This window comes from Falco rusticolus, chromosome 1 (genome assembly GCF_015220075.1).
Source record: "Falco rusticolus isolate bFalRus1 chromosome 1, bFalRus1.pri, whole genome shotgun sequence".
In the NCBI taxonomy this organism is placed as follows: domain Eukaryota; kingdom Metazoa; phylum Chordata; class Aves; order Falconiformes; family Falconidae; genus Falco; species Falco rusticolus.
In genome coordinates this window covers 71,993,439-72,211,580 of record NC_051187.1, presented here as the reverse complement: position 1 = coordinate 72,211,580, position 218,142 = coordinate 71,993,439, and the positions used below count along the sequence as shown (strand labels likewise).

Sequence of the window (218,142 nt, the reverse complement as noted above, 5' to 3'; positions counted from 1 at the left end):
CACGCTTATGATACTCAGATATACAGCTGCTGCCCACAGTACAGAGGGACAGGCCTCTCATTTCATGGTTCACTTAAAATTACAGCTAATCTGAAAAACGTTCATGGTCTGGAATGGTCTTTTCACATGGAAATGTACTGTATTCTAACGTACAGATTTTGTACTTGAATTGGTAATGAGTTTCACTTACAGCTTGTGGCTCAGATGTGCTGGTTTTAGTAGATCTCTAAGTGTGCTAGTCTGGGAAGCCTTCAGGACAAGGCACAACAGATGGACAGAAGCAACCCAGGTCTGCATTCATTCACAGCATGAGCTATGCTGGACTTTAACTGGCATGCAATGATGTGGGGATTGTTTTCCAGAATGGTCTTTGTCCTAAGATATCCCCTCTATTCCCACCCTGTCTTGAAGGGCAACAGCTTCCCTCCGTCGTGCAAGAAATACCTCTGCCCAAGAGACTCCATGGAGCGCCCAACTCAACAAGAGCCAATGATTCTTACTGTCGTGTCCTTATTCTTGTTGGAGTATCCTCTTACTCTGTGCTACTTTCTACAGGATGGTGGGCATTTAGAAAAAAGAAGTATTTGCTTAGATGACAGGCAAAGGAAGGTGTCAGTGTTGGAAGAACTACAGAATGGCAGCATCTAGACTCTCAGCTAGTCCGACTTCTGTGATCTAACAACAATTTTGTTACCTCTCTGGATCTAAGATCATAAGCATTAGTCCTGATGAAAGATAATTTCTAATTCTCCCTGCTCATTCAAAATATTCCCCCCAGACCTATGTCTAAAACTTTTGGAAAGATAACAGCATTTTCTATGAATACCAGATAAATGTAAAAAGTAGTTTTCAGTTGTGGAAGACTTTAAACTGTTTGGTTGGGGTTTTTTTCAATGTCTGTGCACTTTTGTCTCATTTCTTTTGTTTTCATATTCACAGAGTTGTTTTGCAGGTAGGTTTTTGCCAGTGTTGAAAATGAAAGCACACTGCTGTAGGTAGGCACAAGAGATTCAGCCACATAGCGATGCTGTTTTTTTCAATCTTGGCTCTTACTGAATCAGGGTCTGAATGAAGCAAGTTTGGGCAAGAAGACAGTATAAAAGTAACTGGAGTTAACCATTCCTTTCATTTAGCTTAAGAACAGTTCACCCAGCTTCTTCAAGGCCATAAATCCAACTCCTAAGCCAGCTGAAGCTGGTGGCAAAATGCCCAGTGTTGGTACATGGTACCTCATTAGATCCTGGGTCTTTTTTTACTCACCTAACCAAAATCTACAGAATTATAAGAGGCAGAGGGAGTTTCCAAACCAAAGCCATTATTGCCCAGAGCAATGAGGATACTTAGTGATAAGCCACAGTGTTGTGGCCAACTGGTAGAAAAAAGCAGGAGGGCTGGGCGGTCAGGCTACAGCATGGGAACCTTGAAGGTAAATGCCCTTCTTGCCACCAGCTTTCTCAGGCAAACTGCATGGGGCAAAGCCCCACTCCCACACACCGTGTCACTCAGGAGAACCTCAGCCTTTGGTTAGGCAGCACAATCCCCTACAAAACCAATGGGAGAAACAAGGGGCTTACGGCTGGGGAGCACAAAAACCAACAAGCTGAGTGGAGCATTGCTTAAACTAGCTGGTGGGAAATACTGAGCCTAGGCACAGGTTTAGTCCAAAAGGAGTTAAACAAGTTGTGCTGGCAAGAGGGAGATATTTATCCCTGCTTAATACTCTTACTGTGAACACTTTCCTTATGTTAGGTGCCCTTTTGAATGATAGAAAAAGAAGAGACATGACAGACAGCCCTGGGTTACCTCACTTCTCTGGCTAGGTGTTTGCTCCTGCTTCGCAGCCAAAACATACGCTGAAGCCTCCTACATTTAACTAAGTTTAACTACTAAGCTATTTGGCACTTCATGGTGAATGGTTCTCTCTCTTCCCTCCCTGCAGTGGTCCTCTACTTCATAAGCAATGAAATGGTCACTGGGATAGGGACTTGAATCTGACTTTTCCACACCAGTTTCTAACTCCTCATCATGAAGTCAACATCTCAGCATCTCTCCTTGGCTTAATGTATATCCAGTTTCTTTATGCAAACCGTAATTCAGAGAGCTGTACAACTCACGGTACACTGTAACAGTCTGCTGGTGGTCACCAGCTCCTAAAATACAGAAGCACCAGCTGACCTCCGAGTCAGAGCCTTTTCCCCGGGTGATAACTGGATGTGCACACCAAGAATTGTACGATTTTACTCAATTCTGTCTTGTGCAAAGCCTCATCTAAGTACCTTTACTAGCCTACCCCCTTGACCAGGGGAAGGCCAAGTTTAAGAGTCCCCTAGCCCTTAACTGAGACCAAGCAGCTCTGTGCTACCAGGAGATGGAAGCCCACTAGAAAAAAACAAATGCACGACTGGGACAACACTGGCAAAAAAATATGGTCTAAAGGAACCAGGGGGGAAAGCTGAGCAAGTTTTCTGAGGATTTCAGTAGTGCCTAAAGATTTAGTGCAGTGTTCAGAGTTTTCTGTTGAATTTAACGATTAGCTCCAGCTGACGGTTAAAACAGCGACCTGGTTGCTGAACTTACAAAATAACGTTTTTGAAGGCAATGAAACCTCAGTTTGCAGGCTGGTGCTGTGTTCCTTCCATAGATGGCACTGTAACTCATCAAATACTTTGCTTCCCTACCCATAATTTTTCTGACGCTATCAGCATTATGGCATCTCAAAAAAAGCACGTTGAAGGTAAAAAACCTCAAAACCATCAGTAACATCTAGATGCACCTCAAATCATAAGTGTCATTTCTGGTCTCACAAGCATTATAGCAAGCATTATACAGGATCTGATGAAATAGCACCCTAGTTCAGTATCCGGCCCCTGTGAATGGCCAACAGCATGGCCTTGGGGTAGAATGTAAGAGGAGACTAAACACATGGTGTGCCCTTACATGCTGTACCAGTTTACAAGGAGTTGGAGGGATGCCATACAGGCAGATGTGGTATCTTTACATTTAATACCCCTTGACAGGTTTTTCTTCGGTGAATTTCTTCAACTGCTTTTGCACGCACCCATATAAATTTGAAACATCCACAGCAAACCAGATGGTCTGGGTTGAAACATAACTTCTGACTTTTTTCCAGAGTGAACATAAATCCAAATGCATTGTAAGACATTTGAAGCAATTAATGTGTAAATGATTATCATTACGAGCAGGAGCTAACTAAAAACAACTGCTTATACATAACAAATCATACATGGTTTCCTCCATTATCTTTCTCTTTGCACATAACTTCTTCATGATAAGGACTCTACTGTCTCAACAATGCCGTGTATAAAAGGTACTGTCAGCATCCTTAGTGCTCCTTGTAGTTTAGCAAACATCATTTTCAGTAACACCAAGGCCAATACACCACTTCACCTAACTCTTTGTAACCAAAAAGCATTTCTAAAAATATCATCGAATAAAAACACCCTCCATAAAAAGACCGGTTAGTTCATCAAATTTACAGGAGTATCAACAAATTACCTTGATTCACAGAGTCAAATCCTTTGTGAGATCCACACAGCACAACAGCCTGGCTTCTCCTCAGGGCATAGAGTTCACATTACAGCAACGTGTGCTTTTGAAGTATTACAGCTAGAGAGCTACCACAGCACCAACAACCACTGTATCCCTGAAAGCAAAGTAAAAAGCAGATACACATGCCCTAGATCCTACACATCTGTCACACCAAGAAAAACACCATTCTGTTTTAAACTGTAACAAAAGGTATATTTCTATGTAACACAACTGCTTCCATCATGCCCCCCCCAATTTTATGTGATTTCTTCAATACCCTCAATATATATGTATACTACAAAGTTTTAAAAGCAATATCAATATTCTGTTTCCAATCTGGGGTTTAACTTCAAGTTGCATATATAATTTTAAGATAAATTATCATTGTATACCTTCCTTTCCAACAGTACTCCTGCTATTATCACCCAGAACTAGTAAATATCTATGAAAAAATTTAATCCCTTTATCTTTTGGAAATGTACAGCAGTATTCTTCAAAAGTAAATACACAGATAGTAGAATGTATACAATAACTGAGCCAGACTTATGATTACGATTATGAAGAAATAGGACACGGTTTATACCTGATAAGCACAGTGTATTTATTCTGTGGAGAGTGAAAGATTTATTATGTGTTTAAGCATTCATTTCCTTATTTTTGTGCATGTTTTCTGTAAAGGATGTGTTAACTGTGTTACGATCACTTGAGAACTTAAACGGGTTTGGAAAGTCAGTCCTAAGTTTCACAATCACTCAGCATGTTATAAACTAAGGATATCTGTTGATGTAAACATCTAGCTCTGTACTTCTGAACGGTGTTTCTGTAAGAAGAAATCAGCCACAGGACGGCTTTTGTATTATCACAAGGTTTCAAACGCAGAATGTCCCAATAAAGTAATTTCAACTCAGGCATCAAGGACCGGAAGTTTAAGAGGGAGATAAGAAGTGGATACTGGAAGTTAGGATATGCTCTCCCCTCTGCATAGCCTCCTCTCTGGGGTGGGCTGCAGGAACCTCACCTCCCTCTCCTCTCTGGGTTTCACAGTCTTAAGCATTGAAAAATACAAATGTATTCAGAAAGTCCGTGTGCTCTTGCCAAGTTCACAAGGGGATGCAGCAGAATTAGTAAAAAAACAACAAAGGTCCATATCCTACATACTGAAAAGCACACTCCCTCCCTCACAGCTCCATCTCACCTGCCAGGCTGAAGAGTTTCTTGACGTCTTATTCTTCCCCCTGCATTTCTCCTGGAGGCCTCAGCACTTCCAAGCCCTCAGAAAACAAGAGCCATACAATCTTTGCAATAAAGCACCCCTAAGAACTGGCAGATTTAATGGCGCATATGTACAGCTCTTACATGGCTTCACAGCACAGCACCTCCAGCATGTGCGTATGCACACCTGACTATTTCCAGCTGGGTGCTCCTATGCTGTGAGTGCTTTCTGCTGCTTTCAGTGCTCTGTACTCAACTCCTCCACAGTGTTCAGCAGCTGAAGGAATTAACTGTCATAGAAAGTGGAAGGGAAGACCGTAGCAACCTGGTGATGCTGGGACATACCCACAGAATGCTATAGCATGTGCCTTGAAGAACCATTGTTTCTCTAGATGTCATGCTCTCCACACATGAGCCTGTATTTTCCTTGCTGAAGTGCCCCCCTCATCTAGGTTTAGATCATGAATACTTGAGTACTGTATTGACATCAACTACCTCAAAATACAAAGCAGAGAGGTTCACATGGCAAGAACTCCCACAGCTGATACAGCCCAGTCATCCTGCACTGCTGGAAAATCTTCCACTCTGCAGAACCACTTGCATGACTTCCCTCACTCACTGGGACGAAGATCCCACAGGTCTTTGTTTGCCATCAAGGTTTCGGAGTCAATTCCTGATGGGCCCGTCATTTGTCAGTCTCACTGAGGCATGTAAGATGCTGACCAGTCTCACAAGGTGCTCCAGAGATTGATCATCCCTTCCTGCACAACGGTCTTTGCTACGTTCTCCCTGCAAAGTGCTCTATAAAGAGAAGGATTTGCAATGAAGCTTGATTGAAACATCTGGAAGTAGTGCACAGACACAAATCTAGCATATGCAGTGAGCACTGAAAACTGATTAAAATACTAATTTTCAGAGAAACATAATTCTGCAAACTTTCTAAAGCCAACTGGAGGCCCCTTGTCCCTTAGTAAAGCTTGATGCTGAACTCAATTTGCCAAATGATGAATTACTCTGGCTTTCCCTGTGCTGTCTGACCTGAACATAGGACTATGACTCCTAAAAGGTTTTCTTAATGCTAGCACTCCAGTCTCTTACAGACACACCATCATTTTGATCTTCTGCTGACCCACTAGCATGCGAAGTAAACATGGTGTCACCAGTGTCTTAGGACTGGAATTTTCTGAGGCACGAATGGGACTTTTGTGCTTGATCCCATCAATTTTGATGAGATTTGAGTACCTAACTCCTTTAGCATCTTATGAAAATCCCTAGCCAGTTTCCTGAGCATGGGTCATCAATACAGTGAGGACACATTCAATGAACGCTGTATTTCAAGAAGAAAAATCACTCAGTAAATATGGACCTTTTGAAAAGCAACGGTTAATGAAAAAACGTAGACATACTCCAAAATGCTGGCTTGGATCAGCTACATGTATGACAGTTCTGCAGCCTATGGATTGCTTGTACTTTCCTCTGGCTAGATCAGGAGCTCTTGCGATAGGCAGTTCCATCAGCAGCCAAAAAGTGCCAGAGAATAAGAGTCAACAGGTATTGGCAATAATTTCAGTTACATGGATTACCAAGTCCCAGAAAGTATTTTCCATTCTCTTGAGTGATCAGTTGAGGTTTTCTTGACCTTTGGGCTTCTTCTGGAAGCCCACAGTGAAGCACTTGGGCCTCTAAACTGGGAAAAACTCCAGGTGCTTTTGCTGGCCAGACAGAAAGACATAATTAAAAATGTAATAATAAAAGAAAGCTATGAAAATAACTTTAAAGGGACTTTCCCCCCAATTTTGCTATTTTAAGGGCCACACTCACGAACTCTTTTGGCTGTACACTCTATAGCAGTGATTTCTTGGCAATCTTAGTAGCTCCACTTTCGTATGGGTGGGCAGCGCTCAAAGAATAAATCATCTAGTAGTTCAGACAGTGATTCAACAAAGTGTAATATACTTCTCTTTCCTGAGAGTCTGTCGACATGGACAATGGTCCAACAGACAGACCTACGTCACCACATCCAGATCTAAAGCAGGCTGGAGGAGAGCCAACCCTGCTCCAAAATGTGCTCCACGGTACTTGGGCTTGAGCAAATGAGCCCAGCCTGTTAAGCCAGGATCAGTGGTACAGTCATGGCATTACTGGTTTGGAGATGGCTAACGTCTGACCACCTGGGAGTACAATGAACTTATATCTGGGTTTGAAAGAGCAGTGTGAAAAGCTTACGCGAAGCCTTCCAGACTTGAGAGGTGTGGAAGGCCCTGCTGGACCTACATTCATGCAGGACAGGGCCTTCTACCTCAGAGAAGGTCGCAGGGGTTTCAGTGAAGTGAAGTTTGATCCCCAAGAGGTGCAGAAGACAGCAGAGAAAGTAATTATCCAGGAGGACTGAAAGGTTATAGGAAGGTCCAACAAATATTCATAGTACTGGCTGTTTCTTCAATAGCAAAATGTCACACGTATTAAGAAGTATTCTGCATCTGTGGTCACGCAGATTTACATTTTCTGCCATCAGTAGCTCCAGTGAATGAGTTTTCAGCTGGTAAGCGTGTCTAACTGGTGAAATAGTATTACTAAAACATACCAACTTGTTGGTACTTGCAGTTTAGGGAATTGTAAGAAAGGCTGCTGTCTGGGAAGATGTCCACAGCTCCTCCTAACTCTCAGTAGTAATGTAGGCGAGGTTGCAAATACTACTCCATCCTTTGAAATGGTGGGTAGAACAAAACAAAGCAAGCATAATAGCCTTCATTTTGAGTTTGATGGCTGATTTTGACACACTGGCTCTTAGGTGACCATCCCTGTCTATAACAGATACCGTCTGTCCCAGAAACGGTACCTGTTGCACTAAGGCAGCTCCACAGGCTTTGATGAGTGTTTTGTTCTTCAAGGATTGTCAGGTCACAGGAGATCACTGCGCAAGAGAGCCTACCTTCAGGGAATAAACTCACCTGTACCTTACACTACACTGCTTTCTCTTGCTTCCAGTTGACCACAATCCTCTGCTAAATATTGTCCTTTAGAAATTCAACACATAGGAGAAGAAAAACACCCTAATATTCCTGTGTGACGAAACTGAATTATAATGTTACTAAATAAGATATATTGTTGTCCTACTGCACGAAGTCAGTCTTTTTCCTTTTTTTTTATTCTTGTTTTCTGCCCCTGCTTCTCTTTTCCCTTTCCATTTTCCAATTTTATCTGCCTATTTCCTTATCTTGAGTAAATGAATATTCCAATTCACTGTGAACCAGCTAATACCCCAAACAAATTTGGATAAAGTCCAGTGTTAATTCCCAATACAGGATTTCCCTTTTGATCTGCTCTACAGGGATAGTTACTAAGAAAAGAGGAGGGAAGATAGCATTCACCAGTTCTTTCTGGATGATGCAAGCCACTGCTAAAATTAAAGGCTGACTGTGATGTGGCTTTTCCCAGATTTCTCAAACTTTCACAAGCAGCTACATAGCAAATAGCTGCTCTAACATCAGTCAGAGGGTTTTTTGCTATTTCTTTTGCATGTTTGATAAAAACAACGTGGTTTGGTGAACTGTGTGGTTATGTATATCAGTACACAAAGTTTTTTATACACCAAGAAAATTAATATCAGAATCCAGGAATTTACTTTGGAAGTTAGAACTTGGTTTCCAAATCACCTTTTTTTCACACATAGTTTTTGATTTATGTCGCATTTGACACCAGTTTGGGAAAAGTTTCTAACTTCCTTCACCACATGCTGTCTCATACATGACAGCCCCCCTCCTCCCACAAATACCACAACTCTGCAGCAGTCGTTTGAAGCTATGGCTTGCTGCAAAGGCTTGCAGACTGTTGAATAACCTGCTCTGCCTACGTACCTTCTCATGTAGTGAGCCTAGATAGACTCAGCTGCACCTGCTGAACTTGCAGCTGGCATGGGCTCTCTGAGCATGCTAGCTGACTTAAAAGAGCCCCTTCGATGGCACTATGGAAGAGGTGTTGAACATCTCCCTGAAGATACTAAAACCGCTCTGCTGTGCTCCTCACTGAGAAAAATTTGAGTAACTCTGTGTTCTTGAAAATTTACTCAGGATGGTGAAATGGGGTAAGATGTACGCTAGGTGGGTGGCAGCAGGGGAATATGCTGCATTTAAACGAACAGAGTGCAGAATCAGATGGAAGATTATCGCAGATACCTACTGGAAGCGGAGATTCCTGCTCCAGATCAGACTGCGTTTGGAAGAACACCCCACTTCAATTTCCAGTCTTTAATGTAGTAGATTATAAGGAAGTAGCTGAAAAGCAGTCAGACTCAGAAGAAAACTGGAAGGGAAATATTGTTTTTCCCTTCTGTGCCGATTCCAGCTCAGCAGAGAAGCGAATACTGTTTGTTGGTTTTGCTTTAAAGAAACCGGGCATCCCATTGGCAGGTACACAAACCTGTGAGCATCAGTTCCTCACCAATGGGCTTTTGTTTTAACGGGCTAAAAAGATCCTTGATAACAGCTGGTGAAAGGCCCATTGTCCTGCCACATCCTTTTTCTGACTTGACCTGTCAAGAGAGCAGAACTATGTAGCCCTGGGAGCAGAGAGCAGGGTGGGAGAGCCGCAGTTTCCTTCAAAGTCCTCTTTCAGTTGCTGGTTTGTGCATATGGTCATTTTCCTTTTGTAATATGGTATGTATTTTATGGGACATCCTAGAAAGAACACACATGGACCTTGCTGCTCTTGTTAGCTACAAACACAGAATGAAAGGACGGTCCCTGGCCTGACAAGTTCACTGGTTTTGTGCTCAGGTTTATTCTTTCCTTTACCTTGGTACCTCTTCATTTTGGGTTGCTTCACTTCCTTTTCACCACTCCTACACTTCTTTTTTATATAATTGCTTTTCAGTCAACCCAATTTATGTCTTTTTAACCTTGTATAACTTGGTATCACTTACCTTACTTGTGATATTTTTCCTTTCACTGGCTTTTTTTCTGCTTCTTTTCCCCAGTGGTTTTCATGGTCTGTATTTGCTGTGTTGTCCCTCCACCACTATGTAGAAACAAGAGGAAGGGAGAAGAACCTGAGACCAAAGAGACAGAGAACCGAGTTTAAAGGCAGGAGACTATGGCAGGCTGGGACAAAGTAAAGCAGGCTGGTGAGGGGAAAAAAGGATGCTCATTTAAGTGGAGAGTGGATATAGGAATTTCCTATACCAGAGGAAAGGCAGGTCTTGATGAGAACAATATAAAGAAGGAAGGAAGTGGTTGTTTGGGCGAGTGGGAGAATTGACCACGGCTGCGGATGAAAGGAGTATCTGAGCCAGGCTCCGTGCAATCAGCAAAGCTATCAGCCTGGGATCTGGAGGCCACCAGGAGAGGCAGAACCTAGTGTCAAAGCCAGGAAGGAGGGCCAGGCAGGGAAAACCCCACACCTAAAAGCATTGCAGCACTCAAAACACAGAGATACTGATCAAGGATGTTACTCAGGGAACAGAGAGGACGGTGAAGACGCCCAAACTTATATGCTTTGTAAATTATGTTGAATATTTACAGGCTTTTATGCACATGAACTCTCATTTTGAGTCACCTGCACTTTGATTGATTCATTAGGCTTATAGATAGTTAAATAGCAATATGTGTAGTAGTATATCAGATCCTGGATAGTCAACAGCTTTGAAAATCTAAAAGTGTAATTCATTGCAAAGACAGGGGAATAAGAAAACGTCATATGGTGCTCAGCTGCCAGGTGACAATTGGATGTACTAGTTTTCAAAAATCAATACAAAATTCCAAAACAGAGGAAAACTACTTTACAAAAGGGCTTCAAACTCTTCCAGGACAGGGTGAGAAGGGATAAGACGCTTTTCTCTAGGGAAAGAGCAAATTCAGATAATCCATCCACTCCTGTAATTCCCAGAACAACACAGAACATCGATGCCAGGCCTGACAATATGTTGCTGAGAGACAAAGTGAATATGATAGAAGACAGCATGGCTGGGATAAACAAACAGGTGCTGTCAGCCAAAAGCTGAACACTGCAAATGCACCACAGCAGACACCCTGATTAAAATGTAAAGTCACAACATTTGTTTGAGTGATAGAAAAAATTCAACAGCTCTCATGATCACAGATTTATTGATTTTTCATGAGAACTAAAAATAAAGCTCTGGTGTTACTTTCTTTTAGTTTGTAAGTTTTTAAAAAATAAATTACAAAATTAAAAAAAAATGGGAATAGTCTTCCTTTGAGTCTTTTTTCAAAATTAGGGTTGTTCTTTCTCTTTCCTCTGAGTGGATATCTTTACCAGCCTGCTCTCAAAGACAGGCTGCATGTCATGGAAAGTTAAACTATCTTTGAATCTTGTTTTATCAAGGAAGAAAATGCTAAACTTCTGGTAAAGATCTTTTCCTCTGCCTTGATAGATGCTGCTGTAAGGGCTCTTCTCACCTGCTCACTCAGCTCACCTCTCAGTTGACCCTTTCACACATGACAAGCTGTGAAAGTGAACAACATGCCTTTGGCAGTCAGTAAAAAAACCTCCAAATACTCTCCAGCAGGATTAATACCTGTTGAGAGGTATTAATACCAAGGATGCTTTATGCCAGAGCTGTCCCACTCCCACACCATCACCAGGCAGCCATGTTGCTCTTTGCAACGGTGTGAGCCCCGTGTCGGCTCAAAGGCTGCGTCTCTGGGCAGCTCTGAAATAATCTGGCAGTTGTACAGAGCTGTGCTGAATGTGCCTACCCCTGTTTCATACTCTAGAGAATGAAGGAATTCCAAGCAGAATTTTTACAACTAATACCATATGGCCTCAAGTTCTCTGTGTGACATTCAGTGGTTTGTTAAAAGGATGAAAAGGACAAGCAAACCAATGAAATGTATAAAAGTCCTTGAGCAAACAACAGAGAAGATATTTAGCCAGAGCAGTACACTTATGGCTCAGCTCAGATTTCTCCAAAATTTGGCCCAGGACTGTGCAACATCCCCAACTATGACAATTATGGTCTGGGAGAAAAACAAGCTCTGCTCAGAGAACATCAGCCAGGACTGACAGATTGCGGAGGAGATAAGAAGGCAGAAAAACCCTGGTGCTAGCAGGGTAACTTCCCTTCTTAACCAGCCCAGGGGCCTTGCTGGTTTAAGGCGCATTTATAAAAGCTCACAAAGGAAAGATTAATAAGCCAGGTAAAATAGAGTAGAAATAGAGGATCCTTGGGTGTTCCACCCATTTGCTTTTTGTGCAACCTTTTTTTGGTTCAAGTGATTTTTTCCAAATGGAGGGTATCCCTGTTACCAAAGGCACATCATGTCAGATCTGCTTTGAAAAAAAAGGTTTACTGTCAGGCTAATACAACCAGAAAAAGGAGCAAGAGCACAAAGATGGCACCTAGGAGCAGGTTTTCCTCAGAACTTGGTCTGGAACACCAGACCTGTTCCTTCAGGGAGACACATTATAGCGGCAGAAGCTCTCCAGGACACAGCTTCCTCGATGCAAGCTGTTCATTGCTGCTGTGGGATAAGATCAGGCCTGCTGTGACACCAGCCAGGCCTTGTTAACCCCCTGCTCCTGCTATTCAAGAGGCTTAAAGATTTTAGATGTGATGTTGAAGACAAAAAGGAACAGGACAGTTCTTTCCAGTGGGGAAAACTAATTTGGGTAGAAGAACAAACAGGTTAATACAAGCTGAATCCTCACTCTCTTGAAACTTTATGTTCCTAAAAGCCTCTATTTTTCCTTTTGTGTATAACAGCAAGAGAGATCCCCAGTAACCAGAAAGACCCTCTTTCTCTGCTTCCACCTTCTCCTATAACCACCATACAACACATTTTCCCACAGTTACTTTACTTGTGCATAGGCACAGTCTGCTTTTGGGAAAGGTGACTGTGCCTGGACAAAGATACATGGCTTGACACTGATACCTGAATCTCCGTAGGTTTTCCCCTATCTAATACGTACAGATGCAAGTTTGTTGCAGGCAATAAGGACTGATGAGATGCCAGGCTGAGTTTCAATGGAAAGAAAACCAGAGAAGCTAAACTGAAGCAAAGAGCTACCAGAAACATTCTCCTATTTTGTCGCTGTTACAAATTCCACGATTATGTTTCTGGCAATGTTTCTGGTCAGGAGCAGCACCGTAATCTCAGGAAAACCTTGCTGCAGTTTCTAAGGTGCTTGTTTTCATATTTTGCCTCCTGTATCAGTTGCCAGGGGGCTGTAACGGAGAAATGAAAACCATTGAGAAACCTATGACTGGTATTCCAGGGGCTTAGAGCAAGCCTGCAACTCCCCAGGCAGATGGTGGTTTAAAGAAAAAAGGCAAGCTGGGCTGATGCTAGAAGTGGGTTTCCATGGGAACCGGAAGGTAGGGATGCTGCCTCTTACTTGACTGAATGGGAAGCAGGTTCAGGATTAGGATTAGAAAAGAAGTGGCCAGATTCCTGCTGCCATTCAGGGTGTCTTTTACACTCCTAAATAAACAACAGGGCTCTTTAAGGCTGCACTAGCTCTATATCCATGTCTCTGTGTGGATTTAATACATTTTAAAAGTTTTGTATGCTCGAATGTAAGTGTGTGAATAGGAATGTGTGTAAGAGTGCATGTAAGAGCACATTAGTTTAGTGATCCATGAAAACTGGCTGTGTAAGTGAGAAATGAATGTCCACCTTTCAAGACAAGGTATGTGGTGGTGGTCTTGAACAGATGCTCTGTGTCATAGGATGCTTACCCCAGACCATTTCAGCTCTTCTAGTTCTCTGGGAAGTGGTGTTGAGATCACCAGACAGCAGAATCATACATTGGATATTGCACAGCAATAAAAAAAGAAGTAGGATAATTATTTTAAATTGTTAGTCTTCCGCTGCCCCAGGAAAATAAATCTAATTGATGCCTGATATACATCGGATTTATTTAAATATTATAAGAATCAGAAAATAGTTTGTTAGCATAAGTATTTCAAAATACACTTATTATTTCTCTTCAGATGTTTGAGATTAGATTACCATTCATCTAGTGTTTGTCTAGTTGTAGTTCTCAGAAAAATCCCTGTAAAGCTTATCTCCTGGTTTTAGGCCCTTTGTTACTCCAACAAATTTGAAAAAATAAACAAAGACAAAACCAAAAGGTAAAGAACAATAGAGACAAAATCCTAGAATGGAAATAGAGTTGAATATATGCATTTTTTTGATATATTTATAGTTGAAGAGTTAGCATGTTTTCTTTGACTAATTTAGAACAATAAACAAGATTCGAAATCCCAGCTTTTGAATTGAGATGCAGTCAGGCTTAAAATAAGAGAATGTTGAAAAGTAGTTCCTACAGGTGGCTTCTTGTCACAATATGTTGACAACTACCACAAGCGGGAAATGTGGCCAGTTCTGACCCCTCCCAAAAAGAACCTCAGTAGTTACTGTTCACATACCCGCGTTTCCAGCACACAGACACCTTTCCATGCTTGCACAAGTATAAACAAGTGGCTTGGGCTCATCTTTTGAACACTTGTTAGTGGAGATTTTTAGGATTTGGCTTTAAAAATGCCCTGTGAATTTCCCCCCACCCCCCCACTCCCCAGTTTCTAGAAACTTCTATGCTTAACCTTAGGCTAAAGAGCATCTGTTTGAGCTAGGACTGCTCACATGTTGCAAGTTAGGCGCGCAAGTCTCTGCAGGATGGAGTTTGTTTTCTTCCTCCGCAAGAGGAAAAAGGGACGCGCATCCCCGCGCGGTACCTGTTAAGCACACCTTGATGCTTTGCTTCTGAGGGAAGAAACGCGCTGCCAGGCGCCGTGCTGGCACCCACACGTTTTTGCAAGGCCACTCTCACCCCTCAGCAGGACGAGCAGATGTGCTGAGCCGCCAGAGGCACCTGCCGGCGCTCCGCTCCCGCGGCAGCAGCCCCCGGCCCCTGGGTGGGTGGGTGAGGGTCTGGGCGAGGGGCCACAGCCTCGTCCCGCCGCGGGGGGCCGGAGGCTCTCAGGTGCTTCATGCAGCGGCAACATTAATTAATCAGGTGTTTAATACAACAGCAGCGACCGGTAGCTCGCCACGCGTAGGGGCGGCTCGGAGCCCTCCAGCAGCTGCGGGGTGGGGGGGATCGGCTGCCCGCCCCCCAAGCCGGGGGTGCCTTGCCATCGCGTCGCCCCCCGTTCCCCACCCCCCACCCCCCCGCACCCCAGTGGCGGCGCCGCCTGCGATGCGGTGCTCGCGGCGGGGGGGCGGCGGCGCGGGCATTTGCATGGGCTGAAGGCAAAGCGGCTTCGCCCGTCTGTTTTATTTTTAGCTGGCAGCTCAGGGCAGCGCAGCTCAGCTCCGCTCCGCCGGCGGGGCGGGCGGGGCGGCAGGCGAGGGAGGACCGAGCCGGCAGGGCGGGCGGACGGGCACCGGCAGAGAGGTTACCGCAGGCGAGCCGCAGCCAGCCGGGCTGCAGAGCGCCGCCGCCCCCGGCCCCCGCCCCGGCGGCTGCGAGGCAGGGAAGGCCGGCAGCGGCCTCCGCCGTCCCCCCGCCGCGGCCGCGGCTCACCTCGGGCTGGCGGCTCGGTGCCTGGCTGCTCCCCCGCCGCATCCGCGGCGCGCCGGGGCCCTGCAGATGGCCAGTCCCGGGCTGGAGCTGGGGGAGGTTCAGCCTCCTCCCGACGCCCCCCAGCCGGAGCTGGCCTTCACCGAGGCTCAGAAGTGGATCGAGGTAAGACCGCTTACTGCGGTAGCCGGCGGGGTGGCAGGGGTGCGGGCGCCTGGCGCTGGCCCCCATCGGGGACATGCCGCAGGACGACCCGGTGTCCTTGCCCCCCGCCTCCCGGGGATCGCAGGCATTTTATTCCACGCCGAGCTCCGTCCCGGCACCCCCCGCCCCTTCGCTTTGCTCGCTGCGGGTAAGCAGCCGGGGCCGCCCGAACTGGGGCTCGGCCCCCGCGCAGCCTGCGCGCCTTTTGGTGGGCCCTTGCCCCCCCCCCCGCGCATCTCTGCCAAACTTAATCTTTTAATCGCATTTCCCCTCCCCGCCCGCGGGGTCGGGATGAGCAGGGCGGCGGTAAACAGGACCCGCGCAGGTGCGCGGAGCCGCGGAGAGGGAGCGTCCCCCCGCGGGGCTCCCCACCGCAGCGCCGGGCGCGCCTCCCCCGCCCCGGCCCGCGGGTGGCGGCCGCGCAGGTAGCGCTCCGCAGTGCGCGGAGGGGCGGGCCGGGGGCGCCAGCACCGGCGGGGGCAGCGCGCCCGGCGGGGGACCCCCCGCAGCCCCCTCCGCCGCCTCCTCGCCCGGCCCAAGAGGGGCTCCGGGCTCGCTCCTCCGGCAGGGCCGGGGCGCAGCTCTGCCCGTGGTGCGCGCTGGCCCCGAAGCACGAAGACGGGCAGGTGGCGCGTGAAATTTAATAGTTAAATATTTTGGCACGTAACAATAGAGGCACTTTAAATAGCTCTTCGTCTGATTGCCGGTACGGAACACGCTTGAAGGTGGTGGTATAAACCCAGATGCCAGGGTAGCAGCTCCCTTCAGCTGCGAGCTTTGAATTTAATCTGTAGCTTTTAGTAAGCCTCAGTGGATTCTGTTTTCCGACAGTGGTTAGGCAAATTGTTGTTAAAATCGTTGTGACTTTAAGATTCCCTGAAGCCCTGGAATTTCAGGCTGTAATGGTTCACTCCAGCATCAGCCAGAAAGGTAGTGCTGTGTCAGACTTCAGGGAATTGGCACTGACACAGTAAGCTGGCTGGTGTGGGACCAGAGGAACAATGAGGAACGTGGAAAGAAGGGCTTTTGTGTCAAGGAAAGGTGAGTATGCAGCCTGGAAGAGGAAAAGTGAAGAGTGTTTAAACACTGGTTGTCTTGGGAAGATGGATACGGTGGTTTCTTTACAGCCCTCTTTTTAATAGAGGAGCAAGAGAGAAGAGGCACATGATTCCATCGTACGTATGGCACATAAAACGCCTTGTGACCGTGAGTTCTGCTGACTGCTAATGAAGCCAAGACCTCAACAGAAAAAATTAATCTCCATAGGTAGCAATCACTCCAGGCATGATAATAATTAAGGGTCTGTAAGTCTTCCTGTATAAGAGCAGGAACTTGTGGGTCAGGCAGAAGCTTCCTTCTTGGGCAGTTTATTCCACAGTTCACTGTGACAGGAGGTTTCATGCCTGTTCTCATGCGGCCCAGGGCCTGGTGAGCAGAGCAGAAGGGCTCCTAATTCCTTGTGTCCTCCATGCAGGCCCAGGGGGTCTGTGTGTACAGAGAAAGCTGTCTATAACTTCTTGTGCTTCCCTCACTTTTTTTAATCTGCTTGATGCATGAATGACAAAGCTGTAATGGGCTGTTACTATTGCCACCATCCTCTTGCCTGAGGGAGTGTGTCAGGAGCCTGGAGCATTGCCATGGCTGTGGTGCAAGGCAAGCATCTGCCTTTCCAGCAATGCCGAGTTGATGCTCCCAATAAGAGAAAGGAGGAAGAAGCTTCCAGTGAAGTAAAGGTGGCTTAATTTGCCTAACGCATTGTATTTCCTTGCTCTGGAGCATGAGGATTATTATCTCTTCCAAAAATCTGCTCACTGTTCAGAATCTGGGTGATTTGGATGACTGAATTAGGCAGAACTTGACACATTAGTCCAAAGTTATTGAAAAGCAATGTCAATCTGAAAAATACATAAAAATTAAAAAATGAGGAATATTACAGGTATCAATGTTCTGTGTGCCAAGCCCTATTGATCTGGGTGAAAACTAGAAAACGGGGGTCACACTGTGTCTGACTACTAAGCCCATCTGCTTCACCTGGCTCTGTAATTGTCTCTCACCAGTTTATTCTTTGGCTTTGAGATGTTAGCAAATGTCCAGTGTGCTCTGTCTTCCAGCTCGCTTCTGACCATTTAAAATGACACCTCTCAAACGAAAATAAAAAATTCCATTATGGTTGCAATCAGGGCTGGTGGACCTCCCTAATATGGAGAAGACAGGCTAGTGAGGATGTTAGCAGTGTGAGACAGCTTAAAACCTGTCTTAGGCTGTAAAATAGTGCCGTGGAAGGAAATTAAAGCAGAAATGGACAGATTGAAAACTCTGGGCTTGCTGTGCATTTTTATTCTTAATGATTAAGTTGTGTGACTTGCTATTTGGATTCTCATCTGGTTTAAATCCTCATGTGAATGCTGTCACTATTGTATAGCGCTGACAGGAATCCACCCTGTGGTCTGCAGTGCATTTCTCCCCTGGTGGGGCTGGAAATGGAGGCTGTCCTATTTGTACAGATGGGGAAGCTAAGACATGAAGTGGTGAATGTCTAGATCTGCAAGGATTGAGGTGCTTCCCTTCCTCTGCTCCAGAGGTCTTAGGGGTCTTGTCTTTAATCCTTGGGTCTGTGACCTTTCACCAGAGCAGGTCTTCTGAGTGCCAGAAGTCTTCCTTTTCAACTGACAGCATTTCTTTAATCTGGACCCCGAAGGACAGGGGAGTCTTAAATTGCACTGAAATTTGGGTGGATCCTCATAATCTCGTCTCTCCTTTTATCTGTAATCCTCCTCTTGTCTCTCCCGGGAGCTCTGAACCAGTAGTGTTAAGGTGTTCACCTGAGCAGGGAAAAGGGCCAGAGCTCTGATTCTTACTGCTGAGGCTGCTTATATATTTAACGATTTGTGTTTTCTAAGAGAGTATTTCAAGTGGTGATAGATTTGGTGTCATCTGTGTGTTACAGAAGGTGGGGTTTTTGAATTGGGTGAACTTTCCACTTTGATCGCCAGTCACTTTGGGTAGGAAACTGGAGTTCAGCCTTGCTTAATTTTGCATAAATACCAACCATGCATCCCTCTGTGTAACAGCAAACCAGTCCTGTTTCTTTTTAGTTTAGCTTGGCATGTGCTGCTTAAGTGAAGAATACCCTCTGAATGATAAAATGAACCATATTAGTAGTACTCAGAGGAATTAAAATAAAGGCACCAAATGAAAAAACCTGTGAGTGAGCTACGTCAATCTGCATTATTAAAGGTGTGGTATCTCATTTCAATTAATGCATCTCAGTTTCACTGAAAGAATATATCAGCCTTGTAAAGTCTGGTAGGTTACTACAGCAAAATAACAGATCTAATTTAATCTAATGGCCTGTAATCTTAAAATGTCAAGGTTTCCTGTATGTGTGTTTAAACTAGAATAACTGATGGTTGAAAGAACATCTGTATAAACAGAGTTATTCTTGCCGTAAAGATTCATAAGAGAGTAATACAGTAATAAAGTTGCATTTAATACCAGTGTAACTCCTATGGGTATTGTTATCTCCTCATCACACTGCCTAGCCTTGCCTCATTAATATGCTCTCCATTGTTGAGACTTGGTTCAATTAGGGATGGCTTTTCCATAGACTTATATTCCTTACACACTTTGCCAGCTGATAAGAATGCTTCCTTTACAGTGGTATGGTAATAATAAACAAGTTATATTTTTCAGTCCCCTATGGTCAGTGCTTGACTATGCTGTTCCCTCTAGATGTGTGTAGGCTAAACCCTGTCAACTTCTAAGAAGTCTGGTACTTTTCTCCTGTATATGTTCCCCTTGAGAATTCTCTTAAGGAGAAATTTGCCAGTCGGAGGGTTTTTTTGAGTGTTGATGAGTAATATTCTTTTTTTCCTTCTAGCGGAACACTTACCTGTGCTCAACTTCCATATTGAAGGTGTCAGTTTTAAGTTGGTATCAGTGGTGCTGCTTCTAGGAGAAGCCATGGTGTATTCCTTAGTGCTTCTGGATGTGTTGCATCCTACAGCAGAATAGGCATACCACAGCTGCACCACCATCTCTGTGAAAGAGCGTGAGAGGCATAAAACCAGGGAAATGAGTCAGGCAGGTAAACATCGGGACTGTCTTGTGCCAGGAGCCTGGAAACAAGGTTTCTTCAGGGTGTCTCTAATTCCTGTGGATGAAGTGCAAGAGCTGAGGCTTACGGCTCCTGCTGCAAAAATGTAATTTAAAAGGAGGTGAAGGTAGTTCATTGACAAAATCTTTTTCTACTTATTGAAGGGACTTGTTCAGAGTATCTGCTGTAGGGACCTGGAACTCGGGTAATATACAGGTTTGTTTATATGACCTTCAAAATGTGGTGTGGCATTTGAGGAACATCAGGGATGAAATTCTTTTGATGAAAAGTATTGGGTAAGCTAACTGATTCACTGAGTATACCAGTAACCTGCGTCCCACAGGAGTGTTTCTGTTTCCAAATATGTGTAGACCTCTACTCTTCCTTTGCTGTGAAGCTGATCTTAAGATCCTTGAATAGAGATTCTAGTTCCTTTGAACGTTGATACGGTTCCTAGAATGGTGGTGCCCCTGGCCAGACTGGGACCTTCGGCTGCAGTCTTGCCATTATTTGGATAGGAATGGATCAAATCCAACAAACACTTTCTCCAGCAAGCAGTTCCAGAAAAGCCAGTCCCACTGCCTTGTGAGAGTATTTGAATATAACCATTTAAGTATAGAACGATGCACCAAGCTTTAGGACTGTGGTTTTATTAATTAAGTATTGTAGGAAATTGCTGAATGAGCCTCCAAGCCGTGCCTACAATTTTTTCAGTGTTTAGCCTTTCTTTCATTTTTTTCCCTCTTTTTCTTCCACTGGAAGACTCTTACCTTTATACATTACGGATGTATTGGAGGGAATGAATTTATTAAAGTGAGCAAATATTTTCTCAGACCAGAATAAACCTACGCAAATGGATTAGACAAGTTGCCTGATTTGTAGACAACCTAAAGTTAGGCCAGATGTGTCTATAAGGCAACCGTGAAGAGTCTAAAGGTGTGTGGTCCTAGATCTACGTGAATGCAGAATAACTTTACTGTTGTTATAGTGTCTGGACTTGGAGAGGAATTCTTCACTGCTATCTGCATCTTGTCCTGGGCAGCATTCAGGGATTGCATAGAGGGCAGTTGGGATGCTCGTCATTCTGGCTAAGTTAGTCATTCAGTGGAATGAAAACTAAATTGATTTAAAGGGCGTAGAAGAATCTGCCCAAAGTATCTGACCCTGTCAGGCTACTACCTTCTAGAAATTTTTTCCTTTTCCAGTGGCCTGGCAGCTGACCTCCTGTCCTGTATACATGGACCCAGTTCCCTTATGAGATGCATTTAAGCCATGTTACAAGTAGCACTTGGCACAGGGGTGAGGATAATCAGAAGAATAATACTATTGATAAAAGGCTAATGTCAGGAAATGCAGGACCGAGCTGTTAAATGTCTGAAAACTGAATTAATTTCTCCTTTGAGTACTAAAATCTTAAAATAGGTAAAAGATCTGCCCGTAACACCAGAGTCTGGAATGCTGTTATGCAATAGGTGGTGAAGGTCAGTTAACGCAGCTATGTAACCTCATTGCACTTGTTCCACTAGTGTTAATGACGTGGTTTTTTTGGTTACCTTTTTATTTTTTTTAAAGGCAAATATTGGTCCTCTAGAAAGAAAGGTGGAATCTTTCCCAAGTATGGAGGATAAATAGCAGGTTGATACAGCAGAATTGTTTTCTAGCTTGTAAAATGTGTTTGCTGATCTGCAAAGTGTTGTTTCATGACAGATTATAAAAACTGCGTTATGTTTTGTTTGGAAAATCTACCAGTCTAGAAGCTTTTTGTCCATGGGTGAATACTTCCTTACACTGGTCCTCTGCAAACATCCCAACAAGAACAGTTTTGGAACGATGTTACTGAAGAAGCAGGATTTGTAGGGGTGAAAGTGCTGTTTAAAAGGGCAGCTGCACAGGGGGAAAGTATGAGTGTTTTGGCATGTGGGCCCTGAAGATGTAAGCTTTCTCTCCTCCTTCCAATATATCATTTGAAGAAGAAAGTGCTCTGTTTCCTTGCCCCATTCAGTCCCTTAGATAGCAAATGACTACAACAGCTACTGTGTGGGGCTTAGTTGCTGTCTGGGGTTAAACCATGACAGGCACTAATAACATAAGGTCAAAATTGATAGCTGAAACTTCTCCCAGCTGTGCTGATTGCTGCCTCAGGTGAAAGGGTGGCAGAACGCCTCCTCAAGACAGCCTTGTAAGAATGTGAAGAACTATAATGTGCCTCAGCTTAAAATGAACGAAACCTCTGCCTGTCACTGCCTTTTATAAGTGGCATAACTGTGCTCCCTGTCCCTGGGACAGGGTGGGGAGTGGCTGCTGGGGCAGCAGCTCTGCTGGGAAGGGCCTGGGAAGCCTGGTGGGACCCCAGGCTCGGAGGAGCCTGCAGTGTCCTCCTGGTTAGCCCTTCGTGGTTGTTCTGGAGCTGGCAGATTGGTGGAAGTGGTAGTTCACTTCTGCTGGGCGCTTGCTAGGCCACACCTGAAATACTGCACCCAGCTTTGGGGCCCAGAGTGCGGGAGGGATGTCGGCAAGCTGGGGGAGCTGAGCAGGGTCCCCAGGCTGGCTGGGGCTGGAGGACTTGCCCTGAGAGGGAAGGTGTTGGAGCTGGGCTGCTTCAGGAGAGGTGGCTTTGTGCAGGGACGTGGCAGCAGCCCCCTAGTACCTGCAGGCAGGTTCTTGAGAAAGCAGGCAGGCACTTCGCAGAGGTACATGACAGGAGGGTGAGATACTTGTCGTAAACTAAAATAGGGAGGGTTGTGACTTGGCAGAGGGAAAAGTTGCCTCACCAGGAGGCCAGTCCAGCATTGGTGCAGGTTGCTCAGAGAGGCTGGGAGCTCGCCATCCCTGGAATGTTTCACTCCTGGCTGGACAAAGTTGGAAGCGGCCTGGTCGAACCTGGGAGCTGCCCTTGCAGGGAGCTGGAGGTGGGACTCGAGGCCCTCCGAGGCCCCTGCCAACTCCATCACCCTGTGCATCTATCGCTTGTTGGCAAGGGGTGAGTGAACATCACTTGATTTTATTTTCAGTGCTACTTTGGGTGCTTGTATTATTGTAGTGCTTAGGAGCCTGTTTATGTGAACAAGGTCCTTCTTGATACAAAAGCAAAACTCCTATGACTTACGGCAGGCATTTTCAGGGTATGCTACTGAGTTTCCTTTGTAGAACCTCCTCGGGGCAGTGCAAAATGTGTTTGGCATCCAATATAACTATTTTTACTAAGCCTGTTTTATTTTAGAAAACTAAACACAACTGATTTCCTTGGCTTGGTGGGATTTTTTTGTTATTTAATTCATTGTGCACTGCTATAGTAGACCAATAAGGAACTGAAATTATTTTCCCTTCCTTTTCAGATCTTGAAAAGATGATGTGCAGGCTAAATTCTTGAGAATTTAGATGCTAAATCCTTAAGAAGTTTTTTGTTTGTGACATTAGTTGGTTGTAAGAGTCCTCTACCTTGATAGTCACTCTGCAAGTTCTAGTATAACTTGCTACTGTTAGCTGTGTGTGTGTATATATTTAATGATTATTGCTAGTCATTCTTATCTGAGCAGAATGGCTTGCTTAACAACAGAGTTAATAGCAGAACTTGCATCTGATGTTAAAGATGACTTAAAATAGTCTAGTGACCTCTTGGTGAGGAGAGGAGAGCATATGGTTCATTTGCCCTTTTGAAGAGGAGACATATTTTGCTGGTTTCTGCTGTTCTGAGGTCTTATGCCTAGTATCAAAAACAGCTTGATTTTCAAATCAACTTTGACAAGCTTAGATTTTGAAAAATAATACTGCTGTGGCTTTTTGGCTCTGGTGTTATTGTCAGTGATTCACAGAGCACTTCACAGGCTAGGGAGCAGCATGGTGGAGGCAGGGCAAGCAGTTCTTTAATTCTGCTTTGTGTGGCTGAATGAGTAAGGTAAGGGGGAAATGATCTTCATTAATCTCTCCTTTGCAGGGTTTTCTCCGTGATCCTGGGTTGATGCTGGAAATAAGACAGGGATTTTTGTACTATGTGATCCCACAGTGAGTTTCAGGAACAGCATGAAAGGAAAAATTCTCCATGATGTCTTTTCCCTATACCGTTCCAACCTCCAAAATCTCCCTATCTTCATCTGAAGAATGCCAGCCCTCTGGTTATTTACAAGCTGTAGAGAAAGTGGCTGCACATACTCTATGTAATGCAAAAAACCCAAAGTCCTCATCCTGAGACTGTAAATACATTTCCTATTGTTTCCTTTCCCGTAGGCAGTGGTAGACCTCAGTACAGTATTGCAATTGTGAGCGATCAATTCTCTGGCTGGATTACAGTGTCATTGAAAAGATCAATTAGGCTGTTACCTGCCTTGTATTTCTCAGTTCATACATTGCTGTGATTCAGGTTTTTCTTGCCAACAGTGGGGAGCTGAAATCTGTAAAACACAAGTTCCCAAAATTTTTTTTAGTTCTGATACATTCAGCAAAACTTCAGGTAAAGGGCTTTAATATACGTTATTAATAATGCGTGACACCACTGTGTCATGTCAAGTACCTGACACAGGATGGGACTCTTGGAAGGAGAGGTGAACTGAAGATGGAGAAAAGTGTATCTTCTAGTACTGGAACTTTCCCGTTCCAGAGCAGGAGAAAAAAAAACACCTGCAAGTGACCTTTCCACTAAAACCAGAAGTCCAAGAAGCTCAGGTGAATTTGTACTTCAGAAGCAGGCCACAGACTGGCACAAAGAGTTGTAACCTTTGTTCTGACTTAAGAAGCGTAGTCTTGCTTTTACATAAGCAGAGGCTGATGCCCATAAATAGCTGATTTCAAGTGGGAGCAGAATAGTTAAATGGCTACAGAGGACAGGGGGTTGAGGTTAAAAAATCTCTTTGTGGTTCTTTGCAAGTGCTGTTTTCCATGCAATGCACAGGTTACATTGTGCTGGTGTGTCACAGCAGAAGACACTGGCTCTGGTGGAATTCAGAGGTCTTGCTATGATGTCTTAAAACAAATGTAACCCCCAAATCCATACCTATCACTTTAGTCCTCAATTGCCTATAAATATTCTAGGAAATTATGGAACTCATAATGATTTAATTTCTTGAATATCAGTGGTGCATGTTTTATACCTGATACAGGTGTATTGGACAGTCCCTTCCTGTTCCCCCCAAATGGACTCTGAAAATCCTTCATCCAAATGTCTACTAATCTAGAAAATTCTTAAAGATTTTTCTTCAGTCTGCTGTCAGAGAAAGGAAGTTTCAATGTCTGAGGAAAAGCAGTAATATTCCCCACCTCCTATTTTTTTTTGCGTCATTCCTTGTTTTAAGTATTATTAACTGCTTGCCTTTGTTAACAGCTTGTCTTGTATCCCTCCCCCCTGTTTAAAAAAGGAGCCATGGTGTGTTAGCTAGAGTGCTATTTGGTGGTGGGCATTTTCCAGCTGGTTTGGGGAAGGGGAGGGTGGAACGAAGAGACAGAAGTGACCACCTCACCTCTGTCAGACTGGTGTGGGTAGGGGTTGCCCACTGTGCCAAGGCGTTTGGTGTTGAATCCCTTGGCTTTGTTTCTGTGACTGTTGTGATTCATTTCAGTGGGCTAACTCACATATATTGTTGCAACAAAAACAACTCTGGAAATTTTCTTTTAGTCCAGAAGCATAGCTGTAGGTATGCAATCTAAATGGGGGGTGGGGGGGGGAACAGCAACTACAGAAGTGTGTTTTCTGTTTGTAATTTTCTTGATTCTGATAAGTTGTTTTTTAAAGTTGTGGTTTGGAAAAAGAAAGTCCTGATTTGGGATCATGCATGTGTGGTGTCTGTCTTCTGCCAGTGTTTGGATCAATTAAAGGCAGACAAGAAAATAAACTGTTTTCACAGAAGAAATTATGCTGGCAAGAAAAAGGAGGTGTCAGAATCACCGAGTCATAAAGGTGACTCTCGCCTGAGTTGAAAGAAATTGTATCAAAGTTTAGCCTAACATCCTACCCCTCCCAAAACCAATTTTTATTTCGACAAGGGAGCCTTCAGTTTTGGAATAACATGAAAAAACATCATAAATCAACAAAGTTCAAGCGACTCAAATAATCCTTTATTAGAAACAGCTTGCCTCCTCTGAAGAGAAGCAAAAGCACCCTCTAAACATTTTAATTATGAACATGCAGTCTTCAGTCTTGCGGCGGCCTTATTTTCTCCTTTCCTGAGGTCACTGCTGCTCTGCCAGTGTTGCTCCTCTGCTAGGAGTGATGATTCGGTCAAGGTAGGTACCTGTGCCCACTGGAGGTATGGGCTGCAGGCAGTGTTATGCTGTTCCCTCAGGACGGCCCAGGCATGTGGCCACTTCTGAGGGTAGAGGTGGTGGCTGTTGCATGGTGGTTCTAGCACAGGCGGCCGTTGCGTTGCAGTTCCTGGCATCCAGAGCCTCTTAGATTGGCACAGCACAGCTGAGGGGTTAGATACTCCCTGTGAGGAGAATGAGCATAAAGGGAACAGGGCGTTAAAAATAAAGCTGGTGAAGCAGCAAAGTAATTTTACCTCCCTCGCTTATCTTTCAATGATTATTTCCTCAGGGGAAGCAGTCCTCAGTTAGATTTGCAGACGTTTACTTGGTATGGGTAGTCTTCAAAGACACACATCAGACTGGATTTATTCCAGTCTCATGTATGAAGGATGCACTGCAGTTGGTGGAAGAGGCTTCTTGGAGTATCCTAAACAAAAAGATCTGTGTTTTCATTTAAAAATGTATCTCAAATGCTTTGCTACTTCATTCCTTTCCCTCATTTTGCTTCTTGTTAGTAGCTTCAGGGGAGAAAGTAAGCAAAGCTGTTGTAGATAGCTGTGGGATAAATTAATGATAATTCACAGGGCTAGCTCTGAGGTGACATTCCAGTAAGATTTAATAGAAAACTTGTCTACCAGTGTTTGTGGGATTTTATCCATTAATTTCCATTTGTTGTAGTTTGCTAGTGTCTCTGATGTAGCACTGCTGAATAATAGCTTTAATTCTTTCCCTTTTTTTTTTTTTTTTTTTTTTGGATTTCAACCAGTACTTTTAAGTGAGTATTCTGGTTATAGGCAGATCTGATTATTTGTGGTTTTTCCACCCCTGTCAATATTTGTTAGTTTTTCAGTGCAGTGCTTAATTCTCCAGTGCCATACTGGCTTTTCTTTTTCATTTTAGAATTGTGTGGAGAAAACTTGCATTTCAGCTTCCCACATTAAGGGCCTTGAAATCAATAGATCAAAGCCAGAGCAGGCTTCTTGGAAGTGGTGCAATCTCAAACTGTGTTGAAAGCTTTTGTTTTCTGCCTCTTCCCTGTCTTTTGGTATCTCCCAAGAGAAGGAAGTAAGGGGGAATCTCTGTATAGGGAAAGGGGAGTATCCCGTTGCTGTATGCTTGGGGTACAGGGCTATGTGAGTAGGAGGAGTTGACTTCCAGAAGTAGCAATGGGTGGCAGCCTTTGTACAGGATGGGGAGCTCCAGTATGAAGCATCAAAGTGTCAGTTTCCCATGGCTTGAACTGGGCTCCAGTACACCCAGGAAATTGGCGCTGTTGGAAAACGTGCTGGTGTAGAAAGAGCTGTCAGTGTTAGTTATAGGCAGTGAATATTTTTCCAGTGCATGCAACCTCAGCCAAGCTGAAGTTTTCTTTTAGGATTGAGAAGGAAGAGATGGGCATCTTATATACAAAAAAAGTATGGAGAGAGCAAAACATAAATTCCTGTTTCTGTGTTTGGTGGGGAGGGAGAGTGCTTTAGACTTAGAACTGCAAGGGCATGCAGGGTGTGAGTAGTTGCTGGAGGAGATCTGATAGAGTCAACACAGCTGAGATGCCTGTGCATGTCAAAATCTCTTGTTGGTACTCTCTGTTGAGGAAAAGCTTTAATTTTTTCAACAAAAATCAGTTTAGAAAAATGTCTCTTCTACAATGTAGAAAGCTTCTGGCAAGGGGAAGAGGTTACTCCAAATGCGTACAGTCATGTTTCTTGTTGTCTGGAGGGGTATCATAGCAGATTTCCTTAGGACAACAGCATGAGACAAAAGGAGCTGCTGTCTGGTAGTTCCCTCACACCCAGTTGCATTTATGGATTGCTATGAAAGTATCTTTTAGACGAGTGAGGTCAAAGCTGTGTGTGTTGGCCTGCTCCTTGGAGCTCTGATTTTTCCCTGCCAGAAGTCTAATGAGGCTGTTGGAGGGAAAGAGCACCTTTGGGAATTTCTAGAGTGTGGTAATGATACAGCTCTTTCACTCCCAGTGCAGTGACAGATTATTTGGACTAATACAAGTAGGATAATTACAACTTTGTTCTTGCTAATAAAGCAGGATGCGTCTTTCTTGTTTATCAACAGCCCATGTGACTTCACATCTGACTTTTGACTGGAGGACTCTGGACTATTTACTTGCTGTTTGTGTGGGCAAGGTTGCGGGATTTTGTTGTCTGTAAATGACTGCTCAGTAATCTGTCTGTTGATGCAGAGCAGTATATAGGTGGCAAAAGCCACTGGCTTGATTGATCTGTCACACAGATGCTGCCAGCTGTCTGCATCCTATAGGTCCTAAGTGCTTTAAATATCTTTATGTAGGAGAATGGTTATCACAAGCTCCCTTTAATAATTTTGTGTAATTGGTCATCCATCCTCCTTGTATCTTTGTATTCTGGTGCCTATAGCTTCAAAGTGGTTTTTTTTCCCTGAACTTGTAAAGAAAAAAAAAGGTTTAGGAAGTTTAGTTGTGAGAAGGGAAGAGATGGGGAGGAACAAAGTCTGGATAAAGAGCTTCAAGAGAATGCATTCTGTAACAGATGCTTCAGAGAATATAAACTGGATCAGGCATATCTAATCCACTGTAAAATCTTCTTTTCCTCTGGAGAGTCCTGGTTGGAGTGAGGACTTCAGACCTGATCATGTTGCAGGGAAGATGCATCTCTTTCTACTGGAAATATATGATAGCAATCCTGACTAGAGTAAGCCGCTTAGCGGAGCTCAATAGAGCTTCTCTGGTACATCGCTTCTGTGAAGTTGTTTCTTCAACAGTTCTTCTGTGCAAGGATTTAGTATTCCTTTCCAGCTCAGTGGAAAGTGAGAAGCACCGAGTACAGACAGGTACTGATTTCCCAGATCTTCTCTCTGGAAGAGTCTTGGACTCAACTCTTAAATTAATTCCAGAGTTATGCTGCTCTGTTTCTGAAGAGAACAGTTTCTGCTTTCCTTTGCTGCTTCTGTCCTCCTCCTTCATAAGCCTAACTTTTAAGGTAGAAGATGGTGGTGGCAGATTTTAAACTGTGGTGTCAGCTCCTGCTCTTTGCTTTGAGGTTGTGCTGAACATACTGCTTTCCAGCTTTAGGCAGTTGTTCCTCCAGTCAACTTGAACAGCATTTCATCCTGATAGCTGTTTTGCTGACATTATTCCCAGTTAGTTATTCATTGGGATTAAGGGCTTTCTGCAGCCAGAACTCTTTGCAGGGAGTGTGCTGTCATTTGGCAGGCCCATCAAACCAGTAATTCTACAGTGCTTAAAATTTTTAATTTGCCCTGCATCCTTCATATTTGGAGTTCCAGCTTATTTGCCCTGTGGGCAAATAAGACTTATAATAAATATTAATAAGACTTATCATAAATACTCTTCTTTTTCTATCTTTTCCCCTTTCCTGCAATATTTTCAACCCAAAACCTTAACAGCCAGACTTTGCTCAGCTTTGTTCTTGAGGTGTCACGGATACCATGTGTGTGCTTAAGGCTCTGTATACAACTGTTCTTGAACACTTAATGAAGTCCATAAGCAACAAGAAGGTCAGTCTTAGCATGTGTTTGTGTTCTTCACTCCTGGGAGATGATTACTTTAGTTTCCACATTTGGTCACGTAGGTAGAATGGTCCTGGGAAGAGTTCTTGTAATGGTGGTGATGATGGCACTTGTGCTTGTGCCTTCTGCCAGTGCTGATGGCACAGGTAGCGTCCTTCCAATCTGATGTCCTGCTTTCTTGTGGAGGTGGCAACAGGCAGTTCTTGCCAGCACCGTTGGGCTGGGTGTAGCTAGACGAGAGTACTTTGTGGTTTTGGGACACTTGGTGCTTGAATGGCCCGTTCCTCTCAATTCTCTGTTGTTTGGTAGTCACCTGAAAGTAACTTGTGTCATGTTTGGGAGCTCCTGTTTTAAGCTAATGTGCAAGCATTCCTCCTGTAATTAAAATAATCAGTTCTATTTTGAATCTGCAGCTTAGTTTGTCCTGGCACTGGTCCCAGCTTGATGGAGAAACTTTGTTTCCTTGTGCAGGTTGTTTTGCTTGGGATAAGCAGGTAAAAGGAAGAACTGTGGGGTGTGTGCTCTTGTAACATCTGTTTCTCACTGGCCTTGGATCTCTTGCCTGATGAAGAGAATGTTAAGCATATGTATTGGTCTCTCATGGTCTGCGTCTGCCTTTAGCTCTAGTGACACCTATTCACATGTGTCTATAATGTTTGGTGCAGTTCTAGAAAGAATTGTGATAACCTCTTCATTTTTGTCATAACCAATACCTTTGCCTAGGCTCATCAATTTGTTCTGATTTATTCTGCTGCCAGAGTGCAGCGAATGAATTTGATATACTTCCGGTGAGCAGTTCTCGTGTGAGCTAAGTATGGGTGCAAAAGGAGAAAAACAAAGGTGGTTTTCATTATTAGAAAGAACAAAGCCATGAATAAAAGGGCAAAAGAACTGATGTCCCTTTCAACAGGAGATAAATTTCCAACACTCTGTTCAGCTGATGTGTGTTGTATTTTTAGACATAACTGACTTTGGTTTAAGACACTATTAATTTCAGATACCAGCCCATTTTATATTTGGAAAAGCAGGTGTGTGTTCATGAGTATGATCTGACACAACAGAATTCTGTCTCTGGAAGAACAGAATAATGTATCCTATTTAAATTATTTTTTAAAATGTTTTCAAATTTATTTTTAAACATATCACATGTCTGTAATCAAATGGTTAATCTTGAAATTGCAGACTATAAAACCTGACTTGCTTACTTAAATGTCATCAGCAGAAAGACATACTTGGTAAGTACTGAGAAATAGATACTTTTTTTTTTTAATGGGAGATTCAATTTATATGTCCAGTTTTCTCTCAAAGATGAAGATTTTTAAATCCCATGCCTTCTGTTTGTACTGTCTTGTACTTGCCTATCCCAAGGATAGATGTAGAACTACATTGCAGACCAAGCAGATGATCCAGCTAAGCTTGGTGGAAGTGGGAGTGGAATGTGGCTTTCTGGGCCTTTGTTTTTTGCCATTAAAATAAAAACTGCCAGCCCTGCCCTACAAACCCAAATCCTGTCAGTGCCCAAAAGCTCACCAGCTTGCTTCTATTTTCATTTTTATAAAGTAGCCTATACAGATTCCTATGTAGTACTTCTATTACCAGTATTGCTTGGAGTTTGACAGCCTTTGAAAGTGGTCCAGGCTGGAGTCAAATTTGTAGCTCAAGGTGACCTCTTTATTTAGTCCCTGATTGGGAGAATTCGTACATGTGTGTCTTAAAAGACCATATTTTGTGTATTTCTGTCATTGGTGATGGCATCTAATTTCCTTATTCAGTCTAGATGTCTACTAGTTTTGTTCTCTAGCACTCTGATTTTAGGGTACGTTTTGTAACTTTAGATGGAATGGCTCCTCCTGATTTCTGTGTGGTTGTTGTTACCGTAAGATTATATACTTAAATTTTTGCAGGAGACTTGTAATTTTGCCTTAAAATGTTAGCATGCTAAGAGTAACTTGGTCTTAGTCAGTTTGCTGTCTTTTGTTGTGGCTTTAAGTTAGGGTAGCAGAAGTAAATTCCATAAGCCAAATGGGAAAAGAAATTATTTGCATTTCAGTACATTGATGATTATTTTTAAAAATCTATTATGATTGCTTCTAATACCATAGAGATTGGTTGGTATAATATCGCAGAAAGCTGAGGAAGACTCAGTGTATTCCTTTAAGAATACCTGATTCACTACACCAATAGAGCTTTCATGTATACAGTACAAGAAAATCTAGCTTCACACCCTCATAAGCAGCAGAGCTCATAAGAAGACAAGTGAGTGCTAATACAAATGATGGTTCCCTGTATATATATGTAGGATATCTCTGGGCTAACGCTGGAGTTCTAGCATCCACTAAAGCTCGGCCAAGCTGTCTGACTTCAGGACAGCACAAGAAAGCTTCTTCCATTGGACTTAATGTTTTTCCCCTTATTATTTTTCATTTGAGTATATACTTTGACTGTTCACTCTTTTGGCACTTTATCTCCTGGCCTGTGCTTGCAGCATTTGTTAGACTGAATTGAATGTACAAAACTTGTTAAATTACCAAAAGGTGTGCTGTATTCTCTCTTTACTTATACAGTATCCAGCTTCCTAGAACCTAATCTCACTAAAGACTGCTAGACGCAAGTGAAGTAATTATTCAGAAAATTCTTATATGTGTTTCTGTCTTCTGTCTTGGAGAACGTGATGAAATTTGCAAGGTCAGGCCTGCTAACATAATACAATAGTGTTGTATTTGCAAGCTCAATTCTCCTTCATGGGCATGCATATTAAATACATGGTCACTGCTGTGTTTCTTCTGAGTATCTCTTTAGTGTGCAGAATGAATAGCGCAGCTCTTAATGAACAGCTATTCAGTGTTTCACTTTCTCCTTACTGTTCAACATGCAGTCCTGTGCCATGTTTATTATGTGCTATTCAAACCAAATCCCAAGGACAGAATTACTTTCTCAGACTTTTGTGGTGCTCATCACTAAAGTGTCTTTGCAAAAAAGTTCTTTGCAAACATGATTCTTATTTCATGCCATCAGAGTAAGTACCAGGACTGTGGTACGGAGAAAATAGATTCAAGGCTATATGCTAATTTGAGACTTTCAAGGCCTTGTATTCTTTGCCGTGTACTTAGCATTCTGTAGCATTATAGAGGCGCAGATATGGCGCGCTTCTATGCACTGGGATGCCAGGCACTCATAGCAAATGAGCAACGTGTGACTAGTAATCAGCTATCAAAAGCCTGATATAAATGACTTGACTAGTAACACAACTGAGTACAGTGGCACAAGCCAAGAGAGTATTCAAATCTTAGAGCAAGCCATATAGTTGGCTGAAATATAAGGTCATCTTTTCAACTCCCTGCAATTCTTTCCTACTTCTGCTGCCTACGTGCAAATTATACAGGCAAGGAAACATAATTGTCCTTGCCTGAACTGTTTCTCTCTAAGGCTTTCAATCTTAGTCTCTTGTGATGTGAGTGACCTAATGAATTTTTCTTGTTTTAATACCAGTTCTTTGTTCTTTATCATTCTCAGGCAGTTTCCTTTTCTCCTGTCTTCTCGCTGCCGTTGCTCTCATACCTCACTGGGCTGTCTGCTTTGAAGTTGGCACCAACCTAAGTGAGGGAGCAGCGTGGGTGCTGTTGAATCGCAAGGTTTGGCATTGTGTGCCACCTTTCACTTGTTCTAGCAGGCAAGAAACAGGGCTGAAATGCCCTTAGCCAGACAGCTTTTTTTATCTTACCAGGATACAGTCCTAGTGACATTTCCTTGCTAATAGATAATAAACTGCTGTAATTATTAGTACTCTTCTGACTAGCAGTGAAGACCTTCTGTGTTCACCTGCCTAGATAAAGCTGATTGGAAACCTTTTCCAGCTGGAATATAAGTTTTTTTCATGCTTATAATCGCTTCTTGGAAATAAGATCTCATGATGAATTAGGAGTCCATACATTAGGAGTTTTGAAATGACCTGTGGTAGGAGAGAGGGCTGGGCAGGCTAGTTGGTAACATCTGTCCTGTTGTGTGGAGTCATCTGTTCCTTGGTATTCAGGTTGTCTGAATTCTTTGGCTGAAATTCAGCATGTGAAGGTTAATAGATCAAAATTTGTCTGTTGTAAAGGCTGTGGAAGCTTACTCTGTCAGTTTGTCTTGGTAGTAGATCTGCTTGCTATCACTATGCTATTCTAAATATGCTTTATGTTAATAACATCTTCACTAACTCCTGTAATTAGAATGAAAAGTCAAACTGAAATTATTCATTTAATACCCATAACACTCATTATTATCATACAACGGTATTTGTTTGGAACTCTCTAAAAATCTAGAATGTCTTGTGGTAGTTTTGAAGTAGGGATCTATTTTTTAGATTAAAAAAAAATCTACAAATTTCACTTTCCTCTCTTGAACAAACTACAAGGTATAAAAACTGCCTAAGGCTGTTAGGTAAATTTAAGAATAGATGCCTGTCATTTTTTTGTAATGGTTAAAGAATTTCTCTGTAATAAAGGAAATTTCTCTGTGATGAAGGATCCATAATTTTACTTCATGATCTTTAAGGTCCCTTCTAACCCAAGTCATTCTATGAACCTTGGTAACTGGTAAATCAATTCAGTGTTTTGGAAATAGGACGACTTAGAGTCTAACCAGAATATCTGGTGACACCCATGGTACACCAGTGTTTTGAACTTAGTGTGCTAAATGTTCACAGGTAGTGGGCATTTGACAAAATAAAGGATCTGTACAGGAATGTTATGCAAGACGTAGCATATTCTAAACAAGTATAGTTTGCTTTTTTACTTTGCTGTCCCCGTAGGCCTTTGGGCCTGTATGAGTCCTGTCACAACCTAGAACATCCATTGCAGTTGTAGGGACAGCACTGTCTCAACATATAACCCTTCAGTTGTAAAATATACCAACGATTTTTGAGGCAAATTGTTGATAAGATCAGGTTCTGCTAGCTGGTGATTCTTTGTGATGCTGGGAGGCTTAAAGAGAAGGTGCGCACGGGCATATCAACCATGCATTTAAAGTGATGTTACGTTTCCCTGTAGCTAATTCTTGGAAGGCTCTGGGGACAGTAGAATATCACATCCAGGTAGAAGGGAAATTTCTGGTTCATCTCGGAGAACCATTTGTGCCTTGGAGATCCTTCGGTTTCGAAAAATTTCAAGTTATTTCCAAAGTACATGGTGACCCTTTAAATGTTACTACAGAAGCTTGGGTTTTGTGTCTGGTTTTGTGCTGCAACTGTAACGTGAACTGGCTTATCTCAAATAAAAGCTTCAGGGAATTGGAAAACTATATATTTAAGTTGAGTTAAGTTTTAGGATGCCATTGTAAGCCTTCTATTACTGCTTTCATAAGATAAGCGTTGCTCAGAAAGGAAACATTATCTGTCTGGCTTTGAAGCATGAGGTCTACAGCATATGAGTCTCTTTTGGTGTGTTGGCCTGAGATTGTCTCTCGGAACAATAGCTGCACTATGACAGTGGGTAGAAGTAGGAGAGAGGCTCCCAAATGGGGACACAGGTAAGCAGAATAAAAGTTTTGGCTGGAACCCTGGGAAAATGCTTGCAGCTAGTGTCTCTTGTGGAAGAGAGGAGAAATTTGAGATTTTAGCACAAGGTAGCTTTGTGCAGGTTTCTGTTGATGGCAAAGAGAATGTGGAAAGTTGCATGGCAGACACTTGATAACCAGGCACCAAGAAAAATACCTTTTTATGTTAAATCCTGTAGGTCCAGGTGGTTTCTGAAAAACTTAGAATACAGCCTTTTTCCCAAAGTAGCTGACCTTGACGTAAGGGGAGGAGCTGGCAGAATGAAGCTGCCCGAAAGGATTTTTGAAAGCTGGCATGTGCCTGTTGCACTTACTTGATCTAGACGTTACGTCTTGCAGGCTCTAGAAAAAGTCCCAAATACTGCAAGGAAGGTAGTTGTATCCTGCTGGCAAGAGTGTGGTCAGCATATCTGGGGCTTGTTTGTTTTTCTCATTCTTTCATATGTGTGAGCTCCATCAGTTTCCTGACTTCCTCTGAAAATCATTCGCTTCTGTAAATGGTGGAAGAAGGGGGCCAGCTAACTACTCTGGGCTTTCTTGGGTGCTCTTGCAGAAAGCCTTACAGAAGACCGGCACAATGTACCAGTCTTCATCTAGTTACCCTAAAATTTGAGAGTTGAGGTTATGGGCAGTAGGATATGTTGTTGTAGGCTCATCAATAGCTTTTTTCCTGTGAGTTGTCTGACTGGGGTTTCACAGCATTTGCCTGAAAGTGTTATGACTCTAAGTCCTTTGTGGTTTTGTTTAATGTGGTATTAAAACAACATCAAGTACACTGAGTAAAAGGCTGAGCTTTATTGATATCTCCTACTGTATGGCCATTCAGTTCACCCATTAGATATTACAGAGGACTCAATTTCTGATGACAAATATAGAATAGGGAGGAAATAAACGAGCAGGCAAATGAAGAAAAGACTTGCAAAGTAACTCTTGGTGACACATTTGAATAAATTTGATTCAGGACATAGTCGGATCTTGCTACCTCTTCGAGAGCTTGATGTTTTTTCTTCTAGTACCTAAGTAAATATAGTGAAGTAAATTCTAAAGCTAGAATTCTTCTTAATTGGTTTTGTCAAAAAGTAGATTATTGGCTCACATTAAATATCTGAGCTTTATGTAAACTGTTTGCTTGGCATATTAATTTTTGACTGGGGAAAGGTGGTAAAAGCTTCAACTAGCTTTTATTCCATCTAGCTATATATGCAATGTTGAATGTGTGTAGGTACAGGACACCTGACCTTTTCATCCCTCCCTCTTAGATTCAGGTAAGAGACCAAGGTTACAGGAGGAGGTGGAGGCAGCTCATGCCACCTGCTCTAGGCTGGCCCTCAGCTCTAGCCAAAAGACCACCCATCTCTCTGAGGGCTGACCTCAGAGCTGGACTTTGCTACGAGGTGGGGCTAAGCACAGCATTCTTTTCCATTGTGCTTGGCTAGTATGCTGGGAAATAGCTTGTTTGTGGATTTTCTTTTTTAATTGTGAGGATTTAACTCTCTGTAGCCCAGGTCTGCTCATCATTAATGAACCTGGGAACAGGCTGCCAGATTTCTAATCTAACTCTTGGCTTTCAAATGACCCTCAGGTGCTGTTGTTGCATGGCATGTTTAAAAGCCTTGGTGCCTCAGTAAGGTTAAGGGTCTGCTGTTCACAGCTCTTCCACCCAAGCTACTGAGCAGTATTTTCCCCTTACTTTTCTCTTGCTGTTATTTTCATTCTGTTGGTTTCTTGGCCTTGCAGCTGTGACCCCTGAGAGTGTTATTAGGCAGGTTCCCCTGGGAGGTAATTCTCCCTAGTGTGACAGTCACCCCTCTTTCCCTCCTTTTCTCTGTCTCTTGCTGTGTAGGTGTTTTATCTCATATTAGAGAAAAATGACCTAGTGCACAGCAAAGTGGATTAGTCATTTGATTACTTAACAACTATTATCCTATGGTACATATATACGCAGAATCTTAACAGCTGATCAGTGTGAAACACTTCTACCTAATTGACACTCTCCAGTCAGCTCTAATAGCATTGTATATGGGAACAACTGTACTCCTCCAACATTTGGGTGCAAAATCTGCCGCTGTCTGGGCAGCTGTGCAGGTAAATGGGCGCTGTCTCCAGCTGGACTTAGGAATGGGCCTTTTGAACTTGGAGGTCTGAAAAGAGAGATTATTGTTAGTCAGCTCTGCTGCCCGGAAAATGTTCTGTAATAAATGGTGATATGAGTGCCTTCACTGAAGCACCTTGCCTGTCAGTTTGGTGACAGGACTCATCCAGCTTGTATCACTGATGCAACTTGATAAGGAATACTCCAGAAGGGGAAGGCTGTATCAAGAGCACAGCTTGACTGACGCCTGTGGCCATCTTTACGCGTGCCATTCCTTTTCTAAAACACCAGTGAAACCAAATATCGCTGACATGTTCAACTGCTCTGGGAATTCCCTCCTTCTCCCTCCCCTTGTGTCTCACCCAAATGGTTTGCTGGCCTCAAAGACTACTCCTAACCTAGTGTCAGCCACTCTTCCTGGCCATGAGGCTTGCAGTGTTTCCCCTCTGTTTTTAAGTGCTTTCTCTACTCTGCCAGCAGAAGAGATGCCATGGAGATGGCTTGCTGTTTTAGGTACCTATCGAGCCCAGTCAAGACCCATTCCAGCGGTGGGCTGACCAACTCAAATGCTGAGCAGGCCCTGTGACAGCTTTTAGGCAGGGCTTTATTAGGGAAAAAGTGTCAACTGGAAATGTAATAGATCAAAATACACCAGGATGTGGATTTAATGTCTGATTTCAATGCAGCTAGTACATGGGTAGACTGTTACATCTGCCATAGCTCCATCCATCAAGGAGGAAATATGGTGGACATGAGCATTGTCCAAGCCTCTAACTTTCTCAGGGGCAGTGGGCTCAAAGAAAGGATGTATAAATTTGGTATTTTAAAAGTGTTGTTGTGTTCAAGTTATGTCAGAAAAATGGCATGTCATTGCTGTTCTAAGCTATGAGGGGAATGTTGTGCCGCAGTGGCTGGCTGGTTAAAAGCAGGGTGGCTGCTCTTAAACGTGCCATCAAGCAATGCTTCACCCCAGCCTCCCAGTGCCTCAGGTCAACTTCAGACCACAGCTGCAGTGCTCAGCTCTGGTGCAGGACTTCCCAGCTGCTCCCAGGGCCAGAAGTGGGCTCTCATGGTTTTTCTGTTTAGTTCAAAGATGAGAAAAAAAATTAGCTAGCTGAGGGAAAAACAAACAAAACCAGAACTGAAAGGACTTCAGGATGATATTGATATACACAGATTTTAAGGAAAACCTAGTTTGTAGGCTACAGCTTTGTCTTCACAAACATTTCTTTTAGAGAAGCTAAAGACAGCTCTGTTCTTTTCTTCTGTACATGAGTACAGGTGATACATGTTCAGGGAATAAAATCTTGCAATGAAGTGAGCTCCTGTAATGGGTTTGGCAGATGCTCGGCAGGGTCAGAGCATTTTGAAATTCTCAGGTTTGGTTGTGGGTGGGTTTTTTCCCCTCATTTTCTTAATTCTTCTCCCCACCCCCCTTCTAGAAACTGTGTGTATGTGTGGCTTTTTCTTTTCCTTTTTTCATTTTTCCTCCTTTAAGGGGCAGTTATGAAACCCTCAGTGTTTCTGGGTGTTCTTATTGCAGTTGATGTGTGCCTTATTTTCATCACCAAAAGGGAAAGAAAAGGATTAAGGCTCCCATAGCAGTCTGCGTAAACTTACTGCAGGGAAAAAAACAAACAGCTTTGCTTGTCTTTGAATTTATATGGGTAAAATAAAAGTATCTTAGATTTCTTTTGATTGCCTGTTGCTTGCTGGAATGTATATATGTTCATTAAACTATCTTGGCAGTCCTGGGGAGGGCAGCTGAGGTAGTCCTGCCTTGTGCGACTCCAGTGGTGTGTTCTTGTTGTGACATTGCTTACAGCTGCTGGGCTGAGCTGTCTCAATTAGTTGTGGAATTAATCTGGTAGCAAAGAGCATTGTCTGTCTCTTGCTAGGGAGGTCTTTGAAATAGTTCAGGGTTTTTTCTGTCCTCTATCCTTAAGCTTTTGCATCAAGTCCAAATGGCTTCTTCCTTTTGGACAAATTTAGGAACTGCTATCATGTTGCTTGTAGCTTGTGGCATGCAGTAGGACTGGAAACAAATGTCTGTACAATGATATATTTGATGCCATTTGATCTATGGAATGCCACACTCCACCCCCATCCCACAGTTTTTTTTCTCTTATTTCTAAACGCCCTCACTCCGATGGAGCTGCCTGGTGGTTTAAAATTCTGCCAGTTCTTAAGAACAACAAAATCATACACATGTTGTACCAAAAGACTGAGATAATGAAAATTTTCTATTTGCAGAGCATGAGACTGAAACCTTTATTTTAAAAAAAAAAAAAATGAACTCCTTCAAAAATTCAAAAAGCCTGGTTATAAATCGGGCTTTTGGAGCAAAGTGGCGTTCTTGGTGGGCATCTGTGTTGAGTCTGTGATGTGAAAAACCACTATAGAACTGTAGTTACTTAAACCTTTCTGCACTATACTGGCTTTCTGCTTGTAGGATATTGAAAGCTTTCCTTGCTATGTGGTTTCTCCCTCCGTGGCTGATGCTATGATCCTTCTGCTTTCTAACTCTTGTTACTTAAGCAAGGGGGGAATGAAAGCTCTTGTTCACAGATGTACTGTACCAAGATCTCATTTTAGCGAGGGGTGTCTCTGGGTGGTGTTTGGTTGGTTTTTTTGTTTGGTTTGTTTTCTCCTCTTGTTCCCGTTTTCCCTGGCTGTTCAGTATTAGCAATATTTTGGAAGAGTTTTTCTAACTTACAGTTGCAGGCAACACAGGTGTCGGCAGTCTCACACAAGAGCTGTCACTGATTAATGTAGGAATTAGTAGTAACCTGATTTCAAAAGTGTGGTTTTCCCACTAAGCTTTACATTTACATGACTAATCAATAAAGGGATATTCCTAGTGACAAAATCATACTATAGATTTTTTTCAAACCATAATGTTAGTGCATTTGCATTGTTAATGAAGTTTGGGTGGGCTTTGGGACAGCCTCGTTGTTGCTGAAGTTTCTCCTTTTTTAAAGCTGAAGGTTATTTGATTTATTAAACAGATGCTACCTGGCAACCTTGCTCTTGGCATTGACCTGCATTTGCAGCAGTGAGAAGGTGATCCAGCTCATGCATGGCACCTGTAGGCAGTGCTGTGTCCCTCTCATTGTCCGTTACCTCATGGTGACTTCTGTTCTGCATTACAGTGATCAAAGATGCAGCAGTAAACCAGCAGCAGGTAGAGGGTGGTTGCATTTGAAAAGTGAGTGTGTGTGCTAACTCCGGGGAAGGTTTGACTCGGAACAAAGACTGCTCACAGGTCTCCAAGGGAAGCAGACCTTGGGAACTGCATGGAAAGTAACGGTTCTTCTTCAGAGACATGTCCTCTGTGAAATGCGGAGAGAAGACATGGTTTGGGAATGGATGTTCTGCAGATAGTTCCTGAGAACCCTTCTGGATTATTTGGTTGGTTTTTTATTTTTTAATGCTCAGCTGCTCTTGATGTTGCAGTCTGGTCCTACCATGAATGGTCTCTTGCAGTGCACTGTGCAATCTCTCACTGGGGAAATGGCAGCCAAACAATAAACAGTGGATTTATGTTTGGTCTCTGACTGTAAATTAAAACAAATCTTTTAAGTTGGAGTAGTGCTGAGGTTTGACTTTCCATAAGTCATATCTTTTGCCAGTATTTCTGGCCAGATACAATACAATGGTTTAAAACCTCTGGAACAGAATTTGGAGGCCTAATGTACTTGGACACTTCAGTTGTTAGTGGCTGTTATGAAATGCCATCATCAGATTTATGCTGGTGTATTAGTTTTTGCTCAGCCCTACAGGTCAGAGCACACATGGGCAGGAAGGATCCCAGGTTTAGGGGACAGGAAATTACACGGGACAGGAAAAATGGCACTGCTGATAAAGGTGTGATTTCAGCCTTTATCTCGGTGATCAGGAGGTCATGGTTGTCAAGCATCAATATTGGGAAGGTAGCTTTTGGTTTGCATTGAATGATGTTGTGATAAAGGACCTGGACAAGAATATTCCATTTAGACTAGTCAAGCGAAATGGCTTCTGTGCGGAGTTGAATTGAGCACTTTGTGTGAGAACTTTTCAAGTGGAGGGTGAAAATTGCCCACTTCTTTATCCTTATTATAAAAACAACCTTATTTACACACTTCTAAAATATCTGTAGTACCGTAAGTACATACAAATACATAGATTTTTTTGTTCCTGTTCCCTGTTTGTAATATTGATTAGCATCTTCAAACAATAAACGGTAATAAAGGTCAAAGACATTATTTCTATTGTGCTAAAGACAATACTGTTATATGGAAAAAAACCTCCCTGTAACAGCAAGTAACATTTCTGTGTTAGATGATCTCTGTCTGAAGGTAAATTACTAACGGTGTGTAAAGAGGTCAGTATTAGGAATTATTATTCAGTTTCCAGCAGCTTTACAAAGTTTCTCCTTCTGTGCAGTATTTTAAATATTCTGTATGAAATTATATCTGTACGTGATATTGTGAAATGTTTGCCACTGTGTTTTCTTTTGTATTTTCCCAAATGACTAGAATAATCACCTGGTGCTCAGAATTTCACATACACTGATGATTTGTGGTAGTTTTAGTTATTGTCCTGAAAGACTTACGAGGCATGAAAAGATCTAGAAGAGGAGTGTTGTTCTGCCAGGAAAATTATTTTAATAATTAAAGCTGTTTCACAAGAGCAAATGACTGAGGAAATGTTTGTATGAAGATTGTTTTGTGCCTGTAGAATTCTAGTAGCTTTGAAAATGTCTGCCATTCCTTATTTTGTTTCATTTATAAATTCCCTCCCAAGTAGTTTATGGTGTTCATTAAAATCAGTCTTGGGTTTGACCTGGCATAGAAGCTCTTTATGAAGAACTGCAGATGTGGAATACACAGTTAATGTAAGAAACAACTAGCAAAGATGCGCATAGACATCCAGAAATACAGGGTACTGGTTTTGTAGAATAGTATTATTTGTCTTTTAAATCATCCCCCACCCCACCCAACTCCCAACAAAATTATGTTAAATACCACTTGTATACATCGTTTAAACACTCCTTCAGACCTGTGGGTGCTGCTTCAAAACCGGAACTGAGTCAGAAATGCAAAAGTCAGTTTAGTGTTTGTAGAGCTAGGTGAGCTCTCTGACCTTCTACTCACTATTAAATTGCATCGTGTAGAGGCTGACTGTTAAGGAGGAGTCCTCCCTTTTATATGACCTGTGAAGAAATGATACTGGCTGTATTTTTTAGTTAATATACCAAAACTCTTTTGTAAGATTGTAGATAGGATGCTTTCACCACCAAGGTTGGGATGGAAGTTAAAGATGGTCTCCAATTTGCAGGTTGCCTGTGACCAAAATAGTTATTTCTTTTGAAGTCTGATGTTAAAGACAATGTTTATAGGCAATGTTTTGATTTAACAGCTCCTTGAGTTAGCATGACTCTAATGTCTCTGGTGGAGCTTTGCGTAGAGCAGAGTCCTGCAAGGTGGATTGGAGCTGGGAACTACTGTCTTCATCAGGTCCTTGAGGTACCTACCACTTGAATTGGCCCATTACATGACAGAGAATTCAGGGAATGGAGAATGCAGAGAGTACTTTGGAGCTTTTTCTGGACCTTAACATTCAAAAGTGTATAGCTGGCTTCCTTCACTCCCCACACCTGTTTGCTTATTATAGTCACAGCCCTATGTAGAGAATCAAATCTCCTTGCTTATTGCATCTAGCTAATTAAACTGAACATAGTGTCACACTTGTCTTCACTGAAGGCTTGGATAATAGACCTGAGCTTCCTTTAAGTTGTTTCTCAAGGAGCTGGTATGATATCAGTTGGTAATTCCTACTAAAAACACCTGTCTTCTGTATACTTCATACCTAACTGGTTTCAGTCTCTAAACCAGACCTCTACCAACACATCAGTTGAAGCGTGACAGTCTTTGTATGTAGTAACTCATTTTTGCAGCTTGGGTCCTCCTTTTGGGAGGAAAAATTCTCTCTCAGATTCTTTCTGTCTCTTTCACACTTTGGTACAGGTTGTAAAGACATTTGATGTGTCTACTGTGTAGGATTTCCTCAGTGTAGCTATTGAAAACAGATGTCTGAATATGCACACGGACACTCTCCCATACTTGCATGCAGGCATGTGGAGCCAATGAATTTTGACTGAGCCACAGACGATGCAGTAAATCTATATGGCAGGTTTGGGAGTATTGCCACTTGTAGATACATGCGTATGGTATGTCCACTTTCCTTTCTGCTTTCTCCTTCTCCAGTATTGCTTGTATTGAAACAAAAGGCATATCAGGATGACCCTTGGGAATGCTAGTATGAACGTCATTTTTTTAGTTTTGTGACTTTTTAAAAAAAGATTAGAATTATGCTGGCTGTATTTATTTTTTTTATTATTATTTTTTCCCTCCAAAATTATGAAAGGTGCTGGCTGATATTCTTCCCATTAACACTGCCTTTCCATTGCATTTCATTGTGGTATAGAATGAGACCAATGTATCAGTTTTGGTGTATGTCACTTTCGTTTCTGATGCGGAGGACTTCAGGAGAGAAATGCTTGGAATTGATGTTCTGAAAAAGTGGAGTGATCAGAGTTCTGTACAGAAACAAAATCAGCCTTCCTAGAAGTAAAGCTTAAAAATTATATATTCTGTATCATTAATTCCTGTCAGGTTCATTCTTTATGCAATACTTTCACTACAGACAAAATAATTAGTGCCTGTGTTTGAATAGCAAATTATGCTCTCCAGTTGAGCAAGGAGAGGAAAACCAAGCTTCTTTGTTTACTTTCAAGGCATTTGATTTATAACTTGCTTAGACAGTTCTTCCTAAGCTCGAGTCCGTGTCAGTTGGAAAGAAGGCGGCTTCATTACAAACACACACCCACACCTCCAGAGGAACCTTCATCCTTTAGAAAGCAAGCTGTGTTTATATCCCAGGCCCCTTGCCATGTTTAAGTGCATGGTATCTGTGCTACTCCCACGCTGTGTGAGTTGTACTCTTCTTTGCCATTAGCACTGCCTCTGGGAGCAGAGGAAGAAAACTGCATCCAAGAAAATACTGATTGAAAATTGACTTGGAACTTAGTTGTGGGTGATGACCATGATGAATGGTTTTGCTATTTGGACATCTTTTAAATTAATTACTCATACCATATAGGGTCTCTTCTCTAACTCCTGCCCACTGCATTTATGTATGAAAAATCCAGCAATACTCATCCCATTAATAAAGTTGTGTCCTTTGAGGTTGCTGAAGTCCTCTAACAGGCAAAGAACAAGTGGGGAATTTAAAGTGGGTGTTTGAGCGTGAGAGACCACTTTAAGTTCTGCACCTCCACCTTATAAGCTGCAAAATGAACTGGGGTTGTTTAGTCTGGAGAAAAGAAGACTCAGGGGAGACCTTATTGCTCTCATTTCAGCTACCTGAAAGGAGGCTGTAGGCAGATGGGAATAGGTCTCTTCTCCCAGGTAACAAGCAATAGGACCAGAGGAAACAGCCTCACGTTACACCAGAGGAGGTTTAGATTGGATATTAGGAAGAATTTCTTCAAATGGTAATGAAGCATTGGAATAGGGTGCCCAGGGAGGTGGTAGAATCACCATCCCTGGAAATGTTCAAAAAACACATAGATGCGGTGCTTAGGGACATGGTGGGCTTGGCAGTCCTTGGTTAATGGTTGGGCTTGATGATCTTAAAGCTCTTTTCCAACCTAAATGATTCTATGATTCTAGAAATTGCTCTCTTACTGTGAAGATAGCCTTGATGTAATACTGGAGTTTTGGTGCTAACTGGAAGTTTTAAATGGTTTGTATGTAGCAGTGAATGATCTGTAGCTGTTGGAATATTAGTTAGAGAGTATTTTTAACGTAGTTTTCTGATCAATTGGAGTTTTTTCCTCCTGTACCCTGAATCTGATAGTCTATGTCCAGTTTTGAATAAACAGTTTTTCAGAGTTGATTTTTTTTAAATGGTTATTTCAAACTAAGACTTTGTGTTATTTATAGTTTGTTGGACTTGAGTCATATTGCATAAAACTGGCTGTCTTTTTAGCCTCTAATAAAACACAGTTGGTGATGTTTGGAGTAATGAACATGGTTGAGAAGCTTTAGCATTATAATAAGCCTATATAGAACACCCCACAGTGCAAATTTGGTCTTTAGCTGACTGAGCAAAACCCTGTTAAATGAATGATTTAGCCACAAAGCCAAAAATATCATAATGTGAACTTTACTCTCTAAAATTGTTTCACCTTTCCCGCTTCCTAGATCATGACTGTTGACATACATTCATGATGACTTCTGGAGAAGGTGTTTGTGGCAACAGGTTTAAATAAGTAGGTGAATAAGTGGTTTCAAGTCACCCGATACATCAGGAGGGTAATATGAACAAATTAATATGCTTTTTGTGAAATTAATGTGAGCAAATTAAGAAAGATTTAAATAACTCTATCCAGATTTGCTGTCATGGTTGATGGCAGGAAAAAAAATCTGGCTTGTTGAAAGGCTGACTAACAGCAAACTTTCTGTTGGGGAATATAGAAGACAGGTATACTGGAAAATGGTGCAGGAATCCCTTTGACTGTAGGTGAGAACTTTTTTAAGCTAAGTTTTTTAACTGAGAAAACTGGGTAGGTCTTATGAATTCTTTTAATGTCAGTGCGGTGTCTGCTTAGGGTCTAGTGCTAACTGGTAAAGTTTACAAAGGACAAAAACTTCAGTAGGAATTACTCTCGGGGCTGTTACAGCCAGTGTTTGCTGATTATAGCATGTGTAATACTGTAATCATGCTTTGAAAAATGCCTTTTCTAGTGATACAGTAAGGTAGCCCCCTGCTCCCCAAGAACCCTGCCCGCACACTGCGTGCTCTAGTTTTTCTTGTGTTGCTACTGACCTGCAATACTAAAACAAAGACACCCTAAGCTTAATAAGAACAGGGCTAGTCAGTAGTGAGAACAGTGCAAAAAGTCTTGCTAAACTGTTTCAACCTTAAATCTCATTAATAGCGTTGGCTGCAACATGACCAACAAATACCTGTCCATTGCTGAAGCTTCATTATTGATTGCTGTGCCTTCTGTGGTGGTTTTGTAGTTAGAGAAAGGAGAAAACCTGAATCCCATTGAATTTCAAGAAGACTTACATATGTATCTATGGCTTGGAGCCTGCACCTGTGGTTTTGGAGCCTGTTTGGACATTCAGATGTGGCCAAGTTTTCTCCAGAACAGCTGTTCTTATAAGATCTAGAACAAGAAGAGGAAATCTCCCAAGAACTGCTGATTGTTGTGAAACTCCTTGTCATTTTGGCAGAAAACTTGCTTTAAAAATTAAGGACAGATCCTAAAGTGCTTAAGCACGTAAGTAACTTTACACACTTGCGTAGCCCTACTGCACTCGGAGGACTTCCATCTCTATGCAGAAAACTGCTGCTGCACTTGAGTGCTTGCAGGTTCAGGCTTGAGTAGTATTCTGTTGATGAGCCTCATGTTCTTGAAACTTGAGTCCACAGATGGGAGACTTGCAGGCAGGAGTTTTGAAGTCATGGGAAAGGCAGAGGCTGAAATACAACATAAAACTTTTGATTTATAATAAATTAAAAGATTTTATTATAAATAAAAATAGTAATAATAAAATTTTATAAATATAAAAATTATTTATAATAAATAAAAGATTTTGAGTGTATTTATGCATATAGAAATGTGGGCATCAGTAGTGTTAATGTCTTAAAATTGGGCATGGAAAAATGAAAGCTGAGTAATGTTAGATGCCTTAAGTTATACAGAGCATCAAGAAAGGCAGGGAATTAGTTTTCTTAGGTGCCTGTAAGTCAATGGAATTGAGCCCCTTAAGTTGAGTTCCTGGTGGAAAAACCTTTAAACTTGGGTGACAAAGTTGGTTGGTAGGAATCGCCTTCCTTGCCAAGTGTCAAAACACAGCCAAGGTAGTCAATACTAAGAAGATGCAACTCCCAGGGATGGCAAAACCCAAGTTCATTATTTTAAATGGCCAGATGACAAAGTAACCAGTAATTGTCCATAAAAATGAGAAAAAGTGGGGAAGTGACTTATTATGCCAGATGACCATACTCAAATAAGTGTAAAAAGTAGAAGTTTTTTATGGGAGCTGAAATGCAATGGGAAGGGCAGTTAGGATGAGGTATCTATGGTGGTGCTGAGAAATTCTTTTGAAATTGAAAGAGCTAGCCTTTTTCTGTGTAATGTATGCATAACTGCATGCAGGGAGAGCTGTCCATACTTGTGTCAGGCTAAATACAGATCCCAAGGAAAAGCAAATCAAGTCAATGATATGCTGAAGGCATATAATACATACTCTTTGTTCAGGAGATAGGCTGCACATGAATCGAGTTGTAATTGCACTACTAGTTACTCTGGTGCTTAAGATCATGTAAAAGCTCATAAGGGGACGTTCTGTGATAATTTTTACTGGTGCTGAAATGCTAGGATAGACCAGCTTGGGGTAATTTTACTGTCTTTCTCTCTTTTAATGAAAGATCCTTCCTCTTCCCCACATAATGCATAGGCATATTTCCAAAACACTGTACTAATGAATGCACTAATTTAACAGCATGCAGTCTGTAGTGCTGGATTTGGGAACTTTCTATGCACAGATGGAGTTTTCTCCCCTACAATGAACAGATGAAGTGAGAGACAAGACAGGCTTCTTTGATTTCCCAAGAGTTTTCACTGGTAAGATGCTGAAGCTTTTCTTTTGTAGGGGTAGCCTGTGCTTTCCTGTCAAGCTTCCATGTTTCAGTTCAGAGAAGTCTGTGGTCAAGTCAAGTCTATGATGTGCTTTCAGAGTTCACTTTCTGAATATGTGTGTCTTCCTATTGTTGGCGTTAAAAGAAATCCAACACTTCTTAAAATGTGGAATACTTGCAGCTAAAGCCAACTTGGAGAATTGCTTTGAAATGAGACAGCTTAAGTGCTTAGAGCTGGGAGATGGAGTCAATACTTCAGTGCAACTCCTTGAAGTTATTGCAGGGTTGCTTTAGTCCAAGATATTTAACTTTCCAAGCCAGTGAAATTTACTGCAAGAGTTACAGGTTATTGCTTTGTTTGGCTGCCCTAGTCACATCTGAGTGAGTTAATTTTGTAGAGGTGTCAGCAGAGAATCTCATAGGATGAGGACACTGAATTGATGGATGGAGTAGGAATGCTTAACCGGTTTTAATAAGGTGGGGGCTAACCTAATTAGATGGTAGCCAAGGCAGGAAGAGCCTTTTTCAGGGACAGTGCTATGTTAAAACAAAGGGATAAACTTTTACATTAGTACACAGGAACTAGGAACTAGTGGGAATTGCTGTATATCATTGCTGCAGTTACTCTGCAGATGTGGTTCATTGGGATTTTGCAAGCTTCTTTCCAACATGAATCTGGCTGCTTTGGTTTTAAAAGAATTTTTTTCTTTTGCCTGTGAAAACATGTGGTATCAACTCATTTAAAAAAAAAAAAGGGGGGGGGGGAGAAAAACCCAACAAAACCCCCTTTACTGCATATTGCCTTTGGTAAATGGTTACCAACTGTATAAACAATGGAAAATTATATGAAAGTCTCAGTTTGCATATATCTTGGTGTCTTCAAGTCACTGAGCTTTGAGTTACCCACGTAACGGTCTCAGTTCATGCTATCAGGAAGTCTTGGTCAAACTGAAATTTCATTTTGTTACCTGAGTTAATTTTGTAAAGGTTACAACATAACTGATTCAAACGGATTTTCTCTGAAACTTGTTCAGTGCTTTTGCATTGTGATAGGGGCAAAATTTTGTCCACACTTGAAACCTGTGTTTTGACCTCAGATGTTGTTTTTGAAAGGCATGCTTGTTATTCGTAAATAAAGTCTTAAGGTTGACATAGCAGATGGCTGTGTGCCAATTTTGAATTTGGTAGGACATCACATTTTTGGGGCCCTGTGTGATCTTGAAGTTATTAGAACCATCTTGGGCTTTTTTAAATCTGTAATGCACACTTGGTGATTCTTGGTATATTTTACCTGCAATGAAGTGGAAGAAAAGCAGGAACCAGACATCTTCTCATCTGGTTCAGGCTGGGTTGCTGGGCCAGTGAGACTTATTGTAGTTGGATCTGCTGGTTGGAGCAAAAGAGCAGGTGTTCTCTGGACTTGTGGTGCCAACGAGTTTTGTTAGGTAGGGAGAGCTCATCAAGAAAAGTAAGTATCGCTAGCATGCAAAACCCTGTTCCTGGAAAAATTTTACAAAGAGGTTAGTTTTTTGGGATCCATCGGTTGCATGCATGTTGTTGGGAAAGATTTGTGCTTGGCCGTAGGGGGAGCAGAAAGGACACAGAGGCAAAGACCTCATTGATAGCACTCTTGGGTTTGGGATATTTTTTTTTTTTGAGTCACCTTACATTTTCACAGGCAGCAAAACCGAGGAACTGTGTTTTACAGTAAAAGTGGACATTTTAGTCTTGTCCTATTAAATCCAAATTAATATGTTCTATTTTGACTTTCCATTGATTTGACCTTAGGCTGTTTGAAGTTGGACAGATGTTGGCATAGTTTTTTTTCTGCCATTTTATAGAAGCCATTGTGTCTATGAGACAGTTATGTTGTTTGCATTGCTAGCTAGCCATGAAAATATTTTAACAACTTTTTTGTTAAATATCATACATAATTTAATAAACAGAGCTCAGATAGTTCTAAAGTGCTATATTCAGTGACTTAGAGTATTTGAGCTTCAGTGTTTTATTTTTGTCCCTTAAACTGGTGGCTTAGTGACTAGGAGATTATTAACCTTGTTTTCTTCTGAGACCAATTTAGATTTGTCATTTCTGAATGGTATTATACAAATTCCTTAACTATTAATTATTTTAATTTTTCTTGCAGTCTTAATGCACGCGCATGAAGCCTTCTCTTGTGCCATGTGTGCATTTTGGTAATGTAACAAACTCAGGACTTTTTCTTTTTGGTTGAAGTAAATGAAAATAAACAGGCAGCTGGCTATGTAATGACATCAGACAGCCCACATAAGCCAGGAAAATGTTACGGTCATAGCTAAATTGAAAAGATGGTCTCAGAAAGTTCTATTCTGATGGAAAACGCAATCTTTCCACCTAGAAAACTGCAGCACCGCTGTTTCTTTTTTCTATCTCAAGCCCTAACAGGCTTAAACTGTAGTGGAGAGAGTTTTCAATATCATGTAGCTTAAATAGAGCTTCTCTTTCTCTGTCTGGGTTGTGGACGCTTACTTTGGTCCAAAGGTACAACTGGTTTAATACAACAGAGTGAATGTAGATGATTTTGAGTGGATAAAACATAATTTGTGAGATGGAGTATCATTAAACCTGTTATTTATCTGTCAGTAATTAGTGATAACAGCTGTTGATTACCTCTTGCAAAAATCCTCCATGTGTTTGCACAAGCAGAAACTTTATTCTTGAGTTTATTTCTTTTTGGTAGCCTTTACACTAATTTTGATGCCTTTGCATCAATCCCTTCGTACCATATTTTCTGGAAGTTTTATGACTGCACATTTATAACTATTTATTATGACTATTTATGCTTGTAAATGGGTCTGGAAAGTTTCATAAACTGTTTGCTAATACTGCATGCTAGAGGTAGTTGTGTGAGACAAGGGATGAAGAACCTCCTTGTGCAGAGATGCTATTGAGGAAGAAATGTGTGTGAGGGGTGTTACATGTGTTTTGAATAGAATCATGTCCGCATAAGTATAGGTGGACCTCCATAGATGTACAGAGCTTTATCCCTTGTAACCTATGACCTTAATGATCAACTACTCCTGCATGTGCAGGATTGGAAGGGGAAGGGGAGTATCAATCGCAAACTTACTCTGTCCTTAGTGAAAGTATTATTTGTTTCACAAAACAGAGCAAGAACATGTACAACTTCTATCTATGTGCTGAGGGGTGTGTAAGGTGTCTGTATTAAAAATATTGCCAGCTCTGCACAATAATTATGTCAGTGCTGGGCTCTGTTGGAATCTAGCCGAATTATCTGGCATCTTACTGATGAGCTTTCCAGTATTTCCTTCTGTTCTTTCAGTGTTGTTTTTTCCCTGTTACATTTCTTTTCCTGAGCTGCACCCAAACTGTAGCATTTCTGTGGGCCTGATAGGACTCTTAACAATGTATGCGTCGTGGGGATAGAAAACAGGGACAATCATGTTATTCCCACAAGAATTTTACAAATGCACATCAGATGACTAAAGTTCCTTATATATTTATTTTTAAGCCTCTTTGGCAAGGATTTATAGGTCTTAGCACTAACAACTATTTTGCCAGGTGTCAGTACAGATTATGTATTCTTGACATTCTCAGAATTTTTCACAGCTGTCTGTGCAGTCTGCTTTGAACTTCCAGTTGGACCTTAGGTGTGGAGTGACTTTTAGTGGCAGGAAGGTAGCTTGGAAAATAGTGAAACGTTACTTTACTACTAAAGATCGTTCCTGTGTGTAGCTGCTCTAAAAGCCCTCTTGGAGGGGTGCATGTGTGTGTTGGGTCCACTTCTTCAAGCTGGAGGACTCAGTGTTTTCATACTGTCTTTCATACGGAGTATTGTATGCAGTTTCATTTCTCCTCTTTGACTCTTACAGCTCTCTTGCTTGGAGAGTAAGCTCTAAGTATGGCTAGGATTGCCAGCATTCAGTTGGGAAGGGTATTGATTGAAAAACAATATGGGCAAACATCTCTTCAGCTGAATGGTCTATACTGTAGACTAGCAGAAGAGCAAACATGAAGCTAATATGGAAAAGGCTGTAGTGTACATGTCTTCTGACAGTCTGCTCCTAGCTAGGAATAAGATGGCTTTGCAGGAAGCAGAAGCCTAGGAAACTGACATGTGTTGTCTACAAAGGCCAAAACTGAAGCAAATCTACAGCCAACTGTCTAAAATGCTGCAGCCTTCTGCAGGCTCTTTGAACCATGACTGTGTAACCCATGGCAGTATGAGTGTCCAAGCAGAGGAGACTGCCTCCTAGGTGATTTCAGAACTCTGCCACTTGAAAAGCCTGAGGAAAGGATTCCTGATAAAAATCTTCTCACAGAAAATGGCCTACATATTTTACCCTTCAGGAAAAAAAAAGAAAGTACTTGAACATTAGTCTAGACTTAGTGTGGTTTATTAATGATCTCCAGTTTTTCAGAGACCTTCTTTCTGTTGTCAAAATCCAAACATTCATTCAGTTTCTCATCAGACAATCATATTTTAATGCTCAAACAGAACACAAATATACCAGACTTCTTTCACTCTGGCTCCCCAAGAGCTATACACTGGCTCTGTTATTTGAGTATTGGACATCTGGACTCTGTTTCCCTTCGTGACAGTCAAATCCTTCTGAAAATTCCATGTATGCCGGAGATTGAGATCCTCAAAATGATAAACAAAGACTGTGTTGTCAAATTCCATGACTGCCTCTTTCATTTCTTCCTTTTCCATTTTCTTAGAATACTGAAAAGCTAGACTGACATCAGTGCATGTTCCTGATGCACTTAATCTAAGCTTTTCAGCCTCCAAAGAACTCAGATGGTTGCTAAAGGTACGTTGGATCTCTGTGGACATAACACCTGAAGTTGTGCCTGAGAAATACCCAGTGTGGGATCCTCTGTATTTCAAACAACTGGTTCTTCTCTGCATCATGAAAGAAGAGCAAAGCCAGAGTACTGTTTTTTGGCTGCAGTTTTTGACTGTTAGCTCACCAAATCTTATATAAAATAAATGTAATGATACAGTTTCCTGTATGATGAAACTGTGCATTGCCTGGAAGCTGCAGGCTGTACCCCAGGTAGTTATTCCCGAGTCTTTTGGCACAGGTGCTGGACAAGCTGACTAGCAGAGCAGTTCTGTCAAACCTACTACTTGTGAACAAGGAAGAATGCATTTGAGGTTGATTATAGCTTTGGCAGCAGCAACTGTGAAATTATTACATTAAAAATTGTCATTGAAGAGAAAGCTGATGATAGAACTACCACCTTGGTCTTCAAGAGAGCAGACTTGGGGTTGTTCAGGGAACTGGTAGGAGGGATCTTCTAGGAGGCTGATCAGAAGGAGAAGGATGCAGGGGAACTAACTTGTCTTCAGGGACAATCTCAACTCCATTCCTCAGTTTCTTCCGCTCTGATGCGCAGGAAGTTGGGCAGATGACAGTGAGGAGGGAATGCAAACAGGCTGTATGGAAGGTGAAAACAAGAATGAGCAGGCTGTCTAGGAGGAGTATAGAAACTTTACCTGGACGTGCAGGAAGTGATTTGGGGAGGCCAAAATTCAGCTGGAGCTGAGATGTATGGGGATGTGAATAGCAACAAAAGGGCCTTCCATGGTATGTTGGCAGTGAAAGGAAGACTAAGGAAAATTGGACCTTCTGCTGAATGGAGCAGAGGATGCAGTGATCAAGGACACAGGAAGCACTGAGGTGTTCACTGCTTTCTTTGCTTCAGGTAAGGTCTTCTCTCGGGTCTGGACTCACAGTTCCCTGTGCCTAGTGACAGTGTTTGAGGGAGTGAAATACTGTCCATGACAGGATCGAGTAATTGTTATGTAAAGCTGTATATGCACAAGCCTAGGGAATGTGATGGGGTGCATCCAAGGTCCTAAGAAAAATGGCTGATGTCACTGCAGTGCTGCTGTCTGTCACTGAAAGGTCATGGTGATTGGGAGAGTTCCACCATGGCTGGAACTGAGCAAACATCAGGCTTGTCTTCACAAAGGGCCAACAGGAGCCCTGGGGAGTCAGCCTTGCCTGAGTCCACAGGCGAATTATGGCAGAAATAGATTCTCCTGGAAGCTTTTGCAGGTATATGAAGAACAAGGAGGTGACTTGGAATAGTCAGCTTGAATTTTCTAAGGGCAAATTATGGCTGATGAACTTGATTGCCTTCTGTGGTGAGACAAGTGGTTCAGAGGCTGAGTGCAGCAGATGTCCTTTGCCTTGATTTTTGACATTGTCTCACAGTGTTCTTCAAGACAAATTGGAAGGCAGTCACTTGAGGTCTGCCAGGTAGGTGGAAACAGGCTGGACACAAGGACCAGTGATTAGTAACTGTTAAGTCCAGCTGGTGGCCATTTACTACTGGTGTTCTTCTGGAGATCCATAATGTGACCAAGGCTGGTCCTTCAATTCTTTGTATCTTTCTGTAGGCGTCTGCCTAATGAAATTCTGGCTGTGTAGATTACTGTTAGGAAGCTTGTAGACCTTAAGGCTGATTCATCATTATCCACCTAGCTACATACAAGTACACTTAACACTTTCTTCTGAGATCCCATGCTTGTTCTTTCATTACTACTGTTGGCAGTTACCTAGCTTCTTCTACATGAACCATGCTAGTGCTTTGGATTTTGCTTTCTATTCCACTACAACCTGCAGGTGTCCACAGCCTTTGCTTGGCAGTGTCCTTATGTCGCATGTTAGTTCTTATGCACAGTGACAGAACCTAGTGTGTTTTGCTGAGCTCAGTTTGGTTGTGTGGTGTGATCTAGGGTATTTGGGGGGGGGGGGGGGTGTTTGGGTTTTTTTGAGGGATGTGTGTTGGTTTGGGTTTTTGCAGGGGTTTGGTTTTGGTTTTTTGGGGAGCTTGGTGTTGTGTTTTTATTTTTTTGGGTGGTTTTTTGTTTGGTTTTGGTTTTTGGTTGATATGTGGGGGTTTTTTGGGGGGGGTGTTAATGCAGGGCTAGATGAGCATAATGGATCTAATAGATTGTGCCATGCTATACAGAAAGCTGAGAATTGAATCTTGACTCACTTAGGTCATTGCCTTTATGCTCTGAGCATTATTATCATTAGCTGGGCTTGTATAGCTTCACAGCTACTTTGCACAACTTTGTTCTGTTAGGGGCACTTGTTTCGTGAGGCAGAAGGGGACAGACCAGAAAACCATGGTTCGTCTGGCTTCTGTCCACAAGCAGCCTTTAGGAGGAGGAGGAACTGAGAGTGAGCTCAGTTGTCAAGTGTAGCTGAAGATGTCAAGTACCCGTAATTGTCAAGTATTTAATAGGACCCCAGAAAAAAGGAAATGGGAAGAGAACGCTTTCCTTTTAAGGAGGGTTATTGCTTCCTCATGGGGAAAAAAAAACACCTCTCTGTTTAGGGCTAATATTATTTTTGGATCATGTTTTAGTCAGGTCTGCAACACAGGTATGAGAAGTCTTACATGTGGAAAAGTGGGAAGTATTTCTGTGTTCAATATGTGTCTTAAAAGAGGCATAAATGAACCATCCAGAGCTCAGGCTGGATTCCATGCTTAGACCCCTTTGATGCCTAACGTTTAAAAGTATTATTGGTTTCATGACAGGTGAGCTGTGATGGCCAGTAATGGTTTTCATTACAAATCAAAAGAAATCTTTATGTTCGGTGCAAACCTCTGTTTATCCAGCTGCTGCATGTGTTAGATGACTTGTGCACAAGTGTGAACTAGTGAGAGATGGAAGATTTTCTTAGCAGTATTCAAACAGAGCAGGGCATTTGGTCTGTCAGCTGCAGTGTCTGAGAGATGAGGCAGAGTCCTCGCGTGAGCTGGACTGTGGAGCTTTGCAACAGAGACTATGGATCACCCAACTACACTGGCCTTTTTTGCCAGGAGCTATTGGTCTGTCTAACAATCTTTATGTAAAAATTCCTGGAGGCTAAGGATACTCCACCCTCTTCATCTCTCTCCTGTTGATAAGGACCAAAGCATTTCAAAGTAGAGGGAATGTGGTGCCTACTGTAATCTGATTCTATAATGCATAAAAGTGATTTCATATACTAAGTGATCTGCGAAGTGGTTTATTTGTTACAGAAAGGGACATAAAGTGCATTGAAGGTATGTACTTCCTCAGCTGTTCTTTCTACTGCTGCTTGCTGGAAGCACAACTTTGTTTTTTCCAACTAGTAAAGCTGTGTTGAGGTTCATAGTGGACATCATTTCTGATCCTTTTACCTAAAGCCTAAAATCAACTCCTTAGGGTTGCCTGGAGCAGGATTCTTCTGAACAACCTGTTCTATAAAACCAGATATCCAAGATCTGGCAATTTAGACTGTGTTTACATATACTCTTCCAAATAACACTTTTGTCCTTCATGAAGCAAAACAAATGTAGAATTGATGACATCTCTGGTAGCTCATATATACTTGTCTAAATATCTAAACTATCTGTTCTAGTTGAGGGCTGTCCACTTGGTATTTCAGAGCAAACCTTGGGAATGTGTGCTTACCTCTGAAGGTTTTTCTTAGAATTAGAAGCACTTCATACTGAAATAACTTAAGTGGTTATGTGTTTAGGAGCTGCTTTCAAAGGCAGTACAAAGAATTAATCATTTGCCTAATTTAGCTTGGAGTTTTTAGGGCTGACCAAATTTCTTGTAGTTATTAGGGCTTATTGAATACTTTAGATTTCTTTGTGTAAATTCTACCATGGTTCAAACAAGATCTAGCAATATTCACTTGTGGGCATTCTAATAAGATGTTACAGCTATTAAATTCCTCAGAGTTTTAATTTTTATTCAATATTTGTACATGAATTGCATTACAGTAATAAAAAGAGTAAATTTGAAGGTAGGCACTCAAAAGTGGGTGTTAGTATTTAGGCTGCCTGTCTAGTCTTACTTCTAAGGTGCAGCATAGGTTGTGACCTTTTCTTGCATGATCATAGGCTCCCTCTGTCCAGCAGTCTTTTTTTCTTTCTTTCCGTGTATAAGATGCACAGAGCTAGGGCAGCTGTTTAGTATTGATCATCTTTATTTGGTGTGTGGCTTCATTCCAGGCTTAGTGCACAATATCGAAACATGGTACCCAAACCAGCTTTATTAATTCATTGTTTTGAGTTTTCATCCTTGCCTTTTACTAATAGTTCAGTGCCCCTGGCCAGTTATGTAAGGTCACAGGTAGGAGAAGAAAAATAACTATTTGCTTGTTCTCTTGGTCCTATTCCTAGCTTAACTAACCTGTTAGGCCTTATTTCTTCTACAGCGGGGTTGACTGTGCTTCATGACCTGATTCTAGCAGAAGTGTGTCTTCATTCACTTATGGAGAACCTAATCCTAGCACAAGTGTGTTTCAGCCAACACCAACAGAAAACAGCATATTGCAATTCAGAGTTTGCATGCTTGTAGCAGAAAGATGAGGAAGATATTAAAAAAAGCTGCATTCAGCTGACATGATTTTGCACAGTGCTCTTCTTTGTACCTATGGGTCTGCAGTAGTTGTGAGAGGAAACTTGGTACATATGGATGTGGCCAAAATCTCGGCTGCTGTCAGGACTAGGATTGCTCTGGAAAAGAGACCTCAGAATGCAAGACTAGAGCAGATGACGTCACACAGAAAGCCTTGCTATTACAGGCAACTGGAGCATGTAATTCCATAAAACTGTAAGATGGCCAAGCTTCATCTTAAAAGTACTAAGGAAAGCAAAGTGATACACCTATGATATTCTGAATAACCCTTGGGTCTTTCCATGGCTGGAAAGTGTCTATAATTTTCAACATACATTGGTCACAACTGCATCAAGCTCTGCTTATTCCTGTGCCAGTGTTGTCTTTTGACTTAAAATAACTCTCCTGGTTTCAAATGCACCTTGTTCTTTAACATTATCATATAGCTCAACAGCCTGAACAACAGGAGGTTGAATGAGCTAAGAGTGGAAATAATTTCTCTGAGTGAGGTGGTAGTTTAAAAGCTAGCTCTGCCTTGGGAATCTTTTGATAGAGAATGAAGAAAAAAAAATTGAGTACAAAACGGAAGTCATGAGTACCTGTGCAGGTTATTACCATGCGATGTATTCCACGTAAGAAGAGGTGATGTCTCAGCCCCAGGCTCACTGGAGCATTATTAATACAGGTTGTAATGGGAAACCAGAAATAGGCCATCTCTGAAATATAATTGAAAATAGGCTGCTGTGAAAGACTTTACATAAAAAAGTTGATCACATACTATTCCAATTCAGAATATAATTTTATTTTCTTATTAAATTATATTTCAAGGGGGGTTGCTTTTCAGTTTATCTTGCTTGTGGATAACAGCATTGTTACCCCTTCCCTTCCTTACTCTTTGTACAGCAAGACTTTTCAACAGCTAGTGAACTGGCTTTTGAATTGCTGAGGGGTGAAGTTATCTTTCCCTTTGTTTACTCATAATCAACGTTAATTTTAAAAAACTGTATTTATTGCCTTCCAGCTGTGCTTTTGTCTACTAAGAGCATGATGGTCTTGTGTGTGGTAGGCAACAGGGACCATTCTTTCCTTTTGTTTCCCTGGTAGGCAGGCTGCTTTGTTAGGTGATGAGCCAATTTGCTCTTAGTGTGGATAAGAAAGACCTGTCTGAAGCTAGGTCCAGGGGGGCTGTGTGGAAGACTTGCTTCTTAAGGGGTTAATGATCTGGAATTTCACACATAATGCAAAATGATTATGCTGTATGCATTCTCTGCGAATTTTCTCACTGATCACAAAAGACTTTTGTTTGGTGTGCTAGAATAGTCTGTAGATGAAACATACCCTGTTCTTTTAATTGGATGGAAAATAACTCTGCTAATTGGAGAAAACTGAATAAAGCAGTTGGTGCTACTTGCCAAATGACAAATCTTTTACAAGAAGTATACCTTGTCCTTTGTATGCATCAACAGAGTTCTAGTACAAATGTGTAACACAAAATGAAGCTGACTTAACTCAGAATCAGTTCTATCATTTTAGAAACTTACAAGTTTTAGATGGCATCCTTACCCAAGACGTACTAGTATTTATTTTGCAAGCTAAGGCAGGTGGAGAAAATTGACCTTGCCTGAGAGAAAGATGTGACTGAGTGCTTCATGAGAATGGTAGTTTATTTAGCATTCCTCCAGTAGAACAGCCTCTAATGCAGAAGAAAAGAGCAACACATTCCTCTCCGCCCCTGGTCTGTGTGGCGAAGGGAAGAGTCGGATGCCCTTTTAATAATGACTAAATACTTGGTGTGGAGGAGTACAGATTTTTAAGATCAAGACCCTAGCTTTTCCCGTGTCGACAAGAGCAGCTTGCATTCACTAGTAACTTACTATTACAGATGATTAATTTCGTTAATAAAGGAGGCTTAGAAGGATGAAAACACTCCCCCCAGCATAGCTTTAGACCTTTTATACTGCTGGTGATGATTCCTAGGTAAACATCTCTGCATCCTGGTAAAATCCCCTAATCCTTTTAGTGTTCCTCTGTAGTATAAAAAGCAGGTTGATGGTGCCGCTGTACACTTTGCAATGCTGCCTTCTAAATAAAATGCTTTGGAGAAGACAAGGTGTGCCTAGCCAGGCTGAGACTATGCTGGATGATTTGAAATTCTGAAACCTTTTGTACTGTTGCTCAAGTAACAGAACAAAAGAACGCTGGTGACAAATCATGTAAAGTTGTTTGCAAAATGTACCATCTACTAACCTGATAATCTGATAAAAGGTTGCAAAGGTGCTTCTTTTTGGCTTGGCGTTGTAAATTACCCTATGCCTTCTGTGGTCTACAGCTGAATGCTTGGTGTGTCTCTGTAAGGAGCACTGTTTGTTTTATCAAACAGCCACGTTCATGAGTTTGAGAACTAGTGTTAAATGGGTGTGAGCGGAATAAATGCTGGTTTAACTTCAGGCGATATTTGTGGTATCGTAACAAAGTGAAATGATATTTGTAAGAAAAAGAATAAAAATTGGAACCCACATTTTTAAGATAGAGAGGATAGGATAGGGATGAACAAAATGAGACTTCGCAAATGTAGGCAATAAAACTGTAGATATTAGTCTTTACATGGTTGGGTTTTGTCTGATACAGAATAAACAGAATGCACTGGTGGACATTTTCTAAAGGGTAAGTAAAAGGGAAAATTGCATAGGCCTGTTTGTTTTTTTTTATAAACTACTTTGGATCAAGGTTGTAGTGAAAAACACAGCGCTCTGATGCATTTGAATGTTAAACAGATAGGCTTTCATTCTCATTTGTACTGCATGGAACAACTCCTGGTATATTACCATCCTTTCCTTGGGACAAACAAGTGAGTCATTCAAATATACGTGGTAACAGGCTTCACATCCCCCAAAATTAATTATAATTGCTTTGGTAAATTGCAAGTTAATAGTCTTGAATAGAGTGGTAGAGTAGCCACCAGAACTTTTTGTAGAGTTTGCTGGTCATTGGAGGAACTGAGGGAGAAATAAGAATTATATAAGAAAAGAAGAGTGACTTCACAGGTTTTTTTACCTTTTATTGTATGCCTTTTACAAATAAGTTGGCAAAGTCCATTCAGCTGTAAGGACTGTTCTCCTTTACTATGGAGTTTGCAGCTGCAAGGTTTTTATGACTCCACTTGGAAGCACAGACTAGCTGAATTCAACTCCTGAAGGCATATCAAAGGCTAGGCAGAAAGGGACAGCAGCTTATATATACCTCAGTTTTTAAAATCTACTTTCAGACCCTTTTCAATGAGACTTACTTTTTTAGAAGTAGCAAAGTTAAACAGCTCCAGTCCAGACTCTGAGGATGACACCCATGCACACTCCTGTCTGTGGTCCTGGATGGTTGGTGAGCTGGCCATGGGACCTTGGTGAGTCAGGGCTGGCTGGCTGGAGAAGCTGACCTTCTCTGAGTGCGCAGGTGCAGAGGCAGGTCCTTGGAGCCAGTGGGTAGAGCAGGGGCTGGTGTATAGCTCCAGCAGTCCCATGGTGACTCTTTCATGACAGAGTCAATAATAAACGCATATCTAATGTTATTTCAGAAAGAGGCTGTTTATTGACTTCCATGTCAATCGACACGCAGGGAATCGTGGTCTTCAATGATCTGTGCTTGTGTCCTCCCCATGATCTCCTTCAAAGACAGTGTAAAAAGCAATTTCAGGCTATTCTGCATCAGTATATTTGCTTATGTGGGTTTTTTAGATTGCTAAAACAAAGCATCAATATATGTCAGAATTGGTTCCCTGAGAGTACTGGAGCAGAATTATAAAACAATGTGTATAACTAAACCAAATAAGTTTAAAAACAAAGAAATCAGAGTGCTTTCCTTTGGATTTACTAAGAAAAGAATAACTGCTGGTGTGGAGGGGTTTTCTTGGTAATGTTTAATGTCAAAATATTTTTTTATTGAATTTGATTATAACAACTTCAAATATTTTGAGTTTGAAATATTTGATTCAGCTTTGAGACAGAGATGACTTGGCCTTTAAGGGCCTTTCTGAACATCAGGTTGTTTTTATTTCCAGCAGAACCTCTAAATGAAGCAAGTGGCCACCTGGGGATGGTGCAAGATAAAGCAATATTGCTGTCATAGTGGAGGAGGAAACGCTTATATTTATGTTCCTACTCCTTGGGAGGGCATTTACTTCAAAGGGCAATGTGCAGACTGCCATTACATCTCTTAGTTTCAGCCTACTGCATTTTGTGTGGCAGGTTAACCAGAATATTCTCGGTATTCAGGCATATTAGGATAAGTAAGATGCTGTAGTCAACTCTGACTTGGCCCAAGTATCTGCTGAACTGAATTCTGTATAGCTTCATGAGGGCTGAAAGGTGCTTTTGCAGAAGGTGAGAATTGATCTGAGAAGGGAGAGGAAGAAAAATGTGAGAACATGTAGCTGGTCGTTGTTGTCTCTTTGATCTGAGAAGCGGAGAAAAGCTCATCTCCACAGAGAGTCATTGAGATAGCAAATGCAAATTGGTACATCAAATGTATTTCATGCTGTTTATATGCCTTTTTCTTTTCTTTTTTTTTTTTTTTTTTTTTCTTCCCCCCCTGCATGACTAGCAGGAGCCTCAGGAATGAGAGTAGTTGGTTTTGAATTGTATAGGATTTTCTTGCAACAAAATGACCGTTGTATTCTATAAAGGGCAAGAAATTTTAGCTCTTAACTGTGGAGAAAGCTATTTGTTTCTGTAGTTGTAGGGAACTTATCTCCAAGTACTCTGCATTTTCAGAAGGAAGTTACTCATGATGAAGAGCACATTTGAGGAGGTTTAGCATCTGTTTTTACAGAACTGTTAGTCCAAGATCCTTGCATTCCGTTCTCTGTATGTCCTTAATCTGATGGTTGTGAACAAGTTTTGAGTTTTTCTTATTTATTGTAGAGTGCGCCTCCATAAGTGCTTGTACCTGCAAATCAAATGGCCTGATTTGTGTGGAGTAACTGTATTATGTGAGAGACTGGTCCAGAAAAATAATTAGAAGTTAAAAGCTGGGGCATGCATTGTTTTGTAGAACACTAAACTAATTAAATAGCTAACCTCAAAGATAACATTAAAAAAATACTTAAATGTCCCCATGCAAAGAGAGGTTGAAAATCCTGGCCATGTGGCTGGGTTTGTATAAGGCAATTGGTATGTTCAGATTTTTGTTTATGCCAAGTAGCTCATAGCTGAGCTGCAAACTGGGCCCAGATGCCTGTGTCTTAGGTGTCGTAACTCCAGGAGGACTTGTTTTGGCAGTAATGTTTGTCCTTCTGCTGACTTCCAGATTTCTTTAGGATTTGCTGATGACCCTCACAGTCAGCCTGGGAGTGGCAGTGAAGTTTTTCCCACCATCTGGTTGTGGCCTTGGGAAAGGGGAACATCAGTGGGAAGCTGGTGGTGGGAGGTGGCATGACAGGAGCCTCGGGAGGTCTTCAGCAGGGCTCAGGGAGGTGCTGGGCTGGTCCAGTGGCGGCTGAGGGAGCTGCTGGGATGCAGGTGCGGGCATCTGGTTTGTGTAAGAGGTTTTAGTGTAAGAGGGAATTCAGTTTTCTGACTTCTGGATCAGATAGCTGCTTTTTTCTCATGCCTTAGTCCTATGAGTGAGTAGGGTATCGGAAGGGGGATAATCTCTCCAAAGCACACGTATACTTGGTATTTGAGAAGTTGCACAGCTGGATGTTTCTAAACTCTTAGTTTAGAAGAGAGCTCATTTTTGCCCTCTGTCCCAGTAGCAAAAAGACTGAATTTTGAGCCCAGTGGGAGATGTGGACGTTTTCATTGCAGGAAGCACTGTTTTAATCTGTATTTCATAGATATGTGTGTTTAACAGGCCTGGCCTTTGGCTGGGTTTTTTTTCTGGGCTTTTTCTTGAAGAAGAGTTAGATATTCAAAACGTATTGGCTCCTTTCAAAAATAAATTCAGCTCTTAAACAGAGTTTTGACATGAAGCTTTCGCATCTGTTCATTGAATTAAATGAATATTAAAAAATTCCTAGCTAAACCACAGATAGTTACATGTGAAATACTAAAAAGAAAAGCAGCTGAAATGTTTCCAAACACATCTTTAAAATTTAAATCCTACTTTGCAGCTTCCTTCAAAAGCCTTCAGTACAGGTTATGCCTAATGTTCAAAACCAATTAAGTTCTTCATATTTCTTCTATTTGCTACCTGATTTTTTTAAGGATTTAATGAAGATAAAAATAGTATTGAACGTTTGTCGTACTATTATTTAACACAGCTTAGATGTGGCAACTACTGATCCCGATGAGACTGAAGTTTCTGATTTGAGTCAGCTGCCTGCTTTTGTGCATCAGGACCTGTTTAGTCACACAAACGTCGCAGACATGGATGCAAGCTGCAAACAGTTTGTCAGCAGTTGTAACCTCATGGTTTCACTAATCTGTATAGATACTTTGCAGACGAAAGTCTTGGAAGGGGCTAGGGAACTGTTGCCCTTTTGCTTTCCACTTCCTCCCCTTTCTCACACCCTTCAGCCTTTATGCTGGGAGGCTCTGCCAGTATTTCTCGGCTCCCTCCTACTCTCTGGGGTTGCAGTCAGCATAAGAGCTGGCAGGTTTAGTGCTGATGTTTGGGTTTTGGTCTTTTTTCTTTTTTATTTTTCCTTGAGCTAATTACAAACAGCCTCATTACTATCTTGTTCAGCATCTATATCAAATGTGTTTGTGGGGTTTTTTTATTCAGAAAGGTAGTTTCAGAGTCCCTTTCTAAGTGCCGCTCTCCCAGCGTTAAGGTGAGTGAGCAGAGATTCAGTTGTGCTGTATTCCTGAGAATTTGGAAATAGTCCTGACTTCTAAAGTATGGGAAAATTATTTTAGTGGTATTTGTTTATGCTAATACTGTAGTCAGCACACGCCTTGTTTTGTTTACTAAGTATCTTCTGAGGACTGCAGACTGTGTTTGTTTTGATTGTGAGACATGTAAGTGTTGGTCCCTGGGAGACTGCTCTGTGAATTTGCAAACTGATAAAACCTGTAAAATGTATTAGCTGGAGAGATCATCTCATCTGTTAAATTGTTGGTTGAATTTAGCTGTTGAATGAATGCAAATCAACAATATGAAGATGTTAAAGCCTTTTATGCAGATGAATATAAAAAGTCTAGATTGTAGATAGATTAAAAAGTGATTTTTATGCATAAGGCCATGAAGTTGTGCAAGATCTAGGAATGACTTGGAGAAAACCAGCTGTTTATAATAGAATTGATATCATCAGGAAAACCTTTGATTTTTTCCCATCTGGTCACTCCTGTTACTACAAGGGGAAGGAACAAAGTGGTTTGTTTATTTTAGGGCACTTGAAAGAAGCAGCAAATCTCAACCTTCTTGCCCTGCGTGGGAATTACTAGCTGCAGATGGTCGCACCTTCTTTAATTCTCTTACAGAAATGGTCTGCAAATAGCTGAAACGGTTAAGACACAGTTAGTTCCCTGTTGGGAACTGAATGCCTTAGTTTTCACTAATCTTAATAGAAATTGGGATGATTGTTACTACATTGGGATCAAATACCACATGCCTAACTGAAAATGAATGAGAAACAAAACTGGAAGGTCAAGGGATGTTGAAGTAGACATTAGTTTCCTCTTCTGAGTGGAAATATGTATTTTCTATTCTTAGCTTAGAAAACTGGATAAACTAGAGGAAATGTGCTACTGTGACTATAACAGCAAGAGTGAGATGATCAAAAATTGTAAGATGGGTAGTACTTGGGTGGCAGTAGCAAACCAGAGAGGTTTGAAGAGGGTCACAGCAATGTCAGTGAAGATAAAGGGATCATGAGTTAGTATTAGGAATAGACTGACATAAAACTAAAAGTGAACATGCCAAGTTTATCTCCTCCACACAGTATTGTGACAGCTCACCTAAATGCATCAGCTTGGATTTCTGTTGTTTCTGTTAGTTGCGTTTTTCCTTATTATCCACACGTGGTTTGTTTCATTAAAATAAATAATGAGTTATGAATGTCGTGTGATCATGTGGGTCACCGACTTCCCCTGGACAAGTCTTTAAAAAGACCTTGCCTTTCATCTTAGCAAGCACTTCTGCTCAGCTTGCTCAGCTTCGCAAGGGTTACCTTGCAGATTGTTATAGAAGACACAAATGGCAGATTTGGGCATCTAGATGTAGTGGCCTGCTTCTGCTTATGAGGTCTGCAGAAGACATCACCATCTGTTGGTGGTGTAGCAAGGGACAGCGTATTAGTATCAAACATGCAAATTAAATAACTACTTTTTAATTTTGGCTTTAGACAGGGTCATTCCATCTTCCCCTGCTATTCAAAGCCAAGAAGAATGCCACTAAAATGCAAAACTGTGTGGTAATTTAATCTGAGCTTGTATCTACAGAATCCTGCTTCAATTCCTCCAATAAGTGGCCAAAAGTGGTCCTATTGTACAGAGTTAAGCTGGAGAGAAGCGGGGAGAAAATGGCATGCCTGAATCATGGAGAGGATGTGGTTTTGTGGAGCAGCTCAAGAGGCAGTTCAGACCTAGGCGGAAGGGTACTAAACAGTATTCAAAACCCAGCTTCAATTGTCCAAGTGTTCATTTGCATTTGCTGTCTGGTTTAAATTGTAAACCCTGCTACGTAAAAACTTTGTTTTTAAGCAACGTATCTGGTTTTAACCCAGTAACCAAAGACCACAAAGTAACTTAACTTTTATTAGTCTTGGAGAAAATTCTAGTGCTTGCTGGCTTGTGGTTTGGATGCAAACCATACAAAAATAGTATTATTTTTTCTGATGTTGGATGTTTTTTCAATAGACATCCAATTTTGTTCCATTATATAATGATTCTTCAGGCAGGCAGTAAGAAGGTACAATTAACTCTTGAGACATGGTTTATTTAACTTGATAATTTTGTACTAATGCAAATGCCTTTGCATTATATGGTGTCAGCTCATCAAGATAAAAATGAAGTAACTAGAACGAGTGTTTGTGAGGCCTCCTCCTGTGATCCTAGAGTTTGGATGAACTTGGGGTTTTTAATTTTTGGAGACTGCAGCTGTGCTTTTCCATAGGAGTTAACCTGCATCAAAAGGACTTTCGTGTAGCTGCTAGCGGATGAAGTACTTTCAGTCTGCAACTTCATTTTTATCCTCATTTGTCTTCTCTTATTTTTACCCAAGTCAAACTTTGAGGAAGCAGAGAAAATTCATGTACAGACTTAATCTGAAAGTGATATGCACAAAATGTATGGGATGCAACACTATGCAATTAAGGCACCTAGCACTGCTTGCCCTTCACTTCCTTCTGCCCCCTTGCCTCCACCATCCACCAGGTGTTGAGGCAGCATCTCTTTTAACATCCCTTTATTAAATTCCTTTGTTCCCACAGAAGTGTTTGTCATACTAAACATTTGTATGTGCTAGTCATGTGTGACTTAATAAAAATAAAATTTTATTGCTGAGGGGTAAGAATCACTGGTGTTTTGAAAGGTAGAGTGTGATGAGTATCACTTCAAGCTAATTGGGAGAAAATTTCTAGCAATTTTTTAAAATCTGGAGTCAGAGTGCAGAGTATGCAAAACTACAGAAGTGCTGGACTTAAAATTATTTAGCCAATCTTTGCAGTTGTATGGTTAGAGAGTGTGCTTTTATTCCTGGTTTGGCTAAAACCAGGCAGCTCATACTCAGATACCTGCTGCCTCTCGTCATGTACAAAACCAGCAGCGGTAGGATTGATACTAGAAGAAAAATAAGCTTTAACACAGATTAACTGGCATAGCTAAATCAGGTGGTGGTTGCGAATGTATCAGCAGATCAGTCTTGCCAAAATAGTATTGGTTTTCCAGCAGCCTCTCCAACTCCCTATAAACTTCTTCATACTCTGCTGAGCAGCCTGCCCTTAGTCACAGAGTGAAATATTAGGAAGCATATTCAGCAACTGGACTGACTGTTAAGATGCAACTGTCCAAATTTCCGTGAGGTGTCAGCTGATGTTTTTGTAGCCAATAAACCTGTGTTGGTTGCTCTCTTGTGTTTTTCCTTTTGCCTTCTCATGGGAAGTCTTAAAAAATTGCCCTTAATTCCAGACAACAGATTGTTATCACACAGCTGCTCCTCGTAGCTTGCCATAGGTAACTGCTTCTTCCAGCCTAAGCTGGGCAATATTTAGCATGAGAGGTTTAGAATTTGCACCTATTAGAGTCAGCTGATTGCAAGAGACACTTCTAATTTTAGCCAGGGAGAAAGCAGCTTTGGGTTCTTCCTGAGCTTTCCCTTTTAAAAGATCAAAGAGGTTATCATCTTAAGTTTTAATATGGCTTTGATGCACTTGCAGTCAGTCAGGATTGAAAAACACTATGAGAACGTGAACCTGGCACAAAGCTCCTGCTGTTACGCAGACACCTTTTCACATTAAAAAACAAGAGGGGAGGAATACAGTTTCCTATCAGTGAATGCCTTCTCAAAAGATTGTTGTGTGGTGGTGTCTAAAAAATTTTGGTTGATACACAGAATATCTGTGTATTTAAATAGGTTGTAGTGGGGTTTTGTGGGGGATGGGGGGGTTGTTGTGTTTGGGTTTTTTGAGTTTTTCCCGCTGCATGTTGTCTATACTTCTGCTTGTAGCTTTGACAGGTATTCCTTTTCTGATAGTTCTGGTTAATTTTCCTATTTGTAAGACAGTAGTGCTCTTCCACGGTTGCAAGTATAATATTGATGAGCACCACGTAACATTGTCAATACTATGTGCTATTTAATAGGAAGGGAGAAAGTTGTTGATGATATTTGCCTTTAATTTCTCATCTACCATTTGAATAATGTGTAAAATTTGAAAACTTTGAAAAGTAATTTAAAGAAACTTTCCCTTTTTGTATAATTGTATATTTAACTAATGACTAGTTTCAAGATCTCTGGAATTTTTTTATTGATTTCAGATTTGAAGAAGGTTGCTTAATGTACATGAGTGTCAGGAAGTACATGGAAAACCAATGTGCTGATAGAGAACTTGAATCAATTATGCTTTTTCCTCTCACTTTGACAGCTGAAAGTTGTGAATTGAACAGCTAATTCTGAAAAGCGCTTTGCAATCTAATGCTGGTAACCTTGAAAAGAATATTTAAATATATTGAGTCCTGCCAGTGCTTCATGTTTAACGTAGCATTTCAGTTGTCCTGTTGGCATGAGTGAGGTACTCTGGATTGGTCATTGTGAGGGAAGCATGAAACTGTTTGTGGGACAGGTCTGATTCTGCTGGGGAAGCGGCCAGCTCAAAAGATTTCTTGGAATTGTAGAAATGTAGCAAATGTTTTGAAGCTTGCAGTTCTTATTGTTTAGATTGGAAATGATAAGCATGTTTTTAATAGGCTCCTTTTCCACTATTAAAGCATTACAGTGAAATAATTACATTCCTTTCAGTCCATTTTAGACCTTACATGGTTTCCACTAACACTAAAAATAAAAGCAACAGCAATTAAAATAGTTGTTGGGTTTTTGTCTCTCTTCAGGTATTTATTTACTTCAAGGCTAAATTGACAAATTTTGTTGAAGGCAGATTTCTTATATTCATCTGTCTGGATTTGAAGCAGATAGTTAATCTAATTGTCACCAGTATTATTCACACAGAAATAGACACAGAAGAGAATGAGTGTTAGTGCAGTTTATCGATTCGATAATGAGTGGTGGTTCATTCTGTGCCTTGGTCCTTGGTCAGGTCTGTCATGGCTTCAGAGCTGGTGCTTTTGGAGCTGTTGCTGCTGGTGTGCTGCATAATGGATGAGCCTGAGCTGATGGAGGCAGCAGGTGCTCTAGCAACAGAAAAGAGCAGTGTTTGTTATTGTTGTAAGCACCATCAATCCTCCTCCCTTTCTCCCTGTTCTCTGTCCTCCTAACAAAGGCTCCCTGTATCTGCAGCAGCAGGGGAGAAGATAGCGACAACTTACACTGTGAAACATTGCTGTTTTCTGTCTCAAGGGCAACCTTGTAAATAAGTTTTGATTTGATGTTCTGGATCTGTAAGTGGTGTGTTTATCATTGCAGGGGACAAAATACTGATTAATGAATTCCTTTTAGCAGAAGACTCTATTGGTACCTATGTGTAACTGCCCTATTCCAGCTAAATTGGGTGAATGAAAAATGGCTTTCAGTTCTAGTACTGATGATGCACTCCACGATCCCTAGTTCCTATGGGAGCAATCTGCTGAAAGATAGATCTAAACATTCTTTAGTTAGGAGAAAATGTGATTTTGGGAGATTGGGAGGAAGAGGGGAGAGAAGTAAATAGTGAAGAAGGTGGAAAAAAGAATAGGAGGTTCTTTTTCTTAGTTTTGTTTAAGCTGGTGGCTGTTCTTGGAAGTGCCTTTTCAAGAGCAGCCTGTGATTTGAAATCTTAGTGAAGTACTTTCTGTTTAAAGGCAGTCAAATCTAGCGACATATCACATCCCTTTGCTCCAAAAAGTCAGTTGATTTTTAGCTATTCTGAAATGTTTCTATTGTTTGGAGCATTAATGGCAGCCACTGTTTCCTTCTGTGGAGCTACTTCCTATCCTTCAGGCTTTGGGACACTGGAGGCATGGAGCAGAGTGGGGGAGAACAGAAAACCAGTTCATTCCAGTAAAGGCTGCAGTAGGCTTTCTATCTGCTTGTAAAGTTGTCATGATTTGGAGAGAAATAGCTGTTCTGTTTCATCATACCTTCCTATTTCTCTTCTATTTTTGTTTCTTCCCTTATGGCAGCTTTGTCTTTGTGGATGTGTCATGGTTTAACCCCAGCCAGCAGCCAAGCACCACGCAGCCACTGGCTCACTCCACCCTCCCACCCCGGCAGGATGGGCAGAAGAGAATTGGAAGGGAAAAAATGAGAAGATTCATTCGTTGAGATAAGAACAGGTTGCTAATTGAAATAAAAAAAAAAAAATAATTTCCTTTTCGTTACGATCTGTTAACGGAGAGAGGAATAAAAGCCAAGAAAGAAACTAAACCAGTTGCTCGCTGCTAACAGACCAATAGCCAACCAGTCCCTGAGCAGTGGCCCCCTGGCCAGCCTTCTCCCAGCTGAGCATGACATCATATGGCATGGAATATCCTTTTGGTCAGCTGTGCCCCCTCGCAGCCTTTTGTGCACCCCCAGCCTGCTCCCTGGTGGGGTGGGGTGAGAAACAGAAAAGGCCTTGACTCTGTGTAAGCACCACTCAGCAATAATGAAAACATCCCTGTGTTATCAACACTGTTCCCAGCACAAGTCCAAAACAGCCCCATACCAGCTACTGTGAAGAGAATTAACTCTCCCCCAGCCAAAACCAGCACATTCTCCATCCCTTATTCCATATAATTTACGCAATGCTCGGGTCCCACACTATCCAATACAACCTCGTTAACTGCCACTCCCCCTTCCCATTCTTTGATACAGTACACAGGTATCATTCCCTTAGTCTATGGACCACCCCTGTAAAATGTCCACAAACTGCCCATTGAGTTCACTGGGCTCTGTCTGTTGTGGTGGTCACTCAGGACAGGAGAGGTGGCGTGTCATGTGGAGTTACTGGGCACCAAAGCCAGCTCAGGTCTGGTTACTGCTGCACTTCTTATAACTATACTGCTTCTTACAAGGCCTGTCCTCCATTGATTCAGGTGGTTCCTGCTATAGTAACTCCTGTAACATGCAACTCAAATCATGGGTTACAACAATTTAATGGTATATGCATTGCAATCTCCACCTCTGGTCCCTTTGGGCCAAGTTATAGGGTTTAACATTCCAATGGACTCCTCCCCTTGCTTCTAGCTCTGCTAGCAACAAGAGGTTCCTGCCATAGTAATTTCCATAACATGCAACTCAAATAATGGATTATTTACCCCCAGGATTAAATTCCCTTGAGGTACTCATTGGACTCCCCCATCCATCTGCATTACCCACCAAATGCACCCAGGTCCTTGAGCAAAAACAATCCCACAAATAGGTTTACCCTTTCCTGAGGAAGGAGTGACCCAGGCTGGTTTTCCCAACAAATTCCTTATACATACTATGGGGATATTACCTCCTTCCACAGTGTGCAGGGGTTTTGGTTGGACAGGGCCGGGTCAGCTGCTAGATATAACATAGCCCCACACCAGCTTCTCCTGAAAAGAATTAACTCTACCCCAGCCAAAACCAGCACAGTCTGTTAATCCTCTCTAGTTCTCATGCAAGATGTGAGAAGAAATGGGCTTTTCCATTGCCTTGAGATGGGTAAAGTGAATCAGTGCTGTTGAGAACCAGTAACTGTTGTGGATTGCAGGGGTGTTACCATTTCTACTGGTATCTGGAGGTCTGGAGTACCTGGCGGCAGAGATGGTGTTTGCAGAGCAAGCTTTCTGTTTGCTTGTTCTGTTTCTTGCTCCTTGGTCAGGTTTGTCATGACTTCAGAACTTCTGGAGCTACTGCTGTGAGTGTGCAGCATAATGCTGTAGGTACCTTGTCTCCTGGAGGGACCCCTTGCACATACATCGTAGGTTACGTCCGCTCATTGCCTTTCATCATGGATGAACTTTGGACCCACGTTGTGGCCTGTTGTTTCCAGTCCTGTCTCTGGCTGTGTCTCCTCTTGCTCCTGAGTGGACTCCCTAGACAGGCCCCAGCCATACCTGATGCCCTGGATGGCCTTGTTACCAGTATCAGACTTCACCTGTCAGTTTGTGCCCTGTGCAAGTGTGTCCCATTGCTGAGGACACAGCCTGTGCTGGGGCTACCCCCATCTCCTGGCTCTCCTGCCCTTAGGGAGCAGATTGTCCTTGCTGCTCCCTGACAGCACTACAGATACTGCTCCACCCTTGTTTGGTGGCCAAATGGTGTTTAAAAACCAGTTTAGCTGAAAAGCATTCAGAGTGAATGCTTTTCCTTAACTGTCCCCTTAGAGGCAGGAAGAAAATAGATCCCCTTCCAAAGAGTTATTAATGAAAACTTGAAAAATGTATGACTGAATTAAGGTTAGCCACCTTTCTGCAGGAAAGTGGGTCATTTTTCTTCATTCTGTGATTTTTGAAATGCACTTTTTTTCCTGTTTGGGAGCTGGTAGCTCTGCAAAGCTGTGGCACGCGACTCTGTTCCAGCTGGAGGAAGTGCCAAATGATGGTCCAAAGTTAAAGGGAACATCCAAGGAGCTCAGATTGCTCTCAGAAGTGTTGGGTTTTTACCTGTTTCCTTTTTATTTGAATAGAACAAAGTTTTGCAGGGCTATATTGATAGATAGAATTATGCTTTTCAGTGGTGTCTGTATGAAGTGACTTACTCCCCACAGTCAGTCTCCTGCTTTGCTTGCTCTGGGCTTCCAGGCTTATTGCCTGGAGAGCCAAGTCTTAAAATGCCTTGCTGAGATATACTTTTATATATATATTTATTATATTTAAATTCTACAAACTGTAAATGGGACACTTTACATATGGACTTGTCTCGATATGACTTGATGACATTAAATTTAAAAGCTGCAAGGTAGACTGGTGCCTAGTGATGCTCATCATTGGCATTTCAGAGGCTCCACTGAGACCTAAAGACAGTGTCATCTTTAAATGGCTGGTTAAATTCAGTAATGGTTAGCTCAGGTGAACAGCTAATTCCTTCAAAAAGGGAAGCTGGTGTCTCCTAGCAGACATGTTTCATTACAAAAGCTCAGTAACAGTACTGAGCTTTGGTAGTCTCTCTGTTGACAAGCTGAAGTGCTTCTAGTGTTGGGCCTCTCTGACTTGGAGCTGCTTCTGTGTTTGTATTCCTCTCTTTGTCCAGCTTTAAATGTGTGCAGTTTTCAAGTTGTCTGCCAAGATGCACGTTCCTGGTAAAAAACAATGCGCTGGTGTCAAAAATTTGCTTGTCCAAGAAGTAGCGCAGTGGTCTTGTAAAACACAAATGCAGCAATAATGTAAAAGCGGTTAGAGCAGTGTAAAGTGGGGATTAACAAATCTAGATACTGCAGTGATCCCATCATCTCCTACAGAGCTGTTGATCTCTTCATTGCTTTGAGGGTGAGACAAGATGTGAGGCTCAATGAGGAAGGAGTCAGCTGCCGGTGTTCTGCTCTGCCTTTGCAGCTGTAATTAGTTGACAGAGGTTTAAACACTTTTGATTAAGGACTGTCTAAACTTTCTAAATCTGGAAGAGAGAAAATAGAGGGGTTTATTAGCAGATGCTTCAGTTTCAACATGTAGATGATGCAATGCAGCATACATTTTGGAGGAGCAGTTTTTCAAAACCGTGGAATACTGCAACTAGAAAAAGGAGTTAAAGGGTAAAACAATGTTTATTCTAATTCTTCGTTCTTTTAGAGATGGCCAGAAACCCAATGTCCTGTTTTACTCAGTAGTTGCTAGTGTAATCAACCTCAGGCAAAGGAAAAAATTTCTCCTGGCTTCTGCTAAAAAATCTTTGGCTTGGTGATAAAATCTGTTGGTCTGACAGCTCCTCCGAGTTCAGTACCCAGAACTTGAGTTAATGCCCTCCATCAGCACTGATTCCAGCTTCAAGAAGGATCACATTAGAGAAATAATAAGGGCTAAATCAATAGTTACTACTTTTGAGGGTAGTTCCCTGTATACGCTTTTTATTCTGCATACAACTAAAAAGGAAGAATAGAAGTCAGTGCAGGTGCTTGTCTGTCCGTGGCAAGCCCTGGGGAATCACACTAAAGAGGTTGGAAAATCCATAATAACTTTAATCAGCCTTTCATTTTTCAATGAGCAGGCTGCTTGTTTAGCCTGGTTGGGTAAGAAAATAAGACCTTGGGAAAAGGTGTTCATGATAGCTAGTAGTATTAGTCATCTGCTCCTCTTCCCTTCAAAAGTGCAGGAACTGCCATTAAGTACTGGTTAACCCTGAACTGGGATAGGTTGTGCAGTAGTAAAAAGGGTATCTGAACAGGATGCTTTCTCCAGATGGCATAGAGGAGTGAGACCAGGCTCTCCAGATGGCCAGGACTGGACTGAATGAGGGCCTCAGACAGAGGAGTTGCATTGTGCACTCTTGTCTTCCGGTGTGTTATACTTGTTGGCTCCACATCGTACATGCTAATCGTGATCTTTGCTCCTCTGACCATCTGCATGGGGTCTTGTTTTTACAGAAAAGAGTACAGAGCTAAAGAATATATCATTATGATAAGGTGTAGCTTCCATCAAATAAAAGTTATTTTCCTGAAATAATGCTTCGTTCCTTCTCTTTAGTCAAGAAGGAGGATGAACACTTGACTGATAAATCTATGGCAGGAGCCTGCAAACCCCCCACCCCCTTAAATTCACATTAAAATTAACAAAGAGATGATGGATCCCACAGTACAGGAAAGTTTTTCTTATAGAGACCTTATTTTTTCTTTCCTTTTTTTTCTTGTTTTAAAAATAAAAAGACCCCCAAACTGAACCACTGATTAAAACCAGATATCCTAGGGTGTTCTGTCATGTCTGTCATCTGGTATCTAATTTTGATAATACTGCTTGAAGTGCAGATAAGAATCTAGTTACCCATAGAACAATGATGCAGTACCAACTTACTGACTGTCAAATACAAATCTGATGTAAGAGATGACCTGCTGCTAGGTGAAGCTTTCAGGGCTTGTGCTGCAGCCAAGAGAAGTCTAATGACAGAAGTTGCTTTCAAGTTCTCTCTTGCTGCTCTTTGCTCCTTCTCCACAAAACGTTTTCTGCCCCACCCCACCCCAAAGGGAAGGCTGTAACGTTTGGCAATGCAACTGGGAATGTATACAAACAGCATTAGGGAGGGGAGATGAAAAAGGAGACTGATTTTACTCTATCATGAAATTTTAACACTCCTTAGCAGCTTGCCAGCCAAGTGGGATTATACTACCAGATGTCCTGGCAGAAATTTGCACAGCTCTGCAAGATCATAAATCCAAACAACGTATGGCAGCCCTGCATGTATGATACTACTGTTAGCAATGCAGAATTTCAGCCTGGAAAGCTCTGGTGATGGGCAGGATTAGTAAGGACAAAACCTTCCCAGATTTAGCTTTAAAGCCTTAGGTAGGTAATAGCTGCTGATGGCAGTGGTATGTTAACGGGGAAAGGAGGAATATAGTGATGTCTGTGCTTTATCAGCAGCAATAAGCCTCATTTGCTTGCAGTTGTCTTCTCTCATCATAACTTGGCTTTTCAGCAGGCAGAATTGTAGTGCAGCTGCTCAGAGGCTGATCTCTTCTCTCTGTTGGTATATACAAAAACATGGAGGAGGTGTTGTCAAAGACCTGCTAAACTCAAGGCCTGAATCTAGTGTTGCTCTGTAGCAGTTCAGAGTTGGCTTGTGGTCTTGGGTCTAAGTGCAGCTCTGTTGTCTTCATCTTGGTAAATCGTTGTTTTATAGGAAGAACAAGGATGGTCAAGAGAGCTGAAGTGGAAATTTCTGTCAGGTGGTGCATTTGTTTACTCTTCTTTCTGCATTTCTTCTGTCATGTTTCCGAAACGGAGTACTAACTGAACCTGTTCTTTTAGTTTACACATAAATCATAAACGCATGGGTCCATTCATAGGTTCGTGTCCTCATTAGACTATGCAAAGGACCTGAAAAAAACATCAGGTGCTGTGGTTTTTTAGTTGTTGCTCCCTTCGTGGAAAAGAAAAGGCACTGACTAGCATCCTGTAGTAAAGAAATCATTGCTTTAGTGAGGATTTAGAATTGGACTTACCCAAAGGGGTTGGGAGTATGTTTTTATTAGCGGGTATGATTCTTCCATGCTGTATTTTGACACCAAACTGTCAGCTAACCCAGTGTGAAAGAAGAGAATTCAAAGCAAATGGAAGAGAATATGCTATCCCCTATTTTATTCAGTTGTTGCTAGAAAAAATTCCTATGATGATGTACTTGTTGGCTATGAAGTGTGAAAAAATGTTTAGCCTGGTTGGGTAAGAAAATAAGACCTTGGGAAAAGGTGTTAATGATAGCTAGTAGTATTAGTCATCTGCTCCTCTTCCCTTCAAAGGTTGGCTATGAAGTGTAAAAAAGAGGGAGTCAACTCTCTGGCTCTTTAAAGAATAATATAAGGGTGAATAGCCAAAGGAAGAGAACGGAGGGGACTTCAGCACAGCTAGTTACCTTTGCAAATTGCAGTTAAGTGACCAGAAAGTGAAAGATCTAAAAATAAATAATGTTAAGTTCTTTCTTTGCAGATTAATCTTGCTACCCAAGTGTGAAATCTCCTCCTTCCTCCCATGCATTCTTTAAATTTTCAAATTCCATACCACAGAATTTCAGGTGGTTCATTGCTGGCCACTTTAGTCATTGTGAGCTCACGCTCCTTTTGTCCTTGAAAGCAGAAATACACACTAAAGATAGTTGTTTGCCCTTTTACTGATTTCAGTAGTAAATTGCCTCAATACGATAATGCCTCGGAAAGCTTTGTTGCCATCATTCAGCTTTCCTGGGAGACGGGTATGATTCATCCAGTTTTCAGATTTGTCTACTAAATGAACAAGCTTCCTAGTATTAGTAATAAAGCTGTTCAGGACTGGCTTATATTGCTGTGATTTTAGCAATTTAAATCCCTCTGCTGTGGAGGAAGAGAGATGATACATTGTGTCTACTTTGCAGACAGAGCAAAGCATTGCATGTACAATACATGGCAGAACCAGGAACCGGTGAAGGGTCCCCAAGTCCCGTTGCACTGCCTTGGCAGTGTGGTGCAATGCTGGTCTGCAAATTTAAAGCTGGCTTTAAATGTGTCAGTGTTGTTTAGTTCAGAAGTCTTGGTTGCCTTTGCTACATGAAAAAGAAGTTGAACTTGCATATTCATGTTATTAGCTCAAATATGTCAGAAATGGGGAATTAGGAATTAATTACTCTAGAGGTGCCCAGTCCTGATGCCCTGAAAACTGTCCTGCTGCTTTTGGTGGTTTGTGTTCCTAGCTGCTTATATGATCCAATGCTTTCTATTTACATTCCTGTGATTATGACAGTTTAAGCCTTACTTTTACACCTCCCTCAAGTAAAAGCAGTATGCTTTCTAGTTAACTAGCATGGTGGGCTTTTTTTCATTTAAGTAAAAAATTACATAGGGGAAAATAGTGGTTGCACAAAATGGAAATGCAGCATACACATGTACAAAGAAATGAACAGCCTACCAAACTTTTTGAAAATCTTTCTTTCCTTGCTGCCATGCTTCAAAAGCTCTCCAAAATGCGTAATGAGTAACAAAGACCTCTCCCTGCTGTGTTTATATTTTTTTTTCACCACTTTACATGCTATTTTCAGATGTGCACATAGAAAATTAAGCTAACCATTTGCAAAGTGTTATCCCTGATGACCTAGTGTTTATTCAACTACTTATATCTTGTTGGCTGAGATAAATTTCACCTGAGGCCAGCATCTGCTCCCTAATTTGTCACCTTTTCTTTTTCAAGCCCTTAAGCTGTTTTGACACCAGAGGCTTTGCAAGCTCCATCTCAGGAAGCACCAGCAGCAATACAAAATGCAAGGAAAACAATGTGAACTGAAGCTTAGTGAAAATAGAGTTGTGTAATATGGCACTGGTTAGTGGCTGGATGACAGCCATCCTTGATGACATAAATTTAGTGGCATGCATAACTGCACAGAACAAAGGAGTTAATCAGCAACAATACTGTATACAAGAAGTGTTACTGTGTGCAAATACATATTAAAGTTTTTGCCATAAGCTTGTGATAGAGAGGCAGTGTGCTGTGGTTTAGTCTCCTAATATTCCTTTTGGAAAAACTTTTATTATTCATTTTAGGTTCATTTTCTGGGTTGTTAAGTGGCAATGAAACAGAGAAACACGTCAGGCAGTCAAATGATTGCCCTGGTTGAAGATGCTTGCAGCTTTTTACAGAGAAGAAAACATCATCCAGATGATGAATAAAACCAACTCCTCCTCACATAAATGAAGCACAATAATAAATTATATTGTTTCACTTGTCTATTTTTATTTTACAGTATGATATGGAAAGGCAACTGTATTTCCTCAGCTTTATGGAACTTACTAAAGAAGCAGGAGGCTTTTTTAGTAATCATTAGCAGGATACAGCTTGTGTTTTGGCTTTAAGGTGCTTCGTTCTAACTTTGGTATGCCTGCACTGCAGAGTTGCAGAAGTGAATAGGGAGCTCTTCCATGTATTCTACTTCCTCCTGTACTGCCTACGCGTGCTGCTGGTCTGTACCAGTGACGTGGGGGTGACACTGGGTATTGAAAGCATGTAAGACGTGGTGGTGTAGAGAGGGCCTTGCAAAGAAAGGCCAGGCCTCAATGTTCCCTCAGTTAGCATCTTCATTGGGTTTTGGTGTTGCTTCTTTTTTTTTCCTTCCTGTGGGCAGTAGTCCAAGATTCAGACTACCTTGCATTTGTCCATGACTGTTTTTGTGCAAGTTGAGTTCTGAACACCAGTTCTCTGTAGTGTGAAACCTGATGGACTAAAACATCTGTTCCCCCATTTCCCAGTTTTCTGTACCTGGATGCAGATGTATAGTTTTTTGTTGTCCAGTAAAGTCCAGTAGAAGCACTGTAAATGCTGCCCTCTAGTTCTTGTATGTCAGTGTTTTCAGAGTTTCATCCAGCAGTCAAACTGGAAGATTTTTCCAGAGATGGAAGAGGATAAGCTAGGAGGAAGAGACCAGTGCTTAGGTTAATAATGTGAACACATCCCTGTAATGCATGCAACCATTTGGTGACACTATGGCTAATGCACGTGTTTTCCTTTTTAAGTGGGTTTGGGCAAACTTTAGTCTGCGCTTAACTATGTGAGACTGTCTGCAAATATGAGAGTGCTGATCCTTTTGCTTCAAGTCACTTTAAATCTTTGCTCCTCCTGCTCTCCCACGTGCTGAGCAAAGGTTATCTCAGCAATGTGTAAGAGGCTGGCCTGTGGGCCTGCAGTAGTTGTTCCTGAGGGTACGGCCCAAAGTGGCCTCTTCAGAGCAGGGGTGTATGTGTCTGTGTGCATATGCCAAGAAACTGAGCTCTTAATATCCTCTGGAAAAGGTGGACCCATCTTCTTGCTCCTCTCACTCCCCTTTTGGTTTTATCTTTGTCATTTATAATGTCATCTTCATGCTTATTTTTAGTTTCTAGCCTTTCTCTGTTGAACTCTTCTTAGATTTTAATTGGCTAAATCAGGAGACTTGTAGCTGATTAATGTTTCCCCTCTGCAGCTGGATCATCTAGAATATGCATAAACCTTTCCATGCCTCATTTACTTCCAGTTCCTTTTCAAACAGACATGCACTGTTCCTGCACCTTCCTGCCTTTCCTCATCTGCTGTCAGTTTCTGTTGTACCTCTCGCTGGATGAATTGTTGTTCCAGCTGTGCTTTGGCATTTCATGATTTTATTCGTGCAACCAGAAATTATGTGTAAAGCTTCCTTACATCAGCAGTAATGACAGCGATACTCAGGTGACAGCTGTTGCCAGGTAGATTCTTACCTGAATTGTGTTAACAGTTTCTACTGTTGAATTGGTGAATTGAAGGTGTTCAACAATCACATAAAAAGATTGACTTCCATACCTGGAACATTTGATGTTGAGGAGTGAAATAAGATAACTATCTTTTATTTTCTTTTTTTTTCCTCCCCTGCATAGATGAAAAAGCCACTACAAGTCAGGCTGTTACAAAGTAGCTCCTCTTACTCCTTTCTGTACTATACTTTACTCTATGGATGAAATAAAGCTCAGTTTTGATGTGCTTCGCCTGTTGTTCATCCCAAATGCTAATGATTTTATTGTTATGATCTCCCTCTCTCCCTGCAGATCAAGATTAGAGATGATTTACTATGGTGAGAGATAGTTTAAATGATTAGAGGTCATCTACTACTGGCAAATTGCACCTGCTTTCTTCTCAAGTATGAGAGCAACACAGTGCCTTGTTCTTCTTTATGCATATGCATAAAATCTGATTGTCAACTGATGTCTTTATGATACACTTTTCAGAGTATGGGGGTGTTAAAGTTTGCACACTGTCATACCAGTTTTCTGGGAGAAGTTCCTTCACACTGAAAAAAAAGGTTATAGTTAAGTGGAGGATTAGGTTTTAGGCTTTGCATTTGCACTTCAATTCAAAAAAAGTGTTCTGTAAGACTGTGCATAGCTATAACCGGCATTTGTGAAGCTGGTGCATTCGCTAATCCCGTGGGAAAGTGCCAAACTTGTCAGTTTTTATAAATTGCTGTCTTTATGACAGGAAACTGGGAGGGGAAGGCTCTTGTATCTGAATGGAACAGCAAGGAGAAAATGGGGACATAAGGACAGATGTGTCCCCGAGTCACTGTTCTCTATGGTGGAAGCAACGCCCAGAGCAAGGGGTCTTGCTGAAAGATTGGATTCAAGCCATGAGAACTCTATAAGCATCCGGTAAATGTTTTGGCTGGGTGAGGAGAAGACCTCCTGGAGGACAATTAAAAACTAGGCAGGCTTTTTTTGCATTGTTTTGTTTCTGTTCAGTGCTGTCTAAACATAGCAACTATTTTTATGTATTCGTTGATGGTAATAAAAAATACTCTTTTCTTTTAACCGAACACGTCATCAGTTAAGGATGATTTGAGGATGAATGGCAAGCTATTGTCAACATGGTAGTGAGTCATAAACAGGGGTTCAGTCATGCTTCTAGCGTCCGGCACCCTCAGGCAAAATTGGGATTCCTAGACAGTTCCTAGATAACCCATCCCTAAGCAGCACAGACTGGCTTAAGAGCTTGTGATGCAGAATGTACCTCCTGGTTCAAGCATCCCTGACAGGACTGTGAGTAGGTCTCTAAACCTTAGCTTCCACTGAGTTTGTATTCACGCTCACAGTTGACTTCATGATCTGAAATATCATTTAATATGACCAGTATTGTGGCATGTGTCTGAAGGGCTGTAACTCATGGGAGGGTTTCCAATTGCCTTTGCTTGTTCTAGAAAGGTGATAAAGGCCAAAAGTTCAACCCCAAAAGTACAATATTTTTAACATGGTGGAGAAAAAACAGTGAAAATATATAGTTTGTCTAAATACAGTTGTTTTAAAAATCAAAACACTGAATGATAAAATTTAAAAAAATACTCTGAATATTACATTATAGTTTTTGGTTTGTCATTTTTGTTCTTTACTTCTAGACGACAGCTGTGTTATAACCTGTAATGGCACTGGCCAGAGCAAATACTTTATTCTGTGCGCTAAATAGTTCAATGAAATGAGCTATGAGGGAGGAGGAGACTGGTTGATGAACATGACTTAGTCCTTTGGCAAGGCCTGTAAAGCTCAGATGTTTCCTATGCAGCAGATGCTTTAACTGAATGTTATGAATTGCTCTTGTAAAGCACATTTTCTAATAGATGTCACTCTTCCCCCCCCCCTACTCTTTTGCAGCAAGTGACAGGCAGAAGTTTTGGTGAGAAAGATTTCCGTTCTGGATTAGAAAATGGCATTCTTCTGTGTGAGTAAGTAACACAGTTTTGAGCATTGAATACAATCTTGACTAAAGCTGAAATGCACTTTAGCTAGTATGTCAAATTGTTGGTTTCCTTTTGCGAGTTTTGACATTGTGCACACTGGTGTTTCACTACAGCATCGTTTCAGTGCCAAAGCTATTGTTATGGTGAGGATTGAAATGTGGCTTAAAGAAAACAGGTTTTGCAAAGTGTTTCCCTCACTCCACCCCAGCTCCTTAGTTGAGCTATGTAAAGTAAAAATGATGTTTGCTTTTTGGTTTCCTTTTATTTAAAGATGTTAACCACAGATTGGCAAATGGTGTTCCACACCTGCCTACAGGCGTCTCTGCTACAGTGAGGTGTTTTGGACCAACTCCAGGTCTGAGCACTGTCAAGAGTTAGCCATCTGAATACCATCAATACTCGGCTGCTTTTATAGTTTCTGGAAAGGTTAGGCATCTTCTAAATTTTGCCTAAAGGTGCATTTGAATGATGTGTTTTGTAATTTTTGGAGAAGAGATGCAAGTTAGCTTTTGCATGTTTCTCTCTGTGGTTTTAATAGCTAGTTTTTAGGCAAGTCTTCCAAAAGCATATTGTGGGTTTAGATGCCAAAGCTGGTGACTTTTAAGAGCAATTTGGAAGTGTGCCCAGTTGCCCATAGTTCTTTGAAAATCCCATGCAGGTTGTCAGGAGTTTGGGAGAATCCACTGATCTGAATCATCTGTATAGACTGAATTCTTTCCCTGGGTGTGCAGGGTTGTTGCTGAAGTTGATAAAAGTTGTCTTTGCACACCAGAAGGACAAAGCTTGTGCAGAACTGAATGCATATTGAAATTTATACACGAGGTCTTCTGAGATGTTGAGCTTGACCATTGCAGCTGTTGGTTAAGTTTTATGCTGTGGAAGGTACTAGAAGTTGGAAGCTTTTTCAGCAGCAGAGTTGAGCTAATATCCTGTAACTCAGCTCTAGGTAGCTTACGACAGCTTTGAAACCTGCTTGTGTAAATACTGTTGTATATCACACTGGTGTCATTAATCAGGCAGCTTGAACTTTAGCTGTTAAAGGGGGAAAAATATAAAGGAAATGATATGATCTAGTTTGATTGTAGTTTCATGTCTTTGCTGAGGAGTGGCTTTGGGAGGAGGGAAGTAGTTGTTATTGTTGATCAGAAGTTGTGTAACTCGGAAGGAGTGTGTAGTTTACCTCTTTGTATTTAAGGGTTGCCCCTTGCACAAGATCTCTCTCCTCTGTGTGTTCAAGGGAAGTGCTGTGTGCTGAATTGCTTCAGAGTGCTCTTTAAATGTTATTTAAAACAATTAATTAAAAAAATGTTTAATTGTGTTGCATGAAAAGTAAGGGATGTGTATCTCAAGATTAGATTGTAATCTTATCTGCAAGTAAGCAGAGGTAGTCTTATTTAAATGCTGTAAATTGTTAAGATGGAAAGCTTAACTAACTGATGTTTTATTAATGAAACAAATAAGTATGTATTTCTTAGGAGGCTGTGAGCTCCAGTAATAAGCAGGTCAAGGAACAACACTTGGTTATGCTACTAAATTCTTCTGTGATGTTGGGAAAATTGCTTGTCCTGGTTTACCACCTGGGGATCAGTGCAAAAACTGAAGGGATCAGTCTCCTTAACCTTAAATCTGAGAGGCTTTGATGTTTGCATTGCATCCTGCTCCTGCCAGCTCCGGTTAGTAGGTAGAACTCTATTAGGGTACAGAGCATTAACCAGAGAGCCACCAATTTTGCCTTCAAGTTTGGCTTTCTGATGATGAACAAATTATGACGCCAACAATAAAAGTGTGCTCCTCACTGTTTCCTAGTCCACTGTAAAATAAAGAACCCAACAGAAATCTGGGATGTAACACTGAGAACTCTTAAGGTATCTTCAAGAAGTACAGGCTTTGGCAATGTAGCACCAGTAGTTAATTTTTTACCTGTTGCTCAGTGAAGAAATGCTAGTAAAGCTGCCACAGGCAATATTGTCTTTCTAGACTGGACTTCTCTGGTTCATTAGAGACCTACTTGGGTACTTCATGAACAAAATCTAACGCTATTCAAGCTTTCTCTTAACCTCCTTCCAGTGTGCTGTGCTTTCATTGCAGCTGACATCAACAAGTAGATGAAAACCTGATCTCAAAGTCTTTGATAAGCTTCAGAGGACAAGAAAGAAATTATACCTATCTTATGTTTCCAAAGATGGAAGAATTCATTGCTTTTGGTCTGGTTTATCCAATTTGTTGAAATTTTAGGGAAAAGCCTTACCTGTTGTATTTTGTGATAAGGACTGAAAGTGTGCTTGCGTTCTGAGGGATCGGAGCAGCAAGAGGACTGGAAACTGTTGTCAGGAGAGAGGACACAGCCAGTGTACTTTGAATGTCTCAAACATGTCTTAAGCTACCTTCTGACTTTGCAGGTGTTTTGCAGAAGCGAGGCAGGATAGCCACCACCCCAGAGTCCATTCCCTAAACAGTCAGACTAGCCATGTGCAAAATAGCACAGGGGGAGTCTGTCTATGTCTAGAGCAGGATTGTCGGAGCCTTATGCACAGTAATGCCAGGCCTCCCTCCAGTTGATCCTGATGTCTATTGCCTACATAGCCCACAAACTCAGACAGGCCTCTCTACACTGCTTATAAATGATTCATTCACATCTAGCAATTACCTGCATATTTTAATATATGAAAACTAATACAACTAGTCGTGTGATGCCAAAATCTTGGACTCTTGGGATGTACGTGTTACGGACCACCAGCCTAACTAGCGGAGCAGCCCTACATGTGTGTGTGAGCCACAGGCACCCACAAGCCATGTGTACCTGCCTCTCTGGTAGTGTTTACGCTGTGGCTGCTATCTTGATCTGGCCTCATTATGACACTTACATAGCTTGATGCACTCAGGAGCTTAGGAGCATATTTAAACAACGCAGAATGCCATAAAGCGGCAAGCTGACAGATGAGAGTAACACAAGCCCTTCCTTCTTTCTGGATATTTGAAAACTCACTTCTGCAGTTGCCCTGATAATGCCAGCTCTAACTGTTCACCCAGCTGTGCTGAGAAGCCAGTGACTATGACTTCATTTGAAATGAGTTCATGGCTTCTTAACATAGCTGTTTGACAACAATGCAGATGGTGATTTCAGCAAGGGACATCTTAGCTAGGCAGAGGCAATGCTTGCTCTGTTCTTGCTTTGTGTATTAAATTCTCATATGCAAAGACTGAGGAGTTCCCTGGCTACACTTCTGCATGGGTGGGCAAATATGCCCTCTGGGGGCATGGTGGAAAGCTATATGAGGCAGGAATACAACACCAGTAGCAGGAAATACCACTAGAGATCCCCAGTTTCCACTCCAGCACGTTTGGTGTTTTTTCTTGTTACATAGCTTTAACATTCACGTTTGACCCAGATATCGTAAGAAGCTAGAGGATTAGTCAGGAATGAATTAGATCTGGTTGTTGCAATGCGTAGGTGTTCCTATTCTACAGATTCAGCCATCTGAATGCAGGTTGATTGCAAAAGAAAAAGTAAATGCTGTCTCCATCCACCTCCCCCACTGATTTGGGTAGTTCTGTTGCTTTTCTGAAACAGCAGATAAGGAAGTTGAAGTTGATTTTATTTCTAACCATGCAACAACTGCTGTTAGTAAGTTGAAAAATTACTACATGAAGACAAAAATGCATGCATCTTCCTGCAACCCTGCCCAGTTGTTGCTGCTCTGGTATTTTTGCAAGTGTGTTTTTAAGGTGAGCAGTTCCTTTCTGGTCTCCTTGCTGTCCACCTCCCCTTGCCCAGCTCTTACTGTGGGATTCCTTCTTTCACATTGGGCATTCAGCAGTTAGAGACGTCTTTGTGGGGATGTGACACCTGGAAAATGCAAGTTAGTTAGTTGCTTTGATATGACTATCTAAGGGCGTTACATGTCCAATATATCTGTAAGCATTTCTGACATGCAATGGGGATCATATTTTCTCTCAAGTTTTCTCTGGAACCAACCAGTACTAGGAGTCCAGCCACCCTGAAAGTTTGTATTGTAATGAGATTCTAATGTCAGGAATAGGACCAAACCATAAAGAAGAGTAACAACAACCATTGGGACATAGAACCTGGGCAAAGGACCTTAAACAACAAACTCAAACCAAATCCAAATTTAGATATCCGCAGAAATTATTTGGCTTTGTGGTGGAGTTCAACAGCATCATTATTTTTGTGTAATAGTTTGGGTTCTGTATGTAGAACAGTTTGGCTCCATGTCTGTTTTACATATGTAAATGCAGGCATAATAAATCTTTGATTTTTCTCAACCATTGAAGTTCTAACAACTATACCTTGAGTCATGGCATAAACATACACAAGAGGAATAACCATATGTGGTGGAAGATAGATGTCACTCGTGTGTGAATTCTGGATACCAACTTATGAGCATTTTCCCAAACTCTTCTTTGTTTCTTAGAGACACTTACTTTGTGTATTAGCATATGGTGTTATGTAGCTTAGTAAGATGTACAGAAACTATACTTATTATATGAGACCAGGATTCTTTGATTGTAACTTTTTTGTTATTGTTTTGAAAGAGCAGATGTGAAGGTATTTTATTGCTTTTAAGTAATTTTGTTAAAATTGGGTATGTACAGTCAATTAAGGAAAAGTTTTATCCTTTTTACCATGTAGGACAATATCTAGGAAAGGCGGTTCCCTTCAGCTGTGCATATTAGGAATGTATGATCTCAAAAAGTACAAGAAAGTTTTCAGGTTTTACTTTTAAATAAAAAAAAAAAAAGTGAGAAGGTAGTCATGCACATAGATTACTGAAATCGTATTTAAAGAAGAAGTGAAGTGTGGCTATAAATCTCAGTGAGCTGAAAGTGATTGTGATCAAGAATTACTTAATGAAATTTGTCATTTACTCTGTTAGGAGAACAATTTTCTTCTGTAAATAAGAAATCTTCTTAGCTTGTGTCCTTCATGCCACTGGTGATGAAAGAGCTGCTTTTTCTGAGAGAGCTGAGTTTCTTTGCGCTTGCATTATGGTTCTAGTGCATCTGACCAAGCTTTGGGCAGACATGAATGCTGTTTTCAGCCAGAGCTGGCTATGTGCCAGATCAGTGCAAGCGTAATGCTATGGAATAGTAGAACTTTGTCTTCTGAGTGAGTGGTACCATTAGGTATAGAAAACGGCCTTCACTGTATATATGGTGTTTCAGTTTTGGCTGTTTAAAAGTCTAGTTCTTCTTGCAAGTTAATGCCACTTACATAAAATGGTCATGCCACTTATGGAGACCTGGTAGGGGAAAACAAATACTGCGTCATCTGTGTAGATTGTAGGATTTTGCAGATACATTACGCTACTTGTCTGTCAGTGGCATAGGCTTGGCATCTGTTCAGCACCTGGCTGTGTAGTGTACAGTGCAGAGACTTTTGTCTTGCCAGATACCTCACTGGAGAAGTTAGTGGGTGCCCAGCTCCTACACTTTATTAAGCTTTTGTTCAAATTTTCTGTTCCTGGAAACTAACAAGGTATTTGAGTTTCATAGGCATACTTGAAGTTTTGAATGTGACCCATGCCTTGAGGTAAGAAGGGATTGGTATTCTGCAGTTTTCAGGCTCTGTGTTGTAAAGCCAAAACATTATCAGCATCATGGATTTGGCATGTCTCCAATTTAGAGAGACTGGCCCTGAGGCTCATTAAGCATTAAGATTTAGGTTCATGTGAGGACACTTGAAATAGTTTTATATGAATCCAGAGTTTTTAATCTTGTAAGTTTTATTGCCATGTAATAATGAAGAGCTGTTTATTAGTACAGTTTAGGTGAGGGGTCAAAGGTAATGTAAACCATAATGCTCAGCTGTGTGCATGAAAAGAGGAGAATAGCCATTGAGGGGCATGCTTGAGTACAGCCAGAATGGCCTGTCTTTGTATTGTTGTTAAAAAAAATATGCATCTCAGCAGACTAAGTAGTTTTTTTCAGTGGAGCTTTGTAATTGACAGGGCAGGAGACTGTGGAACACTGACCCATTCAAATGGAGCGTTCCTCACATGCAAAGCAAGGTAATCCTGTGAGAGGTTTCAGCTTTCCAAGAGGGTATGTTTAAGAAATTATATTGGATATGTACTTCAGGCAATTATCCATGGCCGTTGCTACTCAGTGTAAAACTTAAGTGTGAATTGTAAATCTATAGGTGCATGGGACCCTCTTCATGTCAGTTGTTGTGGTGGTAGGTTTTGTATAAATAGCTTGTGAAGCTATTTATACAGAACCTTCCCTGTTGCCTTTCTTGAGCTGTTCTGCAAGGCCTCTATCTTGTTAATATTTTTAGTCTTTGGCATAGCTAGGCCCATGCTGTCCTGTGTTTGGCATACTTGTTTTCCCAATGCTACATATTTACTTGGTTCCTGATTAACCTTTTACTTATCAGACTGGACTGTGAGCCCTTTATAGGCCACAGTCAGTTCTTTCCTGCTTGTTAAAACAGCACCTTGTTCATCTGATCCTACATAAATAATATCGGGCATCATTAGCAATCACTCAAGAATGTTTTCCCAAAAATATTTTTGTGACCTCAAGAACATCTCTGTATTTTGAAACTTCTTTGCCACTTCCTTTGCAACAAAATATTTTGACTTTTCAATGTGATTTGTTCATCTTTAAGACTGTTAGTGGATTTTTTTCTCTCTTTTCCAACTATTTGGGGCCATTTTGGACCTGCTAGAGCCTGAGTTTGAAATATGTGGATACTGAAGCTGTCTGGCCTAATAATTATCAAGTGCTGAAAGGCTGCTTGTTAGGATGTAAATCTGTAAAACTTAAGAACAGAAATGTCTCCGTGAAGGTTTACTGTGGATAGAATTTCCTGAACTCTAAAATATGAAATTCCTTTTTATTTTAAAATCAGGTCCTTAGTCAGCTCTTCTTTTTAGGAATATGATCTGTTATTTGAGCAAAGAACTCTGTTGGATACCTGTCCCTCCAGACTGGATTGATCTGTGAACATATATCGCTTCAACCTTTCTTTTTTTCAGTTTCTGAAGCTTATTCTCTGAAAGTGCTTCTCTTCCTGTTTCTCTTAGAAACAACTTCTTGTTTCTTTTTGGAGGCTGGGTTTTGGCAGCCATCCTCTGAATATTTTCTTAACTGACGCTTTCTTGCAAGAATTTCATGGGCAGTTGTCTTGGTGCTTTTCATTAGATCTTTTATCAGCTGTTGCCTGAAACGCCTTCTCTTCCTGGCAGAAGTTTTCCAAATTCTTAACTGGTGATAAACAACCCCAGGAGGGTCTAGTAGGTTAGTGGCTAGTACTGATTTCAGCCTGTCTGTCCTGCTGTGGAGATACCTTATCTCCCGGAATGCCAAGCCTTGGGGACAGCACCAAATAGAGCAATTGATTCTTCCCATACCTATCAGAGCTGGTTTTTATCGGGGGAAGGAAATGACCTAGCTTCTCCCTGAGTGAGGATGGAGTAGCTTTCCACTTCCATCATGCCCTGTTTCCATAAGGTAAGGCAGCTCTAAGGTTTTTGCTTCTGTGTAGTGTCTTCATTTAAGAGCTAACTATAGAAGAGTCCAAGCCAGCACCTGGCACAGGGGAAAGGGAGGATGGGTGTGTGGATGTTGTACTGAAAAGGGCAGGAGGACTTTGAGAAGTGAAGAACAGAGAATTGTCATGACTCGGGTGGGCAGAAATTCCAGCTGAGAGCCTGAAGGGTCTGGAGAACAGGTCAGGTGTGTGCATAGACTCAAGTTTTGTGGTTGCCGCCTGAAGAGGCTTGGGTTTACCCTGTTTTGGGTTATTGTCTTTTGGGTGTTTGGTGGGATTGTTGGGGGTTGTTGCCTTCATCATATTTTGTTTGAATTCTTTCAAGAACTATTTTATCTGCCATGTCTTTGCTCCTTTTTAACTGTAAAAGTTCCTTGAGATTTCATTATCATTTTCCCTCTGGTCATGTCTCAGAAACACTGGTCATATCAGGTACCAGAAAGCCTCAACAGAAGGATTATTAGTCTTTATTTTTCTGTTCTTTCTTTTTTCCTCCCCATATCATTTAACTTCCTGCATAAAGAGCTGTTAATAGTCCAGAATGATTTCTGTGAGAAACAAGTTGGCTGAAAGTTAGTTTTAAAAAATCCTCCCTCAACTTGCTTTGCCAGTAATCTCCAAAATGTCTGCTGGTCACCAAACCCCAGTTACCAAAAAGGTCATGCTTGGGGAATGTACCTACATTCTCCTTTTGAAAACAGTACAGAAGGACATTGTTTTGTGTTTTGTTTCAACCACTATTCCCTCACTGCATAGTATCACACCTTAAATTATCAGTATCTTACTGGGAGGGGAAGGAAAAAGGAGAAAATAATGGAAGATTTAAAATCATCCTGTTTTGTTATCTCTCATGACTGCTTAGTTGGACTCGTCCCATTGACATCTGTTTTCCTAGATGCAGGAGTATGATAAATAGTAGCAATACCTTAAAAAAAAAACAACCAAAAACAAAAAACCCCACCAAAAATCCAAACAACCAACCCCAACAAAATCAACCTTCTATTCCAACAGATAGTTCCACTCTCTGACCATTTTACAGTCGCTCACCAACCTTGGCACAGCAGAACGTGATACACATTGATAGCAAGGTTTTGCTTTTTTCTTTAGAAGATGCACATCCATTTGAGGATTTTCTATGTTTGAAGAACACAGCTGTACAAAAACCTGAACTAAATTTATGCTTGGGAAAATCTGGGCTTGCAACTTGTGGTAGTCTGGGGCAAGACTGGAGACTGACATTTACATTAGGAGTGAGCTGTGTGTCTGCCCTTGATGCCATCGCAAGGATGAATGTATTTGAGCCCTGATGATTTTTAGTGCACAAGAAAAAGGACTGCTTCCTAGGAGGAAGGAGTTAGTATCAGACAGGGTCAGTAGGAGCTGGGAGGTACTCGGAGGCGAGTCGTGAATCAAGGTCTCAGTACAACTCAGGACCTGTAGGGCTTCAACCCTCTGTCTGAACCTGCCACTAGTGACCTTAGTGTCTTCCTTAGGCTGTTCAGTATTGCTAAACTGGCCAGACAGATCAGATGTCTGAGGCAGAGGATCTTCATGTGCCATCAGCTAGGTGTGTTTTTTCAGCAAGTGCCCTCAAGTGTCTTCCTGCTGAAAGAATGGCTGATGGAAGTAACTTGTCTAACATGATCTGGGGATAGGGCCTTAAATGTACATTGTAGCAAGGGTTATGTTCATTGCCTGCCCTCTGTGACTTGGTATGAAGGTGATAGGCTTAACTTCTGTAATGGAAATAAATGTTGTGAAAATAAAGCACTGTGTGTATGTTTCAGCTGATGTAGAAGCTGATGGGTTCTACATTGTTCCCATAACACTTGTCCTGCCGCTGTGTTTTCCATACCTTTCTCAGGGATTGCTACAATACAAATATACTTCTAAAGATTTAATTTAATGTCCTAGAAAGATCCATTCAGCAGGTTTTCCGATGCTTTTTTTAGTTTACCAAATTCATGATTCCAAAAGAATATGAAGTTGTCTTTTTTTGGGGGGTGGGAGGGGATGGGGTGGAGGGGAGGACTAATGTGATGCCATACAAAATTTTCAGAGATAACCGTGAGGTTGGACAACAAATGCTGGAAATGCTCACCTGTCCATAGATGCCTACAATGCAGGTGCCTAGGCTTGCTGTGCAGCTATGTGCAGAAAAATAGCTGTTTCTGGTTTTGGCCATGTTGAGGACTCCCTGATGTCTGACTTCTCTGCTGTCTGCAGTGCAGTAGGCAGGACAGTGCTGTGCCATGTACTAGTTGCCAGTGTTTCTGAATGGTAACTGGTGGGGGTTTTATACAAATTTTTTTTTGGAGTGGCACAGAAAAATAACAACAAATATTTATTAACAGGTCAACACACACTATTATGGTCAGCTTTAGGGCTGGGAGAATGACAAAGCCCAGAGCTATAGCTGCAGTGGGGCTGCAAATGGGGCCACCGTAATGGGGCTGGAGGAAGGTTTAGACTGCAGATGTTTTCTCCTCTGGGAAATTGGTCACTGGGGTCTTACCTGAGTGTCTTTGCCTCAGAAACAGACAAGGGTTAGGATTAGGGTTAGTGTTAGGATTAGTTTTGGAGGAGGGACAAAGGCTAGAGAGCTGCCGATCCTGTGGGTTTGCCAGAGGAACGTGTGTGCTGTGAGAGGCTCAGGGCAGCCAAGTCCTTTGGTTAGGGTCAGCAGGTCAAGAAAGCGTGGGACTGCATTTGTAGGGGGCTGCTGGTGGAAGGTGTGAGTTAGCGTTTTCTCCCCTGCAGACTCTTCTCCCTTTGCCAGGTCCCCAGTGCAAAATGGCCAGGGTTTTTATTTGCCCCAAATAACAACAGTAACCTACTGGAGCTGATAAAAACTTTGTATGTCACAGCAGATGCTCTATATGAGTCTCAGCCAGCACAGAAAGTGTGGTTTGAGAGTACTGACCTATGTAGGCAGAGGTGTATTCAGTGTCTTCTGTGTATTCAGCAGGGACAGATAGTAACTGTGTGAGTGAAGGCGACCATTGAGAGACTGCATAAACAGTACAGCTTTTCAGCCAGGTTGGTGGCAGAGCAAGCTTAAGCCACTCAATATTTTGGCATCTGGACTGTTGCTCTAGATGAGGCAATAATTCAGAAGCAGCCAGTCTGCTTTGGAAGAAATCTCCCTTTGGCACATTCTGCAGTGAGCAATTCCTGGGGGTTTTGGTGCCAGACTTTTAGAGATGTTTCCAACAGGAGGTAAACATTTTAATAATAGAGACCTTTCTTCCTCAGGCTTTTCCATCTTGTTCCATCCCGTTTCCTCCCTCTTCAGACTCCAAACGGTGATCTAAAATGTTGTTTATTCCCTGCTCCTTTCCTTCCTCGCATTTTATCCTTCTCCCATATTTCACAGGAAAGCCTCTACAAGCCATTTGGAAGATTTATATAGAATGGGCTTTGGCATTTGAGGTTTCCATTAAGACCTCTTTATTTTACTTTCTATTGCTGTTTATGGCTCTTGATCTGCACCTGCAATATTGGTTATGGTGCCTGATGTGTTCACATTTGAGTAGTAAAGAAAGTGAGATGTTTCAGCTAATCTGTCTTTTTTTTTTTCCTTCCTGAGACAGAATAGGCAGATTGATGATTGAAATCACAATGGAGCTACGGTATTTGGGAAGAGGCGCTCTGACAAAAAAAAAATTAAATCTTAAATTGCCTGTTGCAGAGCTAAATAGAAAGTAATAGTTTTATAATGTTGCTGCTGTGCAAGGCTAAAAGATTGGTTAGTGCCTTTTTGGGAAAAATGAAGTAATGTTTGATTTCCATCTGTGAAATAAAATTATGGTTATAGGAAGGGAGATGCGTGGTTTGTTTCTTGCTATTCTGTGCATCTAGAGGGAAAGAGTCGAGTACTTGTGTATAAAAGTATATTCTTTCATCATTTGCTTTTAGGACATAATGGTGTTAGATTCTACCTTAAGTAGGCAGCAGGAATAGTACAGCAATTTGTATGAGCTTGGGTTACAGAGTTTTTAACTGTAAGAAGATCAAGAAAATACCCCCAACTCCCAAAAATGTCACTCACATTGGGTTTGTTGCCACTCCTGATTATGGTGGTGGTGGAGATGTGGGGACTCTCAGGTGTGTAATAACACAAGTACAATTTAGGACACATCAGGCAGAAGCTTTATTAACCATGATCATAGAGAACATTCAGAACGGCATCTCCCCCTCTGTTCCTCTGTTCTCTTCAAATGATTGCAGAGACCCAGCCTATGTACTATTTCAGGGGGAAAAAGTGAGAAAAAACCAATAATTTCAATGTTAACGAAGCCAGGTGTCCGCCACTGGGAGGGATGGGCTCCTTAATGAGCTTGCTGTGACTGCCACAGTCCTAAGAAGGAATCAAACAGTAAATAACACGTGACACTATGGAGAGATGGCTCTTGGTGGAGCCTGTAGGAGTGGCACACCCCATGTTATCTTAGCTCAGAAGTAGGGAGTTAGAAACAATCACAGACTGTTAGCTTTTGGCTGGAAGGAATATTCTTTCAGTTAGGATAAATGTCTTAGCTAGACCTCTTAAATATTAATAATTAATAATTTTACCACCACAATAAGCTGCCGGAAGTGACAGTTCTTGAATGGAGACAGTGTCAGCACAAAGCGAGATTCCTCTTTTCCATAGTGGCTGCTCTCGTTTTTTTGAGAGTTTTAAATAATCATAGACATATTTGTCTTCAAAGATCTTGAATTTGAAGTGAGTGTCTTGACCTGATGATTTTTGTCTCAATGGATGGGATTGGTTGAATTTGCCTTTGAATAATAGGCATAAGTATTTTCTCTTGGGGGAAGGGTGGTAAAGAAACAGGGTTTTGTTGCAACAGGATTTTATAATTAAAATTCCCCACTTTTAGAGGCTTGGTCATTTTTTTGGAATATTCTAACAATAAGCAATGTCAGCACTTCTCATAGCATGTTCATGGGTGGTGGGGAACTTTGTCTGGGGGGGTTGCTAGTCTTTGGACACCGAACAGTGTTCAACTGTGGTATCCCTGGCCTAATGATGTTTTCATGACAAGGTGGGTTTTTTTGGACTCCCTTTTTATTTGTTTTCTCACATGTATGTTTTATGGGGACCTCAGTTCTCCACAACATATGCAAGGATGGAATTTAATTTGGAGTACGTATGCAAAAGAATAAACAGGCCACCTGTCAAGTGTATGTCCTTTCTTATTTTCCTGCAGTGCAGAAACTGCCGGACTGTTCTTCCCAAGCTATTGTGATACCCTGATACCTTCAGGGTTTCTGTTCTCAGGCCCTTCCAGGCATGACCTGGAGGCAATGGAGGCAGACTGATGTGACAAAATTCACCCAGAGCCTGTCGAGACTGATGTGATCTAGATCAATTTAGGATATAAAATAAATATTGTTGAAGTATGGTGATGTGGGTATTTTTCCTCCTGTCTTTCTTCATTTCAGTGGTGGAACTTTGGGTACACACATGTGTTTTCAGGAGGGGAGAAAGAGAGGACTCTACCTTTCCGGCCATACTGAAATCCTTGTGTGCTGGGGACAAGTGTTTAGTGATTTGGATTTTGTGACTTACCACTCATAACCACTCCTTTCTCCTAACAGGTTGCTGAATGCAATAAAGCCGGGCTTGGTAAAAAAGATCAATAGACTACCGACCCCCATTGCAGGTTTGGTGAGTACATCAAATGGAGAAAAATCTTTCACTACTGCTTTTTGCTCCTTGATTTTATGACTCTGTGATTCAGATAGCAATTATTTTTGTAATTTGAACTCTTCTAACCTACTAAACTCAGACAGTCCCTCTGAAATCTGAGCTGTCTGTATAGTCACCTTAAGACTTTCCAGCCTTTTTTTCAGAAGTGGGCAGTATTCAAGAGGCAGAGTATATTTTTGGAGGAAGAATATCTTCTTCGTTATACATCATCTTCCAGTTGTAGTGCTAGCTTTAGAAAGACTGGAACGTATGCGTTAAAGTCATCACCACAAAAATTATTTCATAAAGAAAGAAAACTGTACTTGTATATTTTGTCTCATATTCTCTTTCCCCAAAATACCACAGTCTGCAGATAACATTCATTGTGGGATTATCTAGGGAACTGTTTCATGTTGACTTTAAGGGCAGAGTAAAAGTATACCATAATCTGTTATAAGCAAGGAAGACCACAGAGGACGTGCTGACAGCCCATGGGCTCTCAGGAGCACCAGGTGCTCAGGAGGTCACCTCAAGGGGTGGCACAGTCCTATGCCTGCTGTTGGGGAGGAAGGTGGGAGTATGAATGGGTTGTTAGGTCTAACAGGATTAGCCACATAGGAATATGGCTGTATTGATTTTACCTTGAGATGCGGCTGGGCATAAAAGGCCCCTGAGCCTGTGGAAGGTGGCCATCCGATATACTTATATATGTGGTTCCTTTCTGTTCTGGTACTACTCACATTGCGGTTTAGTTATGCAAATTTCAGAACATATTAGTTGTTGATAGCTGAGGTTAATGTTACTTTATATAAACTGCATTTGAAAGTTCCAGTGTATTAGAAACCATCTTACATTCATTTTTCAGTTGGTTCTATAATGTTATTACGTAGCCTTTGAGGCTGGGTCCTTCAGTCTGTAGATTGACAGGCATATTTCTGCATAAGTACTGCATAGTTTTAGGATTTAATTTGTGATCCCCATCACCCTTTCTCTAAAGTTTCCTTGTATGCCTTTTGCTTCTAAAACCCATCTAGTTTTATTCCTACACAGTTCTATTTGAACAAAATATTTGAAATAAACAGCTGCAAAAGATACCGGTAGTGCAGTTTTCTTTTCCTTGGCTCCCTTTCAGGAAAGACTCAATTTTTGTTATGACTGTTTTAAGAGGATAATATTGAATTACATTGGTTTTTTTCTTATTCATATGTAAAATCCCAAAGGTAAGGTGATTGTAGTAGGAGCAACATAGAAAAAGTCATTATGTGTGTGCATTTTTCTCATTCCTTGAGATAAATCTCTCTTGCAAGATGTATATCTTCAAAGCATTACCAAAAGAGCCATTTTCAGGCTATTAATGATACAGCAGACCTTTTTTTTGTGTTGGAAAGTGACTTTTTTTACCTCTGTACCTGTGTCTTCTACTTACCTTTAGTAATAACTTCTCTAAATATTTTTCCTAATAAGTAATTAGGTTATTTAAAAAGTTCACTGGTGCTTCTAGCTTCTTGAACTTTACCAGTGGGTTTTCTTATCTACTGTTCCGTGAGTAAATTGCTCCAAACAAGGCAAGCCATCTAGATGTCCCCTTGGGTTTCAAAGGTGTCTAGTTCCATACCTGCTGAATTTTGTTGACATTTTTACTTACAGTGGTAAGTGGCTTTTTTAAGGATTCTATGTGGATTTAAATGATCAGATGTTCTAGTCTGTTATGTGTATTTATGATGTATTAAAGTACAGACATCAGGAGTATGTTTGAGCACAGGGTGTATCTTTTTCTCTTTTCTTACCTGTACCATGTCTGTGTGTCTGGAAAAAAATAAAACTGACAGTATAGTCCAGAAGCAGTTATACCTCATAGCTAGTTGACCACGTATGGGAGGCATTCCTTTATATTTTGCAATTTTTTCTTTATTATCTTAGCTTTGGTTCATGTGACATAGTATATAGTTACTTTCTTTTCAGTTATTTCACCTCAGTGAGTGTGATTTCCTCCAGTACACATAGAAATACTGTGAAAACTTCAGTACCTTTTCTGCCTTGTGTGAGATACATGCTTTTGAACTCCTAGATACTGCTTCTGCCTAAAAAGTGTAACTTAATCATTCTAACAGAATTAATTAATTAATTTCTTCCCAATAGTTGACAGAATAAGTATTTAGTTCACTAGTAGAGACAACAGGTAGGTTTTCTTTCTTACAGAGTTGGACCTAAAACTTACAATTAATTGTGAAGTACTCAAAGTGCCTTTTGTTTCATCTTTAACCTCCAGAGACACAAACAGGCATATATTATGTAGCTCTACAAAATGTCTACTGGAGTCTGATTCTCCAGATTATAGTCTATTTTTCTCCTTTGTTATTGTAAGGACAAATGAAGAAATATGCTTTACTGAAAGAGAGTAACAGTAAACTTGAAGCCTGTATCAGAGATATGCTGAGATGTTCATCTGGGACATCTGTTTATCAGGTGTAAAATTTTGCCTATCTTTCATGTTTGAGTGACTTCTCATACCACTGCTGTGAAGTATTATGTATAACTGGTCTACTGTTACCAGACTGAATTCTTGAAACTTCTCCTGGCATTTAAAGCTAGATGAATCTGCAGTTACTCTGAAATTCTTACCAGTGACTTCCTCACGTGGTTTAAGAGGGAATGGTTTATTTGCAGACCTTTTGTATACCAATGATGTAAGCAAAATTTATGGGTTATAGTGTTGTAGTGTTAAAGTAAGGACATGAGGATCTGCACACCACCATACTAAGCACAGGCCATATAAATACACAAAGATGATCTTTGTCTAGTTGCAGGTCTAAGTCAGGATGTGGATTGTATGCAGCATTGCCTATAGAATTACATATGTTCAGCTTGGCAGGCTTGTTTGTAATTTGCTTTGATCTCCAGAAGTGCTGACTGTTTCTGTTATCACAGCAGAAATGATACATTGCTTTAACGCAGTAAAACGTAGGACCAATGGTTTGGTATTCAGACTTAGATTTGATGAAATGCTTTCTTATTACTGTTCAGTATTCATTAATCCAGAAAGCTAATGCTCCCACCAAAAAGCAATTCACAAAAGGTCCAAAGAACAAATTAAACCTAGCTAGGAATAACAGGCTTTGCTGAAAGAGCCTTGTTACCAGAAGAAATTTCCTCATGTGAGAAATTGATACTGAATATCTTGGTTTTAAGATTGTCAGCTTTCCAGAGGCATCATTTCATGTATTTAATTGTGCAAGACTGGAAAACTGTTTTGGCTGAGGTATTAATTAAAAGACCATCTGAAGCTGCAGAAGTCTTGCAAAGATGGATTATTAGAGTACAGTGAATATAATTAATGTATAAGTGATTTTTACAAAACCAGCATTTTTTTCACAGAGTTGCTGTTGGTTTCTTTCATTTTGTATGACATTCACAGTGAGCAGAACTCATTTCTAAGGTTTCTACTAACTGCAGTTTTGTACAACTATGCTTTATTATGTATTTTATTCTACAGAAATAAAATTTTTCCAGCATCATTGTAGATAAGCTTTGCTCTATAATGTTAACCACTGTATGTTGACTATCTTTTTGCCTTAAACAATTTCTAGTTTTTACTTCCTCTCCATGAATAATGTCACCCGGTGAGAAAAGAAAAGGTTTCTGCCTTATCTTTTGTTTGACGGGGTTTAGGAGAGTTTATAGCATTACTTCAGTTCCTTGAACAATCCCCACAGGAGCTCAGACACTTACTTCAGAGGCTGTGTGAAAGAATCTCACATATAATAGTAGGAAGTAGTCAAGACAAAGTTGGAGGTCTGAACTTTAGCTTGGATCTTGGCTCATGTTTCAGCACTACTGAATAAAAATCTGTTTACTGTGGCATCCAGTTTTCAGTTTGTGTACGGTCCTCAAATTTGTGACATTTGAATGATTTAGCAATGGGAAAAAAAATAGCTCTGCAAAAGTCACCTGGTTGCATGGCTATTGCACCAAAATGGATAGAACTGTAACTTGCTGTTTAAAAAAGCTTGTTCCTTTGAAAATAAGTTGGAGTTTTTTCTGTGATTATTTTCCTAGGAGGTTTCTCTTGGCAACATGTTCTCTGGGAACTTGCTGTGAACCTTCTTAAGAATAGCTACCTGTCTGCTGGTGCTGGTAATTCGCTCTTATGCTGTGCTGTTGCATAAATTCCAGTATTTTTTTAATGTCATATGATGTCCCAAAGAAATTTCAGCATTGTATTAGCTTTCAGGAGTTTATGCTTCTAATTAAGTTCAGCAAATGAGATCTTTTTTTCTTCATGCAGTTGTGAACCGGAAAATAAAATTACAAGACCCAATATAGTGCAGTGTTTTTCACAGAACTGAAAATAATTAGAGAAGGTAAATACATGGAATTTAATGTGCATTATTTTTATCAGTCTTTCCACTCATACTTCAGTGTTACTTTTTCTTTCCCCTTAAAAATTCACCTTCTCATTCCTTTAATTTCTCATTTTCCTTTTAATTCTTTGTAGTACTTTCTGGAAAGAGCCTGTTCCTACTGCAATATATAGTTTCATAATACATGATAATTTCTGTTTCCTTATTTTGTACTACTTCTTGCTGCTTGCTGTGCAAGTTGTGATACATGTGCAGTAAACGGAAGCAAAATTTCCTGTCTAAAAACAGCAAGTTCTTGGCACTCCCGTCACAAAAGCATTTTTGTGGATGTTGATGGAAGGCAAGGTGTCAACATCATAGCAAAATGCTGTGCAAACTATTCTGCCGTGGTTTCTGTGGATCTTCTTTGCTAAATGGTAATTGGCTTCTCTATACCTCCTGTGCCTCCCTTCAGTTCTGATATCTGAATATTTGACTAAAACAATACTTAGGGTCTGGCCTGTGGTTCACAGCAGCACTGTGTGCTTTGGCTCATCACATACTGCAATACATACTGAATCCCTTCACTAAAACAACAGCATCCTTAAAGAAACAAAATTCCGTACAAAAAATGTGTGCTTCTGCTGTTTAGGTTTTTTATCCCTCAAGTTTTCTGGACTCTGTCTTTGAGTTCATTACTCTGCTTTCAAATTAATTTTTAATTTAGGGTTTCCTGCCTATTTGTTTTGGTGTCATCTGAGCTGGACATAGCTACCTTACAAGACTTCTGTTTAATGAATTTAGCTGTATGCTGTACTCACAAACACATCTTAAGTTTCATGGAGAATACAAAAATAAACCAACAGGTGTTTCTTAACCAGGCTGTTTGTAAACAGAGTCTGTGTGGAAGAATCTACAGTGATGCTGTAGTTAATTCATTGCAGAAGAGGAAAGCAGCCGTCAGTTTGAATTTGGCAGGAAGCCGAGAGGAAGCAGCATTGGTGGGGAAAAAATTAGATGCAAACGAGTACAAACTAAAACTTTACACTGAAATTCAGCTGGTTTTTTTTAGACTGGATTGAAGGTTTTATTTGCTTCCAATTAACCATGCAAATGCTGTCCAGAAAGCATTGCTCTCCTCCCATTTAGCGAAAAAACAGTGACTCAAATGCAAAACACAATGCTAGCATCTTGGTTAGTATTTTATTAGCTGAAATGGATGTGCTCGCTCTGATGTTGCGTTTGGCTTCAAAACTCTTGTACTTTTGAAACTGAAAACTAATCATTGATCTGACAGTAGCATAGGTACCGGAAACATATTTCACTGCTGCACTTGGGTTCAGCCTGTGTTGCCCAGGCTTCCAAGTTTGAACTTTGACCTGATGTATGGATGTAAGAGAAATATTAGAAATATTGGGAAATTAATAAAAGATGTGAACTGTCAACCAAAAGGGGGTGAAGGACCTCACATTGTTTATTTGCTTTTGAAGGTCTGAGCTGCATTTAGCTATAAAGCACACCCTCAGAGAACTGAGTTCAGCCAGCTCCTAGTAGTTTTCATGTTCATCACCCCACTCTGGCTCATGAGTGGTCCCTTCTGTCCTCAACTACCAGCTGGAGTGTTGCGTTTGTGATTGCTGGAGGTGAAACTTGAAGTGACACCTTGTTTGCTTCTGAATTGGCCGTTATTGATCCCTCCCAGGTTTCTGTGTGCTTCCTGTACCACTGGCCCCAGCCAGCACTCGGCCAGGGCTTCTGCAGACCAACCTCACTGCTGGCCTTAAAGTCCCTTCTTCTTCTGGATTCTTCCTTGGCTGCAGTGCTTACGGTGCACTCAATAAGCTAAGCTGCTTGTTGGCTGGGACCACTACTTGTCATGCTAAGGATACTGTCCCTTTCTGCCAGTGTCCAGGGATTTGTCCCTTGCTATAAGCTGAAGTCTCTTGTTTAGCGCCCAGAGCACCCCGAACAGTTTCCTTGTTGGGTCAGGATGGCACCAGCCAAGATGGGTAAAGGTTTGTAGGACACACCTGAAGGATGGCTGTGAACCCTAGCTGCTGTGAACAGATGCAAACTTTGTCACGTTGTTGAGACCTGTTGCCAAACTAGACTGGTTAGGATTCAAAGATGCAGCAGTTTCACAGGCAGCTTAAGCCATGCCCTGTGCCTGCCGAGCTCTGCCGACGAGAATATTGTGACTTGGTTTGGCCAAATGCTAATAATACGTGTAAGCTCTTTGTGGCAAGGATCATCTGCTAGTCTGTTTTTGTCTAACACCTCACCCCATGAGTCCTGTTCCATGGCCAGGACGCCTAGACAGTATGTTAATACAAATAATAAATAACACTTACAAAAATATCACAGGCATTCCTGTATCATTCACAGTCTGTTTTTAGACTGCTGTCCCATCTTCAGTCACCAACCATGGCTTTAATCAATAGGTTTATAATTAGCTTTATTCACATTGAATAATTTAAAATGTTAATTGCAGATTCAGAGGTAAGGGGAACCTTTTATGTGTTAAAGCCAAGAGAGTATGGTCACTGCAGAGGATCTCCTTTTTGAATTTTTGTTTGTTTTACACAGACACTGTTTTACTGCCCAGCCTTGAGAAGGGAAAGCCATGGTAGTACCATGCTTTAGAACAAAGTGCTTGATTGAAAGCAGAGAGTCTACCTGTTTGGGGGCTGTCAAGCCACCTCACAAAGATGTTATTTGTAAAACTATATACATAAAGGCTTAGTATAATGATTGTTTACTCTTTTTTTTGGACATAGAAAGTTTGATGAAGTGAAGGGTTCCAGAGATAACATTTGAAAATGGCAAGAAGAAAAACATTGCTGCTGCGGAAGCCCTAATGCTAAGCGGCTGAAATGTGAACTTGCCCTTATCATGGCATTAACCTTTACTGTAAATGACAGTCTTTCCTCACATTGGGGAGGGCAGCTGGCTTCCAGGAGGAGCTCATTTTGTACCATGGAAAATGCAGGTTGCCCACTGGATTAATTTTTAGATTTGCTTTCAGCTCCTAAAGCATCCTTCTGCAAGTTCAGCCATGACTCGCATTACATTTGTTTATGACTCTGGTTGAGCAAGTATTGCAGAAATGGCAAGCTTTTGAAGAATAATCTCTAAGTATCTGTAAGTATCAGAAAAAACGATAGTTTAACAAACAAAATGCCATTCACTATTTAGCTTAGGGCTGCACTAAATGAAGTGAAGAATCCAGTGCCTTCCTTGAGCTGTTGTCTTAGAAACAAAAGGCTACAGAGCAGAATGACTTAAACTCTTCAGGACAAACCCCGCTGTTGAAGCTTATGACTTCTGCTAATAGTTGGGCAAATATCATGTGCTCTGGAGACGTGTACTGTCCTCAGGTGTTTTCAGAGGAAAAGTTGGATGCCCTGAATCTGTGAATGTGTCGCCCATGCCCTGTGGTGAATGTGGCAGCGCTGGAGTTGTATCCAAGCACCTGCAATCTTTGGGTAACTTCTGTTGCAAAATCAATTAGTTTGCCAATGAAGATATCAAAAGCAGCACTGAGCTGGTGTGCTACACATGTTTAGGCCAGCACACATAAAATAAGTAGAGCTATGAATATCCATGCCTTAAGACTAAACAAATTATCAGCATTTGTCCTTAACAAGAAAAACTAGACCTCAGGCTATGGTTGGTTTCAGCTGCTCAGAATTTGACTTTCCTACACCTTCTACTGTGACAGCGCTAGCACTCGTATAGTTATTAGCTGGAGTGGGCAACTGATCTGGCTGAAAAATACCCTTCTTCATCTTACAGAATGTTAGCTGCATGAGCAGGAGTGTGGGCAGGAGGGAAGGAAGGGGCTCACAAAGTCAGGGTAGGAGATGTCATTTGATCAGTTTAAAGTAGTTCTGAAACTGCAGCTAGGGAGTTTAGACTTAGATGGCATCCTTAAGTTATTGGCCAAAATCAAAGGACATGAGAACCTGGGAAAGTCTCATCCCAAATCCCCAGTTTAAAGGTTGTCTGTGTTTAAAACTATACTTAGTAGTACTCTCACTCCCTAATTCTGGAAAGGCTCTCACAGGTTGGAGTCTGTAGGTCTGCACTATAAATACCATCTCTGATCCTCAACTGTCTTTTTCAGTGACATGTAGCCTCTGCTGCAGGGAACAGCTAGATGCCAGTATTTATTTGAAGAGAGTGAGAGCTAAATTCAGTGTAAGTGGGGCTGACCAAAGTAAAAATATTTGCTGTGTTTGCTGCTACCCTACATTCTCACAGCATCCAAGACACGGGTGCTGCTGCCCATAAAATCCACATGGTACGATCTGGAGAATGTTGATAACCAGATGGCCGTAACACTGGAGATGTGAGAGGGGAAGATGCCTTCCCAGTAGCTCTTAACCTGACCAGTCCCCAGGAGGCAAGCGGGTATAAAAGGTTCCACAGTGCGGTCAGACCAACAGATCTGCCACCTCAAAATGGGCCAGGGAGGCTCAGGCTTCCTTTTACCTTCTGCTTTTGTGAAAAGGGAGCAAGCATGAGTTAGTAACGGTCTGTTGTGACCCCAGCCCTTAGGCTGAAGATAGTGGCTGAAGAATGCTGTCTCTAATCCCCTTCCTGGCTGTGAATCAGCTCAGTGAAGTCTGTTGCAGTTTACGTCTGCTAGCAACTGTTCGTACTGTTTCTATGCTGAAAACCTTTCCGGGCACTGTAAGTGGATTTCTGTCAGATGATGTGCATGTTGCTAGCAGAAGCCTACGTGCTGAATGCAGATGATGGAACGTGTCTTGCTCCAAAGATCATGTTGCAGTTGTTGCCCTGGCTTAAGGCAAGCAAGCAAAAAGGCAAACTAGTGGAAAACTAATGCCTTAAAGATCCATTTGATTTCTTTGGTGTAAGAGCTCAGTAAAATTCTGAAGTCTGGTGCTGTGGTCAGGTGTTCCTAGAAGCTGAAATATCCGACACTGAAGTCTCCTTTCCTTCTGCATTCCTCAGTGCTCCTGGATTAAAGCTGCTTGCTTCCTGCTTGGCACGGTACTTTCCAATTGTAATGCGCTTCCCCTTAAATGTCCAGAGGTCTAATGATACTATTGTAAAGCTGTTAAAATTAATGCTGCAGAGGAAGCAGCTTAGTTAATTGCTTGTGCAAAAATACGGTGGTAGGCTGAACTAGCTGACTGAGGGACATCAAAGCCATTAACTGTTAACCTTTTGAAAGCTGAATAGCCTTGTGATACTATGTGTAAATCTGTTCCACAGCTTAGTAGGAGAATTACACGTTCGTTTCTGGACAAGCAATGTAACTAAATCTACAAAATTAATATGGCAGTACAGAGGCAATCCTCAGCTGTTTGGAGTGTTGTCCTTCTGTTAAAGTCCTAGCTGTTACCACATCTTTGTGTACTTCTGCCGCCTCATCTTCATGTGGGAAGCACTGTTACTTAGATGGCAAATGTCTGCTTCTGTTTGGGGCAATAGTGTGCACTGATTTATCACTGTGCAATGTGTGAAAAGGAGTTTTCTTTTCAGGCTTTTCAATAAGGGGGAGAGTATTGAACTTGCTAAAGGCGTGCATGAATCCAAGTGTGTACTGAGTTCAGCTCAGCTTTTTTCAGGCCATTCTGTATGCTCCTTCATCACCTCAGCTTTTCTCTTTGAATTGTACTAGTTCTCACACACAATTTAGAATCAAGCTTGTGTTTCCCCATAAGGCCAATGGTAAAAATGATGCTTTTCTCCCCTTCCTCCTCCTTTTCCTTTTTGGTCATAATGTTGGTGTTAACTTGGTCTCCTTTTACTGCAACAGCTAGAGAAATGTTACGTGACTTAGCATGTTGCAGTTGTGTTGGGAGGCACGTTGGACTGAGTGCCAGATGTGAATCTCACCCTTGCACCTGTTGTGGGCAGAAAACTTCAGGCATTAAACTGATAGCCTGGGCTGCAGGTGCTCTTGCTTCTTGCCTTTTATAACTGTTGGGTTGGTTGGGTGCTGCGTGGCTTGGCTGCACAGCCAACAAATCCCACGGGTGTTACCAAGCGTTCCTGGATATTTCTAATGCCTTGTTGCTGTTACCCTTTGAATACCATTTCTAGTTTGGTTGGAAGGAGGCTTGCTGTTTTTCCAAAACCAATCCTAACTTTACCACTCCTGCCTAGCAACAAACAACATTGGGGATCTTGGAGCCAATGCCTGCTGTTAGCTGAACGTGTGAGTTGCCAGTAGGTCTTTGCATCCTCACTTTGCTTCCAAGCCCTGATCGTGCAGTTGTAGAGGTTCCTGCGAAGCTGCTTGGTGAGTGCCCTCGGGGGGAAGCTGCAGGCCCGACTGCTTGGTGATGGGCACGAGGAGATGGAGCCCCGTAGCCACAACTGTAAAAGCTCAAGTGTCAGTGGGACATACGCGTACCATGCAGGCAGCAGCTAGTCTTTGGCTGACTAAGGGGGAGATCCAAGGTCATTTGGCAACTAGGGAGGGCTGGGCTGTGGAGCGGCTCTGTTTCCTTGGCCAGCAGTGCGTGGATCAGGAATGCTGGTCAGTGGTTTTTGATTCTAACCTTCCTGTCCTTCCTCGTGCCCCACAGCCCACAGCAGGGAGTAGGACCATGCTGTAAATGCTCTGTGCTTCTTGAGACTGTTTTTCAGACCAAAGCCGACAGACCTGCTAGATAAGAAGTGTGAAATTTATACATTGATTTCTGGAGTTACAGAGATCAGCCACAAAGTATTAGCACCACTATACAGTATGTCCTCTGTTATTTAAAAGGGAGGACGGTGAATAGGTTCAGTTATTTGAGGTTTCAAGTAATCCAGGGCAATTTTCAGTGTAATTAATACATGTCAGGAATTTGACCCTTGTGGGGATAACAAGAAGTTCTGGATAACTGAGGTGATACTGTAAACAAGTCATGAAAAACGTGCCAGAAAACTGTCTGCACAGGTCAGTAGCACAAGCTAATAAAATCTCTCAGCTTCTGATCTAGAAAAATAATTTATACAGCTTTTACTTGACATATGCAGAAGCAGAAGAAACCCTTTCTTTTTGTACAATTCTCGGATGTTTTCTTTTATTAAGTTTCTTGTGTTACCCCTAAAGAGGTCAGACAGCGGTTGCTTCTTCCACCATAATAACTGCATGAAAAGCACAACTTGAAAAGTCCTGAGTGCTGTGTGCATCAGACACAGACACAATGTTTTGCTGTGCTGTTTAGTTTCAAAGAAAATACAAGCAAGTTAAAAAAAAGCCTAAAATTACTACTACAGGCTTGATACTGTGTATTGAAACAAATTATGAACAAATGCAGGAAATGCATCAATCATTGGCAAAACTAGTTGCAAAGTGGTAAATCAAATGGAATGGTCCCCAGAGAGTTCTGTCAGAGCTTTTATAAAAGCCTATTAAGAGGCAAAGAGAAGTAAGTGAATAAATAAAGAAATGTTGTGCACCAAAAGAACACAGAAAATTCATTACTAAAGTCATTGTTTAGTAACAGACTTATGTAAAAAAGAAACTTAACATAAAGTTTGTCATAGGGGGATGGATTTGGTTTTCTTTTGGGTGCCTTGAGAAGCAGTCAAGCTAGTTTGATCTTCCTTCTTGGTGTGCATACCTGCATTTTTACGGTGCTGAATAGTGACTGGGTGGAATCTGGTATGTCAGTGGACTTGAATTTTAGATAAAGAAGAAGCAAGATAATTACATCCTCTTGGAGAGGTGTTGCAGTCAAACAAAAATTTGAGTAAGCAAGGTATTAGCCAAATTATATTAGAATGGGTGATACTTCAGCAATATCACACCAGTAGTTGTTTTTTCATTCTGTCTAAAACAACCAAAAGAGCAAAATTCAATCCAATATGGATTAGTTTGAAGGGAGTTCAGGAGCTGTATCTTCAGATATGCCTGGCTCACTTTCTGAGTGTCTCAGATCTTTGAATGATGCAGTCAGCAGTGATCAAAACCTGCTTTCCTGCAAGGTACCAATTTACTGGTATCGGTCTCCTTATCCCTTTTATGCTAGATGCTGTATGGCGCCTGAGGTCTCCACCTTCAGAAGTTTGTAATTAAGGAACAATACGTAGATGGAGCTGGAAAGAAAACAGAGAAACAAGGTATTTGGTATTTGTCAGCACAGTGTTGTCGGCAGTCCTAGGACCTAACTTCCATTAGCTCTTCATAGACACGACTGTAATGCAGAATTTTGGGGATAATGGAGTAGTTCTGGTGAAACTCAGAAGAGGCTACTTATAAGCATGAGGACTGTGCGTGAGAAAATACAAAATCCAAAATCTGCCTAGGGTCAGCACCCACAGTATTAAGACTCAGTTGGCTAGTTCCCAGGAGCGTTTGAGACCTTAAATGCTCTTTAGTCCTTACCCTGTGGTTGATCAGAGATTAATCACTTGCTTTTTTAAATACTATTACCCAATCTCTTGAGCCACCCAATCCTGATTAAAATTTACTTTCTAAAACATGATCTTAGAGAACTGAAACTCCTTGGATTTCAGATGTCTACATATTTTTTGAAGACCTGTGAGTTTTTGGTGTTCACATACTTGCATCAAAAATTCTTGCAGATGGTTTATCTTCCCAAGACTAGTTCACCTTGCTATTCTGTTTTGTTTGGCTGAAATTTGGTGAGCAATATTAGAAATCCAGCACTTAAGCCTGCGTACAAACTATTATGTAAGCAAACTGCAGACCAAGAACTTCAAAGATTGTGGTTAGTATTCTCCATCACAGCTTCCAGTATAACTTACTGTCATTGTGTAACAGTGCGCAAATATGCTTGTCCTTTATGTTTACCATACAAGTTGGAGGAATAAAAGTGCCAGACTGAGGTTAAGAAGCAGATGGGAAGTAAACAAGAGGAAAAACGGTCAACTGCTTTATTCAGGATAATGGAAGGTGGAGTTTAGGATATTCCAGAGAATGGAAAACCCTGGATAACATCCGTGGTGTGGGTGTGAGCAACCTCAACAGCCTGCTTGGGTTTGGCAGCAGCATCTATCACCCTGGACCCAGGATGGCTCTTGTGGGAGAGCTGCTTGACACCAGCGCCTTTCCTGTTCGAGGGCAGGTGGCCCAAAGGCATGAGATCAGCTTAGCAGTGCAGCATAGCACATTTAAGGATTTCCAGGTAACCAAAAGCCCCAGAAAGTGGGCGCTGCTCATGTGGTAGCTGCAGGCTCTCTACGCCATGTACTGACACTCGGTCACATGCTGAAGCCCTGGTACAACTCTGGGCTGGCTGGCATGTAGCTGCAACAGGTACGAAGGGCATGTGTGCGTGCCCAGGGTCTCGTACCTCCTGGGTGCTTGGGCTTCCTGTGCTGCAGTTTGGGCAGTGTCTCCACATCACCCAAGGTGGTTGCATAGCTCTCTAGCCCCTGTATTTCGCTGGGGCTACATCTGTTGGCCTTGTAAACCCCAGGTAGCTCATAGTAAGGTCTCTAGATTAAGGGCTGATTAGCTTCAGCGCAGTGCTGAGCCTCAGCTGGGTGCATGCATTCAAGCAAGGCAGTACTGTCTCTGATGAATGTTCCCCAGTTGCTAGGAAGGGCAGTGTAGAGGTGCTTGCCAAAGCCAGTAAGTCCCGCTGGCCGTGAGATCATGTTGGGTAGCCATGTGTAACGTTTGCGCTCTCCAGAAATCTGTGCCCGCGGGAGTCGTTTGGAGACATGTGAGCTGGCCGGAGACTGGGGCTCTGCAGTGCTTTAAATCAGCTAAATTGCTGGCAGCTTCTTGTTGGCTCTGGAGCTAGTACAGCTGCTTTCATAGCCCATGAAGTGTGGCCTAATAATCTTACTGGACTCTACTGGTTCTGCTGTCTGGATATACCTCTCTGATCAACAAACTGAACTCTGAGTCCCATCCCTCTGTTGAGGAAAGGAAAAAATCATATTTACTTTTAAATTTACCCTTTTCCTTTATACACTCTCATCAGCCAAGCTTTACCTCGATCTGTGTAACATGGCTTTAAATTGCAAAAGTTTTCAGAAGTGGCAGGTGTGTAGTTGGAAGCTTGTTTGAGGGTGTATGAACATCTCTGCTAGCCTTATTTGTGACTGTTCTGAGCAGGAGCCACTGGTTGTATGCAGGTAAGCTGAATTATAAGCATGGTTGGCTGTTTTCCTCCACAAACAGAAGGTGATCTCAAGTCTGGTTAGGACAGAGGGTAGGGTAGAGGCTGAAGTTTTAGGAATAATCAGTGATAGATGATTGGTTTCCCCTTTCTTTTCCCTCCACCAACAAATGTGATAAGCTATTTCTGCCATCTCCACTCCTTAGTTCTTGTTCCTGAAGACTTGGCCTGATGCTTGTATTCGTCTTCCTACCCTTGGGGTTTTGTGCATTCCTAGGGGAGGGAGGATGTTGCAGTAGTATGCCTCAAGTACGTCTTTGGTGTGTAGACAGAAAACTGAGCAACAGGAATATCTGTCCTGTAGGAGGAGAGATCCTTTTCTGTCCTCTGTTGTGCTGTCCAGAGGAACCAGAACCAAGACACTGGAAGAGCTGGGCAAAAGCCTTGCAATAGGAATACGCTGTATTACAGAAGAGTTCCTTCCTTTCTTTCCCTCTTGTTTCAATAATTTATTTTAAGCCCATTAATTCGAGGAAATTCTGCTTCTTAAATACAGTATGTTATTGTACTACTTTTTATTCCTCCTGAAAGCTTAGTCTTCACAACTGCAAATGACTCTGGCATCCAGATGTAACCCATGAATCCTGCTTTCTGAATAGCCTTTCAAAGGCCTGTTTGCATGACCTCTGTAGACTTAATGAACAGTAGTGATTTAAGTTGGCTATTCTGGATAGTCCCTCTAGGTTTGCGGGTACCATAGCTTCATGAATAATTGTGCCAGTTCTTGAAGTACACCTAGGGAATGCTTTACAGATGGTTGAAAAGGGATGGAAAAGAAATCACTGCCAGACTGTTGGGTAGCTCATCTTGCCTTGAATATCTACCACAAAAAGACTCCAAAACTGGAGATATTCAAGATGACTGACAGTTATGACCATGATACCTAGACACCAAACGTACATTTTAAAATCTGAAAAAGAAACAACAGATAAATGGATTGAGTACTGTGGTATTCAGCAGTTTAGGCATTTACACTGTATATGGTCAAAGTTAAGAATGGGCACTGATTTACTTAGCATAATTTTGCACGGATATTTTGGGTTTCTGTAAAATGCACTTCCAGCAAACTGAAAATTATTGATTTCCTTCCGCTTCCTTTTTCTCACTGAAGTAATTCTAGACATCTAAAAGACATTAAAGCTTTCTAATTATTTTTTTACTGGAAGTAAAAATAATAACGTAGGTTTTCCAAGCGGAACATACTGGAAATTCATTCAGTACAAAAAAGCAAATAATACAAAAAAGCCCAACAAAACAGTGGTTTTTGGACTTGAACAGCTTTCAGAAGTATTTGCAAGGAGACCCCAACCTGTACATTAAAGAAGTCCAGTATGTTTTATGTAATGTTGGCATGAAAATGCAAAGCTATGAGTGAGGGGAAGATGTATATCAGGTATCATGTAACAGCAGCAAAGAGATTTCTGATGTTTATCAAACCTTGAACACCAGAGATTATTAAAACATATTCGTTGGCAATAAAGAGTAGATGTTTAGTTTGAAAGGAGAAATGGAATTTGTTGCTTTTCTTGCAGAGGTCACGAATCTATCAGGAATGAGTCCTCCTTGGCAGTTTCACTATTTTGCTGTTTGCCTTGGGGAACAGAGATTTGGTCTGATTTTAACAGCTACTGCCAGGCCCCTGGCCCCCACAGGCAGCTTTCTTGCATCTTTTGAGGCCCACCTACAGCAGTTGTACTTGGACATTGGAATGGAGAGACCCTCCAGCCACCACAGCCGCAGGGTGTCCTGATCCTTGCATGGTAGATTGCTGTCTTTGATGGGTGAAGTCCGAGTGTTGGCCAACTGTTGCTATTTTTTGCCTTTAAATGGAAGATAGCTTTGCTTAATATACCAAGCAAAAGAAAACATACCACGTAAAAGAAAGGGGCAAGAAAGTAAAGTCATGTTAGTAGTTGGTAGTTGCTGCAATTAGGAGAAGCATTATGAGGCTGCCAGGCAGTGGTTATACATTCATATTTAGAGGTTTCATGTCAATTTGATTTTAATTTTAGGTACCAATTTCTTTTGTACCTTCACAGTTGCAAACCTTGAAAATAAACTACAAAATTGCAGCTGTTCTCTGGCCCTGGATGTTCAAAGTGTTGTGCTCAGCTAGTTCAACACAGCTGGATGAAGCAAAACTTCAGATGAGATTCATCATGCATATATTTTCATAAAAATCCTGTATTTTAGTATCATAGAATCACAGAATCATTTAGGTTGGAAAAGACCTTTAAGATCATAGAGTTGAACCATTAATCTAGCACTGCCAAGTCCACCACTAAACCATGTTCCTAAGCGCCACATCTGCATGTCTTTTAAACACCTCCAGGGACGGTGACTCAACCACTTCCCTGGGCAGCCTGTTCCAAAGCTTGACAACCCTTTCAGTGAGGAAATTTTTCCTAATACCCAACCTAAACCTCCCCTGGCACAACTTGAGGCCATTTCCTCAGCTTCAATGAAATCTGCTTCTGTGTCTGAGTAGGAAGACAGCTGATAAATGACATGGGGAAGGTAAGAATTGAGGCTGTAACTCCAGTACCACTTTGTGTCTCTAGATTCTTGTGTATCAGAAAAGCATTGGATCCAAGTCTCACTATTGCTCATTTCCAGTTACTTCTTTTTGTCCTTGCCATCTGCTTTAGATGCAGTGAGAGAAGAAAACTAGAAACAGTCAGCAGTTATCACAGTATTTTTTCAGATAGTCATCTCTGAACATGCGTGCAGGTACACTGATTATGCTTTAAGTTACCTATACTGGTTTATACTAGATTATGCTGGCCAGGTAATTGACCCTCAGACATGCCTTTTCAGGTGGACAGGCAATGATGCACACAGGTTTTCCTCATTTTCTTCTCTGCTACCCTCACTCCATCCCAAAGGTCCTGTGGCACGTTGCATCAGACAGTTCCCTGGAGCTGGGTCCCTTGAATAGCCAACACTGCTATTCCTGAAAAACAAGGTTATTTTCTCTACAGTCAAGTCAAAACGTAGAAAGCTGGCATTGGGTAACAGTGCCCTGAGATATCAAATGTGATCAAAGGGATCCCATGAAGCTTAGAATCTGCAGGCAGAGAAAGGAAGGCAGGATCTGTGAAAAAAGGTAGTGTCTTTTAGTAGACCATAGTACAATATCTTAGCAGGAACACATAAATAGCTGTTTAAAAGCATTTGTTGTGCCATGGCTTAACACACGATTGCCCTGACAGCACTCAGGAAGGGCAAAGGTTTATTCAGCAGTGTTCGGTTGTAGCTGATGGCTGTACATAACACATTAAGGGCTTATTTCTCTTGGAGCTTAAGCTATTTGCAGTGTTCCTTTAAATTACCCCAGGGTACTTTTTGGGTATGCTGCTCAGGAGATAATTCAACTTTATTCATCTACAAATTTCCTGGGTGGTGGTTTGTTTTTGTTTTTTGTATGCAGGGTGATAAGCTTTAACAGTATGTCTAGTGAAAAAATATACTCTCCCATATTAAATGCTCAGGTTAGTTTCTTTGGTGGTCCCATTGCTTGGGCCCCTCTGACCACCATATCTGGTGTAGTAGTCCTTATGACTTATGAATTAAAGTTCATGTATTTCTTGGTTTACTTTAAGCAGTTTATTTGGGATGGCTGCCTTTGAGATCTTCAAAATCTGTAGTCAGACCGTGTACTTCCCTTAATGCTTTATCATGTTCTGATAATCACACACAAATAAACCAAACTTAGAAAACAGCATGTTCTCCTTAGTTGTGAATTCTTGACCGTTTTTGTATTTTGCTGTAGAGCTCAGTTGTGGGGCAGCAGCCGCTGGGGTGTGCTGAGAATGGAGTGTCCAGTTTCCCCATGAGGATGTCCTGAGGGAAGTGCTGTGGCAGTAGCTGCGGTTTCAGGGTTCCTTAAAATCTGTGTTTATGTGAAGTCATGCTCTCAGAATTCATCATGTGAGTGCAAATAAAGGTCACATTTGCCTTTGTGATCTTCATGACCCGCCCTCAGTTAGACAGCACAACTATTGCCAGGAGGCTCTGTAAGAAGGGGTAGGTGCCATGGATGCAGAGCTCGGGTTGCAGTGAGAACACTGCTGTTGTGATGTTTCTTTCCTTCTTGTCTTTTTTGTATCTCTTTCCCCAACCCGCTCTGTGGCAACTTTTATATTGACCAACTTCATAGCCCAACCAACAAGGCAGAACAAGGTAAATAACAGTCCTTTCCATCACAGCAGAAGGAACCATGCTTGGCTTCTTTTCACGGTGTCTTTCCCGTCCTTGTGTTTTTACCCATCTGACTTCAGATTTCAAGGTGAATTCCCAGCAGTTTCTAGGTGTGCTTGGCTGCACTTCACTGTACGTGAGCCTTGCTTTTAACCCTGCTCTTGGTGAGCTTTATTAATCAAAAACGTAAAAAGTGGGTAGCAGAAGAAATCATGAAGCTGAGGCCCAAACCCTCACAAGCCAAGTGCTGTCATCTGGTAATAAAAAGCTGTGGAGACAGGAGGGAAAGGAAATGTCCTCTTCCTTGGCCATAGCATGGCTGTTACCATAGAATATGGCATCGGATAGGCACTCTCTCTCCAAGATGGGGTGAAATATGACATCTGGCTGACATCTGGCTGTGATTTCATCAGCGTTGGAGCCAGTGAATAGCCTGCAAATGCTTTGGGCTTTTTTCCCTCCCTATATTCTGTCTTCATTGCTGTAAACAAAGCCATCTTACTCGGGGTGTATCTTGAATCTGAGAGAAAGCACATAGTCTGATTGCTCTCTCCCCCAAAGACAAGGATGTTGACTGAGCCCCCATTCATTTAAATGTTTTATTTGTGCCTTCAGGGATAATGACCTGATGCAGCAAGGAGAAATATCAGAACCTACTTAACTAGTGAAGTCATCGGGTTAGCCTTGTGCTCATGCTGCCTGCACCCCTCCCACCCCCCCGTGGTTTGCTTTTGCCTGTTGGTTTGAAGGCTGCTCTAGCTCATGTTCTTTTGTGTGGTCCCCTCCCGTTATTTTCTTCTCTTTCCCTGTTATCATTCTTCTTTCCTGTTTACAGTGTCTCTTCCCTCCTTTTACATCATACCATGTTGCAGGAAATTTAAGCTCATTTTAAAAATTTGCAGAAATAAGATACATCGTCCATTCTGTACCCAGCATGAAATTTCACTACCTGCCGAGGACCTGCAGTGCCATTTTATATTCTGTGCTCCTTGCATTTGTCTTTCATTATAGACAATATGGCCATTCCTGTTCGGGGGTTTTAGTTATATCCATCATACAAATGGTAGTAATACACTGCATTGCATAAGAAGCTTATAAATGTGGTTGGAATTTGTTACAGGGCAAAGATCTTAAAAAGCAAATAATCTGATGGTGAAAGACAGGTTTAAGAAAATGTCAAAGACAATTTCTTGAGTAGGGCTCCTGTACTTTGGTTTTCTCAAAGAACTGCAAGCTTTTAATTTTAAACATTGTGGGGTTTTGTATCTGGAGGATAAATGTACTCACAATTTGATTTGCTTAACACATTTCATTTATTTTGGGCTTGTTTTTTACAGTCCCAACCCCACCCCCAAATTTCATGGTGTGATTTTGAGGTTTCTTTTATTGTTGCTTGTTTTCAGTGTATTAATGTAGATTGAATGTGCTCGTGTTTTATATGAGACTAATGATTGTAACTATTAAACTAGTAGCAAAAGATTTTGCTGGATGCCAAAAATGCTGAGAGCAGCTCTCTGAAAAGATAAATGGAGTATGTTCTTTCCTGTGCCCAGCTTTCCCTCCACACTGTCAAAGGAAGGTCAGTTTTATCGTACCAAAGTGGTGTAAGGTAGCGGTATCAAAGTTGTGCCCTATCCTCTTGCTCTAGGCACCTGCAGTTTTCCAGCCTAGTAAGCCTGGCTGGAAGCAGCGGGATCTAAGCACCTTGGCAGGGACTGGGCACTTCCAGCTAGATCTTCGGGGTCGGGTACCGAACATCTTCTGGCAGGCTTAGGTATTACCTGAAGATGGCTCAGAGCCACGTTTGGGGTTCCTGGTCTGTTTTGTGTAGTCACAGTGTGCTCCCAACAGACCCCTTTTCTTCACAACGGTTTTAGGGTGGGTTTTGCCTCTTTGTTGAGGGAGCAGAGCTGTTGTTGGGGGAGATGCATCTCTTGCTTGTTGATTGCCCAGAAAAGAAGCAGATAGAGGCTTGGCTTTCTTTGCAAAGACAGTCTTTGCCCTCTCTGCTGAGCTTTTCAAGGTACTGCCTGTCAGGCGTTCCGGGCTGCTGCTGCTCCCGGCAGGCCTGGCCCTTCTCCCGGCGCATCCCTGCAGCCCTGCCTTCGCAGCGGCACGGCTTCACCTCCTGCCCGCCTGCGGGGTTCCCGCCGGTTCCATCTCATCTTCTCCGCGGCCCCGTCTTGTGCCTCGGGGCTCGCACCGCGCCACCGGCCGTGCCCACCGCCCACCCTGCCGCTGCCGGCCGCCCGGGGGGGGCGGGGGTCGCGGCTCCCGGCCGGCGGGCGGGGCTGCCGCTCCGCAGCCTCCCTGCGCGGGGGCGGCCAGGAGCCGGCGGGCCGGCGGGCGGGTAAGTCCTGCTTCCCCCACCTCCTCCCAGGGTCGCTCGCTGCCCTTGTTTCCCCGTCTGGCGTTACATTTTCCTTGGGTGAGGCTGTTGCGTGCCAGAATCCTGCTGGGGGCTGTATGCAGCCTTGTCTCCCCGGACTATGGGGGGGGGGGGGGGGGGCTTGCGTGCAGTGCTGGTGTGCGGGCATCCTTCACCTTCCAGAGATTAAGCATCCTCAGTTTCGGAGTGAATGTGTCCTTCCAAATCTACTGATTTGGAATCTGCCATGGAAAACAATGTTCTCTGTCATTCTGCTGGATATACAGTAAAGTATATTGTGTAAACAGTTAAACATAAATATACAGCAAACCATATACATATATAGTAAAGTATACACAGTAAGGCACATCGGATAAAGAGTAAAACATAATATATGTGTCTGTGTGTGTATATGCATGTATGTATATATAGATACACACACATATATGGAAAGTTCGCAGCCTTTCTTGTGTAAGTTCTTTCCTGGTGGACTTGAGCTGAATATTTTAATGTTTCCAGCTGCTTGTGAATCAGTCAAGATCCATTGCTTATATATGAATAAATTATCGCCACTAATGATTTATATAAAATGGAAAAATGAGGGAGTTAGGAAGAAATGTTGAGATTAAACAAAAGGCTTCTAGGAGTCTGTATTGGAAAGTGCTCAGAAAAGCTGTTGGGAAATATATATGTATTTTTTTAGAAATCTTGCAATTGATTCTGGAGCAGAGAAAATTTAAACATTCCAGAAAGGAAAAAGGCCACCTGTTTGTCTGCAGCTGTTCTGCAAAACAGTGCCGTGCTGCTGGCAACTAATAATATCTCCAGCTCGCAGAAGTGGCGTGCACTTGGCATTTGATTCAGCGTTCTGTACAGACATACAGCTTGGCTTGCTTTTGTTTTCCCCAAGTTTATCTGTGTATCTCATCTAGGCCACGCAGCAGCACATCTGACAAACGATGGTTCCACAGTGATAAGCTGTGGGTCCGATCTGCAGCATGAATACAGTGAGAGTATTTTGTATACTATTGTGGCAGATGAAAGGAATGGAAGTGGGCCAAATTCAAGCTGTTTGCCATTGCATCTGATCAGCAGATCCTATGGAGAGAATTTGCCTGCTGTGGATATTTGATTCTCACTAGCTTGAACTGTCTTGTGTGTTGGCAGTGCTACCGTGTGAATTTGCAGTGGCTTTCCTGGGTGTCTGTCCTGCACAACTGCCAGCGTCTGTGGGTATTTTTTACAGGGTTCAGGATTTTGTGCTCCACTTTGTGAGGAAGATGACTTAATGCTGTACAGTGAACATTCTTTCATAACACACAAGTTACCAGCTTCTAAAAAAAGCAAAACACCATGATTGCAAGTGAGCAGTATCTTATTTCTTCCTCGCTTCCTCCACCTTCATGGACGTGTAACCCTTCTGCCTTCCATTCTCTCAGCATTACCTGCAGGTGGTCGTGGCAAAGTGATTTTGTAGAGGTGTCTTGTCAGGTTACACACCAGAAAGGGTGAAAAGCTGACGGTGTTGAAATGCAGTTGTGAGAGCAGGAGCAGGTTTCCCTTCCTTCCCGTGCATCCTTCTGACTCAGTTTTCAGGGGGTCAGTGCCCTGCACCCCTGTTGGTCTGTCCCTGCTCCTCCCTGGCCCTTCTTGCTGGTTCGTGGCTGGCTTTGCCCGAGTGTATGTAATGTTTTGTGCGTTGGTTAATTTTTCAGTTCTGAAATACAGTATAGCAAAAAAGTTACATTAATAACTTCTGCATCTAATAATTACAGGTAAATGACATTGCCTATAGCGCTGATCTAACAGTAACTGTCAGGACTCTGCTTAGGCAAGCAGAAAAGGGTTGGGGTTTAACCTAGCAGTGTAGCTGTCCTGTGCTTGTGTCCTCTGTCACCACACTGAAGCATTTCTCTTCTCTAAGCAGACTGTTTAGAGTTTGTAATTTTATAGATAAATCATAGATAAAATTTTATAGATACCTATAGAATATATAGATATAAAATTTTATAGAAAAAAAAAAGATAAAATTTGCAAAAGAAGTTTAGACTGTAACCTGTGAGCTTGCTATACTTCTGGGCATATGAAGGACAAAAGCCAGAAGAGGATTTTTGATTAGTGATGTGGACTAAAACCAAGAGGAGCCAGCATGAGACAGCAGCAGGTCCTCTGGGGCTGTAGGAAGTGATGTGCTGACCAAGTGACCAGTCCTCCATCTGCTCCAGCTGTGCACCTGCAGCAAGTAACGGCTGAAAGACAGTATCGTCTCCATTTAATGTATAGAGGGAGTTGTGCATTAGTGCCTTGTAGGGGCTGACAGAGGGACTGAATTCTGGTCGTGTGTCTGCTGAGACCACTGTAAAAGATACCGCCCTGTTAGCTGAGGCACAGCAGCTGGCCACGCTGCGATCCTTGCTATTGCAGTGTGACCTATTTGCATGACCTATTTAACTCTGCCAAGTTGTAAGGAGCTGGGCATGCACATTAGGTGCATGTTTTCAGTCACTTATTTAAAGTAAGGATGTTTTATATGTGTTCCTGCTTGTAAACTTTTTTTTTCTTTTTTAGTTTCCTCAACAGCAACAAAGAGTGACACTTTAGGACAGGTGACTACAAAAATTGTGTAGTTACAGCTAACAGATGTGGAACTGTAATTTCTCTCAAAAAACATAAGCAAAATTTTCTGAGAACTGAAGAAAGCAGGACTTGGCCAATGCAAGGTGTAGTAATCCTCAAAGAAAGCTTTGTTGGGAGCTCAGTCTTAGTGGTAAGACTCCTTTCCCTTTTTAATGGCTTAGCAGTGTTTTCTGCAGTGTCTCACTAGAACTAACAAATAGGAATTTCAACTGTACTGGAGCTAACTAGGAAAAGTTCAGTTTTGCAGTAGTGTGAGATACATTTTTGGCTTGGGGATAGCCAGCCTAGGCAGGTTTACCTGAGTATCTGTCGCTTGAAAACAATTTTGTTGTTGGTTTTTTTTTTTAATCCTTTTAAACAAGCTACATTTTTAGGACCATTGGGAAATAAAAACTATGAGATTGTTAACAAAAGCAAAAACCTCTTTCATTGCTCACTGGTTGCATTTTCTTGTCACGCATGGGTTTTTGTGCCCATACAAGATACCAGCTTTCTGAGGATGATGGTGTTAATGGTTGTTGGCAAATGTTGTTCTTATGATGACCATCAAAATAAAATCATGTACGAAAACAGGCATGGGGTGATGACACTGTTGGGTTTTTTTTGAGAAGTGGGCATTTGTCCATCAACAGAAGAACTGAGTTTCCAAACTACATGGCTGCCAAATGGCTGATATTTTTGTTACTGTTTATCATAACTTGGACATGAACTTTTGGCATAAAGATGGGTGCAATTAGTTCCCCCTCCTTTGATTGTTTTCTAAACCTATTAGGTTACTGTGTCCTGTATGTCCTGTGTATTTTTGTTAGGAAATTTTGTTAGGAACCTTTTTTTTGGAATGCTTTTACATTTTTATTAGATTTACACATCGCTCCACCCACCGTTTGGAAGTGACCAGAACTGTCCTTCATGAAAGACTAAACACGAGAGTTATTCACGATGCAGTTGGAAAAATTATAATGCAAACAGTGAACCAGATGGAGAATTTTACAAGCATCTTTTCATGTCATGAATGATGCTGTCTCTCTTGGTTATGGGCTCTCTGCTCTCTTGACTGCTGTTCCTTTCCCCCTGGCTCCCCTCCAGAGCTGTTAAGTTTCAGCCAGGGAAGAAAGGGAGATTTGGAGTCCTCTAAATTTCCATGTCCGTGTTTTTTTGCCTTGTGGCTGGTGACGGCGAGCTTTGTGTGTGAGAGCGTTGGCATGCAGAGGGCTGCAGCGATTAGCATGCCGATTGCCGCGTCCCGACAGAATAAACAGGGCTGCTCTTGCCGGGCTGTGGCTATGCCACCCAAACAAAGGCCTGAGAGCAGATGTGGGGAGAGCCCTGCTCATGAATCCTGCTGTCACACAGGGTGGGCAAGAGCTGAACACTGCCCAGGCTCCTCTGCTTCCCAGTTATTACAAGAATGGAGGTCTTTGCCACACACTGTGGCTTGCTTCACATGGCAACTTACCTCCACTTGGAGTTTTGAGAGACCCTGGAGGATATCAAACTGTATATTATATCTTTATTTGTCCACATATGTACCATTGCAGTTGCTGATCTAGCAACATACGTTTCTATAAACTTGTTGTCTGCTGGCCTTCAAGATTTAACTGCATAAGAGTCACTGGTTCTAAAAAAGGGGGGCAGTGCACATGCATATGTGTAAGCAGGTTTAAAACATATATTAAATGTATATGCCTACAAACAGATTTAATCCCTATGGTGCAAACCCATGTGTCGTTACTCGTATTTGGTTTGAAAGAGGCTTATATCAGTTTGTGCTTAATCTCTTAGTTACTGATTTTTATTTTCTGTACTCTGAAAAATGTAAATCCTCCATAAAAATTGTTACAGAATTAGTGTTGTTTCTTCTCATGGTGGTCATGTAAAGTGTAGCTTCAAGCATTTTATCTGGGGAGAAGGCACCTACTATCTCTTTTCCCAGTGGCTTTTGGCTGGATAAGGTTGGAGAGGCAAGAGACCAGTTGTGTTAATTAGGAATAACTGGCTTGTTTATGTCAAAATACAAAATATTTTCTGAACAAACTGCTTGCTTAAATGGTGGTGGTGTGGGCTGTTTCATATTTACCCTTCCAGCTCCCTTCAGAAATCCAGCCATTGCTTTTCTGCCCCGTAACACAGAAGTTGTGTTGGCAGGCTGCAGCAGTAGGTGGGGAAATTAGCAGGGCTTTTTCAGTTAAAGAAGTTGCCAACATCTGGGTTTGGAAAGAGAAAAGTCAACAAGCTTGTTGCAGTTACAGATCTTAAAAAAAAAAAAAAAAAAGTTTTATATTTATCTGGTTTTCAGACAAAACATATACTGACTTGTTCAATTATGTGATTGGAAATGCCTTTGGTTCTTCATGTAGCTAACGCTATGACTGTGAGCTGCTAGTGAGTCAGGGCAAGATTGGTTCGGTAGGGTTATTTTTTTCAATGAAGAAGAGTTAAAAGTTCTTTTGTTTTGGGTTTTTTTTTTTGATCTCTTTTCAGGATAATATCATCTTATTCTTAAGAGGCTGCAAAGAGCTGGGACTTAAAGAATCTCAGCTTTTTGATCCTGGTGATCTGCAGGACACATCAAACAGAGTAACCATCAAGTAAGTACAATAGCAGTTTGCGATTACAACCTCAGATGCATGTGATGCAATAGCAAAAATGTCATAGAACTGTCATTTGTATAAAACAAATAGGAAGCTGAGGTTTGGGAAACCTTCAGCACTGAGAAGAATACATTGTTCCCTTCAGCAGGCTTTGTCTAAGGGCTGTTACTTTTCCCAGAGAGATGAACCACAGCTCTTTTAAAATACTGTTTTAGTTAAGCAGTGAGATTCTGTGGGACTTAGGGTTTTCGTGAATCTAAATTGATGGCATTCTTTTTTTGTCTGTCCAACTAATGAACTATGTAGGCTGGGGAAAAAGGTCACAGCTCTGTTATTTCAGATTAAACTGTTTTGAAGGTGCATTATAGGACATTTATAGGCCTTTCAGACTTTACAAGGTGCAGACATGAGCACAGTCTGTTTATTTTCTAACAAGAGCTATAGCTTGGGACATGATATTTGGGCTGAGGGTGTCTGCCTTAACTGTGTGGACTGGAAATGCCCCAGTTTAGATACAAAGCCACACACCTACTACCATAGAGATTACCACATGCATATTGAGAGGGTTTCCTTCCTAATAACTAATTTGTGGGGTTTTTGGGGGTGAGGTGATTTTTTTAAAATCTCCTTTTAATCATCAGCTTTTTAGCCATGGCATGTGCACATCCCTCACTGCAGAGTACTAGGTGCTCAGATTCTAATGCTTGTATTTTCAGCATTTCAGCCACAAAGTGATTTAAAATACAGATGTGGAACTGGCATAGAAAGTATTACTGACTTGCCTAAGGTCACACAGAGCAGGCTTGAATCAAAGTCCATATAGTCATAGACCGAGGTCTTAAATAGGAACTGTTGTCCCTTTCAGGGAAGGCTTTGTCATCATGGACTAGAAGAACAGAAGCAGTCAAACTGTGTTTTTCTCTCATTTATATTAATGTCAATCAAGCTCACCACCCCCCAAAAGCCAGAGCACTCCACACTTTCACAAAATTAACAAAATTGGAATTGGTGTTGTTTAGAAGTTTTCCTGAAATTTTTGGGTCAGTTGTGTAATATTAAAAAAAACTGTTGCTCTCCAGACAAGCAAATACTGATGAGTTGATTGAATGGCCTTGTTTCATTTGGCCAAAAGGATGTGGCCAAAAAGATCTCTGATGAATTCCTGGTCAGACATACTCATTTTAGAAAAGTATGTGGAAACACTTTACTAAATTTCAGCAGCATTCTATTCTTTTTCCCTTCTGGCAGTGGGAGCTGGGCAAGTTTTCATGCTATTCAAGCACTGTCTGGGAAAATTCAAAGATTCTGAAAATCGAATTGGCCACTTTCCTTGTTTTAAGGAATGGCCTCCCACTTTTTGCTCTTTTACAAGTTTCTGGCTCTAATATGAGGTTCTTCTCACCTGTGAGAGGGGGCTATGTAAAGCCTTTTTTCTAAATCTGGTAATATTGCAACGAGAGAGGTTCTTCAAGACGTCCTGTAAAAATCATGACGAGTGGCTGGGGAGAGTCACAAAACAATCCCTAATCTCCATATGAAACAAGGAAGAAGGGGTCTTTCTGATAAGAAGCTTGATCTTTTGGGGTTGAGGATGATGGAGTACCTCAGAGGAGGCAGGCTGAGAGGCTGGGACTGGCATGGAGCTCCAGGAAGAGCTGTCCAGCACGTAAGCAAGTTAAACCAGGAGTAATAAACTCTGTGGATCTGGCTTGGCCCTCTGCTGAATATGATGCTAGATAGACGTGAAGTGTCTCACTGGCATGGATTATTTTTTTCCCCATCAACTCTTCAGAGAAAGCAGCTGTGGAGATGAGCCAAATGTTTTCCTAGCACTGTCCAAGTTCACGCTGAGTAACTGAGTTGAGGTGTACAAGCCAAGTCCATGACTGTTGTAGAGAAATATTTTCAAGACTGTCTTCTGCTAGCTAGTTCCCAAAGCATGAAGGTGATTTTTTTTTCCCTCTTTGAAGACTTTTGGGTTATTTTTTAAACTGGTAGAAATGGTATTTGTTCTGTGGTAAAGGATGAATATGACATTATTGCGCATGATTAAGATAATGACATTTTAAACAATTTTTTTTCATATAGATGTTGATTGAGGTATGCATTAGATCTATTTTTTTTGGATCATTCAGCTTATAAAAGTTATGAGCTAATGCTGTAAAGAATTTCTTCCTGACTTGTTAAACAAGATTCTTTTCCACTGCTATTTTATTAAGGAAAAAAATAGGACTTTTGTTTTTCTAAGTATGTGGTATTGGTGGATAAAATTGTGGCTTAAAAAAGATGTTATCAAAAATGCTTTGTTTTAGCATTGCCTATATTCAGGCTTTTGTTGTTCTCACAGATGTAAGTACATTTATTTTGAGTTTTGTTAGGTAAACTTTAATGCTGGAGTGAATTTACTGTTATAGTAGAAGGCAATTCCATTATAAATAATCAAGAGATGATCATTACTGAATCTGAAGTAGTCTTGATTATTTTTCAGCACCTAAATGTGATCTGCATTTCCTCCATTCTTCAATGATTTCTTTGCTGAATTTTGAAATGTTGTTTGCACAAACTTTGTGCTTTGTTGTTTGTAACATAAAATTTCCCCATTTTGATGAACGGTGAAAAAATAAATTGAGAAGGACACCAATGTGCAGTCTGAGTGCTTAAGTGTACATTAAAAAAAAAAAACCAAAACATTTTCCGCAGCAGGTTCTGTTGTAAGTGGCAGGATCTTTGTTGCTTCCCTCATCTACTTTCTTCTTTGTGATGCTTGTTTCCACAGAAGTGTCTGCTCTATTTCATTAATGTTTGGTGATGAGTCCCTCAGTCTCCTATGCATGTTCAGTTGCTTCCAGAATCTGTATGGCTTGCACAATTTATCACAGAGAAGAATCTGACTGTTGGATTACTGCAGAACACATTCTAGCAGTGGAGAATTTTGTCTTCTTTTTTGAAGAAATCAGCAACTGTTTAAAGGAAATATTTTTGGCGCTGTCCTACTTTACTGTGGGACCATTATAAACACATTTTCTTTTTGTACTTCCAGAATTCTAATTTAATGATTGAAGTAATGGTGACAAAATACTCCCATGTTATGAATAAATTAATGTGTGAACTACATCTTCTTAGCTTTCATGTGTTTCCAGCCAGCAGAAGCATTCTGCAGGCTTTTGTTAGGGAAAATGTGATCTGTTGCATACATGCTCTTGGAAAGTGTGTCTGATATCTGATTATTTTTTTTCTCTCTTTTTTTTTTTTTGTGTGTGTGTGTATGTGTGTGCAACCAGGAACACTGACTGTAGTAGGAAGCTGAAAAACGTAAGTACATCACTTGGAGTATTTTTTTCCCCTCTGGTTAATCCTATATTTAGCCTGAGCAAGAATTGTGTCAGTAAAAACAGCACAGATGTTTCTTCGCCCACGAAGCTATGCTTTTTAGCCTTTCATGAATATATAGGCATAAAATCTATTTGCACAGAGCATTTAAAATGAAGCAAAATGATCATTACATCTGGATGCAAGTCTTTACTTTTAGATTTGCTAGCTTTCTTGTTCTTCCAAATTGTGTTTCATCAGAAAGGCTAGTTCCATTTAACTTCAATTTATTGTTAATTTAAACTAATGGTAATGGATCCTATAATTGTTAAGCGGAAAAGAAAATCGCTAAACTTTGCTGGTCTCAGGGTTGGTTATTCTTCCAAAGCCTAGTAAGCTGTCTGTCCCTAGCTGAATGCTGCTGTAAATTCAATTTTGTACTTGGCTCACATCCCTATAAACTGCTAGGAAATGCCAAGACCTTCTCCTAATAACTTTGCAAGCCAGTACTCATGACTGCAGGTAAAAAATATTAAAAAAAAACCAAAACCACTGACACCCCCCCCCCCCAAAAAAAAAAAAAAAAATTACTTCATCCTATCTTTCCCCTCATCATTAGAGTAGTATCTTCTGTATCCAGCACAGAAAGTTGGAGGGGAGGAGTTCAGCTTTAGCATTTTAGGACTCTTGTGGGCACTAGCTAAATATGTTTGTACAGATTTATTGTTTTAAAGGTAAAGGTTCAAAAGTATCCTCCACAAAGTGCTTGTAGGCAATACATGCTTTCCAGGTGCATGATCCTGCAACCTCAGCTGGCAGCCAGTCCAAATTGCTTGCAAACGTAACATTATTTGGAAAAAAGTAAAAAAAAAAAAAAAGGGGATAAAGAAAGGAAGAAGAGAGAAAGTGGTCAAATGCTAGCAGAAATAAATAAAAATACCACAACCTTCATCAGAGCACTGAATGGCAAAATGAATTGGATAGTTTCCTGGTTGCTAGGAATACTATATTTGCAAGTGTTTTCACTTAACTTGAGAACATGTATTGTAAGAATTTTTTACATAAATTTGTTGAGTAGTGCTGGTTGAAGGAAAACAGCTCAGATAAAGGTTGTTTCAAGGCAAAAAAAAAAAAACCCCTATTGGCAAAATACCTCCTTTCCCTCAGCACAGTAGTATCAGTTTGGATGTAATTTTAAAAACAAGGGGGAAATTTCTGAACTTTATTAAAAATGCTATTCAGTTATTTCATGGCATGTATGTTATTTGTAAACTAAAGGGAAATATAAACTATTTATATATAAAATATATTTTACATGATGCACCACAGTTGTTTTTAAGCAGGGGATCTGTATGAGATGCTGTATCCTTTTCTGGCAGCTGGAGTGCTGTGTGTGGTTTTAGGCATCACACTTAAATGAAAAATGGGGATATTAGAGCAAGTTGATGAGAAAAGGCTAATCAAAAGTCTAGCCTATATGACTGAGAAGAAAGCACTGAAGGAATGTGGCTGCGTATTTCAGGGGACAAAAGTCTGACAGGTGTCTGTCCCCAGTGTCCTCTTGGGACTTCTCCTTGTCCTATTTCTTCAGTTCATTATAGGGTATGAATTATATGGCCCTGTCCCATCAAAACGTAAAATACTATATTTCAGTTTATTTAACTTTTTTTGAGACAGTTAATGGCAACTATTATTTATTATTGCTTGCACATCTTTCCCACATCAAAATATTCCCTGTTTGTTCTGCAATTAAATACTTCGCAATGTCATGGAATATGCCTAAATAATGAACGTTAAATGAGAAAAAGCTGTAATTTCTAGATGATGGTTTGGCATTTTCAAGCAGTTCAAAACAGTGAACTGAATTGCCTTTGATGATCAGTTTCCAGTCCAAATTGCTGCTGCACAGGTACCATTAAAGACGTTGCTTTAAGTGGAGACATATGTGGTGCAGAGAAGGACTGTTTGCTTCCATTGCATGTTATAAAGGTCAGCGGTTTTGGAGGTGTTGGATTTGACCATCCTGAGCATGTTAATTTCTCCTTTCCTAAAACAAGTGCAACGCCAGAAGTGTCAGATCAGATTTCTTTGCTAACTAAAGGAGTGAGAGGGTATGTAAACATTTGCAAGAGCAATTCTTGGCTCTTTTTCCACACTAGTTTTGAAGTGATTTATGAGTTATTGGAGAGACATCAAGTCAGAACTTGAATGAAACCACTAAGTCTTTCTTCTTTAGTCTGATAGAAACAACCAGATGCTCATGGCTTTTGATTAATCTTGAGCTAAGCATTTCTTAAGCTAGCAGAAGCCTTGGAAGTAGATGTTCCCGTGTCATCTGGTTAATTACATTAAGATGATTAAAAATGGTACTACCTTTTCTGTCCTTGAAATAGGCAGGCAGACGTTTGAGATGTTTTATTTATTCCATTAGTCTTAATGGTTTTAATTAATGACCACTAGTATTGGTACTCTTCAGGGACTTGTTTCCTCTTGGATTTACAAACATTTATTTATAAATAAGTGTGTCTTCTAGGCAGTTTCAAATATTTTGCGTAGAGTTTTTCTTCAGATTTATTTTTGCTGTTTATTTTCAAGACAGACGTGACAGTTTCATTTTTTCCTAAAACTATGAGGAAGATAATTTGTTAAGTTATATATTCTGTAGGACTGTTTAAATTTGCATAGTCACCTGATGTATTGGTATTTAACTACTGGCAGACACTTCTCTTTCAATTCTGATTTATAACGAAATCTTGTGCTGCTGTGCAGTTTTGAATAAATGAAAGAAGTTGAAGGGAAGTAAATTTAGCTAAGTGACTGTATAGATGGCTTCACTTAATTCTTATTAACTTCTGCAGGTATTAGTCACCATATATTGGCTAGGGAAAGCTGCAAACAGCTGCACGTCATATAGTGGATCAACCCTGAACCTGAAGGAGTTTGAAGGTTTGCTGGCCCAAATGAGAAAGGTATCTTTTTGTTATGTTTTGGGAATGGAAATTTAATTCTAATTATTACTCCCATAAATCACCTGTTTGTTGCTAAATATGAGAGAAGTGGCGGGCTAGAGTACAAATTACTTAGTAGACCCCTACCTCCTTCAAAAATGTTTCTGACTCTGCCAAACCATGAACACAGCTTTCTTTGGCAGCCAGCTTTGTGGTGGTATCAGTGATGCAGCATGTGATGTCAAATGGGGCTTTATAATTGTCATGTGGCTCTGTCATCTTCATTTCCATATGTTTTGGATTTAATTATTTTCATTTATGACACCTTACAAAAGTAAGGTGACAGGACTCTCAGGAGCAGAGATTTTTCTTCTTTAAAACATTCAGTCTCCCGGGCAGCCCTTTTTTTCTTTTTTTGAAGTTGCAACATAAGCCATCAAACCAAAGTATCTAAATGAAGCTGAAGGGTAGAAGGAAGTTATGTTTCACCAAGGGCACAGTTACCACGATTCTGTGTTTTGCCAAGCTCTGAATTCTGGCTGAAATCATATTTGGTGTTTTACAATGAGCTTTCTGTTGGAAAGGAGAAGTTGTGATTGCTGTAGAGTGCTTTGGGGACTCTTAGTTGAGCGCTCCAGTGCCCCAAACCTTGACATGAGACACTTCACCTCAGCAATGGTTGGTGTTTGTATCCAAGTATGCGTTTACTGAGGATGGAAGGGGCAAGGGACAGGCATGTCAGAAGATGGCAGCACCCAGTGCTAGCATTGCACATGTTGGGCATACTGCTCATGAAAGGCCATGCAGATATGTTCTCCAGCCTACAGAAAGCTTCATGCCTGCTGCTCCCTCCCCATCTCACGTAACAGCCAAGTCACCACAGGCAGTAGGGTTTGGGGACCATGGGAGACTCCTTGCTCATACTCTCCTTGAGCTCTGCTACTGCATGTGCACCAGCTGCAGCTCTTCATTGTGGGATCTCAGAAGGCCAGCACCAGATTGCCACTGGAGAGGAAGAAATACTTGGCTGTCTGACAGCAGTTCCTACACCCTAGTGTGACCAGTGTGCCTTAAACTAGGCAGGTAAGATCCCTGTTTGTGAGCCCAGATCCTGTGAACAAGCAGGTGGAAATGGAGAGGAGAAGAGAACACCCTGCTTCTCTGTAGAGCTTTATTTTGGTCTTCATTTGAAATGGTCTGCACTAATCACTTGGGACTTCATCACTCATGAGTGATAGGACTGAGCCTAGGCAATAAAGAAATGAAGTTAATACTTGAGTTGTTTCCAAATAGAAGATGTGGGGAAGGTCCCCCGCTCCAAAGAGTCTGTAAGGTGAAACAGAGATGGACAAGGGAGCTAGCTCAGAAAAATTGCCAAAGTGCAGGTTGTTCTGACATTTGTGCTGCATGGTATCATGGTTTGTTTTTTAATGTTTAATCTCACAGCATGAAGCTCCTCTTTTTCCAGGTGGTGCTTGCCCGCGAAACTAGTCATCAGAGCATTTTGGAGGTCCTATCTTGAGCGCTTTTGAGGGATGAAGTAGGCTGGGGCGGAAAGGCAGTGTTCTCCAGGAGCTGATGGTAGTGGAGCACCTGGCTGGGCGTTGCAGAGCGCTGCATGCAGGTCAAGGACAAAAGCAAGAGTCTGAGACTTGATTTGTTGCAGATGTTGGAGCTGGGAGCAGAGTAGAGATCTCATAAAAGCTGAACGCTATATATTCCTTTAATGTAAAAACAGAGCACTTTGCAGTCCTGAAAAGTCTTGTTTAGGTGGTGCTGTTACAAGGGACGTTGGTGACGTACTTTAAGATCATGTCCCTACTCCTGTACCCCTGCAGTATTTCCCACTGGCAATTGTGGGCTTGTCTGTTACTGCATTTGAAGAGGATTTGGTTGTAAAATAGAACATGTTAATCATGCTGTGCAATGCTCTGATGTTCTTTATAGCTGAGCTCGAGTGATGAAAAGGCACTTTATCATATTCTCTACTGGCAATTTTTCCACAGAATTTAATAATTAAATTGACAATAAATTCAGTCTGGTTTAGTTTTTCTGTTACAAATCCTCTCTGCCTTTTTTAATAAGCAAATCAAAAGGCACCTTGGATGTAACTTGTCTCGGACTCATCTTTTTATGCTTCTCATACTGAAAGGGATATAATTTCTAATTTTTCATAATTCATGCTACTCTGTTTTTAATTTCATTAATTATTTAGTTACGCATTCTTCTTTACTTTTAAACTGGAAATTCCCAATGACAAAACTTCCATGGCTTTTTGATTATATGCAGTGGGTGGAACTTCCTGGAGAAATACATCTTACATTTGGCAATCACACTTTTACTACACTCGGTGACATACTGTGTTTTTAATTAGATGATATGAAAGACTAATGCGCTATTGTCTGTCATGTTATGGTGTTATCAGTCTCACAGATAACCACTTTCCCATTGATAACATTTGGGAGATGACGTTTGTTGAAGGCAGGACAAGTACCCCTCTGTGAGACAGCGCAGGGCTGGGAGAGTAGCTTTGCCAAGGGGAACGCTGTAAAGAACTTGTTTACAGAGGTCTAGGATCCCATCCTGGTGCGTGCCTCCTAATTCCTGGTGAGCGGCATGCAAAATTAACATCAACAGGCCTCTGAAAGTAGGGTCTGCAGAACTCATTAGTTCACAATTGGACTGTTTTCAAACTCTGGGAGATAGTGAATGCGGGATGGGGCGCTTTGCCTGAGTTTAAGTCCCTGTAGTTGCTGAGCAGTTCAGCGTCATTCAAACACAGTAATTTAGGAAAATGGAAGTGTGCCTGAGGATTGAGAATAGCTGATTGGTATGAAGGGATGAGAGGATTAGGGAATTTGGATTTTTAAAAAGATTTTTGGATCATGTCACAAACGGGATTTTGATAGGATTTTTAGATTTGTTCTTGGATGTGTGTAACTCATGCGGTTTTCAGGGAGACAGATCTCTGTTGTCTAATGTTTCTATCAGTGTTTTAGTTCACTAAGCAGGATTGGGGAAGGAAATTACATAGGATTCACTTCCAACTTTGTTAGATGTGTTTTGTTTTTAGAAAATACTTCCACTTCAATTTGCAGTGAGGTTACTTAATGACATTACCACAGTTTAGCTTGGCCTTAGGCGACCTTTGCCGCTGCCCTTAATGTGGTATTTTGGCAGAGTAATAGTGAGTGGCACTAATTAAAACTTCTTCCTGAAAAGTCTACAGGACGATGGGTCTGATCTCTGTTGGCTTTGAGCCTCCCTCTTCTCCAGCACCGAGGCTTTGCTGCATTACTGCAGGGCTCTCCTCCCTCTACCACTTCTCTAGCGAACCCGCTTTCTTGTGCATACGGTGTTGTTCTTGATTGATCTTCTCATTGGCAGTATTAGTAACGGGTAAAACCTTAGCAGTCAGGGACAGTAGGAGCTGTGTTCAACACAGCCGTTGAGCTGTTGTGCTCCAGCTAGTGGTAAGCAGGGGGTGCTTCTTAATTAGAAATTAATATTCAAATGCTTCTGGGGAAAAAAAGAAAGGGAAAAAAAATCACATTCCAGCCTCTTGGGTCGCAAAATGTCAGTCTGATAATGGCACTCACATTTCTGACTTTACTTACTGTCGGTGGAGAAAAAAATAGATTTATCTTTAAATAAACGTAGTTATTTGTGTTTTTTCTCAGCCTGTACAATTGTAATTAATGTTAAGACACTCTCTAAAACAAGGGATTTATTATAATGCAAGGGTGAGGATGGCTTCTATTGACCTTTTCCTCTGCTGGAGTTTCAGTGTTTTAGTATGTGCTGCTTGCACTGGAAAGAATTTATAATCACAGGGCTGTCAAAGACAACCATTGTTCTCCCTGCTCTGAACATGTGGGTCAGCTACAAGTGCTTTCATATCCCCCAGAGCCAGGAGCTGGCAAAGAGTAAAGAGCACAACTGAATTCTTCTGAGGCATCAGGAAAAGCATTTTGCATATTTTTCATTGCTGATTGCTTCAGAAAGACATCCCTCTTTCATAACAGGAATTTCTCTTCAAGGTAGAGGGAGACTGGGGCACACTGCTTCATTATTTTGCCGAGCTGAAGCAGCAACAACAAATGCTGTCTGCTGGTATCCTGGCCAGATACAATAGATGGGCAAGAGGAGGGGGGGGGTGTCTTTTGGAAAGCAGCAGACTTAAACCTGATGCAGGCACAATGTTAAAATCCTAGTGCCTTTGCCTGTGCTATGGACTATGGACAGCAAGTCAAGTTTCAGGTTACTTTCAGTTTTGATCGGTTTATTGCTTGCCTGTTGCAACTTTTTCTGTTTATCGTAGTAATGGATTGAGCGGGGTTTCCTCTTAATCATTATAAAATTGGGGTTTATTGCAAGCTTGCACTTTTCTTTTGAAGGAGAGAAGCAAGGAAACCCTTTTTAGGGGAGGAGATTTTTAGCATTTGGGAAGACGTGTTGTTGTCTGATGTGTAGCGGATCTCACGGGTATGCCAGTGGCTTCTTTACGAAGAGGTACCTGCTGTACTTCTGTGTAGGAAACGGAGGATATTGAGAGCCCAAAGCGCAGCATTCGTGACAGCGGCTATATAGACTGCTGGGACTCTGAACGCAGCGATTCCCTCTCCCCACCTCGCCACGGCAGAGATGATTCTTTTGACAGTCTGGACTCCTTTGGCTCCCGCTCACAGCAGACACCATCTCCAGATGTAGTTCTCAGAGGGAGCAGTGATGGTAAGTACTGGTCACAGTGCAGCACATGTAGAATGTTGTGACGCATAAGTAACGTTGCTGGAGCAAATGTCCATTCGGAAACTGGACACAGCCTCTGAATCATGCTAATCCGGTGGGAGAACTTCTCTGTGAATGCTGATTTGTGCTCCCTGAGGTTTAGATGACTTTGCCAACAACTTACTTGAAGTCTGTTGCAGTTAGCTTAGCGCAGCATTGGAAAATGAGTTACATCATTGCCATGTAATTTTATGATGGGAAGGGTGCTTTTCTGGGTTCTAGTGTATGAGGATGTTATGCAGACTTGTTTTAACTTAGGAACTAGGCTGGAGCAAGAAATAAAAGTGCAGGAACAAGGGAAATACTGAAGTGAATAAAATGTTTGCCTAAGTAAACCTTGGGCAGATAAATCACAGAAATATCTTGGAAATGTCTGATACCTGACAGTGTTTGAAGTCTTACGTACAATATTTTGCCAAATGTCATATCTGTTTTCATGGTATTTAGAAAATGGGGTAAATTAATAGCTCCGGGCATCAAAGCTGTGCCCGTCTTTGTACAGCTTTATGTGAGGACATGCAGCGCTAGGTTTACAGAAGGGGTGCTGCTTCTCTGCCTTTCTTACCCGATTCCCAGAGGCTTCCAGGGGCTTGTAGGCACAGCATGCTGTCTGAGGAGCTAGATGTGGAGGGTGGAGGTGTGGAGCATGCAGTTAGGTTACCTGTTGTGAGCAGGATTCTGGTTCAGAACAAAGGGATGCTTGATTGAGGCTCCCACTGTGTGGTTACATTCCTGATGAATGGATGAATCAGTCAGACTTCATCATCAGATGAAGTTATGTTCCACACATGAATCAGTTCTCCTTAGTAATGTTACTTATTTAATAAAAAAAGGAAGGGCAGAAAGACTTCTTGGTAGGAACCAGATGTTCATACTGCTTTTGGCAGTGTGAAAGAAACTGGTGATAATCACAACCGGACACATGAGAGATTTCCTGAGGTGATGGGGAACTCCTTAAAACTGAAAAGCTGGCAGGGAGAGCTGGTATTACAGCTGAATTGTGAAAAAGCTGTGGGGAAAGCAGGGCTAAAATCTGCTCTGCTGTTTTGAGTGGCCTGTGGTACTGGGGCTGTTGCTCTTTGACCATCCAGAACCAGTTACTGGGACTGATTCCCTGAAACAGCCTCATATCCCCTCAGACACTGAACAGAGCACAGTCTCCACATTACAAAACATTTTTCTGCCTTCCCAAGTGAGACAAAAGTGTGGTGCTGGCAAATAGGAACACCTCACATGACTTAATCAAGCAGTATTGCTCCATCCTGAGTACTCAAGGAGAGTCCAAGTGTTCCTGCCTACTTGGAGCTGGTTACATATAACCTGTAGTGGCTTCCTATCAACTTCTGCTGTATCAGCAGGTTTTTGTAAGGTTTTGTGGTTCGTTGTTTGCCACAGCTAAGACATACTGTCGTGTCACATTGTCGAGTCCATAACAAACACAAAATAAGATGCAAAAATACAAAGCCTGTTCTTAAAAAATTAGTCTTAGCCATATATCCAGACTCGGGGTGCATGCAGATGCTGTGTGCACACATATGACTTGTCCAGCCAGCCCTGTCTAATACATCCCATTTTCCCTGTTTGCTGCTGCCATAATTTCACAGCTGCCTGCTCCAAGAGTTGCAGGTGAGGTGTAGCTTGGCTGACCTCTTTTCTGTCAAACCTATTCCTGTGGCCCCAGCAGTGTTTTCTCTCAGCTGTGTGTAGTTTTTGATAGAGATAATGTATATGCAAAGCTGGATGGAGGAAAAGGTTCTGCTTACATTCTCTCTCTCTCCATTCAGATAGGAGCTTTATAAACCAAATAATACAATACCGAAATAAAACTATGATTCCTTCCACACCTAGAAAAAGAAAAAAATGAGTAGACATGATTTAAGTGATCCCAAGGTGATGGTTAGTTTAGGGGGAAGCAGTAAGTAATACTATCTTCACAAATGCCATCTGTGATTAGCCCCACTGTTAGGAGCTGGTCTAGTGTCCAGTGAGGACCCTGTCCCTTGGCAAAAAAACAAACAGAACCAGTGGCAGAGCAGAACAGTTTGTTTAAAACACAGTAGAATTGCAGACTGACCTGCCTGTAGAGTTGCTAATGTGCTCAGGAATTAATAACATCCTCTGCTTGGCCAACAGTTGTGCATGTATCTTTGTTTGAAGGATCTGTGCATGTCTGTGGTGCATAACTGCTGTTACGGGTTGTGGAAACTAGCTGCTGCTTCTTCTACTTGGAAATGCAGAATAACTAAGTTAAACTTATAAATGTAGAGCACAGCTGCATCTTCCATTCAGTGCTTTGGCTTCAAGTGCTTTTTTTCACATATCTGAGCTGAAAATAATTTCACAAGCAAAATATGAATAATTAAAGAAGCTGTTTGTCTTTGAAGTACTCATCTTGGGGATGCTGGTAGGCACATCAGTAATGAGGGAGAGGAATCTGTCCTAATTCCTTTGCTACTGCAATTATCTATTCCACCATTTCTGTCTGCCAGTTCAAGACTGGTTTTCATGCAGTACAAAAATAAACACCAGAACAAAGTCAAGAGCAAACAGAATAGCAAATAACAGTAAGCGATCTTCTCATTTTCATTTAGCTACTCTGTGGCCCTGCCTAGTCTAACGATGCTACAGCTCTTCAAACCTCACCTATCCTCAGACACCTGTGATTCTGTGGTTGTGTCTCCACTTTTTGTGTAGACATAGACTCAGATTACCAATCATGGTGCCAGTTATCATATGCTCTTAACCAAAATTGTTCAAGCAAAAGATTACTGGCAAAAAGTGCTTTGTGCTAGCTCATTTCCATTATGTCTTGTCTTTTCTTACTGTTCCCTTTCACTCTTCTTTGTCTCTCTCCAAGCAAACATTGAATAGCTCAGTCTGCTGCAAAAGCTCTTTGCAAATAACATTCCTAGCATATTTAGACCTCTTTTCCTTCCCCCACTTTGAATTATACACAAGCTACTTGTGATTTTTATGACTTCATTGTTTTTAGTTGTTCATTAGGTAGCTCAGTGAATTAGCAAATAACTTACTAGTATGGTGAATTAGCAAGAGGACACAACCTGGGTGGCTTCCCCTCACCCCAAAAAGGGGAACAGCTATTGCATGTGCAAGTGTTGCAAAGGGGCTGAGGGCCAGAGACATCCAACGCTCCAAAGCTGGGAGAAGGTTTGAGTCCTGTAGGGAGAAATGGCTGAATATGCTCCATTTCAAACCAGGGCCTGTGGTAAAGTTGCACTGCTGGGAGAGAACTATTTACATAGCTTCAAAAGGCTCATGATGGTACAGGGAATCTAGTGAATGTCTGTGAAGTGGCTTCAAAAATGGCTATGAGGGCAGTTCCACTGCAAATGGTCTTTAAGGTATTTGTCCTACCACTTGGGAGTTTTGTTTTCAAGCTGGAAAGGTCTTGCCTAAATTTCTGTGTTTTAAATGAGTTGTAAATATCAGAAAGCTTAGTTCATTTGAACAAAATAGCCACTCAGCTCTTTGATCTCCTGGCTTATTCTGTGTGACTCTTGATTTTTCTCTCTCACCTTATTTATTACCTTTGCCAGACTATTCTTCAGTCTTTGCTGTAATGATCTAACCTCTAAATCCTGAGATCCCTTCCTTCCCTCCTTGCACCGTTCCATCTGAGGATCAAGTCTCTTGTCTGTTTTGCAGTGTGCTAGACTGATTGACCAGGCAGTGGGTGAGACTGGGGGGAGACCATCCAAGTCTTCTGGTTTATAGCAGCTAATGCTTATTCTCAGGTTTTGATCAAAGCTGATGCCGAGTGCATTAAAATTGCCATTAATATGTGTTTGTAGAAACATCTAGAGATTCCTGCCATTTTGTAAACATACAGCATGTAGCCCTTTTTGCTTGAGACTGCAATGCTTATGAAAGTCTATGTTGAGGAGTCTGAATCAGGTCAAACAAATCCATGTGTTAAACTAAGAGTCATTTGAGCTTTAGTCAGGTAAGCCTCTGTAGCTGCTCAGTGTGATTGACAAGTCTGGCTTAATCTGACACAAAGTTTTTTGATGTGACCTTGGACTGAAGATGTGTTTTTTAGGGGTAGAAAATAAGGCTTGATAGAAAAAAATGTTTACTGTCTGTGTAGATACTACGGCTACTACCTTCAGTGATTAATTTTAAAAACCAAACACAGGTAAAAGTGACTTCATTTTTTGGTGCATTAGATGGTACATGCTGTGTGACCTCATTTTTTGGTGCATTTTTGGTACCATTAGATGATACATGCTAAATGTAATCTTTGGTGGTGTTTTCTCTGATTTATAATTAAAAAAAAAAACAAACAAAGAAAAAAACAAACCAAAACCAGAACTGGATGAAAGTGAAAAGAAGAGGGATTTTTTTTCTTCTTCACTAGGGAGAGGAAGTGACTCAGAAACTGACCTGCCACACAGAAAGATGCCAGATGTGAAAAAAGATGATATGTTGGCAAGGCGGACCTCACACGGTGAACCTAAATCAGCTGTGCCTTTTAACCAGTACCTCCCGAACAAGAGTAATCAGACTTTCTATGTACCTGCTCCACTTCGGAAAAAGAAAGCTGAACAAGAAGAGTACCGAAAGAGCTGGAGCACGGCAACTTCACCATTGGGAGACAGACCTTTCAGGTAAGACTGGCACGTCCAACTTCTCCCTTCCTCAGTGGTGATGCTTTAACACTTGCCTAATTTTCATTCTTTACATAAGGCATATGAAGCTGTAATAAAACTCTTGCTGAGATGGTACTGATAAATTGTTTGTAGCAATTGGCAAAGGTGGTAGAAAAGCAATGGGTGGAAAGTCATTGTTTTGATGTCATTATTTACTGTATAATGGAATGTATAGCTTGTGTTTGGCAAAGTGTTGGTTAGTATTATTACCATGGATGTTGACTCGAATACAAGGCTGGACAAAAATGTTCTTGATGATCTGTCTCAGTTCTCAAGACAGTTACTCACTGAGAAATTATACTTACAAGGTACGTTTTATGTATTCAATAAATATAGGTAATATTTTTGCTGTGTTTTTTTCAAAATAAATTTATTTCTGTGTTGTATTCTATACACCAGTACAGTTTATATAGCTGTGACTATGTGTTTCTGCATGGGTTTGGCAACTGATATTTCGCTTTTGATTTGGCCTAAGCAGCACCTTCCATTAAAGAGCATAATTATCTTCCTGGATCATTCATCAGAATATAATTTGGCGTCTTATTATCGACAAAATGTGCTTATAATAAATAAGTGTATATGTTTCAGGCACAGCATACATTAAACTACCTTGTATAATTCAATAGCAAACCCCACCCTGAAACCATAGAAGAACAGAACGAAACATCAGAACTGTGTGAACAGGAGAAAGTGGGCTCCATGGCTCCTGAGGCAAGCTCCCTTAAAAATCCAGTATGTTTGAATCAAAATGAAGGAAGCTCCATAGAGCAGTCTCCTTCATGTAGTGCAAAAGAAACGTCGGCACCCAAGGGGAAGGATGCAGAAGAGATCAGAAAGTTAAGAAGACTCAAACAAGCTGGCATTAAGGTCATGTCAGCAGCCCAGCGCTATGGCAGGTTAGCCCAACGGTGTGGGAGATTGTGCACGCTTCACATTTTTAGGATTGGCTGAAGTGTGGGTTTCCTCAGTCCACTGTGATTTCACTTCTCCTAACAAAAATCCAGACTGCTAAGCACTCACAATTGCTAGTGAAGGTCTTGGTCTAAAAAGGCTTGTGAGGTGGCAGCTGTGGATTGCAGAATTGTGATGCTAACTGCATTTGTGTTGAGAAATTGTATCGCCTTACAGTGTGATGTAAACAGACTCCAAGAAAACTACTACACAGGCTACTTGTCACCTTCCACCTAATGCTATCTTGCAATTAATAAAAAATACATGTAAGTGCACACTAAAAATGCCTTGTTTAGGCAGAAGTTTTAGAAACTTACTTTCCTTGTTGCCAATGGGATGGTTTCATTTACTGAACCACACTTTTTAGTTGGCTAATATTTTTAGCTGTGTTAATACATGATGCATTTATTTTTAATGGCCGGAACTATAAAAGTACAGTGCTTGTTAACACATGTACCAGTTAAAGCGTGGAGGCATAGTTCAGCAATCATAATTTGACTGACTTTGGCATGGAGTATCAGTAGTTATTCACTAACTACTTGTGTTACTTGGTTTTGGATGTTGTTCAATTTGGTTATTTCCTGTTCTTTAACTCAAGAGCTGAATGATGGCTAGGCTCACTGCCCACACCTTTCTATCGTCTGATACCAGATCCTCATGAAAAATCTCTTTTTCTCATGGGGTTAGCCTGCAAAGTAGATTTTTAACCAACAATTCAGAAGACTAAACTCTCATAAATTATCAAAATGGTTTGGCTAAAGGGTAAACGTACAAATGTCCTTCTGCCCAAAACATTTTATTTAGGATTGTGGGGTGAAATCCTGACAGTGAGTAGTTTAGCAGATGCTGATCTACAGTCTGGGCTTTGAAATGTAGTAGTAAAAAGTACAGTTCTTACATGATGCAACTTGTTTATAGATACAGCAAAGCTTGTCTGTGGCCATAGAGAGATGTGCCGTATGCAGATAAAACAGTCACAGTACATATGCTGTCATATGTCCTCTTCTCAGGTTCACTTCAGTGTTGTCACACTGTAATGAACCAGTGTGTGAGTGTGATTGAGGAATACTACTTTAATAAAGCCAGATACTAATGAAGAGGAACTATCTGTCATAAATTAATCCTTCAGGCTCAGTTAGTGTGCTAGTCAATCTGGAATCCATAAACTGGTAGGACACTAGCGGAGTCCAGGGCTGTAGTATTAATGATGATGATGTAGTAATGTGTAGTAGCATCTAGTAATAGCTTGTGTTTATCAGTGCAGTGCAGCGCACAACGAATAGCACTGTTTGCATTTGGAGGATGCTCACCACACTGTGAGTCCCTTTTCCAACCCTGTGCTTGATCTACTGGCTTGGTGTCTGTGGAAGAAGCACATGTGACCAAATGTGTGGTTCTTCGGCAGGAAATTGGGTCTCCTCTTTCCTTGGACAATCTGTTGTCCTGACAGGGCTGAAAGAGAAGGGAGGAGAAATAAAAAGCCATTTTCCTTCCTTGCTCTCAGTGGAAGTGACTCGTGGAATTCGGCAGCTGGAGGAAGGAGGAGCTGCTGGTTTTCTGCCCCAGCTGAGGGTCAAAGAACAGAGCTTTGTGTAGCCCAAGCTTCACCATAGCAAAATGGGAGCCTGGACTCGAGGACTGTAGGAAGAGACAGCAGAAAAGGCATTGGGGTCAGAGGTCTGTAAGGAAAATTGTTTGTATGTGGAAGTGGAAGAATTTAGCAGTGACACTTTAGGATACAGGGCAGCTTTTAATCATCTTTCTTAATGTCTCATGATCGTTCCCTATTCTTTGAACCTCTGATTTTTCTCTCACTTCTTGGCATCAAATTCCAATTTACAATCACTAATGGCGCTCAACAATTCTCAGTCCCTCTTGTTTCTGTATTCTGATTTTTTTTCCTTCACCCCTCTTATTCCCTCATCTTTCTATAATGCCAGCCTCTTTTTTTTCACCTGGGGGTGTAGTTTTCTTCCAGTTCCTCTGAGTTGTTTACAGACTGTTTCCTCTCAACGTATTGACTCCTGGAGGACGCCCACTGTGACTTTGAGTTCTACAAGGCATCTAATTGTTCCTAAACCTGAAACTCAGTAGGGGACCTTTCTGGGTCCGGCACAGGAAGGATTTGAACTTGTATGCAAATATATTTTTTGCTTTGGATCCAAGTACTTATCTCCATTGCTGTAGCATGTTGTAGGAAAAGGCTCCATTGAACTAGATGGTATACAAATGCATGCCAAAAAGCATTCCCTCTTCCAGGAGTGTATTTATTGTCTCTTTATAGCATGTTGTTTTGTTGATGTGTGATCCTCTTTGCTTGTCTGCATCTGTTTCTTATTTACACTATTGTATCTGAAAGGTAAGGATCAGATGCATGGAGACTCCCTAAAAAGAGGAGAATGAAGTGTGGATGTAAGGGGGAATTTTGAGCAAACATTTTTGGCATGTTCATTGCAAAAGGGACACAGATTCTTGACAGTGCATAAGCATGCAAAACCCTTTTGTTGCGTGAAATGCAATATAAGGATCCACAAGCCTGTTTGAGACCCTGCTTCAGGGAGTGCAGAGGCCCACAGTCTGACACTTTGGAAGCACCTGCCATACCATCATAGACCCAGGTGGTGTTTCGCAAGGGCTGGGGCTGGGCACGCAAGAGTGATTTGCAGATCTGCTGGGAAATTGGTCCATTGCAAGTTTCAAATCTGTAGTCTTCATTCTCTCTATGGGTAAACTGTCCTTTAAAAGCACTTTTGAGGCCATCGCAAACTGATTCAGGAGACCCCAAAATGTCACAGCTGATCTCTGATTCCATTAAAAACAGAATGCAAATGAATGGAAAATATTCTTAACCTGTAAACTGGTTGCTGAAGTCTAGTTACATACTAAAAGCTGTAAGTTCTTCAGTAATTCATTACAGTGACTCATAGTTGCTCATAGTTGTTTGAAAATTATAACTCTATATTTCCAAAGTTGCCAAAATCACCCTTCTCAGAAATGCCATGTTTGATGCTCTCAAGCTTCAATAGCATTGGTGGACATTAGACTGAAAAATCCAGCAGTTTTTACTGAATAATCACTTGTTTATACATAGCTTTTAAAAACTAAAACCATAAACCAATGTGCCCAACCTAACCAGCTGAATAAATACTCATCTTATTGATTTTAATTTAAGAAGTAAATATAAACAAGATTTAATGGAGTATTATGTGATTTTATTCATGCTCTTTATGTCCAGTGTTCTGAAAATTGCTTCCAAATTAATTGATTTCAGAAAAGGATAATGGTACTGGTTAAAAAATCTGATTAAAAAATTTAATTTAATCATATGTACCCTGGCTTACTTGGGTGAACAAGTCCCAGCATATATGACTTCTAGATAACTATTTTCCTTTGTGCCTAAAGCATTAAGCATCTACGTTAGATCAATGTATTTTCTCTAAAGCTTTCATATTCTTCTGCTGGAGGAAAAAAAAAATGTCTTAAGTAACCATAAATGGAAAATGAGACTCTTTCCTTGGTAGTCATCTTGTACTTCCTGTATTACATATGTAAAAAGCAACTTTGATTCGGGCAAGTTATGCTTGTGCATTGACAGCCTGTGATGTAGAATTGAGCGTAGATGTAGAATGTACCTGTTCAGCAGTGAAATTTGAACCCAAAGGTGACCTTGTAAGGGTATACACAAGAGTCAACATATTTAATGTAACTAATTACTGTATTCTTTTATGGAAGAAAGAGTAGTTGAAGGCTCTTCTGGAGTATCATTCTAAGTGGAAGCTAAGGTATTGTACCACTCTTGGTGATGGAGGGGGTATGCAAAGCGTACAGCAGCTCGGAGCCATCTGTTCCAGCTGTTTCTGAAGCTGTTGTGAACAGAGATGCTCATGAGGGAGAGGGACAGCAGTTCACTTTGGAGCAAGCACAATTCCCCAGTGTTGTGTGCTGCCTTAAATGAAATCTTGATCCTTCAGAGAGATCTAAGAAAATTGTTGCCTTTGGCTAATTTGAGAGCATGCTCTCCACATCACTGATGGGAGGTCCTGTATGTTGCAGCATAACAAGACGAAGGCAGGCAGTTTTGTGTTGCTTCCCTGTGCTCCAAACCTGAGCCAGGCTGACCCATCAGGGATGGTTTATGGCTTCCTCATAACTTTCTCTGGCAACTTTGTTGAGCACTACTTTGAAAGGGCAGTTGGGGCTGTAAAATAAATGGCATATATATAGTGGGCTTGCAGGGCTTTCAATGTTTAAAAACCCAGCTAATTGTTACACTTTTTTTCAAAAAAATAGTAGAGAAACTTGAAGCAATGACTGAGCCATTCAGATTTGCTTTCTTAATTTCAGTCTGTTTAATCCTTTGTGATACCCTCTTTTGCCCTTTGTGTAGCAAGGTGTGCCGTATGAAAAGGAAATGCAAGACATTTGCAGCCTACAAAAGTACCTCACAGGACAGTCTTCTGCTTGCTACCCAGCTTCCTAAAATATCAATAAATACAATTTGATTTTTAAATGGGAGAGTCACCTAGCTCTTGCCATCTGTCTTTTCAGTTTGCTTAAGAGTATTGACTGTTTACAAGTTAAAATGAGCTTAATCTTTCTGAGCAGCAGCTGTCAAGGATCTTTATTGTTGTAATCTTCAGCAACAATAAGGCTGTGTTGGTATCGGTCGCGTTTCTGACCAAGGCAGATGGCAGTGTGTTCCAGCACGTCCATGTCATTGGCATACTGGTGCTATCATTGTAACTACTGTATGTCAGCACTGGCATGGAGGGCTTGTTCTGGGGGAAAGGAAGGTTAGTTAGGGAAAGAATCAAGTGTGGATGTGTGTGCGAAGAAAAGCAGTTAAGAATATTGGGACAGGCAGCCTCAGTGATTACTCGGGCCTTTTAAAAAAGTAGAGCCATTCAGAAGAGAAAGTGCCAAATATTTGATATTTCAGCGTTCAGCAATGTTGGCCAGGGATCATGTATTTGCCTCAAATCGCTTTCTTTGTATGAAGTGTTCGAGAAGTTTAATACTGCCATTTACAGTACTACATTCACTGCATCTTGTATGTTAAACTAGTTCTTACTGGTTCTTCTAGCTATAGCTAGAATAAATAAAGATCCAACATGCTGATTTTCTGTGTGAAGTCCTTGAGGATTTGTTACGTGTATGTGGTAAGTTTTACTTGTTGCAAGGCTTTGAAGAATCTAACAGCAGCCTGGAGCATATTTCATTAATTGTGCTTGTTTTGTAACCTGGAGATGAGTGCTGCCACTGCCCTCTCCTCCCCTGATGCCTCAAGAGCTTTACTTAATTTTGCTCTGTGTTAGTAAAAAGCCAACATGTGAAGACAACGGAAGCACCCCAGACATCATCCTTCGCAAGGACAACCCCTTCATGACATATTATCAAGGGAAGGATTCTGGTTCAGAAGATGAAGCAGCCAGCAGAGTTCCTGATTTAGAAAAGGATGACTTTGCCACCCGGAGAGCCAGAATGAATCAACCCAAACACACGGTTCCATTTAACTCCTTTTTAATTGGACCCTATACAAGTAAAGATAAAGGTAAACTGGAAGACGTTAAAAAGCCATTGCAGATGGAACAGCAGGAACATGCAAGGTGTGCATTCATGGTCTTTTTCTTTCTATGCTAATGCTTAATTTCACATGGCTTATTGCTCTGCAGGACTAAAGCTGTCTTGGCTACAAAAAAAATTTACAGGGTAAAGTAAATACAAATGCTTTATCATGAAATGAACAAAAAACAAAAACACCCCACCATAGATTACCAACTGTAATTTTTTGTTAGTGTATCAGGACCAGGAGCTTAATTCGGGTGAGTGTAAATAACATAAAGACTAGACACTTATGTTGTCGAAGCTCATGAGACAGTTCATGAATGTGAGTAGTGGAGAATAAACTTAGAAGGTATGTTTTGCATCTCAGCTCTTTTGTTGAGCATTTCCAATGCACATTTTGAATGCATTTGTTTCACCTAATGCCCTTTTAATACCCTGCATAAAACATTGGCTCAGATAACTCTTTAGTTAAGGCACTGAACACATATGCCTACTATAATGCACCAAATGGTGTTGCACATAGTCCTAGTGTTTCTTAATACAGCATTCGTTTTGGAAACTGAGTACAGATTACAAAGTTTCAGCCTAGAAAATCTCTTCTTTCTTCAATTCAGTGATGCAGACCTCTTAAGAAGTTGCTGAATACAAATATCTGGTAGGCACAGACCTTCTTCAGGAAACAAGTATTTTTTTTTATTTGTGCAAAGAGAAGTGATCCTAGATAAAACCACTATATACACATTACAATAGACCTTGACTGTAATAACTGATAGATTCAGAAAACTTCTCTTAATACTTAGTAGCTCTTTTCAGTAATGCAAAATGCCTTTCAGTTGCTGGTAATTTGATTATAGTAACATTTTATAATTACTAGTTTGGCAGGGCATCTGAAGAGCACATAACCAAATTTTAATATTCCAACGCTATTGACATGACTCTAAGATCAAAGAAATTCTGTAGTATGTTTGTGAGCAAAACCTGAGTTCGCTTTGCTAATAATATGAAAATGAGGTATTTGTAACTATTTAAGAGAAAGCTTATTGCAGAAATGCATAATACAGTAATAACTTAAAGATTTTTCTTGCTTGAGCTAGGAATAGAAGTCATGCAAAGAAGTAGTCTCAATAGTGCATGAGCAGGATAGCGTAGATGGAGAGATTTCAACTTCAAATGATTCGTTCCATGTTTACTTCCTAAAATTAATGTAAAACGGATCTTATAAATTCACTTTTATCTTCTTGTGCTCTGAACCTCTTCTGTTGACACTGATTTATCATTGCACCCTCAAAATATCTTTTCTTGCTGAACTGGAATGTGTGTTAAATTAGAAGAAGACAGGTGCACATGGCATCAGCAAAGCAAATAGTGACACGCAAAGAGAGCCCACTTCTGCAAACTGAGAAGACTGAGTCAGAGGAGGAACAGCAAGTGAAAGGGCCTGATACTGAGAGAGATGATTTAGCTAAACGGAAATCTCAAAGCACCCTTCCTCAGCTACGAGAAGATGTGATTTTTGTGAATGCCTCTATAACAAAAGCAGATCTGGAGACCTGGAAGAGATTGAAACTGTCAGGGGAGCCCAGGTATGGTTTCTGCCTGTGGACAGGATTGGCACCCTGGGAAGCATGTTTAGTTTGTCACAATCCGCTGTGTGTGCTTGTGGTTTTAAACTCGAAGAATGCCTTGATGACAACCAGTCCTTACCTCTTTCAGTTTTCAGGAGTCCAGAATCTGTAAAGGGATGCTATCTATCCTGAAATGACAATGGGTCCATCATTTAGAGCACTACAGTAGTTTCATGGTTGCTTCCCTGGTGGACACTCTTAATATCATATCAGAAAGGTCCCTCTTGTCTTGTGGCTCAGTCTGCTTTGAAGCTGCTCAAAGCTGAACAGCACAAAGGTCCAGGTGGCACCACTCACTCGGTAGCACTACGCTGCTGCTAACCAACTATCTTCAGGACTTGAGGCATTATACCTTGGAGGTATTACCTGAGGAACAGCATCTTTTTGCATCAATGTGGCTACACTGCTTTTGAGACCTGAGCTAATACATGTGTGTGGCTGTACTCCAGTGCTGAGTAAATACACCAGCACTGTTTGTTACTGCAGCAGGGGTTTCAGGAGCTTCATTGTATGGTGTAAATGTGCTCTTACTGTAAACTAAACCTCCACAAAGGGAGGTGGTATAAAGCAGTTATTCTAAGCTGTTTCCCTATGGAAATGGGCTATAATATGCGCAGGTGATTTGTGACTCCAGTAGGAAAGGCTAACAACTCCTAGCCTTCCTGTTTAGGCTCATGTCATTTTCCAATTAAAGGTTGCCATCTGTTCAGGCATTCTTCTAACAATGTGTTACTGTATGTAATTTTAGCTCTAATAGAAATCTTTTGAGGTGATTTCCTAAAATCAAAACGGTTCAGGATAAGCAAATTGCCCTTGCTAGTGCCATTGTGCCACTGGAACTCCCCCATGACAAGGCATGTGTACTGGTGCTGTGCAGTCCCACATAGCATGTGGCCCAGGTCTACATGAGCAGGTAAGGGAACTGTGGCTTTGTTAAGGTGAAGAACTGTGTCTGGAATGGGCCATATGCTGCATTCCTTCCCCTAAGGAAGAGCTTCCATGGATGTGCTCCCAGAGTTTCCCCAACAGGTCTGCAGTATCTTCAGATTTTATCTGTCATTTGGGCCTCAGTATGCCATAGCTTTTTGTACCCGTGTCTTCGAATTTTAAAATAAAAACCCTTCAAAAACCTTAGGAGCATTTAATCTGCTTTATTCTGGGGTCTCATGTTGGGGGGATTCTTTTATTCCTCATTCTGACTAGTGAAGAAGATCTCACATGTCGCAGTGACACTCTGCCACCAGCTGAAATCACAGTGAAAGCAGCATCCCATGATGATTTTGCTGTCCGCAAAGCCAGAGCAAACAGAAAAGCTGGTAGCCCCAAGCAGAAGTTTGTGCATTTTGGGCCAGTAACTGAGATTGATCAACAGAAATGGGACAAGCTTGTTATTGGCAGAGCTTCATCCAAGAGTGGAACAGAAGAGGAAAGCAAGAAAGATGGTGTGGAGAGTCACTCTGGTGTTGAAAGCTCTCCTTCAACCACTCTTGGCAGTCTTGGGTTTGCTGAACACAGTGATGAAGTACCTAAGCCACAGAACGACTCCAGGTATTTGGTGTGGCTTAGGAAGCGCTGCTGAGCTGGAAATGAGACCTGTTCTTGCCAGATGCTGATGTGCATGGGGGTGGACTGCAGCATAGACCAAAGAGCTGTTTATGCACATGGCCTTGTTCAGGCATGTGATGCCTTCACAGTATCTTAACATGTTTAGGGTTACACAAAACAGCGCTGTGTGAATGTCTTCTGAGAGCTTGCCTCGAATTTTCTAATGGGCACTGAAATCGCTGGTATCTCAGCCTAAGCTGTCGTTCAAGCTTTTTCTGCTTCTCAAATTCCAGTGGCTTTGCTCTGCCTGCTATCAGCACATTAGGAATTTGTCGTTCAGCTTGCTGGCCTCACTGATGTTCAAAAAATGCTTTCTTCAAACTTGATGGATTGACTTTCTTTTTGAAGATGTAATGCTGAACCAGGGTGTATTGGTGCTCTGTGTTTCTGGCATTTATCAGGAGGAGAATTACAGCTCTGGGAAGTTAACATATTAACAGAGCTTACATTTCTTCAGCTTTTCTTTTATTGCGTGGTCTGTGGCTGTAGCAAGAATTTTTAATGAATGCTTTTAGCAAGCAATTCATTCATTGAAGCCTGTGTGTTCATAAAAACATTTGAAAACTGAGTTGGAGGACTCTTCTTCATACCTTTCATTTGACCTGAGAACGTTTTGTCTATCTCACCCCTCCTCTCAGCCTCATTGATAGTGAGGTAGCCAAGTCAGGTACAGATGACTCTTGCAGCAGAATGCCAGCACCTGCCCCAGCTTTTGGCATCATCTCTGAGAAACAAACCCCATGCAGTTTGAACAAACATCAAGAAAGCACCAAGGAAGACTGTGATGGGCTTTTACCAGACATTGAGAGAGATGATATGTTGGTTAGAAGGATGGGAACTTTTCAGAGGCACACCACTAGCCCTGTTCCCAAACATGGTCCCCCCCTGTCAGTAGCTCCTCATCTGCTGCAGCAGCAGCAAGGGGAGGCAGCAGCTCGTGAGAAGGATTCGAAGGCTCCACAGGAAGCAGAAAGGTCAGAGAGCAGAAGCAGATCCCTCTGAGCTTCATGCCTGGGGTGTGTGTGATGTTAGCTTGGATCAGTCAGCAATGTTGTTCGCTCTTCACGTGGCTTTTAAAGATGTGTTTTACTCATTCGTCATGGCATGTGTTCTGTTTTATGAAATTACTTACAAGAATGTATCCTATGAACATAAAACAGTCTGTTTTCTTTCATAATATTTAAGTACTTCAGTTCTTAATTGCTGTTCAGCATGAAAACAGTCTTTCATCTTTTGGGGGGATTTCTTTTACAATCCATGGTGCTTTGTCCAGACTTTTCTGCCAGCTTCTAAGTGAATAATTCCTCACATACATTTTTATGCAATCCCCAACTTCTAACAAATCACCTACATAAGTGTGGCATTCAACATAGTTTCCTCATGCTCTCACTCCCCGTGCTGTAGCTAAAGTTGCCTACTTGTCCATTACTCTGCAACTGTGCTTTGAGTAACAGTGCCCCACATTGCCTGAGCAGCCAGCTGCCTTTGCACAACTGAGCATTATCACAGACCAGTGTCACTTGTCTCCCTGAGCAGTACTGTCACACGAGAAGAGAGCCAAGAACAGCTTGAAATCCCTCAGCTGCAGAGCGGTGGAACAGAAAACAAAGTGAAATTTCCAGACCCACTAAGAGATGACATGTTGGCCAGAAGAACTGGAGCTTTTCTAAAACAGCCTGTGCCCAGTGTTAAGCAGTTCCTTCCCATGCCATTTTCAAAGCAGCAGAGTAAGCAGGGCTCAGCTAGAGAACTTGAGAAGAAAAGTACGAGGTAAGAAAGTTGTGCTTCTCTCTTTCCCTTGTAGCTGGCCCTGTGGGCTGTTTGTAAAGACCTCTTAATCTGGAGGAGTTGCTTTTGGACCAGCAGCAGTTTCTTCCACGGTTGTCCTTGATTCTGTGCTGACTCTGCTCAGAAGGCAGCAGGGCCGGGTTTCTGGCCCTTTTGGTGGACCCTGTAAAGCAGAGCTCTACCAGATGCAAAATTCTCTTAATAGCACATGGAAATGGATATACATAGTAGATTGAGTTACATTTGCAGAGGTTTCTGGTTAAATATAAGCTAATAATTACAATCATTTCCAGCTAGAAACAGATCTGCTGGATGTAGATGTAGTAGGTTAAATGCTTGTCTATGACTTAGATGGTGCCAGTGACTTCCAAACGGGAAGTCTAGAGATCCCGAGATCCCTCCTGATACTGCTCAGTGTCTTTCTAAGCACCTTTGTTCAGATGTGTAAGGCTATGTGGGGTAGTTGGTGGTTTAAGCCTTTGAACAGAGTTATCGTTGGCTGGTTGAGCCACATGCAGGTGGTAGAGTGGAAAGGTTCTTATTCATCAGCCTCTTCAAAGTACATGAGGAGAAGGTTATGCACATGCCTGTGCATACACAGATGAAACACTAGCGTACGGTTCAGCCAGGAGAAGAAAAACTCATCTGCCACAGAACTGAACAGCGGTTTGATGTTGAGAAGACCTTAAGTTGAATACTTTAGTTAAAATATGTACTTAATACTTAACCTGTCCCGGACACTGCCAAAGATTAATGTTTCTGACATAGAGGAATGGAAGTACAAGCATTTGACTGTTAAAATTATTCTTTGTGTGCCTGCCTCACTTAGCTTGTCACCTATCACCTATGTGGGTTTGCGGGGGTTTTAATTGTTAACTTACAGCTATGCTTTTCATTATGTATATGTGATTTTTCAAATGTTGCTTAATACGTCTCTTTGCACTGCTGCCTTTGGCTCACTCAGGCCTGAAACATGTCCACAAGTCTGCATTAATAGCTCTGGAAAAGCTGTAACACAACCACCGCAAGAAGAGCAGCAAGGGCAGGAAAAATGCAATCTTCCTCCTGCAGGACAAGATGAGACTGTTTGTACTGCCCAAGTGGGTGAAGGCCTTAATGAAGTCCACCTTGGTCAAACATCTAAGCTTCAGGAGGTTCCTGAGGAAAACAAAACAGAAACATGGTCATCCAAGGATGAGCATCTGCAAACGTGAGCTCTCTATGGTGTGAATCACGCAGCTTGTACACCCCTGTGTGCACACTTCAGAATTCAGATTGTGCATTGCCTGATGTGTTTTCAGTCCAGACTAAAATACTGTATGTCAGTAATACACTTTTGGGAAATGAATGGAATAGTTTTGTCATGCATTTTCATTTGAAATATTGGTATCAAAGCTAATGGAAAGGAAATATTTGATTAGAGTATATATGTTGAATTGCAAAAAATGTTTAAGAATAGCAGAGGTTCAGCTGGCCTCTTCTCTTTTAGAGGTGTGTACCTTACTTCTCCATGATTAGAAAAAGTTGCAGTGTTGACTTTTGTACTTGTTCTATGATAAATCCCAGGTACAAATATGTGGTTTGCATGGCTCTGAACAAGACTGTCACTTTAGCGAATGACACTGACTTGTGTATTACCAGTACCTTTTCCCAGCTACCCACCCCCACCCCCCCACAAAAACCCCAACACAACAAAAAGGAAATCCTGTGGCTCACTTTGTGCCTATAATATTTGTCTCTTCCTTGCTTCAGTAATGGTGATTCTGAGCAGTCCTGTGGGATGTAACTTAAGTTTTGTCTCCATCGCATGTGTGGCACTAAATGTAAATGTTAATATATTGTCTGTTTTCAATAATTATTTTCTGCACCCATTTTAGGTATGCTTCAGCAGATTTTTATAATGGGGGCTTAGTATGGGGTCAGGGAGGGATGGGTGGTGTTCTTAAGTAGTTTGAGCTCCAGGTGATTTAGGTAAGTCTTTTTCGCTGAATACATAATCCTTGAATAGTATGAATCTTTTTCGGGTCAGCTTTACTAGTACAGGTTGGACGTTCAAGTGACAGTTACCCAAATTGTATGGGTCCAGTTGCAATTACTACTTAATGTATTTATCAACGCTCTAATTTTATATTTGGTCTTGTAGATTCGGCCCCAGAACTGCTGTGTCTGATGACGCAGAGTAAGTTGTCTTGTGTTCACAAGATTCTATTTTAAACAACTTACACTGCATGCTTTTCTGTCTTTCTACTAATTTAAAATGCAGTTGATGCCTCATTATTATTTTGCAGTGTTCCAGCAAATAAATTTTTCAGAAAAGCGCTGAAAAATGGAATGCAATATGGCTTACATTGCAGCTAAAAATAATTTTTATATAAAAACCCATAAAAACTGAGCATAACACTAATGCCCAGCTGTTGCTTAAAGTATTGTTTCCTCTTTTTTTTTCTTTTCTTTTGTTTTTCTTCTGAATTTCCATTGCCTCTAATCAGCTACAGGTAAAGAGAGTTGGGTTAAATCTGGGCTGGGTGTTGAGGAAAAAAATAAAGTATGACCTGTACAGGAAGAAATAAGAAATCCCAAAGTAAAGTCCATTGTGATCTTCAGAATAATCCAGGAAAATGCATCTTCAGCAGTTTTGTTGTTGTCTTTTAAAAACTTTCTCCTGAATCCCTTCTAGGTTGGGTTTAATTTAATAATGTACTAAACTTCATTTTTATAAGCTCTTCACCTCAATGCTTTACTTTTGACAGAAAGAGTAGGACTGTGATACTTACTTCACTCAAATGTTTTAATTGTGTGTATATGCATGTAAACTGTAGTTCAGAATCATATGCATTGGCATTTAGAAAGCTCTGTGAAAGTATTAGCTATTCATACAAAGTGCAGGCTTTTAGAAACAAAGTAGTTGGGAACTACCCGCATAATAATGTCCTTAATATCCTCCTTCTGTTCACAGAAATGCATAGTACCTCCTCTGTCTCCCAGATTAAATAGCAAAATACAAACAGCTGGAGGGGTTTTTTACAACAAGTATATACAGGGACTTATATGTCATTTTTTGCCCTTTCCTCTAACGGTAAAGGCTAGAATCATGAACTGAATATTCTTCACAAGATCTGTAATACCTTTATGCTGAGCAAAGCTTGTGTCCTCTGACCACAAAGTAAATGTGGCCATTTTCAAGCAGCAGAAATCTGTTCAATCAAATTAAGAAATGAGATAAAAAGAGCAGAACAACACAGACGTGTTGTACGTTACAATGGGGACGACTTTGCCATTTCAGCAAGCCTACCTATCTGATTGATTTGTTCATATTTTCCGCCACGTTTTTGCATGTCTGTATTAAATGCAAACATGAGAGAAGGTACGTGAAGATGCCTTTCAAAGAGGCATTGCAGTGGGTTCGTTGTATAATGTGAAGGTAGCAAAAATGAATATATCATATTCTTTATTCCACATTGATTCTGATTTTGTTTTAAAAGGCAAAACAATAATTGTTCAAGCCTCATTGTCATCCTTTCCAGATGTGCCACAGTTTACAGAGCACTATTATTCTAAACTGTCTTTTAAGTTCTTATAATCAAAATACTGTTTTTCATGCTGAAGACGAAGTACTTGTGAAGAATCTAATAAAATACGGCTTTCCAGTAGGAAAAATGAATTGACATTTAAAATGCTTCCAAACTGTTAGTCAAATCTCTTTTGAAAACTCTGTTACTCGAATTCAGTCTTAGACTAGGTGCTGCTAATTCCAGCAGCAAAAGTGGAAACTCCTTTATTAGACTGACAAAGTTCCCTTTGCTGGTTAGAGAACGCTGGATACTGTCACCAACCCCAGCCTGCCTCAGGGGCCTGAGGAGGCAATACTTTGCGTGCTGCTGCTGATCAGCCCCATTCCCATCTCCTGAAGAGATGGGGCTGCGTTCTGGTGATAGCCTGACAGTACCAGCGTGAGTTTAGACTTATACCTCATACTTTAAGCCTGACAAGCAAATAATAGTGAGTTGAGATTTTTGAGTATTTGTTCACTGAAGTCTGATTCCTTAGCCAGCCTGTTGCTTTTTATGTTTTATTGGGGTTTCTTAAATCTTAGTATGCCTGTAAAATGGTAATGCAGCCACATAATAAATGCCTTTCATGAGGATTTTTAACATATCCTCATAAAAAGAAGGTTTTTACCTTATTTCTCACTTTTAAATTAAAGTCTGAACACTCAGGTTCTTGCGGACTTTTTTTTTATCCATGACTTGTTCACATCTGTTTAAAAAAAAAAAAAATGCTGCATGATACCACTGACAAGAACAACTGTAATTTGCAAGAATAAAGTAGCGTAACTTAAAATTCACATCATCTCAAAGATCTAGCCCTCCAAAATACACTGCTGGTCTCCACAGTGCTTTTTACCAGATCTTTGTTAGAACGGCAGGTCTGGTACAGCAGAAAGGCTTCTTGCTTCCAGACAGGGTTTGGATACAGTCCGCAGGGCTTTGCTGATGGCAGAGGATTCACAAACATGAATCCGGTACAGCTACATCTTTTGCGTGCTGCGTGCCTGCTGGCCCAGTGCATGGCTGAAGGAAGGAGTATATCTAGTCTTGTTCATGCAGGTGGTCGTGATGGGCTTGGAGCCATTTGTAGCTTCTGTAAGAAAGAAACAGGACAAAATCATGCGGAACTCATAGTGAAAGTGTCCTTTGGCAGTAGCTCGGAGTTTTCGCCTCTTTGATTCTTTTCTAAGGATGAACTTGTCAGGTGGAGAAGTTGACGTAGGCATTTTAGTTGGCCGTGTCCATGTATTCAGGGAAGCAGGTGGTCCTCCTTCATAGTTACTGCATGTTGGTCAGAGAAGAGCACAGCACAGTGCTTTGAGATGTTTCCTTCAGGTTGCTTTCTTGGGAAGACCCGTTTGTTCAAGAACATACTGCTGCAGAGCTGATGTTCAAACCTACCTGGTTACTTATCCAAGGCAACGAAGGCCCAACAGCAGGAGGTGGCAACCAGAGCAGAAGGTGCATGTGGGGTTGTAGTGTACAGTTTGATTCCTGGCCTAGGCTGAAGCCTTTTCCAGAGTACCTTTTCTATTGCATTTTTAGTAGCCATAAAACCTTTGGTTTTGCTGTCTCCATGCACACTGAGAGCCCCGAGTGAATACAGGGAATAAATATTAGCCTTCCATTAGGACATTAGGGGACTCTGGTAGAAAGTACTTTTATTTTTCTATCCCAAATGGCAGAGGGTGATTACTTGTGTACTCTGCTAGAACCAGTTACCACCATTTCAGGTCTCCTGCTTGCTTCTACTGCATGTGAATGAAAAAATCTCTGACATGAGGGAGGGGAACAAGAAAGGAGCTACACAACCAATTTGACCTAATAGGCACAAGGTGGCAAATCTGTAGCACTAAAGGTTTTTCTTAGTGTGAGTTTCAAAAGCTCTTAAACTGGAACAAACCCTTTAAGGGTGACCATTCCAAGTTAGAAATCTTCCAAGCTGCCCGACCAGTCTGCAAAATATGACTAATATTTAAATGTTCCTTAGTGGGTGATATGTCTTTAGTTTTAAAAACAACAAAACTTGCCATCTCTTTAGGTTCTGTTATTTAGGAGTGCTCCAGTCCAATCCTGAGCAAGGCAACCTTTAAACTACCCACAGAGGAACCCAAACTTGTGTACCCTCAGCACTCGGTTTGAGGGGTGAAGCATGGTAATAAGCTAACCTTGCTGTTCATGCTTAAAGGCATAGGATGTGTATTCTGTCCTTTACTTTTGAGTAAATACAAACTAACAGGATGGGATCTGTGTATGTCCTTTGCCATCCACCTTCCAGACCGTTCAGGTTTCCCTTGAGAGTGGTTCATTCCCATCTTTGCTTGCCTGAGTACAAATGTTGGCTCAATGTATATATGCACAGCTTTCCGAGTCTATTCACTTTGATTACTGTGGACACAGTTCCCTACGATTTTATCTCCATTGGATGTTTTCTCCTGCTAGTTGGCCCACTGGCTCACTAAAGCTACAGATGATCATTTGAAGACTGCTGTGAAATCACTTCATGTGGAACTGCATGGCTTTCTCTTTTTTTTTTTTTTTTTCTTTTTCTTTTTGCTTTTAATGGCACAACTGAGGTCATGTTTTACTAATAATAGGTGGGGGGGTGTAGTCAGTACATTATCTTCGTGTGAAGATCTTTATGTATTGTGAATGGATATATAGTATCAAACCATGACCTTTTTATCCTTTAACTCTCCAAAGGTCAGGGACAGAAATAGAATGTGTAGAAAGAAACTGTTTGTTCTGAGCGTCAGCTTTTCCTTGTTAGGATAGCTGTGTTAATAAGTTGGTGCTGATAGCATTGAGTTTCTTCGAGGCAGGGAGGGGAGAGGAGGAAGTACCATGCTCTTGGCACTGCATGTACTTCTCCGTGCAGGCTCTCCTTGGTTGTGTAGCAGTAGCATTTAGTATATCGTGCTGCACCTGATATACTTCTCAAGCCTCTCTTGTTTTACATTGAAATGGAAGCTTCTGTCTGCGGTGTTAATTGGAGGGGTCTTGAAAACTCACTGGGAAACGGATCTTCAGAAGGTAAAATGTTCTGAACTCTGCTCAGAATAGAATGATTTTAATAGGAGCTATTGATGACGTAATGTTAGTAATGCTTCTTAGTGAGAGTCAAAGTTGCAGTCAACTAACAAAAACAAGAGAAAGTTGAGGAGTATAATGCCTGAAGTACTATGTGGGTGCCATAGGGATGCTAATTGGTCCTTCTAGGGGGGACTGCTGCTTTTGGGAGCTTCATAACGGTTCAGGTGTCTGATTCTTCTGTAGCACCCTCATGTGGCTTTAGCTCTAACATGCTGAAAGAGTATAAACCTCTAAATAACACTGCACTACTACTTATTTCCCCCTGTTTAGGAGTATGAGCATGTTTGACATGAGATGTGAAGAAGAAGCTGTGACTCAGCCTCATAGCAAAGCTCGCCATGAGAAACTGCAGAATATACACAACCAGCTGAAAGAGGATGAGACCAGATGGCAAGATGTGAGTGTGTAACATTGTCTGCAATGCTGACATTGAAGCCAGCTAGCTAGGCAGAAGAGTACAACCTGCTAAATCTACAGTTGCTCTCTAGCACTAAAATAATCAGGAGTGCTTCCTTCACTTCCCTTCCCCAACCCCAATGGATTGTTGCTAAAAGCATAGACATCCATAATTTGATGTAAATTAGAGCATACAAAGTCTTCTTGTGCCTCTGCCTGTGCACCAGGTGTTTTGCTTTTTTTAAAAAAAGCTAATTAAACTGGGATTAGGTAAAAATGAAAGCAGAACAGTTCTAACTGCTGATTTCTCTAACTTTTCTAATTAGTAAATGCCCAAAGTGACAAAACACAAGGCTAAGCAGGACAGTGAATAAATAGGTTGGACTTGGCTTTAATAATTTTGCATAGATACAGAAAGTTTTTGCAGAAGTCCAGAAACAGTGACAGAGTGACAGAACATATTTCATCTTGTCCAAGCAAATTACCCTTCAAGTTAGCTACACCCTGCTTGGGTTACAAGGCCTTTCCAAACCCACTTTCCTCTATGTGTTTTTTTAAGCTGTCCTGGCATTTGGCATTATCTTCAGCAAATTAGCAAGGACAGAAAAGCATGGTTTGCAGGTAAGTTAGTATCAGGGGTTTTAGTATCAATCCTGTTTATTCCGAAAGACTGATTTTAAATGAGGAATTTGGGACATATTTTTTTTTTATTAAAATACCCCAAACAAAACACATCTTTTCAAGAAGCTAGTACAGTAATTTCCCATTATAAGGACAGCTACTGTGAAACATCTCGGAGAGGTTTTTGGTAGAAAAGTCCAAAAAAGAACAGTATATACAACTAAGAAATAAGTTTTCATAGTAGAAAAACGAAGGACTTCAGCGGAGCGGTCTGTATGTGTGGGAAGCCATAATTTCCCAGCAGAGATAAGAATGAGTCCAAAGGCATTCAAGAGGTTTGAAAACTCTTTGCTGTTGAATGGAAAATCCTCTGAGCTAAAGTGCGTAAGTTTTCCAGGCCCTCAGCACCTTCTGCACTGAACTAAAAGTTCTGAAGAGGCACTAAAAATGCCCTTAACTGGAATGTCCTTGGCATTCAGAGGGCTTTGTGGAGACAACACCGCATTCATGGTCTGATATTTTTTATATGCCTGTGCTGTAAATTTGCCAACAATTAACAGTTTCATGGCGCTTTTTTTGTTATTGTTATTCTAAAGCATCAGAGCTGGAAAAGATAAACATGTCTGGTTTTTAATCACAAAAAGAGGAGGAGGGCTTATGTTACAAAATTTGCTAATGAAAAACTGATTTCCAAACAATAGGAAATAGTGCGAGTAGCTGAATAAAGAAATGCTTTGGTACTTCAGTGAGAATAATTAGTAACTGAGGAAAATGAAAGGCCTATGTTTCAAGAAGGGGATTATAGGCTGATATATGTAGGTCATGTGAAGAAATACTTCAATGAGCATTCCCTTGAGTGTAACGTCAATAATTTGTGGGTTTAAGCTAAATTAAAAGTGACAAGGTTTGTTCCTGGTTTTAATAAAATAAGTTATGCTTGCAGTACCTTCTGCTGTTTACCAATAAAAATGCAATTAAAATATTTGGAAAACCATGTAATTAATGAAAAAGCTTTTGACTTGAGTATGTGTACAGAATGTCTGGTTTTTATTAAAAAAAGAATTTGTTAGAGTGCATGAAAAATAATCTGTATACCAATCTCCTGATGTTGTAAAGTTAATGATAAGTGTGCACTTACAGTTTCCTGGGAAGTTATTTTTCTTTGCAGAAGTTCTGCAGAGGTTACTTTTTACATGTAAATTTTTTTTCCCATTACTAGTTAGCTGCAAAGAAATTTTACAGCTTAGGAAACTTACTTACTATAATACTTTTACTGTAAAAAAGATCTTGTCTCTGTACCCCCCAGGACTTGTGAATTCATAACCCAAGCAGGATACAAGACATAGGTGCCCATAACAGGCATCTCCTGTGACTCTCTGGTTTAGTGTCAGGCTGGTTTTGCAAGAAAAGTAAAGAACTGGAATCAGTCGATCTTCTGGACAATTTTAGGCAGGCAGATTCCAAAAACAGTAAGATTATTACTTCAACAAGGACATATCTATATAGCTGGATACAAACCACAGGCTTTTTGCTCTGTCACATCTCTTTACCAGCCAGGTGTGAGCCACTTTAGTCCCTAACCTATGTTGCTCAGATCTGGGTCCAAAATATTGGATGGTGCCCATGAGGAAGAATTTAAGTTTGGATGCTGCACTGGATTTTTCTGTGCATGGGTCAGCCATGCTTGCCTGCAGTTGACTGATAGCATGGACAAAGTATGGGACTATCAAGTCTCCAAGACATACTGTCAGTGCGGCTGTAGTTCATGGTGAAACAGCGTCCCTTACTCCAATGAACTCCTGCCTCCCATACATCTGATTATTGAAATTCTTCACCAAACATAATTTTGCTACTTCATCTTCCTGGGGAATCAGGTTTTGTCCCTAATGTTGGCACAAGTAAAAGTGAGTGCCCTGACTTGTCCTTTTAGACCAAATTTCCTGGTATTATTACCTAGCATGTTTCTACACTTAGCATGACAAAGCTAAAAAGACAATACACCAGCGGAGCTATGAAATCCTTACTGGGTCCTGCTGTTAGGAGAAAAATCAGTCTTCATTTTATGGTATAATCTTCTTTTCTCTTTAAAATAAACATTGCTGCCAGCAGGTGATGGGACCCCAGTCCACAGCCAGGAACAGGCTTTGCAAAGCGGCTGGCTGTGTTCATTGGTTTCTCTGGCCAGTTTTTAGCTATTTGCAGCTCTGCATTCAGGTGCCTTCCTTCTCTCACAGGACCTGGCTCGGTGGAAGAGTCGTCGAAGGAGCGCTTCACAGGATTTAATAAAAAAAGAAGCTGAGAGAAAGAAAATGGAAAGGTTATTGTCTGGAGACGGAACAAATGAGCGTAGAAAAAGCATCAAAACCTACCGAGAAATTGTGGAAGAGAAGTACGTTCTTTTACTGAAGTGCAGTGGCATGTCTGAAAATGCTGTGTGGTCCATAGGTGATAGGTAACTGTGGACAGCCATGCCTGCAGGCCTGGGGTGAGGGAGAGGGAAGGATATTGATGGAGCAGAGGAAATAGGAGTGATTTCTGGCATTAATTTTAATGCGATGGTCTCTCTTGTGTTGTCTCCTGTGCAGAGAGAGGAGAGAGCGGGAGCTTCATGAGGCATACAAGAATGCAAAGTCACAGGAGGAGGCTGAGAGCATCCTCCAGCAGTACATCGAAAGATTCACTATCAGTGAAGCTGTCCTTGAGCGTTTGCAGATGCCAAAAATTCTGGAAAGAAGCCATTCAGTGGAGCCAAATTCCCCACTGAAGGACCCAAATCCTCTGAGATATTTAAGGCAACAGTCACTGCCTGCTCCAAAATTCACTGCCACCATTGAAGCAACCATTGTTCCTACTGCTGAATTAGAGCCCAGTGGTTCAACAGGCCGCACATCTCCCAGCAAAAGTGTTGTCTCCAAGGCTGTGCCTATGCTGACACCCAAGCCTTACTCACAACCCAAAAATACACAGGAAGTTTTAAAGAACTTTAAGGTAGGATACGTTGCACTCCCCAAAGTCAAACAGGAGGCAAAGAGATCCTGACTAAATCATCTGAATGTAAATGTGTTTAATGCAATTAAGTAGAAAATGGTTGCTGCATTCTGATGTTATAAAACTCAGCTTCGTGCTCTGTGCTGCCCAGTCCAGTGGTCTCTTCTTGGTTACCAACCTTCTTAGAAACTTGACCTGTTTAGGATGGAATATTTTTGCTGGTCATTTTTTCTCAGGCTAAATTTGTTTGGGAAAAGACAGGGAAAGGGGGATCTCTAAGAAAGAAGCAAGGCTTTTTCTTGGAAGGAGGTTAGGAAAGAGCATGTTGTCATGGTTTTTTTGTTTTTAAACAAAAGGGAAGGGGCAGGGAGTGTGGAGGCCCTGACTTCCAGAGCAAGACCTGAACTGGCTTTTGTGTCAGGGATCTGATTTTCCCCATGCCCAGACAAGCATGTCCCCTTCAGCCAAGTCATAAGCCTTTGTGACACTGCAGCGTGCGTGTATTAGTGTGGAGAGCCCCTACTCCCTCAGAGTCAAGACCCAGCTTGCCCAATGATACTCTCTGTCCTAAACATGCTTCTCACCAGGGATGAATGTGGAAAGCTGCTTCACCGGCTTAAAGAGGGGATGCAGGCTGTCCATGCAGGTTTAAGGGAACCAGTTGGTACTGGGGCAGCCATGTAACTGGGGACTGTTGGTGAGAGAGGGCGAGTGACTGCATTGGATTGCAAAAACTGTGCAAAGATCATGGGAGTAAAAGAAGTAAGAGAGCTCTGACAAAAGCAGAGCTGCCTGGAATAGGGAGCCGGCTATGAGTTTTGTGGAGGAAGGGGATAGAAGAAGAGATAGAAGCTGGGATATGAAACCTGAGGAGTGTATCTTTGGCCTGGGTGGATGTGGGGAAGGGGAATAAGATACTGAACCAATGATGAAGGCAATGAAGTTGGGTGTGTTAGAGAGAACAGGCCAAATAAGTCAGGTTTGAAGAAATCTGCTTCTCACAGTGCCTGTAGTAAGACTGGAGCTTCCCCAAGTCTCATTGTAGCCTTCTAAGCAGTGCAAAGCCTACTGGCATGGGTGTCCCCAGCCTGTAGAGTTTTGAGTCCTCTTGTGTCTGCCATTGCTATCTGATACTTCGCTAGTGACATGCAGGGTCCCTGCAGCCTGCTGATGTCCCAGTAGCATTGCTACCATGTATATTCAGGTTGTTTACTTTTTTAAAAATAAGTCAGCTTTGTATAGATGGTGAAAAAGCTTGTTGTGATGTCTAGGTCCTTGAAGTCTGTCCCAGCTCCTGTGGACCCCCCCATGTTTCCTAGTTGAAATGTGAAACTGGTAATTTCTATTTCTCCTATACTTCAGCTGGTATTCACCTAGAGTTTACATTTTAGACATCAGTGAATCATCTTTTCTGATCCATGCCACTTTTTTCCTCAGAGAACCAAGATGTATGTGTGTATCACCCTCACGTTAATGCATATATAGTTCACATATGTGGGGAGAAACTAACCCACGGACACTTCTACCCTCCACCACCCACCACTAGAAGTCTGTCTAGATCTTGTTCACTTGATGTGGAAGAATGTGGTTTGTCTCAGTAGGAATCATTCCCTAGCACATGTAGCTGTAGCATTATTTTCCCTTGAAACACCAGTCTGTCAATGATTCTCAGCTCTGGTGACAATATGTTGACTTGCTCCAGATCAGGTGACAATATGTTGACTTGCTCCAGATCAGAAGGAAAGGAGTAGGTTTGTTTAACTCTACAGCCAGGACATCTATCCTGATCGTTCAAACATTTGGTTTTCCTCCTTTAAATATAAATAGAGAAATGTCTTAGTCTAAACAGAGACACTAAAATGGATGGTGCAGCCTGCAAATGTTTTCCTGACTCTTTTATTTCTGAAGTCTTTCAAGACCTGCCTCTCTAGTAGGTAATCCAGCACACAATCCCAGAAGACTTGGGGCTCGGTGTCTGCCCACACTTGCATTTGGAAATAAACCCTAGGAGTGCTACTGTGTTGAGTGGATAACATCAGTGAGGAAAGAGAAGGAACCTGTTGATCTGTAAGATCTGTAAGAAGGGGTGAAAACCCTTGCAGACCCAGGGAGCTGATTGCACGAGGTGCTAACTGCCTTCACCTCCCCGCACGCACGCACGTCTGTCAGAGCTGAGGATGCCCAGCAGCTTGGAGATGGCCCCTTAGTTAATCACCCTCAGATAGAGAACAGACCTCTGGATGCATGTATACAAGAAGTCAATGGGAGGAGTTTGCCTTCAGCTTAGCACTGGTGGCATATACTAAGCTGGAATGCCTCTCTTGAGGTACCCAAGCTGTTTACCTAAAAGTAAAGTACTGAAGATAATTAAATGATGAAATAAAGAGTGGGGCAAGGAGGATGAGGTGGGAAGAACTTCGTCGTCTTAAACTGTGTTTCAGTTTGATAGGGTAAACTTGCTGCATCAGTTTTCAATAACAGTAAAATAAGCGAGAAGGTCCCATGGTGTGTCTTACCTCTGCACTTGTTTTCACATGTGTTTTTTGAGTATCCCGTACCTGTGGAGAAACCTGAAATGACTACTCACAATATATATCCCGGATAGCTTCTCTAAGAAATCACTGACCTATGCCAATTATACCCCCAAAGTCCAATGATTAGCAGAGAAGACTGTCCATATTTACTCCCTCACCTTTGCGTTGTCTCCATGATGACCATTTTGCAAGTAAGGATCTCTGCACAGAGTAACAAAGCTCTCCTTCAAATCTATTTAAAACTCACCTCTGCTGACAAGCCTATAAATATCTGTGCTGTAGCTAGGCAGGAGCAATATGGTGTTACTGATACCTAGTCCTCTCTTGGTCTCTCTCCAGCTGGGCCCTCTTACGGTGAATGGCTTCTGAGTTCTTTGTAGCCAGACTTTTTTCATGTATACCATGGCTTCTACAAACAGCCCTCCAAACTGAAGTCTTTACATGCCACCTCCATTCAGAACATAATTACAAAGTATTAAAGTCCCAAGAGGAAGCTGTATCAGTGCAGAGGAAGAAGCTAGAGCTGATTTTGTGTTTTCATCCTTGCTTAAGGGTTTCTAAGTGGGAATATGTGCCCACCAAGGAGCTAGCTTGACCCTGAGAACAAAGTAGTTAAACTGTTTCTGCACTCTCCTTTTCGTGGAGACCGCATAAAATCATTTTCTGGGAAAGCAGCTATCTGTTTTATCGCCTCATCAAGAAGGAGGAATGCCCAGTTTTATTTGTTGGTTCCTTGCTTCCCTGTTAAAAACAGTAAAGAAACAAGTGAATGAACTCGGCTGCTCCTGACCCTTCAAAGTTCACATGACAGTGCTTCAGGAAGCATGGTCTACTAATACTGTGGTGCGTTAGTCAGGGTGCGTAGCAGTTCATCAGCATAATTAGTCCTGGGGAACCTGCTTGCCTCCTGCATGAAGCAATGCAAAACCCAACAGTTTTAATCTAAATTTGACATAAATCTTTTTTGTTCTTTTAAACTCCATTGATCTGTGATGCATGCAGAAGGTGCCTGTATGTTACTGGGAGAATGAAATCTGGGAACTCGGGGAATCCAGAAAAATTGCTATTACTGCCTGTCTGTATTTTGTTTATGACCCACCTGGAATAGGGTTTTCTTCTCTCTTGGCTTGTTGAATGAAATGTGTGCTTGGCTCTGACCTTCACTTACGGCACAGACTGTGTCAACAATTGTAGTATCATGTTGAAATCCTAATTTCCTAAATTCCTCTGAATGCTAATTGTCTCAGCATATTTATTTAACTGTATTCGCAGGTAGATGGAAAAGTCAGCATCAATGGAGAAAATTTCAACGGCGTGGAAGAGAAGGATAAAGAGTGTACAACAGTAATATTTACTCCTTCGCCAAGCAGATCTCTGAAATTTGATGAAGTAGCCAGAGGGGACAGGCCCCCGGTAGAGTTGAAGAAGGACCCCACAAGTGTTGAGCTCAGTTTACAGAGGCCTGCCACTCAGAGTGTGCACAAAGAGCCAACAGTAAGACCAACACGAACAAACCAGCCTTACTTTCTCTGCCAATTTTCTGTCTCATAACATATTTAATCACAAACTAATGAAATCCAAGTGCTTATGTTTGCTTTATTTCAAGAGGGTGTGCCCAGACCCGGAAAAAAAAAATCCTTTGTAAATTAAAGGCTTCTTTTTTGGGATGTGGGTAGAGAAATGGGAGGGAAAGATTCAAAAAACTTTTTGCAGTCGGTGCCTTTTTTTTTTTTTTTTTTTTTTTTTTTTCAGATGTCATGCAGCTGATAAGCATGCATTAAATGTGCTGGGCCAGGGAGAAAGGGAGAAATGGACTCTGTCCCCCAGCTATTGTGCAGATTTATTCAGTGCTTCTCCTGATGTTAGCTGATTAGATCACCAACATAATTGGACTCTGCGAGCCATTATAATTAGTCTCAGTTTTCAATTTTCAAAGAAGAGCATGTGGATGTGCTGGCAGTTTTGAGCATTCAGCTTTCATTCCTCTCTCAGAAGTATTAGAAAAGGGGATAAGCTATTGAAATGCTCAGAGGGACCAATGTGCTTCTTAACTGCCTTATCAAAGAAAAAAATTAATTTTACCTTTTCATCTTTCACTCCCCCTCTTACCCAGAGAAAAATGCAGGAATAAAACTAGAGCGTATCGCAGCAGGAATCTAGATGCTACAAAACTGTAATAAAAGTAGATAGTAAAAACAACACAAGAAACAAGGACCAGACTGCAAATAAAAGCATGTAAAAGGGTTGCAAACAAGTGGCAGGAGAGGGAATTCTTGCTGTTACTTTCTGTGTAACAACAAAGAGAATCGGAGATGTGGTGAGAGCTGGAGTATGATAATTTTTTGCTTTCTTCTCAGATTTCATCCAAGCATTGGCCAGATGGGTAACAGGGAGCAGGCAGGGATCTGCCCTGGGGAGTGGTGGTTCATTCATGCCAAAGGGCTTGCGACTTACCCCCCTGCTTCTGCCAGTCTCTGGCCATGGACAACCAAGCCTTGGAGCCTGCAGCAAGCATGGGAGCTGGGATGTGCTGTGAGCATGGACTTGATCGTGTCAGAGGGAGCTAGTACAGAGTCCAAAGTGAATGATTTGCAGGGAGGAAGGCAGGGATGGCAGAGCAGAGGCTGCTCTTGTCAGAATGAATTGGCTGTAGGGGAAAAGCTAGTTAAGCGTGTTGTCTGATATGGGAGAGCTAGTAATGGGAATGTTTGGAGGATAGAGAAAAGCCTCAGTTTGCTGTAAGATTAGGATTAGAAGCACAATGGCAATCAGAAAAGTAGCCAATTGAACATGTTACTGTCTCCTTTTTTACAATTTCCAGACCAGTATAGCTGTAGAAGAGTTGAGAGGAAATTCAGAAATAGAAGCCACTGTTAGGGGTTGGGGGTGTTTGTACCTGTTTGATGCCCTCTCATCCTTTCCTTTCTACAGCTCTGAGGATGATGTGGCCAGCTGAACACAGATTTTTCTGTGGCCGCTTTCTGCTTCCAGTGTCTTAGCCCTCATGGTGATATTGGCAAAGGAAGCAGAAGAGTTTGAATTCTCACGTTCCTGGTGACTGACATTTGCAGAATACCTCCTGGTTTGTAGGCTTGAGTGCGCTTAAGTGATGAAGCCATCTAGAGAGAATGCATGTGCACTCCAGTGGTGCTATTGACAGAGTTTCTTTGCTCTAACTAAGAGTTTTATATTGCTAGCTTCATGATTTCATCAATAATGTGACTGGGTAATGCAAATCATCATAATTACTCCCGGCGCTTCAGCTTCAAGCAAAGGTATGTGTCAAGCATGTCAAGGGCAGAGCAAGGAGAGCAGACTGCTTTGAGGGCGATCTTACATGGGGAAACAAGTAGAATGCACTGAGCGTGATGAAGGGGGGAAGAGAAGGAGAGCTGCCTGTGGCTAGAAGGGAATTTGCCAGCCTAAGATAAGATTACAGGGTCTGCTCCTCCTAGATGTTTGCTTCTCTTTACCCAGCTGCTTCGTTTTAATTTTCCACGTCCCCAGGCCTTAGTGTAAGGCATTGGCAGTAATTTAGCTATTGAGCATGCAGAAATGCCCTGGTGCATTGATGGGAAGGGCTTAGATGCCAGGTTACAGAGACGGGGCATGGTGCTGGTGCTTGGCTTCTTCACTGTGTGAGCTGGGGCACAGACCAGCACTGCTATAGGCAGTTCGGTATGGATGCGATCAGGGGGCCTGCAAGAACTGCACAGCTATGCTGGACTCGCTTCACTCAGGCTTCTCCCTGTACCTATTTTACTTCAGTTTCTGGACAGCTAACGCAAGCCTGCATCTGCAGAGTCTGAAATGCTAAACTCTTCTCTGAAGGCATAACCCCTCCTAGGAAGGCTGGAAATTCAAATTAGGAAGGAAGAGAGCCTCCTGGGCTTGTCCCGCTCGCCATAAAACATAGCCTCTTGCTGGGTAGGATGATGAATATCTTAGTTGTCACTGTGAGCCCTCCAGAGGAGAAGAAGGGGGTTGCTTTTTGCCCCAGCAGGGTGGGGCTTCCAAGCCACACGTTCTTGGAAGTAAGAAAACCTTCTGAAGCTGCCGCTGTAACACCTCCCACAAGGAGAAAACAGGGCTATAGTTTTTGTCTGATGCTTAACCCTACTGAATTTTTAGGAGAAGAGGAGAAGACAACAGAAACAGGCATAGCAAAGCAGCTGAGATGAAGAAGCAGAGCTGTCTGGAGTGGAAGAAACAACTACGTTTCTTTTGCCTTGAGAAAACTTACAAATGAGCATGTTTTCAAAGGCTTTTCTAAACTTGCTTTCACTGCCTTTATTTACTTTATTGATGCAGCTTTTGTTAGCTATGTCCTTCCCAGGCTCTGAGTAAGATTCACAGGCACTAGTTCCTCTGTCTGTTAGGAGATGCTGTTTCTAGGGTTTTTTCCCCTGGAGTTGCTGAGAGATTTGTTTCGTTTTTGTATTTTATTCGTTCATTTTCTGCCGAGTCTCGTTTGTGAAATATATATTCCTTTTCATATATACATTACCTTTGGCCCTCCTGTCCTCCCCTTCTGATTGTCCCCCTGTTCTTTGCATGCCCCTTGCTCCTCCTCCGTCCCTCTTAGGGCTGCTCCCCTGCTGTTTCAGTTCAGTTGTCAAATGAACTAGCCCTGTCTTCTCTCTGCCTGGCAGGCTTCCCTTTGAAGCTCTGTAGCTCTGCTCTAAATCTGTCCAGTTGGCCTCAGGCATTGTCTGTAATACGGGAAGAGTCTGTGCAACTGTACTTCAACGGCTCTTTTGGCCTGCAGTTTGGAAAACGGTTTAGTCAGGTTGCACCACTTAAAACGCTAATACGATTGAGGGTTTTGGGGAGCTAGAGGAGTGCAGGGATCATTTTGTATGGGTGAGACCTCAGTGTCAGTTGTCTTTTTAACAGAGAAGAACCTCATCTATATGTGAATCAAATAATGATTGGCAGTCAGAGACTGATTGGAAAACGTATGTAACTCCTGCCTAAATCTACTATGAAATGAGATGCAAAAAGCTGCAGCAGGTAGGGAGGCTGGTAAAGAAAAATATTATCAAGAAACTATACTTGTGTCTGTAGTGTATAGGTAAAGTACTTAGATTGGGGGGGGGGATTTTACAAGAGAGTTAACTTTATTCAAAATAGCATGATAGCATGTGAAATTTTGCCTATGATTTCAGGCTAGAAAGGATAAATTTAACCTATGAGCAAGACGAAAATATCCTACCCGGTGTTTGTGGAGCTATGTGCTGCTAAGAGAGGCAGTAGGTAAAGCACACCTCTCTTACTGCAGCTGGAAAAACTGGGACAAAGGTCCAAGGACTGACTGATCAGTCAGCGGCAATGCCAGCAATAATGTGAGAATCGTCTGCTCACCCTGGTTCTACCTGTCAGCCATTAGGTTGTGTTTTCTTTCCATTACACAGAACAGCAGTGCACATTGAAAATGCTGAGAAGTTGTATCCTCTAGCTCTTTGAATCAGAAGTTGGCAAAGTAAATGTTTTATTTTAAAAAAATATTTGTGCAGATTGTAGTGTAGGGGGATTAATTTGTCAGTGAGTGACATCACTGTATTTTAACCAATCTTTGTATGAGCATTTAAAAATTATTGGCTTGTTATAGCTCTAATTATAGCTTTGCTGTGATCAACCAAGAAAAAAATAAATATAGACAGCAACTTTAAAAAGATCAGGGCAAGGTGGTGATGGTGGAGAGAGATTTTGGCTTTCTTTTAATTTTTCACTAGCTAGCTTAAACTTGTCTATTTCTACTCACTGCATGCTTGGCACAAAATAAACTTGTTTTCTATATCCAAGTAACACTCTCCTTCATCTTCAAAAATCCACTGATTGAACTGAGATTAAAGTACAAGCTTTCTTGTGGTTGAGGATTGTTGGCCAAACTACAGGAGAGCAGGGCTGAAATCCTGATTTGTACATATCTGGTAGGACAAGTCTTTGTTCTTTGATTCATTACAAGAAACACTTGTAGAGTAAGTACGTCTGTTCCCGATTGACAGCTTTGCCTTGAACCACACATGGGAAGATGTGTGAAGGGCTGGACTACGTGAAGGGAAAATGCTCTAGGATGAGAAGTAAGAGCAGCAAAGGTTCAAAGCAGCTAGAAGGGAACTGTGCTCAGGATTTGGTTACGAACTTGGCGTCCATGTCTCCTGTCCTCCAGAAACCTTTTCAGTGTCTGTAAGAGGCAGGAGCTTATTTTACATCTGAGTTGAGCAGTAACTGCAGAAAAATAGCAAGCAGGAATACTTAACATTGTTTCTTGCAACACTTTCAAGGCTTCTTTGTCAATTACTGATCCACTCTGATCTTTGTTTCTAATAGCTGGCCTGAGCAGAGCATTATACACTGCCAGGTGAGGCAGATAATGTGTCAGAGCAGTGTTCTGGCTGTAGTACTATGCTGGCTTAGCATGCAAGGCACTTAGCTGTGGCAGCCCAAGGTCATGCCACTGTTACTGCTCACAGCAACAGAAAATGCTAGATTTGATGAGGAGATCATTGTATAAAATTTTTGAAGTCAATGATATGTATAGAACTTCAGTCACAGAAGTTTGAAAGATGTGTCAGGCAATTTCTACATGTGGCTGTTGATACTGCAACCAATTTCAGTCCTGAGTGATTTTACAGCATTTAAAACTGTAGTTCTAAATGATTCTTCCTGGTATCTCTGCATTCTTTCTGGTTCCAGAGAGCTTGTTTTGTCGTGTTTTCATAGAAAATAACAGTATTTCATGTGATTTTGTGTACAAGTAGTGTTAACTGACCTATGTTTTGATTTAATTTACAATAAGGGTTAATAAAGTTCTACTGTAACCTCCTTTGGAGTTTGAATTCTTGTAGTAGTTGTGATGTTCGGTGTTTTAGGGGTTCCTAGTTATGTATTTTTAGGGTTTTATAAGGGTGTAAAGTTCTGCCACAGCGATAGTGTGGCTGTTTCTGACTTGCATGGTCTTCATTAAAGAAATACTTGGACTGATACCCTAGTTCATGGGATAAAAATCCTGTCTGACACAAACTGAACTAATTTTCCTGCCTAATAGGTGTTTGATAACACTGTCTAGTCAGCTGTGCCTGTGTCTTTGTTAAATGGATACCTGGTTAGCAGAACTGAGGTGTTGCTTTGTCCTCTGTTACTGATGTGCTCGTAACTGCAACTGCAATCAATATTTAACTTTCCATCGTGGACTAAGGCTTCTAAATCCTAAATGGAGAAGCTGACTTTAACTCCTGAGTAGCTAGATGCATGGGGTAATAAAAACACCAGTCCAAGCAGAAGCATTCTTCGGTTTTCAGGATTTAATGGGACCAGCCTTGTTCTGGGGGCAGAGATAACCACAGCCCCTATGCAGCAAGGTGTTTCCTACTTTCCTCGCAGGCTTCATTGCCTGTGGTGGTGGACAAGCAGGTGTTGTGTGACCTTCCCTTGCAGGCACCTGCAGCAGAGCCAGCATATGGAGTGGCTCTGTGATCCTGCAGAATGATGCCTCGGCCCACACAAATGCGTGTGGCTGCAGTGGGGTGGTGTCGAGAGGCTGTGTGGGTTCTTCATCCCAAAGCATGAGAGCTCCTCTGAAATGCCTCAGAAACATCACTGGCCACGTTGTTTGTTTTTTCAGTGTCCATGTCAGAATACGATCCTCTTAGGCACAATGAAATGTTTGTATGCCTTTTTGCATGTTCAGTAATAACATCATCATTCGATTACAAAATATTTATGAAACGTGAATGATGGTAGTCTGTGGTAGAGAAGACATTTTATCAGCAGTATCAGTACAAGAATTTTCTTAAGTGTATATACCTGTGGATAAAATACCAGATAATATTACATTACTTGGTCTTATAAATAGAATTAGATATGGTGGGAATGACAGAGTTCCCTAGTGAAGCTGACTTAATTTTTTTATAAATTACTTACTAATCAGTTTTATATTTTTAGCTCTGTGTTGCTAGCATTTAATTGCTCAGCAGAGGGGGAAGAGTCAAGTCTTGTGAACAGGAACAGAATTTCTGCATGCCAATGCATGCCATTGCAAAATGCAATTTTCCTGCAGCAAGCAGTAGCTTTTTTTTTTTTTTTTTTTTTTTTTTTTACTCCTCTTTAAAAGAATTTCTATAAATAACATCTATGTCTATACCTGGTTCAACCTCCTGGATATAGGTTATAGGTAGATTGTGCAGGATAGCTACATGATGCAGCACTGTGTTTAGGTTCCTGAGGTAACTCTAGACCCAGAGGTGATACAAGTGCATCATGTCTGTGCATTCGCCAAGCTTTTAAAACCCTCTGAGAGGCCAGTAAGGCTGTGCTCTTTCCCCAACTCCAGCTGCCGTCAGCACTTGACTTCCCTGTGTGTACGTAATGCTGTTCAACACTTTTTATATCGGCCTCAGTTTATCACTGTTCATAGCTTTAAAGCCTCTGAGGTTGAAATTAAAGCTGATTTAAAAAAAAAAATAATTCAGTTTTGACAGTTGCTTTTTGAGAGTGGAGGGTGAATTCCATTGCTTTACCAAAAATAATAGCAATATAAACATTAATAATGGAAATTTGCAGCAATTTCTTTGGAAGGGCTTATGCTCTGGAGCAGTAGGTTGGGTTGTCGTGTAGGTGCCTCTTGCTTTTCCAGTTAAAATCTACCTTGTTTAGGGCAGACCCTGAGCTCTCCATAATAGCCATTTGTTCAGGGAGGTTTGTAGGTTGTAGAATGACTGAATAATTCAGGTTTCTAGCTGTCTTCTGCTCCAAACAGGATCAGGCATGAGGTCAGACTGGGTTGCTGAGGGCTTGATCAGTTGAGTCTTGGAAAAACTCTGAGGATGGAGATGGCACAACCTGTCTGGGCAGTCTGTTACACTATCCTGGCTGTCCTCATGGAGAAAAAAACACTTATTTCTGCATTGAGCAAGGCTGGAAAAGGTTTCCAGTAGCTTTTCCCCTGGCTGCTGTTGTGTCAGGAGCCAGAACTGAAGCTGAAGGAACATTTCCTTTAGTTGCAGTGTTCTTCTGCTGGGTCTTCCAGTCAGAACAGGCTGGTGTCGAGATGGGCTGAGGAAGGGAAAGGTGGGTTATACAGGAGCAAAGAACAACAGCATGGCAAGGGGCAAATCTCTGACACAGGACTTGCAGTCCTTGGAGCATTTCTCTGGGGCCTTTTTTCAGCCTGTGCCTCATCTCCAGTGACCGTTCCTGGGAGCACGTGACGCGTGGAGGGGGAGCTCTGTGCTTCGTCTTCTCTTGGTATAGGCCTGCTCACAGGTGGACCTGGGGGAGAGGAGGTCCTCAGACTATCCGTGCTGCCTTTTTGGAGCGCGTATTTCACCTTCTGCCTCGTCTAGTTTGAGAACCGCTTTCAGGCAGGTGGGGGACGTGTCCCCGTGCCTTGCCTGGGGCAGGGGGTGAGGGTGGGTGAAGGTGAGGGTGCAGCAGAAAGCGCCGGGCAGTGGGGAGGGTGGCAGGCAGCCAGCCCCAGCAGGCGCCGGAGGAGACATGCTGCCACTTCTAGAAACTCATGGCTGCGATCTGGCGCCTGCCCTGCTGTGAGGTGGCGGCACAGCTGTTGGCAGCCACGGGCTCCTTGTGTTGTTCCCAGCACTACTTGCTGCCCGCTGGGCTTGCCCAGGTCAGTGCCCCTGGCCACAGTCCCACGCTGGTCCACACCATTTCCTCACAGGGCATCTTCCCAGACACATTCCCTGCCCGTCTCCAGAGCATGCCTGCCCTCCAGAGAGGAGGAGAGGCAGGGATTCCCGAGCTCTGCCAAAAGCTCTCTGGAGCCAAAGGGTGTCCACAGGCGTTAGTAGGCTGTTAGCACTGCCAGCAGACGTGCCCAGTGACCGAGCTGTGAGAGCCCAGCCCCGCTCTTCACGGGGCACAGACAGATGACGGGCTGTAGGGGTGGGAAACAGAATCAGTTTAGAAAGTGGTGGTCTGAATCCTGCCCCCAAAAAGGGAAAATTTAATCAGATTTCCTCCCTTGCAGCTGTTGATGAGATGGAAGGGTGGGGGGAAGACAGGAAAGCAAGTCTGCAACAGACTATTTCTGAAATACATCACCTTTTATTTCTAAAAGTAGTCTGCTTTTTTTATTTTCCTCTGTCAGATTTGCCATTTTCTAGATCTTTCATGCATTAGAATCGTTGTGCAGTAGCTGATCAGTTTGCCGCGGGTTTTTTCTTGATTTGTCTACTAGGAAAGTGGATGTATGGTGGAAGCTGCTAAACAGATCAGCTGCGGTGCTACCCCTGTTTTGACAGCGTGGTTGTAGCTCAGCAGCAGCCCTGTCCCAGGCCAGAAAGATGGCCTTTCAAAGGCATGTGAATTACTGGCTCGATACAGTCTTGCCATATTTTTCCAGTCATCTCTTAATAGCGTTTCAAGTATTTCATTACTTTTAATACTGACTCTGGCTTTTCCCTTCAGATAACAGATTGTTTAGACAACCGTGAAATAAAGGAAGTATTTAATTACTTTGCCACTTTTCAAGCCCTAGTATGTGCTATGTATTCACTAATGCATACGTTTTTGTGTTATTCTGGAAAAGGAAACTAGGGGTGAAACATATGCTTATCTCCGGCTAACACACTCCAAGATATCCTACAGTTTTAAAAGCTTGTAGGAGCTATTCCAAACCAACCACATAAATGGCTGCTACTGAATGGGTTGAAAAGGAGATTAAAGCCCAGGGATGCAACACCCGAGCAGCACGTACTGCTCCGAAACGCGCTCCCTGCCGCGCTGTGGTTCAAACGCATTGCGAAGAAGCAGCGAGCGCTGCCTTGAGGAATTGCCCCACACTTGTATTTCCACTGTACTCACTGCGTTTCTACTGTTATTCCCCGCAGGCCCCCCCGGTGGACGCGGAGAGCGCCGCCCGCCAGCAGGCTGGAGCTGGCCCGGGAGGCGCGGGCGGGGCCGGCCCGGCGCGACCCCCCCCCAGGTGGGTTCCTGCCCCCGCCCCTGCCCCGGCCCGGGCCGGGCTTTACCCCGCCGCGGCAGGAGACCCTGAGTGCGCCTGCAGCGGCACCAAGAGGCCTCATTAGGAAACGCAGGTGTCAGAAATCCCGGCGGCGGAATGACGTTTCGTGCTAGGAGCGATCGTTCGCTGCAGCAGCCTCCGGAGGGATGTGGTAGGGTCCCCACGGCTGGAGGTTTTCAAGGCGTGACTGGACAGGGTGCTAGGCAGGCTCTGCTCGGCTCCCTTTCCCTTGGAAGGTGGGACCAGGTGATCTTCCCAGGTCCCTTCCAGCCCGGGCTGTTCTGTCCCGGCGTGGTTGAACTGACCCACCCGAGCGCCTGCGTGTGCGTGGGAGGCTGGTGCCGCGGGGCTGTAACCAGAAGGCAACCAGGGCAGGAGCTACCAGCAGTGAGAGCGCCTCCTCAATGCTTCCTCCTCCCCACCACCCCCACCCCACCCCAAGACATTTAAGAAGTGGGGAAGGAGAATGAGGAAGGGCACCTCAGTCCTCGTAGGGGCTTTAAATAGTATTGTGCACACTCCTGATGCTTTGCTTTAAAGCTTTCATGCATGATTCTCGATCTAGGGAAAGGAATTTTCTGGTAAAATATGAAGCTGTTTTCCTCAAAAGGATATTTTTGGAATGTTACCTTTGAGTACGTGTTTTATGTACTGCCCGCTATCATACTAAGCTCATGCTCTTTTTTGTTGTTCGTTTTTTAAAATGGGTCTGTCAAAGTTCAGCTTGGTATGGGTCAAGTAAAAAGTACTGTGTGAAGCAAGTATTTAAATGAGGTCTCTGACTGTAGCTGGTATGCAAACATAATGCCCCTATTTGTTGAAGATAATTGTGACAGACAATTGAGTTTTGGCCTCAAACATCAATGGAGTACCATTCCCCCAATATTAGAAGCATATCCAGCCTTTTCTGGATGTGCTACAAGATTCTGCAGCACATGGGCTGTTCGCAAAGGCTCATTAGCTGACTTAATTGCTTTGGCTGGTAGATGCCAAAGCACAGAGGTTAACAATCTTGAATTGCACCTGGCCGGTAATGTAGACGCTGCAATCTTGTGGTGAACCAAGCGAATTCTCCTCTCAAGAGTCAGCAGTGATGAGCTGGTGGTGTTTGCCTACAAATCACAAAGCCACCTTGTGTCAGGCTCCACACCTGTGGGAAATGCTAAACATTAACTATTGGTAGCAAAGTGTGATACTGGCTGGCAAGCAAAACTGAGATAGCGTTGTAAAACTTGAAATGATAAAGGAACGTGGGTTTTCATTATACCTGCTTTGGAGGGATAGATGTGGTCCAAACTTTGTGACCTTCTTGTAGAATGAGCAACCTCCTCTGCTGTTCAGTGCAAGCCAGATCCTTCCATGCTGTGACCCCTGCGCCACTAATGGCGTGAGAACTGCTACAAAGTGGTGTGCATCTGCCTGGCGGCAGCAGCATCTCCTGTCTCTGCATGTGTGCGTGTTCTTAGCGGAGCCTGGGGGTGCATCTCTTAGCTCACTCTCCTAGCCTGTCAAAGAGGTACTTTCAGAAGTTGCCACTGCTGACGTGGTTGGAGAGGGGACAGGGCTGAGATTCTGCTTTAAGAGGTTACAGAAATGTCTGGGTGCTTATGCACTACCTGGGATGCTGGCAACTGCTTTGCTTCCAATGGTGCTACGAGCTGACAGTAGTTTAGCTGTCACAGTCCTCAGCTGTAGGCCCGTGCACTCCTGGTCCCTTCTCCCATAAACCAGCATCAATTTGTTAGGGTTTTTTAAGAACTGAATGACAACTAGGTTATTCCAGTCCAAGGCTTCCTGTTAGCACAGTTTGTTGGCTGTCTGATGCTTGACTGACATGGTTTAGTGGAAACAGGCAAGTTGAAATATCCTCCAGCGCTGACGAGACCTTGTTAACTGTGGTATAGCTCCTTGTCTGGATAGCATCTTAGGACAGGATTCATCACGCAACTTCAGCGGAGATCTGTACCTCAGTAGGCACATCGAATGTGACAGCTCATCTCGGCCAAAGAGGAGCATCTGAAATAGTTTGGGTGACTCTTCCCCAAGAACTGCCTCTCTGGCTTTGTTGACTGCTAAGGGTGTCCTGTGATGCCCAAGTCAAGTGTAAGCACCTACATTTTGTCAGATGAATTTCACTCTTGAAGCCTTGTCTTCTCTGAGAGATTAATTTTTCCTGTAAGATTATTTTTTCAAAACATCCAGTAAATAGGCTCAAAGTGTATCCAGTAAGAAATTGGATTGTAAGAAATAGGTCAACAGTTAATTTGAAAAAAATACTTTAACCTTGCAATATTATCTCTTACATGTGTGGATTAGGTTCAGATCAAAAGCAATTCAAGGCAACTGCAGCTTGTGCCAGCCCTGTTGTGAAAAGATTAGAATTTTTTCCCAGTCCTGTCCCTTCAGATGAAGCTGCTTCAAGTGAAAAAGATGTGAAGAAACCTGAAATGGAGCAGCAGAAGGAAGCAGAGCTCCCTGTTGTGCCAGAGGTATGTACGGGCAAGAAAGAGAGGGAGTGGAAAACAAAACAAAAAAAAAAAATCTCACAGATAAATGTTTATTGTGCAAATTGGAGTTTTAGCTATATACTGTCACCTCAGGAGTTCATTCAAAACAATCTGCCAGGGAATGACCCTGGAGGATGGTTTCTGTGGCAAATCCTATGGTCACCAGAGGGTTCCCCCTCCAAAGGAGCTCCCCAGTGTCTGCTGGTAGCATTTGAACCTGTAAACTGGCTGGAGCAGAAACGAGAATTTAACCTGCAAACCCCAGTCCCACCGTGTGTTGGCAGGGCCGAGTACCCAGAAGGTGTAGGCAGTGGAGCTTACCCTCTAGTCCTGTTGAAGTGCTGAGCAAGTGCAGGTGGTGGCAGAGGTGACAAATGGTCGTGGCCATACTGCTCTGTCAGGTAAGTTAGATGTTGGTCCTGGGTTAGGATCGGCTTTGGTATACAGGATAGTGTGAATGTCAAAAAAAACCCAGCTACCAGTTATTTCCAGGATTTCAGTACTGCAACTCCATGTAATTCTGGAGATGGAGGCTTCATCTTTGAGTTGATTCAGAAAATAAGTAGAAAGAGTTTAAGCTAACCTTTGATTGAACCTGCTGATCTTTTAATTCTGTTTTCTGCTCCCAAATGAATGAACAGGTGATGAAACCCAAAGCCCTGGAACAAGAGGGGACTGTAGTATTGCCACTTTTAAAGAAACTACCCGAGACCAGCCAAGTTACTCTGCAGAATTCTGGTCTACAAGGTGAGCAAAAAGCATCTGGAGAACTCAGCCAGACAGTAACTGAATATGTGTGTGTGGTGCTTAGGGAGAAGTGCCTAATCAATGACCTGGAGGGTTTTGGAGCCAAAATGCACTTACCTGGCCTAGCAATAAAAGCTGTATCATGTCGATGAGTATTATATTTTATTAGTACTGCTGCTCACAGATGAAAAGGGTTTAGCAATTGGTTTTATTTTTTATCTCACAATAAAATTTTCTGGAGATAGATTCTGCACTCAGCTGCTCATGTGGAGCTTCTTTTCGTGGATGAACAATACGCAGACCTGGTCACATCCCTGAATTTGACCTGTGCCTATCACGAGTTCTTGCAAATCAGAACATTTTTTTCTTTGCCTTCATGACAAAGTTTTCCTTGAGATTGATAATGTTTGGTCGTTCAGTTTTAGAGATGCATATATGTAGGTATCATGAAAGAAAGAGAGAAAGATCATCTGAAGTTTTCTTCCCGCTAAGAACTTACTGGGTTGATAGTTTAGGTATAGGTAGTATACCGATTATCCTAGTGTTTTCAAGATTGAAATTACTGAAGGTGATCTGCTGTGGAAAACAGGCTTGTCAGGAAAGGAATAGAAGTCTCGCTTGCTTTAAGTGGAGAGTCGCATTCCAAACAGGCTTTGAGAGCAGTATGGTTTTGTGTTAGGCATGAATGAATCCAAACATCAAGTAACAGACTGTAGGTCTGTCGCCCGTTTTCTGAGTGATGCTGAAACACTTGGGTGCTCCCTGGTGTTCACAGCACGTACAGCGCCGAAAGGATCACAAAATCCTTTAAAACCTCTGTCTGCAATAGGAATGAATGTGAGCACCATGCAGACTTGAAGGGGTGGCTGCCCTGGACTGACATTAGTGTGCTAGAGCTCCCGTGTAAGGCCAGGTGCCATGTCACAAAAATAGCATTTAAATACAGGCAGGCTGTGTCATCTGAAGGTGCGTTGTAGACTAGCTGCCGTGGGCCGAAGTGACTCTAGTCAAAACCCCTCTCGTGGCTGAGGTGGCTCGGGTCTGAGAGTCCGTCATCACCTTTTGACCACACTGTTTCTTGTTTTGTCTCCGTGCCGTCGCCTGCAGAGCCGCCCCGCGGGGCCGCGGTTCCGCTTAGGGTTCGCAACAACTGGCGGCGCTCACAGTTTTTCTCGCAGTCAGGTAAATGCGGCGCTAAGACCAGCTTCAGCCCTTCTGCTGCCTCCAGTCGTAGGTGTCTCCAGACATGGGGCTGGGGTGAAAGCTGATGATTACGGGGACTTGTTCTACCTCTCGCTTTTGTAGAAAGTGTCTATTCCTGCTGCACAGTTGACAAAGAGCTGTTGGGTGGCACATTGTTGTGATGCTCTGGTTTCAGGCACCCAAATGAAATCACTTGCCTATAAATACTTTTTCATTAATTTCTTTAAATCAGCCTAATTTCCAAAGAAGTTTGGATGGAAAATGGCAAATGTTCTCTTCGTAACTGTGGCTCTTGAATAGTGTAGTCCCATCCTTTTAGCTTTGCTGTGCTTTTTCCTTCCTTGCACTGAATCACAAAGGGAAAAGTAGATCAAGGTAGGTAACACTCGGTGTCCAAAAACTGCTAAAGTCTGTGGCCAGAAGTAGATGGCATTAGCTAGCGGTAGAGTAGTTAATACTGGTAGAGTTAGTTAATACTGTGCTCCTCTATACCCAAATAAAAAGTAGTTTTGTTGGTGATGGGTGTAATCGGTTTTTCTGGTATATTTGCTTGCGATTCATCCTTGCATTTGGTTGTGGGAGCAAATAGGAAACTAACATGAAGCTTTTTTATACCGATACAATGTAGCTTTAATTGCAGGTTAAGCACATTTTGCTATGCTAAATTTAATCTTCACTTTTTCTGTTTTTTTAATAGCTGATTCTGATAGTGGTGACAAATCAAATGTGAGTACCTTTTTTGCATCATTGTTTGGTTTAGAGATATGTGTTTAGCAAAAGTGAATTTTTTATGCAAAATGTCTTATAACATCCCCAAATCAGAATGAGATTATTTTTTTTCTCATGGAAATGAGAGAGGAAAAATACAAGACATGGTCTGAATCTGGGATTTATGCATTCTCTTCCTATCCAGAGGAAGTGGTACTTGGTTGCTGGAGCCACTAAAGCTTCGCAGTCTCAAAACAATATGTAATTCTAAATTATCCATTCTATTTTAAATGCATAAAAATTAGAGGAGACCACAATTCTACTATGTCCTCAACGGAAAAAAGAAACCCAAAACCAACACCACAAATGCTACTCTGAAGTACACAGTATTTCATATTCTATTTGTTTCATAAAAAACAGACATCATCTCTCTATTGGATTCATATAAAACTTTTAGTGGAAAGGGATATGACATCAAGTGTCTAAAATTGCTCTCATTGTAAGGATTTTAAACATTTATCATGTAATGGGATCCGTAGTGAAGTCTGAGTTTTTATTTCATTGTAGACAACAATTTTAAAAACTGCTATAGGCTGTTGTGCTGGCAGCCATAGGAAATGAGAGAATATTTTCTACAATCACAAATTGCTTTGCATGTTGCACAGAAGATTATAAAGAAGCAAAATAGATATTTTCTTTAAATTTGAGTACCTGCAGGTATCTCTGTTCTTCCTTTTTTCCCCTCCAGTTGAAGTTTCCCAGGCCTTTCTTTGCAAACCAAATTATTATTTTATCATTTGGATACCTGTGGGCAATCCCAAGTGTCAATGAAGCTAAGAATATTGTCTGCTCACTGAAAGAACTATTATCTAGTTCTCAATTTCCCATTTTAACATCATCACCAGGAACAGGCCAGCTGAAGTACAGCTTTCTCTGGTAGCCTTGCGAAGTGTAGTGTCAAAGTCTAATAGCTTGGTTTTCCTCCATGCAAGCGTTTCAATTTTTGGTCCTGGGATCCAGAAGAAGAGCGAAAGCGACAAGAAAGGTGGCAGCACGAGCAAGAACGCTTGCTACAGGTAGGGAAGAAACGACATGTCTTCCACCATGTGGTTCAGCTGTTGAATTGTCCCTTTGGACAAAAGTTGGGCATTTTGTGTCTTGTTTTCCACATCCTCTGTGGATGCTTGAGTGAATTCTGTGGCAGATGAGCAATAAAATGAGCATATACGCACTTTCCCTGTGGTTTGAGCACTCTTACATCTCCCTTCCCCCCTCCATGGAAAGACCAAAAGGACTTGGTTCTGCATTCCAGTGCAGAGTTAAACCAAATGTTGATCCTCAACTATATTTAAAGTATGTTGAGCATAGACTGTGAGACTCTCAATTACTTGGAGCCACTTTCTCAAGACTGATGATTTGCCGACCCTGGCACCTATGCAACTCTTTTTTAAAATGATGGTTTTAATAGATTTTCATAGACTTCTGCTGTGCTCACAGTTTTTTCTTGGAAAACTTCAAGCTAAATTTGGACAGGAAGAGTTTGGGGTTTTTTTTATGAGATGGGGAAACCCCTTCAAAACAATCACTGCTTGCAAGCACTAGTGCTTACAACCACTAGTAGTACAGTAAGCTGTAAAAGGTCTGGGTTTGTGTCCTAGTTGGAAAAAGTGCAGTGGCCCTGGGAACTTGAATTTCCCAGTCAGTCAGTAGTGTCTTTTGAAGCTGATTAGGTTTAGTCCCAAAGAAATCAGATCTTTCCTCCATGTAACAGAAGAGCAAACAACTGTCAAACGATGGAGAATAATAAAACAGAGTCTTTTCATCTTTTAAGAATGGCTTGTGTGTGTCTCTGCTGCTTTCTTGAGATTATTTCTTTTTAGCCAATATGTTTTTTTCCTCTTAAAATGGTGTAAAAATCTCATCATAATTTTTCTAGCATATGTGAGTGTTCTATCAATAGTAAATGCATCTTTTCTGTATTAGGCAGATGTGGTTTCTAATTCAAAAAGAAGCTGGAACTGATGTAAAAGGGATATGGAAGTCACTGTTCTTCCCCATGTTCAAACCAGTTCTGTCAAACAGTTTTAAAGATCTCTTTAAGATAATTTTTCATGCAAAACCGTGTGAAAACAATTCTCAAGAAATAATTCCATCAACAAGGAAAATAAGCGACCTAGCTAATTATAAGCCATCCTTTTTCAAACCTGTACACACTATTCATTTATCTTTTAAACTTGCGCAGGCATTCATCAGTCATGATTCATACAATCGTACATTAAATTGTACTGGCATCTGTCTTAGTTTAGTACCAGTATCTGCAAAACCTGCTTGTTTATATGCTACTTTGCAGAATTTTTTTAATGTAAAATCCATGCATAAGTGTTTCGGGGTGTGTGATAGTTTTTTGAAACTCTTAACACTATAATAAACAAGGAATTACTGAAAATTTTGAGCATAAATTTCATTTCTGTCCAAAATTTTAAAAACTTCCAACAAATTAAACTTCTTCTAGCATGTTAAAAGTTCTTTGTGGTTTGAAGGTGTTAAATGTAAGTGCTAGAAACAACTGGGGAGAGGAGGAAAGGAAGCACTTGTTTGACACCTATGGATGTTTCAAGTTTCATTTTCACTGTGGAAATACTACAGAATTTACTCCTAATACAGAATGCTCTGAATTTACCTGTGTCTGTGTCCTCTTACAGGAGAAGTATCAGAAGGAGCAGGACAAGCTGAAAGAGGAGTGGGAAAAGGCCCAGAGAGAAGTTGAAGAGGAGGAGCGCAGATACTACGAGGAGGTATAAGGCTCAAAGGAGGAGGTTGTTTATTGACATTTTTGCATTTAAATGCACCCACAACATAACTAAGAAATCCCATACCTAGATGAATTAATGAAAAGCCTTCTCAGGGCTGAATTTTCAGGATTGTTTCTCTTAAACATTACCATAAGTGCTGAGGAAAAATACTTAAATATTTAGACAGGTTATCCTCACAACCTCCGCATAGGTGGAGGTGTCTAATTACTGTGCAAGTCTGGATGAGTCAGTGTGGTTGTGTGTGGGCACACTCAGACTTCCCTCTGGAGGCAGAGCCTTTTGCATTTTGGCATATACTTTGGTGCCTGGACTTGGTGGAACTCCAGATGATATTGTTGTCTGCCCTGGGCTTGATCATGTAGATATTTTGTAAACTGGCCTTGTTTTTAAAAAAAAAAATAGACAGGAAACATTCAAAGCTTGCAGTTGTAGAATATTAATATAGAAGATAGTGATTTTCTTCTGTCATATGTGGGTCATTATTGCAGGAAATTGGAAAATATTAATATTTCCAGTTTAACTAATTGTGCATTATGCAAACTGATGTCACCTGTGCTTGAGGGCCATACTTGTGATCTGAACAAGAAATGTATTTTCAACTTTCAAAATAAATTTCTTGTGTACCAAGTGTAATTTCATGGTTTTATATGAAATTTAACGGACTGATGTGAGAAACAGTGGTGCCATCCCAAGTGGAATATTCTTCCCAGTTTTGGACATCCCATCCCAAAGATGGTAATGGTGAAAGGAAAGGTAGTGCAAAACATTGAAGCAAATTAAAATTTGAGGTGTTACCATTATTCTTAATACAACAGGTCCTTACCTAGCCATCTAAATATGACACTTAGCCAAACTTTATGCTTCTGCTTCTTAAGCTCGTTGTTGACATTCTGTATTTTTAACCTCCACCCTCTCCCAATCCTTTTTTAGGAACGTAAGATAATTGAGGATACTGTAGTTCCATTCATTGTTTCTTCAAATTCTGCTGAACTCCTCTCATCTTCTTCCTCAGCAACTGAAGGAAACAAAACAGTGGTGAGTTTCTCGTGGACTAGTAAGGCATAAAAACTAAGCCATCTTCAGTGCAAAGTTTCATTCTTCACTAAAGGCTAACAAAGTCTGGGAACAGTAAGAGTATTCCCTGGATCCTTCCATAACTAGTGATACCTCAGTGTGCTGTAGCTTGTACACTTCTACAACTGAAGAGCCATACTCCCAACCAAACCACTACCATCCCATTTTTAACTAGGGCAGAAGGTGCAGCTGCTTCTCTTCTTTAACTGGTGCTGTGAAAAAAGTCACCTGTTTCTGTTTAACTACCTTCTCAAAACCAACAAAATCTGAAGTGATTTCCCTGCATGGAAAATCTTGGGTGTAAGACATGCTTTAAGCATGTCCGAGATGAGACTGAATCCTGCCCCCCACTTTTCCTCCTTTTCTCTCCCACTATTCCTCCCAGAAAGCAGCAAAACAAAGAGAGGAACGTTTATTCTCTGATTTTATTTTTTTTTACTTATGCAGGACAAAATGTTTTACTCAATGCATCTAGCATCTAATTAAATAAGGATTCATCAGAGATCAGAGAATGATAGCCCAGGTGAGATCAGTAGAGTAAATGTGGGATTCCCAAACATAATTTTCTCCTGCCTAAGCCACCCACACCCAAGAAGTCATCTGCCTTTTTCCATTAAACTCCGGGATTAGGAGTACTGTATCATCTGGTTCTCCTCTTACCCTTCCTTGTCTCTGTTATCACTCATCCCTGTGCAGGGGCATCAGCCATGGCCCATTTTCCACATGGCTGTGTAGCAGTAACTTCCTGGTGGAGTTGCTTATGCCACGTTCAGGGCACTGCCTGCACCCAGAAGTTAAAAGATCTCATGCTCTGGCTTACTCAAGTTCCAGTAGTCATGCATGATCCACTCCAGTACCATTTTGGAAGTAGTACTGGTGTTGCCATTTGAGAATGCCCAATGTGTCTGAGTAACACATTGCCCAGGAGAGACAGCAAGCCGAGGTCCCTCACAAAGTCCTCCCAAGTCCAATGGGAGACTGTCTAGACTCTCAATGTCATTCAAGGATTTCTGCCAAAAATATGTAGCGGGAAGTTTTATTTTGTCATCCTGAACACTATCTCATAATTGGTCAGTCCCTAACTTTTTTTTTTCCAGTCAATTTTGTCCAATTAGTTGATTGTTTCATCTGAAGCCTTCGTTAAATCCAAAGTTAGCCTTACCAAGGTCAAATGATTCCACTGTATAATGTGAGATGTTCTTTATGATAATAAGGTGTGTCAACACAGTGTATCTGGGGAGAGCTGGTACTTTTCCTATGCATTTGCTGATGCCAAATTCAAGGGAAGTTCCTTGTTCCTTCCATACTGTCTTCTAGAACTCAACTGATTCAAACAGCTCTCCAGAGGAAGGCAAACAAAAAGAAGTTACAAGGCAGAAAAAGCTGCTCTGGGAGCAGGACAGTATGCCATCTCTGAAAAGCAAGGAACATGAACTCTGGCAAGAAAAGAGAAGGTATGGATCAAACCTAAGCATTTCTTAGCCCTGTGGAGGTTTGCATTCTGTAGACTTCTGGGATGTCACATCTGCCCATGACTGATGCTGGACCATCAGCATCTGGTGGTCTGGTGAGAGGTGTAATATATCCTGATCAATAATCACTTGCCACAAGCTTATGCATATATGGTGATGTGCACTGCTAGTTTTGTGTATCAGGTGGCTTGCCTTCTCAGGATGTGCCTCTGCCAAGAGGCTGTCACATCAGCCAGGTCGGAGCTTAGATAGCTCAGACATCTCTGTGTGTCACTGCACTGTGTCTTGTGTACAAGTTTCACAAGCCATTTAGAGGAATAAAGGAGAGGTAGCTGTTTTCATTCAGGATCTGCGTGAGATTGCCTGGATATCTCAGAAGTGCCATACCCAAACTTTCTAGATGGTGTTCAAAGTTCCGGTCTTTGCCCAACTGTTAATAACAGCTTTCACAAAGTTGAGAAGCATCTAATGATGCTGACTGCATAGAGAACACTGTGAAAAGCTGTTTCTCTGGCAAAGAAGCCATTTTCCACAAATCCAGAATGATCTTCAGCGTGTCTCAGTGGCAGTGCATGAAGTAAGCAGAAAGACTTGGCTTATTTGGAGACAAACTTGTTAACTCATGACAGTTATCCTCATTGCTTTGTCATTGCTGACACAAAACCAAAAATCTTTTTGCAAAAAAATCAAACCTCTGATTTTGCCATTATATTCTAGGGGGGATTTTTCCCGGCTTTATTTATACAATGTGACTTATTTTTATTGGCAGTGGAAATAAAGTGCTCTCAGGACATCCAGAGACAGGTATCTTGAAAGGAGGTGAACAGGAGCACCAGGTGCCAGCGATGGAGCGCAGCTCGCCTGCCAGGCTGAACCTGCCATTAACTCAGGGTGAGCGTTGAGACTCTTCATATGCATGTATGCTTTTCCAGATAGAAATCTTGCAGAAATCTAACTCACAGAATTCTGGAAATTGAAAATACACATATGCCTTCAAAATGTGAAAGTGTCAGACTCAAAAGTTATTTTCTGTTAGCAAAGATAAATATGTTAAGGTGAATTTTAAAATCATCTTGTTTCCATCAGAGGTGAGCATTTCAGCAGCAGAGAGGAATCTCTTTTATAGGCCTGCATGTTTACAGTAGTAGTGAACACAGTTATCTTCCATCTTTTACATAATCTTACATACATATAGGATTTATCTTGATACAGAGAACGTATTTCCAACACTTATTTTGTGTTTTGATAGCTAATTAGATTCTTCATGTCCATTTCAGTCAAGTAAAAATCGCTACCTATGGTGTATAACGTATTCAAGCCAAGCCTAAAGTGACACCTGTCTCAATTGTGTCATTAGAAATGTCTGATGACATTTAAAATTAATAGATTTCTTAACCTCCCGTAAGTATTGGTGTTTTTTGAATCAAGGAATTTCCCCAAAGCATTGCTGTCAACAGGGTCACCCTAAAAAAAGGCAAATTCATTAATTTAGCGTCATTATCTAATGCAAGTGAACAGTGGAAAGTAAATAAGTAGGACTAAAGACAGAAGGCAAATGTAGATTTTGAAATAGAGTTTTAGATTTTTGTTTTCAGTCTAGCATAAACATTGATGATTCTAAAAAATGAAACATCCATGGATAGACATTTCAGTGTTATTTTTCTAAATGCAAATTCAGTTTGTAAAACTCAGCAGGTTTGCTTTCCCCGTCTTGATTTTATTGTATTTTTAGTGCTTTAATAAAGGTTGCTCAAATAAAGCAAGCAGAAGATATTGCCCAGCAATCTGTCCTGGTGGATTTGTAGTAGTGAATAAGCAAACTTCAAAGGCTTGGCAGTTTTTAACTACTTCTGCTAGTCAGGGTTTTTCTAGGTTCTCTTTAACAACTTGGTCCCCTACAAGTATTCTGACAGCTCCTTTCTTGCCCCTTAAAACATCACATCCTTGCTCTGTCCTTAAGTCCTTAAATAGTCTGGACTACGGTTTTATTGCCTTGATATCAAAAATAGGTAACAAGCCTTTCACAGGCCCCAGGGAAGTTTCTCTTCTCTAAATCAGCTGTTTGGTGCATGGCAGGGTGAGGCTGTGCGCCACAAAATTCATCTGGAAGGATCCAGGTAGTGCGGTCTGTCTCAAAGATGGGACGGTTGGCTGCCTGGGCATCAGGCAGATCATTGCATATTGCTGGGAGGTTGTTACTGTCACTGAGCCTTGTGCAACCATCTGAAACGCAGACGGAAATTACAAGGGAATTACTGTTTATCAGTAGTCTCATGGAGAGCAGTGACTGCACCACCTTCCTCTTAACTCTTGCTTGCTGTTGAGGAGTTCGGATCCCCAGGCACCACAGAAGTTTCAGTCTCTCTGGTGCTTCCTTCCTTGTGACAGCAATATTTTATTTTCCCAAGTGCTGTTTGTGGATGACTGGCTTGACCTCTCCCTTTCCCCCTTCAGAAACTGAGAGGCAGCATCAGGGTGGGTCATGTGTATATGAAAGTAATACACGGAGACATTATTCCATAGAGTAGCAGGGTGGTGTAGCAGAGCCTGTCTCTGACTTTGTGTGGGGTTTCTGAGAACTTAACTTTAAGTAACAGTACATCTCATCTCCTTTACGGTATGCCCACAAGCTATGCTGGTCTGTAAGCATTGACAGAAGTGTTTTGTCTCAAGTACTGAGACTTCCCCACCTTCTGTTGTAGACGCCTCCTGGAATCAGCAGCTGCTGACAAAGCAGTCCCCGCATCGCGCAGAGGACATTCGGCAGAGACCATTCCTGGGCCAGAATGCGGGACAACAGCCAAACTCTGCAGGGGAAACAAGGAGGTGAGAGCGTAAAATAAAGGTTATTGCAGAGATTGGGAAGTCCTACTCACTCTGTTCTCCCCTATATTCCTACTCAGCGTTCTTTATTGGTTAAGTTTCATGGGTATTCCTGCAGTGTGAAGGCACCTTTGATGCCTGGCTTTCCCACCAAGGCTGCTAACATTTATCCGCTTCGTTTCTCATTATGGGTACCCTAGGAACTGGTTCCATGAGGGAGCATACCCCCTGCTTGCCACTCTCTGTCTTCTTTCTCCTTAGCTCTTTAAACGCTCATCTGCATAACTGTTTGTGTGCTTCATTTGTTTTAAGTGCCTGAGACAAACACTGATAGCTAGTAAGTGGCTAAATACCGTGGTGGGAATGTCATGTGAAGTCTGCCTCTTTGAAGTTGGAATCATTCCCCAGCTTCCAAGCACACATCAATTGCTACTTGCTAGTTCTTTAAGGACTATAGCTTTTAAAAGAAGATACACAGACATGAGTATTTTCTTTCTGCTGTAAATTTTGGTGAGGTTTTTTCTTCTCTGATGCTTTGCCGTGTGTTTTTGAGTAAGCATTACTAAAAGGTAACACCAGTTCTTTCAGTAAACAAAATAACTGCTTGCCTAATATTTGCAAAAAGTGTATCTGTGTAATGAGAAAGGAACATCTGTTTTGATTAGCATATATATGAACACAGTCTCCTGCAAAACATGTTACCTCTATGAAGCTTGTACCCAGTCAAAACTAATGTAGATTGAGGTTTGATTACCTGTTCCTCATAACAAACTGCTTGTGTGTGTGTTTGAGAAAATTGTTATTTAATCTGTAAACAGCTTTAAGCAGTGAGAGGTTGAATCAATCCTATGATTTCTGATAACAAAAAACATGCATGTTTTTTTCTCACCAAATTCTTGCAGGGCAGAATGAATACAAATAGTAAGAAGTCACTTTTCAGTGTAGGTTTCTTTTTACTCAGTAAAGGGCACAGACCCTCCATCAACAACCGTACCTCTGCTCTACCAGTGTGCTTCTGAGCACATCTCCTGGCCAACAGCGAGTACAAGATGGTGTGCCTTGGCTTAACCGTCCTTCATCATGGTGGGAGCTATATTGGGTTGATAGGTGGGTAGGAGTCTGCACATAGCTGGTGACCTGACTAAGCAATAGCCAGCAAACCAAGACTCAGAACCAAAAAAAAGTGTGCTATTTTTCATTGTATCAAAACAGCAATGGACAGCAAGTTTATACCTTTTTACCTTAGATAAAATCTTTACACTGGGAATCCTGAAATTCACCAGCTGGAATTTCTCTGTACAAAACCTGTTTTTAATTGTTCTTCAGCTGTAGTAATGCATTTTCTTTCCTGTATTTTAGGGCAGGCTATCATGAGAACTTCCGATCTGGTCCATCGTCTCCCTGCTCTCCTGGTGGTCTGAGTCAGTCACCCAACAGGTACAAAAGGCCAATAAGGAATTTTGCAGACCAAATACATCTTGTACTCACTGGTGAACTGCCGCAGTGTAAATCACATTAGTATTAGGAGGATGCACCATTAATTCTTCGAAATGTTGCAATTCATAACTGTCCATGGAATAAATAAACATGGAGCTCCCTTCCTGTATCTCTTGCCTGCTTCAGCAGTATTGCTGTTTTCAAATAACACAGTTCAGAAAGCAGCTGTAGGACTCTGCTTGATCATTGAAATTTCAATGAAATTGGAATAGGATAATGTAAGCTTCAGTCAAAGTAAGCAGTTAAGCATGAGTTCAGGGCACTTAAGCCAAAGGATCTTGTCTTCATTGTGAGGAGTCACATGCTCAGAAGTAAGGCATGTTCTAGACATTGTCACATTTCAGTACTTGCTGATTTAAAAGGAAATCCTTACCTTAATTTCCAAACTTGAAATGCATTTTGCTTTTTTTGTTGTTTGTTGTTTTTTTTAAAAAAATGCCTACGTTCATGCTAATCTCCTAGAGATTTGATTCTGTCAAACAACGAGCTGTGCAGCTTTCAGTGGCATATGCGTAACAACTCTAAATAAATGTTAATTATAGCCTGATTGAATCACTGATAAATTAGGGTGTATTAAAATGAGTTGGCTTATTAAACAGGGTAAAGTAATACAACACAGAAAAGATAGCAAGTTTTTGTTCTATTTAGTAACATTTTTCTTCATCTTTCATAGCAAAGCTCTCCTGATACCACTTGCATTGACATGCAACTATTGGGAATTTTTTTTATGCGAACACTTTCTTCTGTTTTTTTCTAGTTGAGGCTGCAGTTTTGGTGGGATTGCAGATAGTATCTTGCTACATGTAGCTAGTTGTGATAGCTACTTCATATTATTTAGCAGCTATATTCTGATCTGAGACTCTTTTCCAAGATCTTTTCCTGAAATAAATCTTAGCTTTGGAAACAATGGATGGGATGTAATTCATTGTTCCAATAAAACATTAGAAAACTTCTCTTTAAAAAATTCCCCAAACACTTTATTCTTTGATCCAACTTTAAGTTGTTCTTATAATAACTCTTGACAGTGGAGAAGTGAAAACAGCAGTGGACTTAAGAATAACACAGAGGGATGTGAGCAAGAAGGCTTAAGGTTGCAGGAGAGGAGAAACAACCAGAAAAGTTATTTTAAAAGGAATAATGAGAATGAAGCAACAGGACAGTGTTGTGCTTGTGCTGTCAGTGTACATGGTACGATAAAGAGTGATGGGCTCAGGAGTGACAGAGATTAGATGGAACCAAAGACAGTTTTCTGGTTGTGATGAGTCTTTCTGCTGCTTCTGTCTGTCCCTCTTTTCCGTCCCCCAAAATGGCTTTTTTGTCATGATGCAGTCCAGATCTCTCTCTGGCTTATTATGTTCTTGCACCAAAACCATAAAGCAAGATACCGTAAACTTGCCTGTCTGTGTATAATTTCATCAAATAATCTTTTCAAAACTCACTAAGTATCCCAAAGTTTCTTTCCTGGTTTCATTCCTGGCTAAAAAAACCATGGATGACACATCATGACAAGGGGTCCGTTTTGGTCTCAGGTTCATCTCACTAGAAGTGTGTACCTGCAGTGCTATTTAAAACCATTATGGAAAAGGGTATCAGTTATTCCTGGGGCCCTGATCTCTCACCCAGCTGTCATCAAACAACTAATTTACTGGAAAGGTCTGGACAGGATTGAAGCTTAAGGAGAGAGTTGAAGTATTGCAGTGTTGCAGTGGGAGATCTGATTGCAGTTTTGCTCCAGCTAGTCGTAATAGTAGCAGGCATGTAACTGCAGCAGCACAGCTCAAAATTAGTTAGGAAGCACCTGGTGCCTGGTCTGTGCTACTGCGCTTAGGCTGCCACTGTTGACTTCACCAGCTTGTCTGGACAGAGGAGCAGCACCCCTGCCTTCTGACTTGCAGTAAGCAAAACCATTTGCAAACAAATTGAAAATTTTCCAGGCTGAGGAGTCTGACTCGGGTGATTTGTGTGAGTATCTGCTTTGATTGCTGTGGCATTGACTAGGTCTAGGTAACCCACAGGCGTGGTTCTCTCCTCCATTAAGAAGTTTGCATCTCCCTTGATGTAGCACAGCAGACTGGCAGGGAAATGGGTCTGAGCTGCTGTGCATTCAAACATTTTAAGTCCTCTGCTTGTCTGTGAGGCAAATGTGCAGGCTGATTCAGCGTCATGGCTTGAAGGGTCAATGTGTTTATGTGAAACCCATCCTGTCCCTCTCTGTAAACCGGTGTAAACATCTGGCTATGTTTTAGCATCGGTTGCGGCTCTGTTTTCTTAAAATAATGTTTGCCTCCTAGGTCTGTCAGTGGAAAGAAGCTTTGTTCTACCTGTGGGCTTCCTCTTGGAAAAGGAGCTGCCATGATTATTGAAACGCTCGGTCTTTATTTCCATATTCAGTGCTTCAGGGTATGTCTCTTGCTTTATTAAGAAAAATCTGAAGTCATGCAAAGTGCAAGGAGAGAGTATGTTGAGAGCTGTAGATGTGAAACTGAAAATGAGAGGACCAAGGGATTTGGATATTTCTTATGTATGTGTGACTGTTTGTAGAGCAGTGGAAGTAATGCAGCTAATGTGTTGTTTTGCTGTCAGATGTTAATTGGACTAAAAGCTGTGATTTAGGAAGCAAACTTAGCTTCCTCAGTTACAGAGGGAATCATATAATTTCCCTGTTGCACTCATTGCTTTTTAAATACAACATTAGTTACCTTGTGATTTGGTTGGTTGGTTGGTTTGGTTTGGGGGGGGGGGAGTGTTGGGTTGGAGTGGTTTGGGGTGGGGAGGGTTTGCGAGGCTCTTTCTGGTTTATATGTATATTTTATTTTATTTTATTTTTTTAATCCTGGTCAGTCCTGAAGCCATCATTGATCTGGCCTGAAAGCTTTGACTATGGAATGAATGATGTATTCTGGCTTTCACCAGAGCTCTCAACAGCAATACTTCTTGGCTGTTCTTGAGTATTTCAGTCTGGAAATGGCTTAAGATAGTGTTTTCTAGAGAACTTAGGAAATGCCCGTTTCCATTGTCTCTGGCCCAATAGGTATTAAGACATTTGTGAAGCCTTTTTTGCTTTTAGACCTTTACCCAAACTAAACCTGTGGCCTATCTAAGCTTTGTCCATCACAAGTGGTCTGGCTCCAGAATGTAACGTTAACACCAGATGTCCCTTCAGATCACTAGGCTTCAGTTCTGTGTAAGTGGAGACTGCTGAAATCCAGTCCTAAACACTGTTAGCTCCAAAAAACCACTTCACTGATGTGCAGTGCTTTGTGGTGCTGTCCACAGGAGTACAGGCTGAGTTCTGCAGTGGGGGTGGGTATTTTTTCTCACTGTTCCAAGAACTATTGAAACAAAAGCCAAAATTTGGGAAGAGTTGTGCCAGATTGTAGGGCATGATCTCTTACTTTCTCTGTTCTTCAATTGGCAGTGTGGCATTTGCAAGGGACAGCTGGGAGATGCAGCAAGTGGGACAGATGTCAGGATTAGAAACGGTCTCCTGAACTGCAACGATTGTTATATCCGATCCAGAAGTAAGTACCAAATCCTGTCCAAAGGACAATGAACTCTTAACGATACTGATGCCATGATTTTAACTGATGGGTTTGTCTCCTGGCTTTGCCACTCACAAATAACTTTGTCACGTGAAGGCAAACCTTCATATGTACGCTCTTGTATCAAAAAAGATTTCCAAGCCCATTAAATCTCGTCCAGAGGATCTCTGCTCGGCAGTATTAGACTGAAAGGCTGTTTCTGTGCATAAAGGTGAACTCCTACACTGTGCATACATATTGCATGTCCTGAAAGTTTGAATCTGTCACACCATCTGAAACAATGTAGATACTTCTAGGTCTAGGACCCTGGGCCTTATTTCCCATATTTTACATCTCCAGGCCTCCCTTTGTGGACAAAATGGTCATGTAAAATATTAGGACCATTCTGTAACTCGTAATGAATCCCTGTGGTGGTACCCCCAGACATGCTAAAGTGTTACTTGCTGGAAGTTTTGAAGAAGGAGCCAGACAATTGCATGTCAGGAAAAAAAAACACCTTGATACATTTTTTTGCCTTGGAGCAGGTCACCTCAATGTCCTTCTGAGTCCTGGATTTCTGTGACTGATACCAAATTTCTAGAGCATTTCAGCTTCACCCCAGTGTCACCAGTGGTATGAAATGGGCAGTGCTCATGCTGGCTTCTACTTTATGGGAAAGAGTAAGATGCAGGAAAGAACCACGGGAGTAATCGTTGCCTTCCCGTTACATGTTACTGTTGAGCACCTTCACTGCCTACAGTCCTAACTGATCAGTAGAGACACAGAGCTCTTTTCACTTACTGTTTCCCTTCTTCTCTCGCAAAAGCAGTGCCTGTAGAAATGCAGGAGTAGGAAAGGTACCTACCTACCTTTGCAAGCAGACCAATTTTCTCTGGTGTTTCAGGAGAGGTATTTCCCCATCAGCAGGGCTAGAGGGTGCTATTGTATAACCGTTTGCTTGGTGATTTTTTAAAAAAAAATTCTGCCAAGAAATGTTAGCAACTTTTTATTATTATTTATTTAACCTGCCATATTTAGAAATAGCTTTTCCCCCTCAGGCTTGATACTATAAACCTTCCTCATGTGGATAAGGTCCTGACCCTTAACATGCACATTTGCACATCCATCTTCACACAAAAAAAGAGAGGAAGGTGATAAAAGTCATATTTTCCTTTTCTTCTTAATACTTTTTGCTTAAATAAAAACTGAGGTCCCTTAAGGATAGGTGAAGGCTCAAATAAATTATTTATCAGCTTATTTGCTATAGAAATCAGCCCCTCCATGATCATTTCTACAGAAGTGGTGCTAGAAAATGCGGTACAGAGCTGTGTACAGTGTTTTGTGCAGTAAGGTTTTGCATTTGTACATACCTAGCACAACGGTAACCAGGACCATGACGGAGAGAATAGGTTTTGAGGAAGCATATGGTTCCTGAAGAATAATAATGGCAAAGGTTTGCCTTTTTTCCTACGAATTGCCTCTTCCTGCTGTGTTCAGTCCTCATGCAAAACCTCAAAAGACGAATTAGTTGAATTGAGGTTACACTGACTCTTACTGACAGTTTCAAAGGGACTGATTTTGGTAGAACTGCAAATACAGTTAGTTGCTCATTTTAAACTAGAATTTGATGGAATCCACATCTGAAATGAAGAACAAACTGGTGCAATGTTAGTGATTTGCCTTTCAGTTCTGGGATGTCTGATGCTAAATATAAAATCGGTTGCCTGACTGCACAAGCCTGTGCCTTCATGCCCCCACGGCTACATCCGAACACCTGTGCAGCTACGCGCACAACTGACGGTCTCTGACCAACCCAGAATTAATTACTAAATATTAATAATAAGTAATTCGCTAATAAGAATTGTTTTGAGATGCTTATGGACATCTCAATGAAGTATTTGGCTGCCAGAAGCTTATTTGAAACTGTGAATGATTCTGTTTCAAAATAAATTATCAAAAACCTTAAGAGAGAAAAGCATTAAATATTATGTAGTGGTCCAAGTTCCAAAATATTTGTGTTTTTCAAATAAAAGTGGATGGGCTTTTATTGGTAGGTTATTTCTCTACAACAAACATCACAAGGAAGGGAACTTGGTATTCAGTGTCAAACACGGGGAATAGTTACAGGTTTGTGAGTGTTGAAGTCAAAGTCAAGATGTAAATTCGTAAGATTTCCTGTATGACCAAGTAACAGAAGGGCTCTGTGTTACCACATAACGCAAACCAGACACAGCTAAAGATGACTCATCAGTCTTTTGCTTTACTGTTTTGCCACTGCAGAGCTTGCAAGTAAATATACCCACAAATATTTCAGGAGTAAAATGAAATAAAAGCTCATGCAGAATGCATTCGTCCATGTGGCATGGAAAATGTATTTCCACTGGATTTAAGCTGAATCCTTCTTTGCAGTTAGTGCCCCAGCTTTGCAGGAAGAAGACGAAGCAGGGCACAAATTATATATATATTTCCAGATGTGTTTTTCTGAACTGTAGAGATCATCTGAGGAAAAGCCTACCTATGCTTGTTAAAATTTGTCAACTAATGATTTCTTTTGGTTTTGTTTAACCCAGCTGCTGGACAGCCAACTACATTGTGACGTGACTTTCAGTGCTAATAATTTTCAAGAAGGAGCTCTCTTCTCATATGTATCGGCTGCCTCCAGACAATCACTTGTAAGAGCTTGAATCCATGGACATCATGGCTCTCATCTCATTTTGAAAAACTCGTAAAAACACTGCGCCTGCTCCTTTAAAATGCAACATGTTATTTTTTTTTCCTTTGTTAAGAAATTTGCAGGATATATATGACTATGTTTGGGAAGGCAGAGCCTAAGTACTATTAAAGAAAATCCCACCTTTCAGGTATGCTTCTGATTTCCAGTCTGTTACCTTGTTCTTTTGAAAGTAATAAGAAAATAAACATGCAATAAATCTGTTTTGTTTTAATATTTCTAGGAATTAAAAAGTTTAAGTTTACAGAACCTTTATAGAATATGCCAAGTTGAGCTGAGAAGTAATTTTAAGGTAGTATCTAATCAGTGCATTTGAAAAACTAAACATCACAGCACGACTTCTCTGTTATAACTGAAGCTATAACGTTTTTATACAGAGACTAGTTTGATAATACATCCTGTAATTCTGAAGCATTTTGTGTTTATATTACCTTCAGTGGAGGGTAGGAGTTATACAAATAAATTATTGCACCTTTAGTGATAGGATTTTTTTGTTTGTGTACCTCAAGTAATGTTCATGACTATAGCTTAATATTCTCTCAAATAAAGATTTCTTCATTAAACCTAAAGACTGTATACCCTTAACGATGGCAAGATTCCCTTTAGGAGCAGTCCTTCTTACTAAGTTCAGCAGCCTGTGTTCTTCTTAAATTCAATGAAAGGTGGTGTGGGGGAGGGGCAGCCAAGTGGGCACGCACAGCTGAATTTCGAGTGTCCGAGCTGCAGTTTGATGCTATGTTGAAGCTTTTATTTTTGGCGTGTAACCTGCCCATTGATGGTCTGAGTTGGTTTGAGATCTGCTCGTTCACTTGCAAACATTGCCGTTGGTTGAAATCTCATGTGGAAAAACACATGTGGTTTGGGTGCCCTCCAGAGCAGGGAACTGAACAGCCTTGAGCCTGTGTTCCCCCGATAAAGCCAGCAAAACCCAGGAGTGTGGAAAGCAGGCAAGGAAGAGGCCGGCAGCAGTAGGCAAAAAAACGTTGACTTGCCTGGGTTTGGGTCAGTTTTCCTTTGTGCTTTTTGATTAAGCGTGTGCTCCTTACTAAAGTGATCTAGCAGCTCATTGAAACAGCGGCGAGAGCTGTGTCACTTTACCCACAATAACACAGACAAGGTTAGGGGATGTGTTGCAATTGCATAATACCCTAGCACTTTTTGGTAAACAGCGGAAGTATCCCATTTTAGCAGTTCAGGATGCAACTTCAAATGGAGGAAGAACCCCCTTCATATTCTGCCTTAAAACGGTGATAAAAATTAATTTATAGAGATTTATTTTATCTATGTGCGCATCTGTTGTCTTTTGATGTGTTGGTAAATGGAAATGAAGTGGTTATTAGGGAAGCAATAATTTTGAGTTGTTCTCTAGCTAGCAACTATTTATTTAAACACTAGATGCTTGCATGTGAGTTGCATACCCATGCAAAACTGCGTGTCATTGAGAACCCATGTAGGATGTTATCACTGGAGGACATTGTGACTATCTGCGGGAAAGTTACATGTCACTTCCTTAATACTGTGCCTTAGAAAATGCAAAGCTGTTGCACACAGTCAGTGATGACTTATGGATGCAATAAATCCAAAAAGCTGAAGTCCTTTGTGAACTTCACCTGGGGAATATTTTTAAAAGAAAAAATTAAAAAATCAGACAAATGTTTTGGAAATAAAAGTGATGTCCAATATTTTGGTCAGCCATCTGCATGGTTTACTGTTAAAGGGTTTTGATAACCAGGATGCTTACTCTTTGCATGTGGTCATCGTAACATTTTCCCACAAATAATGCGGTAACATGGAAATTCAAGAAACAGATTTTATAACCGACTTTGTACATCTGTACAATTCCATGCACTGCATTAAGAATATGTGAATGTATGATGTCTGGGCTTAATTTTTAAACGAGACCATGCATGCTTGTGCGTCTCTTTGCTATGAGTCTCTACCACTGCTTCACCTGTGTGATAGAGTTCAGATGTGCAATTCAGTCCCCAAGTGTATAAAAGGATTGGTTGTCACAGAGGGTAGATCCGCTTCTCATTCACGTAGGGGTAAGTGCCCAAAGGGCTTAGGAGCATGGGTGGGACTAAAATGCATGGGCGAGGGGTGGGTGGGGGTATGCATCGCACCGCAGACACACCACTGGGGCTCTGAAGCTGCTTAGAAATTGAGCCCAGTGTCTGTTGATTAGTTTAAGATATGCATGTTTTAGCAAAGTTGTTTGTTTGTATGTAAAGCAAAATGAAGCAACATTCTCTGACGATGACTTTTCCCCCTAATGAACATCTATTCACCAGCACAGAATAATTTTAAACAGTTTTCTAAATTTTACTTGCCAACTGCTTATGTTTGATTTTCTATTTCCTTTGGGGTCTTACACGGCAAATTCATTCAGACTAAGATCTCCACACACACACACACACCTTTTTTTTTTTTCAGTGTAAACACATAAATATGATACATTTCTTACCAGGAACTTTGAGCACAGAAAAAATTTATGCTTTACTACATTTGAACTACAATGTAAATGTATTTGTTGCAAAAAAATACTATTGCTAAGCAAATACAATGTATGTAACGGGTTTTAGATGTTTCAGAATTTATTTAGCCTCTTCCTACTTCAGAGAACCTGAGCAGGTGTGGTAACCCATCTGTATTTCACAAACCCATTTTCTGTGATGTATTTTTTCCCTACTCTTGCTATGTAGTGTTATTGATGCAGTACATCTGTAATTCTCAGTGAATGTCCTAAAGGTTGGTGAACCAGAAGGGGACCATCCTTATCTGCATGTCCATTCAAGGACAAGGATTGCTGTCCTAGCTGGGGCTAATGTTGAATACCGATTACGCTAATCTTTCCTTTAGTTTATTTATTCTAAAACGCCTCTGGAAATTAGGAAAACTTGTCTAAAATGCAACAGCTTTTATAGTAAATGTATGTTTATAAATAAAATGTTGATTACCTTCGGTGGTGTTGATTTTACTTATTATAACTAACTTCTATTGCATGCGATGAGTCTATGAAACTGGATTGCCGAGTGTGTACATCCCACTGGTAAAAGCTTCTGCTTGACAGGGGTAGGCTGAACCAAGCTATATTCCACAAAACTTAGTATATGAGATGAGACAATAAAAGAAGAGATACCTTCTGGTTTGCTACTGTATGCTGTAGCTGAATATTTATGAAAAGATGTGTGCCTGTTGTGGTAAAAGATGAGCAGAGATGACTTTCTGTGAGTCGAACCCAAAGTCCTCAGAAGATCTTTCACTGGTGTTGGTGGACTGTGGTTCAGCCTTTGACTCAATAAAACACTTTATGTATTGCAAAGCTAAATATGTGCTTGGTTAATTCCATTTCTACGTAGCAAAGATCCTTGAGTTTGTGCTTAGTTATACATGCGATGAGGTATCTCACTAATTCTTGAATCTCAACAAGTGTGTGGCTTCATCAGTAACCAGCAGAAAGTTCACACAAAATTTTAAACTAATAACTTCCCCTTGTTCTTCCTTTTAATTGGGCCTTCAATGAATGACGGGTTTGATCCTCTGCCAGAAGTGCATCTTGGCTGTTAAATGAGTCATAGGGAAGTACTGACAATTTAATTTTTTGAAAGCAGATTTTTATCCTGGTGCCTAAATGGAAATGGTAGTGGTCTTACGTTATTCCTGCATGTCCATCTCTGGACAGAGGGCCAGTGTTGCTCTGCGGCCAAAGAGGCTGTCTGGGGTTCCCAGCAGCATGTGTTAGGGCTGCGTTGTGGGACCAGCTCACTGCCATGGGAGGCAAGCACGGATTTGGTGTTTGTGACCCTTAGGAGCCAAGTAAAATGGTGGAAATCCTGATACAACTTTTTTAGTAGTATTATTTTCTGGTGAAAGTGATCTGGGAGCTCTGACCTGCCCAGAGTCATTTATGATGCTAAAAGGGCACCAATGGGATGGACTGCACATGCACCAAAATAATTCCACCAATCTTATCAAAGGGGAGTTGCATCACCTGCTCACCTCACCAGCACCTTCATCTGCAGGTCGAAGAGGCTGCCAGGAGGGCCTCAAGGGATACCACCCTGCTAACAGGGCCTCAGCGTGCCCCGGGAGAGGACGATGGCTTGCCAAGCAGCAGGATGGAGCTGGGGACATACGGAAGGAATAGGAGGTGGGTCTGGGAGAGGAGTGGACTGCTACAGCTGAGGCTCAGACGTCGAGACAGAGGACACCCCATGCAAAAGGGGATGTATGCCAAGTCGGCCAGGAAAGCTTTGTGCCTCCTCTGCACCCCGTCACGGTGCGATGCCTCCATCCCTCCCCTTGCCCCCATCACAGCCAGGCAGGATGAGGGCTCTGCTTCCTCCTCTGCACCCTTGCTCCAGGGTCCAAGCAGTCGCCTTTGGTTTGCTCTCTGTTTTCTCTCTTTAGCGAGTGTTTCGGTGCAGAGATCATCAGCAAGCACAGCCAGGCGCTGGTCGCTGCCGAAGGCTCTAGGCACAGGTAATAAACAGCAGTAGCTTGCTCATCTCATGAGTATTGATCCTGATCCAGACAACTCTTCTGGGGGATAGTTAAAAGCAGGCAGCTACCACTTTGTTTAGAAAATTAGCTTTAGGTACAGTTCTTGCTGCCCAATTTAGCAAAGATTTGGTCTCAGATGGATCCCCTTCCTGATAATGGGAAGCTGGTTAAGTACTTAATAAACTTTGCGGAAAGGGGGCCTGCCCTGCTTTGCTTCCCCCTTGTCTCTGCTTTCCTGAGAAAAGGTTGGGCAGCTGGGCAACAAGACGACAAACTGCTCATTTTCAGAGACACATCTGCAGTGTCAAATCAGAAGGGCTTGTGGGCACTGGAAGTGAGCAGACGACCACCGCCTGGCTGGAAAAAAAAAAGGTGCCAGAGAATACATCTCCTGTAAAGGCAAACAGGACTCCTGTATACCTCTAAAAGCCTCCGGTAGGAATGTAATTTTATCTGAATTTCCTGATAAGGGGAAATGGCTAAACTGGAAGCCACTCAAGTTTTGCAAGACTTAAGAGCCCAAAACAGGGATAGAAAGTACAGGGTGAGCTGTGACTCTTTTCATGGTAGGGTGTGGGGTTGGTATTTTGGGGGGAGCATCTGTTTTCTTATTCATCTTTGTTACAAAATGTAGCATGAGTTCAACATGCAAGAGGGATGCTTACCCCTCTGCCAGGCTGTAGCTGCTGCTCTGTAGACCTTACTGAATGCTCCATGCTCTGCAAGAGTAGCTGTTGGAGCTCTCCTCCCCAAAGCGTGCAGGGTTTTAAGACATTTAGGAAAAAGAAAATTATCTATTATTTAAGGCACTCTCACAAGTCACTGTTAACTCATCTGTAGAGTCCATCAGCTTCGCTGCACATGGTGCACTGCAAATTCTGTTTGCTAATGCCACATCTACAGTTCACAGATGCATTTTTTCTAAGCAGGTAACCTGCTGCTTAAAACATGCTGAAGCCAGTCACATGGGTCTAGAAACTAAACCAAAATTAATAGAAATACAAATATTTCCTTGTAATAACAACATTTATCAAACCACGAAGAAAACAAGAATTTCAAATTTCCTTTTATCTGTTACCTCTGATTATAGACAAGAAACTACTCCAATGACAAGCACAGGAACAGAGACATGCCATCCACATCTCTGGAAACTACCTGGTGGCTTCCCATGTTGAGTGTCAGAGCAGAGCATTAGGACCTGTGGAACAGAAAGTGTTTCAGATGGCTAGGTCAAACCTTGTTTTCCAAAAAGGTAGGCACAAATATCAGATAGCAAATGATGCTTATTCTGTAGCTCTTCAAAGTAATCTTTTGCCAAGCTCTGGTTTGCAGGAGCTCACTAAAACATACTCTCCATACAATACACTTGATATCTGACACATTTCTTGTGGAAAGGTGAAGCGGATCTCTGGCAATATCGCACCTCAAGCGTGTGATGTCCTGTAGGAAACCCTGTTCCTTGCCACGGTATACTCAGACTCTGAGACTCTCCTAGAGATTTTTGCATCACCCTAACTATTGTTACCTGCTTCTCATGTTTGTATACCACCTGCAAGGTCTGGTTGCATTAGTCTTTCAGCAGTTTAAAGAGCTTGCAAAAATATCATAAAACCAACCAAACTATGTTTTCAGGTCATTCACAAACACACATTACTGGATAACAGGATGATGATTAAGTCTGTGTTCTCAGAAACCAAATTACCAGTGCAAGAGATATTAGCCAGTCATGCTGATCTTTTATAGGCTCAACAGCATAAACTATGAAGACCAACATTCTCACAAATGAGAAAATTTCCTGTAGTTGGTTCTAGCTGAGAGGGTACTAAAGTATGTCTTGGCACAAGACTTTCACAACAGAATAAAAACAGGGCACCGGAGGATGGGATGTCACCCTGCAGCACGGCATGACACTTAAAATTGCTGTGTCTTGCAGCATCCTCAATCACTTAAAAGACCTATATTGATAGGAATATGAACCTTCATTTAACCTTCATTTAAGGACCCCTCTCAGGTACTAATGGAGGTTAAAAGGTTATAAACGTATCAGGAAGGTCTTGGAGACAGAATCATCAAATCTTTTCCAGCTCAGAAAATGAACAGGATGTACTAGACAAACGATCAGCTTGTAAAACAACTTCTGTGCCGACGGTAGTGCCGGAACTGCTGTTCCAGGGGCCTGGACTTGAGTGCTGGCGATGGCTATCCCCTCTTCTCTGTGGCCAAGTGCTCTTGGGTTGCCCTTGGGGTGGTTCATAAAACACTGTGCAAGTGCATGAGTCCAAGGGAGAGGCATTGCACTAATCCTCCTGTGCCTCTGTACATCCCTGTCACTCAGATTGGAGGTGTCACCTCCAGCTGCACTTCCCTGGGACCACGTCTAAACATTTGCCATGTGAGAACGAAGTGGTCCTTTTTCCAAAGGATATTAAATGTGAGGGGGTGGGAGGTACCGCTTAGTGAGTCTGGCTGGGGGAAGAGCCTTGCGCTGAAGTCACACATGACTCCTGCAAACCCTCCTTGCCCAGCCATGTCCCAGTTAGGCTTTAGGTAAGTGTGAAGAGAGCAGTGTTAGAGCTATGAAATGCATTCTGCCTTCTTGTTCTAAGTATTCACAGGTCTTTGGCTGAGTTTAAAAACGTAAGAATAAAAGGACAATGCTCTATATAAAGAAGCCAGTTAACACATATCTTACCAGTAGTCCTAAATGTATTTTGCATCTTATTATTAGTTTAGAAAACTTAGGACGACACTGAAAAGGGAACCATGACAAACTGTGCTGCTAGCTGATGTAATTACAAGTCTGTTCCAATGGACTGAAGCTGAATTTCAAAATTAATTCACAGCCTCACAAAACCACTTTCACACACTTACCTTGTGATGCAACCTATGTGTATAGCATGCATATGCATGCTGACAGCAAAGCTGGGCAGTAATGGCAGAGGCCAATCGGCTGGTCCCAACTCTCGTTCTGTCTTGCCTCTGCCAAAGTTGTTAACACACAGAGCATTTGTTACAGGTACACACGGGCATGCAACAGTTGAAAAGCCATTATCTCCTTCAAACATAGTGACTAATGTGCTTTTGCCCACAGCGATGTGAAAGGATATGGGAAGGTTTTGCTGCAGAATCGGCTCTGTTCACCTTGCAGAAGAACACCTGCATTTTCCAAGTCTTCCTAGAGGAACAGAAATGTTTATTTCTTTCAAACCTTTGCTGGTAACTTTCTTCTGATATTTCTGCTGGAACTGTTGATTAGTATTTTTATATCCTTCTGCACTTAGAAAACAGGCAATTTTAAGGTTTTTTTCTCTGAGTAGCGTAAAAGAATATTTCACTTGACTGTATGATACAGTCTAGCGTAAGCACATGTGGTTTGATAGTAAAAACTAGAAGTAGCTTCCTGTCACAGCATTCTCCAAACTATCAAGCTGCTACAGGGTCTTTTACCATCTCATACCAACATACTCTTCATACAGTCCCTCTGCTGCCTTCTCCTCATCTCTCCTCACACAGGACCTGTGTTCTCTCTCCTCTTGCTTCTTCCTCAGCTGCTCTCTCTTCATCAGCTCTCAACCACTTAACAGAACCAGCCACAGCTGCACCTTATCTACATCGGCCAACCCGCTGCCCCTGAAGCCAGCCCACAGCTGTATATTATCAATGCTAGTTAACCCAGCTTCATTCCTCTACAACTTCCAACAAAAATCGTGACAGGTGACTTTTTTGTCCACAGTGGCAAAGCCCATCTGCCACAATGTTCTGCAATATTGGGGCCAGGCATGTCCTGCACTAGTAACAACACACAGAGGCTTTCCCTAAGTCAGTCAAAGTTGTCACAGCTAACTGATGCCCTTGCTGCACTGTGTTTTGTGTGGAAGAGGACAGTAGCTGTAGTTTCATTTGCAAGGCTTGCCTCATTGAATCACCTTTGCAGGTGATAGATTTCTAGGAAACCTTTGGATAAACTGAAGACTGAGGAGCTCAGGCAGCTGCACTGCCTTGGCAGTAATTCAGTGTGGGGGGTAAAGGGGAAAGAGAAACCTTTTCACTTGCACAAGCTGCAAGTTGGGTTTACATCTGGAAAAAGGCCTGGTGCTGGGTGCTCATGTGATTATGTACAGTGACGTTTACAGCTATTTGCATTTCTTTCTATAATGTTCAAATTTGTGTATGTGGTACCTTAACTTCAAAGCTGTATTTTTTCACAGGGGGCTGTGTGTTAAGTAGACAAAATAATTGAGCAAGGTATAGATGCAGATAAACAGTTTGTGATGGAATATTATCACTCAGTACTTGGCTTTCTCAGTATCTCTTTTCATCTTGCATGCTTCAAATCTGCTTACAGCATGAATACAATTAAACACGTGAATACACTTCTCTTTGCTGCATCAAGGCTTTTCAAGCACCCTCTATACCTGAAGCTGCATGTGGCTGTTTTCACACACTTCCAGTTGACGATAATAACCCTCATGTGCTGTTAACCCAGGAGCTGCGGGTTTACACTGTACTCAGTAAGCTTTGACACAAAAAGTAACCAACTCCTACCAGCTCTAGGCAAGGTAAGTTGAAGGAGACAATTAAATTATCAGATGTAAAAGTTGTGAAAACTGACTGCCAGGAACGGTGTGCCTGTGATGGAAAAATTGCTTCAGCATGGAGCAAGCTCTCAAAGGGTAAATGGTGGAGCTGCAGGGCTTCTCCCCTCTTGTTCTCAATGTAGGATGTAGTCAGTGTCTCAGCCTTGTCCGGCACAATCCAGCTGTGCTCCCACGGCACATGCCAGCCCTCCAGGAGCCGCCTTTGGCCAGAGCACACAGCCCAGCCCAGGGCCCCCTGCTCCTCTCCCTGCTGTGGTCTGCTGTCACCGTCCATCGCAGGCAGTTTCATTTTTTCCCTCAGATGCCAGGGATTCTGCTTTTTAGCCAGAAATTCTTCTCAATTGATCAATATAGCATTTCTCAGCTGCTTGCTGTCCATTTGTGGTCAGAAAGAAGGTCTGTAAATAAACATCATCGCTGCTCAGTAGGTTTTGGAAAGGTGCATGCTAACAGGACACACACTGCCTGCCGTGGGGATTCTTGCAGAAATAGGTAAATAATAAGATGGTTGAAGCAGCGCAGGCATGGCAAAGCTGTGTGCATGCTGCACTGAGAATTTTTATTAAATCCTCGTGGCTAGTGAGGCAAATGCAAGAAGACACAGTTCTCCACAGGCTGCCATAGGACTTTTCATCATGGAAAGGAAATAAATTCTACGATATTGTTTTATTTGTTTACAGTTTTCAGGCAAGATATGCGTCTTTTGACAGTACTGAGCTGCAGCTTAATACAAATATCAATTACTTCCTGTGTATTGAGGTAATAGAAAAAAATTTGCACAAGATTTGAATCATTTTGAATACCACAAAACCTGAGCACCCAGCACCAGGGAACTGGAAACAGATGGATTTTTCAAGGATACCTGATTGCACATCCCCAGATAATCAGACATCTTTAGCAGGCCTCAACTCATATCCAGAGCCACTGGCCTTGTGTGAAAGCAACAGTACCTAGACTTGGTTTTTCAGGTTTTTGACTATTTTCAGGTTTTCAATGATATTTCAGGTACCCAAAAAAGAAAAAAGGGACTGGAGTCAGTGGGGTGCTTCCTGACCCACACACTGAATGACTGGTGCTCACAGAGCCCCTCGTCACCAGAAAACAACAAAGCCCTTTGCCACCGTTCGTTGAATAAGATTTAAAAACACCCCTGTGAGGCAGAAAAATATTATTATATCTGTATTTCCAAATGGATAAATGAGTTGCATAAATTAATTTGTCCAGAGAAAGAATTTCTTCACTAGTGAATTTAATTTAGGCTACAACCTGGCAATAAAGATGCTAGAAAATCAGAATAAATAAATAAATAACCGCAAAAAACAAACAAACAAACATGCATTTAACAGTTACTGTGACTATCACATGGTGACTGGGGAGTTCAGAAGGGCCGGGCTATCCGGGCACTGCAGTAAGAGCTACCAGAGCAAGCAGCCCATCAGCACGGAGCCAGCCTGTCTAGAAGCACAGCCCATGAAGGACACACGCCTTGCACTGCCCCAGCCAGGCTACCGAAGGGCTGGCTGGGCTGAAGCCAGCTCCAGCGTCGCTGTGCAGACCGCGGTTATTTAGCGTACAGACCTATTGCCTTAGCAGATCATTTCCTATGCTTGGAGCTGAGCCAGCCAAGCTCAATCGTTCTGGTTAAACTTGTCCTTTTTGAGAGGAAGACATGGCAAAAGGTGTTCCCTTTCCGGAAAAAAGGAGATTTCAAACGTGTAAACAGAATATTTTCAAGAGTGATGCCTGCCACAGTGAGACAGGCACATGATTTATTTCTCTGGTCTTCTCCATGGGCTGGGCTTCTTAGCTAGGTGATGTTAGCTTGGCTTCCCATGTCTCACCTATGGAGAAGGAGAGCTGGAAGCATCCACACTGCTGTTCCTACAGCAGCAGTCATCTCTTCTGCCTGGAGGATAACAGACATTTTACCTTAGTAAAATAAATGTAAAAAATCTGAAAATCTATTTACTGGAGGGAGAGGTGAGGAGAAGATTTTTCACTAAGTTTTGGTGCCGGATCATCTTCCCCAGTTAATTATACTATTACTCAAATGAATGGTCTGCATGGTGCTTAGCCTTTGGAGGTCGGTATGCAAGGTAACATGCCTGTCAGGATGCTGGGACATGCCACGATATGCTCATTCAGGAGAAGCCACGTGCATGTACACAAAGACGACACCTACCCCTGCCAAGAGCAGGCAGCATCCTAAAAGGTTACCTCTGAGAGCAGAGTGGTCATCCATTATTTTTCATGCCCATTCTGCAGGACTTCATGATATGAAATGCCACCTCATGTACTCCTCACATGACAAAAACCTGATTTCCCAGGAAAATGACAGCCCACACAAGTCTGGGGCTGGCCTATAGCTAAACAAATGGTTCTGCTGGCTCAGCAGTGACCTGCAGCTGTGTGTAGGGTGAGCACTCAGGAGGAGCCTGACCTTACTGCAGGGGAGGAGAAGCCCAAAGCTAGGCTGGGCTGGAAGGAAAGCATGGAGTCCAAAAGGTTTCTACATTAACTGTTAGACCAACTAACCCAAAACAAATTGTGAAAATAAACTGCATAGATGCTGCAAGCATTCTGCACCTAGAGTTTAACGTATGCTGCAAAACAAAAAATGCACTGTTTCCTTTGGAGTGTGGCAGACATTGCATGACAGTATTTTCTGGACTGAGCTTATTGACAGGTGAGGACATTAAATGGTTAAAAGGATTCTTTCATCTTAGTGGATCCTCCACTAGAAGAAAATAAACAAACAAGGAAAAACTGCCCAGATTGTGCTCCTACTTCAGTAATGACAAGTGTTGTGACGGTGACTGCTGCCACCCAGCTAAAGGACTGAGGCCCTTTGTAAATCAAATTTCAAGTAAAGAGATTGGTTTGTGAAACCTCCTCGGCATGGAGTCACAAGCTGTCAGAGTGTATTAGCATTATGTTACTGGAGTAAAAAGCAAAACAAATTAAGATGTTTAACAGCTGAAATCTGAAACAAAATTGTGTTTAATGCTGAAAATCTTGTTAACATATTTTCAGGCTTCCCTTTCCCCAGATATTAAATCTCTGGGTGTGTTTGCAAGCATCTTTTTGTCACACATAGAAACCTGCTGCGGGAGAATAAGAACTATACACGGCATACGGTGAGGAAGGGTATTTCACCCTGTGTGCAAAGCCTGCTCAGCGTTGCCACAGCGTATAGTGGCACACAGGAAGATTTTAAGGACGAGAGAGAAACACAGCTGGAATTCCCCGTGTGTCCGTGGTGACAGAAAGCATTGCATCAACAGCAGCGGGCCCAAACTGAAGATTACACGTTGTAGCATTAAATGGGAGGGGTAATTTGAACTCCCAAACTGGTTTTCCTTTCGTATTGGCTCCCACAATGAAAGAACCATTAAGGGTTTTAGCGATCTTCCAAGACTCTGCTTCTAGCAGAAAATTGGCTCCTTCTCCTTGGACACAAGACCAATTTTTAATTGAATTTCAGGAGATGATGGATGTTGTACTTTATTCCAAGTCTATATGCTAAATTAACAAGGCTGTCTGCTTAGTTTCCTCTTTTGAAACCACATTGAGATGAGTTTCTGCTAATTCTCTTACACAGGGCATTAGACATGTGAACCAAGTCCTTATTCAAGAGTTGAAATAATTGACTTTTTTGCCAAGGTTATTGCTTTGGATAATAAATTGGAGCTGTGAGACAGCAACAATAATTTGCTTTCTGAAAAAACCTTGCCAGCTAAATTAGTTCAAATGGTATAGAACTAAAAGTATGTATTTTCACCAAAGTATTTAAAAATTATTAGTTAACACTTAAAGTCTCTCTTACAGCAGGGATCATTCTATTAATTCTGTATATTTAGCATTTGCTTTTTCTGTGTGCTCCCCCTGGTCACTTCAAAGATAACAGAAGTCCCCTGGGAGTACACTGCACTACAGAATATGTTTAGCCTGAGTTAGGTTTGTTCATCCAGCTTTTTACATATTGACAGATGCCATTGATAACTTAAATATTTGGTTTTGTGAAACACAGAAAAAATGGCATAGAAGTCAATATTTCTCTTCACTCTGGCTGCCACAGTAATATTTACATAGTACTGTATGGGAAGAAGATACCTCACAGAGGTAAGTCAATGGGAAGGAAACTTAGAGTGAAATTTGGGGCTGAACGCAGGAAATCTGAAAGCAAAATTCTGACCAACTTGGGCAGAACCAGCTCTATTAAGTGTCTGTATAGTTGTCTGCCAGCAGAAGCTGGGTTGTTTCTTGAAAATATTGGGCTAGGCAAAAAGGAGGCCACCTTTTTCCAGACGATGGATGGTACTACTTGAAGAGCAATGACCCTGCAGCCAGAAATGCCTCCGCATGTACACTTATTCTTTCCAAACGGGAACATTTTAAAGCAATTGTGTGTTTAATTTTAAAGTGGCCCAGGATAGTAATAAACCGTCTTAATGGTTTCCTTTTGGCAGCACAGGCGTAGCTGACTTTCTTACCTCGCAAGGAGCTTTTCAGATGGATTGAACAAACTGGCCATGTGGATTGGGGTTTGTACTTAATTTATCACAAAATTGTGGGTTTCCACTGGAAAGCAAAAACCGATGTGAAAACATGTCTGTCTTCTCTCAAGAGGTGAAAAACAGAGATGGTGTTTATCAACTAGTAAAAGCAACAGGCTGAAAGAGTGTGGTTTAAATAGCTGAGTAATTTAAACATGGGATTAATAGAATAGTATAACACATTCAGCACAATGGAATAATGTCCTTCCCACAGGTCACACAGTGTGGAAAAGCATGTTCAAGTCTTTATCTAGATGCGATTATGCTTCCAAACGGTAGCCTATTAGATAAAACAGTAATAAAACGCCAAATCTTTCTCATAGCCCTATATTTCAAATATATTTCAGTCCTAACCTGTGTCAGACACCAGTCTCATCCTAGTCCTCCCTTGGCCAGAGGCTGCCAAAGATTTCCTTTTGCTAATGTTTTGTGCTACAGCAGAATGACTCAGGACCAGCTTTAACTATGACTGCAGCCCGAATGATCCTGCAGAGCATATCATTAGATCTAAGGAGAAGCTAATGGCTTATCTGTTTTGTATAATTGTTCAAATCTTCTTTTCCATCAGTTTTCCATCAGTGATATCTCGTTTGAGTTGTATGCTGGTGAGAGAACTATCCGGGCCAGGACTCCTATTAGCAAAAAAATAATTTAAAATTATGCTTTGGCAGCCAAATAAGGAATCTTTTGAAGCTATTTCTTTAGAACATGAAATTGATGTGGGTTTTGAAATACGTTATCCCCATGGAGCTGCACTGATTAGCAGTATCTGATATGTTTTTATAGCTATTGTTTGTCTCGCTCAGTGACACAAGCGACTAAGCGATTTGTGCCTCCTGATGTAGTAACATAGAAAACTTATTTCTCAACTCTCTTGCAGGCAACCACTGAAAGTAAGCAATAATTTTAGCATCTTTGTTCAACAGTCAGCAGCATGGTGAATACCAGGTTTGTTAACACTCAGAAATCCCAGTTGAATGATGCTAAACAGACAAATAGAACCCCCTCCACTAAAAGTAAATTTTTCTCTCACAGTTCCTTAAGGCACAGGGTTCTGGCTCTGTCAGCAGCGCAGGCCTCTCAGCATTGATGGGGACACCTGGGCATTTTGAGACGTATCATTGCAACTCTTTAAACTGTGTGGTGGTTTGGTGCCAGGGTGGAAAGGGAGGGTCCAGGTGCTCACAGCAAAGAGAACTGAATGGCTTTTGGAAGGAAAAATTGTTTGGGGACAATTCAGAGCCTCAGCAAGCAAACAAGTGGCATATAAAAGCAGGTTCAGTGCACTGTGTGGCACTGGGGTAGGCATCCCCTGGAGCCTCCTGACCATTTCTGGGTGGATGGAAACTGTGGTTGCTGTGAGAGAAGTAGTAGTTATTATGGAGAAGAACAAATTGCACTTCTAGTGCACCCGTTCCAGAGAAAGATTCAATACAGCTCAAAGGACACATGTCTGAGCTTCTACCTCTGCACAGAAAAATCTGGGAGGCATGACTCCCCCTTGGGTAACGGGCTACTCCCAGCTGAAATCCATGCTCTTTTCTGCCTGAAACCGCCATGCTGAGGGAGCCTAAGGTCTACGTGACCCTCTGATATCCTCTTCAGAAAACACATCCCTTGTGGTTGATTTGTCATTGAGAGGAAAAGGAGACCACAGAATCTGAAGTGCTCCAGCAAACGCAGAAGAAATACATGGATGAGGTTTTTAAGCCCATACTCACAGGCTATGGAGAGGTTTCAGCACACCCCAGTTTCAGTGGGATGACAGCCTCCTGGACACACATGGCAGCGTGTCCCCCCCCTTCCCTTCTCCCCTACCTAAGGACTGAAAAAGGGGATTCTTTAAGGGTCTGTTACCTGTTCTGCCCACAACAGGTGTAATTTTGCTGGGGACTTTTGGAGAATTAATCTATCTGACCCGTCTCTCTTCCCTCCTACCCCAGCTAGACACCTTCACCCTCCCACTGCATTTCAGCTTCAATACAAAACCAAGCGTCTCTCAGTCTATGGTTTTATTCTTAACACCAGTATGCTGAATACATCCCATTGAAACCAGTATTGGCTGAAACTTCTCAGTAGCTGTCGGGTCCAGAAAAGCCTCATGTGTTTGTGTATGTCACAAGGCTTTTCATGCTGTGCTAAGACCAATTTAATTTCAGAGCACTGTTGTGGCTTTGGTTCAGTTGGTCCTTCATCCTCATATACTGGCAATAGCAGGGTGCATTGCCATTTTAGGGTATTTACCCCCAGACCTTAGTAGATTTGTATTCTTCTTTAAAACTATATATTCAGGTGATTTACCCACTGCAGCTATTTTCATTCCTTTACGGGAGTGGCAAGGTCAGCACAGAGCTTCTCTTATCTTGTAGCTCTGTCTGCTCAAAGAGGCTCTTCCACTGTACCCACAGTTTTCATGTAGACAAGCCTGAGAGTGAAAGAGTAGTGACCTCAGCACAGGCAGGGAATTAACTCTATAATCTAATAGGGTTTCTTTTTCCATTTCTAAATAATGGGATTCTATTAGACCAAACTGTAGTCTCGTCTAAATGATAATTTATTGTATAGCATATCTGAATTTTGCCTTTTATAAATCATTGAGAATTACAATACACAGTTACATAATTGAATCTTCCCTTGTGTCATCAATATTTTTCATTGGTTAGAGAAACCCCCTTTATTTTCAGAACTCACATGTGACTGGGTTCAGAAAATACAGGGGGGTTAATATGCCCATTTTTTAAGTGATTAAATATTTTCATTTTTATTACTTCTATTTTTTTTTAATTCTTCAAAAGTATAATACTTTAAAAGTATTTTAATTTTGTGAGGTTTTGTACAACAGATTCTGAACAATTTTAAAGACAAATCTGGCCATAAATTTATGCATATATCCTAAAAGCTCAACAACAACAACAAAAATTTGAAAGGAAATAATTAAAGTTAATCAATTCCCACATTGACATTTCAATGTATTAGTGGTATGCACCAATGAAAGTATTGATCAGTGAAAGTAATCAGTAATAATAGGAAAAATTAATCACTTTTGAAGATGTATTTTACTTCAGCTGTGGAATGTGCTTTGGCCAGGATTGAAGCTGACCCTATGCGTATAACAGGGACTATTACCCACCAAAAAAGACAAGGAAGAAATGTAAATGACGGAAATCCGGGAGGCCATGCTTTCATTTGCTATTAGAACATAGAAATAGACAGTGATGTACAGCCTAGAACTTGTGATCTACAGTTTGTAAATTCATTTCTGGAACTGATCAGCAGCAGGCGATTTAGAAGAGCAGAGAAGAAATCTTTCAGGAGGGAAATATTTGTTAAAGATCTCATCTTCAATAAATAGATATTGGCTTACAACCTTAAATGGATGGGTTTGTATATAAGTGTCTCAGAATCTTTTATTAACCCTGACTTTACTGGCTGGATATTCTTAAATTCTTTTTTTTTTTTTCAGAATTTATTTGAAATCTTGACCTAAACAAAATCTTGTGGCAATGAGTCTCAGTTTGACTGCGTAGTGATTGGAAGTATCTCCCTCTACCAGTTCTAAACTTGCTGAGGCAGGAATCAAATGATCACACTGTTATGTTATCACACTTTTTTTTTTCCTCCTTACCATCAGGAGAGAGCTTGAGTGATGCGGTGACCAAAAGGTGAGATTAAATGGATAAAACCCAAAAGTGCCTAATTTAACTATATATACATAATATTATAGAGTACACCACATCCTCTTGTTTATACGAATATACAAATATCTTTTCCACCTCTCTTGAATGATATGTCTCCTTGATCATTCTTGCCATCTTTCTGAAAATACCACCAGATTTGATAGTCCATGAATCAGCCCAGAAATATTTTAAGAGTGTTACGTTCCCAGTGGGAATTGAATATGATGGGAATGAAGGGCTTAGATGTCCATCTAGCACATCCTCTTTTTCTGCAGCAGGACAAAACCACCCACACCACGCGTATGCAACTTTTGTCTCCATAGAGATATTTCTAGTGATGATTAGATCTGTGTTTAAAGCATCACTGTTCTAAAATAGGCTGTCACATAATGCATTACAAGTGCATGCAGCAGCATTAGGCACTGTTTTAACCATCACTCTTTCCTGCAGATATAAGACTTTCTTATTAAAAATGAAGAGACATTCAGTTTGTAAAGAAAGCACAAAACTTTGGAACGAAAGTGAGAGGGGGTTCCCTCAGATGTTTGAATCCTAGATGCGATGGCATTTTGTTTGGCATTATTACCTACGGAGATTTCAGAACTGCTTATTTTCAGAACCCATCCCTTCTTGTGATCTTTTTAAAGATAATATAGTGAGAGTATATGGGTAGCTGTTTCTAGAAACACTTTGATATTGTGAAATCAGAACAGGGCCAGGAGCTTTTGAGTTCCTGTTACAGTACTGCTTTGAGATTATTTTGAACTACCACATCAGACTCTTCAGGTTAAAAAAAAATATTAAAATGGGAATAACCTGCAGCTTGTGACAGCCTATGGAATGTATCTGTGTAACTGTACACTGTGCTGAACTCCACTAACAGCACAGTGAAAAACCTCAATAACAAAGCTTCCACTTCGCAGCAACTCTGCTGTCTCTGCCCCTGCTCCCCCATACTGTCTGCAAAGCAATCAAGGACACATTGAAGCTGAATTGCCTTCTACTTGGTTCTCTGGAAGAGTCCTACTGTTGCAGCACTAGCTAAACTAGCCGGCTGCAACAAGGCTTTTACTATCACATACAAGGTTAACTTCAATAAGTAGCTCCTGCACCTTGCCCCAGCACCCAATCCCCCACAAGGTTTCAACAGTTCATCTACTGCCCATGCTGCCAGTCCACCCTGCTTCTTGCCTCTGCTACATCCCTTCTCCAGGCTCCTCTCCCAGCCAGCCTCTCCTCATCCAGGCCCCCTTCTTCTCCCAGGGCCTCTCCTGCATCCAGGGCACACTCTCTGCTTCTTCCAAGCCTCTCTTCATGGGCCCCTCTTCCATCCCCCTTAGAGCCATTTAACTACTTAACAGAACCAGCCACAGCTGCACCTTACCCACGTCAGCCAACCCACCGCCCCTGAAGCCAGCCCACAGCTGTATACTATCGATGTTAATTAACCTGCCTTCATTCCTCTACATCCTGCAAGCCCCAGGGAGGCCACAGCAGTAGAGAGGGGCACTGAGCATCACAGAAGGAAGACAGGGCAGTGCTGAGCACAATCCAGCATGTCCGTGGTTACCCACAGAGAGACAAGTGGAGGGAAGAGGTCATTTCTGGCTCTGCTTGGAAACGAGCACCAGGAGGTACCTGTTAGGTGCTGCCAGCAGCTCTCTGTGGCTTGGCTCCCTTGTCACCAGGGGCAGGGAGCCGGCTGGGAAAGCACTGGCAGCTGCTACCAGCTGCATGGACCCCCTGGTTCCTGATATGGCTTAGGATGAGTGAGCTGCCTCCCTTTGCTCCTCAAAGCACAGTGGGGTTTTAACAGCCCTGAAAGCACAGGGGTTTGTGGCTGTATCGTTGGGCAGGGACTGCTGCAGGCACTCTCTTAGGAGAAGGTTTCAAGAAGTGGATTGACTTTTCAAGGTGATGAGTACCCACAGCTCCTGCTGGGAGCCCTGGGTGAGCCATGCCTCTGAACAGAGCAGCCCAGGCTTTCCCAAATACCATGTCCACACCAGACAACCAGTTCTCTTAGCCACTGGTTTCACAGTCTCCAGCCATCTCTTTTCCTTAACCGGCCAACCATAGCAACTCACAAAATCTGTGCTTTGTTCCCTGCATGGATTTTTCTCCTTAGGGGAAATTAATATATTGATACTTTTTTATGAACACCTCTGTGAAATGATACTGAAGTTGATGCTCCTGAAGATCCCACCTGTACTTTAAGCCTGTTGGTAGGGGCCTTAATGCTGCCATTAGATTTCAGACTGCCGGAAAGCCATAGTTTCTCCCGCTTACACTTCTCAAGACCGCTTTGAACTTTTACTTAATACTGTTGATAGACTTTATACATTATTTGAACTCCCTTTAAAGCAGCAAGAGTTGTTATTGGCATTCCCTTACTACCTCTCTTTCAGAAGGAAACAGGAAGAAGTATGGCCTCAGCCTGCAGTAACAGTATGAAATAACATTCCTTTTCAAGTGCAAACATTTTAATATCTTGTTGATGTGATAGTCCTAACAAGGATCAGCCCAAAATGTGATTTCCTCTCCCCAAAAGAAATTTCCAACCTAGAATATGGCAGCATGAGCTTCATTTTCACAGCTGAAGTTTCTTGATTCTGTTTCTGGATAAACTCCCCACAAATCGAGATGATGGGGTACCTCTCAAATCATTCCTTGGCCTTCCTGATGACCTCCTGAGAAAAGTACAAGGCACAAAGTTGTTTTTCTAAGATGGTGCCATATTTTAGTAGCGCCCTGGATGAAGCCACCAATTTTTTCATAACAGTTGTCAGATGACAGCTTGTAAAGGACAGCAGCAGCAGAAAGCTTCATCTCCCATTGTAATACGGCCTTCATAGCACTGTTCTGCTTTATGGATGATGAAGATAGTCTATAGATTAATGTTTGGCTCTTAATGATTCACACTAAACGTGCAGCAAGAGTTACAGACAGGTACCAGTTTAGTAGGTGTCTAAGAATCACCAGTAAGCTTCGCGTCCCATTCCTCCTCTGTTCAGTAGGGATCCTTTCTGTGTGAAGAGACCCCAGATTTTGCCTTCAGAAAGAGCTCATGCTTCAGAGTACAGCAGTAATCTGCTGGCCTCAACTGGAGTCAGGCTAGCTCAGGTGACTCTGGCTAGGTACATCTATCAGCATTGTCAACAGTGTCAAAAACAAGTGGGAGAAATAGAGGGTTTAAAAAAATATTCTAATGGACCACAGGCACTTTTCATGACACCTCCTTGTCCCACTGGTTGGTTAAATAATTATATTTAACCAATATAAATGGTTAAATATTTTTTTATAACTTTATTAAGTGCATATATGTAAAGATTGAACTATTTAGACACACTTGCTTCTCAATGAACAGGACTGTTTTTATTAATTGTAGTTTTCCTGTATGCTGGCTACATACTCTTTAGTAGCAAAATTAATGTTTGCATTGTCATGCATCCGAGAGATTCATACTGCAATCAGGAATTACTTTTTCTGTTCATGTGCTGGAGAGAAGAAAGTGGGTGGGTGTGCAAAAGCCAAATTCCACATTAGACCTGAATTCGAAGTCTTGGTTAGAAGAGCAGACAATGAAACACACAAGGTGCTTCAAACACACAACGTGAATATACCTCTGAACTCTTTAAGATACAACATGTGTTCATATTGAGTTTAAGTTGATAATAAAATAAATTATTTTTTATTTGAAAGACATGAGGGGATAAACCCAACAAAAATAACAAACCTTACCCTCATTTCTTTACTGGAGAGTCTTTTGACCTGTTAGGCCCTTCTACACAGATCTTCTTGCCTTGTGAACCCCAGAGCATCTCCCTGTGTTACAGATCAGCTTGCCCATTCAGCTTTCACTGGTACCATTGGTAAGCAGCCTTCTGGCATCCTCTTCCTGCCTGGGCTCCTGCTGGGTACCCCATGGCCCTCCTCTAGCTTCTGCACTTCTAAAGGTCAGTAGCAACCCTGTAGATTACTTATTTAATTAATACTCTTTTTCAAACTCCTGCCTTAGCAGAGGGGTGGGAGAAATAAACTTTACATATTTTCAAACCACCTGTTTCTACCTGGCTGAGCAATCACGAAGGGTGATGAAATAACCGCCCCGACTGGTCTGCCACAGGCACTCTGGTCCTTACAAACCGTGGGTGCCATGTGCCTCAGGCCTCCCACAGCTTCACGTGCTGTGTGGGTGAGCAGAACATGGAAAGCAGTGGCTTGGGGAAGGATTTATAGGTCACAGGGAATAAGCAATGGAACAGAAGTTTCCCAAAAGGACTAATGAGAAGCTTAGATACCTAAGTGGAAAACTATGATCAGAAACCGAAAGGTGATCTTAGCTCTGTATAAACCATTAGTGAGAGAGACACCAAAGTGTTTGGTACTGTCCTGGTATCCCTTTTACAAGGCAGGAGAGAATGGTTCCAGCTCTGCAAAACATTTTAAAATTTTGAGCCTTGGGAAGTATGGGAGATGGAAAGGACACAGCCTATTTAGTTTATCATGAAGAAGATAGATCAAGATGTATATCAGTTTATGGTGTAGTGAAATTGAAGATAGAAAAGGTCTAGCAGACATGCAACTAGGTCCACTGTTGGAAGCTGAAGCCTTCTTATTAGAAATAAACCACAAGTTTTAGCAAAGTAGTGAACTTGGGGGGGGGGGCGGGGAGGAACCTACAAAAAAATCCAAACAACAAAGAAGTAGCATGTTGTCATCTCCTGTTTTCAAATTGTCACTGCATGCCATAAAATGGAAGCTGATCACCTTCCCACAGCAAGGCCTGACCAGGAGAGTCTTTAAATCACCCTTAGCTGGTTGGTTTGCTGGTAACACAGGTCTCACCTTCTCTAAGAGCTCAGGGGCCAGTTCCGCCGTGGTAAAGCAGGTGGACTGAGCACTGCAGCTTCTCCAGCAGGAAACTTTCCATGTAGATCACTATTAGCAGAACTGCACTGCAGTCCACAGCCGGGTAATTCCTAAGGCCAGTCCATTTGCCTTTAACAAAGATAATCTTAGATCATTAAACTACTGTTGGAAGAAAAAGTAAAATGCTTGAAAAAGTAAAAGCTGCCCACATTACCACAAAATGTATATTCAAGAAATGCATACAGTTTTTTTCCTCCAGAAAACAAACTGCATATTTTATTGCAGCATTTTAAAACTGATTATCAAAGTATTCTTATTAGTGAAACAGCACTTGTCGCGCTTTTCCACATTTTTAATTGTGCTTGCGAGGGTGGCACCCTCTCCCCAACACCCCAGCCATGCAGAGGAATGCTCTTGCCACATTTGCTTCTTGCCCAAATCCCCAAATAGCTTCTTTTTTGTTCCTCCACTGAGCCTGCCAGAGTCAGGGAGAGTTCACCACCCCGGCGTCCCCGCAGCTAACCCGCAAGTGCCCTGGCTGCGGGGGCACCCACGGAGGCGGCACCGGGGTGCGCTGCAGTCCACGCGCGCCCTGGCTCTTCTGGGGGGCGGTGAGGGGGGCGGTGCGCCCCTGCCCGAGGGGCTTCGGTGGAACTGGATGCCGGCTTGTCTTGGCAAGGGCAGGTATCTGCTGTACCCGTGCCCTGCGGGGGGCTGGCACGCCGGCCCCACTGCCCGCGCCCCCCGGGGCAGGCTGGGGGAGCCGTCGGGGCCGCTCCGCCGGGCTCGGGCTGCGGCTGGGCCGGGCTCTACCTCGGCCCCCCGCTGCCGGGCGGCAAGAGCAAAGCGGGTCCCCAGGTGTGAGGCCGCTGCACGGCCCCCGGCCCGGTGGGAGCCGAGCCCCTGGCCGCGTTAGTCCCCGCGGAAGGACCCTCGCCCGGCACCCGGCGCCCCCGCGGGCGGGAGCGTAGGGACCCTTTGCGAGAGGCTGCGGGGCCGTACGGCCGGTTTTACCTTCCCCGTGTCGGTCTAACGGGTGGCGAAGGCTGTGAGCTGGCCTGCGGGGTGCCTCAGCGCCGGCAAACCAGACCGATGGGTTATGCTTCCCCCACCCCCCTTTTTTTTTTTCTTTTAACGGGTATCGCTTAATATTGGCCAACTCCAATTTTCGAGGGAGCGACAAAAGGTCATATCTGACGCATCTGCCGCCCCCCCCCCCCCCCCAACAGCCAGTTTACAAATAATTAATAACGGCACAATTAGGCGGTAACGATGGGAGCCGCAGTTAATGGTCTTCCTGATGGTAACGGAGATTAAAAATAATGGTGCTGAGGCCATCTCCTTTGGATGACTCAGTGCAGATCCTGCGGCGTCCGCCTTCGATCTTTGTCAGAAACCCCCTGAGCCCTCCCCTCAAGTACAGCCCTAACAAGAAGCCAGAAGAGCTGCGGTGCTATATTTGCTTTTGGGTTTTATTATCAACAATCAATTAATGGTACACTCTTGGAAAACTATATGCACATGTAGAAATATTTCCCCTTTTAAATAGAAGCATTCATTTTAACCACATATAAATAAATCTGAAAACCCTGAACATAATTTATGACGATTATGCTCACAAACATATTCCAACAGGTAGGGAAAAGAAAAAATAATAATGAGACAACATGCAACCGATAAAAAAAAAAAAAAAAATAGATACCATTGCCTGAACCTGGTTTCTCTAAACGCAAAGGGAACCGACCCCGTGAGAACCTTATTTCTCCATAAAGACACGCCATAGAGACTACGAGAAGGGAAAACATTATTTATACGGTCAACTAGACAAGTCTGTACTGATATTAACACTATACAGTTGAGTCACAGAACACAGTTGTAGAAAGACACGGAAAAAGAGAAAGCATACCTGCCAACATTCAACTAAGAGCTAGAGTCTGTGCCTTTTAAAATAAAATTAGAAAACCCTAACGGAGATGCCTAAAACCTGCGTGAACCGTGTAATAATAATTAATAATAATTAATAATTAATAATAAATACAAGCCGTCCGCCGTGAGGGGCGCGGGCTTTACAGGGGCCGGACCCGCGGTGCGGAGGCGGCGGCCGCCGGGCCAGAGGCGAGCCCCGGGGGGGCGCCGAGAGCCGGGACCCGACCGGGGAACCGCGACACCAGACGGCGGGGTAAGAAACGCGCCCGGGCGCGGGCCGGGGGGCGGCGGGGGGCTGGCGGAGGGGGGTGGAGAAGACATTCTGTCGCTCAGGCTGACGGTGAAAAGGAGCCTAAAAAAAGCCCCACGGGCGGGCGGGGTGCCCTCCCCCGCCGCCGGGCCGCCCGCGGGCGCAGTCTCCGCGCCCCGCCGCCGCCTCCGCGCCCGCGCAGCGCCCCCTGCGCGGCCGCCCGCCCCCCCCTCCCCCCCCGCCCCGGCGGAGGCGCTGCGGGGCCGGCCCCGCCGCCGGGCCGGGGGCGAGGGAAGCCGGGCGCGGCCCCCCGTGGGGGCGCGGGGTCCCTGCCCCGCGGAGCCCGGCGCAGCCCGGGCCCCTGGTCGTTACGATGGGCGGGCG

General features: G+C 41.8%; 2 protein-coding genes and 1 long non-coding RNA gene across 3 annotated transcripts in view; 1 reads left to right on the top strand and 2 right to left on the bottom strand.

Annotated features, from left to right (window-relative positions):
* The first annotated feature begins 14,923 nt into the window (after nt 1–14,923).
* LIMCH1 (LIM and calponin homology domains 1) lies at nt 14,924–196,704 on the top strand. Its single transcript, XM_037384143.1, has 35 exons — nt 14,924–15,408; nt 81,308–81,378; nt 94,514–94,583; nt 120,755–120,861; nt 124,146–124,176; nt 127,032–127,142; nt 131,657–131,852; nt 136,288–136,537; nt 137,206–137,475; nt 142,846–143,136; nt 144,424–144,678; nt 145,924–146,268; nt 146,976–147,299; nt 147,862–148,095; nt 149,078–149,323; nt 150,257–150,292; nt 155,025–155,151; nt 158,006–158,160; nt 158,357–158,759; nt 162,566–162,787; nt 172,147–172,238; nt 174,595–174,769; nt 175,429–175,534; nt 176,642–176,716; nt 177,435–177,463; nt 178,438–178,521; nt 180,148–180,240; nt 181,189–181,293; nt 182,650–182,786; nt 183,574–183,695; nt 185,507–185,630; nt 186,987–187,064; nt 189,416–189,524; nt 190,543–190,645; nt 193,216–196,704. Exons 1-35 carry the CDS (start codon nt 15,313–15,315, stop codon nt 193,239–193,241), a joined length of 5,298 nt encoding a protein of 1,765 aa, XP_037240040.1. The 5' UTR covers nt 14,924–15,312; the 3' UTR covers nt 193,242–196,704.
* LOC119146464 lies at nt 155,526–169,298 on the bottom strand. Its single transcript, XR_005103747.1, has 4 exons — nt 163,748–169,298; nt 161,276–161,317; nt 158,141–158,348; nt 155,526–158,066 (listed from the first exon to the last, which is right to left on the bottom strand). It is a non-coding gene; the product is annotated as an uncharacterized LOC119146464 (long non-coding RNA).
* Nucleotides 196,705–218,043: 21,339 nt separating the features above from the next.
* Nucleotides 218,044–218,142, bottom strand: part of PHOX2B (paired like homeobox 2B) — a 2,251-nt gene continuing 2,152 nt past the window's right edge. The window contains exon 3 of the mRNA XM_037400923.1: nt 218,044–218,142. This exon is cut by the window's right edge and continues 502 nt beyond it. The gene's annotated coding sequence lies outside the window, so the exon portion shown is untranslated.

Bases quoted from the DNA above. Each gene is read 5' to 3' on its own strand.
- LIMCH1 (XM_037384143.1), top strand. From the start codon at position 15,313: ATGGCCAGTCCCGGGCTGGAGCTGGGGGAGGTTCAGCCTCCTCCCGAC. The intron at 181,294-182,649 runs GTGAGTTTCTCG...ACTGTCTTCTAG, and splicing joins CTGAAGGAAACAAAACAGTG to AACTCAACTGATTCAAACAG. The intron at 182,787-183,573 runs GTATGGATCAAA...TTTTATTGGCAG, and splicing joins CTCTGGCAAGAAAAGAGAAG to TGGAAATAAAGTGCTCTCAG.